This window comes from Dendrobates tinctorius, unplaced genomic scaffold, assembly GCF_039654945.1.
Source record: "Dendrobates tinctorius isolate UK_male_01 unplaced genomic scaffold, ASM3965494v1 ptg000019l, whole genome shotgun sequence".
Taxonomy (NCBI): domain Eukaryota; kingdom Metazoa; phylum Chordata; class Amphibia; order Anura; family Dendrobatidae; genus Dendrobates; species Dendrobates tinctorius.
This window is the reverse complement of record NW_027361687.1, coordinates 63,038,906-63,327,263: the sequence shown is the minus strand read 5'-3', so window position 1 is coordinate 63,327,263 and position 288,358 is coordinate 63,038,906. Positions and strand designations below refer to the sequence as shown.

The 288,358-nt window shown below is 44.2% G+C and overlaps 1 protein-coding gene across 9 annotated transcripts; it reads right to left on the bottom strand.

Moving 5' to 3' along the window:
• Positions 1-76,385: 76,385 nt before the first annotated feature.
• On the bottom strand, positions 76,386-253,307 carry MEF2D (myocyte enhancer factor 2D). 9 transcript variants are annotated; one of them, XM_073567139.1, is made up of 13 exons: positions 253,030-253,307; positions 183,902-183,969; positions 181,511-181,541; positions 124,523-124,749; positions 104,054-104,257; positions 92,949-93,086; positions 90,820-91,030; positions 90,680-90,736; positions 88,753-88,943; positions 88,260-88,280; positions 87,647-87,782; positions 81,403-81,556; positions 76,386-79,692 (listed from the first exon to the last, which is right to left on the bottom strand). In XM_073567139.1, the coding sequence occupies exons 4-13, from the start codon at positions 124,574-124,576 to the stop codon at positions 79,368-79,370; spliced, it is 1,491 nt and encodes a 496-aa protein (XP_073423240.1). In that variant the 5' UTR covers positions 124,577-124,749; positions 181,511-181,541; positions 183,902-183,969; positions 253,030-253,307; the 3' UTR covers positions 76,386-79,367. The 9 variants fall into 9 exon arrangements, with proteins under 9 accessions (XP_073423240.1, XP_073423239.1, XP_073423238.1 ...); XM_073567138.1 differs by lacking the exon at positions 181,511-181,541 and adding an exon at positions 146,691-146,762; XM_073567137.1 differs by lacking the exon at positions 181,511-181,541 and adding an exon at positions 138,722-138,758.
• Between the last annotated feature and the right edge of the window lie 35,051 nt (positions 253,308-288,358).

Genomic DNA, 288,358 nt, shown 5'->3' with positions numbered 1-288,358 from the left:
AGGAGTGTTCAAATCAAGAAAATGATAAGGGTGCCCATACTTTTGCACCGGTCAAATTTTGTTTAAATGCAGATTGCACATTTTCTGTTAGTACAATAAACCTCATTTGAATCCAGAAATATAACTGAGTCCATAAGTTATTAGATATATGAAACTGAAATAGCTGTTGCAAAAAACAAAATTGTTATAAAGAAAAAAGGTTAACATTAATAGGGGTGCCCAAACTTTTACATATGACTGTATACACTGCACAGCACCACTTCTCCTGTCCTGTGTACTGGATGTAATTCTCAGTATCTGTATTATTCTGTATATATACACTGCACAGTGCCACTTCTCCCGTCCTGTATACTGGGTGTAATTCTCAGTATCTGTATTATTCTGTATATATACACTGCGCAGTACCACTTCTCCTGTCCTGTATACTGGGTGTAATTCTCAGTATCTGTATTATTCTGTATATATACACTGCACAGTACCACTTCTCCTGTCCTGTATACTGGGTGTAATTCTCAGTATCTGTATTATTCTGTATATATACACTGCACAGTATCACTGCTCCTGTCCTGTATACTGGGTGTAATTCTCAGTATCTGTATTATTCTGTATATATACACTGCACAGTATCACTGCTCCTGTCCTGTATACTTGGTGTAATTCTCAGTATCTGTATTATTCTGTATATATACACTGCACATCACCACTTCTCCTGTCCTGCATACTGGGCGTAATCCTCAGTATCTGTATTATTCTGTATATATACACTGCACAGTACCATTTCTCCTGTCATGTATACTAGGTGTAATTCTCAGTATCTGTATTATTCTGTATATATACACTGCACAGTATCACTGCTCCTGTCCTGTATACTGGGTGTAATTCTCAGTATCTGTATTATTCTGTATATATACACTGCACATCACCACTTCTCCTGTCCTGCATACTGGGCGTAATCCTCAGTATCTGTATTATTCTGTATATATACACTGCACAGTACCATTTCTCCTGTCCTGTATACTGGGTGTAATTCTCAGTATCTGTATTATTCTGTATATATACACTGCACAGTACCACTTCTCCTGTCCTGTATACTGGGTGTAATTCTCAGTATCTGTATTACTCTGTATATATACACTGCACAGTACCTCTTCTCCTGTTCTATATACTGGGTGTAATTCTCAGTATCTGTATTATTCTGTACATATACACTGCACAGTACCACTTCTCCTGTCCTGTACACTGGGTGTAATTGTCAGTATCTGTATTATTCTGTATATTAACACTGGACAGTACCACTTCTCCTGTCCTGTACACTGGGTGTAATTCTCAGTATCTGTAATATTCTGTATATATACACTGCACAGTACCACTTTTCCTGTCCTGTGTACTGGGTGTAATTCTCAGTAGCTGTATTATTCTGTGTATATATATACACTGCACAGTACCACTTCTCCTGTCCTGTATACTTGGTGTAATTTTCAGTATCTGTATTATTCTGTATATATATACACTGCACAGTACCATTTCTCCTTTCCTGTATACTGGGTGTAATTCTCAGTATCTGTATTATTCTTTATATATACACTGCACAGTACCACTTATCCTGTCCTGTATACTGGGTGTAATCCTCAGTATCTGTATTATTCTGTATATATACACTGCACAGTACCACTTCTCCTGTCCTGTATACTGGGTGTAATTCTCAGTATCTGCATTATTCTGTATATATACACTGCACATTACCATTTCTCCTGTCCTGTATACTGGGTGTAATCCTCAGTATCTGTATTATTCTGTGAATATACACTGCACAGTACCACTTCCCCTGTCCTGTATACTGGGTGTAATTCTCAGTATCTGTATTATTCTGTATATATACACTGCACAGTACCATTTCTCCTTTCCTGTATACTGGGTGTAATTCTCAGTATCTTTATTATTCTGTATATATACACTGCACAGTACCACTTATCCTGTCCTGTATACTGGGTGTAATTCTCAGTATCTGCATTATTCTGTATATATACACTGCACAGTACCATTTCTCCTGTCCTGTATACTGGGTGTAATCCTCAGTATCTGTATTATTCTGTGTATATACACTGCACAGTACCACTTATCCTGTCCTGTATACTGGGTGTAATTATCAGTATCTGTATTATTCTGTATATATACACAGCACAGTTCCACTTCTCCTGTCCTCTATACTGGGTGTATTTCTCAGTATCTATATTATTCTGTATATATACACAGCACAGTACTACTTCTCCTGTCCTGTATACTGGGTGTAATTCTCAGTATCTGTATTATTCTGTATATACACTGCACAGTACCACTTCTCCTGTCCTGTATACTGGGTGTAATTCTCAGTATCTGTATTATTCTGTATATATACACTGCACAGTACCACTTCTCCTGTCCTGTATACTGGGTGTAATTCTCAGTATCTGTATTATTCTGTATATATACACTGCACAGTACCACTTCTCCTGTCCTGTATACTGGGTGTAATTCTAAGTACCTGTATTATTCTGTATACATACACTGCACATTACCACTTCTCCTGTCCTGTATACTGTGTGTAATTCTCAGTACCTGTATTATCCTGTATATATACACTGTACAGTACCACTTCTCCTGTCATGTATACTGGGTGTAATTCTCAATATCTGTGTTATTCTGTATATATACACTGCACAGTACCACTTCTCCTGTCCTGTATACTGGGTGTAATTCTTAGTATCTGTATTATTCTGTATATACACTGCACAGTACCTGTGACGAACAGCCCACCGCCGTTCGTCCACTTACGGGCGACACTGACGGGAGTCCCGCTGCCACCAAAACGCGACGGACAGCGGACCCTGTGTCACCACTATGTCACAGTCCCACCACTGACACGGGTGTATCAGTGGACGGAGGGGCGTGACACAATGCCGGCACACGGCTATCACAGGCGCAGTGGGGCTTATCTTAGTTATCCCAACACTGGCACCATGTGACCAAAAATATCCAGCAAGCTAATCTCGCTCTACAATTTGCCGCAGGGGGAGTTTAATTTGGATGCCCCACCACTGCTATCAATCTTCCAAGTACTGCGGGGATTTATGTATATCCCACTTTCTCAGTTCCACTTTGGAACTCGCAGCTCTCCGGCGCCCCCCTTACCCTCAGGTCAGTCAGGGAACTGCACCTAGGATAATTAGTCGCCGGACGGGCTGCCTGTTGTGAACCGGCAATTAGGCTTCTGCAGTAAGGGAATTATCAATGCTGTGGCTGAAGCCCCTTACTCAGCAATATAAGACCCTTCTAGACTGCCAGCAAGCCGTAATAGCCGTACACAACGCGCTGCCACCAGTCACGGTTACTTAATTCACAGTGTTAAATTAAGAGGGTCCGTGGCAAACCCCTTGAATTAGTAGCGATTATCTATCAAAGGCGTATAGTTCGATTCTTAGAGCATGGAGACAGATCTAAATAATTTCATTTATTTTCCGAAAGAGGACAGTGATTACAGATAAAATTTGCTATAAAATTGAGACATAAAATATGTACAGTACAGGTATAAAATAAAAGTGGAGAAAACAAAGAGATTACACTCACAGTTCCATATTGTTCCTTAGGCAGACCATGCGGCTAAGGTGGGTGGAGGCGGAGCTGCACTTCTCCGCTCATTGGGGTCCTTCTAGCACGACGACTTGAGCTGTTCTGAGCTGGTTTGCCCAGGAAATGCCTTATAGACTTTCCTATGTGACATCACAGAGAGGTGCATTCTGGGTTGATCCCACCTCTCTTATCCAAGTTATGTTTTGGCTACAAAACTTAGATTAGCTATAACTTTATGGGAGAAGCTGGTATGGACTCATCAGTGGTATCATGTTTCCCAGCGTAATGAGCCCATCAAGAAAACATCAAACATCTATGCGATATGACCGTCCATTTGGGCGCAAATCCTATCTCATGTTCTGGACAGGGTAGAACTTCGAAACATACGCGGTCTCGAAGCTGGGACCGCTCAGGTTACAAAAATATGATTTTCATATCTCTAGGGTATTTGGTTCTTATGGTATAGTCTCTCATAGTTTTATTCGTTTCAAACAAAGAAGTTTTTCCCGCTCTGAAGAGGAGAGAAGGCAAATGGTGTGAGGAAGATGGTCTAGCTAATTAACATTCCTGCTCTTCCAGAGGAAGTGGCAGGGTTGATAAAACCTGGGGGGAAGGAATTCCTACTACTGAGAGTTTACAATGTCCTAGGATGGAGGATTTGTTAGCACATTGCAACAGAAAACATATCTTGCAGACATGGTACATCACACCTCCCCCCTTAAGAGGGCGCTAAGGAGGCATTACCTCTCGGTAATCGGCCATGCGCACCTCAGCGGGTTCGCCCCGGCGGGACAACCCATCGGCATTGCCGTTTTCACTGCCCTTCCTGTGTTTTACAGTAAAATCGTACTGTTGAAGGGCAAGGCTCCAGCGGAGCAATCTTCCATTGGTTCCCGACACGGTGTGCAACCAGCTCAGTGGGTTGTGGTCGGTTACCACCGTGAAGGCGCGCCCATACAGGTAGGGTTGCAAACGCTGCAGTGCCCACACCATGGCCAGACACTCCTTCTCGATGGTCGAGTATGCCACTTCCCTCGGCAAAAGTTTCCGGCTCAGGTACAACACGGGGTGCTCTTGGTCCCCCGAGTCGACCTGGCTAAGCACAGCACCGAGGCCAAACTCGCTGGCGTCGGTCTGTACCAGAAACGGGCGACTGCTGTCGACTGCTCTCAACACTGGAGAGTTGCACAGGGCTGCTTTCAAAGCTTGGAAAGCCGCCTCACAGTCATCTGTCCAGTTGACTGTTTGGGGTAGCCTCTGCTTGGTGAGGTCAGTCAAGGGTTTGGCAAGGGCGCTATAGTCCTGTACGAACCACCTATAGTACCCTGCAGTGCCCAAGAAGGACTTCACCTGTTTCTTGGTCCTGGGGGTGGGCCAGGACACGATTGCGTCCACTTTTTCTGGCTCCGGACTCATGGAACCCCCGCCTACCCGGTGCCCCAGGTAGTGGACCTCGCGCATGCCTATCTGGCACTTCCCCGGCTTGATGGTCAGGCCTGCCTGGTGAAGACGCTTGAGCACCTCCTGGAGGTGCTGAAGGTGTTCCTCCCAGGTGGAACTGAAGACGGCAATATCGTCTAAGTACGCCACTGCGTACTCCTCCAGTCCCCGAAGCAGGTGGTTGACCATCCGCTGGAAAGTGGCAGGGGCATTCTTCATGCCGAAGGGCATGACCGTGGACTCGTACAGTCCAAAGGGGGTGATAAAGGCGGATTTCTCCTGCGCCTCAGGGCTCAGGGGAATCTGCCAGTATCCCCGACTCAAATCCATGATGGATATGTAGTTGGCGTTTGTCAACCGCTCGAGCAGATCCTCGATGCGCGGCATCGGGTGGGCATCAGAGGTTGTGATGGCGTTGAGCCCCCTGTAGTCCACGCAGAACCGGGTGGTTCGATCCTTTTTAGGCACGAGGACTACAGGTGAAGCCCACGCACCTTTTGACCGTCGAATCACTCCCAGCCTTAACATCTCATCGACCTCTTGGCGCATGACTTGTTGCACCGTTTCAGAGATCCGATAAGGTGTTCGCCGTAATGGGGCATGATTCCCGGTGTCCACCTCATGAACCGCTAACTCCGTCCTCCCAGGACGGTTGGTGAACACGGGCCGGAAGAGTTCCAGGGTGGCCATCAACTGCAACCGCTGGGACACGGTGAGCGAACCACTTATCTCCATGTCCTCAATGGACCCATTGGCCTTGGCCTGGGCCAGCATGTCCAGGAGGGAATCTTCCTCCCCATCCTCTGGCAGATTGCAGACCGGTAGGATGCAAGCTTCACGTTCGTAGTGCGCCTTCAGCATGTTGACGTGAAAGGCCTTGCGCCTACCCCGAGCATGGTCAAGCGTGACCACGTAGGTGACCGGGTTGAGCTGTTGGTGGACGACGTACGGGCCTTCCCAGGCTGCCTGAAGCTTATCCGTTGGTACCGGGACCAACACCCACACCTTTTGACCCACCTGGTAGGTCCGCTCCCGGGCGTTCTGGTCGTACCAGCGCTTCTGGTCAGCCTGAGCCTGCGTCATGTTGTCATGCACCAACTGCGTCAAGGTCTGCATCTTGTCACGGAAGCGCATGACATAATCCACGATGGACACTTCTGTGGGGTTTGGCTCATCTTCCCAGGATTCTCTTATCAACCCAAGGGGTCCCCGGACTCGCCTGCCATACAGGAGCTCGAAGGGGGAGAACCCGGTCGAAGCCTGCGGAACTTCTCTGTAAGCGAACAGCAGGTGTGGGAGGTACCGCTCCCAGTCGCGCCCTTGGGTCTCAACCAGTATGCGGAGCATCTGTTTGAGGGTACCGTTGAAACGTTCACACAAACCGTTAGTCTGTGGGTGATACGGACTCGATACCAGCTGCGTCACCTGCATTTTCTCACAGAGAGCCTCCATTAGGCGAGACATGAATTGGGGCCCTTGATCGGTAAGCATCTCCCTGGGAAATCCTACTCTCGAAAAGATGGTCACCAGTGCGTCAGCCACCTTATCTGCCCTGGTTGAAGACAGAGCTACTGCCTCTGGGTACCGGGTAGCGTAGTCTACCACGGTGAGAATGTATCGCTTTCCGGAGCTGCTGGGGACGGACAGCGGTCCTACAATGTCCACCGCGATTCTCTGGAAAGGCTCCTCTATCACCGGCAAAGGAATAAGGGGAGCCTTAAGAGCAGGCCCCGCCTTACCCACTTTTTGACAGGTGGCACAGGAGCGGCAGTAGTGTGTTACATCTGTCCCCATCTTGGGCCAATAGAAGTGTTGAGACAGCCGTGCCTTTGTTTTGCTGATCCCCAAGTGTCCAGCGAGTGGAATCTCATGGGCAATCCGCAACAACTCAGTTCTGAACTGATAGGGGACGACCAGCTGTCTTTCCCTCAACCACTCCTTTTTAGGATCTCCGGGTACTGTCTCCCGGTACAACCTTCCTCGTTCCCAGAACACCCTCTCCTTATCAGACTTGGAGGTGGGCGTCTCGGCGAGACCTCTCAATTTCTCCAGGCTGGCATCTGAGTGCAGAGCAGCCTGGAACTCCATGCTGGAGGCTGCCAGAAGTGACGTCAGGGTCCCCTCTTTACTGGGACCCTCTGGAACCGGCTCTGGGTTCACCTCTGGTTCAGTCTCTCCTGTAGCAGCAGAGGGTCCAGAAGACAGTGCGTTACCTGCGATCTGGGCACTCTGACTGCGTGTGACAGCTGCTATGTATGCTGTCTCCCTGGGGATTTCTGCAGACCCACCAGCTGGTGCTGCCCTGGGCTCTACCTCCCCATCCACCCCCAACACTTCAGGAGCAGTGCTACTTATGGGCCAGTTACCTTCCTCGGTGGCACTGGTCAGCTGCATGGCATTACCTTCCTCATGGTCCCCATGCACCTCCCCATTTCCTTGAGCACCGTTGCTTACTCCTGCCAGGGGTTCCTCAGCCGTCTCACTCCGCAGAGTGACGGGGCTGAGCACTTCGGTACCTGTGGACACATCTACCGCTTCAAAGAAAGGGTTAACGGGTTCAGTCGGCACAGATACATCAACATCATCATCATCCTTCCTAGGAGAAGAATGGTTATCAGTTTGCTTTGGTACATTCACATCAGCATCAGCATCGTACCTGGGGAAAGAATGGTTGTTAGTTGCATCATTACTCATCAAGGCATTAGCAGGTAACACATTCAGTTTCCCATCATCAACATCATCAGGGTTAACGTTACCCTTATTATCAGTTTGGGGAAGGGTGTCAGGGACATAGTATGCAACCATCCTCCCCAAGTCAGTCCCCAATAAAACATCAGTGGGCAAATTTTCAGACACTCCCACCTCCCTCAACCCGCTCCCGGCACCCCAGTCAAGAAAAACTCGTGCCACTGGCAAGGGACAACGGGTGCCTCCAATCCCGGTGACAGTCAGGGTTTTCCCCTCAACAAACTCTTCAGGGGCCGCCAGTCCAGGACGGATGAGGGTTCGTTCAGCCCCGGTGTCCTTGAGGCCTGTAGCAAGACGGGCCCCCACCTGAACAGGTTGAACGTTGTCGTCAGCCCTCCCAACCACACCTCCCACCAAAAGAACAGAGGCATTGGGCCCGGGGGCCTTGGCTGGGGGGTTCTTCGGCCTGTTCGGACAGGTGTAAAAGAAGTGACCAGGCCGCTGGCAGTGGTGACACAGGCGACTGTCAGTAGCCGGCCTGTTGTTGGCAACAGGGACAGGGCCTCCGGAGGGACGGCTAGCTGGGGCATTGGGGTTGGTTGCTGGCTTACCCCCTTTCCAGCTGGTGGCGACTGGCCTCCGCGTCTCGGGCTTCCGGTTGGCCTCGTGGTTGTCGGCGATCTGCGCCGCTTTGTCCGCGTTCGTTGGTTCACGGTCCAGGATGAACTGTCGGACCTCAGCTGGGCAGAGATGCAGGAACTGGTCTTTGATCATCAGGTCCCGTAGCTGCTCAAAGGTTTCAACGGACAGTCCATGGATCCACTGGTCAAAGTGGGTCCTGAGTCCTTGCACCACATCACTGTAGCTATCGTGTGGGCCACGTTGGAGGTGTCGGAACTTCTTTCGGTATACCTCAGGTGTCAGCCGGTATTTGGCGATCAGCGCCTGCTTTATGGCGTCACAGTCATCATCGGCTTCTGGCGGAAGAGAAGCAAATGCCTCCAGGGCTTTGCCTTTTAGCCCTGGGGTCAAGTACCTTGCCCATTGGTCTCTAGGCAGCTGGTACTGTCTGCAGGCTTTCTCAAAGGCTCGCAGAAATGTGTCCAAGTCCCCGTCCTTTTCCATCACGGGAAAATGCTCTGGCCGGGGTTTAGGAGTCTGGACGCTGCTGGGCTCACGGCTTCGGGCTGTGAGGGCATTCCCACCCCGCTGGAGTACCTCCAGTTCATGGGCCCTCTGCGCCTGGCGCTCGGCTCTCTCAGCTTCAGCTTGGCGCTCAGCTCTCTCCGCCTGGCGCTCGGCTCGCTGCTCTGCTCTCTCTCGAGCTTGCTGGATCAGCCTCACCCGCCCATCACTGTCTTCGGCGGGGAGTTCGTCCAAGGCCATTTGCAGATAGGGGTCCACCCCGTTCTGGTTGAATGTGGGGCCAGCGCTCAGGAGTGGAGCCTCTGCTGCAGCCCCATTGCAACTTGGGCCAACTTCTGCGCTCGCTGGATTCTGGTCGTTGTCCAGCTGCACTAGAGCCGCGATCATTTGAGCTCTGTTTTTGTTCGTGGCGTCAAGGCCTTGGTACGTGCATAACGCAGCAAGAACTTCCTTTGTCTGCCGGGTGTACCAAGGTTCTCCTTTTGCCGCCATGGTTGCCAAATAAAAGATAGAAAAAGAAAAACGAAGAAACGGGAGGGGGATACTTGCAAGTACACACTAATGTCTCAGGACTAGTAACCACTGAGTCTGTTCTCCAAAACCTATGATGCAGGATTCCCGCAGGAACCGTGCAGGTTTTTAGTGAGAGGAATGATTGCTCAAACCAAATCACTAATGCTCTAGGATTATCCCACCGCGCTGCCACCAATATGTGACGAACAGCCCACCGCCGTTCGTCCACTTACGGGCGACACTGACGGGAGTCCCGCTGCCACCAAAACGCGACGGACAGCGGACCCTGTGTCACCACTATGTCACAGTCCCACCACTGACACAGGTGTATCAGTGGACGGAGGGGCGTGACACAATGCCGGCACACGGCTATCACAGGCGCAGTGGGGCTTATCTTAGTTATCCCAACACTGGCACCATGTGACCAAAAATATCCAGCAAGCTAATCTCGCTCTACAATTTGCCGCAGGGGGAGTTTAATTTGGATGCCCCACCACTGCTATCAATCTTCCAAGTACTGCGGGGATTTATGTATATCCCACTTTCTCAGTTCCACTTTGGAACTCGCAGCTCTCCGGCGCCCCCCTTACCCTCAGGTCAGTCAGGGAACTGCACCTAGGATAATTAGTCGCCGGACGGGCTGCCTGTTGTGAACCGGCAATTAGGCTTCTGCAGTAAGGGAATTATCAATGCTGTGGCTGAAGCCCCTTACTCAGCAATATAAGACCCTTCTAGACTGCCAGCAAGCCGTAATAGCCGTACACAACGCGCTGCCACCAGTCACGGTTACTTAATTCACAGTGTTAAATTAAGAGGGTCCGTGGCAAACCCCTTGAATTAGTAGCGATTATCTATCAAAGGCGTATAGTTCGATTCTTAGAGCATGGAGACAGATCTAAATAATTTCATTTATTTTCCGAAAGAGGACAGTGATTACAGATAAAAGTTGCTATAAAATTGAGACATAAAATATGTACAGTACAGGTATAAAATAAAAGTGGAGAAAACAAAGAGATTACACTCACAGTTCCATATTGTTCCTTAGGCAGACCATGCGGCTAAGGTGGGTGGAGGCGGAGCTGCACTTCTCCGCTCATTGGGGTCCTTCTAGCACGACGACTTGAGCTGTTCTGAGCTGGTTTGCCCAGGAAATGCCTTATAGACTTTCCTATGTGACATCACAGAGAGGTGCATTCTGGGTTGATCCCACCTCTCTTATCCAAGTTATGTTTTGGCTACAAAACTTAGATTAGCTATAACTTTATGGGAGAAGCTGGTATGGACTCATCAGTGGTATCATGTTTCCCAGCGTAATGAGCCCATCAAGAAAACATCAAACATCTATGCGATATGACCGTCCATTTGGGCGCAAATCCTATCTCATGTTCTGGACAGGGTAGAACTTCGAAACATACGCGGTCTCGAAGCTGGGACCGCTCAGGTTACAAAAATATGATTTTCATATCTATAGGGTATTTGGTTCGTATGGTATAGTCTCTCATAGTTTTATTCGTTTCAAACAAAGAAGTTTTTCCCGCTCTGAAGAGGAGAGAAGGCAAATGGTGTGAGGAAGATGGTCTAGCTAATTAACATTCCTGCTCTTCCAGAGGAAGTGGCAGGGTTGATAAAACCTGGGGGGAAGGAATTCCTACTACTGAGAGTTTACAATGTCCTAGGATGGAGGATTTGTTAGCACATTGCAACAGAAAACATATCTTGCAGACATGGTACATCACAGTACCACTTCTCCTGTCCTGTATACTGGGTGTAATTCTCAGTATCTGTATTATTCTGTATATATACACTGCACAGTACCACTTCTCCTGTCCTGTATACTGGGTGCAATTCTCAGTATCTGTATTATTCTGTATATATACACTGCACAGTACCAATTCTCCTGTCCTGTATATTGGTTGTAATTCTCAGTATCTGTATTATTCTGTATATATACACTGCACAGTACCACTTCTTCTGTCCTGTATACTGGGTGTAATTCTCAGTATCTGTATTATTCTGTATATATACACTGCACAGTACCACTTCTCCTGTATACTGGGTGTAATTCTCAGTATCTGTATTATTCTGCATATATACACTGCACAGAACCACTACTCCTGTCCTGTGTACTAGGTGTAATTCTCAGTATCTGTATTATTCAGTATATATACACTGCAGAGTACCATTTCTCCTGTCCTGTATACTGGGTGCAATTCTCAGTATATGTTTTATTCTGTATATATACACTGCACAGTACCACTCCTCCTGTCCTGTATACTGGGTGTAATTCTCAGTATCTGTATTATTCTGTATATATACACCGCACAGTACCACTTCTCCTGTCCTATATACTGGGTGTAATTCTCAGTATCTCTATTATTCTGTATATATACACTGCACAGTACCACTTCTCCTGTCCTGTATACTGGGTGTAATTCTCAGTATATGTATTATTCTGTATATATACACTGCACAGTAGCACTTCTCCTGTCCTGTATACTGGGTGTAATTCTCAGTATCTGTATTATTCTGTATATATACACTGCACAGTACCACTTCTCCTGTCCTGTATACTGGGTGTAATTCTCAGTATGTGTATTATTCTGTGTATATATACACTGCACAGTACCACTTCTCATGTCCTGTATACTGGGTGTAATTCTCAGTATATATTATTCTGTATATATACACTGCACAGTACCACTTCTCCTGTCCTGTATACTGGGTGTAATTCTCAGTATCTGTATTATTCTGTATATATACACTGCACAGTACCACTTCTTCTGTCCTGTATACTGGGTGTAATTCTCAGTATCTGTATTATTCTGTATATATACACTGCACAGTACCACTTCTCCTGTATACTGGGTGTAATTCTCAGTATCTGTATTATTCTGCATATATACACTGCACAGAACCACTACTCCTGTCCTGTGTACTAGGTGTAATTCTCAGTATCTGTATTATTCTGTATATATACACTGCAGAGTACCATTTCTCCTGTCCTGTATACTGGGTGCAATTCTCAGTATATGTATTATTCTGTATATATACACTGCACAGTACCACTTCTACTGTCCTGTATACTGGGTGTAATTCTCAGAATCTGTATTATTCTGTATATATACACCGCACAGTACCACTTCTCCTGTCCTGTATACTGGGTGTAATGCTCAGTATCTGTATTATTCTGTATATATATATACACTGCACAGTACCACTTTTCCTGTCCTGTATACTGGGTGTAATGCTCAGTATCTGTATTATTCTGAATATATATACTTCCTAGTACCACTTCTCCTGTCCTGTATACTGGGTGTAATTCTCAGTATGTGTGTTATTCTGTATATATACACTGCACAGTACCACTTCTTCTGTCCTGTATACTGGGTGTAATTCTCACTATCTGTATTATTCTGTATATATACACCGCACAGCACCACTTCTCCTGTCCTGTATACTGGGTGTAATTCTCAGTATCTCTATTATTCTGTATATATACACTGCACAGTACCACTTCTCCTGTCCTGTATACTGGGTGTAATGCTCAGTATCTGTATTATTCTGTATATATATACACTGCACAGTACCACTTCTCCTGTCCTGTATACTGGGTGTAATTCTCAGTATCTCTATTATTCTGTATATATACACTGCACAGTACCACTTCTCCTGTCCTATATACTGGGTGTAATGCTCAGTATCTGTATTATTCTGTATATATATATACACTGCACAGTACCACTTCTCCTGTCCTGTATACTGGGTGTAATGCTCAGTATCTGTATTATTCTGTATATATACACTGCACAGTACCACTTCTCCTGTCCTGTATACTGGGTGTAATTCTCAGTATATGTATTATTCTGTATATATACACCGCACAGTACCACTTCTCCTGTCCTATATACTGGGTGTAATTCTCAGTATCTCTATTATTCTGTATATATACACTGCACAGTACCACTTCTCCTGTCCTGTATACTGGGTGTAATGCTCAGTATCTGTATTATTCTGTATATATATATACACTGCACAGTACCACTTCTCCTGTCCTGTATACTGGGTGTAATGCTCAGTATCTGTATTATTCTGTATATATACACTTCATAGTACCACTTCTCCTGTCCTGTATACTGGGTGTAATTCTCAGTATGTGTGTTATTCTGTATATATACACTGCACAGTACCACTTCTTCTGTCCTGTATACTGGGTGTAATTCTCACTATCTGTATTATTCTGTATATATACACTGCACAGAACCACTACTCCTGTCCTGTATACTGGGTGTAATTCTCAGTATCTGTATTATTCTGTATATATACACTGTACAGTACCATTTCTCCTGTCCTGTATACTGGGTGCAATTCTCAGTATATGTATTATTCTGTATATATACACTGCACAGTACCACTTCTCCTGTCCTGTATACTGGGTGTAATTCTCAGTATCTGTATTATTCTGTATATATACACTGCACAGTACCACTTCTCCTGTCCTATATACTGGGTGTAATTCTCAGTATCTCTATTATTCTGTATATATACACTGCACAGTACCACTTCTCCTGTCCTGTATACTGGGTGTAATTCTCAGTATCTGTATTATTCTGTATATATACACTGCACAGTAGCACTTCTCCTGTCCTGTATACTGGGTGTAATTCTCAGTATCTGTATTATTCTGTATATATACACTGCACAGTACCACTGCTCCTGTCCTGTATACTGGGTGTAATTCTCAGTATCTGTATTATTCTGTATATATACACTACACAGTACCACTTCTCCTGTACTGTATACTGGGTGTAATTCTCAGTATCTGTATTATTCTGTATATATACACTGCACAGTACCACTTCTTCTGTCCTGCATACTGGGTGTAATGCTCAGTATCTGTATTATTCTGTATATATACACTGCACAGTACCACTTCTCCTGTATACTGGGTGTAATTCTCAGTATCTGTATTATTCTGCATATATACACTGCACAGAACCATTACTCCTGTCCTGTGTACTAGGTGTAATTCTCAGTATCTGTATTATTCTGTATATATACACTGCAGAGTACCATTTCTCCTGTCCTGTATACTGGGTGCAATTCTCAGTATATGTATTATTCTGTATATATACACTGCAAAGTACCACTTCTCCTGTCCTGTATACTGGGTGTAATTCTCAGTATCTGTATTATTCTGTATATATACACTGCACAGTACCACTTCTCCTGTCCTATATACTGAGTGTAATTCTCAGTATCTCTATTATTCTGTATATATACACTGCACAGTACCACTTCTCCTGTCCTGTATACTGGGTGTAATTCTCAGTATCTGGATTATTCTGTATATATACACTGCAAAGTAGCACTTCTCCTGTCCTGTATACTGGGTGTAATTCTCAGTATCTGTATTATTCTGTATATATACACTGCACAGTACCACTGCTCCTGTCCTGTATACTGGGTGTAATTCTCAGTATCTGTATTATTCTGTATATATACACTACACAGTACCACTTCTCCTGTACTGTATACTGGGTGTAATTCTCAGTATCTGTATTATTCTGTATATATACACTGCACAGTACCACTTCTTCTGTCCTGCATACTGGGTGTAATTCTCAGTATCTGTATTATTCTGTATATATACACTGCACAGTACCACTTCTCCTGTATACTGGGTGTAATTCTCAGTATCTGTATTATTCTGCATATATACACTGCACAGAACCATTACTCCTGTCCTGTGTACTAGGTGTAATTCTCAGTATCTGTATTATTCTGTATATATACACTGCAGAGTACCATTTCTCCTGTCCTGTATACTGGGTGCAATTCTCAGTATATGTATTATTCTGTATATATACACTGCAAAGTACCACTTCTCCTGTCCTGTATACTGGGTGTAATTCTCAGTATCTGTATTATTCTGTATATATACACTGCACAGTACCACTTCTCCTGTCCTATATACTGAGTGTAATTCTCAGTATCTCTATTATTCTGTATATATACACTGCACAGTACCACTTCTCCTGTCCTGTATACTGGGTGTAATTCTCAGTATCTGGATTATTCTGTATATATACACTGCAAAGTAGCACTTCTCCTGTCCTGTATACTGGGTGTAATTCTCAGTATCTGTATTATTCTGTATATATACACTGCACAGTACCACTGCTCCTGTCCTGTATACTGGGTGTAATTCTCAGTATCTGTATTATTCTGTATATATACACTACACAGTACCACTTCTCCTGTACTGTATACTGGGTGTAATTCTCAGTATCTGTATTATTCTGTATATATACACTGCACAGTACCACTTCTTCTGTCCTGCATACTGGGTGTAATTCTCAGTATCTGTATTATTCTGTATATATACACTGCACAGTACCACTTCTCCTGTATACTGGGTGTAATTCTCAGTATCTGTATTATTCTGCATATATACACTGCACAGAACCATTACTCCTGTCCTGTGTACTAGGTGTAATTCTCAGTATCTGTATTATTCTGTATATATACACTGCAGAGTACCATTTCTCCTGTCCTGTATACTGGGTGCAATTCTCAGTATATGTATTATTCTGTATATATACACTGCAAAGTACCACTTCTCCTGTCCTGTATGCTGGGTGTAATTCTCAGTATATGTATTATTCTGTATATATACACCACACAGTACCACTTCTCCTGTCCTATATACTGGGTGTAATTCTCAGTATCTCTATTATTCTGTATATATACACTGCACAGTACCACTTCTCCTGTCCTGTATACTGGGTGTAATGCTCAGTATCTGTATTATTCTGTATATATATATATATATATACACTGCACAGTACCACTTCTCCTGTCCTGTATACTGGGTGTAATGCTCAGTATCTGTATTATTCTGTATATATACACTTCATAGTACCACTTCTCCTGTCCTGTATACTGGGTGTAATTCTCAGTATGTGTGTTATTCTGTATATATACACTGCACAGTACCACTTCTTCTGTCCTGTATACTGGGTGTAATTCTCACTATCTATATTATTCTGTATATATACACCGCACAGCACCACTTCTCCTGTCCTGTATTCTGGGTGTAATTCTCAGTATCTGTATTATTCTGTATATCTACACTGCACAGCACTACTTCTCCTGTCCTGTATACTGGGTGTAATTCTCAGTATCTGTATATATACACTGCACAGTACAACTTCTCCTGTCCTGTATACTGGGTGTAATTCTCAGTATCTGTATTATTCTGTATATATACACTGCACAGTACCACTTCTCCTGTCCTGTATACTGGGTGTAATGCTCAGTATCTGTATTATTCTGCATATATACACTGCACAGCACTACTTCTCCTGTCCTGTATACTGGGTGTAATTCTCAGTATCTGTATTATTCTGTATATATACGCTGCAGAGTACCATTTCTCCTGTCCTGTATACAGGGTGTAATTCTCAGTATCTGTATTATTCTGTATATATACACTGCACAGTACCACTTCTTCTGTCCTGTATACTGGGTGTAATTCTCAGTATCTATTATTCTGTATATATACACTGCACAGTACCACTTCTCCTGTCCTGTATACTGGGTGTAATTCTCAGTATTTGTATTATTCTGTATATACACTGCACAATACCACTTCTCCTGTCCTGTATACTGGGTGTAATTCTCAGTTTCTGTATTATTCTGCATATTATTCTGTATATATACACACAGCACAGTACTACTTCTCCTGTCCTGTATACTGGGTGTAACTCTCAGTATCTGTATTATTCTGTATATACACTGCACAGTATCACTTCTCCTGTCCTGTATACTGGGTGTAATTCTCAGTACCTGTATTATTCTGTATACATACACTGCACAGTATCACTTCTCCTGTCCTGTATACTGGGTGTAATTCTCAGTATCTGTATTATTCTGTATATATACACTGCACAGTACCACTTCTCCTGTCCTGTATACTGGGTGTAATTCTCAGTACCTGTATTATTCTGTATACATACACTGCACAGTACCACTTCTCCTGCCCTGTATACTGGGTGTAATTCTCAGTATCTGTATTATTCTGTATATCTACACTGCACAGCACTACTTCTCCTGTCCTGTATACTGGGTGTAATTCTCAGTATCTGTATATATACACTGCACAGTACAACTTCTCCTGTCCTGTATACTGGGTGTAATTCTCAGTATCTGTATTATTCTGCATGTATACACTGCACAGCACTACTTCTCCTGTCCTGTATACTGGGTGTAATTCTCAGTATCTGTATTATTCTGTATATATACACTGCAGAGTACCATTTCTCCTGTCCTGTATACAGGGTGTAATTCTCAGTATCTGTATTATTCTGTATATATACAGTGCACAGTACCACTTCTTCTGTCCTGTATACTGGGTGTAATTCTCAGTATCTATTATTCTGTATATATACACTGCACAGTACCACTTCTCCTGTCCTTTATACTGGGTGTAATTCTCAGTATCTGTATTATTCTGTATATACACTGCACAACACCACTTCTCCTGTCCTGTACACTGGGAGTAATTCTCAGTATCTGTATTATTCTACACTGCACAGTACCACTTCTCCTGTCCTGCATACTGGGTGTAATTCTCAGTATCTGTATTATTCTGTATATATACACAGCACAGTACCATTTCTCCTGTCCTGTATACTGGGTGTAATTCTCAGTATCTGTATTATTCTGTATATATACACTGCACAGTACCACTTTTCCTGTCCCGTATACTGGGTGTAATTCTCAGTATCTGTATTATTCTGTATATACACTGCACAGTACCACTTCTCCTGTCCTGTATACTGGGTGTAATTCTCAGTACCTGTATTATTCTGTATACATACACTGCACAGTACCACTTCTCCTGCCCTGTATACTGGGTGTAATTCTCAGTACCTGTATTATTCTGTATATATATACTGCACAGCAGTATCACTTCTCCTGCACTGTATTCTGGGTGTAATTCTCAGTATCTGTATTATTCTGTATATACACTGCACAGTACCACTTCTCCTGTCCTGTATACTGGGTGTAATTCTCAGTATCTGTATTATTCTGTATATATACACTGCACAGTACCACTTCTCCTGTATACTGGGTTTAATTCTCAGTATCTGTATTATTCTGTATATACACTGCACAGTACCACTTCTCCTGTCCTGTATACTGGGTGTAATTCTCAGTATCTGTATTATTCTGTATATATACACTGCACAGTACCACTTCTCCTGTCCTGTACACTGGGAGTAATTCTCAGTATCTGTATTATTCTACACTGCACAGTACCACTTCTCCTGTCCTGCATACTGGGTGTAATTCTCAGTATCTGTATTATTCTGTATATATACACAGCACAGTACCATTTCTCCTGTCCTGTATACTGGGTATAATTCTCAGTATGTGTATTATTCTGTATATATACACTGCACAGTACCACTTCTCCTGTCCTGTATACTGGGTGTAATTCTCAGTTTCTGTATTATTCTGTATATATACACACAGCACAGTAATACTTCTCCTGTCCTGTATACTGGGTGTAATTCTCAGTACCTGTATTATTCTGTATACATACACTGCACAGTACCACTTCTCCTGCCCTGTATAATGGGTGTAATTCTCAGTACCTGTATTATTCTGTATATATATACTACACAGCAGTATCACTTCTCCTGCACTGTATTCTGGGTGTAATTCTCAGTATCTGTATTATTCTGTATATACACTGCACAGTACCACTTCTCCTGTCCTGTATACTGGGTGTAATTCTCAGTATCTGTATTATTCTGTATATATACACTGCACAGTACCACTTCTCCTGTATACTGGGTGTAATTCTCAGTATCTGTATTATTCTGTATATATACACCGCACAGTACCACTTCTCCTGTCCTATATACTGGGTGTAATTCTCAGTATCTCTATTGTTCTGTATATATACACTGCACAGTACCACTTCTCCTGTCCTGTATACTGGGTGTAATTCTCAGTATCTGTATTATTCTGTATATATACACTGCACAGTAGCACTTCTCCTGTCCTGTATACTGGGTGTAATTCTCAGTATCTGTATTATTCTGTATATATACACTACACAGTACCACTGCTCCTGTCCTGTATACTGTGTGTAATTCTCAGTATCTGTATTATTCTGTATATATACACTACACAGTACCACTTCTCCTGTCCTGTATACTGGGTGTAATTCTCAGTATCTGTATTATTCTGTATATATACACTGCACAGTACCACTTCTCCTGTCCTGTATACTGGGTGTAATTCTCAGTATCTGTATTATTCTGTATATATACACTGCACAGTACCACTTCTTCTGTCCTGTATACTGGGTGTAATTCTCATTATCTGTATTATTCTGTATATATACACTGCACAGTACCACTTCTCCTGTATACTGGGTGTAATTCTCAGTATCTGTATTATTCTGCATATATACACTGCACAGAACCACTACTCCTGTCCTGTGTACTAGGTGTAATTCTCAGTATCTGTATTATTCTGTATATATACACTGCAGAGTACCATTTCTCCTGTCCTGTATACTGGGTGCAATTCTCAGTATATGTATTATTCTGTATATATACACTGCACAGTACCACTTCTCCTGTCCTATATACTGGGTGTAATTCTCAGTATCTCTATTATTCTGTATATATACACTGCACAGTACCACTTCTCCTGTCCTGTATACTGGGTGTAATGCTCAGTATCTGTATTATTAAGTATATATATATATATACACTGCACAGTACCACTTCTCCTGTCCTGTATACTGGGTGTAATTCTCAGTATGTGTGTTATGCTGTATATATACACTGCACAGTACCACTTCTTCTGTCCTGTATACTGGGTGTAATTCTCACTATCTGTATTATTCTGTATATATACACCGCACAGCACCACTTCTCCTGTCCTGTATGCTGGGTGTAATTCTCAGTATCTGTATTATTCTGTATATCTACACTGCACAGCACTACTTCTCCTGTCCTGTATACTGGGTGTAATTATCAGTATCTGTATATATACACTGCACAGCACCACTTCTCCTGTCCTGTATACTGGGTGTAATTCTCAGTATCTGTATTATTCTGTATATATACACTGCACAGTACCACTTCTCCTGTCCTGTATACTGGGTGTAATTCTCAGTATCTGTACTATTCTGCATATATACACTGCACAGCACTACTTCTCCTGTCCTGTATACTGGGTGTAATTTTCAGTATCTGTATTATTCTGTATATATACACTGCAGAGTACCATTTCTCCTGTCCTGTATACAGGGTGTAATTCTCAGTATCTGTATTATTCTGTATATATACACTGCACAGTACCACTTCTTCTGTCCTGTATACTGGGTGTAATTCTCAGTATCTATTATTCTGTGTATATATACACTGCACAGTACCACTTCTCCTGTCCTGTATACTGGGTGTAATTCTCAGTATCTGTATTATTCTGTATATATACACTGCACAGTGCCACTTCTCCTGTCCTGTATACTGGGTGTAATTCTCAGTATCTGTATTATTCTGTATATACACTGCACAATACCACTTCTCCTGTCCTGTACACTGGGTGTAATTCTCAGTATCTATATTATTCTACACTGCACAGTACCACTTCTCCTGTCCTGCATACTGGGTGTAATTCTCAGTATCTGTATTATTCTGTATATATACACAGCACAGTACCATTTCTCCTGTCCTGTATACTGGGTGTAATTCCCAGTATCTGTATTATTCTGTATATATACACTGCACAGTACCACTTCTCCTGTCCTGTATACTGGGTGTAATTCTCAGTATCTGTATTATTCTGTATATATACACTGCACAGTACCACTTCTCCTGTCCTGTATACTGGGTGCAATTCTCAGTATCTGTATTATTCTGTATATACACTGCACAGTAACACTTCTCCTGTCCTGTATACTGGGTGTAATTCTCAGTATCTGTGTTATTCTGTGTATATACACTGTACCGTTCCGCTTCTCCTGTCCTGTATACTGGGTGTAATTCTCAGTATCTGTATTTTTCTGTATATATACACTGCACAGTACCACTTCTCCTGTCCTGTATACTTGGTGTAATCCTCAGTATCTGAATTATTCTGTATATACACACTGCACAGTACCACTTCTCCTGTCCTGTATACTGGGTGTAATTATTGGTATCTGTATTATTCTGTATATATACACTGCACAGTACCACTTCTCCTGTCCTGTATACTGGGTGTAATTCTCAGTATCTGTATTATTCTGTATATATACACTGCACAGTACCACTTCTCCTGTCCTGAATACTGGGTCTAATTCTCAGTATCTGTATATATACACTGCACAGTACCACATCTCCTGTCCTGTATACTGGGTGTAATTCTCAGTATCTGTATTATTCTGTATATATATACTGCATAGTACCACTTCTCCTGTACTGTATACTGGGTGTAATTCTCAGTATCTGTATTATTCTACATATACACTGCACAGTACCACTTCTCATGTCCTGTATACTGGGTGTAATTCTCAGTATCTGTATTATTCTGTATATACACACTGCACAGTACCACTTCTCCTGTCCTGTATACTGGGTGTAATTCTCAGTATCTGTATTATTCTGTATATATACACACAGCACAGTACTACTTCTCCTGTCCTGTATACTGGGTGTAATTCTCAGTATCTGTATTATTCTGTATATACACTTCACAGTATCACTTCTCCTGTCCTGTATACTGGGTGTAATTCTCAGTACCTGTATTATTCTGTATACATACACTGCACAGTACCACTTCTCCTGTCCTGTATACTGGGTGTAATTCTCAGTACCTGTATTATTCTGTATATATATACTTTCTGTATATATATACTGCACAGCATCACTTCTCCTGCACTGTATACTGGGTGTAATTCTCAGTATCTGTATTATTCTGTATATATACACTGCACAGTACCACTTCTCCTGTCCTGTATACTGGGTATAATTCTCAGTATCTGTATTATTCTGTATATATACACTGCACAGTACCACTTCTCCTGTCCTGTATACAGGGTGTAATTCTCAGTATCTGTATTATTCTGTATATATACACTGCACAGTACCACTTCTCCTGTCCTGTATACTGGGTGTAATTCTCAGTATCTGTATTATTCTGTATACATACACTGCACATTACCACTTCTCCTGTCCTGTATACTGGGTGTAAGTCTCAGTATCTGTATTATTCTGTATATATACACTGCACGGTACCACTTCTCCTGTTCTGTATACTGGGTGTAATTCTCACTATCTGTATTATTCTGTATATATACACTGCATAGTACCACTGCTCCTGTCCTGTATACTGTGTGTAATCCTCAGTATCTGTATTATTCTGTATATATACACTGCACAGTACCACTTCTCCTGTCCTGTATAGTGGGCATAATTCTCAGTATCTGTATTATTCTGTATATATACACTGCAGAGTACCACTTCTCCTGTCCTGTATACTGGGTGTAAGTCTCAGTATCTGTATTATTCTGTATATATGCACTGCACAGTACCACTTCTCCTGTTCTGTATACTGGGTGTAATTCTCACTATCTGTATTATTCTGTATATATACACAGCACAGTACCACTGCTCCTGTCCTGTATACTGTGTGTAATCCTCAGTAACTGTATTATTCTGTATATATACACTGCACATTACCACTTCTCCTGTCCTGTATAGTGGGTATAATTCTCAGTATCTGTATTATTCTGTATATATACACTGCACAGTACCACTTCTCCTGTCCTGTATACTGGGTGTAATTCTCACTATCTGTATTATTCTGTATATATACACTGCACAGTACCACTGCTCCTGTCCTGTATACTGTGTGTAATCCTCAGTATCTGTATTATTCTGTATATATACACAGCACAGTACCACTTCTCCTGTCCTATATACTGGGTGTAATTCTCAGTATCTCTATTATTCTGTATATATACACTGCACAGTACCACTTCTCCTGTCCTGTATACTGGGTGTAATGCTCAGTATCTGTATTATTAAGTATATATATACACTGCACAGTACCACTTCTCCTGTCCTGTATACTGGGTGTAATTCTCAGTATGTGTGTTATGCTGTATATATACACTGCACAGTACCACTTCTTCTGTCCTGTATACTGGGTGTAATTCTCACTATCTGTATTATTCTGTATATATACACCGCACAGCACCACTTCTCCTGTCCTGTATGCTGGGTGTAATTCTCAGTATCTGTATTATTCTGTATATCTACACTGCACAGCACTACTTCTCCTGTCCTGTATACTGGGTGTAATTATCAGTATCTGTATATATACACTGCACAGCACCACTTCTCCTGTCCTGTATACTGGGTGTAATTCTCAGTATCTGTATTATTCTGTATATATACACTGCACAGTACCACTTCTCCTGTCCTGTATACTGGGTGTAATTCTCAGTATCTGTATTATTCTGCATATATACACTGCACAGCACTACTACTCCTGTCCTGTATACTGGGTGTAATTTTCAGTATCTGTATTATTCTGTATATATACACTGCAGAGTACCATTTCTCATGTCCTGTATACAGGGTGTAATTCTCAGTATCTGTATTATTCTGTATATATACACTGCACAGTACCACTTCTTCTGTCCTGTATACTGGGTGTAATTCTCAGTATCTATTATTCTGTGTATATATACACTGCACAGTACCACTTCTCCTGTCCTGTATACTGGGTGTAATTCTCAGTATCTGTATTATTCTGTATATATACACTGCACAGTGCCACTTCTCCTGTCCTGTATACTGGGTGTAATTCTCAGTATCTGTATTATTCTGTATATACACTGCACAATACCACTTCTCCTGTCCTGTACACTGGGTGTAATTCTCAGTATCTATATTATTCTACACTGCACAGTACCACTTCTCCTGTCCTGCATACTGGGTGTAATTCTCAGTATCTGTATTATTCTGTATATATACACAGCACAGTACCATTTCTCCTGTCCTGTATACTGGGTGTAATTCCCAGTATCTGTATTATTCTGTATATATACACTGCACAGTACCACTTCTCCTGTCTTGTATACTGGGTGTAATTCTCAGTATCTGTATTATTCTGTATATATACACTGCACAGTACCACTTCTCCTGTCCTGTATACTGGGTGCAATTCTCAGTATCTGTATTATTCTGTATATACACTGCACAGTAACACTTCTCCTGTCCTGTATACTGGGTGTAATTCTCAGTATCTGTGTTATTCTGTGTATATACACTGTACCGTTCCGCTTCTCCTGTCCTGTATACTGGGTGTAATTCTCAGTATCTGTATTATTCTGTATATATACACTGCACAGTACCACTTCTCCTGTCCTGTATACTTGGTGTAATCCTCAGTATCTGAATTATTCTGTATATACACACTGCACAGTACCACTTCTCCTGTCCTGTATACTGGGTGTAATTATTGGTATCTGTATTATTCTGTATATATACACTGCACAGTACCACTTCTCCTGTCCTGTATACTGGGTGTAATTCTCAGTATCTGTATTATTCTGTATATATACACTGCACAGTACCACTTCTCCTGTCCTGAATACTGGGTCTAATTCTCAGTATCTGTATATATACACTGCACAGTACCACATCTCCTGTCCTGTATACTGGGTGTAATTCTCAGTATCTGTATTATTCTGTATATATACTGCATAGTACCACTTCTCCTGTACTGTATACTGGGTGTAATTCTCAGTATCTGTATTATTCTATATATACACTGCACAGTACCACTTCTCATGTCCTGTATACTGGGTGTAATTCTCAGTATCTGTATTATTCTGTATATACACACTGCACAGTACCACTTCTCCTGTCCTGTATACTGGGTGTAATTCTCAGTATCTGTATTATTCTGTATATATACACACAGCACAGTACTACTTCTCCTGTCCTCTATACTGGGTGTAATTCTCAGTATCTGTATTATTCTGTATATACACTTCACAGTATCACTTCTCCTGTCCTGTATACTGGGTGTAATTCTCAGTACCTGTATTATTCTGTATACATACACTGCACAGTACCACTTCTGCTGTCCTGTATACTGGGTGTAATTCTCAGTACCTGTATTATTCTGTATATATATACTGCACAGCATCACTTCTCCTGCACTGTATACTGGGTGTAATTCTCAGTATCTGTATTATTTTGTATATATACACTGCACAGTACCACTTCTCCTGTCCTGTATACTGGGTATAATTCTCAGTATCTGTATTATTCTGTATATATACACTGCACAGTACCACTTCTCCTGTCCTGTATACAGGGTGTAATTCTCAGTATCTGTATTATTCTGTATATATACACTGCACAGTACCACTTCTCCTGTCCTGTATACTGGGTGTAATTCTCAGTATCTGTATTATTCTGTATACATACACTGCACATTACCACTTCTCCTGTCCTGTATACTGGGTGTAAGTCTCAGTATCTGTATTATTCTGTATATATACACTGCACGGTACCACTTCTCCTGTTCTGTATACTGGGTGTAATTCTCACTATCTGTATTATTCTGTATATATACACTGCATAGTACCACTGCTCCTGTCCTGTATACTGTGTGTAATCCTCAGTATCTGTATTATTCTGTATATATACACTGCACAGTACCACTTCTCCTGTCCTGTATAGTGGGTATAATTCTCAGTATCTGTATTATTCTGTATATATACACTGCAGAGTACCACTTCTCCTGTCCTGTATACTGGGTGTAAGTCTCAGTATCTGTATTATTCTGTATATATGCACTGCACTGTACCACTTCTCCTGTTCTGTATACTGGGTGTAATTCTCACTATCTGTATTATTCTGTATATATACACTGCACAGTACCACTGCTCCTGTCCTGTATACTGTGTGTAATCCTCAGTAACTGTATTATTCTGTATATATACACTGCACATTACCACTTCTCCTGTCCTGTATAGTGGGTATAATTCTCAGTATCTGTATTATTCTGTATATATACACTGCACAGCACCACTTATCCTGTCCTGTATACTGGGTGTAATTCTCAGTATCTGTATTATTCTGTGTATATACACTGCACAGTTCCACTTCTCCTGTCCTGTATACAGGGTGTAATTCTCAGTATCTGTATTATTCTGTATATATACACTGCACAGTACCACTTCTCCTGTCCTGTATACTGGGTGTAATTCTCACTATCTGTATTATTCTGTATATATACACTGCACAGTACCACTGCTCCTGTCCTGTATACTGTGTGTAATCCTCAGTATCTGTATTATTCTGTATATATACACTGCAGAGTACCACTTCTCCTGTCCTGTATACTGGGTGTAATTCTCAGTATCTGTATTATTCTGTATATATACACTGCACGGTACCACTTCTCCTGTCCTGTACACTGGGTGTAATTCTCAGTATCTGTATTATTCTGTATATATACACTGCACAGTACCACTGCTCCTGTCCTGTGTACTGGGTGTAATCCTCAGTATCTGTATTATTCTGTATATATACACTGCACAGTACCACTTCTCCTGTTCTGTATACTGGGTGTAATTATTGGTATCTGTATTATTCTGTATATATACACTGCACAGTACCACTTCTCCTGTCCTGTATACTGGGTGTAATTCTCAGTATCTGTATTATTCTGTATATATACACTGCACAGTACCACTTCTCCTGTCCTGAATACTGGGTCTAATTCTCAGTATCTGTATATATACACTGCACAGTACCACATCTCCTGTCCTGTATACTGGGTGTAATTCTCAGTATCTGTATTATTCTGTATATATACTGCATAGTACCACTTCTCCTGTACTGTATACTGGGTGTAATTCTCAGTATCTGTATTATTCTATATATACACTGCACAGTACCACTTCTCATGTCCTGTATACTGGGTGTAATTCTCAGTATCTGTATTATTCTGTATATACACACTGCACAGTACCACTTCTCCTGTCCTGTATACTGGGTGTAATTCTCAGTATCTGTATTATTCTGTATATATACACACAGCACAGTACTACTTCTCCTGTCCTCTATACTGGGTGTAATTCTCAGTATCTGTATTATTCTGTATATACACTTCACAGTATCACTTCTCCTGTCCTGTATACTGGGTGTAATTCTCAGTACCTGTATTATTCTGTATACATACACTGCACAGTACCACTTCTGCTGTCCTGTATACTGGGTGTAATTCTCAGTACCTGTATTATTCTGTATATATATACTGCACAGCATCACTTCTCCTGCACTGTATACTGGGTGTAATTCTCAGTATCTGTATTATTTTGTATATATACACTGCACAGTACCACTTCTCCTGTCCTGTATACTGGGTATAATTCTCAGTATCTGTATTATTCTGTATATATACACTGCACAGTACCACTTCTCCTGTCCTGTATACAGGGTGTAATTCTCAGTATCTGTATTATTCTGTATATATACACTGCACAGTACCACTTCTCCTGTCCTGTATACTGGGTGTAATTCTCAGTATCTGTATTATTCTGTATACATACACTGCACATTACCACTTCTCCTGTCCTGTATACTGGGTGTAAGTCTCAGTATCTGTATTATTCTGTATATATACACTGCACGGTACCACTTCTCCTGTTCTGTATACTGGGTGTAATTCTCACTATCTGTATTATTCTGTATATATACACTGCATAGTACCACTGCTCCTGTCCTGTATACTGTGTGTAATCCTCAGTATCTGTATTATTCTGTATATATACACTGCACAGTACCACTTCTCCTGTCCTGTATAGTGGGTATAATTCTCAGTATCTGTATTATTCTGTATATATACACTGCAGAGTACCACTTCTCCTGTCCTGTATACTGGGTGTAAGTCTCAGTATCTGTATTATTCTGTATATATGCACTGCACTGTACCACTTCTCCTGTTCTGTATACTGGGTGTAATTCTCACTATCTGTATTATTCTGTATATATACACTGCACAGTACCACTTCTCCTGTCCTGTATACTGGGTGTAATTCTCAGTATCTGTATTATTCTGTATATATACATTGCACAGTACCACTTCTCCTGTCCTGTATACTGTGTGTAATCCTCAGTAACTGTATTATTCTGTATATATACACTGCACATTACCACTTCTCCTGTCCTGTATAGTGGGTATAATTCTCAGTATCTGTATTATTCTGTATATATACACTGCACAGTACCACTTCTCCTGTCCTGTATACTGGGTGTAATTCTCACTATCTGTATTATTCTGTATATATACACTGCACAGTACCACTGCTCCTGTCCTGTATACTGTGTGTAATCCTCAGTATCTGTATTATTCTGTATATATACACTGCAGAGTACCACTTCTCCTGTCCTGTATACTGGGTGTAATTCTCAGTATCTGTATTATTCTGTATATATACACTGCACGGTACCACTTCTCCTGTCCTGTACACTGGGTGTAATTCTCAGTATCTGTATTATTCTGTATATATACACTGCACAGTACCACTGCTCCTGTCCTGTGTACTGGGTGTAATCCTCAGTATCTGTATTATTCTGTATATATACACTGCACAGTACCACTTCTCCTGTTCTGTATACTGGGTGTAATTAATGGTATCTGTATTATTCTGTATATATACACTGCACAGTACCACTTCTCCTGTCCTGTATACTGGGTGTAATTCTCAGTATCTGTATTATTCTGTATATATACACTGCACAGTACCACTTCTCCTGTCCTGAATACTGGGTCTAATTCTCAGTATCTGTATATATACACTGCACAGTACCACATCTCCTGTCCTGTATACTGGGTGTAATTCTCAGTATCTGTATTATTCTGTATATATACTGCATAGTACCACTTCTCCTGTACTGTATACTGGGTGTAATTCTCAGTATCTGTATTATTCTATATATACACTGCACAGTACCACTTCTCATGTCCTGTATACTGGGTGTAATTCTCAGTATCTGTATTATTCTGTATATACACACTGCACAGTACCACTTCTCCTGTCCTGTATACTGGGTGTAATTCTCAGTATCTGTATTATTCTGTATATATACACACAGCACAGTACTACTTCTCCTGTCCTCTATACTGGGTGTAATTCTCAGTATCTGTATTATTCTGTATATACACTTCACAGTATCACTTCTCCTGTCCTGTATACTGGGTGTAATTCTCAGTACCTGTATTATTCTGTATACATACACTGCACAGTACCACTTCTGCTGTCCTGTATACTGGGTGTAATTCTCAGTACCTGTATTATTCTGTATATATATACTGCACAGCATCACTTCTCCTGCACTGTATACTGGGTGTAATTCTCAGTATCTGTATTATTTTGTATATATACACTGCACAGTACCACTTCTCCTGTCCTGTATACTGGGTATAATTCTCAGTATCTGTATTATTCTGTATATATACACTGCACAGTACCACTTCTCCTGTCCTGTATACAGGGTGTAATTCTCAGTATCTGTATTATTCTGTATATATACACTGCACAGTACCACTTCTCCTGTCCTGTATACTGGGTGTAATTCTCAGTATCTGTATTATTCTGTATACATACACTGCACATTACCACTTCTCCTGTCCTGTATACTGGGTGTAAGTCTCAGTATCTGTATTATTCTGTATATATACACTGCACGGTACCACTTCTCCTGTTCTGTATACTGGGTGTAATTCTCACTATCTGTATTATTCTGTATATATACACTGCATAGTACCACTGCTCCTGTCCTGTATACTGTGTGTAATCCTCAGTATCTGTATTATTCTGTATATATACACTGCACAGTACCACTTCTCCTGTCCTGTATAGTGGGTATAATTCTCAGTATCTGTATTATTCTGTATATATACACTGCAGAGTACCACTTCTCCTGTCCTGTATACTGGGTGTAAGTCTCAGTATCTGTATTATTCTGTATATATGCACTGCACTGTACCACTTCTCCTGTTCTGTATACTGGGTGTAATTCTCACTATCTGTATTATTCTGTATATATACACTGCACAGTACCACTGCTCCTGTCCTGTATACTGTGTGTAATCCTCAGTAACTGTATTATTCTGTATATATACACTGCACATTACCACTTCTCCTGTCCTGTATAGTGGGTATAATTCTCAGTATCTGTATTATTCTGTATATATACACTGCACAGTACCACTTCTCCTGTCCTGTATACTGGGTGTAATTCTCACTATCTGTATTATTCTGTATATATACACTGCACAGTACCACTGCTCCTGTCCTGTATACTGTGTGTAATCCTCAGTATCTGTATTATTCTGTATATATACACTGCAGAGTACCACTTCTCCTGTCCTGTATACTGGGTGTAATTCTCAGTATCTGTATTATTCTGTATATATACACTGCACGGTACCACTTCTCCTGTCCTGTACACTGGGTGTAATTCTCAGTATCTGTATTATTCTGTATATATACACTGCACAGTACCACTGCTCCTGTCCTGTGTACTGGGTGTAATCCTCAGTATCTGTATTATTCTGTATATATACACTGCACAGTACCACTTCTCCTGTTCTGTATACTGGGTGTAATTCTCAGTATCTGTATTATTCTGTGTATATATACACTGCAGAGTACCACTTCTCCTGTCCTGTGTACTGGGTGTAAGTCTCAGTATCTGTATTATTCTGTATATATACACTGCACGGTACCACTTCTCCTGTCCTGTATACTGGGTGTAATTCTCAGTATTTGTATTATTCTGTATATATACACTGCACAGTACCACTTCTCCTGTCCTGTATATTGTGTGTAATTCTCAGTATCTGTATTATTCTGTATATATACACCGCACAGTGCCACTTCTCCTGTCCTGTATACTGGGTGTAATTCTCAGTATCTCTATTATTCTGTATATATATATACACTGCACAGTACCACTTCTTCTGTCCTGTATACTGGGTGTAATTCTCAGTATCTGTATTATTCTGTATATATACACTGCACATTACCACTTCTCCTGTCCTGTATAGTGGGTATAATTCTCAGTATCTGTATTATTCTGTATATATACACTGCACAGTACCACTTCTCCTGTCCTGTATAGTGGGTATAATTCTCAGTATCTGTATTATTCTGTATATATACACTGCAGAGTACCACTTCTCCTGTCCTTTATACTGGGTGTAATTCTCAGTATCTGTATTATTCTGTGTATATACACTGCACGGTACCACTTCTCCTGTCCTGTACACTGGGTGTAATTCTCAGTATCTGTATTATTCTGTATATATACACTGCACAGTACCACTGCTCCTGTCCTGTGTACTGGGTGTAATCCTCAGTATCTGTATTATTCTGTATATATACACTGCACAGTACCACTTCTCCTGTTCTGTATACTGGGTGTAATTCTCAGTATCTGTATTATTCTGTGTATATATACACTGCAGAGTACCACTTCTCCTGTCCTGTATACTGGGTGTAAGTCTCAGTATCTGTATTATTCTGTATATATACACTGCACGGTACCACTTCTCCTGTCCTGTATACTGGGTGTAATTCTCAGTATTTGTATTATTCTGTATATATACACTGCACAGTACCACTTCTCCTGTCCTGTATATTGTGTGTAATTCTCAGTATCTGTATTATTCTGTATATATACACCGCACAGTGCCACTTCTCCTGTCCTGTATACTGGGTGTAATTCTCAGTATCTCTATTATTCTGTATATATATACACTGCACAGTACCACTTCTTCTGTCCTGTATACTGGGTGTAATTCTCAGTATCTGTATTATTCTGTATATATACACCGCACAGTGCCACTTCTCCTGTCCTGTATACTGGGTGTAATTCTCAGTATCTCTATTATTCTGTATATATATACACTGCACAGTACCACTTCTTCTGTCCTGTATACTGGGTGTAATTCTCAGTATCAGTATTATTCTGTATATATACGCTGCACAGTACCACTTCTCCTGTCCTGTATACTGGGTGTAATCCTCAGTATCTGTATTATTCCGTATATATACACTGCACAGTACCACTTCTCCTGTCCTGTACACTGGGTGTAATTCTCAGTATCTGTATTATTCTGTATATACACTGCACAGTACCACTTCTTCTGTCCTGTATACAGGGTGTAATGCTCAGTATCTGTATTATTCTGTATATATACACTGCACAGTACCACTTCTCCTGTCCTGTACACTGGGTGTAATTCTCAGTATCTGTATTATTCTGTATATACACTGCACAGTACCACTTCTTCTGTCCTGTATACAGGGTGTAATGCTCAGTATCTGTATTATTCTGTATATATACACTGCACAGTACCACTTCTCCTGTCCTGTATACTGGGTGTAATTCTCAGTATCTGTATTATTCTGTATATATACACTGCACAGCACCACTTCTCCTGTCCTGTATACTGGGTGTAATTCTCAGTATCTTATTATTCTGTATATATACACTGCACACTACCACTTCTCCTGTCCTGTATACTGGGTGTAATTCTCAGTATCTGTATTATTCTGTATATACACTGCACAGTACCACTTCTCCTGTCCTGTATACTGGGTGTAATTCTCAGTATCTGTATTATTCTGTATATATACTGCGCAGTACCACTTCTCCTGTCCTGTATACTGGGTGTAATTCTCAGTATCTGTATTATTCTGTATATATACTGTAGGGATTCGACTCGCTCAGGTGCAGCGGGAGACAATCATGAGGCAGGTTCTTCCCAAAGTTCATGAGGTTTATTTGCTCCATAAACCATAAATCAGCGTATCACCAAAATAGCCTCTAGCTTAGGCACAAAAGAACATAAACGTCCGTGGCTTCAGACTCGGACCGAGAGTCTCAGCACATGCTGGGAGGTGTAGTCCTCCCCATGTACAACTAATATACCCAGCTCAGGGCAATGTCCAGAGCAGCGCTATATCTGCAGCCGCAGACCCAGGAAGGCTTCTCCTTCCTTAGCACACAGGCCCCTCTCTGTAGTGTCCCACCTGGACACAGGGAAGTCTGTCCACACTCTCACAGACTCCCTCCACTCTCACATGTGCCAAACACCTCAATTACATAGCCCTGTAACCATACCCAAAGGGGATCACATGGCTATGACATCACCAAAGGTTGTATAGACACACAGGCTTCCCTGACACAGTGTAACAGAAAGATCAGCAGTACCTCTGCTGATCAATACACCCTGGAGCCTGCATCCCAAGGCCACCCACCTTGAGACCCACAATGGTCATTTAGGACCCTGCTCCTGTTACCACACTGAATGTGCCTGTACACCCGTCCTGGGACACCCACACAGCGCCCCCTAGCCGACACAGTGGTAACTACACCACATACCTCCCCCCTCTGTTCAAACTTGTGGGGTTGAACACATGACATCACCCAGGTATCTTGAGACCTGGCACCCATGTCACCTTGCCCTACAAGTCGAGAGGACCATCTCCGTCTGTTTCGGTAGTCAAACTGCCTCATATTCACGTTAGGCCTCCCCCGCCCCCAGCGGTCAGTATCTCGGCCTTGGGCTTTGGCCTTCCCGTCAACGTCCGTCAGTGTGATCAGACACTCTTTAGTCTCCACCTGTTTGCAGTGCGCTCCGTCACCCGACCTTTCTCTCACCGGCCGGCTCTCCCAGTTCACACTGTCATGAGTCCCACGTCCAGCTGGGCCAACTGGCTGGTCTGAGTCTGACCCTCTGTCACTATGTCCACCACCGGGTCTCGTGCCTATGTTACTACGATTAGAACGGCCACTTGCGGACTCTCGACGTTCTTGCCTTCGACTACCTGTCCTTTCATTCCTTGGAGGATCCCTTCGGGTCCTTACACCTTGGGTTGGAGGTGGACGCCACCTGACGTTCTCTATCTGCTCATTCATCTGCAGTCGATCCTGTCTTAGCTGCTCAATCTCCTTCAGGTACGCTACCCGATATTCCAGGAGCATGCGAAGCTTCCCAATGCTTTCCACCGAACCAACCACAATGACAGGAACCATGTCATCTTCAATAACGACTTGGATTTCACCAGCAGGTGGGATCCTCACTCTCTTCACACAGGACCGATTCACCATCTCCTGCATCACCTTTCCAAGTCTGCCAACGACTTTCCCCACCAGATTTCTGGGTACCGGAATTATGTCTTCCACAAAGCCCAGCCGACTTTGTGCTTCCCTTGCAAGCTCCAGACGTCGAGCGGCTTTCCTATTACGCTCCACGAGCATCTGTTTCGTGCGGAGACATTGTAGGTGCATCTCCTTCAGGACAGCCACCCTTCTCTCTGTGTCTTCCGTTTCTGCCAGTATCACCAACTGGTCTGTTTCTGGTGCCCAGCTCACACTATAGGCCTTTACTGCCTTTTTAAAGGTCTCATGCACACCTTCGCTGGCACACGCTTCTCGCACGTCTTCGGGTACCTCCATCACGCACTTGAAGGTCATGGACTTGCTCTCATCCTGGACAGATGGCTCTGGGTTCCCCACGGACACTTCCCTCAAGGTATCTGCCAAGACCGGGTGACTGTCTTGTGCAGCTCTTGGTTCACCATCTTCCTGAGATTTACAGTCTTCAGGACCCTTCTCCAAGATGGGCTTTGGCAGTTCTGCCTTGCTATCAGTCGGGCACGGCCGCTGTACGTCTTCACCCATCCACTTCTTCTCCTGTAGAAGACCTTTTACTACTCCACTGAGTTCTTGCAGAACTTTATCTCGCTCCTCTGCCAGGTAGCGATGCTGATCCTCTCTCCTGAGAATCTCCTGTTGATGCTTCTCTTGGGCCTCTCTGAGCACCTCCATATCTTCCAACAGGGTCTTGTTCATGGTTTTACATGCTGACAGGTGACCTCTGAGCTCAGAGACTTCCTTCTCCAGCTCATCCACTCTGTGCTCAGCTGCTTGCCTTAGGACTCTTTCCCGTTCGACATGTTATGTTACAGTCTCCTTTATCAGCTGTATCTCACGATCTTGTTCTCTTTTGTCCATCACGTGTCGCACCACTACCTCTTTAATTATATCGTTAAAGGGTACCACTGGGTCAGTCACCCCAGTCGAGTGAACCCTCCAGTTACCGTCCAGCACCAATGTGTCTAGTCCAGTAGTCTCGTCTCCCAGCCCACCATCTGTCTTATCACGAGACGTCAGGTCTTGGGCAGATGTACTTCTTCCTCTGGTCAGTTCTACCTCTGACCTGTCCATGTCAGGAGCCGTCACTGTCTCAGTGTCCGCTGGCCCCATAGTCGAAGCATCTCCATCATCCGACCAAATGTCATCAAACAAAAGAAAGTCCCGGCCCCTCTCCCAGGCATAGACTAAGTCCCGTGGTATCCCTCTACCTTGGCACTCACCACCTTTGGTCCCCTCAAACACTACTGTGTCTACTGCGTAGTTCACCGTGACCCCGTGTTTACAGTGAACCCTGACGTTTTTCTCGGTCAGAGAGAAAACGAGAGGAGTTCCTGTCAGAGTCACCTGACTCTCTGAGTCCAGCCGACCAAAGGCTCCTTCCCGGTGCAGCATCACTGTACACATCTGTGGCCCATCATTACTACCTGGAAAGGATATTCCACATTCTGAAAAAGACCTGCACATACACTGCGGTACTCCAGACATATCTACTGAGTCACCCAGTGTTGTCACTTCTTCACACTTGGCCCCTTTCTGGACCACCACCCCACTTTGGGTTGCCAGCCCAATTTGGGTCACCGCCCCCTTTTGGAACTCCACCCCTTTTTGGGTCACCACTCCAACTTGGGTCACCGCCCCCTTTTGGGACTCCACCCCTTTTTGGGTTACCACTCCAATTTGGGTCACCGCCCCCTTTTGGGACTCCACCCCTTTTTGGGTCACTGCCCCCTTTTGGGTCACCGCCCCTTTTGGGTCACCGCCCCCTTTTGGGTCGTCCACTTACGGGCGACACTAACGGGAGTCCCGCTGCCACCAAAACGCGACGGACAGCGGACCCTGTGTCACCACTATGTCACAGTCCCACCACTGACACGGGTGTATCAGCGGACGGAGGGGCGTGACACAATGCCGGCACACGGCTATCACAGGCGCAGTGGGGCTTATCTTAGTTATCCCAACACTGGCACCATGTGACCAAAAATATCCAGCAAGCTAATCTCGCTCTACAATTTGCCGCAGGGGGAGTTTAATTTGGATGCCCCACCACTGCTATCAATCTTCCAAGTACTGCGGGGATTTATGTATATCCCACTTTCTCAGTTCCACTTTGGAACTCGCAGCTCTCCGGCGCCCCCCTTACCCTCAGGTCAGTCAGGGAACTGCACCTAGGATAATTAGTCGCCGGACGGGCTGCCTGTTGTGAACCGGCAATTAGGCTTCTGCAGTAAGGGAATTATCAATGCTGTGGCTGAAGCCCCTTACTCAGCAATATAAGACCCTTCTAGACTGCCAGCAAGCCGTAATAGCCGTACACAACGCGCTGCCACCAGTCACGGTTACTTAATTCACAGTGTTAAATTAAGAGGGTCCGTGGCAAACCCCTTGAATTAGTAGCGATTATCTATCAAAGGCGTATAGTTCGATTCTTAGAGCATGGAGACAGATCTAAATAATTTCATTTATTTTCCGAAAGAGGACAGTGATTACAGATAAAAGTTGCTATAAAATTGAGACATAAAATATGTACAGTACAGGTATAAAATAAAAGTGGAGAAAACAAAGAGATTACACTCACAGTTCCATATTGTTCCTTAGGCAGACCATGCGGCTAAGGTGGGTGGAGGCGGAGCTGCACTTCTCCGCTCATTGGGGTCCTTCTAGCACGACGACTTGAGCTGTTCTGAGCTGGTTTGCCCAGGAAATGCCTTATAGACTTTCCTATGTGACATCACAGAGAGGTGCATTCTGGGTTGATCCCACCTCTCTTATCCAAGTTATGTTTTGGCTACAAAACTTAGATTAGCTATAACTTTATGGGAGAAGCTGGTATGGACTCATCAGTGGTATCATGTTTCCCAGCGTAATGAGCCCATCAAGAAAACATCAAACATCTATGCGATATGACCGTCCATTTGGGCGCAAATCCTATCTCATGTTCTGGACAGGGTAGAACTTCGAAACATACGCGGTCTCGAAGCTGGGACCGCTCAGGTTACAAAAATATGATTTTCATATCTCTAGGGTATTTGGTTCTTATGGTATAGTCTCTCATAGTTTTATTCGTTTCAAACAAAGAAGTTTTTCCCACTCTGAAGAGGAGAGAAGGCAAATGGTGTGAGGAAGATGGTCTAGCTAATTAACATTCCTGCTCTTCCAGAGGAAGTGGCAGGGTTGATAAAACCTGGGGGGAAGGAATTCCTACTACTGAGAGTTTACAATGTCCTAGGATGGAGGATTTGTTAGCACATTGCAACAGAAAACATATCTTGCAGACATGGTACATCACACCTCCCCCCTTAAGAGGGCGCTAAGGAGGCATTACCTCTCGGTAATCGGCCATGCGCACCTCAGCGGGTTCGCCCCGGCGGGACAACCCATAGGCATTGCCGTTTTCACTGCCCTTCCTGTGTTTTACAGTAAAATCGTACTGTTGAAGGGCAAGGCTCCAGCGGAGCAATCTTCCATTGGTTCCCGACACGGTGTGCAACCAGCTCAGTGGGTTGTGGTCGGTTACCACCGTGAAGGCGCGCCCATACAGGTAGGGCTGCAAACGCTGCAGTGCCCACACCATGGCCAGACACTCCTTCTCGATGGTCGAGTATGCCACTTCCCTCGGCAAAAGTTTCCGGCTCAGGTACAACACGGGGTGCTCTTGGTCCCCCGAGTCGACCTGGCTAAGCACAGCACCGAGGCCAAACTCGCTGGCGTCGGTCTGTACCAGAAACGGGCGACTGCTGTCGACTGCTCTCAACACTGGAGAGTTGCACAGGGCTGCTTTCAAAGCTTGGAAAGCCGCCTCACAGTCATCTGTCCAGTTGACTGTTTGGGGTAGCCTCTGCTTGGTGAGGTCAGTCAAGGGTTTGGCAAGGGCGCTATAGTCCTGTACGAACCGCCTATAGTACCCTGCAGTGCCCAAGAAGGACTTCACCTGTTTCTTGGTCCTGGGGGTGGGCCAGGACACGATTGCGTCCACTTTTTCTGGCTCCGGACTCATGGAACCCCCGCCTACCCGGTGCCCCAGGTAGTGGACCTCGCGCATGCCTATCTGGCACTTCCCCGGCTTGATGGTCAGGCCTGCCTGGTGAAGACGCTTGAGCACCTCCTGGAGGTGCTGAAGGTGTTCCTCCCAGGTGGAACTGAAGACGGCAATATCGTCTAAGTACGCCACTGCGTACTCCTCCAGTCCCCGAAGCAGGTGGTTGACCATCCGCTGGAAAGTGGCAGGGGCATTCTTCATGCCGAAGGGCATGACCGTGGACTCGTACAGTCCAAAGGGGGTGATAAAGGCGGATTTCTCCTGCGCCTCAGGGCTCAGGGGAATCTGCCAGTATCCCCGACTCAAATCCATGATGGATATGTAGTTGGCGTTTGTCAACCGCTCGAGCAGATCCTCGATGCGCGGCATCGGGTGGGCATCAGAGGTTGTGATGGCGTTGAGCCCCCTGTAGTCCACGCAGAACCGGGTGGTTCGATCCTTTTTAGGCACGAGGACTACAGGTGAAGCCCACGCACCTTTTGACCGTCGAATCACTCCCAGCCTTAACATCTCATCGACCTCTTGGCGCATGACTTGTTGCACCGTTTCAGAGATCCGATAAGGTGTTCGCCGTAATGGGGCATGATTCCCGGTGTCCACCTCATGAACCGCTAACTCCGTCCTCCCAGGACGGTTGGTGAACACGGGCCGGAAGAGTTCCAGGGTGGCCATCAACTGCAACCGCTGGGACACGGTGAGCGAACCACTTATCTCCATGTCCTCAATGGACCCATTGGCCTTGGCCAGCATGTCCAGGAGGGAATCTTCCTCCCCATCCTCTGGCAGATTGCAGACCGGTAGGATGCAAGCTTCACGTTCGTAGTGCGCCTTCAGCATGTTGACGTGAAAGGCCTTGCGCCTACCCCGAGCATGGTCAAGCGTGACCACGTAGGTGACCGGGTTGAGCTGTTGGTGGACGACGTACGGGCCTTCCCAGGCTGCCTGAAGCTTATCCGTTGGTACCGGGACCAACACCCACACCTTTTGACCCACCTGGTAGGTCCGCTCCCGGGCGTTCTGGTCGTACCAGCGCTTCTGGTCAGCCTGAGCCTGCGTCATGTTGTCATGCACCAACTGCGTCAAGGTCTGCATCTTGTCACGGAAGCGCATGACATAATCCACGATGGACACTTCTGTGGGGTTTGGCTCATCTTCCCAGGATTCTCTTATCAACCCAAGGGGTCCCCGGACTCGCCTGCCATACAGGAGCTCGAAGGGGGAGAACCCGGTCGAGGCCTGCGGAACTTCTCTGTAGGCGAACAGCAGGTGTGGGAGGTACCGCTCCCAGTCGCGCCCTTGGGTCTCAACCAGTATGCGGAGCATCTGTTTGAGGGTACCGTTGAAACGTTCACACAAACCGTTAGTCTGTGGGTGATACGGACTCGATACCAGCTGCGTCACCTGCATTTTCTCACAGAGAGCCTCCATTAGGCGAGACATGAATTGGGGCCCTTGATCGGTAAGCATCTCCCTGGGAAATCTTACTCTCGAAAAGATGGTCACCAGTGCGTCAGCCACCTTATCTGCCCTGGTTGAAGACAGAGCTACTGCCTCTGGGTACCGGGTAGCGTAGTCTACCACGGTGAGAATGTATCGCTTTCCGGAGCTGCTGGGGACGGACAGCGGTCCTACAATGTCCACCGCGATTCTCTGGAAAGGCTCCTCTATCACCGGCAAAGGAATAAGGGGAGCCTTAAGAGCAGGCCCCGCCTTACCCACTTTTTGACAGGTGGCACAGGAGCGGCAGTAGTGTGTTACATCTGTCCCCATCTTGGGCCAATAGAAGTGTTGAGACAGCCGTGCCTTTGTTTTGCTGATCCCCAAGTGTCCAGCGAGTGGAATCTCATGGGCAATCCGCAACAACTCAGTTCTGAACTGATAGGGGACGACCAGCTGTCTTTCCCTCAACCACTCCTTTTTAGGATCTCCGGGTACTGTCTCCCGGTACAACCTTCCTCGTTCCCAGAACACCCTCTCCTTATCAGACTTGGAGGTGGGCGTCTCGGCGAGACCTCTCAATTTCTCCAGGCTGGCATCTGAGTGCAGAGCAGCCTGGAACTCCATGCTGGAGGCTGCCAGAAGTGACGTCAGGGTCCCCTCTTTACTGGGACCCTCTGGAACCGGCTCTGGGTTCACCTCTGGTTCAGTCTCTCCTGTAGCAGCAGAGGGTCCAGAAGACAGTGCGTTACCTGCGATCTGGGCACTCTGACTGCGTGTGACAGCTGCTATGTATGCTGTCTCCCTGGGAATTTCTGCAGACCCACCAGCTGGTGCTGCCCTGGGCTCTACCTCCCCATCCACCCCCAACACTTCAGGAGCAGTGCTACTTATGGGCCAGTTACCTTCCTCGGTGGCACTGGTCAGCTGCATGGCATTACCTTCCTCATGGTCCCCATGCACCTCCCCATTTCCTTGAGCACCGTTGCTTACTCCTGCCAGGGGTTCCTCAGCCGTCTCACTCCGCAGAGTGACGGGGCTGAGCACTTCGGTACCTGTGGACACATCTACCGCTTCAAAGAAAGGGTTAACGGGTTCAGTCGGCACAGATACATCAACATCATCATCATCCTTCCTAGGAGAAGAATGGTTATCAGTTTGCTTTGGTACATTCACATCAGCATCAGCATCGTACCTGGGGAAAGAATGGTTGTTAGTTGCATCATTACTCATCAAGGCATTAGCAGGTAACACATTCAGTTTCCCATCATCAACATCATCAGGGTTAACGTTACCCTTATTATCAGTTTGGGGAAGGGTGTCAGGGACATAGTATGCAACCATCCTCCCCAAGTCAGTCCCCAATAAAACATCAGTGGGCAAATTTTCAGACACTCCCACCTCCCTCAACCCGCTCCCGGCACCCCAGTCAAGAAAAACTCGTGCCACTGGCAAGGGACAACGGGTGCCTCCAATCCCGGTGACAGTCAGGGTTTTCCCCTCAACAAACTCTTCAGGGGCCGCCAGTCCAGGACGGATGAGGGTTCGTTCAGCCCCGGTGTCCTTGAGGCCTGTAGCAAGACGGGCCCCCACCTGAACAGGTTGAACGTTGTCGTCAGCCCTCCCAACCACACCTCCCACCAAAAGAACAGAGGCATTGGGCCCGGGGGCCTTGGCTGGGGGGTTCTTCGGCCTGTTCGGACAGGTGTAAAAGAAGTGACCAGGCCGCTGGCAGTGGTGACACAGGCGACTGTCAGTAGCCGGCCTGTTGTTGGCAACAGGGACAGGGCCTCCGGAGGGACGGCTAGCTGGGGCATTGGGGTTGGTTGCTGGCTTACCCCCTTTCCAGCTGGTGGCGACTGGCCTCCGCGTCTCGGGCTTCCGGTTGGCCTCGTGGTTGTCGGCGATCTGCGCCGCTTTGTCCGCGTTCGTTGGTTCGCGGTCCAGGATGAACTGTCGGACCTCAGCTGGGCAGAGACGCAGGAACTGGTCTTTGATCATCAGGTCCCGTAGCTGCTCAAAGGTTTCAACGGACAGTCCATGGATCCACTGGTCAAAGTGGGTCCTGAGTCCTTGCACCACATCACGGTAGCTATCGTGTGGGCCACGTTGGAGGTGTCAGAACTTCTTTCGGTATACCTCAGGTGTCAGCCGGTATTTGGCGATCAGCGCCTGCTTTATGGCGTCATAGTCATCATCGGCTTCTGGCGGAAGAGAAGCAAATGCCTCCAGGGCTTTGCCTTTTAGCCCTGGGGTCAAGTACCTTGCCCATTGGTCTCTAGGCAGCTGGTACTGTCTGCAGGCTTTCTCAAAGGCTCGCAGAAATGTGTCCAAGTCCCCGTCCTTTTCCATCACGGGAAAATGCTCTGGCCGGGGTTTAGGAGTCTGGACGCTGCTGGGCTCACGGCTTCGGGCTGTGAGGGCATTCCCACCCCGCTGGAGTACCTCCAGTTCATGGGCCCTCTGCGCCTGGCGCTCGGCTCTCTCAGCCTCAGCTTGGCGCTCAGCTCTCTCCGCCTGGCGCTCGGCTCGCTGCTCTGCTCTCTCTCGAGCTTGCTGGATCAGCCTCACCCGCCCATCACTGTCTTCGGCGGGGAGTTCGTCCAAGGCCATTTGCAGATAGGGGTCCACCCCGTTCTGGTTGAATGTGGGGCCAGCGCTCAGGAGTGGAGCCTCTGCTGCAGCCCCATTGCAACATGGGCCAACTTCTGCGCTCGCTGGATTCTGGTCGTTGTCCAGCTGCACTAGAGCCGCGATCATTTGAGCTCTGTTTTTGTTCGTGGCGTCAAGGCCTTGGTACGTGCATAACGCAGCAAGAACTTCCTTTGTCTGCCGGGTGTACCAAGGTTCTCCTTTTGCCGCCATGGTTGCCAAAAAAAAGATAGAAAAAGAAAAACGAAGAAACGGGAGGGGGATACTTGCAAGTACACACTAATGTCTCAGGACTAGTAACCACTGAGTCTGTTCTCCAAAACCTATGATGCAGGATTCCCGCAGGAACCGTGCAGGTTTTTAGTGAGAGGAATGATTGCTCAAACCAAATCACTAATGCTCTAGGATTATCCCACCGCGCTGCCACCAATATGTGACGAACAGCACACCGCCGTTCGTCCACTTACGGGCGACACTAACGGGAGTCCCGCTGCCACCAAAACGCGACGGACAGCGGACCCTGTGTCACCACTATGTCACAGTCCCACCACTGACACGGGTGTATCAGCGGACGGAGGGGCGTGACACAATGCCGGCACACGGCTATCACAGGCGCAGTGGGGCTTATCTTAGTTATCCCAACACTGGCACCATGTGACCAAAAATATCCAGCAAGCTAATCTCGCTCTACAATTTGCCGCAGGGGGAGTTTAATTTGGATGCCCCACCACTGCTATCAATCTTCCAAGTACTGCGGGGATTTATGTATATCCCACTTTCTCAGTTCCACTTTGGAACTCGCAGCTCTCCGGCGCCCCCCTTACCCTCAGGTCAGTCAGGGAACTGCACCTAGGATAATTAGTCGCCGGACGGGCTGCCTGTTGTGAACCGGCAATTAGGCTTCTGCAGTAAGGGAATTATCAATGCTGTGGCTGAAGCCCCTTACTCAGCAATATAAGACCCTTCTAGACTGCCAGCAAGCCGTAATAGCCGTACACAACGCGCTGCCACCAGTCACGGTTACTTAATTCACAGTGTTAAATTAAGAGGGTCCGTGGCAAACCCCTTGAATTAGTAGCGATTATCTATCAAAGGCGTATAGTTCGATTCTTAGAGCATGGAGACAGATCTAAATAATTTCATTTATTTTCCGAAAGAGGACAGTGATTACAGATAAAATTTGCTATAAAATTGAGACATAAAATATGTACAGTACAGGTATAAAATAAAAGTGGAGAAAACAAAGAGATTACACTCACAGTTCCATATTGTTCCTTAGGCAGACCATGCGGCTAAGGTGGGTGGAGGCGGAGCTGCACTTCTCCGCTCATTGGGGTCCTTCTAGCACGACGACTTGAGCTGTTCTGAGCTGGTTTGCCCAGGAAATGCCTTATAGACTTTCCTATGTGACATCACAGAGAGGTGCATTCTGGGTTGATCCCACCTCTCTTATCCAAGTTATGTTTTGGCTACAAAACTTAGATTAGCTATAACTTTATGGGAGAAGCTGGTATGGACTCATCAGTGGTATCATGTTTCCCAGCGTAATGAGCCCATCAAGAAAACATCAAACATCTATGCGATATGACCGTCCATTTGGGCGCAAATCCTATCTCATGTTCTGGACAGGGTAGAACTTCGAAACATACGCGGTCTCGAAGCTGGGACCGCTCAGGTTACAAAAATATGATTTTCATATCTCTAGGGTATTTGGTTCTTATGGTATAGTCTCTCATAGTTTTATTCGTTTCAAACAAAGAAGTTTTTCCCGCTCTGAAGAGGAGAGAAGGCAAATGGTGTGAGGAAGATGGTCTAGCTAATTAACATTCCTGCTCTTCCAGAGGAAGTGGCAGGGTTGATAAAACCTGGGGGGAAGGAATTCCTACTACTGAGAGTTTACAATGTCCTAGGATGGAGGATTTGTTAGCACATTGCAACAGAAAACATATCTTGCAGACATGGTACATCACAACTGGGTCAGTCACCCCAGTCGAGTGAACCCTCCAGTTACCGTCCAGCACCAATGTGTCTAGTCCAGTAGTCTCGTCTCCCAGCCCACCATCTGTCTTATCACGAGACGTCAGGTCCGTCAGTTGGGCAGATGTACTTCTTCCTCTGGTCAGTTCTACCTCTGACCTGTCCATGTCAGGAGCCGTCACTGTCTCAGTGTCCGCTGGCCCCATAGTCGAAGCATCTCCATCATCCGACCAAATGTCATCAAACAAAAGAAAGTCCCGGCCCCTCTCCCAGGCATAGACTAAGTCCCGTGGTATCCCTCTACCTTGGCACTCACCACCTTTGGTCCCCTCAAACACTACTGTGTCTACTGCGTAGTTCACCGTGACCCCGTGTTTACAGTGAACCCTGACGTTTTTCTCGGTCAGAGAGAAAACGAGAGGAGTTCCTGTCAGAGTCACCTGACTCTCTGAGTCCAGCCGACCAAAGGCTCCTTCCCGGTGCAGCATCACTGTACACATCTGTGGCCCATCATTACTACCTGGAAAGGATATTCCACATTCTGAAAAAGACCTGCACATACACTGCGGTACTCCAGACATATCTACTGAGTCACCCAGTGTTGTCACTTCTTCACACTTGGCCCCTTTCTGGACCACCACCCCACTTTGGGTTGCCAGCCCAATTTGGGTCACCGCCCCCTTTTGGAACTCCACCCCTTTTTGGGTCACCACTCCAACTTGGGTCACCGCCCCCTTTTGGGACTCCACCCCTTTTTGGGTTACCACTCCAATTTGGGTCACCGCCCCCTTTTGGGACTCCACCCCTTTTTGGGTCACTGCCCCCTTTTGGGTCACCGCCCCTTTTGGGTCACCGCCCCCTTTTGGGTCACCGCCCCCTTTTGGGTCACCGCCCCCTTTTGGGATTTCCCCATGTCCGTCCTGCAGAACCTCTTAGGCCACAGTTCACACAGTACAGTTTGTCTTTTAACGATACCACACAAGTCTTTGCTGGCACCACCACAGCTCCTGCTGTCACTGATCACCGGCACCTCCGGCTGCTGTTCACACACATACACAGCGGCTGGTGTCACTGCAGCTCCTGCTGCGCCATCTTCGTGGACCCGCCGATCCACCGGAAGCCGCTTGTCACCTTCGTAACCCCTCCGGGTTACTGGAAGCCGCTTGTCACCCTCAAAGATAAAAAAGCCACAAAAGTGCACCCATAGGGCCTTACCAGTGCAGGTATAATGGGTTATGCAGCAATAATACAGGGTACTCACCCTTAATAGTTGTGTAAAGCCACAACTACTGTATCCGCTTAGTCACATGCAATAAAGCTGCAGCAGGATGGTGTAGACAGACAGCGTCTGCTACCAATGCTCCCAGGGCAGATCCCTTAAAGAAAACACCAGGTCCTTGTGCTGCGAGACCTTCGTGACCCCACTGAGCCACAGCAAGCACCTTCAGGTTTTGCAGAGGAAAAGAAAAAAAAAAAAGAAAAAAAAAACACATGCACAGTCTCTCACATGTCCTGTTCGTGTGCTGTTCAGGACGTACCGTCTCCGCCTGAGACCGTCCAACACACAGGCGCACACCGGGTTCTATTCAGGGAGCCGACCCTCCTCCCAGGGTCTCCCAACACACCGGTCTCACCAGGTCCAGGGGCTCAGCGGGTGCTATTCAGGACATCCGTCTCCGCCTGAGACTGCCCAACACACGCCTCACCAGGTCCAAGGTCATAGCACGTGTTCCAGGGATCCGATTCCTCTCCCAGAACCTCCCAACACTGACCCTCCAGGACCTTGCTCACTGACCCCTCCAGGAACACAGTCTCTCACTGACCCTGGTCAGTGCAACACAGACTCCTGTCTGTTACCTGTGTCGGCCACACAGGTTCCTGGACGCCTCTTCTCCTCCAGAGGTATCCCACAAATATTAAAAGTGTCACTTTCTCTGACCTCGGTCAGTATTACTCACGGTTGTCAGACCGTCTGCTCTCCTGGCTCAGAATCGCCAGCGCTGCCCCACGTGCTTCTGGGAATCGCTGCCCGCAGTCTGTCACCAATTGTAGGGATTCGACTCGCTCAGGTGCAGCGGGAGACAAACATGAGGCACGTTCTTCCCAAAGTTCATGAGGTTTATTTGCTCCATAAACCATAAATCAGCGTATCACCAAAATAGCCTCTAGCTTAGGCACAAAAGAACATAAACGTCCGTGGCTTCAGACTCGGACCGAGAGTCTCAGCACATGCTGGGAGGTGTAGTCCTCCCCATATACAACTAATATACCCAGCTCAGGGCAATGTCCAGAGCAGCGCTATATCTGCATCCGCAGACCCAGGAAGGCTTCTCCTTCCTTAGCACACAGCGCCCCCTAGCCGACACAGTGGTAACTACACCACAATACACTGCACAGTACCACTTCTCCTGTCCTGTATACTGGGTGTAATTCTCAGTATCTGTATTATTCTGTATATATACACTGCACAGTATCACTTCTCCTGTCCTGTATACTGTGTGTAATTCTCAGTACCTGTATTATTCTGTATATATACACTGCACAGCACCACTTCTCCTGTCCTGTATACTAGGTGTAATTCTCAGTATCTGTATTATTCTGTATATATACACTGCACAGTACCACTTCTCCTGTCCTGTATACTGGGTGTAATTCTCAGTATCTGTATTATTCTGTATATATACACTGCACAGTACCACTTCTCCTGTCCTGTATACTGGGTGTAATTCTCAGTATCTGTATTATTCTGTATATATACACTGCACAGTATCACTTCTCCTGTCCTGTATACTGTGTGTAATTCTCAGTACCTGTATTATTCTGCATATATACACTGCACAGCACCACTTCTCCTGTCCTGTATACTAGGTGTAATTCTCAGTATCTGTATTATTCTGTATATATACACTGCACAGTACCACTTCTCCTGTCCTGTATAGTGGGTATAATGCTCAGTATCTGTATTATTCTGTATATACACTGCACAGTACCACTTCTCCTGTCCTGTATACTGGGTGTAATTCTCAGTATCTGTATTATTCTGTATATACACTGCACAGTACCACTTCTCCTGTCCTGTATACTGGTGTAATTCTCAGTATCTGTATTATTCTGTATATATACACTGCACAGTACCACTTCTCCTGTCCTGTATACTGGGTGTACTTCTCACTATCTGTATTATTCTGTATATATACACTGCACAGTACCACTTCTCCTGTCCTGTATACTGGGTATAATTCTCAGTATCTGTATTATTCTGTATATATACACTGCACAGTACCACTTCTTCTGTCCTGTATACTGGGTATAATCCTCAGTATCTGTAATATTCTGTATATATACACTGCACAGTACCACTTCTCCTGTCCTGTATACTGGGTGTAATGCTCAGTATCTGTATTATTCTGTATATACACTGCACAGTACCACTTCTCCTGTCCTGTTTATTGGATGTATTTCTCAGTATCTGTATTATTCTGTATATATACACTGCACAGTACCACTTCTCCTGTCCTGTATACTGGGTGTATTTCTCAGTATCTGTATTATTCTGTATATATACACTGCACAGTACCACTTCTCCTGTCCTGTATACTGGGTATAATTCTCAGTATCTGTATTATTCTGTATATATACACTGCACAGTAGCACTTCTCCTGTCCTGTATACTGGGTGTAATCCTCAGTATCTGTATTATTCTGTATATATACACTGCACAGCACCACTTCTCCTGTCCTGTATACTGGGTGTAATTCTCAGTATCTGTATTATTCTGTATATATACACTGCACAGCACCACTTCTCCTGTCTTGTATACTGGGTGTACTTCTCACTATCTGTATTATTCTGTATATATACACTGCACAGTACCACTTCTCCTGTCCTGTATAGTGGGTATAATTCTCAGTATCTGTATTAATCTGTATATACACTGCACAGTACCACTTCTCCTGTCCTGTATACTGGGTGTAATTCTCAGTATCTGTATTATTCTGTATATATACACTGCACAGTACCACTTCTCCTGTCTTGTATACTGGGTGTACTTCTCACTATCTGTATTATTCTGTATATATACACTGCACAGTACCACTTCTCCTGTCCTGTATAGTGGGTATAAAGCCTAGGGCAGGGCAGGGCCGCTGTTAATGTGAACAGCAGCCTAGATCAATCACTAAGAAAACAGAAAGAATAGCGTACATGACCCAGCGCGCACGGCTACAGTGGTGGTCAGCCACAAAACCAATATCAAGAAAAAAGAGGGGGAGAAGCCAGCGCTGCTTGTGGTCAGAACGTAATACATAAAGTGTGAAAACACACATTGGTTTCTATCTGTATTCAAAAATGAGACATTTAGCAAAAAATTGATCAATTGTTTGAGCTACCCCGCCACGTCAAGGCAGTCTCGTATGGGGAGTCCTACTCTACGTTTTTTATGTTCGCTGTGCCATTGCGGCCTCCTAAATGTATAAAAGCAAGACCTCATTACATGCACACTGTACCTCAAGCATTTCAAAATCGTTCCTATGGCACCAGAGGACAAGCGCAGATAAAGGTTAGCCAGGTCCATGCAGACATTTCAGGTCCAACCTACACACTGCCTGACCAGCACCACAGATAAAGGACGATCCAGGCCCAGATAGAGGTGCGTAATCAAATAAAGCCTAGGGCAGGGCAGGGCCGCTGTTAATGTGAACAGCAGCCTAGATCAATCACTAAGAAAACAGAAAGAATAGCGTACATGACCCAGCGCGCACGGCTACAGTGGTGGTCAGCCACAAAACCAATATCAAGAAAAAAGGGGGGGAGAAGCCAGCGCTGCTTGTGGTCAGAACGTAATACATAAAGTGTGAAAACACACATTGGTTTCTATCTGTATTCAAAAATGAGACATTTAGCAAAAAATTGATCAATTGTTTGAGCTACCCCGCCACGTCAAGGCAGTCTCGTATGGGGAGTCCTACTCTACGTTTTTTATGTTCGCTGTGCCATTGCGGCCTCCTAAATGTATAAAAGCAAGACCTCATGCTTGAGGTACAGTGTGCATGTAATGAGGTCTTGCTTTTATACATTTAGGAGGCCGCAATGGCACAGCGAACATAAAAAACGTAGAGTAGGACTCCCCATACGAGACTGCCTTGACGTGGCGGGGTAGCTCAAACAATTGATCAATTTTTTGCTAAATGTCTCATTTTTGAATACAGATAGAAACCAATGTGTGTTTTCACACTTTATGTATTACGTTCTGACCACAAGCAGCGCTGGCTTCTCCCCCTCTTTTTTCTTGATATGGGTGTAATGCTCAGTATCTGTATTATTCTGTATATACACTGCACAGTACCACTTCTCCTGTCCTGTTTATTGGATGTATTTCTCAGTATCTGTATTATTCTGTATATATACACTGCACAGTACCACTTCTCCTGTCCTGTATACTGGGTGTAATTCTCAGTATCTGTATTATTCTGTATATATACACTGCACAGTGCCACTTCTCCTGTCCTGTATACTGGGTGTAATCCTCAGTATCTGTATTATTCTGTATATATACACTGCACAGTACCACTTCTCCTGTCCTGTATACAGGGTGTAATTCTCAGTATCTGTATTATTCTGTATATATACACTGCACAGTAGCACTTCTCTTGTCCTGTATACTGGGTGTAATCCTCAGTATCTGTATTATTCTGTATATATACACTACACAGTACCACTTCTCCTGTCCTGTATACTGGGTGTAATTCTCAGTATCTGTATTATTCTGTATATATACACTGCACAGCACCACTTCTCCTGTCCTGTATACTGGGTGTAATTCTCAGTATCTGTATTATTCTGTATATATACACTGCACAGTACCACTTCTCCTGTCCTGTATAGTGGGTATAATTCTCAGTATCTGTATTATTCTGTATATATACACTGCACAGTACCACTTCTCCTGTCCTGTATACTGGGTGTAATTCTCAGTATATGTATTATTCTGTATATATACACTGCACAGCACCACTTCTCCTGTCCTGTATACTGGGTGTAATTCTCAGTATCTGTATTATTCTGTATATATACACTGCACAGTACCACTTCTCCTGTCCTGTATAGTGGGTATAATTCTCAGTATCTGTATTATTCTGTATATATACACTGCACAGTACCACTTCTCCTGTCCTGTATACTGGGTGTAATTCTCAGTATCTGTAATATTCTGTATATATACACTGCACAGTACCACTTCTCCTGTCCTGTATACTGGGTGTAATTCTCAGTATCTGTATTATTCTGTATATATACACTGCACAGTACCACTTCTCCTGTCTTGTATACTGGGTGTACTTCTCACTATCTGTATTATTCTGTATATATACACTGCACAGTACCACTTCTCCTGTCCTGTATAGTGGGTATAATTCTCAGTATCTGTATTATTCTGTATATATACACTGCACAGTACCACTTCTCCTGTCCTGTATACTGGGTGTAATTCTCAGTATCTGTATTATTCTGTATATATACACTGCACAGCACCACTTCTCCTGTCCTGTATACTGGGTGTAATTCTCAGTATCTGTATTATTCTGTATATATACACTGCACAGTACCACTTCTCCTGTCCTGTATACTGGGTGTAATTCACAGTATCTGTATTATTCTGTATATATACACTGCACAGTACCACTTCTCCTGTCCTGTATACTGGGTGTAATTCTCAGTATCTGTATTATTCTGTATATATACACTGCACAGTACCACTTCTCCTGTCCTGTATATTGGGTGTAATTCTCAGTATCTGTATTATTCTGTATATATACACTGCACAGTATCACTTCTCCTGTCCTGTATACTGTGTGTAATTCTCAGTATCTGTATTATTCTGTAAATATACACCGCACAGTACCACTTCTCCTGTCCTGTATACTGGGTGTACTTCTCACTATCTGTATTATTCTGTATATATACACTGCACAGTACCACTTCTCCTGTCCTGTATACTGGGTGTAATTCTCAGTATCTGTATTATTCTGTATATATACACTGCACAGTACCACTTCTCCTGTCTTGTATACTGGGTGTACTTCTCACTATCTGTATTATTCTGTATATATACACTGCACAGTACCACTTCTCCTGTCCTGTATACTGGGTATAATTCTCAGTATCTGTATTATTCTGTATATATACACTGCACAGTACCACTTCTTCTGTCCTGTATACTGGGTATAATACTCAGTATCTGTAATATTCTGTATATATACACTGCACAGTACCACTTCTCCTGTCCTGTATACTGGGTGTAATGCTCAGTATCTGTATTATTCTGTATATATACACTGCACAGTACCACTTCTCCTGTCCTGTATACTTGGTGTAATCCTCAGTATCTGTATTATTCTGTATATACACACTGCACAGTACCACTTCTCCTGTCCTGTATACTGGGTGTAATTATTGGTATCTGTATTATTCTGTATATATACACTGCACAGTACCACTTCTCCTGTCCTGTATACAGGGTGTAATTCTCAGTATCTGTATTATTCTGTATATATACACTGCACAGTACCACTTCTCCTGTCCTGAATACTGTGTCTAATTCTCAGTATCTGTATATATACACTGCACAGTACCACATCTCCTGTCCTGTATACTGGGTGTAATTCTCAGTATCTGTATTATTCTGTATATATATACTGCATAGTACCACTTCTCCTGTCCTGTATACTGGGTGTAATTCTCAGTATCTGTATTATTCTGTATATACACTGCACAGTACAACTTCTCCTGTCCTGTATACTGGGTGTAATTCTCGGTATCTGTATTATTCTGTATATATACACTGCACAGTACCACTTCTCCTGTCCTGTATACTGGGTGTAATTCTCAGTATCTGTATTATTCTATATATACACTGCACAGTACCACTTCTTATGTCCTGTATACTGGGTGTAATTCTCAGTATCTGTATTATTCTGTGTATATACACTGCACAGTACCACTTCTCTTGTCCTGTATACTGGGTGTAAGTCTCAGTATCTGTATTATTCTGTATATATACACTGCACGGTACCACTTCTCCTGTCCTGTATACTGGGTGTAATTCTCAGTATTTGTATTATTCTGTATATATACACTGCACAGTACCACTTCTCCTGTCCTGTATACTGTGTGTAATTCTCAGTATCTGTATTATTCTGTATATATACACCGCACAGTGCCACTTCTCCTGTCCTGTATACTGGGTGTAATTCTCAGTATCTCTATTATTCTGTATATATATACACTGCACAGTACCACTTCTTCTGTCCTGTATACTGGGTGTAATTCTCAGTATCTGTATTATTCTGTATATATACACCGCACAGTGCCACTTCTCCTGTCCTGTATACTGGGTTTAATTCTCAGTATCTCTATTATTCTGTATATATATATACACTGCACAGTACCACTTCTTCTGTCCTGTATACTGGGTGTAATTCTCAGTATCAGTATTATTCTGTATATATACGCTGCACAGTACCACTTCTCCTGTCCTGTATACTGGGTGTAATCCTCAGTATCTGTATTATTCGGTATATATGCACTGCACAGTACCACTTCTCCTGTCCTGTGTACTGGGTGTAATTCTCAGTATCTGTATTATTCTGTATATACACTGCACAGTACCAATTCTTCTGTCCTGTATACAGGGTGTAATGCTCAGTATCTGTATTATTCTGTATATATACACTGCACAGTACCACTTCTCCTGTCCTGTATACTGGGTGTAATTCTCAGTATCTGTATTATTCTGTATATATACACTGCACAGCACCACTTCTCCTGTCCTGTATACTGGGTGTAATTCTCAGTATCTGTATTATTCTGTATATATACACTGCACACTACTACTTCTCCTGTCCTGTATACTGGGTGTAATTCTCAGTATCTGTATTATTCTGTATATATACACTGCACAGTACCACTTCTCCTGTCCTGTATACTGGGTATAATTCTCAGTATCTGTATTATTCTGTATATACACTGCACAGTACCACTTCTCCTGTCCTGTATACTGGGTGTAATTCTCAGTATCTGTATTATTCTGTATATATACACTGCACAGTATCACTTCTCCTGTCCTGTATACTGGGTGTAATTCTCAGTATCTGTATTATTCTGTATATATACACTGCACAGCACCACTTCTCCTGTCCTGTATACTAGGTGTAATTCTCAGTATCTGTATTATTCTGTATATATACACTGCACAGTACCACTTCTCCTGTCCTGTATAGTGGGTAAAATTCTCAGTATCTGTATTATTCTGTATATACACTGCACAGTACCACTTCTCCTGTCCTGTATACTGGGTGTAATTCTCAGTATCTGTATTATTCTGTATATATACACTGCACAGTACCACTTCTCCTGTCTTGTATACTGGGTGTACTTCTCACTATCTGTATTATTCTGTATATATACACTGCACAGTACCACTTCTCCTGTCCTGTATACTGGGTATAATTCTCAGTATCTGTATTATTCTGTATATATACACTGCACAGTACCACTTCTTCTGTCCTGTATACTGGGTATAATCCTCAGTATCTGTAATATTCTGTGTATATATACACTGCACAGTACCACTTCTCCTGTCCTGTATGCTGGGTGTAATGCTCAGTATCTGTATTATTCTGTATATACACTGCACAGTACCACTTCTCCTGTCCTGTTTATTGGATGTATTTCTCAGTATCTGTATTATTCTGTATATATACACTGCACAGTACCACTTCTCCTGTCCTGTATACTGGGTATAATTCTCAGTATCTGTATTATTCTGTATATATACACTGCACAGTAGCACTTCTCCTGTCCTGTATACTGGGTGTAATCCTCAGTATCTGTATTATTCTGTATATATACACTGCACAGCACCACTTCTCCTGTCCTGTATACTGGGTGTAATTCTCAGTATCTGTATTATTCTGTATATATACACTGCACAGCACCACTTCTCCTGTCTTGTATACTGGGTGTACTTCTCACTATCTGTATTATTCTGTATATATACACTGCACAGTACCACTTCTCCTGTCCTGTATAGTGGGTATAATTCTCAGTATCTGTATTATTCTGTATATACACTGCACAGTACCACTTCTCCTGTCCTGTATACTGGTGTAATTCTCAGTATCTGTATTATTCTGTATATATACACTGCACAGTACCACTTCTCCTGTCTTGTATACTGGGTGTACTTCTCCCTATCTGTATTATTCTGTATATATACACTGCACAGTACCACTTCTCCCGTCCTGTATAGTGGGTGTAATTCTCAGTATCTGTATTATTCTGTATATATGCACTGCACAGTACCACTTCTCCTGTCCTGTATAGTGGGTATAATTCTCAGTATCTGTATTATTCTGTATATATACACTGCACAGTACCACTTCTCCTGTCCTGTATACTGGGTGTAATTCTCAGTATCTGTATTATTCTGTATATATACACTGCAAAGTACCACTTCTCCTGTCCTGTATACTGGGTGTAATTCTCAGTATCTGTATTATTCTGTATATATACACTGCACAGTACCACTTCTCCTGTCCTGTATATTGGGTGTAATTCTCAGTATCTGTATTATTCTGTATATATACACTGCACAGTATCACTTCTCCTGTCCTGTATACTGTGTGTAATTCTCAGTACCTGTATTATTCTGCATATATACACTGCACAGCACCACTTCTCCTGTCCTGTATACTAGGTGTAATTCTCAGTATCTGTATTATTCTGTATATATACACTGCACAGTACCACTTCTCCTGTCCTGTATAGTGGGTATAATGCTCAGTATCTGTATTATTCTGTATATACACTGCACAGTACCACTTCTCCTGTCCTGTATACTGGGTGTACTTCTCACTATCTGTATTATTCTGTATATATACACTGCACAGTACCACTTCTCCTGTCCTGTATAGTGGGTATAATTCTCAGTATCTGTATTATTCTGTATATACACTGCACAGTACCACTTCTCCTGTCCTGTATACTGGTGTAATTCTCAGTATCTGTATTATTCTGTATATATACACTGCACAGTACCACTTCTCCTGTCTTGTATACTGGGTGTACTTCTCCCTATCTGTATTATTCTGTATATATACACTGCACAGTACCACTTCTCCCGTCCTGTATAGTGGGTGTAATTCTCAGTATCTGTATTATTCTGTATATATGCACTGCACAGTACCACATCTCCTGTCCTGTATAGTGGGTATAATTCTCAGTATCTGTATTATTCTGTATATATACACTGCACAGTACCACTTCTCCTGTCCTGTATAGTGGGTATAATTCTCAGTATCTGTATTATTCTGTATATACACTGCACAGTACCACTTCTCCTGTCCTGTATACTGGTGTAATTCTCAGTATCTGTATTATTCTGTATATATACACTGCACAGTACCACTTCTCCTGTCTTGTATACTGGGTGTACTTCTCCCTATCTGTATTATTCTGTATATATACACTGCACAGTACCACTTCTCCCGTCCTGTATAGTGGGTGTAATTCTCAGTATCTGTATTATTCTGTATATATGCACTGCACAGTACCACTTCTCCTGTCCTGTATAGTGGGTATAATTCTCAGTATCTGTATTATTCTGTATATATACACTGCACAGTACCACTTCTCCTGTCCTGTATACTGGGTGTAATTCTCAGTATCTGTATTATTCTGTATATATACACTGCAAAGTACCACTTCTCCTGTCCTGTATACTGGGTGTAATTCTCAGTATCTGTATTATTCTGTATATATACACTGCACAGTACCACTTCTCCTGTCCTGTATATTGGGTGTAATTCTCAGTATCTGTATTATTCTGTATATATACACTGCACAGTATCACTTCTCCTGTCCTGTATACTGTGTGTAATTCTCAGTACCTGTATTATTCTGCATATATACACTGCACAGCACCACTTCTCCTGTCCTGTATACTAGGTGTAATTCTCAGTATCTGTATTATTCTGTATATATACACTGCACAGTACCACTTCTCCTGTCCTGTATAGTGGGTATAATGCTCAGTATCTGTATTATTCTGTATATACACTGCACAGTACCACTTCTCCTGTCCTGTATACTGGGTGTAATTCTCAGTATCTGTATTATTCTGTATATATACACTGCACAGTACCACTTCTCCTGTCTTGTATACTGGGTGTACTTCTCACAATCTGTATTATTCTGTATATATACACTGCACAGTACCACTTCTCCTGTCCTGTATACTGGGTATAATTCTCAGTATCTGTATTATTCTGTATATATACACTGCACAGTACCACTTCTTCTGTCCTGTATACTGGGTATAATCCTCAGTATCTGTAATATTCTGTATATATACACTGCACAGTACCACTTCTCCTGTCCTGTATACTGGGTGTAATGCTCAGTATCTGCATTATTCTGTATATACACTGCACAGTACCACTTCTCCTGTCCTGTTTATTGGATGTATTTCTCAGTATCTGTATTATTCTGTATATATACACTGCACAGTACCACTTCTCCTGTCCTGTAAACTGGGTATAATTCTCAGTATCTGTATTATTCTGTATATATACACTGCACAGTAGCACTTCTCCTGTCCTGTATACTGGGTGTAATCCTCAGTATCTGTATTATTCTGTATATATACACTGCACAGCACCACTTCTCCTGTCCTGTATACTGGGTGTAATTCTCAGTATCTGCATTATTCTGTATATATACACTGCACAGCACCACTTCTCCTGTCTTGTATACTGGGTGTACTTCTCACTATCTGTATTATTCTGTATATATACACTGCACAGTACCACTTCTCCTGTCCTGTATAGTGGGTATAATTCTCAGTATTAATCTGTATATACACTGCACAGTACCACTTCTCCTGTCCTGTATACTGGGTGTAATTCTCAGTATCTGTATTATTCTGTATATATACACTGCACAGTACCACTTCTCCTGTCTTGTATACTGGGTGTACTTCTCACTATCTGTATTATTCTGTATATATACACTGCACAGTACCACTTCTCCTGTCCTGTATAGTGGGTATAATTCTCAGTATCTGTATTCTTCTGTATATATACACTGCACAGTACCACTTCTCCTGTCCTGTATACTGGGTGTAATGCTCAGTATCTGTATTATTCTGTATACATACACTGCACAGCACCACTTCTCCTGTCCTGTATACTGGGTGTAATTCTCAGTATCTGTATTATTCTGTATATATACACTGCACAGTACCACTTCTGTCCTGTATACTGGGTGTAATTCTCAGTATCTGTATTATTCTGTATATATACACTGCACAGTACCACTTCTCCTGTCCTGTATACTGGGTGTAATTCTCAGTATCTGTATTATTCTGTATATATACACTGCACAGTACCACTTCTGTCCTGTATACTGGGTGTAATTCTCAGTATCTGTATTATTCTGTATATATACACTGCACAGTACCACTTCTCCTGTCCTGTATACTGGGTGTAATTCTCAGTATCTGTATTATTCTGTATATATACACTGCACAGTACCACTTCTCCTGTCCTGTATAGTGGGTATAATTCTCAGTATCTGTATTATTCTGTATATACACTGCACAGTACCACTTCTGTCCTGTATACTGGGTGTAATTCTCAGTATCTGTATTATTCTGTATATATACACTGCACAGTACCACTTCTGTCCTGTATACTGGGTGTAATTCTCAGTATCTGTATTATTCTGTATATATACACTGCACAGTACCACTTCTCCTGTCCTGTATACTGGGTGTAATTCTCAGTATCTGTATTATTCTGTATATATACACTGCACAGTACCACTTCTGTCCTGTATACTGGGTGTAATTCTCAGTATCTGTATTATTCTGTATATATACACTGCACAGTACCACTTCTCCTGTCCTGTATACTGGGTGTAATTCTCAGTATCTGTATTATTCTGTATATATACACTGCACAGTACCACTTCTCCTGTCCTGTATAGTGGGTATAATTCTCAGTATCTGTATTATTCTGTATATACACTGCACAGTACCACTTCTCCTGTCCTGTTTATTGGATGTATTTCTCAGTATCTGTATTATTCTGTATATATACACTGCACAGTACCACTTCTCCTGTCCTGTATACTGGGTATAATTCTCAGTATCTGTATTATTCTGTATATATATACACTGCACAGTAGCACTTCTCCTGTCCTGTATACTGGGTGTAATCCTCAGTATCTGGATTATTCTGTATATATACACTGCACAGCACCACTTCTCCTGTCCTGTATACTGGGTGTAATTCTCAGTATCTGTATTATTCTGTATATATACACTGCACAGCACCACTTCTCCTGTCTTGTATACTGGGTGTACTTCTCACTATCTGTATTATTCTGTATATATACACTGCACAGTACCACTTCTCCTGTCCTGTATAGTGGGTATAATTCTCAGTATCTGTATTATTCTGTATATACACTGCACAGTACCACTTCTCCTGTCCTGTATACTGGGTGTAATTCTCAGTATCTGTATTATTCTGTATATATACACTGCACAGTACCACTTCTCATGTCTTGTATACTGGGTGTACTTCTCACTATCTGTATTATTCTGTATATATACACTGCACAGTACCACTTCTCCTGTCCTGTATAGTGGGTATAATTCTCAACATCTGTATTATTCTGTATATATACACTGCACAGTACCACTTCTCCTGTCCTGTATACTGGGTGTAATTCTCAGTATCTGTATTATTCTGTATATATACACTGCACAGCACCACTTCTCCTGTCCTGTATACTGGGTGTAATTCTCAGTATCTGTATTATTCTGTATATATACACTGCACAGTACCACTTCTCCTGTCCTGTATACTGGGTGTAATTCTCAGTATCTGTATTATTCTGTATATATACACTGCACAGTACCACTTCTCCTGTCCTGTATACTGGGTGTAATTCTCAGTATCTGTATTATTCTGTATATATACACTGCACAGTACCACTTCTCCTGTCCTGTATAGTGGGTATAATTCTCAGTATCTGTATTATTCTGTATATACACTGCACAGTACCACTTCTCCTGTCCTGTATACTGGGTGTAATTCTCAGTATCTGTATTATTCTGTATATATACACTGCACAGTACCACTTCTCCTGTCTTGTATACTGGGTGTACTTCTCACTATCTGTATTATTCTGTATATATACACTGCACAGTACCACTTCTCCTGTCCTGTATACTGGGTATAATTCTCAGTATCTGTATTATTCTGTATATATACACTGCACAGTACCACTTCTTCTGTCCTGTATACTGGGTATAATCCTCAGTATCTGTAATATTCTGTATATATACACTGCACAGTACCACTTCTCCTGTCCTGTATACTGGGTGTAATGCTCAGTATCTGTATTATTCTGTATATATACACTGCACAGTACCACTTCTCCTGTCCTGTATACTGGGTGTAATTATTGGTATCTGTATTATTCTGTATATATACACTGCACAGTACCACTTCTCCTGTCCTGTATACTGGGTGTAATTCTCAGTATCTGTATTATTCTGTATATATACACTGCACAGTACCACTTCTCCTGTCCTGAATACTGGGTCTAATTCTCAGTATCTGTATATATACACTGCACAGTACCACATCTCCTGTCCTGTATACTGGGTGTAATTCTCAGTATCTGTATTATTCTGTATATATATACTGCATAGTACCACTTCTCCTGTCCTGTATACTGGGTGTAATTCTCAGTATCTGTATTATTCTGTATATACACTGCACAGTACAACTTCTCCTGTCCTGTATACTGGGTGTAATTCTCGGTATCTGTATTATTCTGTATATATACACTGCACAGTACCACTTCTTCTGTCCTGTATACTGGGTTTAATTCTCAGTATCTCTATTATTCTGTATATATATACACTGCACAGTACCACTTCTTCTGTCCTGTATACTGGGTGTAATTCTCAGTATCAGTATTATTCTGTATATATACGCTGCACAGTACCACTTCTCCTGTCCTGTATACTGGGTGTAATCCTCAGTATCTGTATTATTCCGTATATATACACTGCACAGTACCACTTCTCCTGTCCTGTGTACTGGGTGTAATTCTCAGTATCTGTATTATTCTGTATATACACTGCACAGTACCACTTCTTCTGTCCTGTATACAGGGTGTAATGCTCAGTATCTGTATTATTCTGTATATATACACTGCACAGTACCACTTCTCCTGTCCTGTATACTGGGTGTAATTCTCAGTATCTGTATTATTCTGTATATATACACTGCACAGCACCACTTCTCCTGTCCTGTATACTGGGTGTAATTCTCAGTATCTGTATTATTCTGTATATATACACTGCACACTACTACTTCTCCTGTCCTGTATACTGGGTGTAATTCTCAGTATCTGTATTATTCTGTATATATACACTGCACAGCACCACTTCTCCTGTCCTGTATACTGGGTGTAATTCTCAGTATCTGTATTATTCTGTATATATACACTGCACACTACTACTTCTCCTGTCCTGTATACTGGGTGTAATTCTCAGTATCTGTATTATTCTGTATATATACACTGCACAGTACCACTTCTCCTGTCCTGTATAGTGGGTATAATTCTCAGTATCTGTATTATTCTGTATATACACTGCACAGTACCACTTCTCCTGTCCTGTATACTGGGTGTAATTCTCAGTATCTGTATTATTCTGTATATATACACTGCACAGTATCACTTCTCCTGTCCTGTATACTGGGTGTAATTCTCAGTATCTGTATTATTCTGTATATATACACTGCACAGCACCACTTCTCCTGTCCTGTATACTAGGTGTAATTCTCAGTATCTGTATTATTCTGTATATATACACTGCACAGTACCACTTCTCCTGTCCTGTATAGTGGGTATAATTCTCAGTATCTGTATTATTCTGTATATACACTGCACAGTACCACTTCTCCTGTCCTGTATACTGGGTGTAATTCTCAGTATCTGTATTATTCTGTATATATACACTGCACAGTACCACTTCTCCTGTCTTGTATACTGGGTGTACTTCTCACTATCTGTATTATTCTGTATATATACACTGCACAGTACCACTTCTCCTGTCCTGTATACTGGGTGTAATTCTCAGTATCTGTATTATTCTGTATATATACACTGCACAGTACCACTTCTTCTGTCCTGTATACTGGGTATAATCCTCAGTATCTGTAATATTCTGTATATATACACTGCACAGTACCACTTCTCCTGTCCTGTATACTGGGTGTAATGCTCAGTATCTGTATTATTCTGTATATACACTGCACAGTACCACTTCTCCTGTCCTGTTTATTGGATGTATTTCTCAGTATCTGTATTATTCTGTATATATACACTGCACAGTACCACTTCTCCTGTCCTGTATACTGGGTATAATTCTCAGTATCTGTATTATTCTGTATATATACACTGCACAGTAGCACTTCTCCTGTCCTGTATACTGGGTGTAATCCTCAGTATCTGTATTATTCTGTATATATACACTGCACAGCACCACTTCTCCTGTCCTGTATACTGGGTGTAATCCTCAGTATCTGTATTATTCTGTATATATACACTGCACAGAACTACTTCTCCTGTCCTGTATACTGGGTGTAATTCTCACTATCTGTATTATTCTGTATATATACACTGCACAGTACCACTTCTCCTGTCCTGTATAGTGGGTATAATTCTCAGTATCTGTATTATTCTGTATATACACTGCACAGTACCACTTCTCCTGTCCTGTATACTGGTGTAATTCTCAGTATCTGTATTATTCTGTATATATACACTGCACAGTACCACTTCTCCTGTCTTGTATACTGGGTGTACTTCTCCCTATCTGTATTATTCTGTATATATACACTGCACAGTACCACTTCTCCTGTCCTGTATAGTGGGTATAATTCTCAGTATCTGTATTATTCTGTATATATACACTGCACAGTACCACTTCTCCTGTCCTGTATACTGGGTGTAATTCTCAGTATCTGTATTATTCTGTATATATACACTGCACAGCACCACTTCTCCTGTCCTGTATACTGGGTGTAATTCTCAGTATCTGTATTATTCTGTATATATACACTGCAAAGTACCACTTCTCCTGTCCTGTATACTGGGTGTAATTCTCAGTATCTGTATTATTCTGTATATATACACTGCACAGTACCACTTCTCCTGTCCTGTATAGTGGGTATAATTCTCAGTATCTGTATTATTCTGTATATACACTGCACAGTACCACTTCTCCTGTCCTGTATACTGGGTGTAATTCTCAGTATCTGTATTATTCTGTATATATACACTGCACAGTATCACTTCTCCTGTCCTGTATACTGGGTGTAATTCTCAGTATCTGTATTATTCTGTATATATACACTGCACAGCACCACTTCTCCTGTCCTGTATACTAGGTGTAATTCTCAGTATCTGTATTATTCTGTATATATACACTGCACAGTACCACTTCTCCTGTCCTGTATAGTGGGTATAATTCTCAGTATCTGTATTATTCTGTATATACACTGCACAGTACCACTTCTCCTGTCCTGTATACTGGGTGTAATTCTCAGTATCTGTATTATTCTGTATATATACACTGCACAGTACCACTTCTCCTGTCTTGTATACTGGGTGTACTTCTCACTATCTGTATTATTCTGTATATATACACTGAACAGTACCACTTCTCCTGTCCTGCATACTGGGTGTAATTCTCAGTATCTGTATTATTCTGTATATACACTGCACAGTACCACTTCTCCTGTCTTGTATACTGGGTGTAATGCTCAGTATCTGTATTATTCTGTATATATACACTGCACAGTACCACTTCTCCTGTCCTGTATACTGGGTATAATTCTCAGTATCTGTATTATTCTGTGTATATATACACTGCACAGTACCACTTCTTCTGTCCTGTATACTGGGTATAATCCTCAGTATCTGTAATATTCTGTATATATACACTGCACAGTACCACTTCTCCTGTCCTGTATACTGGGTGTAATGCTCAGTATCTGTATTATTCTGTATATACACTGCACAGTACCACTTCTCCTGTCCTGTTTATTGGATGTATTTCTCAGTATCTGTATTATTCTGTATATATACACTGCACAGTACCACTTCTCCTGTCCTGTATACTGGGTATAATTCTCAGTATCTGTATTATTCTGTATATATACACTGCACAATACCAATTCTCCTGTCCTGTATACTGGGTGTAATTCTCAGTATCTGTATTATTCTGTATATATACACTGCACAGTAGCACTTCTCCTGTCCTGTGTACTAGGTGTAATTCTCAGTATCTGTATTATTCTGTATATATACACTGCACAGTACCACTTCTTCTGTCCTGTATACTGGGTGTAATGCTCAGTATCTGTATTATTCTGTATATATACACTGCACAGTACCACTTCTCCTGTCCTATATACTGGGTGTAATTCTCAGTATCTGTATTATTCTGTATATATACACTGCACAGTACCACTTCTCCTGTCCTGTATACTGGGTGTAATTCTCAGTATCTGTATTATTCTGTATATATACACTGCACAGTACCACTTCTCCTGTCCTGTATACTGGGTATAATCCTCAGTATCTGTAATATTCTGTATATATACACTGCACAGTACCACTTCTCCTGTCCTGTATACTGGGTGTAATGCTCAGTATCTGGATTATTCTGTATATACACTGCACAGTACCACTTCTCCTGTCCTGTTTATTGGATGTATTTCTCAGTATCTGTATTATTCTGTATATATACACTGCACAGTACCACTTCTCCTGTCCTGTATACTGGGTATAATTCTCAGTATCTGTATTATTCTGTATATATTCACTGCACAATACCACTTCTCCTGTCCTGTATACTGGGTGTAATTCTCAGTATCTGTATTATTCTGTATATATACACTGCACAGTACCACTTCTCCTGTCCTGTATACTGGGTGTAATTCTCAGTATCTGTATTATTCTGTATATATACACTGCACAGTAACACTTCTCCTGTCCTGTACACTGGGTGTAATTCTCAGTATCTGTATTATTCTGTATATATACACTGCACAGTACCACTTCTCCTGTCCTATATACTGGGTGTAATTCTCAGTATCTGTATTATTCTGTATATATACACTGCACAGTACCACTTCTCCTGTCCTGTATACTGGGTGTAATTCTCAGTATCTGTATTATTCTGTATATATACACTGCACAGTACCACTTCTCCTGTCCTGTATACTGGGTATAATTCTCAGTATCTGTATTATTCTGTATATATTCACTGCACAATACCACTTCTCCTGTCCTGTATACTGGGTGTAATTCTCAGTATCTGTATTATTCTGTATATATACACTGCACAGTACCACTTCTCCTGTCCTGTATACTGGGTGTAATTCTCAGTATCTGTATTATTCTGTATATATACACTGCACAGTAACACTTCTCCTGTCCTGTACACTGGGTGTAATTCTCAGTATCTGTATTATTCTGTATATATACACTGCACAGTACCACTTCTCCTGTCCTATATACTGGGTGTAATTCTCAGTATCTGTATTATTCTGTATATATACACTGCACAGTACCACTTCTCCTGTCCTGTATACTGGGTGTAATTCTCAGTATCTGTATTATTCTGTATATATACACTGCACAGTACCACTTCTCCTGTCCTGTATACTGGGTATAATCCTCAGTATCTGTAATATTCTGTATATATACACTGCACAGTACCACTTCTCCTGTCCTGTATACTGGGTGTAATGCTCAGTATCTGGATTATTCTGTATATACACTGCACAGTACCACTTCTCCTGTCCTGTTTATTGGATGTATTTCTCAGTATCTGTATTATTCTGTATATATACACTGCACAGTACCACTTCTCCTGTCCTGTATACTGGGTATAATTCTCAGTATCTGTATTATTCTGTATATATTCACTGCACAATACCACTTCTCCTGTCCTGTATACTGGGTGTAATTCTCAGTATCTGTATTATTCTGTATATATACACTGCACAGTACCACTTCTCCTGTCCTGTATACTGGGTGTAATTCTCAGTATCTGTATTATTCTGTATATATACACTGCACAGTAACACTTCTCCTGTCCTGTACACTGGGTGTAATTCTCAGTATCTGTATTATTCTGTATATATACACTGCACAGTAGCACTTCTCCTGTCCTGTGTACTAGGTGTAATTCTCAGTATCTGTATTATTCTGTATATATACACTGCACAGTACCACTTCTTCTGTCCTGTATACTGGGTGTAATGCTCAGTATCTGTATTATTCTGTATATATACACTGCACAGTACCACTTCTCCTGTCCTGTATACTGGGTGTAATTCTCAGTATCTGTATTATTATGTATATATACACTGCACAGCACCACTTCTCCTGTCCTGTATACTGGGTGTAATTCTCAGTATCTGTATTATTCTGTATATATACACTGCACAGTACCACTTCTCCTGTCCTGTATACTGGGTGTAATTCTCAGTATCTGTATTATTCTGCATATATACACTGCACAGTACCACTTCTCCTGTCCTGTATACTGGGTGTAATTCTCAGTATCTGTATTATTATGTATATATACACTGCACAGTACCACTTCTCCTGTCCTGTATACTGGGTGTAATTCTCAGTATCTGTATTATTCTGTATATATACACTGCACAGTACCACTTCTCCTGTCCTGTATACTGGGTGTAATTCTCAGTATCTGTATATATACACTGCACAGTACCACTTATCCTGTCCTGTATACTGGGTGTACTTCTCACTATCTGTATTATTCTGTATATATACACTGCACAGTACCACTTCTCCTGTCCTGTATACTGGGTGTAATTCTCAGTATCTGTATTATTCTGCATATATACACTGCACAGTACCACTTCTCCTGTCCTGTATACAGGGTGTAATTCTCAGTATCTGTATTATTCTGTATATATACACTGCACAGCACCACTTATCCTGTCCTGTATACTGGGTGTACTTCTCACTATCTGTATTATTCTGTATATATACACTGCACAGTACCACTTCTCCTGTCCTGTATACTGGGTGTAATTCTCAGTATCTGTATTATTCTGCATATATACACTGCACAGTACCACTTCTCATGTCCTGTATACAGGGTGTAATTCTCAGTATCTGTATTATTCTGTATATATACACTGCACAGTACCACTTCTCCTGTCCTGTATACTGGGTGTAATTCTCAGTATCTGTATTATTCTGTATACATACACTGCAGATTACCACTTCTCCTGTCCTGTATACTGGGTGTAAGTCTCAGTATCTGTATTGTTCTGTATATATACACTGCACGGTACCACTTCTCCTGTCCTGTACACTGGGTGTAATTCTCAGTATCTGTATTATTCTGTATATATACACTGCACAGTACCACTTCTCCTGTCCTGTACACTGGGTGTAATTCTCAGTATCTGTATTATTCTGTATTTATACACTGCACAGTACCACTTCTCCTGTCCTGTATACTGGGTGTAATTCTCAGTATCTGTATTATTCTGTATACATACACTGCACAGTACCACTTCTCCTGTCCTGTATACTGGGTGTAATTCTCAGTATCTGTATTATTCTGTATATATATACTGCACAGTACCACTTATCCTGTCCTGTATACTGGGTGTATTTCTCAGTATCTGTATTATTCTGTATATATACACTGCACAGTACCACTTCTCCTGTCCTGTATACTGGGTATAATTCTCAGTATCTGTATTATTCTGTATATATACACTGCAAAGTACCACTTCTCCTGTCCTGTATAGTGGGTATAATTCTCAGTATCTGTATTATTCTGTATATATACATTGCACAGTACTATTTCTCCTGTCCTGTATACTGGGTATAATTCTCAGTATCTGTATTATTCTGTATATATACACTGCACAGTACCACTTCTTCTATCCTATATACTGGGTGTAATTCTCAGTATCTGTATCATTCTGTGTATATACACTACACAGAACTACTTCTCCTGTCCTGTATACTGGGTGTAATTCTCAGTATCTGTATTATTCTGTATATATACACTGCACAGCACCACTTCTCCTGTCCTGTATACAGGGTGTAATTCTCAGTATCTGTATTATTCTGTATATATACACTGCACAGTAACACTTCTCCTGTCCTGTATACTGGGTGTAATTCTCAGTATCTGTATTATTCTGTATATATACACTGCACAGTACCACTTCTCCTGTCCTTTATGCTGGGTTTAATTCTCAGTATCTGTATTATTCTGTATATATACACTGCACAGTACCACTTCTCCTATTCTGTATACTGGGTGTAATTCTCAGTATCTGTATTATTCTGTATATTAACACTGCACAGCACCACTTCTCCTGTCCTGTATACTGGGTGTAATTCTCAGTATCTGTATTATTCTGTATATATACACTGCACAGTACCACTTCTCCTGTCCTGCATACTGGGTGTAATTCTCAGTATCTGTATTATTCTGTATATATACACTGCACAGTACCACTTCTCCTGTCCTGTATACTGGGTGTAATTCTCAGTATCTGTATTATTCTGTATATATACACTGCACAGTACCACTTCTCCTGTCCTGTATACTGGGTGTAATTCTCAGTATCTGTATTATTCTGTATATATACACTGCACAGTACCACTTCTCCTGTCCTGTATACTGGGTGTAATCCTCAGTATCTGTATTATTCCGTATATATACACAGCACAGTACCACTTCTCCTGTCCTGTATACTGGGTGTAATTCTCAGTATCTGTATTATTCTGTATATTAACACTGCACAGCACCACTTCTCCTGTCCTGTATACTGGGTGTAATTCTCAGTATCTGTATTATTCTGTATATATAAACTGCACAGCACCACTTCTCCTGTCCTGTATACTGGGTGTAATTCTCAGTATCTGTATTATTCTGTATATATACACTGCACAGTACCACTTCTCCTGTCCTGTATACTGGGTGTAATTCTCAGTATCTGTATTATTCTGTATATATACACTGCACAGTACCACTTCTCCTGTCCTGTATACTGGGTGTAATTCTCAGTATCTGTATATATACACTGCAGAGTACCACTTCTCCTGCACTGTATACTGGGTGTAATTGTCATCATAGACTGTAGCACGAGGATGATAAAGTAGGATTTTCTCTGGTGCTTTGAAACAGACGTTGAAGTGTGGTCACAATGTTTACCTATACAAGTTAGTAATAGACTGTAATCTATCTGCTGTCTCATCGGAGGTGTATACTTCTGATTGACCCGCATGGTTTACACTGAAGCTATGCTCAATAATACCAGCTTTTAGCAGCATTGTGTCCTCTGAAATCCATATCCTGTCTCAATATAGTATCCTTTACCTTTCCCATCTGACTAGATGCATAAGCCCTCAATAATTACCATTGTGTACCACATATAACATGGGGCAAAAAGGGAACTCTTACCAGGACTCCAGGCCTGTAGACCTCCCCACCGGGCACAGTTACCCCCTTTTTAACAGCCCTCAGTACCAGTAATGAGATTCCCGATCTCCAATCACTGATTTTCTACCTTTGTCCATACAAATTGGCTGATTTGCCCCAGACACACAGGAATACATATTTACATTTTTTTTGGTGCTATATATAACCGCATCTCCTCTATCAGAAGTGAGGCGTTTTGTGCAGGCTTGATGCTCCCTCTTGTGGTTAAACTATTATTGCACTTTTCATAGGAAATATCCCCAGATTTTCACTGCCAGTTATAAAGACAGTAATTTATTCACTAACTGAGCTTTTTTTCCACTATCCATATGATAATTGTAACAATAATTATCTATTATTCAGGTCAGCAGAATCTATGTTTTGGGAAGTTTCCTTCAGGGAAACTATTTCCAAAATTGCAGCTTTCCCAGACATGCTAATTTTGCAGCACTATGAAAGCTTAACATGTGATTCTGGGTAATGTTACTGTTTGGGAGTCCAGTAGAACTGCATTTGGTTGTCACCCAGCTGATTCTGCAAAATCTGCCTAATAGGATCAGAGGTGACTATGATCCAAGCTATTAAACAAATACAACTTGTACTGCCAAAACCAAGCTCTGCGTGGGAGGGGCATATAGTGTTATAGGGGTGTGGTTAATATTCGAGGGTGGTACAATGCTGGCGCAACAGCTAAAACTTTCCTGGATGTCATTTTTCAAAAGTGGGAAACTACAGTTGTTATAAAATTTATAGCAAGATATGAATTTTGGGCAATTTGCCTCACGAGAATCAATAAGACTGACCAGCCAGCTGAGGGCCACTATTTTGGATTCAAAGGATCTAGAAAGGGGTAAAAAAAAAATTCACTAGACCTTAAAATGTCGTATTGTTGCACGGACATGACGTTGCGTGAGGCCTATTATTTGAGGCCTTGTGTCTTGTCTCACGTTGGGGATGTAGGTTGTAATGAATAACTAGGCCCCTGAACAGATGACACAGAGAGAGCAGGAAATAGAAATGAAAGACACGGACGCCAGATCAGAAACGTGACTTTTTTTTTTTCTCTTTTTTTCTTTTAATAATAAACTTTTTTATATATTTTTTTTACAACAAATATAGTGAGAGTTTTCCAACAAAACTCATTTTTCTCCTTATGGATGTCTCTGATATTAGAATATACAATACTGCATCACCATCCAGCACAAAGAAAAATTCAGGAGGGGTGGTGGTGAGAGGGGCTGAGTGGTGCCTTACGGACCGCCATCGTAGGAGGGAGAGAGGAGGCTTAAAAAAAAATTAAGAAACCTGTTTCTGTGAGCGGGGCTTTTATATAATTGCTTAGACCTTAAGTGGAGGTGGCGGCTATTTTGTAATCCAACGTCGAGAAATGGAGACCATTTTGGAAACCATTATGTTGGCCACACAACTTTTTCAAAGTCAGAATTGTACCCAGATGGCCATTTTAGTGGTACCCCTTCAACATGGAGTATGGTCATCATGTACGCAGCCATATGTGTGGCAATCGAATATATACATCTGATCATCCACAAATGTCCTCTTGAAAAAAGAGTTGAGGAGGAAAAATTAAAAGAAAAAATGGTGTTTAGTCTCATCGGGGAAACGTGCTTGCCATAGACAACACCAATTTTTTTTCTATGAACCAGTAGTGATCATCTTTAAAAAATTCCTGTTGGCCATTATGTCTTTCACTGATCGACCGTCTTAAAAGTGAAACAAGAACATCATTTTATAGTAATCTAATTTTGGCACCGGGCTACCTACTACATTTCCACACCGGTTGTTAAAACTGACCGCATCTAATATTTACACTATATCAGCTCGAAACGGAATATCAGTCCTATCATCTATTGCTTCGTTAGACATATTAGTTACATGTATAGAATATACTTTCTACGAATTTACAAAAAATTCTGCAAAATTTGAGAAAAATCAGAAAAGGCAGGAGAAAGGCCTGGAGAAAAGGAGGGAAAGGGGGCAAGTCAACAACAAAAATAACAGTAAGAAGCTGTACAGTTACCATCAGGTTTATATTCAGTTATTATTACAATATACTCTGACAAAAATAGAATTTCATCTCATATCAATACGACAAAAAACATCTCCCTGTACTGTAACCATTTGCTAACATTTCAGGACTAGTTATATACAATTGGTCAGGTCTTGCTTACGTGTGGGTGGTGGGAAGGTGACGTGACAGTGATGGAGATGTGGTGGACCATAGAGGAAAAAGCACTACGGGTGTAAAATTTAGTGTATAGATAGAAAAAATGGTGGCTATAATAATATGAACGTGATACACCCGGAATGAATCTGGTGTGAAAGTACTTGCGGGCAACAAAAAATGAAAATGGGACTTCATGGCAAGCTCCTACTTCCCACTGCTGACTAGGTCTACATGGGTTAACCATGGTGATTTGTCATGTACAAGCTAACCAACCGGGAAAAAACTTTGGGTTTGGACAAAACCCATCTGTATGGTTTATCAAAATATAATAATACGGAACTCCCCTTTAAAAATAACCTGTCATTTGCCATAAATATACATTTTTTTTTTAACCTGGTGTTGTCCTAAAATTGATGTGTTTCTTATATTCCTGCACCTCTCCTTCCCTGAGATATGACCCTCTCTTTCCCCTGTGTAAAGAGTATATACAGGTATGAGAAGTCAATATATTGGGAAAAAAAGAGGTATAGGAACAAAAAGTCAACACCAAATTCAAGAGGAAAAGGGCATTTACCAGGGAAAAAAAAAATTATGGCAAATGACAAGTCTTCTTTGAAGAAGTGTTTGGTTAGCCACAAAAATCTTCATGTAGCCTAAAGCCCCCATCACACATAACGATGACCCAGCGATCCCACCAATGATCCGACATGGATGGGATCGCTGGGTCATTGTTAGGCTGATCTCTGGTGAGCTGTCACATAGACAGCCCCTCCAGCGATCAGGACCAGTGACGCTGGTTTCCAAGGTAAACATCGGGTATCTAAGAGCCGTGGCTCCTGGATACCCGACGTTTACATTAGAAACCAGCGTCGCTGATCGCTGGTCTCTCGCCTCCACACGCAGCGATGCATGCTGGCCAGCGGGAGACCGGCGATCGAAAAACAGCCCAGGCCAATCAAGCACGATCAGCGATACCCGGCAGGGGGGCCGGTCGCTGATCACCGGCACACAGCGATCTCACTGGCGAGATCGCTGATGTGTCACAAAATCAGCGATCTCGCTAGCGACATCGCTGTGTGTGACTGGACCCTAACCCTAACACTCTTATAGGGAATCTGTCAGGAGGTTTTTGCTACCTCATCTGAGAGCAGCATAATTTAGGCAAATAGAAGGTGAATCCAACGATGTATCACTAAGTTTACCGGGTGCATTCGTTCTCACACAATCTGAGCTTTTAGATTTGGAATGAAGCAGAGCTGAGAAAGCTGCCCCTTCCCACACCACAGCTAATCCCGCCCACACCAGGGTCTCCATGTGGTCTTTGTAGTCCACAGACCGTGAGCTACTCATCACAGGAGGAGGCATTGCTGGACTGGTCTGGCAATGTTAATCTCTTAGTGATAAATCCTTCACAATTAGTAAACTACAGCAGCACTTTGGCAAGTGACACATCTCTGAACTCTGTGTTTCAGCCTCTATCTCCTGCTGTCTTGACATTACATAGCAAAAATCTGCTGACAAATTCCCTTTAATAAAACTCCCACAGAAATTGTTCTCTAACAGGCTTTCACATGGGGGTAACAGGGCAATTTCCATGAATAATCATCAGTGGTCTTTTGAGATGGAGGCTGCCATTTTACATGACTAATGGAAAGTTGAGCTTAAGGCTGTGTGCCCATGTTGCGATTTTTAAAGCGTTTTTCGGGGTCAAACCGCATTAAAAACGCTTAAAAGAAGCATCCCATTCATTTTAATGCATATTGGCCTTTTTGTGCCAATGGATACGTTTTTTACTGCTAAGGAAACGCTTAGCGGTAAAAAACGCAGCATGTTCATTAATTTCCGCTTAGGACCGCGTTTTTGGCTATTTCCTAGAGTCCAAAAGGTGCACGGAAAAAAACGCATCAAACACGCGGTTTTTGCGCAAAAAATGAGCAAAAACGCGCGTTTTCTGGGAAGGAGACGCTAACGTGGGCACATAGCCTTAATGAAAATGGAAATACGAGAAAATGGGCAGTTTTTCCATGAAGAGAATTGTCCACAATTTTCCAGTTATGAACTATTTCCATAGTTTATTTGAATTTAGTCTATAATATGGTTGCTTCTGTGATTCTGCTAGATGTGGACATCGATGTGGTGCAAAACCATTGTATTTATGGGTACACTTAGCATGGATCATAGATAAATGTACATGTGCAGGTACCGTGCAATATCTGGCAAGATCATGAGGATGAAGACATAGAGGGGACCATCTTCTTTCTGACCCGTAACCAGTTTGGTTTTAATGGTTCCTCCACAAACTAGAAATCTTTTCCCTTGACCATTGGTTCTTGAGTTGGTCTTCCACAGAGTGTCAGGACTTGCAACCCTTTAATTTTTCACCACGAGGTGGAGGAAATGAAGTCTTCAGGATGTCATGAGGTAAACATGAAGAGTGACGCTGAGGTGACTGTTCGAAATGGAGTCTCATATGAGAGAATGGTTGTGACGGCTGCCCTGCCCTCTCAGAAGTTGGCAATGCTGACGTCTCCACCAACTTTTGTGAATCGTTTCTCCATTACATACCAGGACACTTTTAGAAGGCACTTAACCCATCTCCTACACCTCACCAAGCTATGACCATGTTTTATCTACAACCAAAAATAACAGATTTGAAGAGTCTCGTAGTAATATATTTTGTTGCGTAACACAGAACCTACCACCCCATGAGATGCATTGGTCAAGGTTGAGTATGAAGGTGCGCAATGGTCATGTGCTACCTGTTGTATAGAAAATGTCATCATTGTCGCTTTTGTTTTATTTTCCTGTTATGATGAGAAATCCCGAATATTAGCTCTAACACTAAAAAGGAAGGTGACTGCTTACATCGGCCTCTGGTAGAAGAACCCTATAAGGTACAAAGTAGTCTACCATCTTTGACTAAACCACATTTAAAGTAATTTACAGTCTTGAGAGAAGACCTCAAAAATTTTACAGATCCAGTGAAACAACTATTTCTTCCCAACCTTGTTAAGAGATTGTGTAAAACTTTTCAGAATTCTCAATGAGCTAACCTTTAGACAATATATGTTGACATTTTTATTATCCCCATATCAAGTTTCTCCAAGAAGGTTGGGGTCATGTACGTCTTCCAAGGAAACCTATGCCGTGTCTCGGGACCCTGACTGTAGATAGACATGGAAATAATCTGTATATCTTCCTTTTTTGACATGTTAAATGATTTGATCCAAAATATGATGATTTTGTATGTGTGACGGTGTCAAAATGTCAAAGGAACCTGAAGGCATGAGAGAAATGTGAAATTGCCTGGGGAAATATTTCAATATTCAGATTTTTGGGATAATCCTCACTACCATTTGCTTCGATATCCCAATTTAGGCCTATTTATAATTACCTGTAACACATTACATTTCTTTAACCCTTATTGATGAGTGCCATATTGGTATGTGCTCATAATATTTCAGATCTTTCCATATATTGAGTGGGTTTTTCTGCAGAGTTTTGGGAGTCCCAAATTTATTATACGACCTGTCTACTATGAATGAAAGATGAGGCCATTTTGTATGTTAAGTCTATGGCACTGTGATAACTAATAAGACTTATTTGCTTCATTGTCATAAAAATGTAAGTGACTTAAATGGCTGCCCCCATTATAAGGTTAAACAAGAGACATTTCATTAACTGGTGTCTTAGGCAGGGGCGATGATGTGACAATGGGTCAAACAATCGTAGAGGATTAGTTTGTGACAACTTCAATGTTTGCTCAGTGCAAACAAGTTTAGGAACAGCCCTGCGAAACCATATCACCATGCTCCACCTAAGTTACTCAAGCTGTACATTTCTGAAAAAACTCATTAATGGGTTGTTCAGGATTGCAAAAAGGGTTCTAATGTTTTTGTTCCCTTTTTTCTCTCAAAAAAGGCCACCATGTTACGTAAAACAGCCATAGTTGACTTTAATGTGGACATTTGCGTTAATTGTAACCTAACTATAAAAAAGCCCCTGACTAAATTGAGGTCTAACCAGCTCTAAGATGTAAAAAATCTGGTAGAAAAAATATGGATTGCCTATGTTGAACAGCCATGGGCTCAAAGGGTTCTTCCAGTTCCATTAATTTCCACATCAAGAGGTGAGAAGTGACCTGAGATCTACGGATACATGAAGAGACGCGAGGTCACTGGCCCTGCTCACCTGGTACGGAAGCGAGAGTCGCAGGAATAAACACTTCGACAGACCATGAACGTTGACCACTTTTTGAGACTATAGGTCACAAAAGAATTATTCTCAGATGGGCTGTATTTCTGATGTGGCTGAAGAATTAACTATCCACCACATAGTACAAGCGTCTCTTGATTTCGATGACGCCCTCCTGTACAAGACAGTAAGCTACTGTAGCAACAATAAGATACCCAACCATCTATGGAGTTTCCGATCAGATTTCTATAGAATCCACCCCTAAAAATGGTAGCCAATTCCATTAAAGGTGTAGGAAATTCATGTACAACCTTAGCGCCTTTCTCATCCTCTTAGACCATTTTTGGCTAATGCTTAAGTATTCTTGAAAAAGAAAATTATATTTTGTAATTTTCCTAAGGAATTTTATGCCTTTTGATGGCAGCGAGATGAATGACTGAAGAATGATAGAATATGAAGGAATATACTACATACTGAAAAGGGAGCGGGATGTGGAGTAACACCTCAAAAGCGTCCCTCCCCCCAACGCTCCCAAAGCATCTCAGTGGTAGATATCGAAGGCCCAATGGTCAGGATACTGAAGGGAAAAGCATAGACAGAGACTTTGGTAAGTAACCACACTTTTAAAAAGCAAGATATCATTTTAAACATATCAGTGCATACTTCTTATATGAAAATATACACAATTATATTTCAATGTCCAAAAAAAAAACCTAATGAAAAAAACATTAAAAACAAAAGAAAAGCGAACCAGCCAAACACAATATATTAGCTTTTTTTTTTTTGTTTAAATTTTAAACGCTACAATTTTGTTGAGGTTACATCTTTTTGACTTTTTTTTTTCTTTGTTTTGTTTTTTTTTTGTAAATATTACTTCATGCATTTTACACCTTTTTTTAGCCTTTTGAGAATAAATATGCTTTTTTTTCCTTTTTTATTTTTTTCACTCTTCTAAAAACTGCAGCATTTAACTTGTAATTGTTGTGTGTCGTGCAAGTTTCTGCCACACCCCTTAATAAAATGAGGGAAGAAAAAAAAACAACAAAAAAATCAAAACCAAAAAAATAAAATAAAACTGAACAATAATAACTACTCTACAGAACGCAAAAAATTACGAATATAAAAAAATATTCACAATGTAACTGTCAACAGCACAAATGAGCACAAGAAATAATATTAAAAATCAGAAACAAATATTTATACAGATAAAAACAGGGTGCGGGGAATATATATAGATATATTTTTTAAGATTGTCATTTTTTTTCCTTGTCTTGAAAATTAATGAGTTTTCATTTACAGTGAGAAAAAAACCCCTAAAAACAGTTCTCTAAGAACCTAATTGAGTTACCAAGGGCCCAATCATTTCCTCTAACGTCCACTCTATGCCATAGTAGCCTGCTGTGCCAAAATCATCGATCAAGAGGCTTAGATGTTTTCGATGTCCGATCAGGTTTTTTTTTTTTCAATTTTGCTGCTATTTTTTTTTTACATTTGTGTTGGTATGTAAAAAAGTATAACAAAAACTGTGAACAAAAAACTGGATTAAATGTAATAAAATAAAGACAACTGCTCCTCCCAAAAAACAATTATTACTATGGTGAAATACTAGAAATGAGGTTCTAGAGGCAAATGCAATTCACCAAAAAAAATTTTAACCAAAATTTGGATTTTCTTGAATTTGAAGGGTTTTTTTGGGGATTACTGCTAAATCCATTAGCTGCCATGTGGTGAAAATTTTTTAGAAATTTACTCAACTCGCACTCAGACTCCAGCTTCTTTATTCCTCCACTGCAAGAGACATCCTCTTCTTCCATCTTAAGGTGCAGACTTGCCCTCCGAAATCATAAAATGTGTTGTCTGAGGCGCTGTTCGGGTCTCAGACAACGTATATTGTGATGCTAGAGGCCTACTTGGCACAGAATAAAAATGGAGGTTGAGAAAGAAGCTGCTCGAAGAAGTGGATGGACGGTTTGCGGCAGGATGAATATTTTTTTTTTTATTCATTTATTTTGCTCTTAGTATAATTCGAATTTTTGGAGTGGACCGCAAAATTTGTATTTAAGCAGATCCACTAATAGGTAGCAGCATACAAGAAGAGCAAAGTCTGTGTGAAAGTGGGTCAATTATTTATCCTGCTTTTTATAGCTGACGGACAAGATAAATTAGATAATTTTTCCCATCAATTGAGTGGGGGGAGGTGCAATAAATCGTGAAGAACTATAAATTAATAAAAAAAAATAATAGTTAAAAATGTACTAAGGGTCATATAGAGGAGAGGTTGGAAACGAGAATTTTTCCCAAATTTTTGCTTTTACAATTTTCAAAAATGTACTGAGCCCCCCCCCCCAAAATTAGGATCGGAAAGTAATAAGATAGCAGCAGAAATCTTCAACACTTTCCAAAGGTGGCAGTGTCTGCTAAATGTCCTGTTATTGACTGGGCAACGAGCAGGCTACTATGGATGCATGTGGACCCCCTAGTAAATTATCCTTTATTTCCAAGCCTTTCCGCCAGCCAGAAATCGGCTTGGAATATAAAAGATCAATATGATTTCACTTCCGAATTGATAATGGGCAAGGGGCTGGATGGATCATTTTCTCTACCATGTGGTTGAACTGCCTTGTAAATCCCATTTGTGCCCATCATGTGACCACAGCGATGCGGGAATCCCTGTCTTTTGAGAAGTGAAATCATACGCTGAGCTCTTTCCTCCAAAATAAGAAAACCGCATCTAAAAGAATAAATATATATATGTATATATTATATATATTTCTTGTTTTTTGTAATTTTTTTTTCTTTTCTCTTTTAAAAAGGCATTGTCTGCATGATGCTAGAGCTCCATGGCTTGTGGAGGTGGCGGTGGGGGAGGTTGACGGTGCAGTCACAGTTTTTAGATATGTCGAAGTAGCTTGATCTCTGGACGGTGGAGTCACTCATTGGAGACAGGAGGGAGCGGCCATGACGAGTGGAGGAAGGTGGCTCTCCATGGTGAGCATCCCGATTATATGCCGATGGTTAATCTGTAAAAGCCATTAAAGGTCTGTAAAGCAGCTAGGAATTCAATTTCCAGTTTGTGAATGAGGGCTGCTTTGCCAGGCGGACACTTTGGACTTAACCGTTTCATGAAAGCCAAAATCAAACCAACAGAAAAAAAAATCAGAGTCTGCAGCTTCCCTTTCAAGCAACCTGGTAATAGATAGTGAAAGCTGCTGCAGTAGCGAGCAGGGTGAGGCCGAGGACAGGGGACTAATATCAGTGAGGATGGAGGGCAGTGGCGAGATTGACTTTAGCAGCTGTGGTCAACGAGACGAGAAGGTGAGCAGTTGGCCGGAGTCGTACAGAGCGGAGGATTGTAGTGCAGCCATGGAGTCCCACGTTCTCTGCAGACATTGCCTGAAGCACTGAACTAGGAGAATACCTACCAAATACTAAAGCTATATCTCAGGCAGTTAATGATAGGTTCCCACCTTCAGCATAAACCTCACTGGTGACTAGCTCCTGTCTGCCACCCCCTCCCAGTCGGCACCTCATCCTATGGCTGCAGACGTAAGAACGAGGTAGGGGGAGGGGGATCCACGGAACCAGTTATGTTACCCATGCGTCAAGTCGCATGCGTTTTACAGACGGGCTCTCGCCCTCCGTGTCGCCTGTGGGTCTCAGCAGCCCGAGTGTCGAGGTGTAGTCGGCCCTTACATCCTCTCGGTCATTGCCTTCAAAAGAGCTTGCATTGCTGCTGAGGCTGTCGACAGGGGAGCGGCCGGTAGCTTCATGTCGGGGCTGGTGGGGGAAGGATGTCAAAGGGGTGCCCGTGCTCCGCTCACGGTTGGGGGATGGAGGTTCCTTCTTGATGTTTATGTTGGGGTTGGTGTTGACTGTCAGCGTGGCAGTGTGTGGAAGATGTCCACTGGATCTGTATAAGGAAGGAGAAGAGGAGAGAAGAAATATATTAAGACTATGTCCTTAAACTTTCCCAGAGGTGGTCACATATTCTGTATAACTAGTCAATGAGTTTGTGGGAAACCTAGCTCCACCTTTTCACCATCACTCTTTTCAAGGTTACAAATCTGGGCCAATTTTATTTTTAATGTATCTTTATAGCTGTATAAGATCTATTTTCTAATACATAGCTCTAAAACCAAAAGGTAAGACGTAGTGTAAAATTCTAGAATTCTGACTGACTGCAATCACCACTAGAGGGAGCTCACAGAGTACAGGTTTTATTATTGATTCAGGCAGCCACCACTAGAGGGAGCTCACTGGGTATGGTTTTATTATTGGTGCAGGCAGCCACTAGAGGGAGCGCAATTCGCTACGTCATTTACCTCATGTAGGGCATTGCAGTAGCTTAGGTATCCATGGCTACGACCACTAAGAGCTGTGTAACTAACTGTCACTAGATGAGTTGTCATAACCATGAGCACCTTAGCTACTGCAATACCCTACATGAGGTAAGCGACACAGAAATTTAGCATAGTTCTTCTGATTCGCTAATTGCAGGTATTTGCTAATATGATTACTACACCTACTACATACTGAGATAGAATCTTGGAGACAGGAGTACCCCTTTAATGAATACGGCTTTAGTATTGGCTTCATGTACAAGCAGTATGTGGACCATCCCAACGCTCCCTTTAGTGGCCGCTGCAGAAAGGCAGAATTTTACTGTATAAGTATCTGTGCAGGAGATGTAATGATATTTTAGAAAATGGTGCATTAGTCAATCTTCTCCTCGCAGCTGAGGGTTTGCTAATGTTGTATACAGTATAGACAATCATATGAACTAAACATGGCAGAGAGTTTGCTACAATGTATTGGCACAGGATACAGAATTTTTAGAAAATGTGATTTGTGCAGCATGAAGTGACTGACGTTAATGGTGGATGATCAGAGTGAGTGATGGGAGGATTTAACCCTCTTTATGAATACATGAAACTGGCAGAACCAGAAGAGATGTGTAGTCATCTGCGCCCCTCCCGATTCACCAGGGCCCCTCCCTGGGTAGCAGAGCCAGACCTTGGCAGACGAGAATCCAGAGCTCCGAAAGGGCAAGAGGTGACATTTAATAAATGACAACTAAAGGCACCTACTGCTGGTGTCCATTCTCTCTGTTACCCTATGGGAGGCGCCGGAGAGCAGATTAAATCCCTCATCCACCATAACACCTCTGAGGAGAGAGGAGACCCCACAGATGTATAGTCACATCTGGATACATTAGTGCTGCAGGATGTGCAGACATCCAAGACATTAACTCTGCAGGAATCAGCAGATAGTGGACCATAGGGCAGCACGGTGGCTCAGTGGTTAGTCCTGGGTTCGAATCCCACCAAGGACAACATCTGCAAGGAGTTTGTATGTTCTCCCCGTGTTTGCGTGGGTTTCCTCCGGGTACTCCGGTTTCCTCCCACACTCCAAAGACATACTGATAGGGAATTTAGATTGTGAGCCCCATGAGGGACAGTAATGATAATGTGTGGAAACTGTAAAGCGCTGCGGAATATGTTAGCGCTATATAAAAATAAAGATTATTATTATTGCTCTACTCTAGTAGTGACCATCCTCCATTTATCTGTCTCTACTGCCGTAGACCATCTCTAGGGGACAGTATGGAGAAGATACGTACACCAGATTACTTAGCGACACCGGCACCATCTGCTGCGCTTGGTGATGTTGCTGCTGCTGCTGTTGCTGCCAGGTGGACACATTGCCTAGTGACAAGGCTCCGGGAGAGCTGAACGTGGAGAGCGAAGATAAGTCTGCACTGGTCAGCTGGTAATCTGCAAGAAAATGATTAAGAGCTGGTCAGATCCAGGTCTCCAGGGGGAGCTACGAGACATGGGCAGATGCTGCCCTCCTGGGTGTGACTGTGGGAGGTAAAAGCTCCGCCCATGAGGAACATTCTCTTCTTAGTAATGACAGTGTAATTTGTAGCTTACAGCTGCTGGAAATTTCATTTTCTGTGGCACAGTCACCCCAAAACATGTCCGTCTTATGGGGTCTATGCTGGTCAATGTGATAAGCCCTCCCCACCTGTGTTTCTCTTTCTCACCACTTTCAGTATCTCTGCTTGCTGTCAGGGACTGTGATCATTTTCTGTACCTATACGGGCTGAAAACCTCCTGTGGCCCCCAGTGCTGCTCACTGTCAGGTCGGGGCAGTTTTCAGTCTCTCTAAACGTAGGCGAGTTTCTATTCACTGACATCTTAAAGAGATCTTTAAAATGGTGCTGAAGTTCTTTTTTCCCCTCTAATTCTTAGTATGCTCATTATATCTGCTCTCATGTATCAATAAGAAATAGTTTCACCAGATGGCAACTGGAGAGGTGGAGAAAGTAAAAGCGAGCAGCCTCTTAGATGACATGGCTGGAGACAAACACGTGTCAGCTTTCTCATCCGTGACAGCAAGACACATGTGCTACAGGAAGGTCACACAGGACGACCAGCTACAAATGCATCGCACAGGAGCCAACCAGCAGAGGGCGCTCTATGCAGCTCTATGACATGTCTTACAGGAGTCGACCATCAGAGGGCGCTATAGACAGCTCCATGACATGTCATACAGGAGACAACCAGGAGAGAGCACTATAGGCAGGTCTATGACATGTCATACAAGAGATAGCCAGGAGATCGCACTCTATGCAGCTATATGACATTATACGGGAGCCGACCAGCAGAGAGCGCTCAATGCAGCCATATGACATGTTATATAAGAGACGAACAGAAAAGGGTACTCAAGGCAGCTCTATGACATTTCATACAGGAGCCGAAAAACAGAGGGCACTCTGTGTAGCTCTATGACATTTCATACAGGACCCGATCAACAGAGGGCGCTCTATGCAGCTCTATGACATTTCACAACGGAGCCAACCAAGAGAGGGTGCTCAGTGCAGCTCTATGACATCAACACAGGGCGCTCTGTGCAGCTCTATGACATTTCATACAGGAGCCGACCAACACAGGGCGCTCTATGCAGCTCTATGACATTTCATACAGGAGCCGACCAACAGAGAATGCACTATGCAGCTCTATGACATTTCATGCAGGAGCCGATCCACAGAGAATGCTCTATGCAGCTCTATGACTTTTCATCCAGGAGCCGATCAACAGAGGGCGCTCTGTGCAGCTCTATGACATTTCATACAGGAGCCGATCAACAGAGAGCGCTCTGTGCAGCTCTATTACATTTCATACAGGAGCCGACCAACAGAGGGCGCTCTGTGCAGCTCTATGACATTTCATGCAGGAGCCGACCAACAGCTCAGTGCAGCTCTATAACATTTCACAAAGGAGCCGACCAACAGAGAATGCTCTATGCAGCTCTATGACATTTCATACAGGAGCCAATCAACAGAGAGTGCTCTGTGCAGCTCTATGACATTTCATACAGGAGCCGACCAACAGAGGGCACTCTGTGCAGCTCTATGACATTTCATGCAGGAGCCGACCAACAGAGAATGCTCTGTGCAGCTCTATGACATTTCACAAAGGAGCCGACCAACAGAGAATGCTCTTTGCAGCTCTATGACATTTCATACAGGAGCCAATCAACAGAGAGCGCTCTGTGCAGCTCTATGACATTTCATACAGGAGCCGACCAACAGAGGGCACTCTGTGCAGCTCTATGACATTTCATACAGGAGCCGATCAACAGAGAATGCTGTGTGCAGCTCTATGACATTTCATACAGGAGCCGACCAAAAGAGGGCGCTCTATGCAGCTCTATGACAGTTCATAATTCATACAGGAGCCGACCAACAGAGAATGCTCTGTGCAGCTCTATGACAGTTCATACAGGAGCTGATCAACAGAGGGCACTCTGTGCAGCTCTATGACATTTCATGCAGGAGCCGATCAACAGAGAATGCTCTGTGCAGCTCTATGACATTTCACAAAGGAGCCAACAGAGAATGCTCTATGCAGCTCTATGACTTTTCATACAGGAGCCGATCAAGAGGGTGCTCTGTGCAGCTCTATGACAATTCATGCATGAGCCGACCAACAGAGAATGCTCTGTGCAGCTCTATGACATTTCACAAAGGAGCCGACCAACAGAGAATGCTCTATGCAGCTCTATGACAATTCATACAGGAGCCAATCAACAGAGAGCGTTCTGTGCAGCTCTGACACTTCATACAGGAGCCGACCAACAGAGGGCACTCTGTGCAGCTCTATGACATTTCATACAGGAGCTGATCAACAGGGAATGCTGTGTGCAGCTCTATGACATTTCATACAGGAGCCGACCAACAGAGGGCACTCTGTGCAGCTCTATGACATTTCATACAGGAGCTGATCAACAGAGAATGCTGGGTGCAGCTCTATGACATTTCATACAGGAGCCGACCAAAAGAGGGCGCTCTATGCAGCTCTATGACAGTTCATACAGGAGCCAACCAACAGAGAATGCTCTGTACAGCTCTATGACATTTCATACAGGAGCTCATCAACAGAGAATGCTGTGTGCAGCTCTATGACATTTCATACAGGAGCCGATCAAAAGAGGGAGCTCTATGCAGCTCTATGACAGTTCATACAGGAGCCGACCAACAGAGATTGCTCTGTGGAGCACTATGACAGTTCATACATGAGCTGATCAACAGAGGGAGCTCTGTGCAGCTCTATGACATTTCATGCAGGAGCCGATCAACAGAGAATGCTCTGTGCAGCTCTATGACAGCTCATATAGGAGCTGATCCACAGAGGGCGCTCTGTGCAGGTCTATGACATTTCATGCAGGAGCCGATCAACAGAGAATGCTCTGTGCAGCTCTATGACATTTCACAAAGGAGCCGACCAACAGAGAATGCTCTGTGCAGCTCTATGACATTTCACAAAGGAGCCGACCAACAGAAAATGCTCTATGCAGCTCTATGACATTTCATACAGGAGCCGATCAACAGAGGGTGCTCTGTGCAGCTCTATGACATTTCATACAGGTGCCGACCAACAGAGGGCACTCTGTGCAGCTCTATGACATTTCATGCAGGAGCCGACCAACAGAGAATGCTCTGTGCAGCTCTATGACATTTCACAAAGGAGCCGACCAACAGAGAATGCTCTATGCAGCTCTATGACAATTCATACAGGAGTAAATCAACAGAGAGCGCTCTGTGCAGCTCTGACATTTCATACAGGAGCCGACCAACAGAGGGCACTCTGTGCAGCTCTATGACATTTCATACAGGAGCTGATCAACAGAGAATGCTGGGTGCAGCTCTATGACATTTCATACAGGAGCCGACCAAAAGAGGGCGCTCTATGCAGCTCTATGACAGTTCATACAGGAGCCAACCAACAGAGAATGCTCTGTACAGCTCTATGACATTTCATACAGGAGCTCATCAACAGAGAATGCTGTGTGCAGCTCTATGACATTTCATACAGGAGCCGACCAAAAGAGGGCGCTCTATGCAGCTCTATGACAGTTCATACAGGAGCCGACCAACAGAGAATGCTCTGTGGAGCTCTATGACAGTTCATACAGGAGCTGATCAACAGAGGGAGCTCTGTGCAGCTCTATGACATTTCATGCAGGAGCCGATCAACAGAGAATGCTCTGTGCAGCTCTATGACAGTTCATATAGGAGCTGATCCACAGAGGGCGCTCTGTGCAGGTCTATGACATTTCATGTAGGAGCCGATCAACAGAGAATGCTCTGTGCAGCTCTATGACATTTCACAAAGGAGCCGACCAACAGAGAATGCTCTATGCAGCTCTATGACATTTCATACAGGAGCCAATCAACAGAGAGCGCTCTGTGCAGCTCTATGACATTTCATACAGGAGCCGACCAACAGAGGGCACTCTGTGCAGCTCTATGACATTTCATGCAGGAGCCGATCAACAGAGAATGCTCTGTGCAGCTCTATGACAGTTCATATAGGAGCTGATCCACAGAGGGCGCTCTGTGCAGGTCTATGACATTTCATGCAGGAGTCGATCAACAGAGAATGCTCTGTGCAGCTCTATGACATTTCACAAAGGAGCCGATCAACAGAGAATGCTCTGTGCAGCTCTATGACAGTTCATATAGGAGCTGATCCACAGAGGGCGCTCTGTGCAGGTCTATGACATTTCATGCAGGAGCCGATCAATAGAGAATGCTCTATGCAGCTCTATGACATTTCATACAGGAGCCGATCAACAGAGGGCGCTCTGTGCAGCTCTATGACATTTCATGCAGGAGCCAATCAACAGAGAATGCTCTGTGCAGCTCTATGACAGTTCATATAGGAGCTGACCTACAGAGGGCGCTCTGTGCAGCTCTATGACATTTCACAAAGGAGCCGACCAAAAGAGGGCGCTCTTTGCAGCTCTATGACAGTTCATACAGGAGCCGACCCACAGAGAATGCTCTATGCAGCTCTATGACATTTCATACAGGAGCCGATCAACAGAGGGTGCTCTGTGCAGCTCTATGACATTTCCTGCAAGAGCCGATGCAGCTCTATGACATTTCATACAGGAGCCGATCAACAGAGGACACTCTGTGCAGCTCTATGATATTTCAGTCAGGAGCTGACCAACAGAGGGCGCTCTGTGCAGCTCTATGACATTTCATGCAGAAGCCGATCAACAGAATGCTCTGTGCAGCTCTATGACATTTCCCAAAGGAGCCGACCAACAGAGAATGCTCTATGCAGCTCTATGACATTTCATACAGGAGCCGATCAACAGAGGGCGCTCTGTGCAGCTCTATGACATTTCATGGAGGAGCCGATCAACAGAGGGCGCTCTGTGCAGTTCTATGACATTTCATACAGGAGCCGATCAACAGAGGGCGCTCTGTGCAGCAATATGACATTTCATACAGGAGCCGATTAACAAAGGACACTCTGTGCAGCTCTATGACATTTCATATAGGAGGCAATCAACACAGGGCGATCTATGACATTTCATTCAGGAGCTGACCAACAGAGGGTGCTCTGTGCAGCTCTATGACATTGTATAGAGGAGATGACCAGCAGAAGGAGAACTATGCAGCTATGACTTGTCATACAAGAGACGACCAGCAGAGGGCGCTCTAGGCAACTCTATGACATTTCACGCTGCTTTTCCTCTGTTTTTATCAGCCTGATAGTCGCTGCCCTCTGCATCTTGGGAAAGCTGGGTCTGAAGTGGAGGGATAATGACTTTCTGCAGACCGCACCCTCCCTTCCTCTGCTGGGTGTACACACTGCCATTCGCGTGTGAAGAGGAGATCTTGCACAAATCAAGTCTGTCCGGTTCCATTTAATGACGAAATTAGTCGTCAATACAGGCATGTGAATGACGCCAGTGTGGTGTACGACAGCAGCTATTTGCCACCTACAGTCTCTGTTGGAGCCCTACTGAAAGGAACCCTTTAAATGGTAAAATAAAAACAGCCCCACCCCGGTCTACTGGTTATGTGCGGTATTGCAGCTCAGCCTTGCTCAATATAATAAAGCTGTGCTGCAATACCAGTTAAGACCAGTGGACAGCTCTGATGCTAAGAGATGGTTCTCTGGAAAACCGCTAACTACTTTTTGGGAAGTGCCCAGATTAATGGGTTTAGCATATAACAACCACTTCTATGTGATCACATGGTAGAAACAACAGGTTAAAGGGGAGTTTACACTTTGGCAAATCATTACATATATAGGGTTTCTAATGATAAACTAATCATAAAGTGTCACCTGCTGGGACCCCCAGTGATCAGCTGTAATCTGGGCAAAGCTGGTAGAAAGTGATAGGTGTCCCTGCAGTGCCTCCAGAGGACAACTGGAGTATTACACCATGTCCATTGATATCAGTGGGTTGTCAGTGTAATGCACAGGTCCTCCAGAGCCAGACTACACACCGTCCCTCTGCGATATGTTGGCAATATGTACAGATATCAAACAAACCTGTGTTGTACGCTGTGGACATGGCAGAGAAAGGCAGACCATGATGTGACAGTAAACTGGGGGTCGCCACTGAGACGACCGGTGTGGTTAAGGAGTGAGCTGCCTGAGAGACTCCTCCTAGCCTCTGTGCGTTCTGCTGGGAAGAGAAGACATGATTAATTGGGAAGAAGGACTCCCCTCATCATCCACACCATGCGGGGGTTTTGGGAGGGGCTGTCCGAGCTCCACACAACACACAGGCCTCCTGCCCACCCGAGGAAGGGGGCCAGGATGGAGAAGTTTCCTTCCCCCAGAAGGTCAGACAATAAGCCTTTCATGCCTCTGGATGTTCGGGGTCAGGTCACACATCCTTGGTGTGAAGGGGGCAGGGAGGGTTGGTTCCGCCAGACATGACACGATTCAGAAACCATGTGATAACCAGGAATGGAAAAACTGTGCATAATTCTGATGACCCGGACACTGGTATGAGAATCTCATGGCTACGACATGATACTGAGGCATGAAAAACCTACCATCTAGACTCTGGCCACTAGGGGCGCCGTTCTATTGGTCACTACTTATATAAAGGTAAAAGCATCCAAAAGTGAAGAGCACAGCAAGCAAGGACACTCACCATCTCCAGCTGATCCTCAGCCTGGGGGCAAAAAGCAGAGGATAGAAAAGAGAGAGAGAGAGAAACGTGGCTGGTTAGAGGGATGCTTCACAGAACTGAGTGCGTACACAGGAGGCGGCCACAATCATTCTAACCAGACACGTAAAGGGGAACATCAGCGCTAGATTTTCCCCATCTACCTTGCCTTAATAGTGAAGGAATGGTGCCAATGAATTTATACACACCCCCATCCTTTCCAGGAGTCCTGAAAATAGCACCCTATGAATTTCAAGCATATTCACAACTGCCCTTAAAATTAAAGGGGAACTCCACAACACTGAAAACACTAGTTTTCCTCTGCGTTTCTGCTTCTTTGACTTTCCCAAATACTAATAAGGTATACAGGATGTAGGGGGACGACATCCTGTGGCCCAGGAGGACTGCACATTCTCTTCCCCTTTTCCTGACAAGGTAGTCACTGTCTTCCCATTACGACGGGCCTTCTTTCACTCACCAAATGATGCATTAACCCCTTGCCGCCTTGTGAGGTGATGACACGCAAGTCTGGTTTGCGGCTGTTGGCTCCGAGCTGATTGTTCTGGGATGGAGGTGTAGGGGATTTGGCTGGGATGACTTTCCCCAGGGTGTTCCCATTCGATATCGCTATGAGGCCCGGAGAGGCTCGCGCACTTATGTAGCCGTTTCCTGCAAAATAAAAATGAAAGAACATGATACACTGCGCTAGTAATGGCGACAAGCCAGAAGTTGTTTTTTTTTTCCCCAATTAACTTTATTGACAATGTTGACAGGGGGAGGGGCATCCAATATAACCCTTCTGCAATCCATTAGGATTTAATCAGCTCCAAGTGCCGGCTTAATGGAGAAGCCCGGATGAGGCGAAGGCAGAGGGGCCGTCCCCCCAGGGTCCTCCGACACAAGCCATACTCCAGTTTCCTGCAGCGGGCAGGAAGAATGCAAGGAATGCTGGGTGACGTCAATGGTGACATTCACAGAACCAGCCCGGTCAGAATCTGCAACAGCTGATGGTACGGCTCCTGCATCACTACTGCTCCTGCACATGGGGGGGGGGCACAGCACTGACAAATATGTCAGGATTGCACTCAGCATGGCTGGAGAGTGATCACCGCAAGACCCCCGGACTCACTACCCCAATATTATGGCCCCTTTCTAAGAACTCTGCGGCGTTCTGTGACAATGTATCAGCATAGGCAATCTGGATAGTTTTACTCCAGCAAGCAGAGATCTTGTAACCAAAGGAATAAAGCCCAATGCTGCCTTAATACAATCACTTCTAATGGTGACACAATGGCGAGATCATTGCAGATGCCATAATGATGCCAGGCTGCTACAGCCAGGTATTTATTTTTTTACTTCTTTTTAAATTTTCCTCCCATCTCGTCACTCATTCGCACAAGCAGTGGAAATTCTCATGGCATCCGTGAGGAGGTCACCTGCGTACTCGTGTCCGCTACAATTAAGGGGAGTGAAGACTTGAGCGCCTGAGACAGCACCGTGAAAGTGGCGTGGCATCTGTGCCAAGGAGAGGGGGGAGGGGATCCTAGGTCTGTACCAAATCTAATACTGTTAATGATATCACGTTAATCAAAGCGGCGGCCCAATTATGTGTCGTGTCCATCTGGTGAAAACGAGGGATTCAGCAATAACCATTTAATGTCCAGACAAGCAACCACTTTCAAAGCAGGAAATTACTGCACACGTATGCTGAACTCCCCTTCTGAACACATGCACACATTAAACAGTCCCTTTAGTCAACACTTAAGAGTCTGAAAAACGATTTTTTTGTGCCACGTTCTGATCTCTTGAAATTACAGCCCCCAAGCCTGAGGATGTACTACTGAGTGATTCCCATAAAAAAACATGGCTCCTTCTGACAAGTGTCAGCTGCAGTGCTAAACATGGCTCCTTCCTACAAGTGTCAGCTGCAGTGCTGTCATGAAGAATTGGTGACACGTGTATCCACACACGGTCTCGATAAAAACCCTTCACCAGCACTGAATAGACATCAGATTTATTGGAATCACTCAGTAGTGCAGCCTCAGGCCTTGGGTCCGCAAATTCAGATGATCATATCTCGGGATTGGAGTAAGAGTTTGAAAAACGAGTCTTTTCCATTTTATTTTGACAGGTCTCCTGTACCAGGGTGCACCACAGCTCAGGAAGCACGTCTACCCTGCGAGGACTGGCTGGTATTCAGTTTCATGAGTCAGGGAAATAGAAAATAGAGTGAGTTTGTGTTCACAGCTTGTCAGGACCACCCAAGAAGGATCCCAGAACAACACGAAGTCAGACACTACCCTGTCACTGGGGGAAATGGGCAGAACACACTGCACACACCACGTCCTGTTATCAGCTGGGTAAAACCACCCAGAATGGTGCAGGATCAGCGGCGCCACACTCACCTACAGGGCTTGGACAGGTTCCATTAGAATTGTTAAGGTCTCCCCCGAGCATCGCTCCTGCAAATATGAGAGTGGGTCAGTCCGTGAAGTCCAGGCAGACGGCACACTGACACTGCATTTCGTCCCTGGCATACACTCACCTGCACTGGCTGGTCTCTGAGGTAGCACTGGAGACACTGTGTTCCTCTGCAGAGTTTGCGGCTGCGGTGATAGGAGCCTGGGGTCTGTGAGTGAGGCCGTCATCAGGGACTGTGTCACCAGTGACCCCCCTGGGTTGCTGAACTGCATTGCATTCTGGTTAGTCACAGGAACAGTAACTGGCATAGCGAAATTCGGTGCGGGAACTGCAGACTGAAGACATAAAGCCAGATTAGAGGCGAAATCGAAAGCAACGACTGATTGCAGAAAGTGGTGCCGAAACCCGAAGCGACCAATGACCGAACCTCACTGACTGCCAAGTGTTTTACAGGTCAATAAGTGTAATGAATCATGTACAACACAAGGATCGGGTACACCGGGCATCCACAGAGAAGTCATATACAGCCTCACCGAGAGCATGGTCATCATCACAACATCCCACAGCAATGGTAGAAACGTCATGCGTTAGGAGTAGAGAGAACATGGCAGACACTGAATAGCAGGCTGCTATTATATCATATCCCTTCAGAAAACGATTCAAGATGGTGACATTTTCCGCTCTATGGTTAAGAGGTTAATCATCGGAAGGGAATGGCGGGATGGAAGCCCGTTAGGGACTTTCAGATGTCAAAAAATAAAGCCACACACAATATTAGGACACATTGGTTAAAGGTTCAGGGATCTGTTAATAAAAGGGATTGGATGGAAGCAATTTTGTTGATGACACTTATTGCTCCTACCTCATTAGTATGGTGGATTAAGGCTCAGTAATCTGCGACACATAACAGAAGATGGCCATTTTGGAGCCCAATCAGTGTTGCTTGAAAATTCTCAAAGTAGCAATAAACCCAACATTGACCAAGCTGGCAAAATGGCCGACTCTGCCACAACCAGGCTCAAATCTCTGTGTATCTGTTCCTTATGTGAGGTAACCAAGGCCAGTTAAGCAGAGCCATGCAAGCGCACACCCCACCTGCCCAGTACCCCTCAGCTCCAGGATGGGGTGTCAGATCTGTGTGCTTCTGACCCATCCCAGAGATAGAGGGTCAGGGTCTAGATTTACATGAAGCAGCACTGCAGGTTCCCGGCCTTGCCCCATACCAAGGGGTCTCGTACGGAAGTTGTAATGGTGGCCATATTGACTGTCATGCATGGGTTTGTCTGAACAGAGGATTTTCTACATTTCTGGAGGCGACACTTCTCCATATTGTAATCAGATTTGTTCTACTGAAGGGTTTTGGGCAGCCAAAGACATACGGTCCTGGCACTTGAGGGAAGAATGTGGTTGAAATAGGGGTCACTGTTTACCACCCATTAACCTCGGCATACATTAGCCAACATGTCAACAAGATGGTTGACACCTATAGCTTGTAGCATCCTAGCAGTGTAGAGTCAGCCATTGTTACCATGCACGAATAGCTGTATTCCTATGGCAACCAAAAACATTAAAACGTAACTCCACCAGTGCCCTACTCCCCCCTCAAATTTCAGTCACAAGGGTTCAATGAGACATTAGGTCACTAGCGCGAGGGTCCCATCATACAGCCCATGCCACATCTTCCTCACCTCCCGGGACTGTGATATGGATGGAATGTGATCCTGGGATGAACTGCAGTCTGGTGGGAGGAATCACGTGACAGAAGGTGTCAGGTGGTAGGAGGAGTCAAGTGATGGGAGGAGTCAGGCTTATCATTTTCCAACTATAAAGGAAAGGGACACGACTTTGGCTCCTGCCTTACTAGAAATTGTAGGTGTCGACAAAGCGGCCATGTTGGTTAGCGCAGGCTCTCAGAACGTGCAGTGCTGCTTTGGCCTGTGGCTCCCTCCCCCGCGGTACTCACTGCGAGTCTATAACTTTGCATCATTTTATCAAACTCCTCGTCAATCTTTTTATATTTCTCCTCCGTCTGCGGAGTCAGCGCAAACACCTCGTCTGCGTCCGGGCTCTCGTACTCCCTGTGCTTCTTGTTCAGCGCCTGCTTTCCGGATTGGGGAGGGGTTTGGGATTTTTTTATAATTTTTTTATAGCCATTTTTTTCAGGGGTGATGGAAATAAGGAACAAACAAAACGGGGGGGGGGGAGAGAAGAAGAAGAGAGATGAAGAGCGGTTGTCAGTGGCCGGGTACTTACACCATAGCGTTTGAATAGAATATCCAAGTCCTCGCTGGCTTTGCGATATTTGTCTTCCATGAGAGGGCTCTGGTCAATGGAGTCATCTCCGTCTGGTTCGGGGCTGTCGCACCCGTTAAAACCTTTCTTTCTTAATGTCTGAAATCACAACCAGGAAAAATTCAACCCTTTTACACACACTGTGACAGCAGGGAAGGAGAGTATGACCCATTATTTCCATACGGGGCGGCCATTTTGTTGACTACATGGGCTCACATTATACTGCAGTGTAATACATAAGTGTCATATAGTAATAGAATAGGGAAAAAATATATAATTGGAAATGACTTTCTGGATTACTAAATGCCCAAATGAAGGAATGTCACTGGACATTATGCCTTGTGCTCCGGCCTGGTCACATGATGTACACATCACCGCCACATAATCTCCTACTTCCCCCAGCTTCTGAAAGTAGTGACCTAAATATCCATCTTCTGGCTGTTTCAACAAGCTTTACTGTACGGAAACATCTACTAATACACACAATCATAGGCCGGAGTTACACAAACCATTTCGGGCCCCTATACCGTCAATATGGGACTGACAGAGGGCTGAATGGCGGCGTCTCCACAGGTCTAGACCCCTCTGGCCAGTTCTGCTCCACTGCTTCTCTTGCACATAAAGGATGAATGAGGAGCTCATCTCACACAAGACCAGTGACAGACAGTGAAGAAAAAAAAACTACTTTCCACCTATCTTGGCGCCGCTTCTTAACAGTGTCTTGGATGGGACAAGATACAGAATCTAATGAAATCTTGCATTGTTTCTTGTCTGAAAAAAAATGCAACTGTCGAGTTCTTCTATTCTGTAAGTTTGGTTACTTTTACATGCAGACGTGGCTTATAATAAATGGTAGCCACAAGGAGCCTGTCTGGAGCCCACTGGGCACAATGGATGCTTTCAATAATGAAATAAATGGGAACCTTTATTCAAGTTAAATTTAGGTACGAATAAAATGCACCACCTATTGAGCAACTAGCAAGAAAAAAAAGGGTCTCTTGACTAGATAAATATGGCGGCCATATTAGTTGTCCATCAGCTTTCCCAGATGAAGGAGAAGTAACTCATGTGTCCATAGACGGAGGGTACTTCACATAAGATTGCCGCCAGTACAACGCAGACACCATCCCCTTCTGCCTTGGTCTGGTGTCCAGTCCGGACCTACATGGCAACCGGCACAGGGCAGTCGTCGCTTCTGCCCCCTGTGATGTTACATGAAGACATGTCATTAGCCCTCACGAGACATCATGGTAGTAGGCGCCAGAGATGTGGACACAGAAGTGAAGACCGCCCCGGTCTGATTGCCACAAACTTACCGTATTTTCTTACTTTAGTATACTTGGCCCATATGAGAGAAGCCAGGATCCGTGCCACTGTGACAGGCACAGAACAGTCCGCCGCATGTCAATACATCCTTGTCCTTACGGGAACAGACTGCGGCACCACGTTCTCCTCCTGGCATGTAGGGGGCTCTACAGGATAAGATTTATAAGCCGCTCTGGCGATGCCAACCATAAATGGCAGGCACGGAATCTCTGAAAATCTCCTAATGGTTTCCTGTTGCTTGTGACCCAGCATTTAAGCGGAGTGCAAATGGCGATTAAATGCATTTAGGATTTTATGAGCGGGTGCTCGGCTCGCCTCATGTGCACTTAGGATACCAAGATCCTGCTTTGTGTCTGGGCATCGGGGCAGGATGTACTCAGCTTCAAAGTGAAAAGTTTCTGATGAAAACATCATGACATTTTTTTTTCCTGTTGTGCTGGAAGTCCAAAAACCCCAAACCAATGTGTCCATCATCACCCGTCTGTAGACTCTGTGACAAGGCCAGAGCTTTACCTGGAGATTATATTTCCTAAGGAAAGAGGATGCCCGTCTTATGCTTGACCTTTCCCGCTGTCAAGGACTTAAAGGGGCAGCAGGTATCCCGACATTGGCTATATATAGCCTCCAAACAATCACAACAGCCGAGATTCACAGCAGACTGCAAAGTGAACAGATTTTCTCATTTCAGCCGCATAAGCGCACACCAAACACGCCGGCCATATGGACTCAGGACATCTGCTGAAGGCAGAAGAACAGCACTAAGGAAGTCTCTCAGGTGACAAGTCACCTCCATGTGCTTAGCCGGCAGCCCCGCGTGCACTCACCGACTGCTGAACTACCAAGACAAGAGACTAAGCAGGTGCCAGCAGTTACTAAACCACAGAGAATAGTGGGAACCCACACAGCAAAAGGATACTGGGTACATCCATTTCTACTGCTGTGCACTATCCTACTTAAGTTCTAAGGAACAAAAAGTCATTTATAAACACATTACATTACTGATCCTGTGTTACATTCTGAATTATACTCCAGAGCTGCACTCACTATTCTGCTGGTGCAGTCACTGTGTACATACATTACTGATCCGGAGTTATATCCTGTATTATACTCCAGAGCTGCACTCACTATTCTGCTGGTGCAGTCACTGTGTACATACATTACATTACTGATCCTGTACTAATCCTGAGTTACATCCTGTATTACACCCCAGAGCTGCACTCACTATTCTGCTGGTGCAGTCACTGTGTACATACATTACATTACTGATCCTGTACTGATCCTGAGTTACATCCTGTATTATACTCCAGAGCTGCACTCACTATTCTGCTGTTGCAGTTATTGTGTACATACATTACATTACTGATCCCTAGTTACATCATGTATTATACTCCACAGCAGCACTCACTATTCTGCTGGTGCAGACACTGTGTACATACATTACATTACTAATCCTGTACTGATCCTGAGTTACATCCTGTACTATACCCCAGAGCTGCACTCACTATTCTGCTGGTGCAGTCACTGTGTACATACATTACATTACTGATCCTGTACTGATCCTGAATCACATCTTGTATTATACTCCAGAGCTGCACTCACTATTCTGCTGGTGTAATCACTGTGTACATACATTACTGATCCTGGGTTACATTCTGTATTATACACCAGAGCTGCACTCACTATTCTGCTGGTGCAGTCAATGTGTACATACAATACATTACTGATCCTGTACTGATCCTGAGTTACATCCTGTATAATACACCAGAGCTGCACTCACTATTCTGGTGGTGTAATCACTGTGTACATACATTACTTATCCTGTACTAATCCTGAGTTACATTCTGTATTATACTGCAGAGTTTCACTCACTATTCTGCTGGTGTAATCACTGCGTACATACATTACTTATCCTGTACTAATCCTGAGTTACATCCTGTATTATACCCCAGAGCTGCACTCACTATTCTGCTGGTGTAATCATTGTGTACATACATTACATTACTGATCCTGTACTGATCCTGAGTTACATCCTCACTATTCTGCTGGTGTAATCACTGTGTACATACATTACTTATCTTGTACTAATCCTGAGTTACATCCTGTATTATACTCCAGAGCTGCACTCACTATTCTGCTGGTGTAATTACTGTGTACATACATTACTTATCCTGTACTGATCCTGAGTTACATCCTGTATTATACTGCAGAGCTGCACTCACTATTCTGCTGGTGCAGTCACCGTGTACATACATTACATTACTGATCCTGAGTTACATCCTGTATTATACCCCAGAGCTGCACTCACTATTCTGTTGGTGCAGTCACCGTGTACATACATTACATTACTGATCCTGACTTACAAACTGTATTATACCCCAGAGCTGCACTCACTATTCTGCTGGTGCAGACACTGTGTACATACATTACATTACTGATCCTGTACTGATCCTGAGTTACATCCTGTATTATACACCAGAGCTGCACTCACTATTCTGCTGGTGCCGTCACTGTGTACATACATCACAATACTTATCCTGTGCTGATCCTGAGTTACATCATGTATTATACTCCAGAGTTGCACTCACTATTCTGCTGGTGTAATCACTGTGTACATACATTACATTACTGATCCTGAGTTACATCCTGTATTATACTGCAGAGCTGCACTCACTATTCTGCTGGTGGAGTCACTGTGTACATACATTACTGATCCTGTACTGATCCTGAGTTACATCCTGCATTATACCCCAGAGCTGCACTCATTATTCTGCTGGTGCAGTCACTGTGTACATGCATTACTGATCCTGAGTTACATCCTGCATTATACCCCAGAGCTGCACTCACTATTCTGCTGGTGCAGTCACTGTGTACATAAATTACATTACTGATCCTGAGTTACATCCTGTACTATACCACAGAGCTGCACTCACTATTCTGCTGGTGCAGTCACTGTGTACATGCATTACTGATCCTGTACTGATCCTGAGTTACATCCTGTATTATACTCCAGAGCTGCACTCACTATTCTGCTGGTGCATTCACTGTGTACATACATTACATTACTGTTCCCGAGTTACATCCTGTATTATACCCCAGAGCTGCACTCACTATTCTGCTAGTGCAGTCATTGTGTACATACATTACTGATCCTGAGTTACATCCTGTATTATACCCCAGAGCTGCACTCACTATTCTACTGGTGCAGTCACTGTGTACATAGATTACATTACTGATCCTGAGTTACATCCTGTATTATACTCCAGAGCTGCACTCACTATTCTGCTGGTGCAGTCACTGTGTACATACATTACATTACTGATCCCGAGTTACATCCTGTATTATACCCCAGAGCTGCACTCAATATTTCTGTGGTAGGTACACACATTATATGGCGAATACTATATGCTGTAGGAAAGGTCCCAGAAGAGACATTGTAGTCGTAGTAGTAAATTAACACATTGAGTAAATCCCATCATTATTTCCAACTTAAAGTGATATTTTTGCATTAACTTGTCTAAAATGAAATTATTTTCCCTGATGAAGGGCCGCCCAGTGAGGATGATTTGTTATCGCTGCTGCACAGGCCACTCCGACCTTATTGTGCTGACGAGTAAGAAATCATCGAGCTCCTTGATAAATGTATTTCTTATAAAATCTGCGTGAGACATTTAGGCCGGGATCACACACAGCGAGATACGGCCGAGTCTCGCAGGTTAAAACCAAGCTCTGGTGCCGGCACTCCGGAGCGGAGCGTAAAGCCGCACAGCAATACATGGAGCTGCACGCTCCGCTCCGGAGTGCCGGAGCCAGAGCTTGGTTTTAACCTGCGAGACACGGCCGTATCGCGCTGTAGTGTGACTCCGGCCTTAGAGTTTTTAAAAAGTTTCGGGGAGAGGGGGTAAAGGGGCGCTGGATAACCATAAATTTTAATAATGTTATCTATTGACTTAGAAATGGCCTGAAAACGTCAGAAGAGAGCAGCCTGTGCAGCACTGCTCCAAGGAGGGGACAAAGTCTTTACTCAGCTTATTAAAGCAATGGGGGGACCAAGCGGTCACTTACTACAAATTAGCAGAAGACCACAAAAGCTGGTATTAGACTGCAATAACAAGTGTTGATCGGTACTATAACAAGTCGATCAGGCTGATAGACAGAAACGATCATTCAGACCCATTACGGATTGACGGCGGCAAAAATCATGATTTTTGGTCCCATGTAAAAAAATCCCAAAAAGTCAATAACCAAGGTTTTTGGTGAATCCCTGTATGTGTTGTCCTCGTCACCAAAAGGACAATCACAACCATAGTAATTAGCCAAGACGACGTCAATGTCCTCAAGCCAATTCGTATTCTTCGGTATTGTGTTTTCTTACACACACAAAAGAAGTCCTGAAGCATGAAAAAGTGATGGGACTCAAAATTCCAAAGTGCATGAGATCTATGGGTCACTTTTTAGGTCAATCCACATGGATTTATTTTCTAATACGCTTTCTGTTCATTCCTGAAGAAATGGAGGCCTTCACCTGATACCAAACGGGGACTACCTAATCTAGAGAGACAGATAATTAGCCAAAAATAACTTAATTTTATGCAAATTATTCTGGATAATGATGAGATCCTTGGGAAAAGGAAATGAAAAAATAATACTCAACGGATGGACTCTCTATGGAAACTCGTTCCAGGTGCCGAGATTTGCGGAAAAGATACTACCGCTAACTCCACAAGCAAACCCCCCACCGCCTCTCGCTCCCCCTCAGCAGTACACCCGCACACCTCTTTCACACTTGTTCGGCAGTCATCCATCTACCTGCATGTCTTCATCTTTGGATGTGACATTTTAGATGGAGACATTCAGATGGAGCTACAGTAGATGTGCTGAGGAAGAGAAGTAGGGTGCTAATTAAACAGCAGCACCATCGTTTCGCCACCCGAGAATCTCGCCTAAACCACTATATTAATCTTTCAAGAGTAGGTGTCAAAGGTAATATAAAGCCCACTTTAGAAGAGGCACTTGGTCAAAAGCCATAACTTCAATATGGCAACTCTCAGGTGCTTGATGTCGCAGTGGATCCATGGGGCGATGTCACCAACCATCATGCCTTCCCGGTGAGAGGACACGACAATTTTCAACGCTACACCTAGATCTCCGGTGACTCCAGAGAACTGGGTTAGTAGCTTTCCTGAAGTGTTAACGTGCCCAACTGCGTGAAGTACCTTGTGGGTCACCAAGCTCCATTGTCACCCACAGTAGCGGCACAATGGATTGGCATCCTGACAAGTAGGGGTTTATAAGCGATGGCACAGACATGCTCCATACCTCTACATGAATTCTCTGAGGGGTGCTGATATTTCCCTGTAAACAGGCGCTGCCAGCAAACAATATTCCACCCACAGCTCCAACTAATAGAGCTAAATGTAATGTTTGATCATTTCGGGGCCTTCTGAGAGTTTCAGCATTAGTATTATTTAAATATGAGATGGAATCCGCCCTCCCCAAGTAATAAGCGCCTGCTCCCTTTAATCTTACAGCGGGAAAGCGAAGGTTGCCATATGTATATAATGAGATATTGAAAATGCAGTGAATAAGAAGAATTGTAGGAGGCAATTACTGGTGAGGGAGCAGAGCAAAGGGCTGCTTTATATACTGGTGCCGGCTGTGGAAAAGTGATGGTGGGGGTTGGCGATGATGACTCGGGGAGGGCACATACACAACCCCACTGATCCATTGCCAGGTGATGGGACTCAGTCCATTAGAAATCCATGATAGAAAAAAGGTTTGGCAGCGCTGCGACCATCACAACCCCAGCGGTAAGCTTGGGGATCAAATCACACACAAAATATAAATGCCATAAACCCAATAAGAATTGGTGCTCAGTCCAAGAGGCAACAAGTCCATTTTCCAAGCAAAAAAGAAGAAATGAAGGATGGCACTCACCATTCAAACGTTGTAGACTTTATTGAATGCTAAAAGGCATCGGCACGGGAGCAATGTGCTAGGCACGGACTATGGCCATTTCGCACTTCTATGGGTCCAGATCAGTCTACAATATTTGAACAGTGAGTGCCATCCTTCATTTCTTCTTTTTTGCTCAGATGATGGGACTGCAAGGGTAAATGTGGATCAGCCCACTAGATAACCAGTTTTAAAGGACAGACTTAACCCTGTAACAAAAAAATTCCAATTCAGCTTCCAAATTTTAGAAAAATGTATTGGACATAAAAAACAAAGTAATTGACAAGCCACACATGACTAACCCTGTAACTCCTGCATGCAATCTCAACCATGAAGTGTCAGGGCCTGAAGGAAAAATATCGGGATGAGTTTTCATCTCTTCTAACAGCCACAAGTTCCAGCAATATTTTTGTCCAATATGAAACCACTCACTATTTCTGCCACCCACTAAAAGACCCAACGCTGTTCAGCCCTTGTCATAACCAAGAGCTCTAGTTAGAAAAATATAGCCATGAACTTACAAGAATATAACTACTATAATACTGACCTATATGTACAAGAAAATAACTACTATAATATTGCACCTATGTACAAGAATATAACTACTATAATACTGCCCCTATGTACAAGAATATAACTACTATAATACTGCTCCTACATACAAGAATATAACTGCTATAATACTGCCCCCTGTGTACAAGAATATAACTGCTATAATACTGCCACTATGTACAAGAATATAACTACTATAATACTGCCCACTATATAAAAGAATATAACTACTATAATACTGTCCCTATGTACAAGAATATGACTACTATAATACTGCCCCTATGTACAAGAATATAACTACTATAATACTGCCCCTATGTACAAGAATGTAACTACTATAATACTGCCCCTATGTACAAGAATATAACTACTATAATACTGCCCCTATGTACAAGAATATAACTACTATAATACTGCTCCTACATACAAGAATATAACTGCTATAATACTGCCCCCTGTGTACAAGAATATAACTGCTATAATACTGCCACTATGTACAAGAATATAACTACTATAATACTGCCCACTATATAAAAGAATATAACTACTATAATACTGCCCCTATGTACAAGAATATGACTACTATAATACTGCCCCTATGTACAAGAATATAACTACTATAATACTGCCCCTATGTACAAGAATGTAACTACTATAATACTGCCCCTATGTACAAGAATATAACTACTATAATACTGCCCTCTATGTACAAGAATATAACTACTATAATACTGCCCCTGCATACAAGAATATAACTGCTATAATACTGCCCCCTGTGTACAAGAATATAACTGCTATAATACTGCCACTATGTACAAGAATATAACTACTATAATACTGCCCACTATATAAAAGAATATAACTACTATAATACTGCCCCTATGTACAAGAATATAACTACTATAATATTGTCCCCTATGTACAAGAATATAACTACTATAATACTGCTCCTATGCACAATATAACTATTATAATACTGTCCCTATATACAAGAATATAACTACTATAATACCGCCTTTTTGTACAAGAATATAACTACTATAATACTGATCCCTATGTACAAGAATATAGCTACTATACTACTGCCCCTATGTACAAGAATATAACTACTACAATACTGCCCCTATGTACAGTACAAGAATATAACTACTATAATACTGCCCCTATGTACAAGACTATAACTACTATAATACTGTCCCTATGTACAAGAATATAACTACTATAATACTACCCTCTATGTACAAGAATATAACTACTATAATACTGCCCTCTATGTACAAGAATATAACTACTATAATACTGCCCTCTATGTACAAGAATATAACTACTATAATACTGCCCTCTATGTTACAAGAATATAACTACTATAATACTGCCCCTATGTACAAGACTATAACTACTATAATACTGTCCCTATGTACAAAAATATAACTACTATAATACTGTCCCTATGTACAAGAATATAACTACTATAATACTGCCCTCTATGCACAACAATATAACAACTATCATACTACTCCTTACACAGTTGAATGGTTGCTGAATTTTAACAAGTGACTGACATTGTTCTCTGTCTTATTTTCCTCCTTTCTTATGTAGAAGAGCAGTCTGATATAATCTTTCCAGTGAGTCAGACATATTGAGGTCTTCATGCAACCTTCGGCCTCTCTGCTCTTCAGATGTGAATATATTCTTGGACACAGTAATGTAGTTGCACAGGTAGAGCGGTTTGTGTCGCTGTTTTACATCGGACGGTCAGAAGTCTTACTGCTGCTTCCATTACATGAGACTGAACTCAACTTGATTCCTTTATAGCGAGTCGCCCTCCATCTTGGAGCCTTCACTTCGTCTTTAACATTTTAGTCAATAACGTTTTTTTAGACATAATATATAAAGGAATAAACTGTGGCTTGTACCCTGGTAACACAGATTAGTGGGTGATGTCCCTGCTTCCTATATAAGGCAGGAGGCCGCCATGTTCCCCCACAGGATACGGTGGTAATCGCCTGCTTATCAGTCAGATAAGGCCCCACCGCTCCGTATCTTTACAATAACAGCTTTACCACTTACATACCGGCCGCCATAGCCCCAGGGGACTCTAAAAGGCTGAGGTGATTAGATACAAGATGGCCACTTTGGGGGTGCTTGGTGCAATCTAAATTCAGACTCATCTATCACCTCATGAAAAATATTGTCCTCGCCAAGTGACGCCATGGGACAAAGGGCACTGCAGACCATAAAGCGATATGCTGCAAATGATTAACCACTTCCTGAACGGCGGATTATCCCTGGAATTTCCTACATGATGTAAAAAGACGCAGTTCCCGGGTCACAGGCAGACTCTGATAACTTGCCGCTCAGTTTGTGCCCAACACAATGGATCACATCACGTTTTAAGACAATAATATCACTTTAGAAGGAACAGTCCCAGTATGGCAGAGACTATAAGACAAGCCAATACCATCAGGAGTGCATTTTCAATAAGTTAGCCAAAGGATAAACTATCCTCTGCCTCTCTCCAGCATGACATGGCTGATAACATGGAACACTAGAACATTTTCGTCTGACACATAAGAGCAACTTTAGGTTGGTGTCAATGTCCTGTTAATATTTACAGTTGAAACCAGAAGCTTCCATACACTATATAAAGACACCTCTGCATGCAGAAATGGGTCTTCCAAGTGGACAATGACCCGACGCATACTGCCAAAATGGTAACAAAGTGGCTTAAGGATAACACAGTCAATATTTTGGAGCGGCCATCACAAACCCCTGATCTGAATCCTATTGAAAATTTATAGGCAAAGCTGAAAAGGCCGGTGCGAGCAAGGCGACCTACAAACCTGGATCAGTTACACCAGTTTTGTCAGGAAGAACGGGACCAAATTCAGACCAACTATTGTGAGAAGCTTGAGGAAGGAGATCCCAAACATCTGACCCAAGTCATTCAGTTTAAGGGCAATGGTACCAAATACTAATGAAATGTATAATATGTAAACTTTTGACTTTGCAGTAAGTAATAAAAATGCCTTAAAACATTCTCTGTCTCTCATTATTCTGGCATTTGGCAAATATTAATAATTATGGTAATCCTAAATGACCTAAAACGGGAAAGGTTTATTCTGATTTAATGTCAGATATTGAGAAAAACATGAATGAGTCTTTTTACATACTGGATGGAAACTTCTGGTTTTAACTGTAAAAGCTGTGGTTTGGGATATGGATGGGGTGCTCACCTCTATAATATCTGCATTAGTCCGACTTTCGTGGGGTTCGTTGTACTCTGTGTATTTCAGCAGCACTTTGTCCATGTCGGTGCTGGCATACTGGAACAGTTTGTTTGAGTGGTTGAAGATAATGAGAGCGATTTCACAGTCACACAGGACACTGAGCTCATAGGCCTTCTTCATCAAGCCAAACTTACGCTTTGTGAACGTCACCTGTGGAGGAAGATAAAGTGTTAGATGTGTCAGAGATCATGTGAAGCCTCCATCCCACATAACACTGCCACTGTGTACAAGAATATAACTACTATAATAATATAACTACTATAATACTGCCCCGACGTACAATAATATAACTACTATAATACTGCCCCTATGTACAAGAACATAACTACTATAATACTGCTCCTATGTACAAGAATATAACTACTATAATACTGCCCTTATGTACAAGAATATAACTACTATAATACTGTCCCCTATGTACAAGAATATAACTACTATAATACTGCTCCTATGTACAAGAATATAACTACTGTAATACTGCTCCTACGTACAAGAATATAACTACTATAACACTGCCCCCTATGTACAAGAATATAACTAGTATAATACTGCTCCCTATATACAAGAATGTAACTACTATAATACTGCCCTTATGTACAAGATTGTAACTACTATAACACATCCATTATGCACAAGAATATAACTACTATAATACTGCTCACTATATCAAGAATGCAACTACTATAATACTGCTCCCTATGTACAAGAATATAACTACTATAATACTGCCCTTAAGTACAAGAATATAACTACTATAATACTGCCCCCTATGTACAAGAATATAACTACTATAATACTGCCCTATGTACAAGAATATAACTACTATAATACTGCTCCCTATGTACAAGGATATAACTACTATAATACTGCCCTTATGTACAAGAATATAACTACTATAACACTTCCATTATGCACAAGAATATAACTACTATAATACTGCCCTATGTAAAAGAATATAACTAGTATAATACTGCTCCCTATGTACAAGGTTATAACTACTATAATACTGACACTGTGTACAAGAATACAACTACTATAATACTGCTCCTGTGTACAAAAATTACCTACTATAATACTGCTCCTATGTACATGAACATAACTACTATAATACTGTTACCTATGTAGAAGAATATAACTACTATAATACTGACACTGTGTACAAGAATACAACTACTATAATACTTCCCCTATGTACAAGAATTACCTACTATAATACTGCTCCTATGTACACGAATATAACTACTATAATACTGCTCCCTATGTACAAGAATATAAATACTATAATACTGCCCCTATGTACAAGAATATAACTACTAAAACACTGCTTACTATATACAAGAATGCAACTACTATAATACTGCCCTTACGTACAAGAATGTAACTACTATAACACTTCCATTAAACACAAGAATATAACTACTATAATACTGCCCTATGTACAAGAATATAACTAGTATAATACTGCTCCCTACGTACAAGGATATAACTACTATATTGCTGCCACTATGTACAAGAATACAACTACTATAATACTGCTCCCTATTTACAGGAATATAACTACTATAATACTGACCTATGTACAGGAATATAACTACTATAATACTGCCCTATGTACAAGAATATAACTACTATAACACTGCCCGATGTACAAGAATATAACTAGTATAATACTGCTCCCTATATACAAGAATGTAACTACTATAATACTGCCCTTATGTACAAGAATATAACTAGTATAATACTGCTCCCTACGTACAAGGATATAACTACTATATTGCTGCCACTATGTACAAGAATACAACTACTATAATACTGCTCTCTATGTACAAGAATATAACTGCTATAATACTGCCCTATGTACAGGAATATAACTACTATAATACTGCCCTATGTACAAGAATATAAATACTATAATACTGCCCTTATGTACCCTAATATATCTAGTATAATACTGCTCCCTATGTACAAGAATATAGCTACCATAATACTGCCCCCTATGTACAAGAATATAACTACTATAATACTGCTCCGTATGTACAAGAATATAACTACTATAATACTACATCTATGTAGAAGACTATAACTACTATAATACTGCCCCCTATGTACAATACTATAAATATTCCTATTGTAAGGTGGCTACCAAACACATAGTTGATGGGAGGTATTTATCACAGAAGTGGTTGTCTTCTGTGATGTAATCCTGGAGTATTGCTCTAGTGCATATAGTACTACTAAGAGGCTTGTTAGGTGCATCTGGCCCAGATTTTACTGGCAGCCTGATTGAGCCGGTATACTGGATGCTATCCAGCCTGTGTGACTAGGACTGTCTCTCAAGTGATTTTGTTAAGAACAGTTTACTTTGTTTTGCCTACACTGAAGGCCATTTATTTTTTCCTTTGCTTGTGGCTAGTTTATGAAGCACCAGTAACCAGCATGGACATTTAAATGGAAACAGTTCCTGTGTTACCTCACCACGCATCCAAGTGAGTAGCATTCTCACGTGCCTGCTACCGAGGTATTGCATTTCCTGAGTGATAGCAACCATAAGCCAGCAAGCAACATCAAACAGCATGGAGGACTTGGTTAAACACCTGGTACCAGCACAGCTGCAGCAGCATCAACAACAACAACAGCGGGTGCAACAGGAGACGAATAAGCTGCCTATGCAACAGATCCAGCAACAGCAACACCATCAACAGCAGCAGCAGATTTACTTGCAGAGGCACGGCAGCATCTATGACTTCAAGGTCAGCTGATGATTTTTCCATCCAGAAGGCGTTAAGGAGAGCCCTGCAGAAAATAATCAAGGGTGACGACAGAGGCCTTTTTGACCATTTTTGAAAGGGTTGGTGAAAGGGACAAACTCCCGCCAGAGCAATGAGCGAAAGTGCTCGAGTCGTACCTAACGGGGGAGCAACAGAAAGCCTACTATGACTTAGCAAGATTTAGACAAGGAATATGTAAAACTGAAAATTGAAATTTGGGAGTGACAATGACTGTCAGAGAACAACAGGTCCACAAGCACAGTGACAAACCCCCTCGCTCCCTAATGTTTGATCTGTTGCACCCAGTCCAAAAATTGTGGCAGTGTGAGTCTTCTACCCCTGAGCAGATGGTACACTCCATACTGGAGGTCCCAAAAGGGGGCGGGGCATATCTAAGGTCCAAAGGGGTGGGAGAAGTTATGCTGAAGGTGGCAGCTGGTGATTTTATACGCTGAAAATGTCACGGCCCAGGCTATATTGTCGTCAATTGTCCCCTGACAGATGGACTGTAGCATGGGTCGCTGCTGTTCATACTATGCATATCCGGCCTGCAGTGTGAACTGTCCACCCAGCGAGGGACCACAAGCTTGTCCCATACAGGTGAATAGTCAGCAAGAAACTGGACTGCTAGACTCAGGGAGTTTGGTGACCCTAGTGAGGGCTACACTTCCTCTCCAGCTGATTCCTGGGAATAAAGTTGGAGTCTGCTGCATTCACCCACCGGGATGGTAAAAACACTATCCAGTGGCCAGAGTGGACATTGAAAAAGCCCAAGGTACTGTGACCCACAAGGTCAGCATGGTCCAGGACTTATTGCACTCCTTTATCACAGGCCGGGACTTGTGTTTGCTTTTTTAGAACTGTGGAAGAGGTCGACAAAGCTCAGTTAAGAGATGGGTCACCCCTAAAGTTGTGACTCCACACCCAGAGAGTGATGGGTTTCCCTTCTGTGTCCTTGTGGGGGATGAGGAGGTAATGTCCCCTGAGGCCAACATTCCTGAGTTAGGGGTGACCGGTGGAAATTTGGGGTCTTCCTAACATAGGCACCTTACTCTAAAGGAGGCATTCAATAATGTAACCATCATAAACGATATATATCACAGGAGCTGACACCAGGTTTCCCTATTTTATGTTGACTGGAGACTTATTGTACCAGATTACTAAAGGTAAGAGAGGAAATAGTGGAGCAATTGTTGGTACCAGGACCCTATAGGAGGAGGGTGTTGGACACGGTCCATTCACATGTCTTGTGTATCCATCTGGGTGTGGACAAAAATCAAGAACAGGTGCCATTGGCCCAAATGTCAACAGGAAGTAATGCATGTCCTGTCCCACCTGCCAGATAACCGCCCACTCCTTTCACTTTAAAAGCCCCCTTGTGCCATCACCCACCATAGAAGTACCATTCGAGCGAATTATCACGTACTTGGTCAGTACCCTGGTTAAGTCTGCTCGTGGTCATCAATACATATTGATCACCCTTGACTACGCTACAAGGTACCCTGAAGCAGTTTCCCTGAGAAAATCCTCTGCAAGAAGTATAGCCCACGAGTTGGTACAAGTTTTTTCCCAGACAGGATTTCTGAGGGAGGTCCTGACTGACCGAGGAACACCCTTTATGAGTAAATTGGTGATGGAACTGTGTAAGGCCCTGCAAATTACACAACTGAAGACATCAGTGTACCAACCCCAGACGGACGGCTTTGTGGAAAGATTCAATAAAAACATTGAGTGAGTATGATGATGAAGGTCATAGAGAAAGATGGTCAAAACTGGGACTCTCCTACCATATCTGTTGTTTTCTATCTGGGAGGTGCCACAAGCCTCTACCGGATTCACTCTGTTGGAACGTCTGTATGGCCGACATCCGGGGTGGGGGGGCCTTGATATAGCAAAGGAAACCTGGGAAGCAGAAGTCACGCCCTACCGAAGAGTCACTGAGCACATCACGCAAATACAGGAGAGGATTGCAAAGGTGATGGCCATTGTAAAAGGACATCTCCTCCAAGTACAAGAGACTCAAGCTAGGATCTACAAATCTACAACCGGTCAGGAAGGGTGAGGCAGTTCAGCTCCAGGTACCAAGTCCTCGTACTTATTCCAACAGTGAAGAATAAGTTCTTTGCCAAATGGAAGGCCCTTATGATGTGGTGGAGAAACTTTGTGAAGTGAACTACAAGGTTCATAAACCAGGAAGATGAAACCCATACTAAGTGTACCACGTCAATCTTATAAAGTCGTGGCAAGACAGGGAGTCTGTTGAAACTCAGATTTTGTTGGTCAAGTCAGAAGATGATGTTGGAGGAGTCGCAATAGCGGAAATTCTGTCGAAGACCTAAAACAGCAGAACAGGGAGCTGTTCTCAGATTTGCCAGGGTGTACAAAGGTAAAAGAGCACAATGTCCTGACAAAAGCCCATGTGCTGGTGAACTTGAATCTCTATCGAATTCCCGAGGCCTGGCAAGAGCTGATCTCCAAAGAAGTAAGGCATATGTTGAATCTCAGAGTCAATGAAGAATCCAACAGCGGGTGGTCTAGCCCGACTGTCCTGGTTCCAAAACCCGATGGTAAATGGAGGTTCTGCAACAATTTTAGGAAGCTGAATGACGTCTCCAAGTTCGATGTGTATCCGATGCCATGGGTCGATAAGCTAAACGAGAGACTTTGGATGGCAAGGTACATAACCACCTTGGATTTAAGATTTAAGGATTATTGGCAAATCTCCATGTCACAAGAAGCCAAGGAGGAGACGGCTTTTTCTACGCTTGACAGATGCTTCCAATACATACGGATGCCATTTGGTCTGCAGGGAGCCACGGCCACCTTCCAGGGGGCCATGGAATGGATCCTCTCACCCCATAAGAATTACTCTGCGATCTACCTGGACGATATTCTAATCTTCAGCCTGTATTGGGGAAGTCATCTAGGAAAGTTTCAGGCGGTGTTTGATGCCCTTTGGAAAGCAGGGTGTTCAAAAAAATGTGCCATGGGGAAAGAAGAGGCCATATACGTAGGATATGTAGTAGGTAGAGGTGAGATCAAACACCAGATTTGTAAAGTGGACACAATCCAAAACTGGCAAAGACCACCCTCAAAGAATCAAGTTAAAGCCTTTCTGGGAATCGCAGGGTACTACAGGCGAGTCATCCTGAACTTTGCCATGATGGCCGCACCTCAGACGAAGACAGCCTTTCAAGAACTGAAAGTATCTTTGTGTAAACAGCCAGTCCTATACATGGGAAGGAGAACCCCGTGCTTTACCTGAGTAGAAATCTGTAGGCATGTGAGAAGAATTATTCCATCGTAGAAAAGGAATGTTTGGCCATAAAATGAGCGGTGGACACTTTACGATACTATTTGTTAGGGTGAAAATTTACATTAGTATCAGACCGTGCACTACTCAGGTAGATGAGGGAGAAAAAGGGGAAAAAATCTTGAGTTACCAGTTTGTTTCTATATCTGTAGGATTTCAGCTTCCATGTGGAACCTAAAGTCAGGAAGTTACATGTTAATGCCGATGCCCTCTTGAGAATCCCATGTCTAGTAGTAGAAGGTGCTAGGCCCCATGGCTTTAGGTAGAGGGGGGATATACAGGGGTTGGACAAAATAATGGAAACACCTAACGTTTTGGCATCATAATCTTCGAACACATTATAAACATGCAAACCGTGACATATGGTAATGTTTTGTAGTTGATTATTTGTGTTGTGTGATCTGTGTATGTAAATTAACTGTTTGTTTTTCAGAATTGTAAGAAAATTGATGAGAACCTGATACCAATGGCAGACCTCTCGGATTTTCAAAGAGGCCAAATTGTTGGTGCTCGTATGGCAGGCGCTAGTGTAACAGAAAGTGCCCGAATGCTTGGCGTGTCAAGAGGTACTGTCTCCAAAGTAATGACTGCGTTTGAAAGAGAAGGAAAAATGTCCGGAGCAAAGCACAGGTCCGGCCGAAAGTCGAAGTTGACTGAGAGAGACCGTCGGACTCTAAAGCGAATTGTGAGAGAGGATCGCAAGACCACGGCTCCGAAAATCACTGCTGAGCTCAATGAACACCTACAGAACCCAGTTTCCACGAAAACTGTTCGTCGGGAGCTGCACAAATCTGGATTCCACGGAAGAGCTGCAATTAGAAAACCGCTGCTCTCAATGACAAATGTTTCCAAGCGTTTAGAGTGGTGTAGAAACCTTCAGAATTGGTCCCTGGAGCAGTGGAAACATGTGATATTCTCAGACGAATCATCGTTTACCCTATTTCCGACCTCCGGCCGAGTGTACGTTTGGAGACAGCCGAAAGAAGCATTCCATCCAGACTGCCTTCTCCCAACCGTAAAACATGGCGGAGGTTCTGTGATGATCTGGGGTGCTATTTCGTGGAGATCCGCGGGCCAATGATATCCCTTCATGAAAGAATTCTGCAAAGGAATACGTGGATTTCGTCCGCGCTGCCCAAATGATGAAATTCCAGAAGGTTAATAAGGTTTGACAGTGGTTTATTCTACGCGTTTCAAGGTTTTTTGCAACCTCTTCTTCAGGAAATACCACATGAAGCATACATGAATAAACTCTATTTACAGAGTTCTTTGCATTGCGGCCTGATGCGATGTGTGATAGGCCATTGAACATTTATCTTTACACCTGAAGTCCCAATCTCCTGGTCAGGTGTTTGAGAATCTGCTTGCTCCATTCTGCTCTTAACATAAAACATTTTCATTTCACTTTCTACCATTGACAACGGAGATCTGGGACTTTACCTTTAGCGCGAAGTATAGACACATACCCTGAAAATAAGCTTAGTTCTTGTAAAAAAAAAAAAAAAAAATTAAAGAGGTTGTTCCATAACCAAGATACACCTATCCAAAGGATAAACGATCAGTATATGAATGCTGGTGGCCCAGCCATTGAAAGCTGTAACAATCACAAGAACGAGGTACCAAAGTCTCATGTGACTAAAGATGTAGTGAGCTTGTGCAACCACCTCTTCATTTACTGCTGCACATGCTCACTACAACTCCATTAGCACAAGGTACTTTTACGAGATCAGTAGGGAATTTGAGGAGCTGGATGCCCTACAATCATCTATTACAAGGAAAGGTGATATAGCTTTTATATGGGACAACCCATTTAAGGTTTGAGGAAACAACCCCTTTAAATTTTAGGTTTTAAGGGGAGGTGGAATTTTAGCAGCTGGACTCTGTATGACTTAAGTGCTCCTCATGTACGAAACAGAAGAGAACACAAATGACCTATTTTATAAGCTTGCCAGGTATGGAAGAAAACGAGCAGCAAAGCGCAAGGCCCACACACAGTGGAGTCTTTGCGTTGAGCGGTCTGACAGTGGTCACGTGTGAGCTCACGAAAAACATGCCCTATAATTCATCCTTCACCCAAGTGATATGTGATGTGACAGTTGCCACAGTAACGCTCTGAACAGCGAACATCTTGCGCACACAAGTACGGCAACAATCTGCTACAAACTAAAAGACAGCCATGGTGGAGGAGATCTGTGAACCTCCAGAGCTCCAGCGACCTACAACAACCTGCGTGAGGGAGTCAGCAAACATCTAAGAGGGTTTATGGGAGCAACGCTTTACCATCTAACTCCATAAAGGTCCTTTGTATGAACAGCTATGCTCATGGGACCAAGAGGGTCCAGAAAAAGTGTCAGGAAGGGTCACATGACACAAGGAGCTCTGGCGGAAAGCAGTCAGGTAGGCAGGGCTTGTTCACCATTGAGCATGGTCATGCAGCAGGTCCTGGTCAGTGGCTGGTTTTACTTCTGGCCTCTCTCTTATATTATATATATATATATATATATATATATATATATATATATATACACACACACACACACACTGTATATATAAATTTTCATCATCTCACAGTTGTTGATGACCAAAGACATGGCGGGGGCAACTTGCAGCATCAAGGCCTCCTTATAATAAGCAAATAAGCACACAGATTCTACATGTCTGTCAGTATCGGAATCCATCACTTGTCAAATACAAGGTATTTGAGGGCCGTCCCGCTGTCTGGCGCTAATCTCAAGGCAGGAGCCTGTCTGACGGCGCTGAGGGCAGGCCTCAGGAGAAGGTTGCCGGTCCAGACCCTCGTCTGGACTCACACGTTGCCTCCTTTGTGTCTTCATCTTGCTATGAGCCATGGGACTAATTCTTTGACAGACAGTAGAAGGTGAGGAATTTTCTGGAGAAAAAAATTAAAAGGTCAGTGGTTCTGAGTAACATTTGGTCCCATTTTGAGAAAAAAATGGGTCTCAAGTAGGATGATGGGTACTGTTAGGGGTCTAGCATTGTCCCTCAACCCTGGATGTGACCTCAATGGTATTAGCAACACTTCCCCAAACACGGGATTTGCTCTGCGATCTCAGCTGCCCCCAAGCCATAACCCTCTCAGCTGCCCTCAAGCCATCACCCTCTCATCACGCCGAGCCATCACCCTCTCATCACACCGAGTCATCACCCTCCCATCACGCTGAGCCATCACCCTCATCACGCCGAGCAATCAACCTCATCATGCCGAGCCATCATCAGGCACGCTGGAAATCAGATGCCTCCAGGGTTCCTCAAAATTTCCTGATTGCACCAAGAGGTTGCCCCACTGATCCGCAATATTTAATTACCCTGCTAAAGCGGTATTCACTATGAAGTAGTGATGTGCGGTTTCGACATGATAAGATTAGATACACCGGCTCAGTAGACCGTATCACACAGGATAGGATTAGATACACGGCTAAGCAGACAGTATCACACGGGAGAGGATTAGATACACAGCTCAGCAGACAGTATCACACAGGATAGGATTAGATATACGGCTCAGCAGTCAGTATCACACAGTAGAGTGCTAGATACACAGCTCAGCAGTCAGTATTACACAGGATAGGATTAGATACCCGGCTCAGCAGACAGTATCACACAGGATAGGATTAGATACACAGCTCAGCAGTCAGTATCACACAGGATAGGATTAGATACACAGCTCAGCAGTCAGTATCACACAGGATAGGATTATATACACGGCTCAGCAGTCAGTATCACACAGGATAGGATTAGATACACGGCTCAGCAGTCAGTATCACACAGGATAGGATTAGATACACAGCTCAGTAGACAGTATCACACAGGATAGGATTAGATACACGGCTCAGCACACAGTATCACACAGGATAGGATTAGATACACGGCTCAGCATTCAGTATCACACAGGAAAGGATTAGATACACAGCTCAGCAGTCAGTATCACACAGGATAGGATTAGATACACGGCTCAGCAGTCAGTATCACACAGGATAGGATTAGATACACGGCTCAGCAGTCAGTATCACACAGGATAGGATTAGATACACGGCTCAGCAGTCAGTATCACACAGGATAGGATTACATACACGGCTCAGCAGTCAGTATCACACAGGATAGGATTAAATACACGGCTCAGCAGTCAGTATCACACAGGATAGGATTAGATACACGGCTCAGCAGTCAGTATCACACAGGATAGGATTAGATACACGGCTCAGCAGTCAGTATCACACAGGATAGGATTAGATACACGGCTCAGCAGTCAGTATCACACAGGATAGGATTACATACACGGCTCAGCAGTCAGTATCACACAGGATAGGATTACATACACGGCTCAGCAGTCAGTATCACACAGGATAGGATTAGATACACGGCTCAGTAGTCAGTATCACACAGGATAGGATTAGATACACGGCTCAGCAGTCAGTATCACACAGGATAGGATTAGATACACGGCTCAGCAGTCAGTATCACACAGGATAGGATTAGATACACGGCTCAGCAGACAGTATCACACATGTAAGTAAGAAGATGGCAGGAGGAAACCAGGGTTCAGATAGGTGGAGGAGGATTATACAGGGCCATCACTCTCCAGGGCAGGTTACTTTCCTCCCACACAGCCACTCATCCTCCTCTATGCCATCTAGGGCATTCTTCATAGTGACAGTGAAGGCAGTGCCCCAGACAGATCCCTGGTGACACTGCAGGGCAGGCACCCACAGGCTGATAACAGCAACCCAGTAATTCACCCTATCTGATAACACTATCCAGGCCTGAGCTAATTAATGTCTCCTGCCATACAATCTCCTGGGGAGGGGGCTGTCCTGCTGAGCCGCTTATTAGGAAGGATTACTGAATCATTAACACTTCATTATAATGGCCTCACATACTTGCTGAGTGGGCACAATATTCCTCTGTAGGACCCAGGAAACCTGGGCATAAACCCAACATTAATAATCTGCCCTTTTTTAGTTCAGATTACATCACTTTTTTTACAACTTCATAATTGAATACTAAAATTGGTGGCTTTTTTAGTATTATTTTTTATTATATGTATTATATTGTATTATTTATTATTATAGTATTATATTCTGTATTATGTGGATGGGGTTATATAGACTTATTTTGCTTTTTTATTATTTTCATTAGCGTTGATGCAACTGAATTCACAGGACTGGGCTCTAACCTGCAGCCTTGGACAGGGCCCCTGAGAGCGGCCTAGTGCCTCCCAACATCCGTAGCTCCCGTTCCCATTACCTGTCTGGGTGAGACATCATGTTTCTCATGCCCAAACGATGATGTCTCGCCAGTCCAGCTAGCCAGAAGACAAGCCTCTGAGGCCAGAAGGCGTTCTCGGGCCTACAGACTACCAACATCTTCACACCAACTCTAATTGTCTTTATTCATGTATCACGTCATTTTTTTTTTTGTAACTTTGATCATTTTATTTTATTTGCCCTGCTTTTTTGCTATATTGTTAATATTGATACTAAAATTGGTTTTCAATAACCAATCAACTAAGGATCAACCCCTTACACCTGCAAAAAGACAACACTTAAATTAAAGCGCGCTGCCAAAAATATTCAGGTCTGTCACTGCTCGATTTCTCGAGGATCCTGACCCCAATCTATTGCCCATACTGCCTTAGTCTTCTACGTATAGAGACTCATAACTGATGCTAGATACGAGAAGATCGGAAACACAGACTGTATGGGGCAATGCACACCACTGTGGGGCAATGTATCGTGGTTATCAGGGGCATACAAACCAATGTGGGGCAATGCATCGTGGGTATCAGGGGCATACAAACCAATGTGGGGCAATGCATCGTGGGTATCAGGGGCATACAAACCACTGTGGGGCAATGCATTGTGGGTATCAGGGGCATACACACCACTGTGGGGCAATGCATCATGGGTGTCAAGCGCATACTAACCACTGTGGGGCAATGCATCGTGGGTATCAGGCGCATACAAACCACTGTGGGACAATGCATCGTGGGTATCAGGGGCATACAAACCACTGTGGGGCAATGCATCGTGGGTATCAGGCGCATACAAACCACTGTGGGGCAATGCATCGTGGGTATCAGGCGCATACAAACCACTGTGGGACAATGCATCGTGGGTATCAGGGGCATACAAACCACTGTAGGACAATGCATCGTGGGTATCAGGGGCATACAAACCACTGTGGAGCAATGCATCGTGGGTATCAGGCGCATACAAACCACTGTGGGGCAATGCATCGTGGGTATCAGGCGCATACAAACCACTGTGGGACAATGCATCGTGGGTATCAGGGGCATACAAACCACTGTGAGACAATGCATCGTGGGTATCAGGGGCATACAAACCACTGTGAGACAATGCATCGTGGGTATCAGGCGCATACAAACCACTGTGGGACAATGCATCGTGGGTATCAGGGGCATACAAACCACTGTGAGACAATGCATCGTGGGTATCAGGCGCATACAAACCACTGTGGGACAATGCATCGTGGGTATCAGGCGCATACAAACCACTGTGGGGCAATGCATCGTGGGTATCAGGCGCATACAAACCACTGTGGGGCAATGCATCGTGGGTATCAGGCGCATACAAACCACTGTGGGACAATGCATCGTGGGTATCAGGGATATACAAACCACTGAGGGACAATGCATCGTGGGTATCAGGCGCATACAAACCACTGTGGGACAATGCATCGTGGGTATCAGGGGCATACAAACCACTGTGGGGCAATGCATCGTGGGTATCAGGCGCATACAAACCACTGTGGGGCAATGCATCGTGGGTATCAGGCGCATACAAACCACTGTGGGACAATGCATCGTGGGTATCAGGGGCATACAAACCACTGTGGGACAATGCATCGTGGGTATCAGGGGCATACAAACCACTGTGGAGCAATGCATCGTGGGTATCAGGCGCATACAAACCACTGTGGGGCAATGCATCGTGGGTATCAGGCGCATACAAACCACTGTGGGACAATGCATCGTGGGTATCAGGGGCATACAAACCACTGTGAGACAATGCATCGTGGGTATCAGGCGCATACAAACCACTGTGGGACAATGCATCGTGGGTATCAGGGGCATACAAACCACTGTGGGGCAATGCATCGTGGGTATCAGGGGCATACAAACCACTGTGGGACAATGCATTGTGGGTATCAGGGGCATACAAACCACTGTGGGGCAATGCATCGTGGGTATCAGGCGCATACAAACCACTGTGGGGCAATGCATCGTGGGTATCAGGCGCATACAAACCACTGTGGGACAATGCATCGTGGGTATCAGGCGCATACAAACCACTGTGGGACAATGCATCGTGGGTATCAGGGGCATACAAACCACTGTGGGACAATGCATCGTGGGTATCAGGCGCATACAAACCACTGTGGGACAATGCATCGTGGGTATCAGGGGCATACAAACCACTGTGGGACAATGCATCGTGGGTATCAGGCGCATACAAACCACTGTGGGGCAATGCATCGTGGGTATCAGGCGCATACAAACCACTGTGGGACAATGCATCGTGGGTATCAGGGATATACAAACCACTGAGGGACAATGCATCGTGGGTATCAGGCGCATACAAACCACTGTGGGGCAATGCATCGTGGGTATCAGGCGCATACAAACCACTGTGGGGCAATGCATCGTGGGTATCAGGCGCATACAAACCACTGTGGAACAATGCATTGTGGGTATCACGGGCATACAAACCACTGTGGGACAATGCATCGTGGGTATCAGGGGCATACAAACCACTGTGGGACAATGCATCGTGGGTATCAGGGGCATACAAACCACTGTGGGGCAATGCATCGTGGGTATCAGGCGCATACAAACCACTGTGGGACAATGCATCGTGGGTATCAGGGGCATACAAACCACTGTGGGGCAATGCATCGTGGGTATCAGGCGCATACAAACCACTGTGGGACAATGCATCGTGGGTATCAGGGGCATACAAACCACTGTGGGACAATGCATCGTGGGTATCAGGGGCATACAAACCACTGTGGGACAATGCATCGTGGGTATCAGGGGCATACAAACCACTGTGGGACAATGCATCGTGGGTATCAGGCGCCTACAAACCACTGTGGGGCAATGCATCGTGGGTATTAGGCGCATACAAACCACTGTGGGGCAATGCATCGTGGGTATCAGGGGCATACAAACCACTGTGGGACAATGCATTGTGGGTATCAGGGGCATACAAACCACTGTGGGACAATGCATTGTGGGTATCAGGGGCATACAAACCACTGTGGGACAATGCATCGTGGGTATCAGGGGCATACAAACCACTGTGGGACAATGCATCGTGGGTATCAGGCGCCTACAAACCACTGTGGGGCAATGCATCGTGGGTATTAGGCGCATACAAACCACTGTGGGGCAATGCATCGTGGGTATCAGGGGCATACAAACCACTGTGGGACAATGCATTGTGGGTATCAGGGGCATACAAACCACTGTGGGACAATGCATTGTGGGTATCAGGGGCATACAAACCACTGTGGGACAATGCATCGTGGGTATCAGGGGCATACAAACCACTGGGATGTGTTGCTCTCAGGGACAATATCATGCCAAAGAAAATAAGAAAAATATGACATGAATACTGGAGGCAGGTGACAAGTGAACACACGTGTGTGTGCCAGGGGACCCATGACCTTTATGAAAAAGTTTTAGAAAACCCCTTTAATTAACTAATTTACTGAACTTTTTTTAGCATTTTTTCTCTGCTTGGATTACACAAATTGTTATAGCAAAAAAATAGTGGATTTTTGTGGGCGAAGAACTGCCGCACTATGCATTGGTCAGCCACGTCTTCAGGCGGCGCTATAGGGGTGTATTCTGGTGGACTGATCCAACATGGTTGACTTTTTTGTCATCTTATATTAATAAGCAGCATCTGCCATGAATGAAAGAAGGCTCCAAGATGCAGAGCTGAGGAGTGGCAGGAAGTCATATTTCCTGGTGGAGCAGTTAGATTCTCCCACGCTTCCTGGCATCTGTGCGCTCGACAAGGACCTCAGCAGTCTCATGACCCCCAACTTTCCAAAGTCTCTGCTGGAGCTATGAATGCATCATTGGGACTGAAGACGACCGTGTGCTCGCGCTGATGTGACCGAGGTACACAGTGGTACCAGCGTGAGAGTAGGAAATAGTGTCTCGCATTTGGTCCCAAACTAATACATAGTTGCAGGTCACAAAGCGCAGCCTTGTCGCTGCACCCGAAAAGCGGCACTCTCTAAGAGACCTAGCCTTCTCCTAGCCCAGCTGAGCCCTGTGTCAGGAATGAGCCGGGCAGGCGGACAGCTGCTCGGTGCCTCATTCTGCTGTCAGTGCTGTGATCATGGAGCTGGAAGATGCAGTTGCCAATCATCCCCCGGTGGAAGCTGGAGGGCGACATATTGTTTTTCAAGGAGCAGGGGAATCATGGGACAAAGGTGTAGCTTGTTAGTGGTGTTCCTGCCAATGCAAGGCCTTGATGAACGCCACTGCCCTGTATTACACCTGCAATGCTGGTCAGAAGGGTAAGGACCACCTGAGGGTTATGGCATCTGCAGGCTATCCTATTACAGCTAAGCTACAGGACACAAAGGCCCTCACTATAAAGCCACCTAAAGAACCAATCCAATGCCAGCATTGAAAAGTGTTTTGTGATTGGCTGGCTCCGGCTTCCAGCTTCTCAGTCCCGCTATTTTCCAAGTCGGAGAGCGCACTGCAGAAAGGAGTCATGCAGACTGCCGCTTGTCAGAAGACTAGTCGGCTATAACAGGGGGGCAGGCATTGTGTCTCACAGCCACAGGCACAATGAGAGCGAGTTCACCGCTAATAGCTAAGCAGCGGTGACAAGGACAACTGCCGGGGGCTTTTATCTTTCCAAAACAATTGTATACATTGTACACCATGTGGGCGGCTGCGCCGTACCACTGTTCTCTCACTGAGGCTTTCTTTTCCATTTCTAAAAAAATTCAGATGCGCCTTCACACCCCCCACAGTCATCCATCGACCCCATGTCTGTAATCAGCTCCTCCACTTCTTACATTGGTTTCCCTTGTAGACTCCTGTTACGGCCCAGGTGACTGCGACCAAGAAGGAAGCCACCAGTGACCGGCGAAGGGCTGTGTGGTTACCATAACAGGGGCACGGGCTGTCATCAGAACTGTTGTATAAAAGGAGTGCTCAGGGGCCGGAGCCCACCGATCAGCAGGCTCTCATCTATCAGACTAGTATAGCTGCGTTCTCCTGTACTCCCAATAACAATAAAGTAGTGCGCATGCACAGTCACGACCATTGTGATGTCACCCATCACAACACTAAGTGTCCAGCTTCTAGCAGGTCCTAGTGGTCGGGCCCCCATTAATAAACATAGGACTGAGTAAAAGCTGAAAACAGGGAGCTGTGATGTCCCGTTGGGAAAAGTAGTGACCGTGCATGCGTACTACATTTAACATGCATTTAAACTGTGACTGCGCATGTGCATGACTGCTGACTATTGTCTATGGGACCTCAGAAGACAGACGCTGAACTTGGCTACTTCCTGTAGTTCCATAGACAATGAATGGAGTTGTGGCGCTAGTAAGTGGCCCACGCTTCATTACAACAGGACATTTTCCTATCCTGGGATCTGTGGGGGCCCAGACGACTCCTGTGGATGGGCGGTAACAGGATTCTCTCCACCTAGTGGCCAAAGCTATATCACCACCAATCTAGAGATATAATACCGATAGCTATAAGTCAAACAGGAATTTTTCACAACTCCCCCACATAAATGCAAACTCCGCTCAACCGAGCGTGCACGTGATCTCAATAGGGAGAGGAAGAAGTTGCAGCCAGACACCAGTAAAGGCCTCATTTCCATTCAGATACGTTGCTCAGGATTTACTGTGGATTTTGCAGTGCATTTGCTGGAAAAATTGGCAGCATAAAACAGAAATTTTTATCATGGCTTCCCAGTGGTTGGCTGAACTCGCACAATTCTGTTTGCTGGATTGTAACATTGTTGCTCAATATACCTGAAAGTCATCCAGCGTATTATGTGACATCAAACAAATACCGGCCAGAGACCATATGGCGGCATAATTACGTCTTGTAAACAGAATTTGGACGTTTATACATCTAAGTATCACAACGCAGGACATCTTGAACCCATTGTAGTCCAGGGGCAAACAATCTACACTGATATGGATTGCCTTTTTAACCCTGACTTTCTAATCCAACCCCATGGGCTCATCACATGACAGAGGCAGTCGTTACACAGCATGTTACCTACAATGATTAACCCCTTAATGACCGGAGCTTTTTTTTTTTTTCGTTTTCCGTTTTCGATTTTCGCTCCCCTTCTTTCCAGAGCCATAACTTTTTTATTTTTCCATCAATATGGTCATGCGAGGGCTTATTTCTTGCGGGACGAGTTGTACTTTTGAAAGACATCATTGGTTTTAGCATGTCCTGTACTCGAAAACGGAATAAAATATTCAAGTGCGGTGAAATTGCAAAAAAGTGCAATCCCACACTTGTTTTTGTTTGGCTTTTTTGCTAGGTTCACTAAATGCTAAAACTGACCTGCCATTACGATTCTCCATGTCATTACGAGTTCATAGACACCAAACATGTCTAGGTTCTTTTTTATCTAAGTGGTAAAAAAAAAATTCCAAACTTAGGCTAGTTTCACACTAGCGTTTCCAGGCGCAGATCAGGGCTGCTGCTAAGCTCCGCCCCCGTCCACACCTCCTCCGGTCAACTCCTCCTCTGGGCGCATGATGCTGCATGCGACCAGCGTACCCTATATTTAATGCTGGGTACGCTGGCCGTGCGCTGGTATGTCTTTGTCGGCGCATGCGCCATTTTTGCGCTGCGCCGAGCGCACAAAAATGCAACAGTGCATTTGGCGCACATCGGAGCAGCGCAAAAATGGCGCATGCGCTGGCAAAAACATACCAGCGCACAGCCAGCGCACCCAACGATAAATATAGGGTACGCTGTTCGCATGCAGCGTCATGCGCCCAGAGGAGCTGACTGGAGGAGGCATGGCCGGGGGCAGAGCTTATAGGCGGCCCTGCGCTGAGCCTGGTAACGGTAGCGTGAAACTAGCCTTCGCTTAAAAAAAAAAAATTGCGCCACTTTCCGAGACCCATAGGGTTTCCATTTTTCGTGATCTCAGGTTGGGTGAGGGCTTATTTTTTGGGTGCCAACCTGACGTTTTTAAGGGTACCATTTATGTGCAGATACGATCTCTTTATCACCCATTATTGCATTTTAATGCAATGTCACGGTGACCAAAAAAACGTAATTCTGACGTTTTGATTTATTTTCTCGCTACGCCGTTTAGCGATCGGGTTAATCCTTTTTTTTAATGATAAATCGGGTGATTCTGAAAGCGGCGATACCAAATATGTGTATGTGTGATTTTTTTAATTGTTTTATTTTGAATGGGTTGAAAGGGGGGTGATTTAAACTTTTATGTATTTTATTTTTTTCATTTTTTCAAAAAAAAAATTTTTATTTATTTTTTAATTTTGTCATGCATCGGAGGCTAGAAGCTGCCACAACTTGATCGACTCTGCTCATAGCAATCCAGCATCAACAACCATGGAGGTCTCTAGGACACCTCTGGATGTTATGCCATTGTTTCGCTGACTCCCAATCACGCGACGGTGGTCGGCGATGCGCGTATTTCCAACCTGGCGGATGGAAGCACTGGTTAAATGCCGTTGTCGGCGTTTGACAGCAGAATTTAACGAATTAATAGGCATGAGTGGATCGCCATTCCACCTGCGCCTATTGCGGGCACATGTCAGCTGTTCAAAACAGCTGACATGTCCCAGCTTTGAGGTGGGCTCACCGCCGGAGCCCTCATCAAAGCGGGGGATCTGACCTTGGACATACTATAGCATAGGATCAGTATTATAGTAGTTATATTCTTCTACATAGGGGACAGTATTAGTAGTTATATTATTGTACATAGGGTGCAGTATTATAGTAGTTATATTCTTGTACAAAGGGGCAGTACTATAGTAGTTATATTCTTGTACATAGGGTGCAGTATTATAGTTATATTCTTGTACATAGGATCAGTATTATAGTAGTTATATTCTTGTACACAGGGGAGAGTATTATAGTATTTATATTCTTGTACATGGGGCAGTATTATAGTAGTTATATTCTTGTACACAGAGGCAGCATTATAGTAGTTATATTCTTGTACATAGGGTGCAGTATTATAGTTATATTCTTCTACATAGGGGCAGTATTATAGTAGTTATATTCTTGTACATAGGGGCAGTGTTATAGTAGTTATATTCTTGTACATAGGATCAGTATTATAGAAGTTATATTTTCTACATAGGGGACAGTATTATAGTATCTATATTCTTGTATATAGGGTGCAGTATTATAGTAGTTATCTGCTTGGACATAGGATCAGTATTATAGTAGTTACATTCTTCTACATAGGGGAAAGTATTATAGTAGTTATATTCTTGTACATAGGGGCAGTATTATAGTAGTTATATTCTTCTACATAGGGGAAAGTATTATAGTAGTTATATTCTTGCACATAGGGTGCAGTACTGTAGTAGTTATATTCTTGTACATAGAAGCAGTATTATAGTAGTTATATTCTTGTACATGGGGGCAGTATTATAGCAGTTATAATCTTGTACATAGAAGCAGTATTATAGTAGTTTTATTCTTGTACATAGGGGGCAGTATTATAGTAGTTATATTCTTGTACATAGGGGACAGTATTATAGTAGTTATATTCTTGTACATAGGAGCAGTATTATAGTAGTTATATTCTTGTACATAGGAGCAGTATTATAGTAGTTATATTCTTGTACATAGGGGCAGTATTATAGTAGTTATATTCTTGTACATAGGAGTCAGTATTATAGTAGTTATATTGTTATATATAAGGCCAGAATCTTTTTCAGTACTCAAACATATCAGCATACTGGTCAAATCTGAGGAAAATTGACGTATGAGCAGGTTAGAAATGACTTAGTCCATTACAACATACACAAGACGGCAGCCATTTTTCAGATTGTCTATTAAGGGGCGTAAGTGGCTGCCAATTAATTTCACTTCTGATTTCTGCAGATAAAAAAGTAATATGCATGACAAATGACCACAAAAGAACAGAACAATAAAACTATGACAATTACTATTTAAGACCGAACTATACAGAATAGATTGTGATCTCCTGTGAGTGATAAACCTATAGGGTACAATATGTTAGGATATATGCCACCAGGAGTACAACCAACACCAAAAATCCTGCTGCTACCAACCTGTCTGTTCCGTTCATCGGTGATCCTCTGGATCTGAATCTTTTTCCTGCCCATGATTCCTGTAAATCCTCACTGTCCAAGCAAAGACCTTGCGGAGAATGGGTTCCCGTCTTTGATCCCCCCCTCTCTTTACAATTGCAAACAGTCCCCCGCACTCGTCTCCCTTCAGTTCATGTTACTTGTCCACTGGCTCCAGATGTTCGCAGGGGTTTTCGCCGCCTTCAGTTCTACAGATGAGGGGAGAGAGAGAAGAGAGAGAAAGAGCATGTGAAAGGCATGTTTCCCATCAGACAAGAGTTCAGCCTTGTTAAATCACATCCCCTTGGGGATAATATCCTGAAATCCACCGACATTGTTCAGCAGCAGAAACTCTCCCCAAAGCCATCTAACAGTTCAGAATCAATCATGTATTATCCGTCTTATTATCTCCCCCTACAATATGCTGATGGGGCAGAAAGTGCAGGAAGGCGCAGCCCGAGCTAGAGCCGATTCTGCTGGGTCCACAATACAACAGGCCCCCAGTTCCCTTAACAATCCATCCTTCCATCTCCGCTAAGAGGCATCATTACAATCTACGAAGCATTGAAATCTATGGAATATTTTGGAATAATTGCAATATTTAAAAAAAAAAAAAATTACTTAAATTATTATTTTTTTAAATTTACCAAAATTGACAATTATTACATCACAGGCTAATTAATGCCACTTATTATAAATATATAAAAAAACAATCTGCCTAAAAATGAATAAAATATCTCCCCCTAGTGGCCAGATAAGTGCAAAAAAGGTTGTATCTTTTCGATCATACCTGCTGAAATATTTCTATATAAAGAAAAATTATTGAAAATAAAAAAATAAATAAAAAAATTCTGTTCAACCTGACATGGTCCACAGCTGAGCCTCTCCATTGCACTGGTACATGCAAAACAGGAAGCCAACTTTGTCATCCTGTGCAAAACGCATGAGTCACCGCGTTAGGACGGCACTGCACAGGACCCTGAGTGCGAGATGTGTGTGCGCAGCGACGGCAGCCAAGGAACGACAAAGGCCTCGCCGTCTCCGTGAATTGTTGTTTTGCTGTGCACGCCATTGTTTTTGAGAGGAGGAATTTTACACTTGTTGTCCCAAAAATAGCCGAGGCTCGGTATAAAAATAGCTTTTCCACTGTACAATTCTCAGGCCAGGAAAAGCCGGAGAGAGCAAGGGAGAGAAAAAAAAAAGTTGGAACAGGTCAGATTCCCGAAATGTGTTTTGGAAAAGCAGCTGGGAGCAGAGAGCAATGTAACGTGGAGAGAAAACTACCGCTGATGTGCGGAAACACAGAATAACCGCTTTTGGGGGACGACACTCATCAGAAGCAGATTATTTGGCATGTGGCAGCATTATAGTAGTTATATTCTTATACATGGGGCAGTATTATAGTAGTTATATTCTTGTACATAGGGGGCAGTATTATAGTAGTTATATTCTTGTACATAGAAGGGCAGTATTATAGTAGTTATATTTTTGGACATAGAAGCCGTATTACAGTAGTTATATTCTTGTACATAGGAGCAGTATTATAGTAGTTATATTCTTGTACATAGGAGCCGTATTATAGTAGTTATATTCTTGTACATAGGGGCAGTATTATAGTAGTCATATTCTTGTAAATAGGGAGAAGAATTATAGTAGTTATATTTTTGTACATAGGGGGAGTATTATAGTAGTTATATTCTTGTACATAGAAGGGCAGTATTATAGTAGTTATATTCTTGGACATAGAAGCCGTATTACAGTAGTTATATTCTTGTACATAGGAGCCGTATTATATTAGTTATATTCCTGTACATAGGAGGCAGTATTGTAGTAGTTATATTCTTGTACATAGGAGCAGTATTATAGTAGTTATATTCTTGTACATAGGGAGCAGTATTATAGTAGTTATATTCTTGTACATAGGAGCCATATTATAGTAGTTATATTCTTGTACATAGGGGTAGTATTATTGTAGTTATATTCTTGTACATAGGAAGCAGTATTATAGTAGTTATATTCTTGTACATAGGAGCAGTATTATAGTAGTTATATTCTTGTACATAATAACAGTATTATAATAATTATATTCTTGTACATAGGGGCAGTAATATAGTAGTTATATTCTTGTACATAGGGAGCAGTATTATAGTAGTTATATTCTTGTACATAGGAGGCAGTATTATAGTAGTTATATTTTTGTACATAGGGGCAGTATTATAGTAGTTATATTCTTGTACATAATAACAGTATTATAGTAGTTATATTCTTGTACATAGGAGCCGTATTATAGTAGTTATATTCTTGTACATAGGAGCCATATTATAGTAGTTATATTCTTGTACATAGGAGGCAGTATTATAGTAGTTATATTCTTGTACATAATAACAGTATTATAGTAATTATATTCTTGTACATAGGGGCAGTAATATAGTAGTTATATTCTTGTACATAGGGAGCAGTATTATAGTAGTTATATTCTTGTACATAGGAGGCAGTATTATAGTAGTTATATTTTTGTACATAGGGGCAGTATTATAGTAGTTATATTCTTGTACATAGGAGCAGTATTATAGTAGTTATATTCTTGTACATAATAACAGTATTATAATAATTATATTCTTGTACATAGGGGCAGTAATATAGTAGTTATATTCTTGTACATAGGGAGCAGTATTATAGTAGTTATATTCTTGTACATAGGAGGCAGTATTATAGTAGTTATATTTTTGTACATAGGGGCAGTATTATAGTAGTTATATTCTTGTACATAATAACAGTATTATAGTAGTTATATTCTTGTACATAGGAGCCGTATTATAGTAGTTATATTCTTGTACATAGGAGCCATATTATAGTAGTTATATTCTTGTACATAGCAGGCAGTATTATAGAAGTTATATTCTTGTACATAATAACAGTATTATAGTAATTATATTCTTGTACATAGGGGCAGTAATATAGTAGTTATATTCTTGTACATAGGGAGCAGTATTATAGTAGTTATATTCTTGTACATAGGAGGCAGTATTATAGTAGTTATATTTTTGTACATAGGGGCAGTATTATAGTAGTTATATTCTTGTACATAGGAGCCGTATTATAGTAGTTATATTTTTGTACATAGGGGTAGTATTATAGTAGTTATATTCTTGTACATAGGAGGCAGTATTAAAGTAGTTATATTCTTGTACATAGGAGCAGTATTATAGTAGTTATATTCTTGTACATAATAACAGTATTATAGTAATTATATTCTTGTACATAGGGGCAGTAATATAGTAGTTATATTATTGTACATAGGAGCAGTATTATAGTAGTTATATTCTTGTACATAGGGAGCAGTATTATAGTAGTTATATTCTTGTACATAGGAGGCAGTATTATAGTAGTTATATTCTTGTACAAAGGAGCAGTATTATAGTAGTTATAGTCTTGTACATAGGGGCAGTATTATAGTAGTTATATTCTTGTACATAGGGGGCAGTATTATAGTAATCATATTCTTGTACATAGGAGGCAGTATTATAGTAGTTATATTCTTGTACATAGAAGCAGTATTATAGTAGTTATATTCTTGTACATAGGGGCAGTATTATAGTAGTAATATTCTTGTACATAGGAGCCATATTATAGTAGTTATATTCTTGTACATAGGAGGCAGTATTATAGTAGTTAACTTCTTGTACATAATGAGAGTATTAAAGTAATTATATGCTTGTACATAGGGGCAGTAATACAGTAGTTATATTCTTGTAGATAGGAGCAGTATTATAGTAGTTATATTCTTGTACATTGGGACAGTATTATAGTAGATATAGTCTGAGCATCAGACAACTATAGAGAGTGGAACATTTTTTTTTACTTCATTCTCTCGGCTTGTTACCCGCAGAGTAAAGCTCAGTTGTATTAATATGTATGATCTCCTGATGATAGAGGAGTGTAAGTTGCGCATTAGCGCGTGGCCCTCCATGCAAGTGCTGCAATTCACAAGAACACCCGTTCACGACTTAACCACGTGAAATTATGTCGGTGTTGCTCCATCTGCTAATTAAAAATCTGAGGATCTATCTTTAGCAAGGAAGGGGAAAAAAAACACTACCTGTGTGAGAGTAAAAAAAAGATGACATTACCAACAGAGTGCTTTTTTCTAAGCATCTGATCGAGATAAGAGGGTTTTCTCCAGGTTTAAATTAGTATTATATTAAAATAGAGCCACTCCTGCCCACATGTTGTACCTTGTATTGTGGCCAAGATCAATTTACTTTTAATATTACGGTAATAATAATCTCTTTATTTATATAGTGCCAACATATTCCGCAGCGCTTTACAGTTTTGCACACGTTATCATAGAACTGAGTTGCAATACCAAAGACAACCTGCAGACAGGGGAGGTGCTGTTTTTTAATTCTTTTAATATGCAGTAATTTTTTTTGTATAATCCTGGAGACGATATTAAAAGGGGCAGTGAACAATTAATTTTAAGTATAACATGTTCAACTGACACAAAATGTAGAAAAAAAAAAAATAAAAATGTGTGGCCACCAAGTTTATCTATGTTTCCCAAAGATAAAATACAGGGTGATATATAGGGTGATATAGTGATGGTTGAAATGTCTAAGAAGATCTGTAATTAAGGAATCTGGGTGACGACTATTAGGGTCACCGCACAGTCCTTAGCGGGTTTGTATTTCGAGGCAGCGCACTTACTGTACATCCTACCACATCCTTGTACTCTTACTGAACCTTACACCTCCATGTTCTTAGCACTTCCCTTGCTAAAATCTACTTCCTTTCTCTAATTAGCTACATCCCTTGGAGCCGGGTAACAAAATACCCATGACACAAAAGCTCAAAATAGGCAAGTGATGAGGAAGCCGCACTAGGCCTCAGGACTCAGGAGCATCGCGCATCTCACAAAGCAAAAGGCACACACTGAAATAGAATTAAATGCCAATATCTAAAAACATACAGCGATTGCCAAAGGTGTTGGCGCCCTAGAAGTAGTTCCAGAAAATTAAGCATTTTTCTCATAATATTATAATATATATATATATATATATATATATATATATATATAGCTGAGTGTGCGTGTGTATGCCTCAAGCCACGCCCACTGGTGGATGGAGAGCGGGGTTGCAAAGGGAAAGTGCGGGACGCGGTTGGAGAGCAGAGCTGTGCGAGGGAGAGAGCGGGACGGCGCGTGGAGAGCGGGGCTGTGGAGGGAGAGAGCGGGGCTGTGGAGGGAGAGAGCGGGGCTGTGGAGGGAGAGAGCGGGGCTGTGGAAGGAGAGCGGGGCTGCAGATGGATAGAACAGGACAACGCATGGGGAGCGGGGCTGCAGAAAGAGAGTGCGTGATGGCGGGTGGAGAGAGGGACGGCAGGTGGAGAGCGGAACGGCGAGTGGAGAGCGGGGCTGCAGAGGGAGAGAGCGGGACGGCCAGTGGAGACAGGGGCTACTGAGGGAGAGAGCGGGGCTGTGGAGGGAGAATGCGGGACGGCGAATGGAGAGTGGGGATGTGGAAGGAAAGAGTGTGATGGTGGATGGAGAGCTGGGCAACGGAGGGACACAGCGGGGCTGCGGAGCGAAAGCAAGGCTGCTGAGGGAGAGTGGAACAGCCAGTGGAGACAGGGGCTGAGGAGGGAGAGAGCGGGATGGTGGATGGAGAGCGGGGCTGCTGAGGGAAAATGCAAGACGGTGGGTGGAAAGCTAGGCTTCGGAGGGAGAGAGCGGGACGGTGAGTGGAGAGCAGGACGGCAGTTATTTACTATGCCTGGGCAATGTCGGGTTCTTCAGCTGGTAAATATATATATATACATATACACACACAGAGAGAGAGAGAAGTATTTATTCAGCCAACAATTGTACAAGTTCTCCCATTTAAAAAGAGGAGAGAGGCCTGTAATTGACATCATAGGTAGAGAACAGTTATGTGAGTCAAAATGAGAATACAAATGCAGAAAATCACCTTGTCTGATTTAGCAAGATTTATTTTGCAAATTATGGTGGAAAACTAGATGGTGGCCCGATTCTAACGCATCGGGTATTCTAGAATATGTATGTAGTTTATTTATGAAGTTTTAATGCAATAATGCACTCCCCAATCCTGATATGCATGGTCCTCTCACCCCCCAATCCTGATATGCATGGTACCCCTCCACCCCTATCCTGGTATGCATGGTCCCCTCACCCCCCAATCCTGATATGCATGGTCCCCTCACCCCCCAATCCTGATATGCATGGTCCCCTCACCCCCCAATCCTGGTAAGCATGGTCCTCTCACCCCCCAATCCTGGTAAGCATGGTCCTCTCACCCTCCAATCCTGGTAAGGATGGTCCTCTCACCCTCCAATCCTGGTATGCATGGTCCTCTCATCCCTCTTTCCTGGTAAGCATGGTTCCCCTCACCCCCTTTCCTGGTATGCATGGTTCCCTCACGCCCCAATCGTGATATGCATGGTCCCCTAACCCCTCAATCCTGATATGCATGGTACCCCTCACCCTCCAATCCTGGTAAGCATGGTCCCCTCATCCCCCTTTCCTGGTATGCATGGTCCCGTCACCCCCCTTTCCTGGTATGCATGGTCCCCTCACCTTCCTTTCCTGGTATGCATGGTCACCCTCACCCCCCTATCCTGGTATGCATGGTCACCCTCACCCCCTCTATCCTGGTATGTATGGTCACCCTCACCCCCCAATCCTGGTATGTATGGTCACACTCCCCCCCCCCATTGCAGGTATGCATGGTCCCACTCAACCCCCCCTTTGCTGCTATGTATGGTCACCCTCACCCGCCTTTCCTGGTATGCGTGGTCCCCCTCACCCCCCTTTCCTGGTATGCGTGGTTCTGTCACCCCCCTTTCCTGGTATGCATGGTCCCTGTTAAAATAAAAAATAGTTATATACTCACCTTCCGACGGCCCGCGATCTCCACTCCACGCGCCCGGCCTCGCAGTCCCAGTAATGCTTTGCGCAAAACACCGCTGATGACGTCGCGCTCTCGCGAGAGTGACGTCATCTCCGGTCTAAGGCCAAGGCATTACTGGGACAGCTAGGACTGGCGTGTGTAAAGGAGATCGCAGGCCGTTGGAAGGTGCATATAACCTTTTTTTATTTCAATTCTATTTTTTACAGATGCGCTGCGCCCGACTGCGCCTGCCGCTGATTGGTCGCGGTCTGGCGGCCGCGACCAATCAGCGCCGCGGGATTTCGGTTGCAGACAGACATGATAAGACGATTATATATATAGATAAGTATTTGGTCATCTAAAAACATGCAAGATTTCTGGCTCTTACAGACCTGTAGCTTCTTCTTTAAGAGGATTCTCTGTACTCCACTCATTACCTGTAGTAATGGCACCTGTTTGAACTTGTTATCAGTATCAAAGACACCTGTCCACTACCTCAAACAGTCACACTCCAAACTCCACTATGGTGAAGACCAAAGAGCTGTCGAAGGACACCAGAAACAAAATTATAGACCTGCACCATGCTAGGAAGACTGAATCTGCAATAGACAAGCAGCTTGGTGTAATGAAATCAACTGTGGGACAAAAAAAAGAAAATAGAAGACATACAAGACCACTGATAGTCTCCCTCGATCAGGGGCTCCACGCAAGATCTCACCCCATGGAGTCAAAATGTTCACAAGAACGGTGAGCAAAAATCCCAGAACCACACGGGGGGCCCTAGTGAATCTCTCAGCAACCGCAGGATGACATCAAGTGACCTACAAAAGGAATGGAAAATGGCAGCTGAGGTGAAGTGCACGGCAAGAACAGTTCGTAACAGGCTTCTAGAGGCAGGGCTCAAGTCAAGTAAAGGTAGAAAAAAAGCCTTTCATCAATGAGAAGCAAATGAGAGCCAGGCTGAAGTTTGCCTAAGACCATAAGGATTGGACCATAGATATGATATTGATATCGCACCTGCGCGGAGCGGAGTCCACAGATCCCGCCCCGCAGTGTGTTATGATGTATTCACACTGCGGGGCTGGGAATCTGGCGCCTGCGCAGTGAGGTTCTCTGCACCTGTCCCCATCTCCCTCCTCCTCTTTCCTCCACCGTAATACATCGGCACTCGGCAGCGTCTTAGTAAGCTGAAATGCTGACGTATTACGGTAGAGGAAAGAGGAGGAGAGAGATGGGGACAGGCGCAGAGATCCTCACTGCGCAGGCGCCAAATTCCCAGCCCTGCAGTCTGAATACATCATAACACACTGCAGGGCGGGATCTGGGGCCTTCGCTACATGCAGGCGCGATATCATTACATCATCACCTAATGTTAAGTTCACGGGCAGCGCGCACGGCACATGCAAGAGAAATGTTTGCAGAGTGCAGGCGCCGGTCATGTAACGAGGAACAGAGGAGGCGACACACATAGGCAAGAGGGAGATGAACGGCTGCGAGGCAGTTGACACAGGGGGAGAAAACATATCTTCATGGCACAATCGAGGTATGGCGGACAATTTATAAGTCTTTATTTCAGCGTTCCTAGGGATAAGAAACATAAGAGCCACATTCACAGAATGCAGCCTTAGTGCTGCTGAAGGTGGTTCTTTTACTTAAAAAGGCCCTGAGGGGGTGACAGGTTCCCTTTAATAATATCAGGAGTCCCAGCTGCATGCTACATGCCAGGGTGGCAACAAAAATCATGGCCCACCCTTAAGAGAACAACACCAACTCCAAAAGTTGCAAAAGCAGATCAGCTTTTTAAAAAACCGCATCACCTGAAAGGTTTTTGAGCTCATAGATAATGTTTTCAATAGCAAAAGCAGATTAGAAATCTGCTCTATCTATATATCCATTTATCCATATCTGTCTATCCATATCATATCTGTACCAAAAAGAATGAAAGCCGGATGTCACACAGAAAGCCGGGAACAGTATGAGGTTCTGCCCCCCCCCCCGGTTTCACCTTCTCAATCAAAGCGTTTTCTTTATTTTCATGACTATGAAAATTGTAGATTCACCCTGAAGGCATCAAAACTATGAATTACATGTGGAATTATATAATTAACAAAAAAGTGTGCAACAACTGAAAATACTGTATGTCTTATATTCTAGGTTCTTCAAAGTGGCCACCTTTTGATTTGATTTCTGCTTTGCACACTTTTGGCATTCTCTTGATGAGCTTCAAGAGGTAGTCACCGGAAATGGTTTTCACTTCATAGGTGTGCCCTGTCAGGTTTAATAAGTGGGATTTCTTGCCTTATAAATGAGGTTGGGACCATCTGTTGTGTTGTGCAGAAGTCTGATGGATACACAGGTGATAGTCCTACTGAATAGACTGTTAGAATTTGTATTATGGCAAGAAAAAAGCAGCTGAGTAAAGAAAAACGAGTGGCCATCATTACTTTAAGAAATGAAGGTCAGTCAGTCCGAAAAATTGGGAAAACTTTGAAAGTGTCCCCAAGTGCATTGGCAAAAACCATCAAGCGCTACAAAGAAACTGGCTCACATGAGGACCGCCCCAGGAAAGGGAGACCAAGAGTCACCTCTGCTGCGGAGGATAATCATCCGAGTCACCAGCCTCAGAAATCGCAGGTTAGCAGCAGCTCAGATTAGAGACCAGGTCAATGCCACACAGAGTTCTAGCAGCAGACACATCTCTACAACAACTGTTAAGAGGAGACTTTGTGCAGCAGGCCTTCATGGTAAAATAGCTGCTAGGAAACCACTGCTAAGGACAGGCAACAAGCAGAAGAGATTTGTTTGGGCTAAAGAACACAAGGAATGGACATTAGACCAGTGGAAATCTGTGCTTTGGTCTGATGAGTCCAAATTTGAGATCTTTGGTTCCAACCACCGTGTCTTTGTGCGATGCAGAAAAGGTGAACGGATGGACTCTACATGCCTGGTTCCCACCGTGAAGCATGGAGGAGGAGGTGTGATGGTGTGGGGGTGCTTTGCTGGTGACACTGTTGGGGATTTATTCAAAATTGAAGGCATACTGAACCAGCATGGCTACCACAGCATCTTGCAGCGGCATGCTATTCCATCCGGTTTGCGTTTAGTTGGACCATCATTTATTTTTCAATGGCCTCAAACACACCTCCAGGCTATGTAAGGGCTATTTGACCAAGAAGGAGAGTGATGGGGTGCTACGCCAGATGACCTGGCCTCCACAGTCACCAGACCTGAACCCAATCGAGATGGTTTGGGGGGAGCTGGACCGCAGAGTGAAGGCAAAAGGGCCAACAAGTGCTAAGCATCTCTGGGAACTCCTTCAAGACTGCTGGAAGGCCATTTCTGGTGACTACCACTTGAAGCTCATCAAGAGAATGCCAAGAGTGTGCAAAGCAGTAATCAAAGCAAAAGGTGGCTACTTTGAAGAATCTAGAATATAAGACGTATTTTCAGTTGTTTCACACTTTATTTATATAATTCCACATGTGTTAATTAATTGTTTTGATGCCTTCAGAATGAATCTACAATTTTCATAGTCATGAAAATAAAGAAAACTCTTTGAATGTGAAGGTGTGTCCAAACTTTGGTCTGTACCGTATACATGTACATGTATACAGTGTATTACATATTTACAATTTATTACAGTTTTTGTGTGCTAAAGTTGTATTCCAATAAATAGATATTATGTTCTATCTAAATATCTTGATTATTGGATCATAGAAATGATTAAATGTCTGATGTTCACATTGTACTACAATAAATTTTTCACTTAAATATAAGCAATATATGTGGGAGTCGGAGTCGTGGAGTCGGAGTAAGGGAAATTGAGGAGTCTGAGTCGGAGTCGCAGGTTTGTGCTTACTGACTCCACAGCCCTGCCAGTGACACAACATGTAATAATACCGGGAGGCAGAGCTTACCAGCGGTGTTGAAGGGCGACCGTGAACCGAATGACAGAGCCCCGACATGCGTTTTTCGGGTACTAAGCGCCGCTTTCTCAATGGGATGTGCCTTCTTGAGCAGGGGCACATATATACATATAAAGATCGACTCTCCACTCTACTCTCAAGATCACATCTCACCACCTGTGCACTCGACCCGATCCCATCCCACTTCATCCCAAACCTCACCACAGTCTTCATCCCAACCCTAACCCATCTCTTCAACCTATCACTAACAACTGGTGTTTTCCCCTCAAGCTTTAAACATGCCTCCATCACACCTATCCTCAAAAAGCCCTCTCTTGACCCATCCTCTGTATCTAGCTATCGCCCTATATCACTTCTCCCATACGCCTCCAAGCTACTGGAACAACACGTCTAACTTGAACTGTCCTCCCATCTCTCTTCTTGCTCCCTCTTTGACCGCTTACAATCTGGCTTCCGGTCACACCACTCCACTGAAACTGCCCTTACTAAGGTCACCAATGACCTCTTAACTGCCAAGAGCAAGCGACACTACTCTGTCCTCCTCCTCCTGGACCTGTCGGCTGCCTTTGACACAGTGGACCATTCCCTATTATTACAGACCCTCTCATCCCTCGGCATCACAGACTTGGCCCTCTCCTGGATCTCATCATACCTAACAGACCGGACATTCAGCGTCTCCCACTCACACACCACCTCCTCACCTCGCCCCCTATCTGTCGGAGTCCCACAAGGTTCAGTCCTAGGGCCCCTGCTGTTCTCTATTTACACCTTTGGCCTGGGACAGCTCATAGAATCTCATGGCTTTCAGTATCATCTTTATGCTGATGACACACAGATCTACATCTCTGGACCAGATATCACCTCCCTACTAACCAGAATCCCTCAATGTCTGTCCACTATTTCATCCTTCTTCTCCACTAGATATCTGAAACTCAACATGGACAAAACAGAATTCATCATCTTTCCCCCATCTCACGTGACCCCCCCTACGAACCTATCAATTACAGTAAATGACTGCCCACTCTCCCCAGTCCCACAAGCTCGCTGCCTCGGAGTAATCCTTGATGCTGATCTCTCCTTCAAACCACATATTCAAACCCTTTCCACTTCCTGCCGACTTCAACTCAAAAATATTTCACGCATCCGTTCATTCCTCACCCAAGAATCTGCAAAAACCCTAGTCCATGCCCTCATCATCTCTCGCCTTGACTACTGCAACCTCATGCTCTGCGGCCTCCCCTCAAACACTCTCGCACCCCTCCAATCTATTCTAAACTCTGCTGCCCGACTAATCCACCTGTCCCCCCGCTATTCCCCAGCTTCTCCCCTCTGTCAATCCCTTCACTGGCTCCCAATTGCCCAGAGACTCCATTACAAAACCCTAACCATGACATACAAAGCCATCCACAACTTGTCTCCTCCATACATCTGTGACCTCGTCTCCCGGTACTTTCCTGCACGCAACCTCCGATCCTCACAAGATCTCCTTCTCTACTCCCCTCTTATCTCCTCTTCCCACAATCGCATACAAGATTTCTCTCGCGCATCACCCCTACTCTGGAACTCTCTACCACAACATATCAGACTCTCACCTACCATCGAAACCTTCAAAAAGAGCCTGAAGACCCACCTCTTCCGACAAGCCTATAACCTGCAGTAACCACCGATCGACCAAACCGCTGCACGACCAGCTCTACCATCGCCTACTGTATTATCACCCATCCCTTGAAGATTGTGAGCCCTCGCGGGCAGGGTCCTCTCTCCTCCTGTACCAGTTATGACTTGTATTGTTTAAGATTATTGTACTTGTTTTTATGTATACCCCCCTCACATGTAAAGCGCCATGGAATAAATGGCGCTATAACAATAAATAATAATAATAATAATAAATAATAAGTTAAAAAATATCAGACTAGCTGAAGAGCCCTGCGTCGCCCGGGTATAGACCCCCTGTGCAGTGTGAGACCCTGTTTATTTGTGAGCACCCCTTCCCTTGCAGTGTGAGAACCCACTGTGTATTTTGAGACCACCTGTGCATTGTGAGACCTCCCTGTGTATTGTGAGCCCTCTCCCCTTGCAGTGTGAGCACCCCTCCCCTTGCAGTGTGAAACCTTGTGTACTGTGAGCACCCCTTCCCTTGCAGTGTGAAACCCCTTCTGTATTGTGAGAGACACCCCCCCCCATGCAGTGTGAGCCCCAATTGTGCAGTGTGAGCTCAGCTTGCGTGCCGGACATTACAGGGCTGTGACAAGCTGAGGGCAGCATCATGTGGGGACACGGGGGAGTGCGCTCGGTGAGAAGGGAGGATGCGGAGAAGTGGTCTGCGCTCCCCTTCACAGCTGCTGCCTGCTCCCGCCGCCCCCTCCACGGCCCTCCATGCAGTGATTACCTGCGCCTCCATTCCTCTGTCAACTGTCACCGAAATCCCCTCGGTCAGTCCCGGACCTTTCCAACCCACTGTTGCTCTCCATTGGCTATGGAGTGAGTGGGGCTATGTGGAGTGGGCGTGGCTTGATACATACACACACACACACACACACACATACACTCAGCTATATATATATATATATATAGCGCTACGTATATTTTCCCGAGGGGGTTTATAAGTATATATACATATGTATGGAAGTAGAAAAGAACGTAAAACCTCCCTATGTAACTAGGTAACTGGGTGGATTTCCCCTTACAAATTAATCTACTCAGGACAGTTGTCTGTACATTTTGCTAAAAACATCTCAAAAAACACAAATGTTAAATGTACAAAATTACCATTTTCAAACAGATTTTTATGTCCTCATGATCCTGTCAAAGGTCAAAATGCAGCTTTATTTTGTTTTTTCTTTTTATTTGCGTATAGTAACAAATATTTGATACCTGCCCCGACTGTTCTGGCAATAATTTTATTTGGCAAGAATAACAAGATGAAAATGAAGAAAAAAAATATTGCTGACGGCAAACAGGAGAATATTTTAAAGAAAGGCACATTTTTTTTATTTTTTTATTGATTTACTTTTTTACTTTTTGCCCTATATTTACAGGAATTTGCCAGTTTCTATTTAAAAAAATAGAAATAATCAATGGACAAGATGTCTCAAAATAAGAAAAATATTCACTTTGAAAAATATTTTCCCAAAACCCAATATTAAAATATATTAAAATAGCGATCTGAGTAAACTTTTTAAAGCCTTAAAGTTTACACTTCTTGTTGACTGAGGCACGATATAAATATTGGACCCCTTTTTGGATAATTTATTATAGCAAATGATATAGACACAGTATTTTTTGTGTAAATTAGCATCATTGGAAAGATATTAGAAGAACATTTACAAAAAGTCAATGATTTTTCTTACTGCAGATTTGGTTCTTCGGGTCTTCTCTTTTTTATTTCTATATAAAAAAATAATAATAATAATAAAACTAAAATAAAAATATTAATATCTAAAACACAAACAAGTATATAATAAAGTTAAGACTAAATACTAAAAAAATGAGACCGTGATGACAGCAAACATTCCAGGGGCGCGGAGATTTACTACCTGACCCTCGACGTAGACTGGTCTTTGCCAGGGTGCAGTCCAGCACAGGAGGAGACCCGTCTCTCCCCTAGAATGACTCCCCCCTTTCTTATGTGTTTTATAAGGTTCCAGAAACCTGAATGTTTATTTTCCAGATATTTTAATACTGTCGTGAGGAAATTCTGGAGCCCTGCAGCCTGACTATGGGCAGTTTATTACCTGGGGGGGGGGGGGGGTAAGGTTTGACTTCGTGGCTGGGCCGGAGTTGTACGCCGTCTTTATTAAACTAACCCAGGATCTTGACCGAGCGGAGACCACAGGGCCCAAGTTATAAAGGCCAAAAAAAAGAGCTTCTTTCACTTCCACCCTGAGCCGGTAAATGTTATGTGAGACACTTTGTCTTAACACACACCACAATTCCTAATAACAGATGAATACAAGGCGGCCCACTAATTGAGAAAAGGGGCTTTTTTTCCCCCTCTGTATGGGCCATCTTATACCTAAGTGATGGCATGTAGGAACCCCTCCCATCGACTGTCATCCTCCTGTACTCTAGTGACAAGATCACGAATGTCTAGAGATCCTAGGGGCAAAGATATGGGGCCAAGTCCACCCTTTGGGCTGTAGATGAACAATTTTCCCCCAATGGGGGTGATAGTTCAAATAGTTGTGGTCAACGAGAATTTCTCAAACAAGTTTACATTTGCAGATAGGTCCGGGGAAAAAAAAAAAAAAAAAAGAGTCCATCCCACTCACCAGTGTGAATGGAGCGGTGGTGCGCATGCGCATAGGCAGTGAATGGAGAGCTGGTTACGCAAACGCAGAGCAACTCCTTCATACGGAATGCGCAATTTCCTGACTGATGGGGGTACCCTACAAAAAAGTTGTTGAAACAACCCATTTAGAGGGTTAGTCAAAAATTCAGAAAAATTATTTTACTCTAGAAGGGTTGTTTCTGTTATAGCAGTTCTACTGGCAGCTTCTAAGGTCGTAAGTATGTCCAGCCTCACATCCACATCTTCACTTTGATTCAGCTACATAAATGTGTGTGTAACCAGGGATAACCATGAGATCAAATCTTCCCCTATGACAGGAATGCACAAGATATGGGCGGCCAAACTATGTGATGCGGCCAGCGGAGCAGTCATGGAGACACCGCTCCTTCTTCCCATACTGAAAAGTATTTGCATCTTTCAGACACGAATACATTCGAACACTGCCGAATCGGGACAGGGGCAGAGAAAGAACTCATCAGTCCCCGCCCCAATGTGCAGAAGCGTGATAAGGTCAGCACGCTGCTGACGCCGGGACCTCACAGCCAGAGGAGACGTCGGGCACTGGTAAGAGCATCATGAAGGAGTCGAATATTATGTGTCATGTCATTTTAGATGAGGGGCTGGTGGAGGAAAGGGTAGTCTTACTATGAGGGCTCATAATGTAGCAATTTGTGACATTAAGGGGACAGTATGGGGCAAATAGGGGGGATTATGAAAGGGGGCATAGTAAAACGAGGGGCAATGGGGTTGGGGGATTTGGAAAGGTGTCTTTTGGGGGAGATATGGAAAGAGGTAGTATGTGGGGGAACATTATGGAGAGGGGTTGTGTTCGGGAGATATTATAAAGAGGGGCAGTGTCAGAGAAATATATAGATGGGCAGAGTGGGGGATAGTTTGGAGAAGGGCAATGTGTGAGATGGTATTTTCTAGAAGGGCAGTATGGTGGAGTATTTTGAAGAGGGGCAGTGTGTGTGCTGGTATTATAGAGAGGGGCAATGTAAGTATGAGATTTTGGGAAAAAGCAGAGTGGGGGGTTAGGGGTTGCTGCATTCAAGATCTAACAGTGGTTCTGCTGCTGCATTTATGTACTGAAGGTGTTTTTGGTGCTGCATTTAGGCTGTGTGCCCACGATGCGATTTTTAAGCATTTTTGCCGCGATTTTCGGCACGAAAACGTTTAAAAATCGTGTACAGAACGCCCCCCCATGCATTCCTATGGCATTCCGCACATGTGCTAATGCTGCGCTTTTTTCCGCGGCGGAATCGCATCGCGGAAAAAATCGCAGCATGCTCATTCTTTTGTGCGGAATCGCAAAGAATTGCCGCGATTCCGCACCCATAGGAATGCATGAGAATGGCTTACTTCCCGCATGTGGCTATGCCCACCATGCGGGAAGTTAAGCGTCTCATGTGCGGTTGGTACCCACGGTGTGGAGGAGAGGAGACTGTCCTCCAGGCCCTGGGTACCATACCCCTATAAAAAATAAAAAATCGGGGTATATTTACCTTCCGACGTCCCGCGCTGCATTCCCGGCCTAAGCGTTCCCAGTAATACCTTGCGGCAAGGTCCTGTGATGACGTAGTCTCGCGAGATCGCTATAGTAACGCGAGACCAACGTCATCACAGGTCTCGCAAGGCATCGCTGGGAACGCTGTGGCCCGGGATGGCAGCGCGGGACGTCGGAAGGTAAATATACCCCGATTTTTTATTTTTTTTATCATTTTTAACATTTTATCTTTTACTATTGATGCTGCATACACTATGTTTGATGAGTGTGACCAACCTGTCAATCACTTTCCAAGCGATGCTTCAAATCGCTTGGAAAGTGCTTGAGAAAATCGCGAACAGAATCGCGCGATCTGGGAAGGAGTCCGGTTTTTAGTGTGCGTTTTAAAATGCTACGTGGGCCCATAGCCTTACAGTTGTGGCCAAAAGTATTGACACCCCTGCAATTCTGTCAGATAATACTCAGTTTCTTCCTGAAAATGATTGCAAACACAAATTCTTTGGTATTATTATCTTCATTTAATTTGTCTTAAATGAAAAAAACAGAAAAAGAATTGTCCTAAAGCCAAATTGGATATAATTCCACACCAAACATAAAAAAGAGGGTGGACAAAAGTATTGGCACTGTTCGAAAAATCATGTGATGCTTCTCTAATTTGTGTAATTAACAGCACCTGTAACTTACCTGTGGCACCTAACAGGTGTTGGCAATAACTAAATCACACTTGCAGCCATTTGACATGGATTAACCCCTTAGTGACGGAGCCAATTTTTAAAATTCTGACCAATATCACTTTATGTGGTGATAACTCTGGAATGCTTCAACAAATCCCATTGATTTTGAGACTGTTTTTTCGTGGCACATTATAATTTATGATAGTGGTAAATTTAGGTTGATATGTTTTGTGTTTATTTATAAAAAAATAACAGAAACTTGACAAAAATGTAAAAAAATTTCAATTTTCAAACTTTGAATGATTATCCCTTTAATCCAGATAGTCACACCACACACAAACATTAATAAACAACATTTCCCACATGTCTGCCTTACATCAGCACCATTTTTAAAACGCTAATTTATTTTGTTAGGCTTTTAGGAGGTTTAAAAATGTAGCAGTAATTTTTCATTTTTTCAAGGAAAGTTACAAAATTTATTTTTTGAAGGACCTATCCAGGTTTGAAGTGACTTTGGGGGTGCTATGCATTGGAAACACCCAAAAAGTGAAACCATTTGAAAAACAGCGGCCCCTGACATATTGAAAACTTCTGACAGGTAGTTTATTAACCCTTCAGGTGATTTTCAGGAATTAATGCAAAGTGGTATAGCAGGAATGAAAAAATGTTTATTTACCACATAAATGTTGCTAACTTCTGAACTGACCGCTATAGCCGGGAGACTCTAAGGCCGCTATTTGGCCATGAACTGCTATGGCAAACATCAGGACCACACAATCATCATCTCGGTGTGTCAATTAGATTAATGCGGAAGCCCCCACAATCTTTTAACCATTTTTCCGATGTAGTCACTTTTGACAACAGCAACAAAGGGTACCGTTACACGTAGCGATGCACCAGCGATCCCAACCAGCGATATGACGCGGTCAGGATCGCTGGTGCATCGCTAGGTGGTCGCTAGTGAGCTGCCGCATAGGCAGATCTCACTAGCGACATCGCTGGGGACGGGGATCGCTACTTACCTGTCAGACGCGGCGATCCTGCGTCCTCCCGCCCGGCTCCACGCGTCGCTCGTCGGCGCCACAGGAAGCCCAGCAAGAAGTGGCTGACGAGGAATGGTCCAGGAGCTTCTCGCGCGATCAGCGATAACCAGCGGGGGAGCCGGTCGGAGGTAAGTATCACATGCAGTGATATCGCTAGCAATATCGCTGCAACATCACAAAATCAGTGACTTTACAGCGATATTGCTAGCGATATCGCAGTGTGTAACGCGGGATTAAGGGATTAAACAGATATAGACGGTGCTAACACTGATCGTTTGTGATACAGCAAGTTGTCAGCTATAGTGGACAGCCGAAAGCTGCTGGATTGTCACCTGTATGGGGATGAGATTCTCTTATATCTCAGGTCAGTAAAAAGACGTATTGGCTGTCATTAAGGGGTTAAAGTTAACTCAACCTCTGTCCTGTGTCCTTGTGTGTACCACATTGAGCATGGAGAAAAGAAAGAAGACCAAAGAACTGTCTGAGGACTTGAGAAACCAAATTGTGAGGAAGCATGAGCAATCTCAAGGCTACAAGTCCATCTCCAAAGACCTGAATGTTCCTGTGTCTACGTGCACAGTGTCATCAAGAAGTTTAAAGCCCATGGCACTGTGGCTAACCTCCCTAGATGTGGACGGAAAAGAAAAATTGACAAGAGATTTCAACGCAAGATTGTGCTGATGTTGGCTAAAGAACCTCGACTAACATCCAAACAAGTTCAAGCTGCCCTGCAGTCCGAGGGTACAACAGTGTCAACCCGTACTATCCGTCGGCGTCTGAATGAAAAGGGACTGTATGGTAGGAGACCCAGGACGACCCCACTTCTTACCCCGAGACATAAAAAAGCCAGGCTGGAGTTTGCCAAAACTTACCTGAAAAAGCCAAAAACGTTTTGCAAGAATGTTCTCTGGTCGGATGAGACAAAAGTAGAGCTTTTTGGGCAAAGGCATCAACATAGAGTTTACAGGAGAAAAAAAAACGGTCCCTACAGTCAAACATGGCGGAGGTTCCCTGATGTTTTGGGGTTGCTTTGCTGCCTCTCGCACTGGACTGCTTGACCGTGTGCATGGCATTATGAAGTCTGAAGACTACCAACAAATTTTGCAGCATAATGTAGGGCCCAGTGTGAGAAAGCTGGGTCTCCCTCAGAGGTCATGGGTCTTCCAGCAGGACAATGACCCAAAACACACTTCAAAAAGCACTAGAAAATGGTTTGAGAGAAAGCACTGGAGACTTCTAAGGTGGTCAGCAATGAGTCCAGACCTGAATCCCATAGAACACCTGTGGAGAGATCTAAAAATGGCAGTTTGGAGAAGGCACCCTTCTAATATCAGGGACCTGGAGCAGGTTGCCAAAGAAGAAGGGTCTAAAACTCCAGCAGAGCATTGTAAGAAACTCATTGATGGTCACCGGAAGCGGTTGGTCGCAGTTATTTTGGCTAAAGGTTGTGCAAAAAAGTATTAGGCTGAGGGTGCCAATACTTTTGTCTGGCCCATTTTTGGAGTTTTGTGTGAAATGATCAATGTTTTGCTTTTTGCTTCATTCTCTTTTGTGTTTTTTCATTTAAGACAAATTAAATGAAGATAATAATACCAAAGAATTTGTGTTTGCAATCATTTTCAGGAAGAAACTGAGTATTATCTGACAAAATTGCAGGGGTGTCAATACTTTTGGCCACAACTGTATGTACTGACTATTTCTGGTGCTGAATTCATGCATTGACGGTGGTTCTGATGCTACATTCATGCACCAATTGTAGATTTTATGCTGCATTCATGTACTGATGGTGATTCTGGTGCTACACTCAAGTGCTAACAGTGATTTTGATCATGTACACCTGTAGCAATCCATAACGTGTTTCATGGCGACGCTAAGACTTTGATTTAAAACTAAAAGATTTGAGATTATAAGGAGGCTTTGGAAAATTTCGGCTCCAAAAAACTCTTAAGTTAGCAGAAACTCTCCAAATCCTTCTCAAATACTAAAAATGTGGCTCTGGTGACGTATTAATGTACTATTGGTGGTTCTTGTGATGTATTTATGCAAGTACCTCTTTAAAAAAAATTGTGGTCCTTATGATTGGTTCAGTACGGCAATGTGGCCCTTGGACCAAAAAAATGTTGTGCACCCCCTGACCTATGACGTGAGAGTAATATCCAGCATAACCCTGCTAATGGCCATCACAAATAATCAGTAGATGGACCTGCTCCTTCTTATCTGGTGGATGACATACAATCATTATCATGGCACTGCGAGTGTCACCCGAGCTACATCTCCCACAATGTACCGATGATAACAGAGACGACATGCATAAATCACTGAATACCATGGCTCTCCATATATCTGCAGCATACAGAAATATAGGAGCCATATAGCAATAACCATTCTGGGATGCCCATTACTTTGGTAGACAAAAAGATGTCAACAGTCAGGGTCTACATTTGGGACCAAGCGTGGCAAAAATAATAAACAGATTCTTGAACTGACAATCACTTTACAAACACATCACTAATCTTAAAATTATCCAGAGTTAAAATCCTGTATTACTGTATATTTCACAGCTGCACTCACTATTCTGCTGGTGCAGTGACTGTGTACATACATTACATTACTGATCCTGAGTTACATCCTGTATTATACCCCAGAGCTGCACTCACTATTCTGCTGGTGCAGTCACTGTATACATACATTACTGATCCTGAGTTACATCCTGTATTATACTCCAGAGCTGCACTCACTATTCTGCTGGTGCAGTCACTCTGTATATACATTACATTACTGATCCTGTACTAATCCTGAGTTACATCCTGTATTATACTCCAGAGCTGCACTCACTATTCTGCTGGTGCAGTCACTGTGTACATACATTACATTACTGATCCTGAGTTACATCCTGTATTATACCCCAGAGCTGCACTCACTATTCTGCTGGTGCAGTCACTGTGTACATACATTACTGATCCTGAGTTACATCCTGTATTATACTCCAGAGCTGCACTCACTATTCTGCTGGTGCAGTCACTGTGTACATTCATTACATTACTGATCCTGAGTTGCATCCTGTATTATACTCCAGAGCTGCACGCACTATTCTGCTGGTGCAGTCACTGTGTACATACATTACATTACTGATCCTGAGTTACATCCTGTATTATACTCCAGAGCTGCGCTCACTATTCTGCTGGTGCAGTCACTGTGTACATACATTACATTACTGATGCTGTACTGATCCTGAGTTACATCGTATATTATACTCCAGAGCTGCACTCACTATTCTGCTGGTGCAGTCACTGTGTACATACATTACATTACTGATTCTGAGTTACATCCTGTATTATACTCCAGAGCTGCACTCACTATTCTGCTGGTGCAGTCATTGTGTACATACATTACATTACTGATCCTGAGTTGCATCCTGTATTATACACCAGAGCAGCACTCACTATTCTGCTGGTGCAGTCACTGTGTACATACATTACATTACTGATCCTGAGTTACATCCTGTATTATACTCCAGAGCTGCGCTCACTATTCTGCTGGTGCAGTCACTGTGTACATACATCACATTACTGATGCTGTACTGATCCTGAGTTACATCGTATATTATACTCCAGAGCTGCACTCACTATTCTGCTGGTGCAGTCACTGTGTACATACATTACATTACTGATCCTGAGTTACATCCTGTATTATACTCCAGAGCTGCACTCATTATTCTGCTGGTGTAGTCACTGTGTACATACATTACTGATCCTGTACTGATCCTTAGTTACATCCTGTATTATACTCCAGAGCTGCACTCACCATTCTGCTGGATTCTATGCGGATTCAGAGAGAGATCAGAGATGGGTCCTTCCAATCGTCAAGCAGGTGGGTCTGAAAAATGTCAAGAAACTGCTATGGTCGGTGACACCTGCAAATGGCCTCCATCCAATCAGGAGCCTACACCATCAGTGAAGCCATTTCTGCTGGATTTCCTGTATATCACAGAAATCAGTCACATGACCTCTCACGGCTCTAACGAATGGCTCGAACAGCAGAGCGTTAAGCCCCATCCATCTTGGACTTTCCTTTCTTGCGGAAATAAGTCACATTACCATTCAGTAGACCTGTCAGTGGTCATGTGGGTGGGGCTTAATGTTCTTGCCTCTGATTGGCCCAAATCAATACACTGATGGAGAAAAGTATAAATTCTTGGAATGCAACCAAAATGAGGATAAAAGTTATAGGATGACGGTGACCTCTTGTGCCACTTTACACTATTTTTCCCCACCAACATCCCCAGAGCAGAGCATGCCGGGCATCAATGCCGCCAGCATGTGTGCCGAACACAAGAGGAAAGACAGCAGCCAGGAAGACGTCTGAGATCTAAGCCCTGATTTTTCTACAAGGTGGAAAATTCCTCTCCTCAGACAGGATGAGGATGTGACATCAGTTTTGTTAAATACCGAGGTCCGTCACCAGGCGCAGCGGAGACAGACTGACACCTCGGCTAATAGGACACCCATCAAAGACTAAGCCCTGATGCTAAGTCACTGTCTATATTTATCTCCTGGTCAGGTCCCACTGTTTATGACTACCAGCTCTGTTGCTATGGCCCTCCACCCTCAGCAACGGCTACTAAGGAAGCAGATTTTAAATTCTTGTTGCTATGGGAAGTACAATAGTGGAACATAGAACGGGAGACACTAGAAAAAAGAGATCCAAAGACACTAAAGTTAAAAAGGCAGTGGCAACGAATGTCAATGTTTGTAACAAGTGACATTTCTTGCAGATGAATGTTCCTCTTAAAAGCGATGGAATATATGAGGCTGGGGGATGGAGATGGAGTACAAAACACAAAAAAAGCCACCAGCTCCTCCTGAAATGAGACTAGTGGCAATGATCGGAGCCCCACTGAGCTCCCTATACTCCCGGCTGATTTCCGTACGCCACTTAGAAGGGTCCAGTCTTTCAGATCACGCCAATTACAAGGTCGCCCGTCTGTCAATTTCCACTGTGAGCTCTACATGCGCAAATGACACGATAAGTGCGGTCACCGCATTCCGGTCTGGACCCGACGGAGGATACGAGTGGCAGCCATGAGCGCGCCTCATTCCAACATGTCTCCAAAAAGTCAGGGAGGTAAGGATGTTAATTAAAGCTTAAAAGTGATACTAGGATCTGCAGAGTTTGACTCAGTGGGTAAAACAGATTATACCTCTGCTTTATCTTCCAGACGAAGGAGGTGAGTTATGATCGATTGGAAAACTCCTCTGGGGTCGAGGGTTTAATTTAAAAAAAAAAAAACTAAAGGATGATTTAGAACTGTAGATAGAAAAAAAAAAAAAAACGACTCAGTGGGTAAGAGCACATAAGACTAAAAAGTTAAGTGAATACAACACTTATTAATATTGATCCAATAATGCAGTGAAGTAAAACATGGGTTTTAATAACATTACAGTCCCTCCTTTCACAGAGATAAGGAGAAGAAACCAAAAAATGAAAAAGAAAGGTAAGTCATTACATCATTACAAAGGTTACAAAAACCGTTTATCCCAGTGCTGTATCTGAGAAATTATACATGAAGGAAACAATAGTAAGCGCCTATTCGGGCAAGAGTTATGACTTTTTTTGAAAAAAAAATGTAAAGGCATAGAAATACGGCACTGGCTCAGTGGGTAAGAGCACTGATGACTACCAAGGCACATCTGAAATTTATCAACGATTTATGCAATAAAGTAATGAGAAAAAATATGGGGAGGTGTGAGGGGAGATCTCCTAATTATTACAACGCATTGCAGATTTTTCATTGGCTCAGTGCTTAAGAGGAAGAACCCTAACCCAACCAAAATGGTTTAAAAAAAAATTTGCATCACATAACCTGTCGCCCATGTAGCCCTTTTCTTTTTTTTTTGCACAAGAACATAAGGAGGGAAGATCGTGAAGTGACTGAGGGGTTAACATTGCACCTCTCATCACACTATAGAGAAATATGGAGGAGACAAACTACTTCCTCCTGTCTTCTCACCTCCCCAGGAACCAGGCCTTGGGCACCTCATTAACATGTACTAATCTGCATAAAATGGTCTGAAGCCTCTGGGAATGTCCCATAATGCTCTGCTGCTGCACAGCTACTAATGGGAATGGGGTGGGGGGCATCTATATACTCCATGATATCATTACCAGGCAGATTATATACATTCTCCCCATAATAAACAATTACTATGGGGTCCTATACACTGTATATGCAGATGTAGCAGAGCTGAGTGTGTCAGTGACTCTTTTGCGCTGGAATAATTATAAATATTTTTAAAAAATTGGGGTTATATTAAGAATTTAAAAAAATTAAAAAGAAATCAAATAGTAGTAATTTTACCAGCAGTCATATGTAAAATTAAAGGCATCACATTTTTCAATGGACCGAACCATATGGTAGAGAAAATATAAGAGGGTCCCAGCAGAAGTAATTGTTCTCCCTATGTTTTACCCCCTTATCATCCTGACACCTCCATGCACCCACCCTGTAATGCTCATGTAGTCAGCGGCACCTGAGCCCACCTCCTCTGCCAATACACTTCCCACTTCAAAGGTCAGCTTATTACAGATTACGCCTCAGTTCTAAAAGAGACCATGAAAACACTACAGGCCACTTCAAACAGCAGCAAAAATGAAAGGCCTGTCGTGGCGAGCGGAGGACGGGAGCCGCCGAGCACGGAGCTGGAATCCAGTTATTAAACTTGTTCCGTTTCATCTCTCACCAGCACACCATGTTCCCACCGAGGAGCCGGCGTCCCAAAAAGTGCCAACGCCAAATGAGACATGAATTATTCCCACCCCTTAATGTGGAGCTACTGAGAGAATCGTAGCGCTGATGAGAGTAGTCACAGAATAACAGCACACGAAAAAAACACTCAACTGCTAAAATTAGGGGCAAAGACGTCATTTAGTGATGCCTTTTAGTGGATCTAAAGCACATTTTTTTTATTCTAGTAGTCACTATCTACTGTTAAAAAAAAGGAAACGGACAAGTAAAAAAAAAAGTTAAAAAATAAATGTGGAAATTATGGAAAATATAGAAAAAAAACTACAATCTTTTATAACAGTACAAAAACAAATTATACAAAGTATAAAATACAAATAATGTTTGATAAAAAGTAGTAAAAAAAAAAGTCCAAAAAATATATATAATAAACTAATAAAATGTATAAAAATAATACAAATAAAATACGGTATATGCAGATATAACCTTCTCCTATTCTAGATGCTGAATTAAAGTAGTATTACCACTGCCATCTGGCAAAATGAGTTTTGTAGTTGTGATAAATTGTCCACAATTATATATATCTTCTACCATAACACGCTAAGGATGCCTTTTTACTGACAGCAGGTTTGCAGGTTGTGATGCCGTTTAGTGGCCATTTTTACGAACATAATATATATAGAATCAAGCCTCAGCGCGGATTCTACCAGCCCGAAAGTCATAGAAATGTAGACTATATAATAAAATGACAAAAAAACCAATCATAATAATTTAAAAAAAAACAAAAAACAAACAAACAGTATATATTTGTTTGCAGGCAGTGATGCCTTTCAGTGCAGTGGCTCACTTCGCAGAACACTGCGGCTCACCTTGGCAGCACGTATGCCATGTGAAAGACTGGCAGCCTGCGTGGTGGAACGAGCTCTCCTGTTATTGACCCCAGGCAGGAAGCGCGCCACGTTCCAGGTTCTTGTCAACCCAATCAAGTGCTGGAAGCCTAAGGATATCGAGTCTTCTGCTGACTTCTTTTGTGTTGTGTATACTGAGCCATGATAGTCCCCTCCCCCCCACGAACCCCAGGACCATAGGAAGCCCGCAGCTCTCATACTTCCCAATATTTCAGTGTGGAAACACTTATAATTGAAAGTGAAGCAGCCACCATTAAGTGTCATGGATTCCCAAATTCCTCTGCTTTCAACAGGAGGCACCGCCATAATGTCAGATGCACAGTACAACTTCCACATCACAGTGCAGCACAGTGCAACTTTTCAGGTCCTCATTTATGAGTGTCCCCTCCCCCATTAGTCCAGTCAGAAAATGCTTATAAATTCCGGCCAAAAAAACTAAAACTTCATGTGTGCTTGTGCCCAGAGTAATATTGACATGCGGATGCCAAGCGCGCTTCCATCGAAAACATGTCCATAAAAAAATGTACCATAAATATGCGCCTGGTATATCCCTGACCCGGAGTGCCTGGTATATCCCTGAAGCGGAGTGCCTGGTATATCCCTGACCCGGAGTGCCTGGTATATCCCTGACCCGGAGTGCCTGGTATATCCCTGACCCGGAGTGCCTGGTATATCCCTGACCCAGAGTGCCTGGTATATCCCTGACCCGGAGTGCCTGGTATATCCCTGACCCGGAGTGCCTGGTATATCCCTGAAGCGGAGTGCCTGGTATATCCCTGACCCGAAGTGCCTGGTATATCCCTGACCCGGAGTGCCTGGTATATCCCTGACCCGGAGTGCCTGGTATATCCCTGACCCGGAGTGCCTGGTATATCCCTGACCCGGAGTGCCTGGTATATCCCTGACCCGGAGTGCCTGGTATATCCCTGACCCGGAGTGCCTGGTATATCCCTGACCCGGAGTGCCTGGTATATCCCTGACCCGGAGTGCCTGGTATATCCCTGACCCGGAGTGCCTGGTATATCCCTGACCCGGAGTGCCTGGTATATCCCTGACCCGGAGTGCCTGGTATATCCCTGACCCGGAGTGCCTGGTATATCCCTGACCCGGAGTGCCTGGTATATCCCTGACCCGGAGTGCCTGGTATATCCCTGACCCGGAGTGCCTGGTATATCCCTGACCCGGAGTGCCTGGTATATCCCTGACCCGGAGTGCCTGGTATATCCCTGACCCGGAGTGCCTGGTATATCCCTGACCCGGAGTGCCTGGTATATCCCTGACCCGGAGTGCCTGGTATATCCCTGACCCGGAGTGCATGGTATATCCCTGAAGCGGAGTGCCTGGTATATCCCTGAAGCGGAGTGCCTGGTATATCCCTGACCCGGAGTGCCTGGTATATCCCTGACCCGGAGTGCCTGGTATATCCCTGACCCGGAGTGCCTGGTATATCCCTGACCCGGAGTGCCTGGTATATCCCTGACCCGGAGTGCCCTGCATATCCCCCAACCCAGAGGGCCCAGTATATCCTTGACCCACATTAGCTCTTTCATGCCATTTGGGCCTGGTATATGCATCAAGTGCTTCCATACGACCCCCTTTACCCGACAAAAGTCACAGAAGTATGGTTTTGGCATCTCTCAGTGTAGTACACATAGACAACTTGTTGGAAGATACATGTGATAAAAGGTCCACTAGGCCTATCAGCGCCAATTTCTTCTGGCGGGAGGATAAAATGTATGTCCGTGGTGGAGGATACTACGCCAGACTCTATGCAACAGTGGCACGACAGAGGCCAAAAGGACCAGTGGCCGATTGGAAATATGAAGTGCCATAGACAGCCAATCACGCCTTTACTTTCATTTCATTATCAGCCAATAGCTGGAGTCTGATGTGTTGCCATGAACACCCCCAAACATTATATATAGGGTTATAAAACAGATGCCATGGTGGCCACATGTGCACGTATATGGCCCTTCCATTATGTCAGGTGGACACCTCACCTCCTATATTGCACAGATTAATGACACAAATAATGTTGCGGCTGTCAGCGGTGGCTGCGCGCATTTCCTGTCATCCCCCCATTCTCCTGCTATCGTGCTTCACTTAGAGCCAGACACAAAGTGATACCGACATGCTCAGCACATGGATACAGTGAACCCGTCTCCATGGCGACTATCACCATGCAACAGCTCCAAGGTCTTGGACTCCTTGATGCTCTGAGAGGTGGGAAAGGCAGAGGCAAGACAGCTGGAATGAGCAGCAAACCTCTGGGGAACCCACCCCAGCATGTTAACCCTCTACAAGCCCCTAGGATTATCATTATTAGTAAAAAAAAAAAAAAAATAATATAAACACATTGAAATGTTTAATGCCAGACTACAATGTAAGTATATAGCACTTAAACCCCTGTGAGAGGCATCTAACCCCACCAACCACTTCTACTTTGCACTGATGAGGTGGGAATAACCCTGAAACATGTGTCTGCAAATGGAGTTTCTGGTTTGGCTTTATACTCATTGCCTGCGCTTTGGACGGAGTGGAAAGCCAGCTCTGCCCAAAGCCCCGCCCCCTGTTGTACGAGAGGTGATTTCAGATGTGTTCATTGAACACATCGCATATTGAAATGGGAAAAACAAACTCATCATGACAGCATAAAAAATATGTCTTCACAAAAGCACACCAAAAATCATATCTTGTTTAAAAGCAGATTTTACATGTGGATTTTACTGGCTAAAAAAATCATGTTGGAACAGAAAAACAAAACTCCCCAGATCCTCCTCAAAAACTTGGGAGTTTCAGCGGAGTTTCTGCTCCAAAAAGTCAGTGTGCACATACCCTTTGTTTTTTTTGTTTTTTTTAGGTGGCCAAATACGACTAGTTTTCTAGTGGAAACTGCTTTATGAAAAGCTTCCTTCTGTGGGGAGTTTTTGGAGAAATTTTCTGTTTCCTGAAGCAATTTTGACATTTGTCAGGCGTTATTTGCAGCCATTTGATTAGATAGTGGCAAGATTTGAGCACTGTCCATCAACAGAGCTTCAACGAAGTGACCTGCGCTTTCTTTTTCAAAACCTAAAGCGGGGGAGAAAAAAAAAAAATCGCTCAAACAAACAACTGAAAATATGAGCGTCAGAGTGGTTTCACAGTAGAAATGAATAGGACGGGTGAGTAAACAAACCAATAGACTTTAGAAAAAAACTGTTAAAATTACAAATGGCAGAAGAGATTGAAGCTTCTGGTCTCCACCAAATTTTGCTCCCTAAATATTTACCTATATGATATTGCTGTGCCCCTATGTAGTCTCTGTGAGGTAGGTCTTAAGTGCCTCCTAGTAGCCGTGCATTTTGGGGGACCAGTGATGTAGGATTTCCTTATGCTTACTGCTGTATTTTTCATAGCAACAATAGTGCCAATTGTAGCCATCAAAAAATCTAAAACCATCGATCGGCTCCATCACTGTTTTTCATAATCCGCATTGTTGGCGATCTACAAAATGTGAAAATGGAGCAATAAAAGGAGGGGTTTCAAATGATTCTCTCTGCCTGAGCAATTATGCCCCTCAGTGTTGTTGGTTCATCACTGAGTACAAACTGAATTTTTTGATTACCCTTACAAAAATGTCTGTCATCGCCCTACCCCTCTTTTAGGGTGACTTCATGCAAGGATTCCCAACAAAATATCGGTGGAGCAACAAACCACAGTGGAATAAAAACGTCTGAGGTAGAACAGACCCAGTGGCGAGTTACCTCTCTGGACAATTTAATTAATAGTCCTTGTAATAAGGTGCTGACACCGTCATTAATTGGTGAGGCGGCTTTCTCGTGATTTCAGTAACGAAACAGCAATTTTCTCACAGGAGAACAGCGAGTGTGGACTGGCTAGAAATGAAAGAAAGTAAGCCCTGACCCAGCTGAACGCTGAATACATGTTGTGCAGGGGTCTGGGATTTTAAGGCTTGTCCCAATTATGGCCACCGCAGGGACATCTGCAGCTGTTACCATGGCAGCAGATGCAAACAGTGGTAACAGCGACAGAGCGCCTCACCTGTTCCTCTCATGTCTCGTGAAAGAGACCTTTAGCGCTTGATGAGCAATGACGTGTAGGTGGCAGGAATGCCGGATGACGGGCCAAGAGATTCCTCTGTAGATATCGTCGGGTCCATGTCACCCTGCTGACAAGGCCGGGATCACCACTGACCACAAGTGTAAACCACGTGCACTCCTGATATGCTTCATTAATGCCTCAAATCATCAGGTCAAAAAGATAATCTACGGTTCATTCTAGTGATGAGTGACAACCAGTATGTGGAGATACTGGGAAAGCCAAGTAACAACCAGTACGTGGAAACACTTGGAAAGCCGGGCGACAAAAAATATGTGGAGACACTGGGAAAGTCGGGCGACAACCAGTATGTGGAGACACTGGAAAAGCCAAGTGAGAACCAGTATGTGAAGACACTGAAAAAGCCAAGTGACCACCAGTATGTGGAGACCCTGGAAAAGCCAAGTGAGAACCAGTATGTGGAGACACTGAAAAAGCCAAGTGACAACCAGTATGTAGAGATACTGAAAAAGCCAAGTGACAACCAGTATGTGGTGGAGACACTGAAAAAGCCAAGTGACCACCAGTATGTGGAGACACTGGAAAAGCCAAGTGACCACCAGTATGTGGAGACCCTGGAAAAGCCAAGTGAGAACCAGTATGTGGAGACACTGAAAAAGCCAAGTGACCACCAGTATGTGGAGACACTGGAAAAGCCAAGTGACAACCAGTATGTGGAGACACTGAAAAAGCCAAGTGACCACCAGTATGTGGAGACAATGGAAAAGCCAAGTGAGAACCAGTATGTGGAGACACTGGAAAAGCCAAGTGAGAATCAGTATGTGGAGACACTGAAAAAGCCAAGTGACCACCAGTATGTGGAGACACTGGAAAAGCCAAGTGACCACCAGTATGTGGAGACACTGGAAAAGCCAAGTGACCACCAGTATGTGGAGACCCTGGAAAAGCCAAGTGAGAACCAGTATGTGGAGACACTGAAAAAGCCAAGTGACAACCAGTATGTAGAGATACAGAAAAAGCCAAGTGACAACCAGTATGTGGTGGAGACACTGAAAAAGCCAAGTGACCACCAGTATGTGGAGACACTGGAAAAGCCAAGTGACCACCAGTATGTGGAGACCCTGGAAAAGCCAAGTGAGAACCAGTATGTGGAGATACTGAAAAAGCCAAGTGACCACCAGTATGTGGAGACACTGGAAAAGCCAAGTGACAACCAGTATGTGGAGACACTGGAAAAGCCAAGTGACAACTAGTATGTTGAGACACTGGAAAAGCCAAGTGACAACCAGTATGTGGAGACACTGGAAAAGCCAAGTGACAACCAGTATGTGGTGGAGACACTGGAAAAGCCAAGTGACTACCAGTATGTGGAGACACTGGAAAAGCCAAGTGACCACCAGTATGTAGAGACACTGAAAAAGCCAAGTGACAACCAATATGTAGAGACACTGAAAAAGCCAAGTGACAACCAGTATGTGGAGACACTGGAAAAGCCAAGTGACAACCAGTATGTGGAGACACTGGAAAAGCCAAGTGACAACCAGTATGTGGAGACACTGGAAAAGCCAAGTGACAACCAGTATGTGGAGACACTGGAAAAGCCAAGTGACAACCAGTATGTGGAGACACTGGAAAAGCCAAGTGACCACCAGTATGTAGAGACACTGAAAAAGCCAAGTGACAACCAATATGTAGAGACACTGAAAAAGCCAAGTGACAACCAGTATGTGGAGACACTGGAAAAGCCAAGTGACAACCAGTATGTGGAGACACTGGAAAAGCCAAGCGACAACCAGTATGTGGAGACACTGGAAAAGCCAAGTGACAACCAGTATGTGGAGACACTGGAAAAGCCAAGTGACAACCAGTATGTGGTGGAGACACTGGAAAAGCCAAGTGACCACCAGTATGTGGAGACACTGAAAAAACCAAGTGATAACCAGTATGTAGAGATACTGAAAAAGCCAAGTGATAACCAGTATGTGGAGACACTGGAAAAGCCAAGTGACAACCACTGGGAAAGCCAGGTGACATCCAGTATGTGGAGACACTGGAAAAGCCAAGAGACAAACAGTATGTGGAGACACTGGAAAAGCCAAGTGATAACCAATATGGAAGATACTGGGAAAGCCGAGTGACAACCAATATTGGAGATACTGGGAAAGTCGGGTGACAACCAACATGGGGCGACACTGGGAAAACCGGGTGACAACCAACATGAGGCGACACTGGGAAAGCCGGGTGACAACCACCATGAGGCGACTCTGGGAAAGCCGGGTGACAACCAACATGTGTTGACACTGGGAAAGCCAGATGACAACCAATATGTAGAGACACTGGGAAAGCCACGTGACAATATGTTGCAATAATGGGAGAGCTTGGTGACCACTAACATGTGGTGACACTGGGAAAGCTGAGATACAACTGATATGTGGGGTCACTGGGAAAGCTTGGTAACAACTGATATTTGACGACATTGAAAAAGTCGGGTGGCATCTGATATGTGGCGACACTGGGTAAGTCGGGTGGAAGCTGATATGTGGCAACACTGGGAAAGCTGGGTAACAACTGATATGTGACGATACTGGGAAACCTGGGGGAAAACTAATATCCAGCATAAAGTTTGTCACCCAGCTTTCCCAGTGTTGTCACATAACATTACTTACCTATCCTGAATAACCAAGTTTGTCCTTCTACTCCTTAGAGAAGTTGAATGGCAGCCATATTGGTGATCTCCGAACTTTTCCAAAATCAGACTCCAACAGACACTAGACTCCATTAAAATCACCCCACTTGTCCAGCTGACAAAAGGCGTCTCGCCTCCGGACAACCCTTTATAAACGATGTGTTGGGCTCCCAACAGATTTCTGCAAATTATTCTGTCCTTTCTAAACTTCACCTCTCAAAAACAGACTGAGTCCTAGATAACGGCAGTACGAGGAAGGACGAGGGCTTAGTCATGCGTCGCCCCCTCTGTTTAGTTTACGAGCGATTTATGGGGGTTTTTTTACGCTTAAATGCAACGCATCGGGATGACGACTGTGTACCCACACATATCTACGAGAAAATCTATTGTTCCTTCAGGGAATTTAAAAGAAGAAAAAAAAAACATTCTGTTACTCATTGTATTAGAAAAAAATCACAACACAACATTACACAAGAATGACGTGAATGGCGGCCATGTTGTCTTCGCTGTATCGTATACGTGTCATTCCCTTAGTCATCTAGCAAGGCTTGTTGAATGTGGAAGTTATTCATATACTGAGCCTTACACTTTTTTTTACCCAGAGGAACCAATCAGAGACTACCTTAAATTCACAGGGCAAAATGGCGGCCTCTACGCAAGTCAGGCCTAGAGCAAGGTTTCACTTGTGTTTTAGAGAATTTTTTTACCTCACTTGAAAAAAGTCATGACTTAGCGCAATGGGACGGGTGTCTTAGGGAGATGGGTGTGACCTAAACCTTATAACAGTCCCCCTCTGGTTGCTATGGAAATATTGCCTGGCAATCTAATGTAAAAAAATGGCTGGTTGTTAAGCATAGTTTCTATAGCAACCAGGTTTTCTTAAAGGACTCAAGGATGGATTCAAAGGGGGCCAATAAAAAACGTTAGTGTTTGTCACCACAGACTGGGCTAAATGGTAAAGGAAAGCACAGAAAAAGGAAAAATGGAGGTCAATGATATCGCCTCCTACCGCCAGGTGTTTCAATCACAGTCACCATCGCTCATCTCAATTAGCTTCCTGTGAGGAGAAAGTACAATCTAAGGAAAATCCTACCGAGACTACAAAGAAAAATTGAGGTCTGATTCTGGCAACCTCCCAGAGGGGAGAAATTATGCTCGTGACCTAGATTTCTGCAGATAGCTGATATAAACCAAAGATCTAGACGCCGCTCTGCGGCTCAGGGCCCGGGCACAAAATGTATCAGGGCAGAGATGCAAAACCTACGGGGTTAATATCAATGAGGGTCTGAGGTTCCCGAGGTACGAAACTCATTTACTTCTTGAAATAAGCAAAACAAGCGCCAAACCTGCCGGTGACACTCGTGAAGCACGTTGGGCCCAACGCACATCTGAGGCCTAAATATTTAATAAGGGCCCTCCTGGAGGCAGGAAACTAAATGGCTTCTGCGAGACAACAGGTCAAAGAATCCTCCAGTTCATATGCAGACATCTATGGAAGAGTTTGATTTCTTTTTTTATGTAGTGATAATCCAGAATTTATTTTTTTTATGTTTATAAATTACTTTTTATTTATTTTTTCAACTGACAGGTTTTTTTTTTTATATTATTTTATAGTATTATTATGATATATAAAATCCTTTTTAATTTCCTTGTAATACACAGCTGTCTGTTTTATGTTTATTTTTTGTTTTTGTGAGTTTTTTTTCTATCATATATAGACTTTTAATGAATGCCCAGACGAGGCAAAAAAGTCAGGGTCCATAGTCTGACTTCTAGGATTGCGTTTATTTTTATTTAATTTTTTTTTTTTACATATCAATAATTGGCTGCCATTATAACTGTACTCAGTTTTCCCATACTCCTGAATGGCACACTTTTCTTTAATGAACCCTTTTGTCCCTCACAGGCTACGTAAGAGGAGCCATTGCAGTACCCAGGCTTCTTCATAGAAAACTGATCACTCACTTTCGGCCATATTGATTGTCACTCAGCTTGAACGTAAGAAAATTAAAAAATTTTCCTAACCCGAGAGGAAGGCTCAAGGACATAGTTAATGGAGGGTGGCTAATTTTTAGGTAATGGGGTCCAAATGAATAATTGTGTTTGTTTTTAAGCAAAGTCATGGCCTATGTCTAGGTAAACTGAGGCATCAGCTCCTGCACAGCGGGGTGTCCGTGCTGACACCAGGAAAAGAGCGGCACAGTGGAGCAGGGCTGGCAGCCATGTGATATGTTTTCAGTCGCACAGACAAGGAGAGGCTCTGATTGACTCGCTGCCTCAGCATCTCCTGCTCATCGAGCCAGAGAAAAGAAAAAAAAATATTGGCTGTAGGAAGCCAGGTCCTTGCTTTTGCCGCGCCAGGCAAGGAGATGTGATTGGCATGAGGGTAACACCCGATTCCATATCTGGATGAGGAGTTACGTTTAATAAGAAAAACACAGACCGACTAAGGGCCAATGTGCGCATTTGTATGTGTCCGAGAAGATGTGGTGACAGCAGCCATGTTGTTTTCATCTCACAAAAATTGGATGACACCCAGATTTTTCAGAAATGGATACTGTACCAAGCAAAGACTGCTGTGATTGCTAATATCCATAAAAATTTGACCACCGGGGCAACACTCCAATGAATCTATACACATCTCAAAAAGGCCACTTGCTTCAAGATATCCACCAAGGTACATCACATTTTGTTATGACAAATTTTTAATTTAGCAATTATTTTGGCACAGGAATTGAGGAAAACACCCAAAGTCGACCTTTTTTCACTGTAATTTTTGGGCTACACGGCAACTTTGGCAAGACTCACCTGCCATATACTTCTATGCTATGCCATGAGACTGATTTGTAATTTAGTTGGGGTCGTTTACAGCAAAATCACAGCAGTAAATTTGTCGCATGCCAGAAATGTTTTTTGGTCTCATACCTGACAATTTCCGTCACGTAACAGATGACAATGTATAGTCCCATCTTTTGCCGGGACGGCTGTATGGGATGCAGAAGATGTAAATGACCCTTAGGCCGGGGTCACACTGGCGAGGAATACGGCCGAGTGAGAGGCGCTAAAAGCACGCATTAGACACGGACCAATGATTCTCTATGGGGTCACTCGCACCAGCCGTATATTTCTCATCCGTATTCTACGCTCCGTGCCACTTGCAGCATGCTGCGATTGTCAGCGTACTACGGCCGTAATACGCCAATGCAAGTCTATGGGTGCGCAAAAAATACGGATTACACACGGACCACACATGTGACTTGCAAGAAATACGCAACCGGTGTCTTTTAGCAAAGCCGGCAATTCAGTGCGCCATACAGTAAACTCACACTGACAGGTTTAATAAAGAAACGAAAGAATAGATATAGACACATAGAATACATATATATATATATATATATATATATATACATATATGCATTCTATGTGTCTATAGCTATTCTTTCTGTTAGAAACCCTGGCATAGGGCTCCATTATTTGTCCATTTTGCAAGGCGGCGAGAAAATCTCGCCATACGGATTGCATACGGATGCTCACATGCGCAAAATACACGACCACACCTTGATTACGGATGACATACGGAGCACTGTTTAGGGGCCATTCATCCGTATTACGCATGTAAAATACTGACCGTATTTTGCGTTGGTTAGTGTGACCCCGGCCTTACTGTCCACCTGGCTAGGGTGCGACTTAAAACTTCCCATCTGTAGAATACACAAGACAAGCCTGCGAATTGTGACTGGAAAATTTAGGAATAATGCCTCCTACAAGGTCAATTGCTGGTCGGACACTAGACTTCACAGTCACATTAGTAAATGAAGCGTTCCTTGAAGCCTGCTTCCCATACCCAGGGAGATGGCTTCATGACCTTGTGAAGGTCACCTCGTCCTCTATGCTGGATCTAGAGCTGTGGAGATGACAATGAACAGATGCATAATAAAGCAATTTTACCAGATGCTGGGGGCCATTTGGGCTCAAGTGAAAAGCTCTGGAATCATCAAGGAGGGAGAAGAGGAGGAGGGAAGAACGAAAACTTCACCCACAGCACACATCCCATTCACACAGTGCCTCTTTTCACAGCTCGTGCCAGCACAGGGCTGGGCAGCCGTTGAGATACGACTGGACAGCTGCCTCTCAGCTGCCGCCTGTCGCCGATCTTACATCTATTAGAAAAACACAAAACCTGTCTATTTAACACCCTGGATGGGTTAACCCTTCACCTGTCATTTCTATCCATCGAGGTAACAAAAGTCATTTTATTTTTTTACAATACATCAAGGAAAAGAGCACAAATATTGCCCAGTGTCACGAGAATCACTGAGTCTTTGCCACCAAACTTTACCACATTCTAAAAAAAATTTGATCAGCCATCTTGGAAAGATATGACTCTATGGGGACTGGATGCACATTTCTATCATGATAGCATTATTTTCGGTGTAGACAGGCAGACAGGGTAGTCTCAAAAATTACACCAGATACGGGATGGACTTTCTCAGTAACATTACAGCTGGGCCCATGAATAACTTTACAAGCATTTTGCAAGTAAACACAATTGACCTCATATTGGACAATAACAGTCACTATGCTCAGATAACGGGTCCATAAATTCAACAACTGCTCTGCACCACCACTGTCTCCACCATTTAAAGAGGTTTTCCACAACTGTTTAGCAACCACAGCCCTTGTCTCATTATTCAAGTCCAGATTATTCAAGTCCAGATTGAAAATGAAAGATGAACTCTGAACCACCTGTTGGATATATGAGGCCCTACAGGAGGTCATCACTTCAAGGACAGAATTGTAATAAACTATTTATACCGTCTATTTGCTTTAATAATCACCAACATCCAATAGATAAATTCAGCTTTAAAGGAACATTATACCAATACATCGGTGGTGGTGGGTTGATTGACTAGATCTGTGTGGAGATATACCGGTTACTAAAAAAAATAAAAATAATGAAAAAAAAATGCCAAGATTTGATGATTTGTGTTTTACACCAGAAGCAGAAAAAAAGGAACTAAGATGCATGCTGTATACATGCACTAAGATCTCGCTCAGCACCGCTTCCTCTGCAAAAGAGTGGGGGAGGGCCGGACAATACCATAACAGAACGTGATAGTATGATGAGACTTTTACAGCACATGCTATGGGACTAGAATGGACATAATTGTTGCCAATTATCTGCCAATACTTTACAGATACCAACAACACTCACCACGGGTTCATAATAGCACATAAACGTGTTCCCAAGAGTGACTCAACAAAAGATCCAACTGATGAAACAGTAAAGGATATACATAAAAGAAACCCAACAGACATATCTACTTATATATTAATCTGTATGAGACTAAACCAATAAAAACCCAACTGAGGTACCAATAGCTAGGACCCAATGTAGACCCACCCAAAGTATGTAAATGGGATGAAACCAATGAAGATCCAATGGAATTATCTACGCAGGATGAAACCTATAACTATCAAACGGAAACATCTACGTAGTAAATATCCAATACAGACCCGAAGCATGTGCATGGGACAAAACCAATGAAGACCCAACTGAGGTATCAATAGTTAGGACCCAATGTAGACCCATCCAAAATATGTACATGAGACGAAACCAATGAAGACCTACCTGAAGTATCCATGTAGGATGAAACCTTTAACGACCAAACCGAAGCATCTACAAAGTAAACACCCAATACAGACCCACCTGAAGTATGTGAGGAATTACCCAATATAGACCCTACCAAAGAATGTGAATGGGATGAAACCAATGAAACCAAAGTGTCTACATAGCTTGAAATGAATAAAGACCTAACTAATATATCTGCATAAAAAGTACCCAAAGAAGACCCAACCAGAGTACCTGCATGGGATGTAACTAATGAAGACCCAGCTAAAGTATCTACATAGGATGAAACCAGTAAAGACCCAAATGAAATATGTGCATGGGATTAATGTAGAGCGAACCCAACCAACGTATCTGCATAGGAAGGACTCAAAAGAGACTCAATCAAAGTATGTGAAAGGGATGAAACCAATGAAAACCCAACTGAATTATCTGCATATAAAGTACCCAAAATAGATTAAACCAAAGTATCCATCTGTAACTATCTGTATTGAACAAAACCAATGAAGAGCCAACTGAAATATTGCCAAAGAAGACACCAATAAATACAGAGAACAGAGAGCCCACACTGCTACAACTACTTGGGACATGTCCAGTGAAGTCGAAAGAAGTGTCATGACAAAGGACATATTCAATGAGGAACCAACATGAAGAAACCAACTAAGATCCAATGGATATAATTACAGAGAACTACAAGTGGAGACCCCATGGAAATCATAATTATTAGGCTGGGTTCACATTACGTTATAGCAGTCCGTTAGACGGACTGCGTTACACCGCGGTATAACGCGGTTTAACGCAGTCCGTTAAAGCTGCCATTCAGACCCATTGTCGGGCGCATCGCGACGCATGCCGTAAAGTGGCAAGTGTTCGCGATGTGCCGTCATTCAGTGACAAAGCCTCGGACGCAGGCTGCAGCTTCCGAGGCTCCGTCACCGCTAGTGCAGATGGAGCATCTTCGCTAGCGGTATAGCATAACGCATATCGCGTTATGCTATAGCGTTAACGCAGCCCGTCAACGCTATGCGTTGAACGGGCTGTGTTAACGCAATGTGAACCTAGCCTTTACTCAACCGGGACTCAACAATTATATCTGCCTAGGAGGCAAGCAATGGAGATCCAACAGACATATTGGACAAGCCGTCCAAGTGAGACCTAATGTTTTCCTATGACGACTAGTGAAGAACCCTTTTGAATCTATTACCTTTTCACCAATCACCCAATTGTACAATCACTTTGCTTATTAAAAACTAGTAATTTCCACTAATAAAACTATAGCCCGTTCAAAACAGTCCCTGAAAAGTCCAAGTAAAAAAAGGTCTTGTTACAAGCCAAAAATACAAGCTCACTGTATATACCAAACGTGTGCATAATGTTACTGGTTAACAATAACTGGAGTTGGGACAGTGACCCACAATTGAGTCCCAAAAACAAGCTCTATCACTTTAGGTATAAGAATGGGACACCACCTCGTCCAGACATATAAATTATGCCAAAAGAATAAACCACAAAGAACCACAAAAATCACTATGCTATTATGGTCAACAACATGGTCTAATCTGTCTATTTTCAGCCTTTTTTACAATAAATACATGTCTACAAAAGCTCGCTAAAAATACTCAAAGTACTTAAAAAAAAAAATTCCCAATATTGCCAATATTTGTAACTAATCAGACGGTTGCTTTTCATATCCTTTTTTGTAAACTGGACTGAATAAACAACTTGCATAAGACCACAAGTGTGACTTATTTGTAACTTGATTGAGCGCTGTATGACCTCACATCACCATGTGTTGCTCATCAAACTGAAGATTATCCAAAAACTCGAGCATTAACTAAATCTGGGCCATGAAAACATTGCCCTGTCCCAGATCGATACCTTCATTTTAGACATCCAAGCTGTGTTATTTTTCACAAAAAAAGTAAAAAGTTGAGGCACAACACTGAGTTGTGTGGTTTTGTGAGTAAACAATACTTACGTAGCCCAAAAAAATTGACAAACCTTTACAAGAAAAATACCAAGGCTGTCTACCATCAAACAGGCACATAAGATGATGGAAACTAAACCTGCCGGCCTATCCAGATATTTACATATAAGTTCCTCTTTTGTCGGAATGGAAAATTTTTTTCATCTCTTAACACTTTGACAAAACCACTTGACCGAGCCTTACAGATCATCTTCCATCACGCGGCACATGGGAACACCTCAAATCCTACATCCAGGTCCCACTTCCCCGGATGTCACACAGGTTGAGCAACTAAACCACGTGAGGGGATGTGTATATATTAGGTAGCATATCCCATGCCTCGTAGCAGAGGAGTGACCTTCCAACTGGGGCTGATGTGATAGAACATGGTCCTGGGTAATAGGGACCAGTGACTGAAGCACAATGCTCACCTACATGGGTTTCTTGAATGAGGAACATCCATGATATAAACAATTAACGACAATCATGTAATTCTACATGATGGATGGATGGTGGTGGTGGTCGTGATGGCGGGGAAAGAAGGAAATACAGTTTTCAGGATTCGGGAAGTTGAGTCCAGGATATGGTCTCCGTTACAACAAGGAAACATGGTTCTTGAGGATTATAAACAAGACGTTGCGTTTCCTGGCCTGTCTTCCTCCGTCAACCCCCCACTACCCAGAGGGACTCACTTTAAGCCAAAGCTGGGTGACCAGAGAGGGTATAAAATGAGGGGCCTTGCCAGCAAGCATAGGCTTCTGAAGTGTATACCATAAGGCAGGCCTTATAAGGAGCGCGTGTACAATCTCTTCAGCTAGTGCTAAAGACGAGACCCTTAAGCCTGCAGATTGTGCTGGCTGTAGAAGAGGGAGTTAAAAAAGCAGGACGTACTTACAAGCATGGAGCCACGATGACTGTCTTTCCTGGCCCGCTTCCTTCGGGAAGTGGCCCCGGAGACTGGAGCAAAAAGGGGGAGTGCGGAGTAGGAGAAGAAGTGGCCTTTCAGTCTTAGTCTCTTGAAGCCACCAACACCAGTGAAGAAGTATCCCCAGTTTGTCACTAAACAGTGTGGAAGGTCCCCCCACCACTCACTCACTCACACGGCTTGTCCTGAGTGACAGAGAGGACCTCTGCCGTCAGCGGGTAAAGGGCAGTGACAGATGTAAGGAGGGGAGGGGGGCTGCCTGTATGTGTGTGAGTGCGAGAGGAGGGTCTGGTTTGAGGGGGGAGGGAAGGGGATGCCTCCTGCCTTAAAAACAGCTGTTGAAAAGAAAGCCGCTGAGTTTATTTCCTTTCCAGTGTGACTTTAACTGGTCCCTCCCCACTCCCCGGTAGCAAAAAGCTTTAACTGACAATTAGAGGTTCTGCAAATCTGTCATTTTTTTTGTTACTCTCCTCCGAGACCCCAAACTTGAAGTTGTGGCGTGGGAGGTAGTACTTAGTTTGAGACGACTCAAGGCAGCCCCCAGCCACATCATTGACTTCCCCACCCTCCTGCCCTCGCACATACATTAGGGCCAAATTAGTTTGCAGCTAATAACCCCACCAAGTTGTTTTTGGAAATCTTGCACCTCAAGCCAAGGTGGGAATTACACAATAATGTGGAGGATGAGAATGACCTATTGGTAGGATGACATCGGGAACTGGGAAAACATTGGACATGAATATTTTTGTCACCAAAAAATAGTGACATAATTAAAAAACAAAACAAAACAAAACTATTCAGGGTCAGGGATACTGGAAAACAACCAATATGTCTCATATTCCAGATTCCCCTCAGTAATTCCGTTCCTTCAAGACTCCAAAAAGGTGGGTGATGGCCATATGATTTCTCACCCGGATTGCTCCCCAAAAAAGGATAGAATTTGTTTTTAAAAAGGGAAATACTTGTTAATTGAAGTTCTGGTGTTTAGTAAGGACTTTACGAGTCCTGCATGGTGGTGAATGCTGCCCTTCAGCTGTCTACATACTCAACTGTAGTCATGTTGGTGGGGCGGTGTCATGTCATGATTGGCTTTGAAGGTACACTGGTGATGGATTATCTTACTACTGCTTTGTGCCACTAAATGTTACAGAATACCCTTTATAATGAGCAGATAGCCAAGAAACTTTATGATCGATTGGCGTTAAGGACAATGGTGTGGGAGCCTTTTGTAAAAAAAAAAAAAAAAAAAACTTCCGATATTGCAAAGTATATGACACATATAAGGATATTACTACTCATTTAAAACAAGCTTGTAACTCATAAAGGGTCCTCACACTAAAAACAGAATATACTCCTCTCCCCCATTTCATCAGCTGAGAGACTGTATGAATCAATAAAAAAAGATGTTTACTGTCGCTTTAGATACAGGAAAGATATATATATCTTTGTACCGTACTGTCTCTTTAATGTCTTATTCCCTAAGGTGAGGGGAAAAATATTGACGCAAGGAAAGGGGGGCAAACCAGCTCAGACATTAGGCTTCTGTCAAGTTGGGAGAGGCATTCTAGGTGAGGACACTCCTCCAAAATCTTTTTGGATTGGGGCAAATATTTAGGTAACTGCACGCCATTTTGAGAAGGTGCTTGCATGGTGCCCTCATTAATGCTCCAAAATGATACCCAAGTAATACTAGAAATGAAATCAAATTGGTCTAGCACGGACCTGGGCATAGTGCGGCCCGCAGGCCACATCTGCCCCTCTGGCTATTCCAGTCCGGAAAGCTAGCCGAGACAGCCTAGGGGCTGAAAACAGAGACCCACAGTCAATGCCCTCCCCACCTCGTTGCCGCAGGCCACCTGATATAACCACTATCGGCTTCCTCGGAACGCAGATATCGGTGAATACACTGGTGGAGGATGGAGCAGCCAGCTCCTTCTTCCACCAATCAGCGTGTGCAAATGAGACAACAGATGTGATGACGCCACTACATCACTTCTACTGTGCAGAGAGTGCGTGCGCCAGAGACTGGAGCAGACTGCCAGGGTAACAGGAGCGAAGTGTGTGTGTGTGTGTGTGTGTATGGGATGTGTATATATATACAGGGGGCTTTGTGAGAGCTCATACTGAATATAGGAAGGCTAGGAGGGGACTCATGATTTTTAAAGGGGGCTATATGGGGGTTCATACTGTGTATAGAGAGGCTACGTGAGGGCTCATACTGTATAAGGGGCTGTATGAAGGTTAATACTGAATATAGGACACTGTGGGGTCTGACTCTGTACATAGGAGGCTATGTGAGCTCATACTGTATGTAAGGGTTCATACTGTATACAGAGGGGCTATTGGGGCTTATACTGGATATCGGGGGTTGTGTGTGGACTCATACTGTATATAAGAGCTATGTGTGGGTTCATCCTGTATATAGGAAAGCTATGTAGGCACTGATGCTCCAATACTGTATATAGGGAAGCTACGTGGGGGATCATACTATGCATAGAGGGACTATAATAGGCTCATATTGTATATAGAAGGCTATGGGGCTCATACTGTGAATAGGGGGCTGTGTGGGCTCATACTTTATTTTCGGAGGCTGTGTGAGAGCTCATATAGTATATAGGGGGTATCAGAGGGAAAATTAATTGCCCGCCCTTGTTCTAGAGTGTTAAGGTAGGCTTACATCTTCAATAACAGATAAAGTCCCCTTAGATCAAAAACTGCTCCAACGTTTTTAAGGACCTTGAAAAATAATTGATGGAAATGGGTCCTTAAGGGTTTCATTTTGACTTACTATTGACCAAGAGATTGAACTTAATCAAGTTTACCATGGCCATAAAAAATGCTCTCCTCATTCACTGATGATCGAGAAATCACACAATACTCCCCAAGTATTTCCGATTATGAGGTCTAGTGAAGTATGCCAAGGGTGCCCTTCATGGAAAAAAAAATATCTATATTGGAAATGTAACGTTTATATGAATATTTGGCAAAAAACGTCATTATAGTCCATGGAGGTCTTCAGAATGAAGCCTACACATGTAGTCTTGAGTTAGTGGGTGGAGGAAGCTTATATCCTCACCCATCTCAGGGGTTCAGAAACATGCGACTCCCAGTTAGTGCAATGTTCTTCACCTGAGATCTGGCCAATAATGACATTATGGTCCATAGAGCTGTTCAGAATGAAGTCTACACACGTAATACTCATCCAGTGGATGAGTCCTACTCTACATTATGCTCCCAACATGGGAAGTTCGAAAATGGACAAATCAAATTGTAAATGGCATGAAGGAGATTACCTTATCTAATCCTTAAACATTTATCTCTTAAATGGGGGGGGAGATTACAATTGTGCCACACATGGGGTGTCTGCAGTTCATTTTATATAAACAAGCACTTGCTGCCCTGATGGAGAACATTGACCAGTGCTACAGATAGAACCTGATAAAACCTCAGATACAATGTCCAGAGACTGGATCTAGGTGTTAAAGACAAGCACTAGACACAGACAGGGGACATGCATGTGGTAAATGAGGTTAACCCCTTCTCTGACTGAAACGGTACAGGATATGGGACTAAAGCCCACCACACACATTTGATAGCCATCGTGTGGACAAACGATCATTTGGCAGACAGGTTTCTCCACACAGTTCCCATAGACTAGAATGAGAACTCCTTGAGAGAGACACTGCCAAACCATTCTGGCTGGAGCTTATCTCCCAAAAAAAAAAACATTGGCTGTTGGAAAGCCGACATGCTGGATCCACCAACATCATCTGTTGAGTGGAAAGTCAGGAGATGTTGGTTTGGCCAACGTTACACTGACGTGTTTAGGTGGCTTTAAAAGAATGAATTTCCACCCTAGTATGAGGTAAGTTGTACAATCCATTCTGTGACCCAAAACGCGTGTCACCTGCTATACAAATTTCTTAATAAAAAAGAAAGTTATCCACTGATTTTAAAAGACGCTATCAATGTCACATCAGCTGAGATCCAACAGCGAGAAGCCGCATCAATCGGAAGCAATCACCACTGATGAAAGGAGCTGATCTTAAGGGCCCGTTACACATAGCGATATCGCTAGCAATATCGCTGTAACGTCACTGGTTTTGTGACGCAGCAGCGATATTGCTAGCGATATCGCTACATGTGATACTTGCCTCCGACCGGCTCCCCCGCTGTCTGTCGCTGATTGTGCGAGAACGTCCTGGACCATTTCTCGTCGGGCGCTTCCTGCTGGGCTTCCTGTGGCGCCGACGAGTGACGCGGGAGGACGTCAGGATCGCCGCGTCTGACAGGTAAGTAGCGACCCCCGACCGCTGCTATGTCGCTGGTGAGATCTGCCTGTGTGGCAGCTCACTAGCGACCCATATCGTTGTCGGGATCGCTGGTGCATCGCTTAGTGTAACGGTACGCCTCGATGACTACAGTCCATGAAGAAGTAATGGGAGCCTCAGCAGTAGCGATACATGAGTGAATCTGTCACCCCATCTCCCACGTGAAACCACATCAGTGTTTTTTCTCATGGTATTCAAATGACTGGAAGAAAAGGTTTCCAACTCGTTTTCGATTGTCACCACTTATGTACGAAGACTGTAGTTGTGACAGAGGCAGAAAATGCAGTGGTCATAAATGGCTGTATATAATAATGGGTGGGGGTGTTAAAGAAAGATTGTACCTACCATAACTACTGTAAGAAAAAGATACAGATCTCTATTTACTCCCTTTCAAGGGCGCCAAACCAAACCGACAGCTGCGGTAAGATTGCCGCTCCTTACATCTATTTGTAACTAAAAGGCCCCTATCAGAAAGTAATGGCTGCCTCAAAGGCAAAACAGACTTGTTAATAGCCATACAGTAAAGGCCCCGTCTCACTAAGCAATCTCGGTAGCGAGATCGCTGCTGAGTCACAACTTTTGTGACGTAACAGCGATCTCACCAGCGAGATCGCTGTGTGTGACAGCGATCAGCGAGCGGCCCCCCCTGCCGGTATCGCTGATCGCTGCAAGAAACCTCTGGACATTTCTTTGGTCGCTGGTCTCCCGCTGGCCAGCACGCATCGCTGTGTGTGACAGCGGGAGACCAGCGATCAGGTGTAAAAAATAATAAAAAAAATAAAAAATATAGTTATTCTCACCTTCCGACGTCCCGCGCAGCCATCCCGCCTCTCTCCACGCTCCGGTCCCAGTGATCCTTTGCATGAATGACCGCGAGACTTTGTTATCCCGCGAGACCGTGACATCTCGCGGTCATTCATGCAAAGGATCACTGGGACCGGAGCGTGGAGAGAGGCGGGATGGCTGAACGGGACGTCGGAAGGTGAGAATAACTATATTTTTTATTTTGATTCTATTTTTTACAGGATGGCCAGCGATGCCGGGCACTCGGCATCGCTGTGCTGATCGCTGGTGAAGCTGTCTGTGTGACAGCTCACCAGCGATCACATAGCGACTTACTAGCGATCCTGACACCTTGATATCGGTGTCGGGATCGCTGGTAAGTCGCTTAGTGAGACGGGGCCTTAAGGCTATGTGCACACGCTGCGGTTTTGGCCACTGCGGATCTGCAGCAGTTCTGCAGACAGTGTACAGTAGCATGTAAATCTATGGGATTTACAATCTGCTGTGCACATGCTGCAGATTTTTAACTGCGGAAAAGCTGCGGTTTTGAATCCGCAGAAAGAAATGACATGTCACTTCTTTTCTGCGGATTCTGCTGCGGTTTACCATCTCCTCCATTGTAGAGGTGATAAACCGCAGGGGAAAACCGCTGGCCAATCCGCAGGTCATTTTACCTGCGGTTCCGCAGATACAAATCCGCAGACCAATCCGCAGAGTGTGCACTTAGCCTAAATGGAGACAAAATGGATTTTAAGAACAGTTCCTTTAAGATGGGGTGTTTAAGTCAAGACATGAGCCTCATATTGCCACATAAACGTGCAGTGGACACCTTGTATCTCCTCGCCACAATGTAATTTTCTGCTCTTATTTTTCCTTGAACGGAAACCACGAGAATATTTCGTTTGCAACCCCCGGAGCTGACTGAGCTTCTATTGTTTATGGCCGAGCGGCAGCGTGTGCATTGTATGCGTGTATCTGGGAGCAAGCACCGCGCTGTATGGAGCGGGGATCCTACTCCAACCTGGAGACAGTCTCTCTCCTCAGCTACAGATCCCAGGCCAGATCTAATCACTGTGAAATAAAGAATCACATATTGCACAGGGCCACAACACCCAGAATACCAATCACCAGAACAAGGTCTGTGCACACACTATAATTAATGCTTAGGGATTTCAGCTCTAAAGACTGCAGTATTATGTATGCACCTTCAGAGTATAATACAGGATGTAACTCAGGATCAGTAATGTAATGTATGTACACAGTGACTGCACCAGCAGAATAGTGAGTGCAGCTCTGGAGTATAATACAGGATGTAACTCAGGATCAGTACAGGATCAGTAATGTATGTACACAGTGACTGCACCAGCAGAATAGTGAGTGCAGCTCTGGTGTATAATACAGGATGTAACTCAGGATTAGTACAGGATCAGTAATGTAATGTATGTACACAGTGACTGCACCAGCAGAATAGTGAGTGCAGCTCTGGAGTATAATACAGGATGTAACTCAGGATTAGTACAGGATCAGTAATGTAATGTATGTACACAGTGACTGCACCAGCAAAATAGTGAGTGCAGCTCTGGAGTATAATACAGGATGTAACTCAGGATTAGTACAGGATCAGTAATGTAATGTATGTACACAGTGATTGCACCAGCAGAATAGTGAGTGCAGCTCTGGGGTATAATACAGGATGTAACTCAGAATCAGTACAGGATCAGTAATGTATGTACACAGTGATTCCACCAGCAGAATAGTGAGTGCAGCTCTGGAGTATAATACAGGATGTAACTCAGGATCAGTAATATAATGTATGTACACAGTGACTGCACCAGCGGAATAGTGAGTGCAGCTCTGGAGTAAAATACAGGATGTAACTCAGGATCAGTAATGTATGTACACAGTGACTGCACCAGCAGAATAGTGAGTGCAGTTCTGGAGTATAATACAGGATGTAACTCAGGGTCAGTACAGGATCAGTAATGTAATGTATGTACACAGTGACTGCACCAGCAGAATAGTGAGTGCAGCTCTGGGGTATAATACAGGATGTAACTCAGGATCAGTACAGGATCAGTAATGTAATGTATGTACACAGTGACTGCACCAGCAGAATAGTGAGTGCAGCTCTGGAGTATAATACAGGATGTAACTCAGGATTAGTACAGGATCAGTAATGTAATGTATGTACACAGTGACTGCACCAGCAGAATAGTGAGTGCAGCTCTGGAGTATAATACAGGATGTAACTCAGGATCAGTACAGGATCAGTAATGTATGTATACAGTGACTGCACCAGCAGAATAGTGAGTGCAGCTCTGGTGTATAATACAGGATGTAACTCAGGATTAGTACAGGATCAGTAATGTAATGTATGTACACAGTGACTGCACCAGCAGAATAGTGAGTGCAGCTCTGGAGCATAATACAGGATGTAACTCAGGATCAGTACAGGATCAGTAATGTATGTACACAGTGACTGCACCAGCAGAATAGTGAGTGCAGCTCTGGTGTATAATACAGGATGTAACTCAGGATTAGTACAGGATCAGTAATGTAATGTATGTACACAGTGACTGCACCAGCAGAAGAGTGAGTGCAGCTCTGGAGTATAATACAGGATGTAACTCAGGATTAGTACAGGATCAGTAATGTAATGTATGTACACAGTGATTGCACCAGCAGAATAGTGAGTGCAGCTCTGGGGTATAATACAGGATGTAACTCAGGATTAGTACAGGATCAGTAATGTAATGTATGTACACAGTGACTGCACCAGCAGAATAGTGATTGCAGCTCTGGAGTATAATACAGGATGTAACTCAGGATTAGTACAGTATCAGTAATGTAATGTATGTACACAATGACTACACCAGCAGAATAGTGAGTGCAGCTCTGGAGTACAATACAGGATGTAACTCAGGATTAGTACAGGATCAGTAATGTAATGTTATGTACACAGTGATTGCACCAGCAGAATAGTGAGTGCAGCTCTGGGGTATAATACAGGATGTAACTCAGGATCAGTAAAGGATCAGTAATGTATGTACACAGTGATTGCACCAGCAGAATAGTGAGTGCAGCTCTGGAGTAAAATACAGGATGTAACTCAGGATCAGTAATATATGTACACAGTGACTGCACCAGCAGAATAGTGAGTGCAGCTCTGGAGTATAATACAGGATGTAACTCAGGATCAGTAATATAATGTATGTACACAGTGACTGCACCAGCGGAATAGTGAGTGCAGCTCTGGAGTAAAATACAGGATGTAACTCAGGATCAGTAATGTATGTACACAGTGACTGCACCAGCAGAATAGTGAGTGCAGCTCTGGAGTATAATACAGGATGTAACTCAGGATCAGTAATATAATGTATGTACACAGTGACTGCACCAGCAGAATAGTGAGTGCAGCTCTGGAGTATAACACAGGATGTAACTCAGGGTCAGTACAGGATCAGTAATGTATGTACACAGTGACTGCACCAGCAGAATAGTGAGTGCAGCTCTGGAGTACAATACAGGATGTAACTCAGGATTAGTACAGGATCAGTAATGTAATGTATGTACACAGTGATTGCACCAGCAGAATAGTGAGTGCAGCTCTGGGGTATAATACAGGATGTAACTCAGGATCAGTACAGGATCAGTAATGTATGTACACAGTGATTGCACCAGCAGAATAGTGAGTGCAGCTCTGGAGTAAAATACAGGATGTAACTCAGGATCAGTAATGTATGTACACAGTGACTGCACCAGCAGAATAGTGAGTGCAGCTCTGGAGTACAATACAGGATGTAACTCAGGATTAGTACAGGATCAGTAATGTAATGTATGTACACAGTGATTGCACCAGCAGAATAGTGAGTGCAGCTCTGGGGTATAATACAGGATGTAACTCAGAATCAGTACAGGATCAGTAATGTATGTACACAGTGATTCCACCAGCAGAATAGTGAGTGCAGCTCTGGAGTATAATACAGGATGTAACTCAGGATCAGTAATATAATGTATGTACACAGTGACTGCACCAGCGGAATAGTGAGTGCAGCTCTGGAGTAAAATACAGGATGTAACTCAGGATCAGTAATGTATGTACACAGTGACTGCACCAGCAGAATAGTGAGTGCAGTTCTGGAGTATAATACAGGATGTAACTCAGGGTCAGTACAGGATCAGTAATGTAATGTATGTACACAGTGACTGCACCAGCAGAATAGTGAGTGCAGCTCTGGGGTATAATACAGGATGTAACTCAGGATCAGTACAGGATCAGTAATGTAATGTATGTACACAGTGACTGCACCAGCAGAATAGTGAGAGCAGCTCTGGAGTATAATACAGGATGTAACTCAGGATTAGTACAGGATCAGTAATGTAATGTATGTACACAGTGACTGCACCAGCAGAATAGTGAGTGCAGCTCTGGAGTATAATACAGGATGTAACTCAGGATCAGTACAGGATCAGTAATGTATGTATACAGTGACTGCACCAGCAGAATAGTGAGTGCAGCTCTGGTGTATAATACAGGATGTAACTCAGGATTAGTACAGGATCAGTAATGTAATGTATGTACACAGTGACTGCACCAGCAGAATAGTGAGTGCAGCTCTGGAGCATAATACAGGATGTAACTCAGGATCAGTACAGGATCAGTAATGTATGTACACAGTGACTGCACCAGCAGAATAGTGAGTGCAGCTCTGGTGTATAATACAGGATGTAACTCAGGATTAGTACAGGATCAGTAATGTAATGTATGTACACAGTGACTGCACCAGCAGAAGAGTGAGTGCAGCTCTGGAGTATAATACAGGATGTAACTCAGGATTAGTACAGGATCAGTAATGTAATGTATGTACACAGTGATTGCACCAGCAGAATAGTGAGTGCAGCTCTGGGGTATAATACAGGATGTAACTCAGGATTAGTACAGGATCAGTAATGTAATGTATGTACACAGTGACTGCACCAGCAGAATAGTGATTGCAGCTCTGGAGTATAATACAGGATGTAACTCAGGATTAGTACAGTATCAGTAATGTAATGTATGTACACAATGACTACACCAGCAGAATAGTGAGTGCAGCTCTGGAGTACAATACAGGATGTAACTCAGGATTAGTACAGGATCAGTAATGTAATGTTATGTACACAGTGATTGCACCAGCAGAATAGTGAGTGCAGCTCTGGGGTATAATACAGGATGTAACTCAGGATCAGTAAAGGATCAGTAATGTATGTACACAGTGATTGCACCAGCAGAATAGTGAGTGCAGCTCTGGAGTAAAATACAGGATGTAACTCAGGATCAGTAATATATGTACACAGTGACTGCACCAGCAGAATAGTGAGTGCAGCTCTGGAGTATAATACAGGATGTAACTCAGGATCAGTAATATAATGTATGTACACAGTGACTGCACCAGCGGAATAGTGAGTGCAGCTCTGGAGTAAAATACAGGATGTAACTCAGGATCAGTAATGTATGTACACAGTGACTGCACCAGCAGAATAGTGAGTGCAGCTCTGGAGTATAATACAGGATGTAACTCAGGATCAGTAATATAATGTATGTACACAGTGACTGCACCAGCAGAATAGTGAGTGCAGCTCTGGAGTATAACACAGGATGTAACTCAGGGTCAGTACAGGATCAGTAATGTATGTACACAGTGACTGCACCAGCAGAATAGTGAGTGCAGCTCTGGAGTACAATACAGGATGTAACTCAGGATTAGTACAGGATCAGTAATGTAATGTATGTACACAGTGATTGCACCAGCAGAATAGTGAGTGCAGCTCTGGGGTATAATACAGGATGTAACTCAGGATCAGTACAGGATCAGTAATGTATGTACACAGTGATTGCACCAGCAGAATAGTGAGTGCAGCTCTGGAGTAAAATACAGGATGTAACTCAGGATCAGTAATGTATGTACACAGTGACTGCACCAGCAGAATAGTGAGTGCAGCTCTGGAGTACAATACAGGATGTAACTCAGGATTAGTACAGGATCAGTAATGTAATGTATGTACACAGTGATTGCACCAGCAGAATAGTGAGTGCAGCTCTGGGGTATAATACAGGATGTAACTCAGGATCAGTACAGGATCAGTAATGTATGTACACAGTGATTGCACCAGCAGAATAGTGAGTGCAGCTCTGGAGTAAAATACAGGATGTAACTCAGGATCAGTAATGTATGTACACAGTGACTGCACCAGCAGAATAGTGAGTGCAGCTCTGGAGTACAATACAGGATGTAACTCAGGATTAGTACAGGATCAGTAATGTAATGTAAGTACACAGTGATTGCACCAGCAGAATAGTGAGTGCAGCTCTGGGGTATAATACAGGATGTAACTCAGGATCAGTACAGGATCAGTAATGTATGTACACAGTGATTGCACCAGCAGAATAGTGAGTGCAGCTCTGGAGTATAATACAGGATGTAACTCAGGATCAGTAATATAATGTATGTACACAGTGACTGCACCAGCGGAATAGTGAGTGCAGCTCTGGAGTAAAATACAGGATGTAACTCAGGATCAGTAATGTATGTACACAGTGACTGCACCAGCAGAATAGTGAGTGCAGCTCTGGAGTATAATACAGGATGTAACTCAGGGTCAGTACAGGATCAGTAATGTAATGTATGTACACAGTGACTGCACCAGCAGAATAGTGAGTGCAGCTCTGGAGTATAATACAGGATGTAACTCAGGATTAGTAATGTAATGTATGTACACAGTGACTGCACCAGCAGAATAGTGAGTGCAGCTCTGGAGTATAATACAGGATGTAATTAAGGATCAGTACAGGATCAGTAATGTAATGTATGTACACAATGACTGCACCAGCAGAATAGTGAGTGCAGCTATGGAGTATAAGACAGGAGGTAACTCAGGATCAGTACAGGATCAGTAATGTAATGTATGTACACAGTGACTGCACCAGCAGAATAGTGAGTGCAGATCTGGGGTATATTACAGGATGTAACTCAGGATCAGTACAGGATCAGTAATGTAATGTATGTACACAGTGACTGCACCAGCAGAATAGTGAGTGCTGCTCTGGGGTATAATACAGGATGTAACTAAGGATCAGTACAGGATCAGTAATGTAATGTATGTACACAGTGACGGCACCAGCAGAATAGTGAGTGCAGCTCTGGAGAATAATACAGGAAGTAACTCAGGATCAGTACAGGATCAGTAATGTAATGTATGTACACAGTGACGGCACCAGCAGAATAGTAAGTGCAGCTCTGGAGTATAATACAGGAAGTAACTCAGGATCAGTAATGTAATGTATGTACACAGTGACTGCACTAGCAGAATAGTGAGTGCAGATCTGGGGTATAATACAGGATGTAACTCAGGATCAGTACAGGATCAGTAATGTAATGTATGTACACAGTGACTGCACCAGCAGAATAGTGAGTGCAGCTCTGGGGTATAATACAGGATGTAACTAAGGATCAGTGCAGGAACAGTAATGTAATGTATGTACACAATGACTGAACCAGCAGAATAGTGAGTGCATCTCTGGAGTATAATACAGGAGGTAACTGAGGATCAGTAATGTAATGTATGTACACAGTGACTGCATCAGCAGAATAGTGAGTGCAGCTCTGGGGTATAATACAGGATGTAACTCAGGATCACTAATGTAAAGTATGTAGAGAGTGACTGCACCAACAGAATAGTGAGTGCAGCTCTGGAGTATAATACAGGAGGTAACTCAGGATCAGTAATGTAATGTATGTACACAGTGAGTGCACCAGCAGAATAGTGAGTGCAGCTCTGGGGTATAATACAGGATATAACTCAGGATCAGTACAGGATCAGTAATGTAATGTATGTACACAGTGACTGCACCAGCAGAATAGTGAGTGCAGCTCTGGGGTATAATACAGGAAGTAACTCAGGATCAGTACAGGATCAGTAATGTAATGTATGTACACAGTGACGGCACCAGCAGAATAGTGAGTGCAGCTCTGGAGTATAATACAGGAAATAACTCAGGATCAGTACAGGATCAGTAATGTAATGTATGTACACAGTGACTGCACTAGCAGAATAGTGAGTGCAGATCTGGGGTATAATACAGGATGTAACTCAGGATCAGTACAGGATCAGTAATGTAATGTATGTACACAGTGACTGCACCAGCAGAATAGTGAGTGCAGCTATGGAGTATAATACAGGATGTAACTCAGGATCAGTACAGGATCAGTAATGTAACGTATGTACACAGTGACTGCACCAGCATAATAGTGAGTGCAGCTCTGGAGTATAATACAGGAGGTAACTCAGGATCAGTAATGTAATGTATGTACACAGTGAGTGCACCAGCAGAATAGTGAGTGCAGCTCTGGGGTATAATACAGGATGTAACTCAGGATCAGTACAGGATCAGTAATGTAATGTATGTACACAGTGACTGCATCAGCAGAATAGTGAGTGCAGCTCTGGGGTATAATACAGGATGTAACTCAGGATCACTAATGTAAAGTATGTAGAGAGTGACTGCACCAACAGAATAGTGAGTGCAGCTCTGGGGTATAATACAGGATGTAACTCAGGATCAATAATGTAATGCACCAGCAGAATAGTGAGTGAAGCTCTGGGGTACAATACAGGAGCAACCTAATATTTTGCCAATGCAAAGGAGCTCATGTACATATGCATGATCTTCAAAAACATGTCCTTTACTTTACACTTATCAACATGTTGTAACCCAAAACAAAATACATTATTGATCCACGACACCCAATGTTGCAACGCAACACTGCTGCATGGAAGAGCAGGGCATAAATCATCTGTGTTGTTCTGCCCACAGACCTAGATAGATGTCCTGGTGTGACCCCTCTTCTCCAAGCCAAATCGGCTGCTGGGCTCACTGAAACAGTAAATGCACTGCATAGTCTATGTAGCGGCTGATCAGCGGACTACTGGCAACCTTCGAGGCTTCTGACCTGTGTCCATATTGCAGCATGCAGCAGTGACTGCCACAAAGAGAGCAATGTGCATTAATGGTCGGGGAACAGATTCATTTGCTGGAAACAAGAAGGAGGAGGGAGATCTCAGCTGTTATGGACGCAGGGAGGCACATGTGGAATAGAACGTAATGTTCTGGTTGAGGAATAATCCACCAGAGCTTCGGATTGATGTAATTGGGCCAGACGGTTGAGAGGGGAGAAAGCGAACTGAAAAAAAAAAAAAAAAAGTGAAAATCTCCTATACTAAAGCTGCAGTCAGATCGGCCAAATTCTGACTTCCACCAGCAACCTCATTCAAATGGACTGAACGACAAAAACGATAATTGCTTAACTAGTAACTCCAGAACAGCACAGACGCCGCAGAGGTGACGTGTCCTGTGGCATGACGTGCTATGATATCACCTATCATCATGGGGGGGATAAAATGGAACTGCAGGTACGCTATTTATGATCTAGCGCACTGGAATTGCTATTTAAGCACTTAAGCATAGTCCCAAGAGTAAGCAGACTCCCCATAAATCTGCATCTAATGCATAAATAGCAGTTCAGGTCCAAGAACTTTAATGGGACAGAGCTGCAATACCAGACATAACCCATGGACAGGGGTGGCACTGTTTTAGAAAGCAGTCATGTCGACATAATTGACTTTCCACATAACTATCCAAGAAACCAAGAACAACAGCCATGCAAATAAAATTAGCAACTATCACATAGGAGAAACTAGGAGAGCCTTAAAAACGAACACTTTTGGTTCTACACAGCGGACTAACACTGCAAATTTTTGTCCAAAAAAAAAAAATCTACTCCTATCGGTTCCTTCACCTGCATTATCCAGTCCTTGACCAGCCAAGTGGCGTCAACAAGCAAGAGTGGTTCCCATAGTAAGAGGCGCTTCAGTGCGAGCACAATAATTGTCCACATCCCAGATCTTCCATGGGTCATTGTAAGATTGTTAGAAGTTCTCAACTTGGTCCAACAAACCGTACTCCAAAGCCTAAAGCTATGTGCACACGTTGCGGATTTTGATGCGGATCCGCAGCGTTTTTGGACGTGCGGAATTAAATCAAATCCGCACAACCAATGCTAGTCTATAGGAAATTCAGAATAGTTGTGCACATGCTGCGGAAAAATAAGCGCCGATTTGCAACGTTTTATTTTCCGCAGCATGTCAATTCTTTTTGGAGATCTGCAGCATTTCTGCACCCATTGACTACCATTGAGTCAGTCAAATCCGCAGCAAAACCGCAGATATAAAAAAGATTTGTGGTTTTGCTACGGCGTTACGTGCAAGAAACACTGCAGATCAGGAAGAGTGTGTGGGCGGAGACTGTGTGTGTCTGTCTGCGGGTGTCTGTGTGTATCTGTGTGTGTGTGTGCGGGTGTCTGCGTGGCTGTGTGCGGTTCTGTGTGTAGGCAGGCATCGTACAATGGGACTACAAGTCCAATATGGCTATGTCTACTACAGTGACAGCATTAGCTGATGATTGGACACTAGTAGTCCCATCATCCAGCTACTGTGTTGAATAGTGTGTAAAAAAAAAAAAAAAAAAAAAAAAAAACACATACAGTACACATACTCACCAAACAGCTAATCCCCGACACCCTCGGTCACCTGCAAAAAAAATTATAATAAACTAACACACATACTCCCTGTTTTGACATAATCCATTTAATGAGTGTCCCTCGACGATCTCCCGTGCAGGGCTGTCGCATCAGGAGATCTGACCGCTGTACAAAGGCTCTGGTGTACAGTAACCAGAGATAATCCTCCCGCTGTGGATCACTCTGCAGCACAGAGTTACCGGAGTTCAACCTGTCACTTGTGGCACCGCTGCGTGAGAAAATTCTCACACAGCAGTGGTGCCATAATTTGAGAGCATGAACTCCAATGAACAACACTGCGGGAGTATTATCTCCGGTCAGTGTGTCATCGGAGCTCCTGTAGAGCGGTCAGATCTCACTGATGTGACAGCTCTACACATGAGATCATCGTTGGACAATCTTTATTAGATGGATTGCGTCGGAATAGGGAGTATTTGTGTTAGTTTATTATTTCATTTTTTTTGCAGGTGATATAGGGTGTCGCAGGAATTAGGCTTTTAATAAATATGGGAAACTGTGTTGTGTTTTATTTCATTAAAATACTTTATTCTGGCTGTGTGTTTATTTAACCCTTTAACTATAGGATTAGTAATGGATAAGTATCTTATTGACGCCTCTCCATTACTAAGCTGGGCTTGATGTCATCTTACAATACAAAGGTGACATCAACCCCACAACTATTACCCCATATGCCACCACTACAGGACAGTGGGAAGAGAGCCTAAGTGCCAGAATTGGGGCATCTTAGAGATGCGCCATTTCTGGGGCGGCTGGTAGCTGGTGTGTGAAGCAGGGGGGGGGGGGGGCAATATCCATGGCCCATTCCTAGGTAATTAATATCAGCCCGCAGCTGTGTGCATAGCCTTTTCTGGCTATTCATTATAGGGGAACCCCACCACGTCATTTTTTAGGGGACTCCCCTATTTTATTAGCCAGTAAAGGCTAATTATACAGCTGTGAGCTGATATTAATAGCCTGGGAAGCTCCATGGGTATTACCCCTCCCAGGCTATAAACATCGGCCCACAGTCGCCGGCTATCGCTGTTCTGGGTTTGAAAATTGCGCGGGAGCCCATGCCATTTTTTCCCTTTTTTTTTTAATTAAACAGATATTGTGTTTAATGCAGATTTTGTGTGTGTGTCTTTATTTAACTCTTTATGTACCATTTTATTATGTTCATTACTAAACATAGGCATTGGTATTATCTATCTATAGATCTATCTATCTATAGATATTCACTTATATTTGTTTTGTGTATATTATATGTGAACATGGTATGTGATGATATGAGATTCAATGGAGTATGTAAGGCTAGGTTCACATAGCGTTTAACGCATCCATTACATAGCGGCATTAACGCTATGTAACGGATGCGTTAATGCACCCATACACTGCTATAGACTAGCGCATCGCTAGCGCATGCCATAATAGGCATGCGTTAGCGATGTGCCGTCATTCTGTGACGGATCCTCGAACGCGGTCTGCAGCATCCAAGTGTCTGTCACTGCTTGCGGGATCGCATAACGCGATCACGTTATGGGAGTAGCGTTAATGCAGTCCGTCAACGCTATGCGTTGAACGGGCTGTATTAACGCTATATGAACCTGGCCTAAGAGAAGAGATTGTACAAAGAAAAACATCACAATTCTTTTTTTTTGTTGTTAAATAATAGATCTTTACTTAGCTTACAAAAACGCATACAAATCCGCATGAAAAAAACACATGAAAATCCGCATCAAAAAGTTAAAACGCGCAGATTTTTAATGAATCTGCGCAGAAAATTCCACAGGCAAATCAGCGTGTGCACATACCCTGAGGCTATGTGCACACGCTGCGGATTCACCCGCGGATTTGTATCTGCGGATCTGCAGGTAAAACCGGAGCTAAAATGACCTATGGTTTTACCTGCGGATTGGCCAGCGGTTTTCCCCTGCAGTTTGTCACCTGGACAATGGAATAGGTGGCAAACATGTCAATTCTTTCTGCAGATTCAAAACCGCAGCTTTTCCGCAGTTGAAAAACCGCAGCATGTGCACAGTGGATTGTAAGTCACATAGACTTACATTGTACTGTACACTGTCTGCAGAGCTGCTGCGGATCCGCAGAGGCCAAATCCACAGTGTGTGCACATAGCCTAAAGCTGTCCGGTAAGAGGTTACAGCCACTGAATAAAACAGGTGTCTCCTGTACCACTTCTGGACTTTCGACAGTATTTAGCAGCTGGTAGCGTCTTCAGCTACAGTTGTCACCTGTTTAGCAGTAAACACTACAAATCCTAATGATTCCCTTTCTAGTGCCCCAGTTTCCCTGCGACTTCATACAAAGACGTAACAAAAAGCCATTATTAACAAGAGATGGTTCGAAAGTTACCTGGAGCTTCTTCCCAAGATCTTTGCTCATCATTCAAGGGAAACAAAAGAAAAGTCCACAAGGAATATCTGGAAGAGAAGAAACAGAGTCAGCTGTGTTACAAATCGCTATGGGGTTTACAAAGCAAGAGGCGAGCGTGTGGAGATATGGTTTAATTGGCATCAAAAAGAAGCTTATGAGAACAATGCCGAATATTCCTGACCTGGGGACACCATGAAATGCTGTTAATACGGACATTGCTACACATTATTAGACATGGCCCCTGAGCCATTAAAGGTCTCACACCAATATCACAATGAAAGAGGAGGCATGGAGAAATGTCATGGTGGGACCTTGCGTCTTCTGCTTTCCAGGGCAGGAAAATATGAGAGTTCAATTATAAATAATAAGTGAAAAATATTGATTTCAGAAGCGACACACTCCTCTTCAATAACGAATCACCCTTAAAGCCAGCAAATGTGAGTAAGCTACCTACTGATACTCAACTAAAACTCGTCATATTTGGACCAATGTCGCTGAGAAATAATCATAGCCCTCACAATGCAAAATTAAGAATCTCCATAGATTAGGTCTCCTTGGCTGTTATGTTGGACCAAAAACAGAACTTAAGAAGGAACACATCTTAATGGACAGGTCAAGAAAAGATGGACTTGTTTGGACTCTTCAAAAGCAAGAATGCACAAAATAGTCAATGATTCTGGCATGCTGCAACCAAAAGCAATGTTAGACAATGGTAGAATGAGGAAAAAATTGAGCCCTTGACCATTACTATAAGGCTGTGTTCACACACAGCATTTTTTTAGCTGTATTTTTAGTGGTTTTTCCTATAAAACCGCTAAAAATAAGCTTCCCATTCATTCCTAAGCATTTTGCACTTTTTGTGCTTATTGATGCGTTTTTTACCGCGAAAAAAAACGCATCATGGTAAAAAACGCAGCATGCTCATTAATTTCGCTGATTTTTCCGCGTTTCTGGCTATTTCTATGTGTTTTGAAAACGCGCGGGAAAACAACGCATAAAAACTGTGCGTTTTCTGTACAAAAACCGCGCGGCTTCTGGGAAGGGAGTCAGGTTTTTCAGCAGAAATTTTCTGCTACGTGTGCACTTAGCCTAAACCTACATCATTCATGAAGTCCCAAGTTTGTTCAATTCAACTTTTTGGACTCTTTCAGCAACTTCTACAATCCTCTTGGTGATATTTGATGTATAGAGTCGTAGAAATCCATTTGGTCTCATGTAAAAGTATTCTAGTATTTATGAGCAGTATCGTCAGGAGACAAAACTGAAGTCTATGATACCAGAATCAGGATCAGAACCAAAGAAAAAATTCCCACATAAGTAATGGAAAATCACAGCACCATCACCGATAACTTTTAGGGACAGTTTACAGCAGTTTCCTTATCAGCAAATTCAGTAATACACTAGCAAATAACACATGAATACGCAGCTGATAAGAATCCACCAATCACAAGGAATGATGTTGCAGCCTCCCTCTGCCTTCATAATGAACGTTGCACACGCTCATTAGACGCTTCAATACAAAATATACGGGTGGAGTCTGACCAATGCAACTAATGTTCATGTGTAGTTTACTAAAAGAACAAGAAGAGTCTTAAAAAAAAAAAAAAAAATATCTCAGTGACCAGTGTGAGAATTACAACAGTTCTCATTTTTATTTTTAATAAAGATTGTGATACAGAGAAGACAAACATTGCTAAAAATGTAAATAACAAAACCCATTTAGGCTGTGTGCCCACGTAGCATTTTTTAAGCGTTTCCGCGGCGTTTTTAAATGCGCGATTCTGCTGCGCAAACGCTTAAAAAAAAGCATTCCATGCATTTGTAATAGAAAACGCACATGTTGTGCCAATGGTGCGCTTTTTACCGCTGAGGAATCGCTTAGCGGTAAAAAACGCAGCATGTTCATTAATTTTGTGGAATCGCCCGCGATTCCGCATACCATCAATTATATGGGCAAAAACGCTTAAGGAAAACGCATGCAAAACACTTGACAATCGCGTCAAAAACGCGTGTCAAAAAGCTCATGCGTTTCTGCTCAGGAAATAAACCGCTTGAAAAACGTGACGTGGGCACATAGCCTTAAACACGAAACCCTGATTTAAACAATGGGTCAATTTCTCATAAAATATTCCCTTTAGGGATGGTTCAGGCTAATGGCCGATAACCATAGAGAACATCCAGTTCAATCCTCTCATTTCTACATCCTCTATTACTGATTATGGGACAAGACCTGGGACGAGTTCTCAGTAGCATAAGGCCGCAGAAAGTGTTTATGCTGGTTGGTAAGCAATGGTAGGCACTGGCGTCTACACAGCACTGTTACTCATTCTGACAAAAGTCAAAGCAGATGGCTCTATGACTCAAACTGTGTTATACAATCTTTGTATGGAGACTCGGAGAATACCGGGGTCTCGGCTCTGATTACTCACGCAACGTGAAGGAAACACAGGGTGGATTATACCAAACATTGTGTCATGGCACCTTTATGGGGATACTTTATTTTAGATTCCAATATACTGATATTCTAAAGACAAATATGACCCCCATAGTCTAACACGCAGCTGGTAACATAGGATAAGTTTCGGCACCAATGGCGTAATATACAGTACATACAACATCTCACATCCATTGACTAACTGTGAATAAGAGAAATGAGTTTTAAGCCCCCGTTACACACTGCGATATCGCTAGCAATATCGCTGTAAAGTCACCGATTTTGTGACGTAGCAGCGATATTGCTAGCGATATCACTGCATGTGATACTTACCTCTGACCGGCTCCCCCGCTGGCTATCGCTGATCGCGCGAGAAGCTGCTGGACCATTTCTCGTCGGTCACTTCCTGAGGCGCTTCCTGCTGTGACGACGAGCGACGCGTGGAGCCGGGCGGGAGGACGCAGGATCGCCGCGTCTGACAGGTAAGTAGCGATCCCCGTCCCCTGCGATGTCGCTGGTGAGATCTGCCTGAGTGGCAGCTCACTAGTGACCACTTAGCGATGCACCAGCGATCCTGACCGCGTCATATCGCTAGTCGGGATCGCTGGTGCATCGCTAGGTGTAACGGTACCCTTACACACAGGTCGTCAGAGCTCATCTTCTCACGGCAAAGAAGAACATAGACAATAATTACCCTATTCAGTCTGATAGGATTATCATCAGGTAACTCCTTTCCGCTACTGTCTAAGCAAAAGGAGATATCAGCTCATTGCCTGAAAAGTGGCAGTGGCGTGACATGTACGCTGGGCAAAACTTCCTGTGCTACAGGGGCAGTATTATAGTAGTTATATTCTTGTACATAGGGGACAGTATTATAGTAGTTCTATTCTTGTACATAGGAGGCAGTATTATAGTAGTTATATTCTTGTACAGTGTGCAGTATTATAGTAGTTATATTCTTGTACATAGGCGCAGTATTATAGTAGTTCTATTCTTGTATATAGGGGCAGTATTATAGTAGTTATATTCTTGCACATAGGGGGCAGTATTATAGTAGTTATATTCTTGTACATAGGGGGCAGTATTATAGTAGTTCTATTCTTGTACATAGGGGCAGTATTAAAGTAGTTATATTCTTGTACATAGGAGGCAGTATTATAGTAGTTATATTCTTGTACAGTGTGCAGTATTATAGTAGTTATATTCTTGTACATAGGCGCAGTATTATAGTAGTTCTATTCTTGTATATGGGGCAGTATTATAGTAGTTATATTCTTGTACATAGGGGGCAGTATTATAGTAGTTATATTCTTGTATATAGGGTCAGTATTATAGTAGCTATATTCTTGTACATACGGGGCAGTATTATAGTAGCTATATTCTTGTACATGGGGGGTAGTATTATAGTATCTATAGTCTTGTACATAGAGGGCAGTATTAAAGTAGTTATATTCTTGTACATAGGAGCAGTATTATAGTAGTTATATTTTTGTACATAGGAGCAGTATTATAGAAGATATATTCTTGTACATAGGAGCAGTATTATAGTAGTTATATTCTTGTACATAGGATCAGTATTATAGTAGTTATATTCTTGTACATAGGGGCAGTATTATAGTAGTTATATTCTTGTATATAGGGGGCAGTATTATAGTGATTATATTCTTGTACATGGGGCAGTATTATGGCAGTTATATTCTTGTATATAGGGAGCAGTATTATAGTAGTTATATGCTTGTACAGTGGGGACAGTATTATAGTAGTTATATTCTTGTACATAGGGGGCAGTATTATAGTAGTAATATTCTTGTATATAGGGAGCAGTATTATTGCACATGGAAGGGTAGAATAGTCAGCTTACTGGGAGATCAGGTGCACAGGCATCACCAACAGCAACAAGATAAGTGAAGTCCGGCACACTTGTATGGATAAAAAGAATGGCAACTATATTTTCACATAAAATCCATACCAAGGGGAAAAAAATAAAGAATTCTTCCTATGTATTCGACCGCAGTGTGTGCTCTTAATCGTACTATTATAGTAGCTGCTAAATCAAACTGTTTACGCAGGAAGGGTGACAAACATTACACAAGAGAGCTTTCACCATGCTAAAAAAAATATTAAATCTGTGGTCCATCCTTATCGATGATGGGAGAGACATTCAAAATAGGAAAACTAATTTCTGTCTTAAGAAAACATAACTATTTCATTGATGTCAATGTGAATTGTGCGTAGCTTTCCTTTTTAACAGTCAGTAGCCCTGGTGTGAAGCTGCAGAATACGAGGCTATACAGCTGAAGCTTCAGTATAAGCTCGGTAGTGCACTCCATTCTCTTGTATTCCCCAGCGCTCTGCCAGCTTTCATCTGCACATTCCCTCCTCCTAAATTCTTTTTCGTGGCAGCACCCATGGGTTTCAAAATCCTGTTTGCCCAATCAAGTAAAAAGTAAAATCCGATAGAGCCTGTTAAGTGAATTAAATTATTAAACAATGGATGAGCCTGGGCCTCTCGTGCCTGACAGAGCAATGTTCTTGTTTCCAAGTGAAAGGTTTTCTCTTTTCAGTTGTGTAATATTGTTCTGAGCTGAGGCGATAATCGATGGGGAATGCAGAGCCCACGGCGCGGCCCGCTCATCCACGATGAGTCTTCAAGACCTTAAGCTGTTTAACAAGTTAAGGGGCACTCCTTGTATTGGTACAGAATGGCATTCACAAACCAAGAAAGGAGGGGGAAGAACTCCAAAAGTTCCAAGTATTGGCTTTTCACCAACCTTGATGAGAAGCATGGTCTCGTTCTGTCCTACCAAACTTCTGAGTAGATATTTCACATCCTGAGATTTAAGTAAGAGAATAATGGGATTTTTATCAAGAGAGTCAGCTCTCATTTGTCATGTTCAGAATCAGCCACCATATCAGTGTAGCAGATATTGTGGATGGACATAGGCCAGCACCAGTGATGAGCTTGTCCATCTCCATGCTTCATCTTCTGACAAGTTGCCCAAAGGTTTCATCATCTCTTCTAAACGAACATCTTCTCACCAGTTCCTATCTTGAACACTTTCCTTCACAGGCTCTTAAACAGAGATGGCATAAAACTCTTTGAAATAAGGTCCCTATATTAATAATCCCTTCTGAAATCACTGTTTTCTCCACTGTGTCATCCTAGAAGATGGTAAGTGATGAAAAAGTCTATAGTAATAAAGTTCTATCCAACCTAAGCGGCAAAAAAGTTCCACCAAGTTGGATTTCCCAGGTAATTTGTAGGTGATCAACACTTGTTTTTGGAAACCGTTACATCACATTATGTCAAACTCTGGCCTACAGGGTAAGTATATTTGGCCTACAACGCCTGGTAGATCCCCCCGAGTATACTTGGCTCACAACCCAAGATGGGCCCCCAGAGTTAACTTGACCCACAACGCATTGGGGGATTTTACAACCGTCATGGCACTTTCAACTATATCGGCATCCTAGAAGATGATATAGCTGAAATCAATAATAGAGGAGGGAGCGTCAGATGACTCTCCTCCCATCATTCCCCGTCTGCGTCTGATATCTCAGTGCAGCAGGCACGGTGACGTCGTTACATGGCGCCCAATGTTCCAAGGTGCGCAAAGGATCTGAAGAGATGGGAGCAGCAGGGGAACGGCCAGAGGGGAGAATTATTTTTTATGTGGGCCTATTATACTCTACTCTATAAAGCACTATGTGGGGGTCATTATACTGTATAGAACACTATGTGGGGCCATTACACTGCATTGAAGGCAATTCAGGGCCCCCGTTTTACTGTATGGAGTACTATGGTATATGTTATATCCACAGAATGTCCCATAAATATATAGTAGATGAGGGTCTCACCAATAGGTCCAGCATCTATGATGTGGATCGGGTCCCAACAGGCACTGCTAATTTCCATACAAATGAAAGGGAATACTTCTCCACTGACAGTGGAACATATCAGGACCCCGATGGCGAAACAGTTGCAGGTCCCGTTGATGAAACCCTCATCTTTTATATACGGAAGGAATATCTTATGGATATACCATAATTGTATTGGCTGATAATACCCCATTATGCCTCCTTTTGTGATGGGCAAAGAACAGTCATATGGGTAGAAGTATCGTGTATGGGTGAGGTATGGATGGTGTTGTTCAATCTCCAACCTCTTCATAAATTTTAGGATTGGTAAGTTCTGCCTGCAAAAGTCTATACACGAGGAAGCATGTATGCAAATAAGCCAAAAATGCTGATACATGGCTCACTTACCAGAAGAGCCAAGAACACAGTGTGAAATCTGCAAAAAGAGGATGGGACCATTTACCACATAATCTGACATTACCAAGAACAGATTCCCTTATTTAATAAATTCTATATGTTTTGATAGATTACCTCTCAGCTGCTATATAGCTCTAAAAGTCAGTATGCACTGATTTAAGGTCTCCCCGAAATGTTGAGTGAACAGACAGATAGACAGTCAATCGAAGGAACACTCTGGAAAACACAGATACATCATGATATGCCAAGGGCAGGATCCGCGGGGGCGGTGCTTAGCTAGAAATCCTGGTTTTATAATACACCCCCTCGGGCTTGCTGGCAAGATATGGACTGGTAATTTAAAGGGGTTCTATAAATTAGCAAAAGTGAACTGGCAAGAGTACAACAAAAGACTGTCAAAATGATTTTCAATCAAATCGATTATCCTCTTAGATTATGTTTTTTTTAAATTGCATTGCTTTATAATATGTTATATTATAGTTTCTTAATAGTTTTTTTTTTTTACGGAGAGGGAATCGCTATCATGGTGGCCAAGGACGGGGACTTGGATAGGTCAGATTATGTTGTTTGCGATTGTGGCGATGTTGCTCACATCGGCCCCTGATAGACTTCTTGGCTCCCGTTGCTTGGAGAACAGGCTGTGACACATGGGTGGAAGGTGATATCTCACTGCTCGGAGGATCATGTTAAACAAACCTTGGATCACGGATATAAAAATTGTCTCCTCAGCTAGATTTGATTTCCGCACCTTTAATGGCTCCTGTGTTGTTCCTGTGTGCGCTTATCAATAATGGTGAGGAGCAGATGGCTTGCTTTACACGTAATGGCACCTGGTAAATGCCGTCCTTTACTGAAGGTTATTATTGGTCTTAGAAGAGACTCACGATTAAAGGGGTATTCCAGCTTGAGGCATTTATCACCCGTTTCCTGGCAGTTGAGGATTCGAATGTTGAAACCCCGGTCACCTGTCCTCACATCCTCAGGAGAGGCTTGTAATAGAGCAGTGGCCAAGAATGCACCCCTTTAAAGGAACTATCACCATGACAGGCTTTTTTTTTTCAATTGTTGGATGCCATATTAAAAGTATGCTACGGTACCCATTAAATGACCCCAAAAGTCATCACTATGCCCAAATCATATAAAAAATGAATCAACACTATCAGTATTTGTACCATGTGACGGTGGCTCAGTGGTCAGCTGGGGTCCTGGGTTCGAATCCCACCAAGGACAACATCTGCAAGGAGTTTGTATGTTCTCCCCGTGTTTGCGTGGGTTTCCTCCGGGCACTCCGGTTTCCTCCCACACTCCAAAGACATACTGATAGGGAATTTAGATTGTGAGCCCCATCAGGGGACAGTGATGAAAATGTGTGCAAAAACTGTAAAGCGCTGCGGAATATGTTAGCGCTATACAAAAATAAAGATTATTATTATGTGACTCTCAAGAAAGTTCCTAATAGCCGAGTATGCTCACGCACAGCTTCCCGTTTTTAAAAGTGTGTCGGGATTTTATATGATCCGTCTTGGACAAACTCTCAAACAGGAGGAGCACGTGCCTAGTGCCCTTTTCTTGGTCTTTTAGTTCGCGCAGGTCATCCGTATGATGGCTTAATATAAATCTGGCCTGCACAAGGTACCAGACCGGTTATGGTAGTAGGATGTTTACAATAGCGTCAAATGTAAGTGGGCCTGACTTAAAGGAGATGTCTACAACTTGTATATTGATTACATATCCGTCACCCCCACCAATCAGCTGCTCAAGGTATCAGCTGCGGAAAAGAACAGCACAGCTCTGCCAACTGTATAGTGGAATATCCACCCATCTTAATTCTCGGCAAAGAGAACAGCTGACTGATGGGGGTGTTGAGTGGCGCACCCCCACCAATCTCATATGGATGACTTAGCTACAAAAGTATATATAAGTATATACAGTATATAAGCTACAAAAGTAGTAGAAAAACTCTTTAAATTGGAATGACAAATCAACATCAGGGCTCACTTGGATAAGAGCCATAACCTGTCTTCCTAGGAGACTAAACAAGCTGGAGGAGCCATTGCCTGAATTCACACTATTGGGTGTCAGGGCAGGAGATAAGATAAGGCGAGGAGGGGGAATGGTGGAGATAAGCCATGTGAGACCAGCCACATTTACAAACCTTTAAGTGTATGGTGCACCAGACAAAGATATATTACAATACAGTTTCCACTCATGATTAGCTGCAGAGAGGGTAGCGGAGACCACCCAACCTGACCTCCAAGACTTCTGCAGTCCTAAAAGGCCAGCAGGCCTAGAAATTCTGGAAGACATGGCCAGATAAGTTACTGCACATTTACAGAGGATCATCCAGATGACAACTGGCTAGTGTAAAAGGGCCCCTACGCCATTCTCAAGTCTAGGAAAGCCTTCTGTGGGAGCTTTCGAGGGGATGACAATGGTTGTGATCTACTTTACCAGGAACCAGTTTTCGTGATAGAAGAGGTTGATGATACCCGACCAGAAACTGCAATGTAGGTACAAACTTATGCAACCGTTGAAAAAACTGACAAATTAATCAAGTCATCTTTTATTTTTATCTAGCCCAATCCATTCACACCGTAAGCAACGCAAGTAACGGCAAGACTGATCACAATTGTAACGGCGCACGATTGATAAGGTCAATTTATGTAATCGTCTATTTAAAATAAGAGAACTACAGGTTGAAGATTAGAAAAAAACTTTTACAATAAATAGGTGGAAACTATTTCCTTTAATATCTTATTAATACACCGAGAGATGATGGGTTGATGTTACAGGCCCAAGTCTGTAGGAGTGTCAGGAGTGTGGATCCAAACCACAAGATCCATCCCCCAAAATAATGGCAGATACTTGTCTATGTATTAACATACCATCATTTTACATCACAACCTGTATGTTTTCTTTAAGATGCAACAGAAGAAAAAAAAAAAAACCTTGGTAACAAGAAACGGAAAAATACAAGCTATCTAGGTAAAAAAAGATAAGGAAAAAGAAAATAATGAAAGAACAAAGGGGTAAAAAAACTGGATGAGACGAGAGGAAACGTGGAAAAAAGGAGCAAGAAACAACGAGAGGCCAAGGGACAAGTGGTAGAAAGAGACATGGAAAACCAAGAAAGGAGCCGAGAAAGAAAGACGGAGCTGGATACATGTGATTGTTTATGTGCTTGGACTAGGTCTTCTGTTGATCACACAACAATACTTTCAGATAAAGAGATGCCTTTACAACGCAGCTCCATCCAAACTAAGCCCCGTGCCACTGACATTTACTCTGGTGGTGAGAAAGGTTCCCATTAATGGTGTAGGCCACAGCACTGACCAAAGGGGGCCAGCCACAGCACTAGCCAAACTGCGCCAGCCAGAACACTGGCCAAATGAAGCCAGCAACAGCAGTGGCCAAATGGTGACAAACACAGGACTGGCCAAACGGAGTCATCCAGAGCCCTGGCCAAACAGAGCCAACCAGATCACTGACCAAAGGGCGCCAGTCAGAGCACTGACCAAAGGGCGCCAGTCAGAGCACTGACCAAAGGGCGCCAGTCAGAGCACTGACCAAAGGGCGCCAGTCAGAGCACTGACCAAAGGGCGCCAGTCAGAGCACTGACCAAAGGGCCACAGACAGCGCACTGACCAAAGGGCCACAGACAGCGCACTGACCAAAGGGTCACAGACAGCGCACTGACCAAAGGGACACAGACAGCGCACTGACCAAAGGGCCACAGACAGCGCACTGACCAAAGGGCCACAGACAGCGCACTGACCAAAGGGCCACAGACAGCACACTGACCAAAGGGCGCCAGCCAGAGCACCAAACTGTGCCATCCAGAGCACTGACCAAACTGTCAGCCAGAGCAAAGACCAAACTGTACGAGCCAGTGCACTGACCAAAGGGCGCCAGCCAAAGCACTGACCAAAGGGCGCCAGCCAGAGCACTGAACAAAGGGCGCCAGCCAGAGCACTGACCAAAGGGCGCCAACCTGAGAACTAGCCATATGGTGCCAGTGACAAAACTGACATATTTAAATCAGCCATAGACAAGCTAAATGGAGCCAGGAACTGGCGTAAGCCACAAAACTATCCAAACGCCAGCCACAGTGAAACTAGCAATTCCAATTATTTTCTTTAGAAAAACAGCCCACCCACATCAGTGCCAACCACAGTCCAACCATATTAGGTACAGACATAACCCCCCACAACAATGAAAAGCAAAGCCCAGCCAAAATAAAGCTATACACAGCCTCCCCCACAATGGTGCCAGCTATATAGCCCAATTATGGCCATGATAAAACTACTGGTCTGAGATTTTGGTTATCTACTGCATTGGAAAAATTAACTCAGTGAGGATTCTGGTCTGAACAGTGCCCCAAGAGGCAAACAAAAATAGAGCATTTGGATTCACTAATACCGAGTGGTGGGGACCATGGGGAGCGCTGGAGGGATAGTGAAGTATACAAAGAGTCAATACTGCCAAAACCGGAAAAGGAGATGGAGGAACTATTGAGAAATCACTTCCTGGTTACATCTTAACCCCCAATGTGCCAGATGTATGCAGCACTCCAGAAATACCGTGGGATATCAGAGGCCCGGACCCTGACACTGTGACCGTTAAGAGCCGCCACTTTCGATTTAACTGTCCAACTTCCTTTCTGTACAGGGGGAAGTGAAACTGGCAGATGTTTGATGAGTGAGGATGCGGGGGATACAAGTCTGAACGTGTAACATTATGGGGGTGATAAAGACAATGGTGCAAAACAGCCAAAGAAGTCAGCGATTGCAGTAGAGGTTCAAAGCCACGATGAGAATATCCGCACCTCCAGACAGTCCCAAACAGGGGAGCGAGAAATCAAGAGCAGGACCCTCAAATTCCAAAATCTAAGGTTCAGTTGAATATGGCAGCATACAAAAGGATCAAATTGCCCTGTGGGGGCTCCTACGAACCTCAGCCAGCAAGAGGACTCCAAAAATGTCAGAATACACCTATAGGCTGTGTTCCTGCCTCCTGTGCATCAGGGGATACGTAGAAGTCATGTAACTAGACCAAAACCAAGTTCCTCGAAGAAAAGCAAATAGATCTACGCTATGCCCGATACGGCGGCCATGTTGTTCAGCAGTGAAGTGTTTACTGCTCGCACTAAGAGCCTCAATACTGACGGGTTAAAAGTCCGGGCACACCGCTAATTAAGAGAGTAAGCACTCAATCCGTATTTAACGGAAATAATTACCAGATTGTGTTGCCAGCTAATTTCTCTTGTACATAGCAACCCTAAGCTGAGATACCTGCGGAAACAGCACGGGGAGCAGAGCAATCATTAACCCGTGGAGGATGGAGAGGATAAGTGTTGCGTGTTCGTCAGTGTGTAAACTGCCTACAATTGAAAGAAATGCCCCCCTCAATGCCACCCTGCTGACCTGATTAGGTATGCAAACATGGTTAAAAAACGGTCTGCCATCGGGACAAGAATTATGTAAGTCCTCCATCACCAATGCTCCCCAATCTGCTATTTACGATACTGGAGACTTCGTACGCTGCAAATGGACCCTTGAAGTTCCACCATGTAGTTGCGGCACGACACATGCATAACTGTGCACCAGGGCTAGTAATTGGATAAGTCGGCAGGTAGCCGGAGAGTCGCAGAGCTCAGGTCTGACTGCCATGGACTACCGATGTGGCCACTGGACCCGGGCTCCTTCGAATTAATTTGATCATCGGGATGATACATTTCTGATCACTGGTGGTCCAACTGCTGAGGAAGCCAAGAATGTAGGAAGGGTTCAGAAAGTCTCCCGAGAGAATGAAGCGCTAGTGAGCAACCACCACTATGAATATTAAATGCCACAGTGGTCGCACATGCTCTCTAGGGATGCTCCAGATTTTTGGTTGGAACCATCAATAATCATACATTTATCACTTATCTAATGCATAACCTTTATGGAGCAACTCCTTTAAATAATTCCTCAAAAAGGTCCAAACTCCAATAATGCACCCTTTTTAAGGAAGCCTCCAAATGAAGGGAGTTCAGAGAATTCAGTTGTATGACTACATCAAGCCAAAAAGTCAGAAGTGATCGACATTAATTTGGGAGCCAAAATTAACACCTAGACCGGGCCGAAGTTTTTCAGAAAAGTGTTTCTGGGGCCTACTCTAGTCCATGTAAACCTTGCCTGACTTGGAAACAAAAGTGCCTGTGTGTCACTGCCATAGATTATACAGTACTCCAAATAGCTGCGGCTTGCCACATCAAAGCCTGGTAGCTGATAGCACGCTGTGCCCTGTCACTGCGCAGTTAGGAAAACAAAAGGATGCCCATGTGACATGGTGCAAGGTTTTTTTTTGTCTCCTCGCGGCTCATTAACTATTTTAAGTTGAAGATTTTCCATGGTAACAATCACTAGTCTGCATCAATTACTTTTCACACACACCAAAAAACTCAAAAGGAAGCCTCAATGCTGTTCTTAACACCCCTTATCATGATCACCCATGTCACCTTGCCAAAAACGGAGACTGCAGGTGGCCTCAATTCTCCATGATATCCCCTGAGAACAGCAAGAACTGGTGGGCATCCATGAGTGAACACCTAACCAATCCTCTCGAAAAGTTATGGCCTCTGTTGATGTGTTTGGTTACTGGCACCCTTTCGAGCAAGATGAGAAAAAAAAGCTGAAACGTAAGGGGGTGGTTAAATTTTAAAACGTACGGGGGGGGGAGTATGTTCGCAAATGAACCTGGGTAACATTCTACTGTGCCAAGGCAATGTGCCAATTTAAAGGGGATGTTCACTTGCTCACTCTGGCCAAGAAATGAGGACCTTCTCTATTGACTCAAAGTTCCAGGGGATGTGTAATCTTATTTCTTCAGGAGCGCACTGCTCCCCCCCTGCCTCCTGCCTTTCCGCTTGCCAGTGGAACGGTGCGCTCCTCAAGATTGGCAGTTTAGATGCCCACTGCTGGTCTGAACCAAGCTATGTCCCATGCTGCAATCACAGGCACTTTTGCCTCCGCAGCATCAGAGGGGTGCAGGAACTCTGGATCCGGCCAGCTTCATGTCTTGTACAGCAGCCACCGCTAATAGACTGCAGAGGTGGACGGGACTCTAGGTGACCAGCAGTAAACTAAAAGACAAGAGATTATATTGAATCTCTGACTGACATTGAATGTACTGGTAACACTAATATCATGTTCCCATGTATGATGAGGGTTCAGGAGCTGAAGCTGCATCACTCCCGGTAGATGATGGATGTGCCCCTAACAGTAGTGATCGGAGCCAAGCTCCGCTTGCTGCTGTCAACCCCTTAAATGCCACTGTCAATCCCATTCAAGGTGTGCAGTCTGCAGGCACGGTGTTCCATGTGCCTATCGGTATTGCTGCATCCGTAAAAGTCCACTTTCTTAAGAAGTCAGGTCATTTTTAAGTAATAATGAAAATTGACGGTGGTCAATTGCAATTTGTGTGTTTTTACAACCACTTCAAACTTTTTAAATGGGTCACAGACACAGTGGTATGTAAAAGTTTGGGCACCCCTGGTCAAAATTACTGATATTGTGAATAGCTAAGCAAGTTGAAGATGAAATGATCTCTTAAAGGCCTAAAGTTAAAGAAGACACATTTCCTTTGTATTTTAGGCAAAAATATATATATAAATATTTTCATCTTTTACATTTTAAAAGTTACAAAAAGGAAAATATATATACAGCATATGTATTCTCGGAGGTGAATCTATAGTGTGACCTCAAGAGGCAGAACATGCACAACCTGGGGGAGGATACAAAATGTCCCAAGATCGGCATTTTATTTTACATTATGTCATTATATTTGTGAGGCAGATCGTCTCCGGGCTGTTCCCGCCTTCATCAATAAATGAAAATGAAAATTTAAAGGGAGCAGAAAAAAAAAGAAAAACAATTTATTGTAATTCATTATTCATGTGGTTAAGCAGCTGGCGGGTTAAAGTAAAGGCTTTGTAAACTGTTTTTATGTTCTATGGCAGAAGTCCTAACCACTTTTAATAATACTGTGCATTTGGGAACAAGAACGAAGCATGCTGGGAAAGCCCATCTTCCATGCCAATGACATAGTGAGTCTAATAAATAGTAATATTTCTTAGATCAAAAGCATTACTTGATTTGAAGAACCCCATACATACCGTAAGACCTCCTCCTCCAAGAATGTAAAGCTGGGAGAAGACCCACCAAAGCTGGTTGAAGGGCAACCTAAGTTAAAACGTAGGGGAAAAAGCTGACTGAAAGTCTGCCTAAGTTAGAAGGTAGCTGGGAGAAGACTAACCAAAGCTGGCTGAAGGCACACCTTAGAATGTATAGGGGAAAACACCAAGGCTGGGAGAAGACCCACCAAGAGCAGGCTGAAGGCCTGCCTAAGTAAGAAAGGAAGTAGAGGAGAAAACATCAAGGTTAGAAAATACACCTAAGTTAGGCTCAAGGCCCACCTAAGGCCAGGGTCCACTAGTGAATCACATCTGTACTAATGACACTCAGCTCCTGCTCTGCTGCAAGCAGGAGTCAAGTGCGACTGCTCTGTGCTTCGATCCTCTCACAGGAGGATTTAATCGGATTGTGTTCATCCAATTTAATCGCACGTGAGAGCGAGCGCTAAGTTAGAAGGTAGAGGGAAAAACACCAAGGCTGGGAGAAGACCCACCAAAGCAGATTGAAGACGACTTAATTTATAGCATAGGGAAGGAAACACCAGAGCTGGAAAAAGAAACACCAATGCTGATTATTAACCTACCACAACTGGTAGAATATTCACCTAAATAGTAACGTGGTAACAGACCCAAAGAAAAAAGGTATTTGAAGACTCAACCTGCCTTAACAATGACATCGCGCCACAACAGATAATCAAAAGAGACAGGGATGCAGTCGAGTAAAAGTCAGTTCACAGGGATCCTATCTAGTGGATAAAGATGAGACCAATGGACCATATCTCGCAAAGCTGGTAAAGGATCCAAAGCTCATAAAAGACCCAATAAATTTGGTAAATGATCCATCAAAGCTGGTAGAAAACCCACCTAAATTGAACCTCGTAAAACAGCCACCCAAGCTAATTGATGACACACCTATTAGAACATGGGAGAAGACTCAGAACAGCTGGTAGAAGACCCACCAAAGCTGGTAGAGTACACATTTCAATTAAACCTAGAAAAACTCCAAAGCCAATTTTAGATACACCCAACAGAACGTGGACGTGGAAGACTCTCTAAAGTAGTTAAAGACCCAAATAACGGGAACCTGGTAGAAAGCTCACTAAAACTGGTAGAAGACCAACCTAAGTTATAACTTTGTAAAAGGTCCACCAAAGCTGGTATATGACTAACTTAATTAAGAACCTCAGAAAAGACCCACCATATGCTAGATTAAAGTGGTCCTCCTTCTACTATGATGATGCTGGAACAGGCAGTAACGATGGAGGAAATAATAAACTAAACAAGGAAAAATGTAGACCAAATGCAGAACAAGATTTTCGATAATCTGTCAGGGAAAAAGATCAGAAAATGGAAGAGATTTTCAGCCCAATAAAAAGGAAAAAATAATGGTTGCATTTCTATGGAGTAAGAGTGAGATTTCATTACGACACAAGTGCACAGGCAGCTTTGGCGGCTACTTTGATGATTTCCCTTCATCATTTTTCTTAAGCCCGTTAAGAAAATATAGACTTAACCATTAGAAAGAATTACCGTACTTGGCACCTGGCCATAGACAACGGATACTTGATGGAGGGTTTTGCCAATTTTGATAAAAACGTTCTGATAATTTAATTTCCATGCCCACAGGTATTTTCGAAGCCTCTTTGCGCAGGTGGCCTTTTTATATTATGCCGAGTACCCAATCAATTTTATGGATTTGAGATGTAAAGCATGATCAAGAAAAACATTCTGAGGTGGGGGAACATTCCGAAGGTGACAATGGCTGTTGCTACAAGCCTTTCATGTGTCTGGGAAGCTACTTCGCAAGTTCTGATGTAGATTATTTGCTTAACACCCACACTTTCCTGGATGACACAGATATAAGTGTGATATATCTAACATTGTCCCGCAGAAATAGATGGAATTTACTGTACATAACATACAAATACATTTTTGGAAAAAATACAAACATTTGGATAGTTCCCGAGTTAAGCAGCTCCATTCCAAGCCTTGTGGATGACGCAAGTCATCAGTGCAGTGTATGGATGGGCAGACTTCTCATTTTTATAACTAAGCCAGCCCCCTTCTCTGTCACAGATGATGCATAGGCGCTAGCTTAGGTAGGGAAATGAACCATTAGCCACAGGTGGAGTTGGAGTCATGGAAATTGAGGAGTCCGAGTCCTAGTTTGGCTCACCGACTCCACAGCCCTGAGCCCCCTTCACACACAGCACTTGTCACAGGAAGCTCTCTCCTGTGTAGAGCATAGGCCAGAAGTTGAGATCATGGACTAAGGAAGACTTTAGTTAAATAAGCATAATGTATGACTTACTGTATCTTATTTTACAGAATAACTCCTTGAAGGTTATGGACTGATTTTCTGAGAATGGCAGAAAGACCCCAAGAAAACCAACTATAGTCCCAGAGGTTTCAATCACTGCCTCGACGGGTGATTTCATCACTCGTTATCATGAACTAGGTCAATTTTAGTAAGGTCTTCTAACAACTCAATGTTGCTTTAATATGGTCCACCACAAATAACGTTTCAACCAAAATTGGCTAAAATACCCAATGTTTCCCCACATTTATGGAGGAAATAGTAATACCAATACTCACCCCATAATAACAGAAAATGAGCAAAATTGTCCCATTGTCAAGGATGACTCCAATACCGATATTATGTCAGAATTGTCATTTAAGCATTTACATGAGTTTTACACAGAGGTGCCACCTCCCTGGTGGGTAACTGTGTGGTAACCCAAAAACAATGTGAATAAGGTCCTGGGAAAGAGAGGAAGAGGGGGAAAAATGAGGGAGAGCGCTATCTAAGCTTAGTGGATGAGTCAATTCAGTTTGGTGAGAAAAATACAACTTCAAACTTGCTCACCTGGTGTGGTTGTGCAAGGAAGCACAACACTGGGAAAAGTTTGCAAACAAGGGTGATCCCTCCACCGGTGTGCTGCCCATCTGTAATAGCATGGAGATAATTTTCCTTTCCCAGAAAGAAATTTTCCTCCGCGTGATATTGCAAATATAGAAGTTTCAGGGCGCTTCCTTCAGAGGATCCTTAACCCAATTTGGAGTAAGAAGGTTATATAGCCAAATAACTGAGTATCTCTGATGTTAAATCAGATGATATTTTATTGGCTAAGTAAAATGCAAAATTTTATAAAAGACAATAAAAACATTAAAACATTTTTTGGCCTTCATCAGGTGTATATATAGATATACACTTGATGAAGGCCAAAAAATGTTTTGTTTTTATTGTCTTTTATAAAATTTTGCATTTTACTTACCCAATAAAATATCATCTGATTTAACATCAGAGATACTCAGTTATTTGGCTATATAACCTTCTTACTCAAAATTGGGTTAAGGATCCTCTGAAGGAAGCGCCCTGAAACTTCTTTATTTGCAACCCAAAAACAATAACATGCTCCGTTAATGAACTTCCTATGTGAGGCACACAAGGAAGTTCTTTCTTGGAAGAAAAAAAAAAAAAGAGATTTGTTGCCAGTAATTATAAGACGTCAGTTAGCACTCAAAGAAAAAGGTAATATTTGTCATATATGCAGAAGGTGGCACTAAAAGTGGGCGATTGCTGTGGCATTTCCTTGCCATCCAAGATGTTCGCTACCTGCCCAAAGTTTATCACACATCTCTCCCTTTCAAAATACCTTGTGTTGTTGTGACTTTTCTCCATGTGAACTCTTTAGTCTCCATCTACCTCCTGTCACCATCTCTAGATCTGTGAAACTATTACATTAGGGTTATTATTAGCTTTGTGCTTTTAGGGCGAGGGTCTTCGTATATGAACAAAAACCAGAAGTGTAAAGGGGCTAAAATGAGTCTCAAGGAAGAGGTCAGCTATGTGGTTGCTACACCCTGATCACAAATAAGCGCTGATCGCTGTATCCTTCAAAACCACATACACATTTGGGTGGACCCCCAGATCGATACTTGACTAGCGCTCCTGCAAGATGGAAAGTATATAGCATAATGACCTTTGTACCGCCATCTACACCGGTATATAATTGGCCGACTGCACCCCCCACCTGTTATTTGAGTCCAATACGTAAAAGTTTATTATAGAATAAACAAGTCTAACTTTTATCTCTAAAATAGCACCCCATGTAATCACTGGCTTTGTGAGGTATTGCAGCTCAGCTCCACCTACTTCAATGGAGTGGAGCAGCAATATCGAGCTCTAGACATGGACAGGAGTGGCGCTGATACCGGAAGAAAGGAACCATGTTTTTGGAATCTTGGAGCAACCTATGTAGCGAGTTTCCTTCCCGGATGACTCTTCGCACAACAGGACAATCCACTCCTATACAAAATGAGTCCTCCTAAATACCTATAAGAACAAAAACAACCAAGGATTCAGGAAGCAACCAGACAGTAAAAAAAAAAAAAAAAAAAAAGAATCTCCTTGATGCCACTACAACCAATGTGTCCTGTACCGGTTCAGTGACTGCTCAGCTACGGAGCTGTTTTTCCTCTCATCTGGAAGCCACACAGATCTAAATCATCTCACCTCGCCCTAGGTAGGTTTACAGGACAGGTCCTGTGGTCGCGATATCTGTCAGGCTTAAAGATGATATCTTGTTTTCCCATAATTAAATGTGGCCATAAAAGAAAATCTGTCAGAATCACCATTAATAGGCAAGATAAGGATCAGCATGGTTTGTTCATGAAGTGAACACAAATGTGTTGGTTGTTAAAAGAGGAAGGAAACCAGAGAACCCAAAAAGGATCATTCAATTCCTTTACAGATGGTGACCGTGGTCAAAAATTTTATGGTGGTCCATGAGGTGGGACCACACTCACAGTAAGTCATGGAATCTTGGTTTTGCCTTTCCAAGCTTTTAGAAAACTTCAGCCTTCAATTACTCAATGCAATGTTTAATGTTGAAGGCCACCATCCCAAATAGAACATGCCAAGAGAATTCATGCTGGTCTAATTCCTTGTGGCGAGGATGGTGGAAACCTCATCAAGACTTCACGTCTCCAGGAAAAAGGAAGATGAGATCATTGGAACCCTACGCTGGTCTGAAGCCTACTTAGATATTCACAGCCTCTATCTCAGTAGTTCCCCAAGAAAAAAGTTGACTAATGCCCGGACTGATCCGTAACTTAGACGCACATGAGGCTGTTAGCTGGGGTCCAGAAATCCGTTGCAATAATGGCTCATATAAAGACCAAGAAATACACCTGTCTGAATCTGTAAAACGTTTGTTAGGTCTCAGGATTAGTATAGTTTATTGCTGGAAGGGTGGGGTGGTCTGAAGTCCATTTAGATATTTTCCTCTTCCGCCATAGAATATCCCCAGAAGAAAACTAGAGTATAACACGTTTTGGGTATTCAGGTTGTTGCAATGTATTCACTAGAGGGCAATGGTCAATTACATCCTCCAACTCAACAACAGATTTCCATGAGAAAATTGGATTAAAAGTGATGATAGATCTTAGTGTGGTATATCACTGGAAGGTTAGGGTGGTCCGAAGTCTATTTAGGTCTTCACACCCTCTATCCTCCACCACAGAAGAAATTTTTTTAGTTAATGTTTTCCCTTTGTGGTCTGCACTTAACAGCCTACCACTTCTCTATGGTGGTTATGTCCTTATTGGTGACATGGAGTGACATGCCTGACATTCCTGTGTAAGGAGACTTATAGGCCATGCAAATGGAAATTAAATATGAAAATTGCCTTCTGAGAGAAGTTTCTGACAAATGAATTTTTGGATTCATTTGGTCCGAATTCTTTAGGCTCAGAGACTTGTAGCGTTAGGGGCTCCATAATTCTGGTTGGTACTTTCTGGTCTCAATACTAAAAGGAATTTCATAAAATGAGTTCCACACAACCAGATTAATTAAATCAGAGCAACATCACAGTCGCTGGGACATACAGAACAAAACAGACTATTAATAATGCAACGCTATGTGTAAAATATCAAAGCATATGATGGTGGTGCAAAGCGAGAACACCGCATTTCAGGATCCCTAAAGAAAGGCAATGAAAGGTTCTGTGCGTACCCGAGGTGCCGGGTAAGATTTTCTATAAATATACAGCTCTGGCAAAAATTAAGAGACCACTGCACAGTTTTATAAAAATCAGCTTCTCTGTATGTCTGACAGCCATTCCATTCCAGTATCAGTTGAATTCCAGCCAAAGTACACCTCATTCTACTTAATGTGCTTCTGATTAGGTGATCACCTGAATCAAATCTTATTTAACAAAGGAAAGTATAAAAAACCCTGCAGTGGTGTTCACACTCCTCTTGCAATAGGACAAGCTGGATGGCAAAACAAGTGCTAGTAATATCCCAAAAGTAACAGGAACAAAAAAATTGCTTTTAACCATGCCAAAGGAGTTGAAAACAAATGTCTTGAGTGAGGGAAAAGGGTTCATTCTGGCTTTACTAGCAGAGGGATACAGTGAGCAACATGTTGCCTCCATCCTTAAAATTTCTAAAACGGCAGTCCATTACAAGGTCAAGCAGCAGACATTGGGGACAACAAAGCTACAGACCGGCAGAGGGCAAAAAAAAGACTCTCCACAGACCGAGATGACCTTCATCTTTTTCGAATGTCACTCAGGAACCGCAGGATGACATCAAGTGACCTACAAAACGAATGGAAAATGGCAGCTGGGGTGAAGTGCACAGCAAGAACAGTTCGTAATAGGCTCCTAGAGACAGGGCTCAGGTCATGTAAAGCTAAAAAAAAAAAAGCCTTTCATCAATGAGAAGCAAAGGAGAGCCAGGCTGAAGTTTACCAAAGACCCTAAGGATTGTACCATAGAGGACTGGAGTAAGGTAATCTTCTCTGATGAGTCCTATTTTTAGCTTTGCCCAACATCTGGTCGTCTAATAGTTAGACGGAGACCTGGAGAGGTGTACAAGCCACAGTGTCTTGCACCCACTGTGAAATTTGGTGAAGGATCGGTGATGATCAGTGCATGCTTCAGGAAGGCTGGAATTGGGCAGGTTAATCTTTGTGAAGGACGTATGAATCAAGCCGCATACAAGGTTATCCTGGAAAAACAATTGATTCCGTCTACTCAGGCAATGTTCCCCAACTCTGAGGACTGGGTTTTCCAGCAGGACAATGCGCCATGCCACACAGCTAGGTCAATCAATGTGTGGATGAAGGATTATGAACTTGTTTTCTGTGCATTATTTGAGGTCTGCAAGCTCTGTATTTTTTGTTATTTTGACCATTTCTCATTTTCTGAAAATAAATACAAATTTATTGCTTGGAAATTCGAAGACATGTTGTAAGTAGTTTATAGAATAAAAGAGTAATTTACATTTTACTCAAAAATATACCTATAAAGAGAAAAATCAGACACACTGAAAATTTTGCAGTGGTCTCTTAATTTTTGCCAGAGCTTTTTATATCTAGTGCAGGGAATTTGTTCCAAAATCCTGATACAAAAATAAACAGCAACTCTCATACTCCAATCACATCCAAAGCAGCATTTACACAGTTTCCTCATATCCTCAGTGACTGAGATATTGGAAATCATAAATAGCCTTGCACCCTAATGCATCAGGTTTTTTTTAAACAATATATCTGATCATTTTTCTGTACCATGCAGCAAAAACGAACCATCAGAATTCGGATTTCAGCTCGATGTGAGATAGGCTTAATGATGGAAGCCAATAACCTAAAGATGTCTAGAATTGCAAAGGTAGGGTAGCTACAGCTCTACTCACCAGGCATTATACTTGTAACACTTGCTGACAGATTTCCCATTTTCCAAGAAAATTCTAAAATTCCCCCAAGCTGTAAACTTTAACCCTTTCCTTCTTCTGTATACACAATGAAATTACAGAAGAGGAAAAAAAAAGTAAAAACAATGTACGGGTCTTTAACAAAAAAATCATGAAACTTCTGCGAGCGTAGCAGCTGCAAAAGTCCATGTAAATTGCCATCTTTACAAACGGGCCCTTGTCCTATAGTCACGAGCTACAAGTTTTTGCAGCGGGCATCTTGCTGACAAAGCATTCAGGTATTCAGAGTTTCATAAGAGCTGGACAGCTCTTAAAGGAACACTGCATAAGAAGTTGGCGCGTCAGTGTCTTGCATAATTCTTTGACAGGAGGTTGAGTGAAAATTTTGACGTCTACACATTTGTCCAGGAATCGTCATCAACATTTGGTCTTTTGGTTAAAGGGGATTTTTAGTTAAGGCAAGTCCTTGCCTTATAATGGCATTCTGGGCTATAAGGCTATGTGCACATGCACCGGAACTCTCGCGGAAATTACCGCGAGAATTCCGGAATTCCATTCCGCGGGAAAATCGCATTTTAAATTCCTGCGATTTTCCCACGGAAAAAATAGCATTTTGCAAGCGTATTTAGCTTGCAAAATGCTAGCGTTTTCCAAGCGATCTGTAGCATCGCCTGGAGAACTGATTGACAGGTTGGTCACACTCGTCAAACATAGTGTTTGAGGAGTGTGACCAAGTTTTTACTATTGAGGCTGCCTATGCAGCATCAGTAGTAAAAGATAAAATGTAAAAAAAAATAAAAAATGGTGTTATTCTTACCTTCCGACGTCCCGCGCAGCCGTTCCCAGTAATCCTTTGCGAAAATGCCCGCGATGACGTCCGTTCTCGCGGATGTTGAGACTTCGCGATCCTGCAAGAACGGACGTCATTGCGGGCATTTTCGCAAAGGATTACTGGGAACGAGAGCGTTGAGAGAAGCGGGAAGGCTGCGTGGGACGCCGGAAGGTAAGAATAACAATATTTTTTATTTTAAATTCTATTTTTTACAGGGATCTGGTACCCAGAGCCCGGAGGACAGTCTCCTCTCCTCCGGACCGTGGGTACCATCCGCAAATGTTCTGCTTACTTTCCGCATGGTGTGCACAGCCACATGCGGGAAGTAAGCGGAACAATGCATTCCTATGGGTGCGGGATCGCCGTGATTCCGCAAAATTAATGAGCATGCTGCGGTTTTTACCGCGAAGCGATTCCGCAGCATTAGCACAGCATTGCGGAATCCCATAGGAATGCATGGGATGCTTATTTTTCACGTTTTCGCGGCAAAATCCGCCGCGGAAACGCGAAAAAAACGCCACGTGTGAACTCAGCCTAAAGGGAGGTCTCCACTTTGTGACTGCTCTCCACTGATCAAGCTGTGTGAACAAGTTGCATTTTTAAGCGTTATTGCTGCTTTTTTTCGCAGCGGAAACGCTGATAAAACGCTATTAAAACGCATCCCATGGGATTCCGCAGTTGCTGTGTCAATGCTGAGGATTTCACCGCTGTAAAATCGCATAGTGGTAAAATCCGCAGCATGTTCATTATTCCTGCGGAATCGCCACCATAGGATTGCATTGAAATGCTCACTTTACGCATGTGGCTATGCCTGCCATGCATAAAGTGAGTGCTTCATGTGTGGATGGTACCCAGAGTCTGGAGGAGAGGAGACTGTCCTCCAGGCCCTGGGTACAGATAATCCTGTAAAAAATAGAATTTCATATTAAAAAATACTGATATACTTACTTTCTGACGGTCCCCGGAGTCCTTCCCGCCCTCAGCCACGCTGGCGGCATCTTCCGGTCCCAGGGATGCATTGCGCGAATCACCTGAGATGACGTTGCGGTCTCACGAGCGTGATGTCATCTGGGGTGATTCTCGCAATGCATCCCTGGGACAGGAACATACCGGGAGCGCCGCTGAGGAGATCAGGGGCCGTCGGATGGTGAGAATACCATATTTTTTATTTTTTTACATTCTATCTTTTACTATTGATGCCGCATAGGCAGCACCAATAGTAAAAAGGTGGTCACACTTGTCAAGCGCTATGCTTCACAAGTGTGACCAACCTGTCAATCACCTTTCCAAGCGATGCTTCAAATCGCTTGGAAAGCGCAAGCATTCTAAAAGCTAAAAACGCTTGCAAAACGCTTGTGTTTTGGGGGAAAACGAATGCGAATTCCGCATGCGGTTTACCCGCGTCAGGGAGTTGTGGAAATGCTGCAGACAATTCCGCAACATTTCTGCAACGTGGGCTCAAAGTGGAGAGATTGGAGAACTAGTGACAACTACAGTGGGGAAAATAAGTATTTGACACAATGACGATTTTGCAAGTTTTCCCACCTACAAAGAATGGAGAGATCTGTAATTGTTATCGTAGGTACAGTTCAACTATAAGAGACAGACTCTGAGGAAAAAAATCCAGAAAATTTCTGTGATTTTTACATATATTTAATTTGCATTTTAATATTTGGTGCAGAAACCTTTGTTTGCAGGTACAGAGGTCAGACGTTTCCTGTAGTTCTTGACCAAGTTTGCACACACTGCAGCAGGGATTTTGGCCCCCTCTTACATACAAATCTTTTCCAGATCTATTGAGGCTGTGGCTGGGCTGCATGGAGTTTCAGCTCCCACCAAAGATTTTCTATTGGGTTCAGGTCTGGAGACAGGTTAAGCCACTCCAGGACCTTGAAATTCTTCTTACGGAGCCACTTCTTAGTTGCCCTGGCTGTGTGTTTCAACTCATTGTTATGATGGAAGTCCGAGCCACGACCCATCTTCAATGCTCTTACTGATGGAAGGTTGTTGGCCAAAATCTCGCAATACATGACTCCATCCATCCTTCTTTCAATACGATGCAGTTCTCCTGCCCTCTTTGAAGAAAAACACCCCCAAAGTATGATTTTTCCCCCAAACACAGCAAGTGGAGTTGATACCAGAAAGCTCTCTTATGGTCTCTCATCTGACCAAATGACCTTCTCCCATGCCTCTTCTGTATCATCCAGATGGTCATTGGTGAACTTCAAACGGGCCTGGACATGTGCTGGCATGAGCAGGGGGACCTTGCGTGCTCTGCAGGATTTCAATTCATGGCAGCATAATGTGTGACGAACGGTAATGTTTCAGACTGTGATCTCAGCTCTCTTCAGGTCATTGACCAGGTCCTCATTGACCAGTTCTGGGCTGATTCCTGACCTTTCTCAAAATCATCCTTACCCCATGAGGCGAGATCTCGCATGGAGCCCCAGAAGCAAGACTGATAGTCATCTTGTGTTTCCTCCATTTTATAATCATTTTGCCAACAATTGTTGCCTTCTCACCAAGCTGCTTGCCTATTGTCCTGTAGCCCATCCCAGCCTTGTGCAGATAGACAATTTTGTCACTGGTGTCCTTAGACAGCTCTTTGGTCTTGGCCGTGGTGTAGAGGTTGGAGTGTGATTGAGTGTGTGGACCGGTGTCTTTTATACAGATATTAGAGTTTTATACAAATTTATACAGAGTTCAAACAGATGCAATAAATACAGGTAACGAGCGCAGAGTAAGAGGCTTCTTAAAGAAAAACTAATAGGTCTGTGAGTGCCAGAATTCTTGCTGCTTGCTTTCATGCAATAAAATGCAATTTAATTACCGTATATACTCGTGTATAAGCCGAGTTTTTCAGCACACTTTTTTGTGCTGAAAACTCCCCCTTGCCTTATACACGAGTCAATTGTCCCAGAGGGACAGCGGGGGCGGGGGAGCGGCGGAGCAGCGGATGACAGAGGCAGAAGCCGGCGGCTGTGGCTACAGCCTGTGCTGCTACTAAAGAGAAATTAATATTCATTTATCTTATAGCACGCACAGTGACAGCTGCTGGCTTCCAGAAGACATCATCATCAATGTGCCCTGCATCTCGTTAGTCCTAGCGCCCTCGCAGCATCTCATTGGTGCCGGCTTCTGACAGCTCTTCCTGTGCTGAGCGTTCACGTGGCATCGCTCATTAAGGTATTGAATATGCACGCGTCTCCACTCCCATAGGTGTGGAGGGTATATTCACTACCTTAATGAGAGGTGCCAGGTGATCGCTCAGCACAGGAAGAGCTGGTGGAAGCCGGAATGAGGTGCTGCGAGGGTATGCTGGAGGGTGAGTAGGATATTTTGGGGGTTTTTGTAATAGGAAGCATGCATACCAGGAAGGGAGGGGGGAGCCACGCATACTAGGACAGCTACAGGGGGAGCCACGCCTACCAGGACAGCAGTGGGGGAGCCACACATACAAGGGATGAGGGGACAATGCATACCCGGCTTATACGCGAGTCAATAAGCTTACCCAGTTTACCGTGGCAAAATTAGGTGACTCGGTTTATACTCAGGTTGGCTTATACGTGAGTATATACAGTATGTAAAACTCATACAATGTGGCTTTTGTTTTGAGATTATGTCTCTCACAGTTGTCGTGTAGCTACGATAAAAATTCTAGACCTCTCCATTCTTTGTAGGTTGGAAAACATGCAAAATAGGCAGTGTATCAAATACGGTACTTATTTTCCCTACTATAAGTATTACACATCCATGGTTTTAAATGAGCATAATGCAACATCAGACCTCCCTACATCCAGTAAGTCAATTCCAAAGTGCCAGCCATGGGAGACAAAATGCAACGTATGGACAAAGGTTTAGGAATACACTTAATTATTTCAGGCTTTAATTCCATTGTCAAAGATGTATAAACTCCAGCCCCTTAGACATGACTTCTGACTTTATTAACTTTTGAATGAATGGATCGTTCTAGTTTGATGGTCGATCAGCTGAATGCCGACATAAATCACCAAGCACAATGCCAAGCATCAGATGGAGTGGTGTAGAGCTGCAACCAATGGACTCTGCAGGAAATTTGTTCAGTGGAGTGACGGCGATTACGCTTCTCTGATGGACGAATATGGGTTTGGTGATGCCAGGAGAATGTTACCTGCCTGACTACATTGTGCCCTGCTTGTTTTTAAGGCCTGTTTCACACATCAGTTTTTCTTGTCAGTCTAAATACGCCAAAATAGCGGAAAACAGATCCGCGGGCGGACTGACAGGAACGGGTGTCACCGGAATGGCGGATGTACGGATCCGCCGATGGTTAAAATTTAAAGGAACCCTCGCAGAGAGCGTATCGGCGCGATATAGCAGAGTACCTACATGTTGGAGAGGGGGTCCATGACTGCGATATGAAGGCATCGCGCGATGAAGTCGCGGGAGTACAGCAGTGAAGGTATCGCGCGATAATGGCTGAAGTCGCGGGAGTACAGCAGTGAAGGTATCGCGCGATAATGTCTGAAGTCGCGGGAGTACAGTAGTGAAGGTATCGCGCGATAATGGCTGAAGTCGCGGGAGCACAGCAGTGAAGGAATCGCGCGATAATGGTTGAAGTCGCGGGAGGAGAGAGAGAATTTTCATCCAGCAGCGAAACTTGATTCAGGGTTAAAAGGGGAAAATACGGATCCGGACAGCAAAAAAACGTTGCATGGTCCGTTCGGTGATCTCAGCGGATGCCAAAATTTTGGCGGATCCGCACAAATATGGACGCAATGGACGATCATCAGTCAAAATCCGCCGATAATGAAAGTCAATGGGGAAAAAAATGGATCTGCCAATAAAAATAGCGGATCTGTTTTTTTGGCAAATCGGCGGATCTTGACTGACTTTGAAAAACTGAAGTGTGAAACAGGCTTAAGGAATAAGCCTCGACCTCATAGCCCCAGGGATGGAAAATTTAAAACATTTTGAACAACTTGGTGAGAAGAGTTTGGATAAGGCCCTATTCTGTCCCCCATCACTGTGCCCGATGTACAAGGTCAATAAATCCATGGTTAGGGGAGTTTGGTGTGGAATAACATACCTTGCAGCACAGAGGCCGAACCTCAAACCCATACAACACCTAGACTGGAGATTGTGAGTACAGCCCTTTCCTCTAACACCAATGTCTGACCTCGCAAATGGTCAAAAATTACCACAGACTCATCCAACATCTTGCAGAAAGTCTTCCCAGAAGAGTGAAGTCTGTTATGGATGCAAAGTAGGGACTGACTCCATATTAATGCCTATGGATGTAGAATGGGAGGTCAGAAAAGCCTTTTTAGGTGTAATGCGGAGGTGTCCCACTACTTTTGCCCAGATAGTGGACACCGCTCCTCTGTAAGGTCCATCATCAACACTAACCAGAAACACATAACAGATTTCCTTATAGCCAAAAAAAAAAAAAAGTGACGTTTGTAAGGAGTTGGGGGGAGAAGATACACTGCTCTGTGGACTTGGCAAGTTAGCGATAGAACCACTAGTTCAACTTTCCCAGCAGAGGCTAACAAAAACACTGCCACTTTATTCCGAAAGCCCACTTCTTTTCGATGAACCATTATCAGTCATTTGATATTTTTCTGAGCAGTGGCCGATGGTCTCCGGCCCACTTGCTTCATACCTCGTGGCTAGGTCTTGAGAAAACAGTGCTGTGTCTCCAAAGGATGTGAGATTAGTCACAGCCTGTAGAACACTATGAATCACCAGCACAAGAGACATTCCGTTTTCAGGGGTGACCATACAGTCCATCCTAATGAGGAATCTTCTGAAAGATAGGACTGTGTGAACATTAGACGCCATTGCCGACATCTCCGGGAATAAGTCTTATTTGTTTTGATATTTTTACATTTTTATTCACTTTTATATCTTGCAAACATAGCTAAAAATACACCGTAAATTAAAGTCGGTGTCAACCGCTACCGTAAACACAGGGCTAAACTAGTTGAGTGGTCCAGGACTGCCCATGTGTGTGCCAAGGTGATAACAGTTAAAATTGCAGCCCACTGCCACCCAGAGACCCCAAACACCTGTCTACATTGATCCGTGAACTGGCAAGCGGACGACAGAAGGGAGACGTGCTTCCCTCTCCTCGCTCATAGGCCTGCCAGTTGTAGCCACTCGAGAAATTCGAGACAGTCCTCCCTCTATGACGGGAAAGAAATATGGTACGGTCTCCGGCCAATGGAGCTTTATAAATATCTGCACTTCTAGAACTGGGATTATTCTCTATGATACGTGGATGGAGCTAGTGATAGCATAGGACACCTCCTTCTACTCACTGGGCTAGCGTAACGCTGCCTCCTTACATCCTAGAAGATCAGCACTCTCCTCTCCTGAAATAGTCTGAGCTGCTGTGCTCCAATGAGCAATAGCTGATCAGTCACAGGCAGCTTGCTGACAGTTTCCAATTACATTAAAGAGATTTCTCTACAGCAAATGAAAACCTATGTGTAGAAACTTTTTTGAAAAAAAAAAAATATTCATAAACCAGAATATCTGCTGTGCCATGTGTTCATTTGTACCCCCCATTATCTACTCTCTCAGCAGTATGCACTTACAAGTTGCTGAGCTGCATTCTCATCTCATTTTGGCGGCACATGACATGATGTGCAGTGCGGAGCGGCAGATTCCCCGGGGGCACATTCATCTGTCTCCTTGCTTAGCCGGCTTCTGCATTTTTTTTTTATCTATGTGTGTGGAAATACAGCTTTAGTGATATTAGGAACATATGTTCAAAGCTTCTCCACTCCCGTGACATCGGACATGGATAGCTGCACACGGTACTACCAAATACATGCGTGGGAGATTGCGAGGGGCCCAGGTGCACCATGATCAATATATGCTATATAGAGGTCAAGGGTATTTTCTGAGGTTATTACCCGTCGTCAGTCATTGGGGAGGAGGAAATGGATCATAGCAGAACCCAAACTGTGAATTATTTACTCCTTAGATATAGCACTCAGGCAGCATAGTCTGCAGCCATATTATTAGTCGATCCATTATTAATGTCGATGCCGTCCGACCATGCTCACTAAGGAGATGTAATACAAAATACAGATTATATGGAGAAGATACAAACTAATCATATTCACCCAATCTAAGGGCCTAAAGAGCTAAATCTAAGGGCCCAAAGGACTAAAAATGCATAAGTGGAGTTTCTGTAGCCCTGAATGAAGAGAAAGGCATAGTGACAACCAGTACAGTCCTAACCATCTTGGTCAGACTTCTATACTGAAAATATGACCAGTTATGTAGAGTAACTAACCAATTTCCATATATGTATTTGACTACTGCACTTCGGGTTTCTGGGTTAAAAGCCCTTTGGGAGCATTAATTGTCACACAGGCTGTTACACAGCTTTCCCAGAATCAGATACAACGATAATTTTTTTTTTCCTGGAAAGCCTCTAAGACAAAAGGCAGAAACCCAGAGATATGTGACAAAACAACATTTTTAAGATCAAAGTGAACAGAGGTAAACCCAGTTGCCCCATAGCCAGAAAACCATTATCTTTTATGTGTGAAACTGTTTCATACCAGTAAAAACAAGTACAATGCAAAGTTTGACTGAGGTTTCTTCAGCCCAAGATTATGCTGTGAAAACTGACAAATTTAGGTTGTCTGGCCTGTCAGGGTTTTGTCAAGAGAGACAAAAGTGCATTACCCGAGGTTGCCCTCACCCAACTGTCCCAATATTTCTAGTTCCACAAACTGGACCATAAAATGAGCTGAACTTATGCTAAAAAGATTCTTTTTTGAGCCGTTAGAGGTCAGGCTAAAACTGTCCTGTTACGTAAGATTTATATGTTGGTAAATGTTGACCCCTTGTTCATTGTTTGTAGGAAGTGACAAAGCATTCCTTAGGGGCGGTGACAAGGAGGCGCAAAGCATTCCTCATGAGTGGGGACAAGTGATGCAAAGAATTCCTCGTGGGTGGTAAAGAGTGCCGAAGCACCCCATGTGGGTGGTGAGAAGTAGCGCAAAGTATTCCTCATGGATGGTGAAAAGAGGTGCAAAGCATTTCTCAAGGGTAGTGAACAAAGGTCACAAAGAATTAGCTGTGGGCAGTGACAAGAGGCGCAACGTATCCCTCTTGGGCAGTGACAAGAGGTGCAACGCATTCCTCATGGACAGTGACAAAGCCACAAAGCATTCCTCATGGGTTGTGACAAAAACACAAAGCATTCCTCATGGGCAGTGACAAAAGGCACAAAACATTTAAGTGAAATGAATGCAGTGACGAGAGATATGAAGCATATCTTCTGGGTCGTGACAAAAGGAGCAAAGCATTCTCATTACGATAGGCAACCTGTGGTACAAAAAGGGCTAACAAAAATAATATAGAGATCCTCATCCTCCATTCACCGTCACAAAAAATTAGTAAATATGACAGTAAGGGATAAATAAAAAGGTGATTCAGGCCTCGACAAACATATTTTTCCCTCTTTGGCCTTTACATTTTTGGCATTTTAGGTAGGAGCAATCCGATTGTGGATGGAGACAATTTATTTCGGCCATTACAACCTCTACAAAAATCTGACGCTGTAAAATATTGTTGGTGTGTACAACTTGACCACTGTTACGCTCATTCTTTACCAGACTGAGTATGTATGAAATGACTTACTGCAACTCATTGTTTCATTTTTGGACTTTTTGAGGTCAAGCTCAGGACGCGGCAACATATTTTCGAACCAGTCCCAAAGGAACTGAAACAATCCAAGATTCACAGCAGATATTGCTATTTGAGAACAAATTGGCCATGTCCAGATCCAGGAGTGGAAAGAGGGAAGCATGAATTTAACCCTTTCAACAACAGGATTACATAAAACAAGAAGGAAAAAGACGTTCAACTAAAGCTTACAGATCCGCAACACAAATTCATGATGTCAGGGAGGCATAAGACACCACGATATATAAATTTTTACTTAGTTCATGGAGTTAAAAAGAGTCAATAATGTCAAACCAGTTTCTTGGGTGCTAAAGACTGCCTAAACTTCACAATAACAGGGTGCCCCATATCACACCCTGAAGTAGGACTTATAAAACCGTCCATTCAATACACATCTCTTGCCCGTTTTGACTCACGCTTGCTTCTTGATAGCTCATACCCATCTTTCCACAGTGGGAGGACCAGGGTTTCACCAGAATGGATTAACGTGAGAAAAATGCCATTGAGATGCCCCATGGCCCCGGGAATAACCTTCCCAGAGACGTGACAACACCGTGGAGCCTGTGAAAGCAGAGAGCAGAGGACTGGATTCCCACGATCCAGCTTTAAGGAGCTGCTCTTATCAGGAAAACAGGGGGCCCGAGTCAGACCACTCTCCCTCCTGATCCTAAAAAGGAAGAAGACGGCCGGCTACCTACTGGACGGAGGAGGGGGATGATGTAAGAGACGCACACTTCTCAGCTGTGAAGCCTTTTACAGCACCTGTTCTCCATGTGTCGAGGAAGCGGCGCCCTTTGTAAGCAGCACAAAAAATTAATTTCTACATACAAAAACTATAAATGTTGTGAGATCAAATAATCGCAAAGTTATATTTTGGGACTGACCATGAGAACGTGGTCCCCATGGAAAAGTAGTGAGGCAGTGAAATATCAGCACTTGGTAACCCACAGATAACATTATTTATCCACAGGATAAATGTATTATTGGAGGGAGGACCCCTTTAGAGAGGACTCATCACTTGCCATAAATATGTACTTTTTTATCTGATGTAAATGCTGACATTCTTCTGAATTCGGCAATGTATTTATTTAGTTCCTGTGCCTCGCCGTTCCCGAGATATGGCTTCCTCTTCCATGTGTATAAATTTGTTTAAGCCAACTAGGAGTGGCACACAAGAAGACATTTACAAAAGAGTTGATGGCCACACCCAGTTGTACAAATAGAGCAGTTTTATTTGTAGGGGAAGAGGGGGCCATAGTTCAGGAACAGAGAGAGTCGAAGGAAAACACAGAAAAGCATAACAGCGGCATTTATACCCACTAAAATATATGGTCAAATTACTGTTACTGTGACCAGATAAGCAAGTTGAAGATGAAAGGATCTCTAAAAGGCCTAAAGTTAAAGATGACATTTCCTTTGTATTTTAAGCTATACATACATATATATACACACACACACACACACACACACATACAAACACACACAAATACATATATACACACGTCATTTTATACATTTTAAAAATTACAAAAAGAAAAAAGGTCAGATGCAAAAGTTTATGCACCCATGGAGATTTGTGTGCTCAGATAACTTTGACCAAGGCTTCAGACCTTAGTTAGGGTTATGGCTTGTTCACTATCATCGTTAAGAAAGGCCAGGTGATGCAAATTTCCCAGCTTTATAAAAATCCAGCCTCCTCTAACCCTGTGCCAAAAAACTGAAGCCATGGGTTTTTCTAAGCAGCTGCCTAGCACTCTGAAAATGGTGGAGACCCACAAAGCACAAAGCAGGAGAAGGCTATAAGAAGATATCACAGCATTTTAAAGTTTCCTTTTCCTCAGTTTGAAATGTAATTAAGAAATGACAGTTAACAGGAACAGTGAAGGTAAAGGTAAGGTCTGGAAGACTCTGATTCTGATTCTGGAGCTGTGGTACCTTGTTCTACTGTCCATAGACTCCTGTACAAATATGGCCTTCATGGAAGAGTCATCAGAAGAAAACCTATCCTGCATCCTCACCACAAAATTCAGTGTCATAAGTATGCAAAAGAAAATCTCAACAAGCCTAATGCATTTTGGAAACAAGCCCTGTGGACAGATGAAGAACAGAATAGAACTCTTTGGCCACATTGATCAAAGGTATGTGTGGAGGAAAAAAAAGAGCACAAAATTTCAAAAAAAGAACATCTCACCAAGCATTATGCATGGGGATCAATCATGCTTTGGGGCTGTACTGCAGCCAATGGCACAAGGAACATTTCACAGGTAGAGGGAAGAATGGATTCAATGAAATTTCAATGAGTTTTTGATGCAAACATTACACTGTCTGTAAAAATAAAAGCTAAAGTTGAAAAGAGGATGGCTTCTACAAATGGATAGTGATCCTCAACACATGTCAAAATCCACAATTGACAACCATATAAGGCGCAAGCAGCAGGGTTTATAATGGCCCTCACAGTCCCCTGATCTGAACATTGTTGAAAATCTGTGGCTAGACCTCAAAATAGCAGAGGATGCAAGACGACCCAGGAATCTCACAGAACTAGAGGAATTCTCCAAGGAAGAATGGATGAAAATCCCCCAAACAAGAAATTAAAGACTCCTGTCTGACTACAAAACGTGTTTACAAGCTGTGATACTTTGAAAAGGGGGCACTACTAGGTACTAACCATGGAGGGTGCTTAAACTTTTCTTTATTCTAATTTTAAAATGTAAAAGATGAAAATATATATACATAATTGTATTTTTTGCCTAAAATACAAAGGAAATGTGTCATCTTTAAATTTAGGCCTTTTAGAGATAATTTCATCATCAACTTGTTCACAATAACAGTAATTTTGACCAGGAGTGCCCAAACGTTTACATGCCACTGTATATATGTTAATGTTGCTACTATCAGTAAAACCACAAAGCCGTAGAAACGCTTCCACAGACACGAAGCTTGTGACTGCCGGCCCACGCCATCCAGAGACTGGTGTGCAACAAAACCACAACACACAAACCTGCGAGAAAACCAACATCCGCTCGTCCTCCCCCAACGTTGAATCTTCTCTCCCTTTTATATGTCGCTCATTCACGGTGCCTAAATAAAACGCCAATGTGGATGACCGCTCCCAGGCACAACTGCATATAGTCCAGAAAAAAAGGTGTTAAATGGCATTGGAAAAATAAATGTTAAAAACGAGCCTGCGATGGTTGATAAACTAGGTGACAACTCTAGTGGAAATTGTAAAGCCAGCTATGTTGGTTGTCACCCAGTTTAGGATGGCTATGGGTAAAGAAGGAGAGCATTTTCCGCATGATCCACATGTCTGGATTCTTCATGACACACCAACGCCTTGTACGCTGTATGACACGATGGCGCGATACATTTTGGAAGAGAATTCAGAACAAGTCTGATGAGAAATCACCGTGTTCCCGAATGTAATTGCATCCTGGATGGAAGGTTTCACTTCATTGCAACATTTAAAAAAAAAAAAAAATTAGATCTCAAGACTGAGGTTAGTGTGTCTCATGCCTCAATTAAAAGTGTCCACCTCTTTTTACATTTCTACCAGAGAGTCCAGCCTGCTGCAAACCTGTAAAAAAGTTCTCTTACCCACTGATTCTCTGCCACACCTACACAGCGCCAAACTTTCTCATGGTTATGTGCTCGTTGTAGCAGTGACCAACTCATCACCACTGCAGGCACTGATTCGCTGCAGCCACCTACCGATTCCCTGCTACTGTCCCACGCGCCATTCCCCGAGCTTTCTCAAGGGCATGCGATTACAGCAGCAGTGATCAACCCCTCATCACTGAATGCACTGACTGGCTGCAGCCACCTACCGATTCCCTGCTACTGTCCCACAGCGCCATTCCCAAGCTTTCTCATAGGCGTGTGATTACAGCAGCAGTGACCAACCCCTCATCACTGAATGCACTGATTCGCTGCAGCCACCTACCGATTCCCTGCTACTGTCCCACAGCGCCATTCCCCGAGCTTTCTCATGGGCATGCGATTACAGCAGCAGTGATCAACCCCTCATCACTGAATGCACTGACTGGCTGCAGCCACCTACCGATTCCCTGCTACTGTCCCACAGCGCCATTCCCGAGCTTTCTCATAGGCGTGTGATTACAGCAGCAGTGACCAACCCCTCATCACTGAATGCACTGATTGGCTGCAGCCACCTACCGATTCCCTGCTACTGTCCCACAGCGCCAATCCCCGAGCTTTCTCATGGGCATGTGATTACAGCAGCAGTGACCAACCCCTCATCACTGAATGCACTAATTGACTGCAGCTACCTACCGATTCCCAGCTACTGTCCTACAGTGCCATTCCCCGAGCTTTCTCATGGGCGTGTGATTACAGCAGCAGTGACCAACCCCTCATCACTGAATGCACTGACTGGCTGCAGCCACCTACCGATTCCCTGCTACTGTCCCACAGCGCCAATCCCCGAGCTTTCTCATGGGCATGTGATTACAGCAGCAGTGACCAACCCCTCATCACTGAATGCACTGATTGGCTGCAGCTACCTACCAATTCCCAGCTACTGTCCTACAGTGCCATTCCCCGAGCTTTCTCATGGGCGTGTGATTACAGCAGCAGTGACCAACCCCTCATCACTGAATGCACTGACTGGCTGCAGCCACCTACCGATTCCCTTTCACTATGGAGAAGCTGCAATCTCATGCTCATGTGATCACTGGAGCAGTGACCAAATTGTCACCACTGCATGCAATGATTGGTCGCAACCATCAAAAATCCTCAAGATGCGAACAGCATGTACAGATCTAAGTGTCACGGCTGAGGCCAGCGATCTGCAGGCACAAATGTCCGCACAACCAGAATATGATGTACAGAGGCGGCCAGTGGTCAAACGCCCGCTGCTAACGGAAAATGAAGATCTGAGGTATGGAAGAACCAAGCTGCACTACACACACGACGCAGCGATGCTTTAATAGGCATGTACACGCTTTTTTTCTCTTTACTTTTTAAAAGCATTCAGAGCCCTGTCCTAGAACAAGAAAGAACCATCTACTTCTTTAAGGGGGGCTACATGTGATAAATGAGCAAGAATTGATCAATTTTGTAACACTATGAAATAAATTAAGATCGCATTTGTAGAATAACATGACGCAAAGCAGGGAGACAAAAAAGAAAAAAAAAAAAAGTATCATCTTAAAGGGGCAGTACTTAAAAATTCTTGCTACAGACAGTTACATTAAGGGGAGGGGCATTAGGCCCCTCCCCACAGAGATTCAGACCGAGTTAAGCTAGTAATATTATTTTCGCCAGTTTCATAGGACTCCAGTTATCTGATCCTTCCGGCTCACATAGAAGAGAGTAGGCCATTTGATGGCAGCATGTGAAACTACATTGGCCCTTTAAGTCATCAAGGAAAGAAAAAAAAACCCACACACAGGTGCTTTCACAGTAGAAGGAGCCGTCATAGCCGGGCCCAGATAATGATCCCATTCTGTGTAAGTGCTAAAGAACAAACATGTTTTGTTGCTGAGAAGGCGGCGGAGAGAGTGCGAGAGGCATACGTGTGACAGGAAAACAGATGTCTCTCCACATACACTGCTCTGCTTGTTAAACACCCCAACCTAGCAAGGCTCGAGTCAGATGAGGTGCTGCAGCTGCCGTAGTACCGCAAGATCCAGCATGAAGAACCTCTGCAGCTAGCAATCCTCTGAATACAGCACTGTTCACAATTAATGTTAATGAGGACATGTCGTTGGGACAAAAGTAAACAGTTTTTACCCTTGTTTTAATCCCACTGGTCACAAATCTACTTTTTTTTCTTTTTTTGTTTATCTGCCAAAGGGATGCAGATATATGGGTCTTTTAATTTAGGGCCATTTTTCCTGGTCTATACCAAGAGAGGAAGCTCATGGGATCCTCATGGGCATGTCTTTAGTCTGCGCTGCAGTATTACCCTCTGAGCAATGCCTACTTGCAAGACCATTGAAATTAGCACTAAATTATAAAAAACCTAAAACAGAATATTAGGGGAGAATCAGAAATAAGAGCAAAATCTGACCAGTTCTGATAAGGTGACAGGTCCTCTTTGACGTATTTAGTCTGATGCTCAAAAACAGGAAAAAAAATTCTAAATACTGATGCACCATATAGCTCCACAACTGCTGGCCATGCAGGTCATCATGGTGGGCATTACAGCCAAAACCATGGATAGTACACGTCCGATTTATATGGTTGTGTGTGCACGAGCCCTGCACCTGAGCCTTTTAACCGCATTCATTAGCATGCTAATAGCCAACCTTCAAAGCTTCCCTATCCAAAGGTAATACATATCAGTGCTTCTGTGGACATCCCAAATAGCAAAGGACATCAAAGTTTTTGGTGGGATTAATTTAAAGCCTGCCTCTTTTCAGTCTGAGCGATACCCAAATTTGCCAAAAGGTTGGCAACTAACAGCGGTGTATAGAGACATCATGTGTACTACTTACCCAACTGGGCTATGGACCTTCTTAAATCTAGTGGGAACTGGACTCTACCCATCTCTGCTTCCCCTGGAACCTTGGATTTCAATGCAGCTCAGGTAAAATCAACTTTAAGTTATATGTTGTCCACGTGGGTTTTCCCCAGTTCCCAAGTTTTCGTGGGCAATCACAAAAATTCCTAATCTATTAGACAGACTCCTATTAGACAGACTCCTTATTATATGGGCCCTAGCGTCTAAGGGTCACAGCTTTGGCATTTACTCAAAATTTGTTTTTGAGAGCTATTGTGACATATTTAGATTGCAAAATTCAGAACATGTACACCCCACCAAAATGGCCATTTTTGCCCATGTTTACTAAGCCCCTTTTCATGTCCGGACCTTGGGATTGACCTTCCAAAATCAGGACTATTGGCAAGTATGGCTCATTAGTCCCAGTTTTTATTTTTTTAAGGCTCTCGCGAAATAGCGTGAGATCTTACTTGCTAAACAATAAATGGACATCCTGGCTTATTTTCCTAGAGGGTCACGGTTAGTGAGGTTCCAAAAAGTCATACAAATAAAAACATTTAAAAAATATAAGAGAAGCGCCTAAAGGCGACATTCACGGTCACAGTAGAGTTTGCTGTCACAAAGGGGAAAGAAAATGCTTAGTCAGACCGTGAAGTAACGCAACTGGTTTGGTGAGGACGAGCCCCTGGTAATTATGCTGAAAACTTTCAACAGCTGCAGCGATTTGTGTTTTCCACCTTCCATTTCAGGGTGGCTCCAAAGTACCAGGGGGGTTAACCCATACATTACCGAACCAGTCTTGCAAAGCCTCCTCACAATAGCAAACACCCACTCCCTGACAATTATTTAACAGGTTAACGACTATGTACATTGTTTATGAGCAGCTCCTGGGACAGGCTAGGCCTGCAGTGCTAGCCATTGAAGGAGCAATGGCATGGACCTCCTGCCCTACAAGTATTTTACCCCTTAACAACTTCCGACAATTTCTGAAAAGAAAAAAAAAAAATTTGTGCCCCGTAAATTTAGACATACAATGGATAATCACAAAAATTAAACTAGTGGGGTGACACTAGCACCTATCCATTAAAGTCATGGGGCAATTCACAGCCTGGTTCTCAGTGAATAGTGAATTAATTTCTCACTTAAGACAACTCCTTTAAGCCCAGAAAATGTCTTTCCGATTTGATCAGCATTTAAGCCCCATCTTCAATTTCTAACTCCCAGAAATGCCCATTTTGGGGCATATTTGTAGAAAATCCTGCCCCTTCTAGTGCAAGTCTCTTTTGAGCAGTCCCGTAAAGAATAGTGTGGCAGGAAAACATGTTGAAGAAGTGGAATCTTCCAAGTTCTACTCTGACAATTTATAGACATTCGAAACTGTTATGTCAGCATGGCTGCCGTCAGTGGTTGCCACTGGTGACGAGCGCAAGTGCTCGTTACTCAAATTTGCTAAGAGTGCTCAGGTGAGATGTTCGAATCCCTGCCATATGTTTCGCGGCTGTTAAGACAGCCACAAGAGATATGGAGATTGCCCATGTTTGTTAGGCAATTCCTGCATGTTTTGTGTCAAACAGCTGTGAAACATGCGACCGCGGGGACGCTAACATCTCACCCAAGCACCCACAGTACCTGGGGCATACCCAAGCACCCTCGGCAAACTCGAGTAAGGCCTGTTTCACACTTCCGTTTGTGACCATCAGTCAAGAAGATCTGCCGATTTTGAAAAAAAACGGATCCGCCATTTTTCTTGGCGTATCCGTTTTTTTTCCTCATAGACGTGCATTATCGGCGGATCTTGACGGATGGTCGTCCGTTTGATCCGTTTTTGTACGGATTCGCCAAGATTTTGGCGTCCGCTCAGCGGCCCGGACGGAGCATGTAACGTTTTTTTCGTGTCCGGATCCGCTATTTGCCGATTTAACCCACGTTTCTGTCTGGCTTCTGGACAAAATTCTCTCTCTCTCCCCTTTTCCCCAGGCGCGGTTCCTTTAAATTTTTACCTTCGGCGGATCCGTACATCCGCCGTTCCGCTGACCCCCGTTTCTGTCAGTCCTCCTGCGGATCCGTTTTCCGCTATTTTGGCAGATTTTAACTGACAGAAAAAACTGAAGTGTGAAACAGGCCTAACGAACACTTGCCCTCATCACCAGTGGTCACCCAGCATCTAGTACAATCCAGAAGTAGAAAATAAATAAATTAAAAAAAAAAAACATGCAAAATGACTAAGGCGGCTTAAGCTCTCAGGATTTTTTTCTAGCCTGATTTTCAGGCGATGTATTTTTAATGGAAGCCAATGGCTCGAAAGTGGAAGTAGCCTTTCATTTTTTTTATAGCCGCTGATCAGGTGAAGGTAGAGCCAGGAAGGCTCGTAAAATTATAAGTCAATAAAGATTATCCTGTCGTCTGTGTCTGCTTGAAAATTTTATTGCACTGGATAGAGACTTTACAGAAGCGCAAAAGCCTCATAAAACACCCGGTAATAACATTCATGTCAATCCACTAGAAGTCATCAATACCTGCAGAAGATTCATTATAGATTTTTTTTTCTTTTTGTGAAAGGTCAGAAGAGATACAGAGAAAAGTAGAGAATTGCTGGATACAGATCTCCTTGAGAATCGAGCACTTAAGATAGGGTGCGGAGGCATTTAACTGACCGTCCCTGGCAGACGAGAGACATTATGTTACTGCTATTAAAGATCCAAAGCTCTTCTGCTTTGATTGAATTATTGAAAAGCGTAGAATTATTTATAAAGAACATACGAGCAATGTGTACATGTTCAAGAGTTTGGAGGGAGAGGAGAAGGTTGTAGGACTCCACATGTAGCGGTATCAACAGGGGTTAAAAGGTTCTACTCACCTCAATCTATGAAGGCCATATCTGCAATAACTCATAATGGCCTCTGACCAACAGAAGTCTACTTCTAGAATGTATGCCGTAACCAAAAAAGGCTTGGACTATTGTAGACTTCTTGAGCAAGAAAAATCACCATGGTGCCTCCAAATCACTTCCATAAAAAATGTATATTCTGGCAAACTCTACACGGCTGAAGGAAAAGTTAAATGACAAGATTGAAAAAGTCATCTATCAAAATGTCCACCCAACCAAAGTAGACAAAGGAAAGTCACCAAATATCTACATTCTATTGAATCTCCAGGCAACCATTATAATAAAAGCTGACCCAACAGCAAATATCTACAACTGAACCAATCTCTAGACAACCAGGGTAATCAATGCAGACCCTCCACCAAATATCTACAGTCCAATCAATCGATACAGACCCAGTACCAAATATCTACATTCCAACTAATATCCAGCCACATCAACGAAGTCAGAGACCCACCCCCAAATATCTACAATCCATTCAGTCTCCAGACAACTATCACAATGAACGCAGACCCACCAACAAATATCTACATTCCAATCAGTCTTCAAACAACCGTCATAGTCAACGCAAACCCAACAACAAACTACAACCCATTTATTATCTGACCAATCTTTGTAGGCAATGGAAATCCACTGACAAATATCTACAATAAACTACATCTTCATCCAGTCATCGTAATCATTGCATATCCACCACAAAATATCTACAACTCAATCTCCAGACAATCTTCATAGGTAGAGATTCACAATCCCTTTAATTTCCAGCCAATCATTGTAGACAACGGAGAAATACTAACAAATACTTATAACCCGTTCAATCTCCACCCAACCATCATAAACAGCGGAGATAGATCTAAATATATCCAAAACAATGCCAATGGGTCGATTGTGACACCGTGGCCACACATTTCTAGGGCCGACTTTTGACGAGTTGGATTTCAGATGCCTTAATGTATCTCAAGGATTAACAAAAATCAAACATCATGTTCTGAAGGATCACAGATTCAAACCATATTTGAAAATAACATTAGTGGAAGTCATGAACTTAGACTACAAAATTTGTCTAAACAATATATCTGACTCACAGAGATTTTCAATTCCCAAATGGTCATTTCATAAAATTGTGAAAAATTAGTGGAAGACCAAACTCAAGATCTTAGTTAACATGTCCTTTTATTTATCAAATGATCAGTTTTAGATGGCTTCTACCGTCACAACTATTATTAGTGATATAAAATGATGTTTGCCAAGAGTGTTTTTCACTTACATTCCTCCACATATTGAAAACCCAAAAAATGTCACCACAAATGTTCTCTACAGGGAAGATGAATATTGGGCTAATTTGAGCATTCAACTAGTTTCCAGTACAGAGAAATTAATTGTATTACTTCTCCTTTTTAAATAAGGTACAGAGAAAAAAAGTCAATTTTAGCAACTGGGGTAGCTGACTCATCACCTCCTCTTAGCATGGAACGAGAAAGTCTACTGGTAAAATTAAAATCAAGATACAGACTAATGTTGCAGACCTTTTATCTTCCCCACAATATTTTGGTCTCGAGTTGCAATCCTGAGCAATAGAGTTGGTAGAAAAATAAATTTGAGATGCACATTGCTGGCTTTTAATCACTCGTATATCAGGCCCTATGAAGCCGCCGACTTGTTTTCATAGTATGATATCACAAAGCTTTCAGGAGCCACCACAAATATACCAGCACGGTCAATTAAAGAATGGCTATACATGCCGGCTACCCAGCAAATCCATCTCATAGTATATAAATGGCCCCTAGAATACTACTGAACTGAAAGGCAGAGAAGGAAAACAGTACTACATTAACAACCCAAAGAAAAACCTGCAATCACATAAATGGCAACTACAGTGAAAAACTAATTTGCTACACACTCATTTCTATATATAACCATAAGGGAAAGTATTATAGTAATTATGACAGTAGGAGTCAAATTATACTTATAATCTACTATAATACTGCCCCCATGTACAAGAATATAACTACTATAATACTGCTCCTATGTACAAGAATATAACTACTATAATACTGCCCCTATGTACAAGAATATAACTACTATAATACTGCTCCTATGTACAAGAATATAACTACTATAATACTGCCCCTATGTACAAGAATATAACTACTATAATACTGCCCCTATGTACAAGAATATAACTACTATAATACTGTCCCCTATTGATGCAAATATAGCTGCTGAATAGCTGAATAAAGCAATAGAGGGACAGTATAACTATAATTCTATATTCTAGTGGCGGCAGCTGCAGACCCCCATCAGACCCCCCAACAGAATAAGGCTACAGCTGAGGTGTGTAACGCCGAGTCTGTCATCAAGTTCCAGGGCAAACAATAGCCATTTGGTCTCCTCATTGATGTGGGCTGGTGGTCCGCACCTGTTCCATGCAGACAGGTGCTTTGCAGCAGGAAGTATAATCGTGTGTCAGCTCAGAGCAGGGGAGTGGAGCAGGCTGCACCCTAACTTACACTACACCCGATGATCAGGGTGGATAAAACCGACACGATGAGAAAGCATCGCCCTCTCATTAGAGTTGTGCACACGACATAACCTGCTCGTTTCTCTTGATCTGTGATGTGTGGGATTCTACATATTCATGTACAGAAAGGGTGGCAACCAATATGGTTACTGCAGCACGGTCACCCAACTTTCTTGAAAGTGGAGAGTTCACCCAATCATCCTGATTGCTATTCATCTATAATGTAGGCCATTGTAACTGGCAGATTTACCAATTAAGGCTTCGGGAAAGTGGGGTGACTCTTTAAGAGAGGCAGACAAATGACAGATCAAAGTTTTTGGGTCAAGAAAGAGGTGGTGTCAAAAGACCGCACCTCTTCTCTTATCTAAATATATAGTAGCCATAACAATAAGTGGTGGGGGGCAAGGATTTAAGGGGTTAAACTAAAAATAGCTTAAAAATAACCGCATCCTCGTATGTGGGAAAGTGTCAGAGAGAGTAAAGATTGTGTAGGTGTGATTTCAGCTCGCTTTGATTTAGCCCCTTAAACGGACACGCCTCCTGGCATGGACGCTATTAACAAGGAGCTCATTAACGCATTATAAACGGGCCGTGTAGCTGACCACGGTTTACTGCGCAGACCCGGATCAGAGATGTGCACTTATTAGCCAGACAATGATGAAACAATTGGGGACACACAAGGTCACGAATCACTGAAACAATACGACCTACCAGAAATAAACTGCGCTATTCGTTATGGGGGAATTTTACAGTGACTTGCTTTTCCTCGAAGACGGGACAACAGTAGAGGCTGTAGGCCGTGGTGACAAGTAAGGTAAAATTGGGTCAATGGTGCAATTTCAGATTTTTAAGGTACTTCATGATGGACCACAACTATAGTAGATGCAGACTCTTACAACACATTTTGAGAACGAGTTGATCAGGCATCACTGTTTGTGTCAGATATAGCCCGTTCTTCAAAAACTTTTATTGTATTCTGTGCCATCAATCAGTATTTCATGGTATTCTGAAAAATGAAGCCCATAAATATCCCATCTTGCCTCAGTGTGTCCAAGTTGTTCCTCCTCAATCCCTTGATCAATAAATAAATATAGGCTTCACTATTAAGTCGGAGGCACACAAGAGCTATGGCCAAGTTGTGAATCGCGTGGTGAACTGGCCATTGACTGTTCATCAGGACCTTCATGGGTTGGGTTTCCAGGGCCAAGAAGCAATACTCAATCCTAAAGTCAAAGAAAAAGACCTCCCTCACCTCCTCCAGGCTGTCTTTTCTCTTAGCATATATATTATTGGCATATATTGTCCATTACCCACTGTGGGATTCTATTGATGGCCCGTCTTGTGCCCTCAGTATGATATGCTGTTTTGAGTCATATACATTTTATTAGGACTGCATCTTTAATTTTCGTCCGTATATCTGTGTCCCTGGATAGGTGGTGTCTCTGTGTCACATTTCTCCCTCTTTTATAACTTTATTTATACTGTTTTTGGGACTTTATATTTTTTGGAAGTGCCTATTATTCATTGGCCGTCACCCATTTTGGTACTCAATCCTAAAGTCACCACATCAATCATCAGAAGTGTAAAAATGGAAAGTGGAAACGCATTTTGGATTCCATAATATACCGTATGTGGATAGTAGAAATGCAATTTGGACCTCACAAATATATATATACAGTACAGACCAAAAGTTTGGACACACCTTCTCATTCAAAGAGTTTTCTTTATTTTTATGATTATGAAAATTGTAGATTCCCTCTGAAGGTATCAAAACTATGAATTACCACATGTGGAATTATATAATTAACAAAAAAGTGTGAAACAACTGAAAATATGTCTTATATTCTAGGTTCTTCAAAGTAGCCACCTTTTGCTTTGATTACTGCTTTGCACACTCTTGGCATTCTCTTGATGAGCTTCAAGAGTTAGTCACCGGAAATGGTCTTCCAACAGTCTTGAAGGGGTTCCCAGAGACGCATAGCACTTGTTGGCCCTTTTGCCTTCACTCTGTGGTCCAGCTCACCCCAAACCATCTCGATTGGGTTCAGGTCTGGTGACTGTGGAGGCCAGGTCATCTGACGTAGCACCCCATCACTCTCCTTCTTGGTCAAATAGCCCTTACACAGCCTGGAGGTGTGTTTGGGGTCATTGTCCTGTTGAAAATAAATGATGGTCCCTTAACCTTCTGGCTATTACAGAAACCTGGATCCAGCATTCAGACACCACCGCTGCTGCCGCTCTCTCGTTTGGTGGGCTAAAATTTTCACATACCCCCAGACCTGAGAACAGACAGGGTGGAGGTGTTGGTTTGCTCCTTTCATCACAATGTGCTTTCCAGGTCATCCCCCCGGTTCCCTCACTTACATTTCCTTCCTTTGAAGTCCACGCCGTCAGACTCTTTAAGCCCTTCTCCTTACGAGTGGCGGTCGTTTATCGCCCTCCAGGCTCCTCCCGCCAGTTTCTAGACCACTTCACCACCTGGCTTACTCACTTTCTATCCTGTGACATCCCCACCCTCATCATGGGAGACTTTAACATCCCCATCAATGATCCGCTCTCCCAGTCTGCCTCTCATCTTCTTTCTCTAACTTCTTCATTCGGCCTCTCACAGTTTACTAATTCTCCTACACATGAGGACGGGAATACTCTGGACCTGGTTTTCTCCCGTCCCGGCTCGCTGCACGACTTTACTAATTCACCACTCCCGCTCTCGGACCACAACCTTCTTTCCTTCTCTGTCAAGAATTGTCTCCTTACCCGGAACACCCCCACTTACCACACTTATCGGAATACACGTACCATTAATACCCAACAGCTTAGGGACAATCTCCACACATCTTTAGCCCCCATCTCCACCCTCTCCTGTCCAGACATAGCATTGTCACACTTCAATAATACACTGAAGAATGCCCTAGATGAAGCAGCACCTTCTATACGCAGAAAGACCCGACACAGACAACGGCAGCCCTGGCACACAACGCAAACACGCTTTCTTCAGCGCTGCTCGAGGTGTGCAGAGCGGCAGTGGAGAAAATCTCTCTTAGCAGAAGACTTCATCCACTATAAGTTCATGCTCAAAACCTATAACTCTGCCCTTCATCTGGCCAAACAATCCTACTTCACCACCCTCATCACCTCACTATCCAACAACCCAAGACGACTTTTTGAAACCTTAAACTCCCTCCTGAAACCTAAAGTACAGGCCCCCATCACCAACCTCAGCGGTGAGGATCTGGCCACTTATTTCCTAGAAAAAATCAACCACATCCATCAGGATATCTCAGCCCTATCTCCTCAGTGCCTGGATCCCCTTCCCTGCCGCACCTCAAGCTCACTAGACATCTTTGAGCCTGTTTCAGAAGAAGTTTCCAAGCTCCTCGCTTCTGCGCTCGGCCTACAACCTGCAACAGTGACCCTATTCCTTCACAGCTCCTGCAGTCTCTCTCACCAGTGGTCACCACTCACCTGACTAAAATATTTAACCTCTCTCTTTCTTCAGGTATATTTCCCTCCTCATTTAAACATGCCATCATAACCCCTTTACTTAAAAAGCCATCCCTGGACCAGAACTGCACTGCTCTGCTAACTACAGACCTGTCTCTAACCTTCCCTTCATCTCTAAACTCCTGGAACGCCTGGTCCACTCCCGTCTAATCCGCTATCTCTCGGATAACTCTCTTCTCGACCCCTTACAATCTGGTTTCCGCTCTTTACACTCTACTGAAACTGCCCTCACTAAAGTCTCTAATGATTTAATAACAGCTAAATCGAAAGGTCATTGCTCCCTGCTGATTCTCCTGGATCTCTCTGCCGCATTTGACACTGCGGATCACCAGCTCCTCCTCACTATGCTCCGCTCTATAGGCCTCAAGGACACAGCCCTCTCCTGGTTCTCCTCCTACCTCTCTGACCGCTCCTTCACTGTATCTTTTTCCGGCTCCTCTTCCTCTTCTCGTCCCCTTGCTATCGGGGTCCCGCAGGGCTCAGTCCTAGGCCCCCTCCTCTTCTCTTTATACACTGCCCCTATTGGACAAACAATCAGCAGATTTGGGTTCCAGTATCATCTCTATGCTGATGACACCCAATTATACACTTCTTCCCCTGACATCACCCCTACCCTAATTCAAAATACCAAGGATTGTCTGTCTGCTGTCTCTAGCATCATGTCCTCCCTCTATCTGAAACTAAATCTCTCTAAAACTGAACTTCTTGTGTTTCTCCCCTCTACTAACCTCACTCTACCTAACATCGAAATAACCCTGGAGGGTTCAACCATAACTCCCAAGCAGCATGCCCGCTGTCTTGGGGTCATATTCGACACTGAACTTTCCTTTACTCCGTACATCCGATCACTCAGTCGCTCTTGTCACCTGCATCTTAAAAACATCTCCAGAATCCGACCTTTTCTCACCTTTGAAACTGCTAAGACTCTTACTGTCGCTCTTATTCATTCTCGCCTGGACTACTGCAACTCTCTTCTGATCGGTCTCCCTCTTACCAAACTTTCTCCTCTCCAATCCATCTTGAATGCGGCAGCCAGGGTCATATTTCTGTCCAGCCGCTTCACCGATGCCTCCATCTTGTGCCAGTCATTACACTGGCTACCTATTCGCTACAGGGTCCAGTATAAACTCATCTCTCTCACCCACAAAGCTCTCCACTGTTCTGCACCTCCTTATATCTCCTCTCTCATCTCTGTCTATCGCCCTACACGTGCCCTCCGTTCTACAAATGACCTAAGACTAACATCCCCCGTAATCCGAACCTCGCACCTCCGCCTCCAAGACTTCTCTCGTGCTGCTCCAGCTCTCTGGAATGCACTTCCCCAGGCGATCAGACTGATACCTAGCCCTGACCTATTCAAGCGCGCTTTGAAAACCCATCTCTTCAAACAAGCCTACCACATCAACTACCCAGCAAGCTAACTTTGCCCTGTTCCCTCCTTCCAAATATTATTCTGAATCTGCACCCTACTATTCATCTGTCTCCACACCCTTCATGCACATGATAACTGCACTTGATACTTGTCTATTGCACTTAAACACACGGGTTGATGACCGGATCATGCAGCTTTATATGAAAATCCCTATTATAATTGCCAGACCTGAATTAACAAGCATTTTTCACCTACTGTGTCCCCCCATTTCCTTGTAGATTGTAAGCTTGCGAGCAGGGACCTCACTCCTAATGTCACTGTTTGAATTGTCTTAACTTGTATTATTTATTGTCTGTACATGTCCCCGCTTAATTGTAAAGTGCTGCGGAATATGTTGGCGCTATATAAATAAAAATTATTATTATTATTATTATGGTCCAACTAAACGCAAACCGGATGGAATAGCATGCCGCTGCAAGATGCTGTGGTAGCCATGCTGGTTCAGTATGCCTTCAATTTTGAATAAATCCCCAACAGTGTCACCAGCAAAGCACCCCCACACCATCACACCTCCTCCTCCATGCTTCACGGTGGGAACCAGGCATGTAAAGTCCATCCGTTCACCCTTTCTGCGTCGCACAAAGACACAGTGGTTGGAACCAAAGATCTCAAATTTGGACTCATCAGACCAAAGCACAGATTTCCACTGGTCTAATGTCCATTCCTTGTGTTCTTTAGCCCAAACAAGTCTCTCCTGCTTGTTGCCTGTCCTTAGCAGTGGTTTCCTAGCAGCTATTTTACTATGAAGGCCTGCTGCACAAAGTCTCCTCTTAACAGTTGTTGTAGAGATGTGTCTGCTGCTAGAACTCTGTATGGCATTGACCTGGTCTCTAATCTGAGCTGCTGTTAACCTGCGATTTCTGAGGCTGGTGACTTGGATGAACTTATCCTCCGCAGCAGAAGTGACTTTTGGTCTTCCTTTCCTGGGGCGGTCCTCATGTGAGCCAGTTTCTTTGTAGTGCTTGATGGTTTTTGCTAATGCACTTGGGGACACTTTCAAAGTTTTCCCAATTTTTCGGACTGACTGACCTTCATTTCTTAAAGTAATGAAGGCCACTCGTTTTTCTTTACTTAGCTGCTTTTTTCTTGCCATAATACAAATTCTAACAGTCTATTCAGTAGGATTATCAGCTGTGTATCCACCAGACTTCTGCACAACACAACTGATGGTCCCAACCCCATTTATAAGGCAAGAAATCCCACTTATTAAACCTGACAGTGCACACCTGTGAAGTGAAAACCATTTCCGGTGACTACCTCTTGAAGCTCATCAAGAGAATGCCAAGAGTGTGCAGAGCAGTAATCAAAGCAAAAGGTGGCTACTTTGAAGAACCTAAAATATAAGACATATTTTAAGTTGTTGCACACTTTTTTGTTAATTATATAATTCCACATGTGTTAATTCATAGTTCTGATGCCTGCAGAGTGAATCTACAATTTTCATAGTCATGAAAATAAAGAAAACTTGAATGAGAAAGTGTGTCCAAACTTTTGGTCTGTACTGTATATGACCATATTTTGAAACACATAACTACATAAACAGTATGGGAAAGGAAAAATGCATTTTGGACCCTAATACTACTTTATATGCCGTACATATAAAATGTAGTTAATGGTTCCAAAATATATAATATATGAAGCAGAAACGCATTTTAGGCCCCATAAATACACATATATGGAAGGTGGTAATGTATTTTGGGCCACAAAACTTTATAAAAAATGTAGAGTGTATTGAGTAGTTGTAAGTTCCAAAATGCATTTCCACATTCCATATATGTACTTGTAAGGGTCAAAATGCGTTTTTGCATTCTATATACTGTATGTACAGTTGTGGCCAAAAGTATTGACACCCCTGCAATTTTGTCAGATAATACTGAGTTTCTTCCTGAAAATGATTGCAAACACAAATTCTTTGGTATTATTATCTTCATTTAATTTGTCTTAAATGAAAAAAACACAAAAAGAATTGTCCTAAAGTCAAATTGGATATAATTCCACACCAAACATAAAAAAGAGGGTGGACAAAAGTATTGGCACTGTTCGAAAAATCATGTGATGCTTCTCTAATTTGTGTAATTAACAGCACCTGTAACTTACCTGTGGCACCTAACAGGTGTTGGCAATAACTAAATCACACTTGCAGCCAGTTGACATGGATTAAAGTTGACTCAACCTCTGTCCTGTGTCCTTGTGTGTACCACATTGAGCATGGAGAAAGAAAGAAGACCAAAGAACTGTCTGAGGACTTGAGAAACCAAATTGTGAGGAAGGATGAGCAATCTCAAGGCTACAACTCCATCTCCAAAGACCTGAATGTTCCTGTGTCTAACGTGCGCAGTGTCATCAAGAAGTTTAAAGCCCATGGCACTGTGGCTAACCTCCCTAGATGTGGACGGAAAAGAAAAATTGACAAGAGATTTCAACGCAAGATTGTGCGGATTTTGGATAAAGAACCTCGACTAACATCCAAACAAGTTCAAGCTGCCCTGCAGTCCGAGGGTACAAGAGTGTCAACCCGTACTATCCGTCGGCGTCTGAATGAAAAGGGACTGTATGGTAGGAGACCGAGGAAGACCCAACTTCTTACCCCGAGACATAAAAAAGTCAGGCTGGAGTTTGCCAAAAACTTACCTGAAAAGCCTAAAACGTTTTGGAAGAATGTACTCTGGTCAGATGAGACAAAAGTAGAGCTTTTTGGGCAAAGGCATCAACATAGAGTTTACAGGAGAAAAAAAGAGGCAAAGAAAAAAACACGGTCCCTACAGTCAAACATGGCGAAGGTTCCCTGATGTTTTGGGGTTGCTTTGCTGCCTCTGGCACTGGACTGCTTGACCGTGTGCATGGTATTATGAAGTCTGAAGACTACCAACAAATTTTGCAGCATAATGTAGGTCCCAGTGTGAGAAAGCTGGGTCTCCCTCAGAGGTCATGGGTCTTCCAGCAGGACAATGACCCAAAACACACTTCAAAAAGCACTAGAAAATGGTTTGACAGAAAGCACTGGAGACTTCTAAGGTGGCCAGCAATGAGTCCAGACCTGAATCCCATAGAACACCTGTGGAGAGATCTAAAAATGGCAGTTTGGAGAAGGCACCTTTCAAATATCAGGGACCTGGAGCAGTTTGCCAAAGAAGAATGGTCTAAAATTCCAGCAGAGCATTGTAAGAAACTCATTGATGGTTACCGGAAGCGGTGGTCGCAGTTAATTTGGCTAAAGTTTGTGCAACCAAGTATTAGGCTGAGGGTGCCAATACTTTTGTTTGGATTGGTGTGTGAAATGATCAATGTTTTGCTTTTTTTTCTTCATTTTCTTTTGTGTTTTTTTCATTTAAGACAAATTAAATGAAGATAATAATACCAAAGAATTTGTGATTGCAATCATTTTCAGGAAGAAACTGAGTATTATCTGACAAAATTGCAGGGGTGTCAATACTTTTGGCCACAACTGTAGTTATAGGATCCAAAATACATTTCTTCTTTCTATATTTACACCGATCCAGCTGATGACAAAAAAGATAAGCTTTAGGATTGTGTATGACTACTTGGACATGAAAACCCAATAGCTGAAGCTCCCGATGAAGTCATTGGCAGTTCACCACGAGATTCAAAATTTCAAAGACATATATCTATGTCGAAGAAAATAAAGAAAAAACAGAAATCCATACAAATATGCTTCTCGAAGGCTACAAGGATGTCAGCAGCTGCTTCCATTTTTAAGAAATCAAAACGGATCAGAAGATAGTCTCGTTTTTAATGACTTTAGGTAAAAAAATTGGGAAAAGTGGCCCTAAAAATGCCATAAATGTTCTCCTTTCATGTACAAGCCTTTGTAAGACATCTTGAGTTTTCCCCCCCAACTCAAGATGGTTAACACAAATAATGAATATCAAATGTTGGGTGATGGGACTGAGCCCATAATTAGGTTTTCCTTCCATTTTATTGCCTTCATAGCCATCTATCACTGAAAACAGATCAGGACCCCCGTGATCAGCTAATGGGGCTAAGCTTTCACTCACGGAAGCAATATGCTGGGTAAGGTCCAAAGCCCAATGTGGCAATGTCATCCCTTCCTTCTTGGATCCTTTAAGGTGCCATGTTAGTTCAAGTCCGAATATGCCTGGATGACTAGCCTGGGTAGCCATGTTTAGTCGCACTGGGTGGAGACATGTAAGATTATCTACGACACATTTATATCGAACTGTGTCTTACCAGAAAACTTTGCCTTCTCATAGCGACAAGAACACATGCAGATTCCCACCCAACCACTGAATAAATTTGACGCCCCCATTCCGATGAATCACTATCCTGCTCAAAATAACAGAAAAAAAAGCACTTATTTATAGCTAACAAGCTCTGTGACACGACAAAGCTGGCCGTCTACTCGGCTGATGAGACCCCCACAAAGAGGTCACCCTTCTTTCCCCGACCTCTGAATGATCATTCTGCTAACTATACGGTAATAAAACTGCATAATTAAAAACAGCCGACACTGTGAAAACTGTTACTACCATTCGGATTATCACTGGTCACTACCAGTCGGATTAATGGCAAATTTGGCAATTCCCAGCTTATAGTACTGGCTGCTATTAAACGTTGGTACCCCAAGAGAACAGAAAAAGCTGCCATATTCGTTGTCACCCAGCGTTCCCAGTAGCGGCTTCCGTTGCATGAACACAATTGTCGTAGATGACTACTCAAGGACTTTACTAAGGATTTTCTTAGACTTGAGTAAACTTGTAGGACTACAAGTCCAGCATAATGTCTGCTACCGCTATTGCGATTATTTGCCTCAGCTGCTGCAGAACTGCTCAGAAAGGCACAGGTTCTCCTTGTCCCGCAGCATGTGGCTCACGATCCAGGCATTTTCTGCCATCATAAAATACTTAAGGTCAAAGAAGACGAACGGTTCCCATGAATTATTTAGGAGTCTTGAGGGCTGGGGGGGGGGGTGGAAACTCAGCCGCTCCATACAGATGTTAATTACCAAAAATGAGAAATTAGCGGCGAAGCTAGGTAGACAGACTTGGCACTCAGTGGGTAGACGGCCTGCTGATGTCACATTATAGAGGGGACAAGATGTTACCAGGAGGCTGACGAAGTCTTGTCAGCAGCTGCTCTCGACATGGGGAGCTGGCAGGTAAGGCTGGTTTCACACTTGCGTTTTTTTGCGCTATATTTTAGCGCTAAAAAACGCATGCGCTTTTTTTCCCTATATTTTGCATGGGATGCGCTTATGTGCGCATACACATGTGTTTGTATGCGTTCTTACGCGCATGCGTTTTTTTGTGGTGTGCGCTCGGGCGCACAAAATGCATCCTGTTGCATTTTTTGGGCGTCCGACTTGCCTCAAAAAAACGCATGCGCGCAATGCGTTTTTTTTACAGCAAGACACCCATTATAAGTCTATGGGTGCGCATATGTGCGCATTGGCATGCTCATGTATGCGTTTTTTTGCGCATGCGTTTTTTTGTTGACCATTGGTTAGACAATGGAAATTAGGGGTTTGGGTTAGAGTTAGGGTTAGTTAAGGGGGTTTAGGGTTAGGGTTTGGGTTAGTATGGTTTGGTTAAGGGTTAGGGTTTAGGGTTAGTTAGGGGTTAGGGTTAGGGTTTGGGTTAGGGTTAGTAGGGTTTGTTAAGGGTTAGGGTTAGTATGGTTTGGTTAAGGGTTAGGGTTAGGGTATGGTTTGGTTAAGGGTAGGGTTAGGGTATGGTTTGGTTAAGGGTTAGGGTTAGTAAAGTCATGGTTAGGGTTAGTAAAGTCATGGTTTGGGTTAGTGTGAGGGGCCAACTAATGTTGGAAAAAAACGCAAACGCGGTAAAAGTGCACTAAAAACGCATACAAACGCATAAAAACGCTGCGTTTTTTTCATGCATGCTCATAAAAATGCTTGAAAAAAAACGCAGCATTTGTATGCGTTTGTATGCCTTTTTCCATGCGTTTTTTTGCAGGAAAAACGCGCTGCAAAACAAAGCAAGTGTGAAAGTAGCCTAAGGACGCCAAAAATCAGCGTGCCGAGATCACCGAGCCTGTTAACACTTACTTGAGCAGTGAAGAACTGACAACTAAAATAATCCTGCGGGTACACTAGTGACTCAGGCGGGTGCGGACATTAGTTACAATACCACAAGGCCCCCCAAAAAAATTACCTTACAAAAAAAGTGTGATGCTCGGGATCGAGAAATTACAGAACTAAATTGGTTTCTTGGAAAGCTTGGCGGACCCCAACACTGTCCCCATTGCCGTTCCCAAAAGAGTGGTCATTCAACTTCCTATTTGTTTCGTAGGCCTCAAAAAGTGAGCCTGCTTCCCCCCTCCCCGCAAACTCTACATTCTGGAATCTGGAAAAGCTGGGTGACACCGAATCCTGTAGCCCAGTAAGCAGTTTTCCATGTCTACTTAGTTATGTCTGGGTGCGGTATTACTAGACAGACTAGATCCTGTATTTTTCAGATTTTCAGTGAGTTTTGTGACTCACTCTGGGAATATGTGGAAGAGTCTCTTTCCTAAATCCCGGGCAGTCATAGTGATGAGCGGCAGATAATCTGCTCCCTGTTAGCTGATAGCTGCCAGGCCATGTCATGGAAATATGTGATGGGGCCAGACTGGCGTCACACAAAGGCCACTGCAAGAGCGGTCTAAGTAGCAAGGCATCACTTAGGAATTCCTGCCAGTTTGTGCCCACGGCAACTATTCGGCTACTTGCTTAAATAGCAATTCCTCCCGTGAACAGATGTCATATTTCTAGTTGACGAACTGAGTGATTACTGAAAAGGCCTAAAGTTTACCTCTGATACGCCTCATTTATAGAGAATGTCCGAAAAGTTGATGAACTGGGCATCCATCTTTGTTACAGTCTATTCCATTAGTAAGGCCTGGTGACATCAAATAATAAAATAAAATGACATGGTGCTCAGTGCAGAGTCAGTTGGCTAGTTTCTCTGTAAGACTGGCTCCATTTGCAATGGCCACCATCATGGAGACCTGTACTTAAGTGGAAATTTGCCGTTGAACTGAGGTGAGAAGCAGAGGTGTGGAGGCCATTGCAGCTCCCACACACACCTACAGTTGCAGCTGCTGATTTCTGCATATTAAAGTCATGTTACAACTTTAAGGATTAGAATAAATCATGGCACGTCTCCACCCTGTGTTTCCCAACCTCTCCACGACCCACTGGGAATAATTCCCTCCAGTGGCCTTTCTTCACATTCTCCATTTTGTCATACACTGACCTAGAATCCCATTTTATGACCATATATGGCCCCAACACCATTTTGTGGCACATTACACTGATTTTCTGAGACATATTAATACTTGGTGGGGCCATCTGAGCACTTTGCCTGATGTCGGTGATGTTGGGACTCGCTTCATTATCCAGAATCTCTTGCATGTCACTTTGCGCGGAAGGAGCCATGTCTTTGAGTGTGTGTGTGTGTGTGTGTGTGTGTGTGTGTGTGTGTGTGTGTGTGTGTGTGTGTGCGCAGTAAATGAATCACCAGAATCATGGCAGATTGTGACTAAGACGTAGGAATAATTAATACAAAGTCATCTTACAAAAGAAGCAGGGTGTGTTTGAGAGTCTGCGGGGCTACACCCCGTGAGCCGGGCGGTAAACAAACAGATTACACCACGGCCTCGCCGATCCTTTCACGCCTGCACTTTTCCATTTACTGGTAGCTCAAAGAAAAAAAATTATTTTAAAAAATTCCTTTAATCCAGAATGTCCAATTACCCGGCGTCTGTCAGAAACATTGCGGCATGTGCCCAAGACTTGATTTACAGAGGCGGTGGCCATATTGTCTCTTTTGCTGACAAGTATTGATCGCAAATCTCTTGTTAGGCGAATGTTAAAAGCCACCAGACTGTATCCCAGGTATTGACAGTCCCTGACGAACATTGTCCCATTAATTAAGACGCCAAGGTCAGAAAGCGCCCCTAACGGCTACCCCTGCCGACTTTGGCAGACATCAATGAAGCACAGCTCGAAAATTAATGGAAAAAAAAATGGCCGATGCATAAAGACTGACTTCTTAAAGTGGCAGACATCTGCACATTGGTTTTCTCACATTTGCAGAATTTATCGATAAGGCTGGCTTCACACTTGCGTTTTTTCCCCCCTATATTTAACATGGGTGCACATTGTCATGCGTTTGTACGCATTTGTATGCGCATGCGTTTTTTTGTAGTGTGCGCCCAGGCGCACAAAATGCAACCTGTTGCATTTTTTGCGCGTCCGACCTATCTAAAAAAAAACGCATGTGCACGCAATGCGCACGGAATTCACCCAAAAACACATTAAAGTCTATGGGAGCGCTGACGTGCGCGTAGTCATGCGCACGTCAGCATTTAAAAACGCGTGCGTTTTTAGGTAAAAACCATGCGCAAAAAACAAGAAAACGTATGATGCGTTTTTTAATGCGCGTTTGCACTGCGCACGCAGCGCAAAAAACGCAAGTGTGAAAGTAGCCTTATATTTCAGAAATAAAAGAATCATAATATTTTTTAGAATTATCCATTTTTCCTTGAAAAAAACATGAATGATAATTCTACTTCCCGTTTTGGTTTTCCAATTAAAAAACCCCTTCTGTCTTGGTCACGTGATGGTCATCACATGACTACGACCATAAGCAAACAAATTTGATTCCTATACAAGCCTTATTTGCGGAAACTATAAGGGTATGTTCCCACGGTCAGTAAACGCTGCGGGTTGGACGCTGCGTACATCTGCAGCGTCCAACCCACACAGTCCAGACGTTACCGCATAGTGGATGGGATTTCATGAAATGCCACTATGCGTGCTCCGATACCCGCGGCTTACCTGCGGAGACAGATATGTGGCGCCTTTCCAGACCGCAGCATGTCAATTTGTCTTGCGGAGACGCTGAGTCTCTGCAAGATACATCTCACACGTACAATATATGGGACGCGGTGATTCTGCACGGTTCAATGAACACAGAAGATTTACCTGCGTTCAAAATCCGGCAGCGCTTTGGATGGAGCGAACATGTGCTGCGTCCAAAGCGCTGCCGGTTACTGAACGTGTGCACCTACCCTAAAACCCCTTTAAGGCCTGTTTCACACATCAGTTTTTTTGGTCACTCAAAATCCGCTAAAATGGCGGATAACGGATCCGTTCATGTACTGACCACAACGTTTGGCAGCAGACCGTTATTTTAACGGATCCGTCAAAGGAAGAATTTTAAAGGAACCGCTGCCTGGGGAGGAGAGAGAGAGAGAGAAAAGAGAGAGAGTAGAGGAGACAGAGGAGAGGAGACAGAGGAGAGGATAGGAGAGGAGAGGAGAGAGAGGATAGGAGAGAGAGGATAGGAGAGAGAGGATAGGAGAGAGAGGATAGGAGAGAGAGGATAGGAGAGAGAGGATAGGAGAGAGAGGATAGGAGAGAGAGAGGATAGGAGAGAGAGAGGAGAGGAGAGAGGAGAGAGAGGAGAGGAGAGAGAGGAGAGAGGAGAGAAGAGAGAAGAGAGAGAATTTTTCAGCCGCCAGAACAGAGTTTAGGGTTAAATTTGCGGCTGAGTGAAGTCTTTTGGGCATGCGCAATGACAAATGCGGATCCGGCCGCCCGAAAAAACGTTGCATGGTCCGTTCGGGCATGTCGGCGGACGTCAAAATTTGGGCGGATCCACAGAAAAACGGATCCAACGGATGGCCATCCGTCAAGATCCGCCGGTAATGCAAGTCAATGGAAAAAAAAACGGATCCGCCAAGATTTTGACTGATGGACACAAACGGGCCTAAGTCTTTAATGAAAAATGGGATCAATGCTTTCATTTTCTCTCTCCAGGCTGTGACGTAAAAGCTGCAGTTTTATTGGTTGACGTTGGATAACTGCTAAGAGGACAGCAACCAATGAAATCAAAAGGTTTTATTTCCTACTCTGTGCATACAATTAGTAAGCTGAATTCTGATTGGCTTCTATAGGCCACTGATTTTCTTAAAGGAATAAATCCTCAGAAAATATTGGTTACCACTCAGCTTTTCTAGATTCCTGTAAGGCAAACCCACCTGATTCAGCGTTAATATGGCGTTTAGGAACATAAACTGGGACAATTATCCATATTGGGGCCTAAAAAGCTTACTGACAACTGCTTTGGTAGCTTCTGTAACAGCCATATTGGTTGTCACCCAGCTTTCCCAGTAGCAGCGGTAATGCAGCTTGCCAGAAGAGGGCTCCTCCACTTACTGGAGATATTTTTTTTACTTTAGATAATAATATCCCACAGAGAGACACCATTAATGCTTATTAGTAGTAGGTGCCATGACCCACATAGAAGAAATCCGAGTGGAAAGCGAGAAACTCGGAGGGAGGTGATTATTTCAGGATAATTAATATAATGAAGCCGATGGTATTGTATGGTGCCTGCGCCCGCAGCTTCTTGGCCCACTGGATTAGCTATGCCTGTAGCAAGCCTGAAGGCCGGGGCTTAATAAAAAGACTGCAGTCACTGCTTCCCTCCTCAGTGGGACAGTTTCCACTTCCACCGGCCAAAAATATATTTCTCCATTCAGCTGCTTGTTTCACGGAGGTGGTAAGACATCGTGCGGTTCCTTGTCACCGCCATTTAAGACGGGCAGCAAACTGAGGCCTGATCTGGTCTACAATAGATGGCTGCTCTATCAGCAGAATAGTGAGTGCAGTTCTAGAGTATAATACAGGATGTAACTCACGATCAGTACAGAATCAGTAATATAATGTATGTACACAGTGACTGCACCAGCAGAATAGTGAGTGCTGCTCTGGGGTATAATACAGGACGTAACTCAGGATCAGTACAGGATCAGTAATGTAATGTATGTACACAGTGACTGTACCAGCAGAATAGTGAGTGCAGCTCTGGAGTATAATGCAGGATGTAACTCAGGATCAGTACAGGATCAGTAATGTAATGTATGTACACAGTGACTGCACCAGCAGAATAGTGAGTGCAGCTCTGGAGTATAATGCAGGATGTAACTCAGGATCAGTATAGGATCAGTAATGTATGTACACAGTGACTGCACCAGCAGAATAGTGAGTGCAGCTCTGGAGTATAATACAGGATGTAACTCAGGATCAGTACAGGATCAGTAATGTAATGTATGTGCAGTGACTGCACCAGCAGAATAGTGAGTGCAGCTCTGGGGTATAATACAGGAAGTAACTCAGGATCAGTACAGGATCAATAATGTAATGTATGTACAAAGTGACTGCACCAGCAGAATAGTGAGTGCAGCTCTAGAGTATAATACAGGATGTAACTCGGGGTCAGTACAGGATCAGTAATGTAATGTATGTACACAGTGATTGCACCAGCAGAATAGTGAAGGCATCTCATGAGCAAAAAACAGGATGCATAGTTAAGGGGTACATCCCAACCATCTGTCTTGACACTTTTGCACCAAAGACCCAACTTAACAGTACTATGACAGCAAAATAGATTTAACAAAAATAAATTATTCAACAGTACAATAAATAATAAGTACCGTATATAAATGAAAAGGTTTGTCCATCTTCAAGGACCCCAATTCAATTTATGCATCCTTACTGTGACCCATTTTCTTAAAGCATTTCCCACTGTAATAAGTACACTGACTGTGGAGACATAGCCACCTATTAGAAATATCGCTAAGCAACAATATCCAGAGACTACGACCTACGGGAAAATGTATCTTGGTTACCGAGGAGGGGTCTCAGGGGAGAGTTCCCCACCAACATCACCCCTAGTGTTCTGCTACTGTAGGGGGAAGGGATATACAGTGCCTACAAGTAGTATTCAACACCCTGCAGATTTAGCAGGTTTGATAAGATGCAAATAAGTTAGAGCCTTCAAACTTCACACAAGAGCAGGATTTATTAACAGATGCATAAATCTTACAAACCAAAAAGTTATGTTGCTCAGTTAAATTTTAATAAATTTTAAACATACAAGTGTGGGTCAATTATTATTCAACCCCTAGGTTTAATATTTTGTGGAATAACCCTTGTTTGCAATTACAGCTAATAATCGTCTTTTATAAGACCTGATCAGGCCGGCACAGGTCTCTGGAGTTATCTTGGCCCACTCCTCCATGCAGATCTTCTCCAAGTTATCTAGGTTCTTTGGGTGTCTCATGTGGACTTTAATCTTGAGCTCCGTCCACAAGTTTTCAATTGGGTTAAGGTCAGGAGTCTGACTAGGCCACTCCAACACCTTGATTTTTTTGCCTCTTGAACCAGGCCTTGGTTTTCCTGGCTGTGTGCTTTGGGTCGTTGTCTTGTTGGAAGATGAAATGACGACCCATCTTAAGATCCTTGATGGAGGAGCGGAGGTTCTTGGCCAAAATCTCCAGGTAGGCCGTGCTATCCATCTTCCCATGGATGCGGACCAGATGGCCAGGCCCCTTGGCTGAGAAACAGCCCCACAGCATGATGCTGCCACCACCATGCTTGACTGTAGGGATGGTATTCTTGGGGTCTTATGCAGTGCCATCCAGTCTCCAAACGTCACGTGTGTGGTTGGCACCAAAGATCTCGATCTTGGTCTCATCAGACCAGAGAACCTTGAACCAGTCTGTCTCAGAGTCCTCCAAGTGATCATGAGCAAACTGTAGACGAGCCTTGACATGACGCTTTGAAAGTAAAGGTACCTTACGGGCTCGTCTGGAACGGAGACCATTGCGGTGGAGTGCGTTACTCATGGTATTGACTGAAACCAATGTCCCCACTGCCATGAGATCTTCCCGGAGCTCCTTCCTTTTTGTCCTTGGGTTAGCCTTGACTCTTCGGACAAGCCTGGCCTCGGCACGGGAGGAAACTTTCAAAGGCTGTCCAGGCCGTGGAAGGCTAACAGTAGTTCCATAAGCCTTCCACTTCCGGATGATGCTCCCAACAGTGGAGACAGGTAGGCCCAACTCCTTGGAAAGGGTTTTGTACCCCTTGCCAGCCTTGTGACCCTCCACGATCTTGTCTCTGATGGCCTTGGAATGCTCCTTTGTCTTTCCCATGTTGACCATGTATGAGTGCTGTTCACAAGTTTGGGGAGGGTCTTAAATAGTCAGAAAAGGCTGGAAAAAGAGATAATTAATCCAAACATGTGAAGCTCATTGTTCTTTGTGCCTGAAATACTTCTTAATATTTTAGGGGAACCAAACAGAATTCTGGTGGTTTGAGGGGTTGAATAATAAATGACCCTCTGAATAAACTTTTCACAATTTAAAAAAAAATTAAACAAAGAAATAACATTCTTTTTTGCTGCAGTGCATTTCACACTTCCAGGCTGATCTACAGTCCAAATGTCACAATGCCAAGTTAATTCCGAATGTGTAAACCTGTTAAATCTGCAGGGGGTTGAATACTACTTGTAGGCACTGTACATGCAAGAAGATTTAGACTTGGTGATCACCTGAATAATAAAAAAATGGGGATTCTAGGATGTAATTTAATATGTCCTCACTATATAGCAGTTCTTCTGGTAAATCTGACGGCAAGCTCAGGATGCTACAAAACATCAGTGCAACAAGCTAACAGGACAACAAAGTTCATATCAGACATTTCTATGTACGGTTTACAACGGTGCTCAACTATATATGAGGAGATGACTGGGAAAAGGGGGTGAATGAGGATTATCACTGTAGAATGATGGATTCATGGAAGGCTCAAGCCCAGGTACACAGACAACATCCGCAGAAGCCCAGGTACACAGACGACGTCCGCAGAGCTCCGGTATATAGAGGACGTCCGCAGAGCCCGGTACACAGACGACCTCTACAGAGTCCCGGTACACAGACGATGCCCATAGAGCCCCGGGACACAGACGACGTCCGCAGAGTCCCGGTACACAGACTACGTCCGCATTGCCCCGGTACACAGACGACCTCTACAGAGTCCCGGTATATAGATGACGTCTACAGAGTCCCGGTACACAGACTATGCCCACAGAGCCCTGGTACACAGACGACATCCGCAGAGCTCCGGTATATAGACGACGTCCGTAGAGCCCCGGTACACAGACAACCTCTACAGAGTCCCGGTGTACAATGCCCATAGAGCCCCGGGACACAGACGACGTCCGCAGAGTCCCGGTACACAGAAGACGTTTGCATTGCCCCTGTGCACAGACGACCTCTACAGAGTCCCAGTATATAGATGACGTCTACAGAGTCCCGGTACACAGACTATGCCCACAGAGCCCCGGTACACAGACGACGTCCGCAGAGCTCCGGTATATAGACGACGTCCGCAGAGCCCCGGTACACAGACGACCTCTACATAGTCCCGGTGTACAATGCCCATAGAGCCCCGGGACACAGACGACCTCTACAGAGTCCCGGTAGATGGATGACGTCTACAGAGTCCCGGTACACAGACTATGCCCACAGAGCCCCGGTACACAGACGACGTCCGCAGAGCTCCGGTATATAGACGACGTCCGCATTGCCCCGGTACACAGACGACCTCTACAGAGTCCCGGTATATGGATGACGTCTACAGAGTCCCGGTACACAGACTATGCCCACAGAGCCCCGGTACACAGACGACGTCCGCAGAGCTCCGGTATATAGATGACGTCCGCAGAGCCCCGGTACACAGACGACCTCTACAGAGTCCCGGTACACAGACAATACCCATAGAGCCCCGGGACACAGACGACGTCCGCAGAGTCCCGGTACACAGACGACGTTTGCATTGACCCTGTACACAGACGACCTCTACAGAGTCCCATTATATAGATGATGTCTACAGAGTCCCGGTACACAGACTATGCCCACAGAGCCCCAGTACACAGACGATGCCCACAGAGCCCTGGTACACAGACGATGCCCACAGAGCCCCGGGACACAGACGACGTCCGCAGAGTCCCGGTACACAGACGACGTTTGCATTGCCCCTGTACACAGACGACCTCTACAGAGTCCCAGTATATAGATGACGTCTACAGAGTCCCGGTACACAGACTATGCCCACAGAGCCCCAGTACACAGACGATGCCCACAGAGCCCTGGTACACAGACGATGCCCACAGAGTCCCGGTACACAGACGACGTCCGCATTGCCCCGGTACACAGACGACCTCGACAGAGTCCCGGTATACCGATGACCTCTACAGAGACCCGGTATAAAGACTAGGGCTATGAAGTCAGAATCGTGGAGTTGAAGTTGGTGCCCATTTTGCTGGAGTTGGAGTCAGTATATGTAATACATTGGGTGCAGTAGTTCAGTGCAGGCTATGCTATAATCTGGGAAAGTTATGAAATGTCCTATAAACATCTATTCTATTCCTGATCTAGGGATCTCGGCTTTTAGGTGAGATGAATCTGTGCTGCACTTTACGTACATGCTCAGTAGTGACCAGTGCTGTGGAGTCGGAGTGGTTAAGGCCGCTTTCACACTTCAGGATTTCGGTATCCAGCATGGGGCGGCGAAAAACCAGACTGCCGGATCCGGCCGCATACAAAGACACCGGATCCTTCTTTCTGACGGATATATTCCTGGCAGAGAAGGTTTCCGGGCATGCGAAGTGCGAAAAACCGGTCCGGTGTTGGGAAAAAACGTTGCATGCAACATTTTTTCCAGACGCCGGACCGGCTATTTTCTCCGGATCCGGAAATAAAAGGACGCGCCGCATTGCCTTCTGGCGCAATCCGGCAGCAATGAAACAGCACGGGGAAAAAGCCGGATCTGGTCGTAACAGGCGCCGGATCCGGCAGTCCGGTTTTCGCCGCACCATGCCGGATACAGAAAGCCTGAAGTGTGAAAGCGGCCTTAGTCACAGTCGGGAGTCAAGGAAATTGAGGAGTCGGAGGTTTGGCTTACAGACTCCACAGACCTTATAAAAGACAAATGTCTACAGGGTCCCGGTATATAGACAAGGTCTACAGGGTCCTGCTATAAAGGAGACATCTACAAAGTCCCGGTATATAAACAATGTCTATAGAGTCTCTGTACATAGAAGATGTCTATAGAGTCACGGTATAAAAACAATGTCTATAGAGTCCTGGTATATATAAGATGTCTATAGAGTCCCGGTATATAGATGACGTCTACAAAGTCCCGATATATAGATGATGTCTATAGAGTCTGACACAATGACAAAGCAATGAGCTCTAAAATAAGGTATCAGGATACATTCAGCAGGAATAAGGAAAGAACCCCAAAATATACCCCCCTCAAATTATACTATAAATCTCTATGCTATAGACTCTCTATATCTTGAATTCTCTGGCTATTACCCATATAATTATCTCACAATTGTGCCCAGGATTCCCCAACCTATAAAATGTAATTATATGAGTCAACACATCATTTTTTTTTCTCCCAAGTCTTTGTCAACATGTTCTGATTAGAAAATAAGAATTAAACACCTAATTGCCACTCGGTTTCACCCACAGCAGTCACATTCACCATGTTAACAGTAATGATGGGGTATCGCAGACCTAATTGCAAATTTGTATTTTTTTTCCCTCTCTCTATTAATTATGTGCACAGTGAATCCTTTCATCAACAATGCCAGGTTGCGTCCTCCCAGGGGTGATTTACTCTGCACCCATGGGTGTTCGACTCGACTCCAACTGGGAGCTCAGGGTTAACCCGTGCATTTAGCAGCGGCATACTCGGATGCATATAGGAAATCTTTCGAGGATGGCGTGAGTGGACATGGTGACATATTGGGCAAAACGGGGGTCCAAATTAAACCAAAATCATCATCTTGTTGAAGATTATGTCCTTCGCCAACTTCTTTCCAGCTACATTAATTAGAATCCTGGTCCAACAATCTGCAAGTGACCAACGCACACTCAGCAGATTTTGGATCTTCTACAGCACTGAATGAAAAGAGTTGTGACGGCTCAACCACCTTTCCTGATATCAAATCCTGGCACTCTGCTCTTGAGAGTGATGCGATTCCCAGTCCACTGTGCTCGATCAATCAGGTCTGATGGGATAAACCCCTTTAACTTGTAGTGACATCATCAGACGTCTGAGATGATATCACAGATCCTCCCCAAAGGAGCATTTAACCGGCACTATATTAGATTCCCACTGGATTTAAAGTTGGAAAACACATATCATTGGTCAGGTATTCAAAAAATGAGTGCTAGCACGTGAGGTTTTCACCTAGGGGGCCCTGTGGCAATCAGCTCATATTGCCACCACAGAAGGTCCATTGGAAGAACACAAGGAAGCAGGTAGACTCTCTTATCTGCCCATACATACAGTACATACAGAGCGCATCGAGGGGGTACCGAAGCACTCGCAGAATGTTTATCAGAATGGGAAGTTATCAGAGATTGCGAGCCCCTGGGGGACGCGGGACCAATGTCGGCGTATTATGATTAGAGCAGAAGATATTACAGTACCTCCAAGTAACACGATCTCTGCACATGTGCAAGTGAGCCATACTGGCGCTGCACGGGTTAACAAAAGCGAAACAGCGACCTAAGCAGCCTATCAGACTGGTATCACATGAGCCGTCGTATATCGACCCGCAGAGCGTAATATTGACCCTTCTCTCATTTCCCAAGGTCCTTCTATGTAGTGTTAGCGGGGAGGCGGCCTTCTTGCCTGTCCTTGGTTGTTTATGACTCCGCTCCATTAGGATGCTGGAGCCGCAAGGGATGCTGGGACATGAAGGAATGCTGGGAACTGGAGGATAGGAAGTTTCCCAGTGCGGACATGTGATTGATTTATAGGCGATTTCTACAGAGAAACCTAAAATCACTAAGCTGTAAATAAGCAAAGCAAAAAAGAAAGTAAGTGCACCCATGGCCAGACACGGCAGCACATATAAGACACCATTCGAGCACCACCAGCTCTTACAAATGACGGATGAGATAAAGCAGAGCCACTGGATTAATAGGGGCAGGCTGTGTTTTTTTCACATTTACCCTCTATAAGGGGGTCAAATTGAATACGTTGGTAGATACCATTCTTTTGTCTTACATTCCTCGACTGTCTTTACAGTTCAGAGGACATTATTTAAAGAAAAAATCCAAGCTTATTTGAGAATTTGGGGACTCTACCCTTAAAGGGGTTATTCTCATCTTCTTATATGGATATTGTCAGATAGAGCTTGTAAAAACAAGCACTTTTCCAATTTACTGCTTATAAAAATGTGCAGCTGTTTTTGAGATATAAGAACTTTTCTTTCATTTACAGCTAGTTGCCTAGGAGACCGACCACCACTGATGTCTAGCTTGTAAGCACTGCGCTGAAGCTAGTGACTGTGTGCTCTAGCGAGCTTCTCAAGCTTCAAAACAGCTTGTAAGCACTGAGCATGGTTTGCTCTTTTACAGCAGTGACCAGTTTCTAAGGCAACCATCTGTAAACAACAGAAAAGTGCTAATATCGCAAGGATGGCTGAAAATTTTAATAAGTGGTAAATTGCTTGTATTTATTTACAAGCTGTATCCAAAAATGCCCATTTATGAAGATGGGAATAAGCCCTTTTAAGGAAGGGGTCTCAGATCATTCCTTTGACTCTTTAAAAGGAAATGCGTGCATGTTCTCCTGCAGGCAGCACAGAGGTAGCAAGTTCAAGTTCAGATGTAGAGGTTAAACCTCCTGGAAAGGGAGTACAGGCAGGATTTATGACCCTGGATGAGAAGAAGCTCCATCCATCACCCCTGGAGCTGTATATGTGACAGCCCGGCCCCTGACCTCTCCCACATAAAGAAGAAGTATAGGGCCGCTACCCGGAGGAAGCCATGACCAAGGATCCTAAATGCTGTTCCATGTAGAAGAAACTAGGGGTTGGATTCATTATTGCATTTGCGCCTATTATTTTTAAGTTGCTACTTTTTTTCTACTCATATGTGTTTTTTTTCTCTGTTACCCGCTGTGAGAGCATTTCTTGCTCATATGTACTCCTGTCCCTCCGCCCATCGGAGTCATTTTTTTTTTTATACAATTGAAATTCTAGCTTGTGACTAATGTTTTAATGAATCATGAGTATTTGGTGTGTGTTCTAAAAATTAGCAAAAAAAAATGAGACAAAAATAAAGTGCTTTTGCACAAAATTCATGAACCCATGCAAGAATTTGTACCAAATAATAATAGATGATACATAGATAGATGATAGATAGATAGATAGATCGATAGATAGATAGATAGATAACACATAGAATAGACAGATAACAGATAGAATAGACAGATAATAGATAGATAATTAGATAGATAGAATAGATAGATGGGTGACAGGACAATTGTGTACAAGATAATTGTGTACGGACTATTGTGTACAGACAATTGTGTACAGGCCAATTGTGTACAATGCCAATTGTGTACAAGGCAATTGTGTACAAGGCGATTGCCCTGTACACAATTGTCCTTGTACACAATTGTCCTTGGACACAATTGGCCTGTACACAATTTTCTGTACACAATTGTCCGTACACAATTATCTTGTACACAATTGTCATGGAACCATAAATAGATACAGTAGATAGATAACAGATAGAATAGATAGATGATAGATAGAATAGACAGATAGATAATACATAGTAAGATAAATAGATGATATATAGATAGATATGGGGTAGATAGATAGGATAGATAATAGATAGATAACAGATAGAAAAGATAACAGTTAGATAAACAGATAGACAGAAGGATAGATAGCAGTCAGTCATGATGTGGGCTCAGCGCCACCCTCCCATGCAGGGCCCACTAGCCGCACATGATATACCAGCAGATGTGAGCAGAACTCTAGGGGCGCAGTATAAGATGACACCGTCCTGCCATGTCTGTCACCGGTCACCACAGATGAGGGGTAACATAACGGGGGGAAGTGAACCCCTAGCCACCACTGCATTCACATGACCCCCATAAAATGTCATCGCTGCCCCTGGAAAGGAAGTGCACCCCCCTACTCTCGGGCAGGGCCTCTATGGACGACCCCCTCCCCCCAAAAAAACAAAACAATAATGATGATGATGGCGGTCTCGCGCAGTAAACACGCCGCCCCCGTTAACCCTTCAGCACCCACACCTCATCAGGAGGGGGCCAGCTATTTAGGAGCCCCTCTTCCTTTTCAGAAAGGTGTAGAATAAATGAGTGCCCCCCCAGGATGGCAGCCTCCTCCTGACCTACATTTCCTTGGCACATGGACGGGGGGGGGCACTGACTTCAGCAGTAAGCTGTCACTTTTAACCCCTGCGCAGCCGGAGGGGCCTGTGCGTGGAGGTAAATACAAGGTGCACTCACCGGAGGAGCTTCCTTCCTGCTGCTCCCAGGCTCCTGGACGTTTCTCTCCCCTCCCTTCTTCTCCTTTTGGAGGGGAGTCTCACAATCTTCTGTCCCCCCAAGAAACACGCCGAGAGCAGCAGCTCAGCCCGCAGCCCCCACTGCCCAGAGCCGCGGCTTCCTCCCTCTGCTACAACGTAACAATATTCTCCCAGCACGAAAAAAAAACTCTACTGTAAAAAGCTGCTGCTGCTGCACTGACACCGACCCCGAGACTGACAGGCGGCGGAGCCAATCAGGCCACGAGCAGTGGGTGACAGCCGGCCAATCAGGCAGGGAGGCGGGCCGCGCTATAGGTTAGGTTGCGCAGGTTGAGGCTCGGTTGAGGCGTGTTACTGTGAATCCCTCCGCCTTAACCCCTTCACCTCCAGCTTGTGAGTGAGGAAGGATACCATCACTGCTACAAGATAAAATCCTCATGTCACAGAGAGGTCTACAATAAATGGAGCCCAGGATGGTATATGCTGTGCTCATTTTTGGGGGCATTAATTTAAATCTATGTAAAAAAAAGGCATAAGCAGTATTATTATTATTATTTATTTATACAGCACCATTGATTCCATGGTGCTGTACATGAGAAGAGGTTACATACAAATTACAGATATCACTTACAGTAAACAAACTTACAATGACAGACTGATACAGAGGGAAGAGGACCCTGCCCTTTCAGGCTTACATGCTACAGGACGGTGAGTATTTGAACCCAGGACAATATGGGGGAAAGTGCGATGGGCAGTGTAACCTGCAAGAACCAAGCTGCCATGGCAACCCTGGCCAGTCACCCATAGTGAGCAGAGCCAGCTCCGATCCCTGCGGTGCCCGTACACCCCAACAGAGGGCATCATGGCGCGGAGACGTTACGCTGTTGTTTATCTGATGGGGTAGTAGGTTCTTTGACAAGACTGCTGCAGCCAATCAAAAGATAATGATTGGCTGCAGCAGTCACATTCTGTCTGAGTCAGAAGAAACTGGTCTGCTCATTCTCCTTGGGACAGGGGTACGGAGGAACATAGGGGTCTGGACCGTATTATGGGGCAGCTTTATGTCACAGATATTATTACTTATATAGCACCATTGATTCCATGGTGCTGTACACGAGAACAGGTTACAGATACTGTGCATGCATGTAGAAATCCAGGGAGGAGAAGCTAGCTACTTCCTCTCTCACTGCTGCCACACATGGCACAGAAGGGTCCGGTGGTCTCCTGACGGTCATCACATCCCAGCTCACACTCCACCTGAGGAAAGGAGAGAAGCCACATGACAGCCAACATGGCTGAAAACAGCAGAGGTTGCACTGTACGAGCCACAGGAAGAGATACATCCTGTCCCAGAGACTAAAGAGTCAATGCCATCAGCCTGTTCCCCGAATGTCATTATCTGTACCCCAAGTATCAGCAACCTGTACCCGATATGTCAGTGTCATTATCATGTATCCCTAGTGTCATTATCCTGTACCCCATGTGTCAGTATCCTGTACCACAAGTGTCATTATCCTGTACCCCTAGTGTCAGTGTCATTATCCTGTACCCCAAGTGTCAGTGTCATTATCCTGTACCCCTAGTGTCAGTGTCATTATCCTGTACCCCAAGCATCAGTATCCTGTACCCCATATGTCAGTGTAATTGTCCTGTACCCCAAGTGTCAGTGTCATTGTCCTGTACCCCTAGTGTCTGTGTCACTGTCCTGTAGCCCAAGTGTCAGTGTCATTATCCTGTACCCCTAGTGTCAGTGCCATTATCCTGTACCCCAAGCATCATTATCCTGTACCCCATATGTCAGTGTCATTATCCTGTACCCCAAGTGTCATGTTAGGCGTTGGATTCCTGGCACTGCACAGCGGGAACCCAGAGCCAGACATCCTGCGGTCTCTCATTCTCCTCCGACCGCTCAGACTCCTGCTCAGCAATCACGGCGAGCCAGGCATTCTCCTCAGACTCATTCTGTGAGCCTGGATATTGCTGCCACCTCTGGTGCAGCAATGGTAGCGCAACCTGCTTTGCAGGGAACTGCTCCAGAGGCTAAGTCCTCGTGCCGTGCTACTGGGCATGCCCGCAACGTGCCCTCTCAGTGGAGAGCAGGGGTCACATGTGCAGGTCCTGTGTCGGATCTGATTGGGCCTTCCTAAAGTATTGGAAGGTCCTGGAAGCGCATGGATATAAAAGCCCCGCATGGCGGCTCGGCCATGCGCTAGTGTAGCATATTATTCTGTGTGTATGGTGATGGATGTATGGACTGGTGTCTGACTCATTATGAAACCCCTACCCTCTGATATTGCGAGTGGTGACTGAGTGTGTATAGTCAGCTCCAGGGTTGTGGCAAGCTACACGCCACTTGCTCCACACCTACACTAGCGTCCGTCGGCGCCCGGTCCTCGGTGCCGACGCTTGCGGCTTTCTCTGCCGCTGCGCTGTAGTAACAGCAGCTATTGGTGTTCGCGGCTGCGACGCCACACGCAGGCATCTGTGACGCTAACAGGGCCCACACCTTTGCTTTAGTGTTCTCCAAGCGACTCTGTGTTTGTACGGAGTCGCCCTTAGTGTTCGGGTGACGTTAACCCAAGCGCAGTCCCGCACCTACTAGGTGCATCTGCCATTGTTCAGCAGCGGTCTTGTCACCTACCGCACGGTGGACCCCGCGTGGCGAACGCACCTACTATTATTTATATTTGGTGCGTTCCGCCGACCCTAACATTACACTAGCGCCAGGGTCTGGCTGGCAATGGCAGACGTGCAGCAGCTGCAGCGCTACATTTGGCACCTGGAGAGCAGGTTGGCGGCTATTGAGAGCACCAACTCAGCTGCGAATGCTGCGCTAGCTGCTGCTCAGACAGTCGCTGAGGCTGTCTCACGTGCGCCCACACTTTTGCCCTTGCCGACAATTTCTCACCTCCCGCTCCCCGATAAGTTTTCGGGTGACAGCGCCACCTGTAGGGGATTCCTTAGCCAGTGCTCCATTCAGCTGGAGTTGCTGGCTGCACGGTTTCCTACAGAGCGGGCTAAGGTGGGGTTTATTGTCTCCTTGTTGTCTGGCCGGGCATTACAGTGGGCCACGCCATTGTGGGAACGTGATGATCCCGTGGTTCAGGGACCTGCTCAGTAACTCGCGGCTCTGAAGCAAGTCTTCTTGGGACCACGGGTCACACACGATACGGCTCTCCAACCAGGGCCGGACTGGGACTAAAATTCTGCCCTGGCATTTGAAGTTATACAGGCCCACTAGTCACATGGTGACTATATAATATCTTTGTACACTTGTAGTTTACAAGAAGTGAGAGGAGATTAACACGACTATATAACATGTAGCCACAGCTGTGCCCAGTATTTCAGCTCAGTCCTATTTATTGCTTTTAGGTACAGTACTCCTCCCAAAGCTCTGTCCCCTTTTGTACGCATGGTGACAGAATACCTGGCAGAACTGCTATCCATTGGGCAACCAGACCCCCTGTTTTGAAGAAGGGAAAGATGGACAAAGACTGTGGCGCGCTCAGCAAATTTTGGCCACGCCCAGCCACACCCATTTCACAACTAGTCACACCCATGTCCACACCTAATCGCACCCATTTAGCACTGCTGATCACACTGACTGGTACTGAGGGCACAGTGGCTGGCATTATGGGCACACTGACTGGCACTAAGGAAGAGAGAAAACAGAGAAAGAGAGAAAAAAGAAAACAGAGAGAGCGAGAAAGAAAGGGGAAAGAAAGAAAGAACAGTGAGAGACAGAGAAAGAACAGAGAGAGAAAGAAAGAGGGGAAAGAAAGAGAGAACAGAGAGACAGAGAAAGAACAGAGAGAGAAAGAAAGAAGTAAAGAAAAGAAAGAACAGAGAGAAAGAGAGGAAAGAAAAAGAAAGAAAGAGGGGAAGAAAGAACAGAGAGAGAAAAAAGAAAGATTAGAGAGAGAAAGAAAGAACAGAGAGAGAAAGAACAGAGAGAGAAAGAACAGAGAGAGAAAGAAAATGAGGGAAAGACAGAACAGAGAATGAAAGAACAGAGAATGAAAGAAAAAGAGAGAAAGAAATAAAGAAAGATTCTACAAAGATACTATAGCAGCCCGGCTCCCATTGTAGTGCCCACCTGAGCCTACCGGTGCAGGACATATCATGATCCGCTCACATGGCTGGCATCCCCGATTCCAAGGCGATCCTGCTGTCTGCGCTGTCGGAGGAGGACACAGTGATGGATCTGAAGCATTCCTGGTTCCGTCACAATCTCCTCAAGAAATTATCTCATTTCCGGTCAGCTTCCAGCACATCACTTCAGGTGGAACGTCATGTGTGTGTTTTAAAATGCTCCTCGGGGCTCCGCCGTGTACTCCTGTGTCCGTGGGAAAAGCCCGCTTTGTATGCTTTGTAGACACTTGGCTCCGCTCCGTACATCCCGTACACATATGGCTCCACTCCATACACACACGGCTCCACTCCGTCCACCTCGTACACGCGTGGCTCCTCTCCGTCCACCTCGTACACACGGCTCCTCTCCGTACACCTCATACACACACGGCTCTTCTCCGTACACCTCGTACACACGCGGCTCCACCTCGTACACACACACGGCTCTGCTCCGTACATCTCGTACACACGGCTCCTCTCCGTACACCTCATACACGCACGGCTCCTCTCCGTACACCTCGTACATACGGCTCCGCTCCGTACACGCGTGGCTCCGCTCCGTACACCTCATACACACGGCTCCGCTCATACACACGGCTCCGCTCCGTACACCTCGTACACACACGGCTCCTCTCCGTACACCTCGTACACGCGCGGCTCCTCTCCGTACACCTCGTACACACACGGCTCCGCTCCGTACACCTCGAACACACACGGCTCCGCTCCGCACACCTCGTACATGCGCGGCTCCTCTCCGTACACCTCGTACACGCGCGGCTCCTCTCCGTACACCTCGTACACACGGCTCCTCTCCGTACACCTCGTACACGTGCGGCTCCTCTCCGTACACCTCGTACACGCGGCTCCGCTCCGTACACCTCATACACGCGCGGCTCCTCTCCGTACACCTCATACACGCGCGGCTCCTCTCCGTACACCTCGTACACGCGCGGCTCCGCTCCGTACACCTCGTACACACACGGCTCTGCTACATCCACACTGTAAATCCTGACCCCACACATACTTACCTCAACCAGCACCATGACAACAGCAAAGCAGGCTGAGCGCACAGGACCTGTGATGAGGTCACAGGAGGGGCGGAGTCAGGGGTGACATGATCGGGGGTCTGGGCAAAGGCTCCTGATCATGTGACCCCGCTGACTCCTCCCCTCCTGTGACCTCATCACAGGTCCTGCGAACAGAGCGAGCAGGCAAGCGAGTGCGACGCTGTGAGTGGCTGCGGGGGGGGAGGGGGTCTCATGCTAAGGCGAGGATGGGGTGCGTGGCAGCTTATCTCCCTGCAGTGCGGGAGGAACTTGAAACTATCACCGCCGTGCCCACAGAGAGCCGGCGGCAGGAGCAACAGTGGCCGCAGCAGCTGGCAAGCGGCCCACGTGACAGCGGCCCAGCGGGAAAATGCCCGGTTGGTTATATTGCCAATCCGGGCCTGTCTCCAACTGTTATCCCTAACACAAGGCTCACTCTCGGTTAGCCATCATGCTGTCCTGATTCGAACACTGGCTTCCGAATTAGAGTGGCCGGACAAAGTCTTAGTCCCGTTGTTTTGGAGAGGCCTGGCTGAGCACGTCAAGGATGCTCTAGCCACTAGGGAGATTCCCACAAGTCTGGAGGAATTGATCGCCGTTTCCACCCGCATCGATCTCCGCTACACGGAGCGCGGGTTGGAACGAGCGCAATCCAGACGTAGGGTTAATGTGGCCCCCACCTTTACCGTGCCGCTGGAGGACCCCGCACAAGAGCTCTCTTCCTCTGAGCCTATGGAGGTGTCTCGCACCGGCACTAAGCCGCGTCCGATGCGAAGCTCTGTGCGCTGTTATCAGTGCCGACAGTTTGGCCATTCGGCTGGCACATGTCCTCAGCGACCGAAAAGACGACCACGTCCAGTGGTCGTAGGTGGTGGTCAATCCAAAATGGGACCCTTTTCACCCAAACCGGTGTACCGGGGTACTTTAGATAGTGGGTCCTCCACCTGGGAGGCAGAGGTCACCCTGGATTCTGGGGCCGAGGGGAACTTTTTGTCCTCGACTTTTGCCCAGAGTCACTCTATCCCTCTGGTGTTACTCTCACAACCTCTGTCCATTAGGGTGGTAAATGGGGCACCGTTATCGTCTCAGGTGACCCATCAGACAGTCCCACTCGGACTCTCTATTTCACCCTCACATCAGGAGACTCTGTCCCTGCTTATCATGCCCAATGGCATTGATCAGGTGCTCCTCGGAGTTCCCTGGCTTCGTTGCCACTCCCCTCACGTTGACTGGGTTTCGGGGAGGATACTGGGCTGGGGCAAGGACTGTGAGGGAAGGTCTCTGAGGGGCAGTGTTCAGGTGGCTTCCAGTGAAGTGCCTGCGGATCTCTCCGCGCTCCCCAGGCCCTACCACCAGTACGCGGATGTCTTCTCTAAGAAGTCTGCGGAGACGCTCCCGCCGCACCGTTCCTATGATTGCCCGATTGATCTCCTGCCAGGTACAGAGCCTCCCCGAGGCTGTGTTTATCCGTTGTCACTCCCTGAGACGGAGGCTATGTCTCAATATATCCGGGAGAACCTGGCTAGGGGTTTTATCAGGAAATCTGTGTCACCGGCTGGTGCAGGGTTCTTCTTCGTACAGAAGAAGAATGGAGAGTTAAGTCCCTGCATTGACTACAGAGGTCTCAATGTTATCACGGTTAAAAACATATACATTGCACGACCAGCTCTACCCTCGCCTACTGTATTATCACCCATCCCTTGAAGATTGTGAGCCCTCGCGGGCAGGGTCCTCTCTCCTCCTGTACCAGTTATGACTTGTATTGTTTAAGATTATTGTACTTGTTTTTATGTATACCCCCCTCACATGTAAAGCGCCATGGAATAAATGGCGCTATAACAATAAATAATAATAATAATAATAATAATAATATACCCCCTACCGTTGATCCCGGAGTTATTTGACAGGTTGCGGGGGGCCCGGATCTTTACTAAATTAGATCTGCGGGGGGCATACAACCTGATCCGCAGGGATGGCCATTACGAATACCTGGTTATGCCTTTTGGCCTTTGTAATGCGCCAGCTGTCTTCCAAGATTTTGTCAACGACGTCTTCCGCTACATGCTCTCTACCTCGGTGGTGGTCTATCTGGATGACATACTCATCTTTTCGGCAGATTTGACCACCCACCGGAGAGACGTCTGCAGGGTCTTCGACCGTCTGCGGGCGAACTCGCTATTTGCCAAGCTGGAGAAGTGCCAGTTTGAGCAGGAGTCCTTGCCGTTCCTGGGCTATATCATCTCGGCCCAGGGGCTGGCCATGGATCCTGCCAAACTACAAGCGGTAATGGACTGTCAAGAACCCCACTCCCTCAAAGCGGTGCAGCGCTTTTTGGGGTTCGTGAATTACTACCGCCAGTTCATACCACACTTTTCCACACTGGTGGCTCCTTTGGTTGCTCTCACCAAGAAAGGAGCTAACCCCAATGCTTGGTCGGAACAGGTCTCCAAAGCCTTCTCGGCTATAAAATCGCATTTTGCTGGCGCTCCCATATTACATCGTCCCGATGTGGATAAGCCGTTTATCCTTGAGGTAGACGCTTCTTCCGTCGGTGCAGGAGCAGTCCTTTATCAAAAGGATGCTCAAGGTCGAAAGCATCCCTGCTTCTTCTATTCCAAGACCTTCTCACCGGCGGAGAAAAATTACTCCATCGGCGACAGGGAGCTGCTAGCCATGAAGTTGGCTTTTTCCGAGTGGAGACATCTCCTGGAAGGAGCCCGGTTCCCCTTTCAGGTATATACAGACCATAAAAACCTGGTCTACCTACAGACGGCCCAACGCCTGAATTCCCGTCAAGCAAGGTGGTCGCTCTTCTTTTCCCGATTCCGCTTCACCCTGCATTACCTCTCTGGAGAGAAGAACGTCCGTGCGGATGCTCTCTCACGCTCGGTGGTTTCAGCGGAAGAAGGAGAAGCTGAGCCTCGGTTAATTCTCCCGCCGGAGAGTTTTACGACCGTGGCTCCAGTCGCTCTCGAGTCAGTACCACCGGGCAAGACCTTGGTGCCTCCTCAGCTACGGCCGGAGGTCCTCGCCTGGGCACATGCCTCCAGGGTGGGTGGCCATTTTGGCAATAAACGGACCACCGAACTCCTGGCAAGGTCATATTGGTGGCCACATATAGCTCGAGATGTCAAGGAATACGTGCAAGCATGCGTCTCTTGTGCTCGGAACAGACCCTCTAGACAGAGGCCGGCGGGGTTGTTGTTTCCCCTGCCAGTGGCGGATAGATCATGGGAGATGGTTGGCATGGATTTCATAGTTGGCCTGCCCAAGTCTGGTGGCAGTATGATTATCTGGGTGGTCACCGACCATTTTTCCAAAATGGTGCATCTGGTGCCACTCGCACGCCTGCCTTCCGCTCGAGGTCTGGCCACCTTGTTCATTAAGCACGTATTCCGTTTACATGGCATGCCAGACAAAATCGTGAGTGACCGAGGTCCTCAGTTTGCGTCTCGATTTTGTAGGGAGCTCTGCAGTTTACTTAGCATCGAGCTAAATCTATCCTCCGCCTATCATCCCGAGACGAATGGCTTGGTCGAGAGAGCCAATCAGACCTTGGTCACCTATTTACGGTATTTTGTCTCTGCCAGGCAGGATGACTGGGCATCCTTGCTACCTTGGACTGAATTTGCCCTAAACAATGCGGTGGCTGATTCCACTGGTCAGACGCCCTTTCTCCTAAACTATGGTTAACATCCACGAGTCCCTGTCCCGATGCCAGTGTCCTCCACTGACTCCAGGGTGGCAGACTGGGCAGTGGAGGCCCGGGACATTTGGGATCGCACTCAGGATGCTATCCGGGCATCTAAAGAAAGGATGAGGGCGTCCGCCGACACGCATCGGCGGCCCGCGCCAAGCTTCTCCCCTGGCGACATGGTATGGCTCTCTACCCGAAATATTAAACTGCGGGTCGAGTCTCCCAAGTTCGCACCGCGATACATTGGACCATTCAAGGTCCTCGAGCGACTGGTCTACCGCCTGGCTCTTCCTCCAAATTTGGCCATTTCGGACGTGTTCCATGTGTCCCTCCTCAAACCAGTTCACATGATCCGGTTTTCTGAGTCATCTGCCGGGTCATCAGACTTATCGTCTGACGAGTTTGAGGTTAACGCCATTGTGGGGCGCAGGTTTGTCCGTGGCAAAAAATTTTACTTGGTCATGGTCCCTAGGCTCGGACCTGGGAGCCGGTGGAAAACATTCATGCACCGCTCCTGATCGCAGTGAGGCTCGGGGGGGTGGTGATGTTAGGCGTCAGATTCCTGGCACTGCACAGCGGGAATCCAGAGCCAGACATCCTGCGGTCTCCCATTCTCCTCCGACCACTCTGACTCCTGCTCAGCAATCACGGCGAGCCAGGCATTCTCCTCAGACTCGTTCTGTGAGCCTGGATGTTGCTGTCACCTCCGGTGCAGCAATGGTAGCGCAACCTGCTTTGCAGGGAACCGCTTCAGAGGCTAAGTCCTCGTGCCGTACTACTGGGCATGCCCGCAACGTGCCCTCTCAGTGGAGAGCAGGGGTCACATGTGCAGGTCCTGTGTCGGATCTGATTGGGCCTTCCTAAAGTATTGGAAGGTCCCGGAAGCGCATGGCTATAAAAGCCCCGCATGGCGGCTCGGCCATGCGCTAGTGTAGCATATTATTCTATGTGTGTATGGTGATGGATGCATGGACTGGTGTCTGACTCATTATGAAACCCCTACCCTCTGATATTACGAGTGGTGACTGAGTGTGTATAGTCAGCTCCAGGGTTGTGGCAACCTACACGCCACTTGCTCCACGCCTACACTAGCGTCCGTCGGCGCCCGGTCCTCGGCGCCGACGCTTGCAGCTTTCTCTGCCGCTGCGCTGTAGTAACAGCAGCTATTGGTGTTCGCGGCTGCGACGCCACACGCAGGCCTCTGTGACGCTAACAGGGCCCGCACCTTTGCTTTAGTGTTCGCCAAGCGACTCTGTGTTTGTACGGAGCCGCTCTTAGTGTTCGGGTGATGTTAACCCGAGCGCAGTACCGCACCTACTAGGTGCATCTGCCATTGTTCAGCAGCGGTCTTGTCACCTACCGCACGGTGGACCCCGGGCGGCAAACGCACCTACTATTATTTATATTTGGTGTGTTCCGCCGACCCTAACATGTCAGAGTCATTGTCCTGTACCCCAAGTGTCAGTGTCATTATCATGTACCCCTAGTTTCAGTGTCATTATCCTGTACCCTGTGTGTCAGTGTCATTACCCTGTACCTCAAGTGTCATTATCCTGTACCCAAATTGTCAGTGTCATTATCCTGTACCCCCAAGTGTCAGTGCCATTATCCTGTACCCCAAGTGTCATTATCCTGTACCCCATATGTCAGTGCCATTATCCTGTACCCCAAGTGTCATTATCCTGTACCCCATATGTCAGTGCCATTATCCTGTACCCCAAGTGTCATTATCCTGTACCCCATATGTCAGTGTCATTATCCTGTACCACAAGTGTCAGAGTCATTGTCCTGTACCCCAAGTGTCAGTGCCATTATCCTGTACCCCAAGGGTCATTATCCTGTACCCGATATGTCAGTGCCATTATCCTGTACCCCAAGTGTCATTATCCTGTACCCCATATGTCAGTGTCATTATCCTGTACCAGAAGTGTCAGAGTCATTGTCCTGTACCCCAAGTGTCAGTGTCAATATACTGTACCCCAAGTGTTAGTGTCATTATCCTGTACCTCAAGTGTCAGTGTCATTATCCTGTACCCCAAGTGTCAGTGCCATTATCCTGTACCCCAAGTGTCAGTGTCATTATCCTGTACCCCAAGTGTCAGTGTCATTATCCTGTACCACAAGTGTCAGAGTCATTGTCCTGTACCCCAAGTGTCAGTGTCATTATCATGTACCGTCAGTGCCATTACCCTGTACCCCTAGTCAGTGTCATTATCCTGTACCCCGAGTGTCAGTGTCATTACCCTGTACCTCAAGTGTCATTATCCTGTACCCCAATTGTCAGTGCCATTATCCTGTACCCCAAGTATCATTATCCTGTACCCCATATGTCAGTGCCATTATCCTGTACCCCAAGTGTCATTATCCTGTACCCCATATCTCAGTGCCATTATCCTGTACCCCAAGTAAGTTCGGACATACCGCATGTGCAACCGGTGCGGCTGCATCGGGGCCCGGAGGTGGAGGGGGGCACCTGCAGGGTGACTAATAATGAGGACAATCTGGCCTGTATATCCAGCCCAGAGGCTCCGGGATTGCCCTGATGTGCGGCCGGCAGGGAGAGATCCCTGCAGCTCCGCTGCCTGCAAGAGAACATGACAGCTGAGCTGCAGCGATCTGTCCTGCTCCCTGCCCTCGCTTTCTGTCTCACACAGCAGTTAGCACCGTGGCTGGATGACATCATCATTCAGCGTCGCGGCTGTGCCACTGGGAGGAAACTGCCGGTGATGCTGCAGGAGAGCGTGCAGAGAGGTGAGAGGTGCTGTGTGTGTGTGTGTGCGAGCGTGCATGTGTGTGTACAGATAAGTGGTGGTGGTGTGGTGTGGTGTGTACGTGCGTGTATAGTGATTCAGAGGAACATGCAGAGAGGTGAATGATGCTGTGTGTGTGTCTGTGTGTGTGTGTGTGTGTGTGTAGGAGGAGGAGAGGGCAATGATGGGGGTGATGGGGAGAAGGCAATGATGGGGATGACGGGGAGGGCATTGATGGGGGTGATGGGGAGAAGGCAATGATGGGGATGACAGAGAGGGAAATGATGGGGGTTGTGGGAGAGAAAGCAATGAGGGAGGTGGTGGAAAGGACAGTGATGGGGATGATGGTGGTCGAAAGGTCAATTATGGGGTTGGTGTCTAAGAGAAAATGATGGAGGCGGTGGAATGGGCAATAATGGGGTGGTGGGGAAAAAGGTAAAGATGATGGTGGTAGAAAGGACAATGATATGGTGGTGGAAAGGGCAATGAAGGGGATGGTGGGGGAGGAGGAAATGGTGGAGGTAGTGGAATGGGCCATAATGGGGGTGGTGGGGGAGAAGACAATGATGGTGGCAGTGGAAAGGACAATGATGGGGTGGTGGGGAAGGAGGAACTGATGGAGGCGGTGGAATGAGTAATCAGTGGGGTGGTGGGGGAGAAGGCAATGATGGTGGCAGTGGAAAGGACAATGATGGGGGTGGTTGGGTAGAAGGCAATGATGGGTGTGATGTACAATGCCCGAAGATATGTTTTCTGTTGCAATGTGCTAACAAATCCTCCATCCTAGGACATTGTAAACTGTCAGTAGTAGGAATTCCTTCCCCCCAGGTTTTATCAACCCTGCCACTTCCTCTGGAAGAGCAGGAATGTTAATTAGCTAGACCATCTTCCTCACACCATTTGGCTTCTCTCAGCTGAAAGAGAAAATGCGGGAAAAAGGTCTTTGTTTGAAATAAAACTTTAAGAGCCTGCCCTGCAAAAACCGTACCAAGTAGAGATATGAAAATCATATTTTTGTAACCTGAGCGGTCCCAGCTTCGAGACCGCGTATGTTTCGAAGTTCTACCCTGTCCAGAACAGGAGATAGGATTTGCGCCCAGATGGATGGTCATATCGCATAGATGTTTGATGTTTTCTTGATAGGCTCATTACGCTGGGAAACATGATACCACTGATGAGTCCATACCAGCTTCTCCCATAAAGTTATAGCTAATCTAAGTTTTGTAGCCAAAACATAACTTGGATAAGAGAGGTGGGATCAACCCAGAATGCACCTCTCTGTGATGTCACATAGGAAAGTCTATAAGGCATTCCCTGGCAGAACCAGCTCAGAACAGCTGCAGAATCCGTGCTGACAAGAACTCAGATGAGCGGAGAAGTGCAGCTCCGCCTCCACCCACCTTAGCCGCATGGTCTGCCTAAGGAACAATATGGAACTGTGAGTGTAATCTCTTTGTTTTCTCCACTTTTATTTTATACCTGTACTGTACATATTTTATGTCTCAATTTTATAGCAACTTTTATCTGTAATCACTGTCCTCTTTCGGAAAATAAATGAAATAATTATTTAGATCTGTCTCTATGCTCTAAGACTCGAACTATACGCCTTTGATAGATAATCGCTACTAATTCAAGGGGTTTGCCACGGACCCTCTTAATTTAACACTGTGAATTAAGTAACCGTGACTGGTGGCAGCGCGTTGTGTACGGCTATTACGGCTTGCTGGCAGTACAGAAGGGTCTTATATTGCTGAATAAGGGTCTGCGGCCACAGCATTGATAATTCCCTTACTGCAGAAGCCTAATTGCCGGTTCACAACAGGCAGCCCGTCCGGCGACCAATTATCCTAGGTGCAGTTCCCTGACTGACCTGAGGGTAAGGGGGGCGCCGGAGAGCTGCGAGTTCCAAGGTGGAACTGAGAAAGTGGGATATACACAAATCCTCGCAGTACTTGGAAGATTGATAGCAGTGGTGGGGCATCCAAATTAAACTCCCCCTGCGGCAAATTGTAGAGCGAGATTAGCTTGCTGGATATTTTTGTCACATGGTGCCAGTGGTGGGATAACTAAGATAAGCCCCACTGCGCCTGTGATAGCCGTGTGCCGGCATTGTGTCACGTCCCTCCGTCCGCTGATACACCGGTGTCAGTGGTGGGATCGTGACATAGTGGTGACACAGGGTCCGCTGTCCGTCGCGTTTTGGTGGCAGCGGGACCCCCGTTAGTCGTCGCCCGTAAGTGGACGAACGGCCGTGGGCTGTTCGTCACATATTGGTGGCAGAGCGGTGGGATAATCCTAGAGCATTAGTGATTTGGTTTGAGCAATCATTCCTCTCACTAAAGACCTGCACGGTTCCTGCGGGAATCCTGCATCATAGGTTTTGGAGAACAGACTCAGTGGTTACTAGTCCTGAGACATTAGTGTGTACTTGCTAGTATTCCCCTCCCGTTTCTTCGTTTTTCTTTTTCTATCTTTTATTTGGCAACCATGGCGGCGATGACAGTGGAGTGGTATCAGAAGCAGAAAAAGGACACCCTTGCTGGGTTATGCACGTACCGAGGCATAGACGCCGCAGGCGGAACCAAAGATCAAATGATCGCGGCTCTAGTGCAGCTGGACAACGACCAAAATCCAGCGAGCGCAGAAGTTGGCCCAAGTTGCCATGGGGCTGCAGCAGAGGCTCCACTCCTGAGCGCTGGCCCCACATACAACCAGAACGGGGTGGACCCCTATCTGCAAATGGCCTTGGACGAACTCCCCGCCGAAGACAGGGATGGGCGGGTGAGGCTGATCCAGCAATATCGGCAGGAGGCCCAAGCCGAACGTGAGCGCCAAGCTGAGGCGGAGAGAGCCGAGCGCCAGGCGCAGAGGGCCCATGAACTGGAGGTACTCCAGCGGGGTGGGAATGCCCCCACAGCCCGAAGCAGTGAGCCCAGCAGCGTCCAGACTCCTAAACCCCGGCCAGACCCCTTTGCATGGATGCCCAGGGCCACAGACCGGGTCACCACCACCGTGACACATCCCTCTGAGACACTGGCCCGGTACCGATTAACCCCATTGCCCTGGCTGGCCACCCACACTCCATGTCAGATTCATCTTGGACTGGGAAATTCACGATTTGACTTGATAACCCAGGCATGGTATGTGAGAAAGAGCTACATGGACTAATGTGAAGTGTGGCCTGCTGCATCATTCACTTTTAGTGGGGGTGAAGGACACAAGGAAAGGGGTTCTTCCTGACCAGGAGCCAGCTCTTGACGACTCAGTGCTTGCATTTTTTGAAACTTCAGAAGAGGAGGGCATATTAGCTGGAGTCTGTTTCGGCAATGTAAGCCAAAACCAGTTCCTGATTCTCCGGCTTTAAAAGCAGTTAACCTACTCCCAGAAAAGGTAGCCTTCCAGGCGTTCCGGAGCCAGACCATGACGCAGGCTCAACACCTCCTGCCTTAGCTGCTATTGTGCTTTTGCCACTACCAGCAGATGCACCACCACCATCAGTACCAGCTGGCCCCCCCCACGCCCCCGTCCGCGGCCTCTTCCACCATACTTCCAAATTTTGGAGAAAATGTACCCAAAATAACATCAGATATATGGTACTGTATCAGAAGCATACAGCTCTATACAGTCAAAGGATAATTGTCAATCTCCCTATATATTTCATGAGTCACACAGAGACGCTCACAGGCTCAGTATGGATTAGACAAGAATATAAAAAGTAGAAAAAGGGTACAGTATAATCAGATAGCAGATATATATATACAGTAGTATAGTTTAAACATTCTAAATCTCCGTATATATTTCAGGAGGCAGACACAGACGCTCTCAGGCTCAGTATGGATTACAACACAATATAAAAAGCCGTAAAACGGTTATGGATCTGAAGAGTACAACTGTATACAGTGTAGGGGTCATTGTCAATCTCAGTATTTATTTCCACAGTCAGTAACAAACTCTCACTTGGCCAGTTTGGATTAGACCAGAATATAAAAAGCAGTAAATGGGTAATGTATCACAAGCGTAGAGCTGTATACAGTGTTGGGGTAATTTTTAAATCTACATATAAATTGCAGGAGTAACCCACAGACTCTCACACGCTCAGGATGGATCACACCACAATATAAAAAGAAGATCCGCAAGAAATAATCACACATGTGGGGCAATGTTCCAGGTGTCAATGATACACTTAGAGTGGTGGGTGGAGGAGGACTTCCTGGCAGAAAGGGTACAGCATCACCAGATACCAGGTATATATAGCATAGTTTAAACATTACAAATGTACGTCTATATATCAGGAGTAGTGTTGAGCCACCCTGCTAGTGTTCGAGTTCGGTTCGTCGAACAGGAGGCAAGTTCGTCGAATGTTCGTTGAACGTTCGATGAACACCGCCGAACCCCTTTGAAAACAATGGCAGGCAAACACAAACACATACAAACACATAGAAAACAATTACAAAACACCTTAAAAGGTGTCCCAAAGCAGACAAAATGCTCAGAAGACACAAATAACATATGGAAAAGGGCAACTACATATAGAAAAGAGGTGGAGGAGTAAAAGGAGGAGGAGGAGACACAGATATAGGCATGTAATGCCCTTATAAAGTCAAGAAAGGCTGGAATAAAAATCTAAAATATAAAAGAAATCTAAAATTCTAAAATCGAAGACGATCATATACCGTCGGACTTCCCACCATAAATTATGCCAACTGCCGATCGGGCGGCGTTATTCCCATGACCCTCCGAACAGCGTCCATGAAGGCAAAGTGTTTGGTTTCCGGGGGCAGTATGGTTGCAAAGCTGAACCTTAAAGGAATGTCCAGAAGGGCACCACCAGGAGTGGAGCCTGTGACTTAATTGGACTCCACACGGGCAACCTCAACCATGCCAGCCACGGAAAGGATGGACAGATTGCAAGCTTTGTCGATTCTGTGGGTGGTGGTGCATGGCCGTTTTTAGTTGTGCTAGCGATTTGTCAGCTTAATTCCGTTAACGAACGAGACTCCGGCATGCCCCCGCGGTCCACGTCCAGCTTACTAGAGGGACACGCGAGGCTCTGGCACGCGAAATCGAGCAATAACAGGACTGTCATGCCCTAACATGTCCGGGGCTGCATGCGTGCTACACTGAAAGGACCAGCGTGTGTCGCTTACAGGTGCGGATAACCCGCTGAACCCCGTTAGTGATGGGGATCTGGGATTCCAATTCTTCCCCACGAACGAGGATTTCCCAGTAAGTGCAGGTCTATCTGAATTCCGGAATTAGGCCTAACCGGCATTCCAGAAAGTATGTGAAAAAATTAAGTGTCCAAACCACAGGTGCTGTAGTTTGCTTAACAGCTGGGCTCCTCTGCTGAGTAGCACACAGTTCTTACATAAACAGGCGGCATAGCTTGGTTCACGGGTGGGCAACTCTGCTGAATAGCAGACAGTGCTTACATAAACAGGCGGCATAGCTAGGTTCACGGGTGGGCTCCTCTGCTGAGCAGTAGACACAGGTACTAGGCCCAAAGTATTCACTGGGCTAAATAGAGTTAAAAAATGGTTCTTACATAAATAGGTGGCACAGCTTGGTTCACAGGTGGGCTCCTCTGCTGAGTAGCAGACACAGTTACTAGGCCCAAAGTATTAACTGGGTTAAATGCAGTAAAAAACTGGTTCTTTCATAAACAGGCGGCATAGCTAGGTTCACGGGTGGGCTCCTCTGCTGAGTAGCAGACAGTGCTACAAGATGCGGTAAAAAATTATTAGAAACACACACGATGTAGCGCCTTGACAGGTGTACTACAACGCTGGCTACCAGACACCGCTACTATGCCATGAAACTGTCTATTAACATTGAAAACCATTATTAATGTGAAAATAAAGTTACGCTTTTGGTGAACAAACCGTTCTCGAACGGAACCTCGAACAGCCGAATTTTAAGCAAAGTGTTTGAGTTCGACGAATGGCTCGAACACCGCCCAAAAAAGCTCGAATTTGAACTTGGCGAACAGGTCGACTCGAACACCGCTCATCTCTAATCAAGAGGCAGACTCAGACGGTCTCAGGCCCAGTATGGATTCAACAAGATTGTAGAAAGTTGAGAAAGGGTACGGTATCACTGGATACCAGGTATATATAGCATAGTTTAAACATTAAAAATCTCCCTGTATATTTCCGAAGTCCGACAAAGACATTCACAGCCTCAGTATGGATTAGACAAGAATCTAAAAAGTAGAAAAAGGGTAATGTATTCGAAGCGTACACCAGTATACACTGTTGGGGTATTTTTCAATCTTCATATATATTTCAGTCTCAGTAAGACAGTCCAGACTCTTCGCAAGCGGAAACGAGATGGATACAAGTACAGACGGAAAGTCGAGTGATTGCAGAAATTTTGGAATTACTAATCACGGAAAAAACTCCCGGGAGAATTCTCAGAGGCGATGCTGACCCTCAATTACTTTGTCTGTGGAGACAGCAAAAACAGTTCTTTGTGAAGAAAGGTTTGCTGTATCGCAGTACAGTGGATCCCATCACCGTAACTCATCTGCATCAAATTGTGATCACAGGGAGAGATATAGACAATGTCCTCACTGCCTATCATGATCTGTCAGGTAACTTTGGAGTGCAAAAGACAGAAGCCACAGGCCGTAGGCGATTCTATTGGATTGGCATGAGAGGACACATTTAAAAATGTGGGCAGGAATGTCACACGTCTGTGAATAGGAAAACCGTGAAAGCTGATGATAAACCACCACTGCATCTCATTGTGAGTCGACGTCCATAACAAATGGAAGCCATTGATCATCTGAAGATAGAGCCCAGCAGGACAGGGCATAGCTACGTCTTAACCATCATCTATCAGTTCACCAAATTTGTATTGGCAGTCCCAGTGAAGGATTTAACAGCCCAGACTACATAGCGGAGGAGCAGGGAGAGGTAAGTATTGCAAGTGCTGGGGCCCTGAGCAAGCGGGGGGGCCCACTTGTGGGCGGCGGTACTGGCACAGGGCCCCTCATAGTACACCGGTGTGTCTGACGGCGGGTGTGCACCCCTGCCGTCAGAGACACTTGATTGTACTATGAGGGACCCTGTGCCAATGCCGTCGCCCAAGAGTGGGCCCACCCACCTGTCCAGGGAAATGGCACTCGCACGGGTGCGTGCGCCAGGTGGTGACCCCAGCCCTGCGGGGGAAGGCAGCCCAGTTAGGGAGGTTGAAAAAATGGCATATGTTGATGTTGGACATTCAGCAGCTGCAAATGGAGGAATTGGAGAAGTCCGAGGAAGAAGAGGACAAAAGCGAGCCATTTTTCTGGCAACCTACGTGTCAGCAGGGCAAGGTGGGACAAAATCCTTTGAAACCCATGCATGGTTCATTTTAATGAAGGTTAGATCATCAACATTTTGGGTCGACAGACGGGTCCTTTTTTCTGTCAGGATAGATCCAGCAAAACTGAAGACTCTTTCAGATAGCACACTAGCAGCAGGGCAAGCGAGCTCCTGTAAGGCATATTGTGCCAATTCAGGCCAGGTGTCCAGTTTACAGGCCCAATAGTCAAAGGGGAATGACCTGTGAGGGAGAACATCGAAATGGGAGGAGAAGTAGTTTGTAACCATAGTTGACAACTGCTGTCTCCAGTCACTTTCAATCGATGCAGTATTACCAGTTGTGTGAGCGGTACTTGAAAAATCAGTCCTCAACATGGTCATGAAACCCCTGTGTCCAATGCCACTTCGGCTGTGTGCACCATGAACACCTCTTCCATGTTGCCCCCTATGGCTCGTGGGAGAACCATCACCGCCGCTGTGTGCTGGGAATGCCTCAAACAAATGGTTGACCAGAGTTGCTTGCTTGTTAGCCAATATTAGCTCTAGGTTCTCCTGTGGCATGATGTTTTGGAATTTGCCTTTATAGCGTGGATCCAGGATGCTGGCCAACCAGTAGTCGTCATCGTTCATCATTTTGGCAATGCGGGGGTCCCTTTTTAGGATCTGCAAGGCATAATCACACGTGGGCCAATGTTCCAGGTGTCAATGATACACTGCGAGTGCTGGGTGGAGGAGTACTTTCTGGCAAATCAACATCCCTCCAGTCACGCACAAACCCTGTACCTGACCTTGCCACGCCAAAATTTTCTCGTGCCCCCTGAGAAGCATCCTCCTCCCCTACATAATAATCATCCCCATCATCCTCCTCCTCCTCTTCCTCTTCTTCCTCCATCTCGTCCAGGAGAGTTCCCTGAGCAGACAATGGCTGACTGTCATCAAGGCTTCCCTCCTCCTCTTCCTCCTCAGCTGCAGACGCCTGCTCCTTAATGTGCGTCAAATTTTGCATGAGCAGACGCATAAGTGGGATGCTCATGCTTATGATGGCGTCGTCTGTGCTTACCAGCCATGTGCATTCCTCAAAACAATGAAGGACTTTACAGAGGTCTTTCAGCTTCGATCACTGCACACCAGACAACTCCATGTCTGCCCTCAAACTACCTGCCCGTGTATCCTCCCACAAATGCATTACAGCCTGCCTCTGTTCGCACAGGCTCTCAACCATGTGCAGAGTGGAATTCCACCTTGTTGCAATGTCAATAATTAGGCGGTGCTTGGGAAGGTGGAGCAATCGCTGCAGCTTCTGCATACGACTGGAGTGTACGGGTGACCGGCGGATGTGCGAACACAGTCTTTGCACCTTATGGAGCAGGGATGTTAACTCCGGATAATTATTGAGGAAGCACTGCACCACCAGGTTCAAGGTGTGAGCCAGGCAAGGTATGTTTCTGAGTTTCGAAAGGGCTATGGCTGCCACAAAATTCCGTCCGTTATCACTAACTACCTTGCCTGCCTCAAGATGTAGACTGCCCAGCCATGACTCAGTTTGTCGCTGCAAGTAGTCGGCCAGTACCTCCGCGGTGAGTCTGTTGTCGCCCAAACACATCATCTTCAACACAGCCTGCTGACGCTTACCACTAGCTGTTCGATAGTGGGACACCTCATGTGCAACACTGGCAGCTGCGGATGGAGTGCTCGTGCGACTGCCCTCTGTGGAAGAGCTTTTGCTTCTGGAGGAGGAGGGTCGAACGACTACAGCCAACTGTTTCCTATACCGTGGGCTAGGCAGCACTGTCCCACCGCCGCTGTCCCCTGTGGACCCGGCATCCACCACATTAACCCAGTGCGCAGTGATGGACACGTAACGGCCCTGGCCATGGCGACTGGACCATGCATCAGTTGTGAGGTGCACCTTTCTGCTCACTGACTGCTTGAGTGCATGGACAATGCGGTCTTTCACATGCAGGTGGAGGGCTGGGATGGCTTTTCGAGAAAAGAAGTGCCGACTGGGTAGGTCATAGCATGGTACTGCGTAGGCCATGAGCTCGCGGAAAGCTTCGCTTTCAACCAACCGGTAGGGCATCATCTCTAACGAGATTAGTTTGGCAATGTGGGCGTTCAAACACAGTGTACGCGGATGAGAGGAGGAGTACTTTCTTGTCCTACTCAGAGTCTCTGGTAGGGTTAGCTGGACTTGAGAGATGCATATGGTGGAACTAGCGGTGGGCATGGCGGACTGAGAGATGGTTGTGATGGTGTTGGTGGTCTTGCTGGTGGCCTAGATTCAGTCTTTCGCAGCAATAACATTGTGATTCCCTGACTGCTTTGGCCTTGCAACGACACCTCAACATTTGCTGCTGGTGGTGTGCTAACCGGTGGGCTTACAGTGGGGGAAGCGATGTAGTGATGCTGACTACCTTAATTCGGAGCAGGTGCACATGTGGTACGTGAGGTTTGGTAGTCCGTCCACGCTTGCAAGTGCATGGTGGTTTAAATGTCTAAGCATGCAACTGGTATTCAAATTTCTCAGATTTTTCCCTCGGCTAAAGGTCTTTGCGCACTTCTTACAGATAACCTTTGCCTGATCATTAGGATTTTGTTCAAAAAAGTGCCACACTGCACTCTTCCTAATATGGAAGACATTTTAAGGCCTTGCACGCTGTGTTAATTTGACCATCTTGCCAAGCTGTCCTGCAACTCTTTTGGTTTTTGTAAACCATTTTTGGACTGCTACGGGCCTGTCAGATAACAGCTGTTGCGATGTCGATGCCTGCTGTGGATCCTCCTCCTCTTCTGAGCTATTGGCAGTGGCACCCTCTTCCCCCAATGGATGCCAATCTGGGTCAACAACTGGGTCATCCATCACCTCCTCTTCAATTTCATGTGCACCTTCCTCTGTGTCACCGTATAAGGTGGTATAGTATGCGGGAAGGGGCACCTGAGTTTCATCAGGGTCAGATTCTGGCTCATTACACTGCGAGGACAATGTAGTGCTCTGAGTGAATGTACCAGCAGAAAAATCTAGCAGTGGCTGTGCATCAGTGCACTCCATGTCAGATTCATCTTGGCCTGGGGAATTCACGATTTGACTTGATAACCCAGGCATGGTATGTGAAAAGAGCTCCATGGAGTAATCTGTAGTGTGGCCTGCCGCATCCTTCACTTTGGGTAGGGGTGAAGGACACAAGGAAAGGTGTTGTTCCTGACCAGGAGCCTCCACTGACGACTCAATGCTTTTATTTTTTGAAACTTCAGAAGAGGAGGCGATAGAGCTGGAGGCTGTGTCAGCAATGTAAGCCAAAACTTGTTCCTGAAGCTCCGGCTTTAAAAGCAGTTTACCTACTCCCAGAAAAGGGAGCCTTCGAGGCCTTGTGGAGCCAGACGATGACGCAGGCTCAACATCTCCTGCCTTAGGTGCTATAGTGCTTTTGCCACTACCAGCAGATGCATCACCACCATCAGTACCAGCTGGCAACCCCCACCCACTTCCACGGCCTCTTCCACCATACTTCCTCATTTTTGGAAAAATGTACCCAAAATATCACCAGCTATATGGTACTGTAAAACAAGGTACAAGGTGTATATAGTATTGGGGAGAACTGGAAGCTCCCTAGAGATTTTAGGAGGCTGAACTATTATCTCAGGCCCACTATAGATTACATCTCAATTTAACAGGCTGAAATAGGCAGGTGTATGACCAGGTACAAGGTGTATATAGTATTGGGGAGAATTTGAATCTCCCTAGAGATTTTAGGAGGCTGAACTATTATCTCAGGCCCACTATAGATTACACCTCAATGTAACAGGCTGAAATAGGCAGGTGTATGATCAGGCACAAGGTTTGTATATAGTACTGGGGAGAATTGGAAGCTCCCTAGAGATTTTAGGAGGCTGAACTATTATCTCAGGCCCACTATAGATTACATCTCAATTTAACAGGCTGAAATAGGCAGGTGTATGACCAGGTACAAGGTGTATATAGTATTGGGGAGAATTGGAAGCTCCCTAGAGATTTTAGGAGGCTGAACTATTATCTTAGGCCCACTATAGATTACACCTCAATTTAACAGACTGAAATAGGCTAGTGTATGACCAGGCACAAGGTGTATATAGTATTGGGGAGAATTGGATCTCCCTAGAGATTTTAGGAGGCTGGCAATGATGCTCTCAGTCCAAGTATGGCAGCAGGCAGCCTAATAAGCAGGACTGCTGCACACAAAAGTGTGGAAAAATGAACGCTTGGTAACTGTGCAAAAAAGAGGAAGAAAAGTATTTTTGCTTTTAAAAAAGCAGTTTGCACAGCAGTGTGCAAACAGCAATGCAGCTATCAGGGAGCCTTATAAGGCAGCCTAATAACCAACAGAGCTGATGCACACAAATATAGCCTCCCCTGTCACTGCACACAAACTGTTGTGTTGTACAGTGGAAATCGCTAACAGCAGAAGCAGTTTTTTGGTCTTCTTCCCTGCCTAATGCTCTCCCTTATTCAGAGTCAGCAGCTGTAACCTCTCCCTAATGCTAAGATCGGCAGAAGTAAGATGGCGGTCGGCGTGCACGCCCTTTTATAGCCCCTGTGACGCCACACAAAGCAAGCCAATCACTTGCATGCCCTTCTCAAAGATGGTGGTGACCGATGCCCATGTCATCGCATTGCCCACAGTGTGCGTCCTCCATCATTGGCTGAAAAAGGGCGCTGGAAGAATCATTTGAAACGCGACTTTGGCGCTCTGGTCACCGACCTCGTGGCCGACCTCACGCTATGGTCGGGTTTCGTTTCATGAAACCTGACTTCAGTGAAAGTCGGCGACTTATGAATTTGACCCACCCGTTTCGCTCAACTCTACCTGCAACATTTCCTCATAAGACAGGGTTTGCAGACCGATCACCATTCTGGTCGCTCTTTTCTGAACTTGCTCCAGTTTGTTGATGTCTTTTTTAAAATGTGGCGCCCAAAACTGGACACAGTATTCCAGATGAGGTCTGACCAAAGAGGAGTAGAGTGCAATAATGACTTCACGTGATCTAGACTGTATGCTTCTGTTAATACATCCTAGAATTGCATTTGCCCTTTTTGCTGCTGCATCACACTGTTGACTCATATTCAGTCTGTGATCTATTAGTATACCCAAGTCTTTTTCACATGTACTGTTGCTTAGCCCTATTCCTCCCATTCTGTATATGCTTTTTTCATTTTTATTGCCCAGAAGTAGTACTTTGCATTTTTCCCTGTTAAAAACCATTCTGTTAGTTGCTGCCCACTGCTCCAGTTTATTTATATCTTTTTGAATCCTCTCTCTCTCTTCTCTAGTATTAGCTATCCCTTCTAGCTTTGGTTCATCAGCAAATTTAATCAGTTTACCCTCAATTCCTTCATCTAAATCGTTGATAAAGATGTTGAACAATACAGGGCCCAGGACAGAGCCCTGTGGTACTCCACTTGAGACATTCTTCCAACTGGATGTGCAGATGGATGTGCAGATGTGTCTTTGGAACGCATATCCGGCCTATGGAGTGCTCCATCGCCATGGAGCAACAGCAGGTCACCTGTAATTTGGGGGCTCCCTGTAATGCGCCCGGTGGATGGGATTCTTCCTAACCGGGTGAAATCCAACAATGCTGGCTGCAATATTATATAAGGACATTATAATGCGGCATTTTGTCATGTATCACAAGATGTTCACAGGGAATGCTCATTAAGTTTTGATGAGGAAGCATGGTTCTGGATTTGTGACTTTATACAGTATGTGATGATTCTGTTCAATTCACTAATGACCATTGCCTATGTCATTTGCTGCTTATATTGATTACTTTAGGCGATCCATTGTAAGACAACCTTGTCAAGTTTAGTTAGAGTGGTATTTACGACCTAGGACAAAAGAAGTTAAAGGTTGGTATAAACTGTTTTGTTTAAGTTTCACAATGGTGTCTCAGAGCAAATGTATTGCTACCTCACAACTTGGAATTACACTTTTTTTTTAAGGGTTTGCATCAGTTCGTGTAAAGAATATGTCTACAACCGTAAACATTTGTTTTTCATTTGATTGTGAAATAAACAACAGATAGGAAAAAATAACTGTACACTTGAGTGTGCATACCTATTCATATCCCTAAAACCGGTACTTTGTAGAGCCTCCTTTTCAGGAAATTACAGCTGCAAGTCACTTTGGATAAGTCTCTATGAGCTTTCCACACCTTGTGAGTAGAATTTTTGCTCATTCCTCAAGGCACAACTGCTCCAGCTCCTTCAAGTTAGATGGTTTACTCTTGTGAACAGCAATTTTCAAGTCTGACCAGAGATTCTCATTTGGGTTAAGGTCTGGGCTTTGACTGTCACTCCAAACAATGACACATTTCCCCTTAAACCACTATAGTGTGGCTTTAGTAGTATGCTTTGGGTCATTGTCTTGTTGGAAGGTGAATCTCTGTCCCAGTCTCAATTCACTGACAGACTGAAACAGGTTTCGCTCAAGAATATTCATGTATTGCGCACTATCCATCTTCCCCTTTACTCGGACCATTTTCCCTGTCCTTGCTGCAAAAAAAATCACTACAGAATGATGCTGCCACCACCATGTCTCACTGTGAGGATTGTGTTCTTGGGGTGATGAGCTGTGTTGGTTTGGTGCGAGACATAGCATTTACCTTTGTGGACAAAAAGTTCAATTTTGGTCTCATCTGACCATAGCGCCTTCCTCCATACATTTGGGGAGTCTCCCACATGTCTTTGGCAAACTCAAAATGAGCCTTACAATTTTTGTCTCTAAGTAAAGGCTTTTTATTTATCACTCTTCCATAAAGGCAACCTGTCATGTCCGCCATGTCCGCCATGTCTGCCATGTCTGTTTTGTCTCAAGAACTCCTGGAGCGATATGCATGCGCATATCTTGTCTGCTATCCTGCATGTTCCCTAGAGCAGTGTGCACACTCACCTTATGTCTGAGCTGCAGGATGCCTGCGTTTCTGCTCTGCCTTCTGTGATCTTCTCATCATGTCTTGAATCCCTGGTCTTGTGTCCCTGCCTGGATCCTGCACTGTTTGGTTCTGCAATCATCTCGTCATGTCTTGAACGCTGATCATGTGACCTTTCCTAGGATCTTGCACTGTCTGGTTTGGTAATCATCTCGTCATGTCTAGAAATTCTGATCATGTGACCTGTCTAGGTTTCAGCACTGATTCTGCAGTCGTCTCGTCATGTCTGGAACTCTGATCATGTGACTACGCTCTGTTATCCTGTGGATCTGAACCCGGAAGTGCTCCCCTGGTCCTGACCTGGAAGAGGAGGTGCTATGCCCTATATCAGGCCGCCCCTTCCTATGCTCTGGGCCTGAGTATTGTGTGGTGTCCCTGCATGACTGCTTGGTCTGTGGGGCGCTCCCTTTATTCTGTGCCTTTGCACTCTGCTCTGTCGTGCGTCTCTGCACACGCTCCGTGCTCGTATTCCGTCTTGTCTAGTGTTTGTCATTCGTGCCATGTTTTGTCCCTGCTCTGCTTTGCCTTGTAGTCCTTGTTTGCTCTGTTTCTGTTCCGTGTTTCTGTCCTCGTGTCATGTCTCGCTCTGCTTTGTGGGTTCAGGTACCCTGCCTCTGTCTCTGTCCCTGGCGTGTCTCTACACGTGCAGGCCTCCGCTCTGAACCTGTCCCTGGCGTGTCTCTACACGTGCAGGCCCCCACTCTGAACCTGTCCCTGACGTGTCTCTACACATGCAGGCCTCCGCTCTGAACCTGTCCCTGGCGTGTCTGTACACGTGCAGGCCTCTGCTCTGAACCTGTCCCTGGCGTGTCTCTACACGTGCAGGCCTCGCTCTGAACCTGTCCCTGGCGTGTCTCTACACGTGCAGGCCTCCGCTCTGAACCTCTCCCTGGCGTGTCTCTACACATGCAGGCCTCCGCTCTGAACCTGTCCCTGGCTTGTCTCTACACGTGCAGGTCTCTGCTCTGAACCTCTCCCTGGCTTGTCTCTACACGTGCAGGCCTCGCTCTGAACCTGTCCCTGGCGTGTCTCTACACGTGCAGGCCTCCGCTCTGAACCTCTCCCTGGCGTGTCTCTACACGTGCAGGCCTCCACTCTGAACCTCTACCTGGCGTGTCTCTACACTTGCAGGCCACGCTCTGAACCCGTCCCTGGCGTGTCTCTACACGTGCAGGACTCCGCTCTGAACCTGTCCCTGGCGTGTCTCTACACGTGCAGGCCTCCGCTCTGAACCTGTCCCTGGCGTGTCTCTACACGTGCAGGCCTCGCTCTGAACCTGTCCCTGGCGTGTCTCTACACGTGCAGGCCTCCGCTCTGAACCTCTCCCTGGCGTGTCTCTACACGTGCAGGCCTCGCTCTGAACCTGTCCCTGGCGTGTCTCTACACGTGCAGGCCTCCGCTCTGAACCTGTCCCTGGCGTGTCTCTACACGTGCAGGCCTCCGCTCTGAACCTGTCCCTGGCGTGTCTCTACACGTGCAGGCCTCCGCTCTGAACCTGTCCCTGGCGTGTCTCTACACGTGCAGGCCTCGCTCTGAACCTGCCCCTGGCGTGTCTCTACACGTGCAGGCCTCCGCTCTGAACCTCTCCCTGGCGTGTCTCTACACGTGCAGGCCTCCGCTCTGAACCTGTCCCTGGCGTGTCTCTACACGTGCAGGCCTCTGCTCTGAACCTGTCCCTGGCGTGTCTCTACACGTGCAGGCCTCTGCTCTGAACCTCTCCCTGGCGTGTCTCTACACGTGCAGGCCTCGCTCTGAACCTCTCCCTGGCGTGTCTCTACACGTGCAGGCCTCGCTCAGTACCCTGTCTAGTCCCAAGGTCCTTCCTTGGCCCGGCTCTGGGCTTCGGCCTACGCTCCGCTGCTAGACTGTCTCTGTCCCTGGCATGCTCTTTGCATGCGCAGGTCTCTGCCTAGTTCTTTGTATTGTCCCTGATGTTTCGTGCACCTTGCACATTTCGTACTAGGCTTTGCCATGCTGTCTCGCATGTGGCTCTGTCCTGTACCCTTTGCCTAGCCCTGCCTTGTGGCTCCGTGCCTCTGTGCACGTGCCTGGTCGCCTGTGCCTACCTGGTGTGCCTCAGCCGTGCCGCCTCTAGCCGTGCTCGCCTGTGTGCCCCAGCCGTGCCCCGTCCAGTGCTATAGTGGTCTGGCTGCGTGGCCCCGCAGCGGTGCCGCCTCTAGTCATGCCCGCTTGCAACTGCCATCGTCAGTACCACCTGCAGGTGCTCCCCAGCCGTGGTCTCTGTGCTTCCTTGCACTCACGCTGGTTCTCGCACTGTGCCTTTTCGTGCTACTCTTGCATAAAGCCTTTGTCTCTTTTGCTCTTCTCTGTACCTCTAGTTTGCCTGCCGGATTCCATAACCTGCCGACCGCTGCCAGAGGTCCGGACCTAGAAGACTGCGGCCTGATGTCCGGAGCTGATGTCTGTAGCCAGATACCTGGACCCTGTCGGTCGATGCCAGCATTTGGATACCGATGCCACCGTACTCTGTGCCTCTCCCTGGCATGCCCCTTGGCATGCGCAGGCCACCGTCCTGTGAACCTGACCCGTCCCTGGCATGCCCCTCGGCATGCACAGGTCTCTGTCCTGTGAACCTGATCCTGGCGTGTCCGTTGACACGCACCATGTCACTAACTCTCTTGTTTCCTTGCATGGAACCCTGGCTAACTTCTGGATGTCCGGATCCTGCCGATCACCCTCTGAGCTACAGACCCTGATGCCCTGGTTGATCGTGGACTGTTGTCCGGAGTCCGATGTCCATGTACCATCTGCACGTTCCATGCCTGGACCTCGGCGTGCCATTGCACGCACCCTGTTTCATGAACTCTGTGTTCACGTTTGCTCCTGTTGCACCCTGAAGAGTTCCACAAGTCTTGGACCACGCACCTTGCCTTTTGTTCTGTGTGTCCACGTTTTGCACCTGTTGTACCTGAAGTCTTCCTTAATGAAGTTCCTTTGAATTAATGACTTGTCTTGCCTTGTCTTGTTTCCCTGTGCTGGCCGTCTGGTCCAGCTGCCGTGGTGGCTCACCCCCTTGGTCTTGCCCCTGACACTCCCTGTATAGGGGGTGATTCTCACTAGGTCAGCTCGCCCTAGGTGGGTGGGTGCCACGGCCCAGAGGGTCCACTCTTTCTAAGAAGAACAACTCAGCGTAAGATGACACTTCGTCACACAACCTCTATGGATCATATGGCTTATTGTGGTCATATAGACAGAAACTCCACTCTGCTTGGGAACTCTGCAGCTCCTTCGGGGTTACCTTGGATCTCTGCGCTGCATCTCTAATTAACCCTTTCACGACCAATGACACAGCGTATGCGTCATGAAAGTCGGTGCCATTCTGACCAATGGCGCATACCATGTGTCATGACTTGAAAGCCCTCTGTGGGTCGAGTGACCAGGGTCAATGAAAGGTCACCCGACCTGCAGATACAGGGGGCTTTGTACTTCACCACAGCTTTGTAGCTTCGCCCCCCCGTGACTACGATCGCTCTGATTGGCTGTTAAAAGTGAAACAGCCAATCAGAGCGATTGTGATATTTCATCAATGAAAATTGATGAAATATTACAATCCAGCCATGGCCGATGCTGCAGTAGCATCGGACATGGCTGGAGACCCAGATCTCACCCCCCCACACCTACTCAAGGGGCCGATCGGCCCCCGATGCCAACTGACGGCGGCAATGTGCCGCCGCCGTCATCACCAGCTCCCATCCCCCTTCTTTCCGCTCCCCTCACCCCCCCGGTACCTCCGATGTCCCGCTCTGGCTCCCAGTGTCCCGCCGTCCTGCTTCATGGGTGCCTCCATCTTGGAAAATGGCGGGCGCATGCGCAGTGCATCCGCCTGAATCTGCAAATGCTGCAGATTCTCATTCATTCATTTTGATCACTATGATATTCTTTCACAGTGATCAAAATGAAAAAAAAATAGTAAATAACCCCCCCCTTTATCACCCCCATATGCAGGCATATATAACAAAATAAAGAAATTATTTTTATTTTTCCATTAGGGTTAGGGTTGGAAATATGGTTAGGGTGGAAAATATGGTTAAAGTTGGAATTAGGGTTAGGGTTGGAATTAGGGTTAGGGTTGGAGTTAGCGTTAGGGTTGGAGTTAGGGTTGGAATTAGGGTTAGGGTTGGAGTTAGGGTTAGAATAAGGTTAGGGTTGGAATTAGGGTTGGGATTAGGGTTAGGGTTGTAACTAGGGTTAGGGTTGGAATTAGGGTTAGGGTTGGAATTAGGGTAAGGTTTGGAATTAGGGTTAGTTTTTATGAGTTCATTTTCCCCTTCACCATTGAGGTCTGATGAACTCCCTCTTCTCGTGAAGGAAGGTAGTGAAGCTGATTACCAAACACCTGAGCTGGTAGAGGATGACTGGGTGACGGGAATTGCTGACTGGATATAAGGCAGCCGACGCCCTTCTGCCTCGCTGGTGATTTCTCTGAGGGATTCTAGGAGACCAGTCTGATTCCTGCTCCTCAAAAGCTAAGTTTTCTGCCTTGCTTTTTGCATTTGTGTTTTGGTTTTATTTTGCCTTGCTTTTCTGGATTCTGCCATTCCCTGCTGGGGTGAGCTGAATTCCTTTGTATCTTTTTGCTCTGTCTTCAGAAAATACCTGAGTACTGACATAGTCTTTTTGAAGCCTAGCGTCTTCAGGGCCTTTTTCCCTGTCAGTCTGTTGGCTCTTGTTTTGATAGGGTTTTTGGCGGATTGCAGACAGCAGCTTTTCTATCCTGTCCTGTCTAGTTATCTTGGGCCCCATCATTTGCTCAGTCTATCTTTCTATCTGTGTTAATGTTTTTTCTTCTTGCTTCACCGTCATTATATGTTGGGGGCTGCCTATTGCTTTGGGGTCTGCTCTGGGGCAGTTTAGATTTCCCTTTCTGTCTTTAGGCTACGTAGTTCTCCGGCTGTGATCGAGTGGTCTAGGGCACCGTAGGAACCCCCCACGGCTACTGCTAGTTGTTGTTGATAGGTTCAGGGGTCTGCAATCCGATAGCTGCCAACTTCTCTGGTTTTCTGGACTTAGCTAGCATTTCTGTTTTTGCCTCCTACGGTGACTCAATCATAACAGAATCACCAGCCATACCACAGATCCTAGGGTACTCAATAGCAGGAAAGAATTAAAAAAAAAAGGTGTGTATATTTTTTCCTCTATATCTCTGAGGCCGTAGGGGGAATTTTTTTTTCTCTCAATGGAGATAAAGCAATTGTCTGATCGTGTGGAGCAGCTCGCTGCGGAAGTGCGGGGAATTTCCGCCTACTTTGCTCATTCACATGCTGCTGAGCCAGGGATCCCTACTCCAGATGTGTGTTTTGGGGATCAGTCTAAATTTTTGAATTTCAAAAATAATTGTAAATTGTTTTTTGCCTTGAAGCCTAACTCGTCGGGGAGCTCCGCGCAACAGGTTGGAGTTGTCATCTCATTCCTGCGTGGCGATCCCCAGGATTGGGCGTTTTCTTTTAAACCAGATGATCCAATTCTGACTAATGTGAACGCATTTTTTCAAGCCTTGGGGTTGTTGTATGACGAACCTAATGCTATTGATCAGGCTGTTATTGTGAGGAAAGAGGGAGACACAAGCGCAATATAGGGTCTTATCCCACAAATAGAGTAAGCGGTTTGACAAAAAACTGCTCACCTGGTAGTAGGTATTCAAAGCATGTATAGATAAGGGCTACTGCAGATCCACAAGTCGGTCACCGACTATCTGAAACAGAGCTCTGCAAAGGAATACGTGGATTTCGTCCGCGCTGCCCAAATGATGAAATTCCAGCGGTTAATAAAGTTTGACAGTGGTTTATTCTACGCGTTTCAAGGTTTTTTGCAACCTCTTCTTCAGGAAACCACCAGGTATTTCCTGAAGAAGAGGTTGCAAAAAACCTTGAAACGCGTAGAATAAACCACTGTCAAACTTTATTAACCTCTGGAATTTCATCATTTGGGCAGCGCGGACGAAATCCACGTATTCCTTTGCAGAGCTCTATTGATCAGGCTGAAAAAACCCTGTTGGCATTTAGCCAGGGTCGAGATTCTGCAGAATTGTACTGTCAAAAATTCCGAAAGTGGGCGGTCCTTACTACCTGGAATGATAATGCCTTGGCAGCTCTCTTTCGGAAGGGTTTGTCAGAAGCCGTAAAAGATACTATGGTGGGATTTCCTGTTCCCTCTGGTCTTGACGATTCTATGTCGTTAGCCATTCAGGTTGATCGGCGTTTACGTGAACGCAGGACTGCATGAGAGGTGTTGCCACCTGTTGAACAAGTGTCTGAACCTATGCAATGTGATAGAGTTTTGTCCAGGGAGCAACGTCAGGAGTTCAGAAGGCGTAATAAGCTGTGTTTTTTTGTGGAGATGCCTCGCATATTATTTCTGTCTGTCCTAAACGAGAGAAACGTTTTGTACACACGTTTTCTGTGGGTGGTGTTCAACCTAAGTTTCTTCTGGCAATTACTCTGATCTGCTCCCTGTCCACATTTTCCGCCAAGGCTTTTGTGGATTCGGGTGCAGCCCTGAACCTAATGGACTTGGATTTTGCTAAACGTTGTGGATTTCCTATGTCACCTCTGCGGACGCCTATCCCTTTGAGGGGGATTGATGCTACTCGTTTGGCGAAAAATAAACCTCAGTTTTGGACCCAGGTGGTAATGCGGGTCGCCCCAGACCATCAAGAAAATTGCAGATTTTTGGTGTTGCATAATTTGCATGATACCATTGTTCTGGGGTTTCCCTGGTTGCAAATTCATAATCCAGTTTTGGATTGGAAATCTGTGTCTGTGGTGAGTTGGGGTTGTCGGTGTGCCCTTAGTGAGGCTCCGGTTTTTTCCACCTCTCCTCAGTCACATGATGTTCCTAACTATTTGGCGGACTTTTATGATGTATTTAGTGAGAATGAGTCTGCGTCTTTGCCTCCTCATAGGAGTTATGACTGTGCAATTGAACTGAGCCCGGGGTGTAAATTTCCCAAGGGTCGGCTCTTCAATTTATCTGTACCCGAGCACGAGGCTATGCGATCCTATATTAAGGAGGCATTGGAGAAGGGTCATATTAGACAATCCTCTTCACCATTAGGTGCTGGTTTTTTTTTCGTGGCCAAAAAGGATGGTTCATTAAGGCCTTGTATTGATTATCGTGCCCTCAACAAAATTACTATTAAATATCAGTATCCGTTACCCCTGATTTCGGATCTATTCTCCAGAGTTAAAGGTGCTTGCTGATTTACCAAGCTTGACCTCAGGGGGCGTATAATCTTATCCGCATTTAGCATGGGGATGAATGGAAGACGGCGTTTAATACTCCAGAGGGACATTTTGAGTACCTGGTGATGCCTTTTGGGCTCACTAATGCCCCTTCTGTGTTCCAGTGCTTCATGAACGACATTTTCCGAGAATTTGTGGATACATTTTTCATTATCTATCTGGATGATATTTTGATCTTCTCCAAGGATTGGGATTCTCATGTGGAACATGTTCGGACTGTGTTCCGGATCTTGAGGGAGAATTCCCTGTATGTCAAGGGATCGAAATGCCTTTTTGGGGTACAGAGGATTTCATTTTTGGGATTTATTTTGTCTCCGTCAACTATTGAAATGGACCCGGCCAAGGTACAGGCCATTTATGATTGGGTTTCATTTTTGCCATTGGCCGAATTTGCTTTAAATAATAGAGCTAGTTCTGCCACTTTGATGTCACCTTTTTTTTGTAACTTTGGGTTTCATCCTCAATTTTCTTCAGGGCAGGTGGAGCCCTCTGCCTGCCCAGGTGTTGACACTGTGGTGGAGAGAATGCACCAGATCTGGGACCAAGTAGTGGATAATTTGTCTCTCTCCCAGGAAAAGGCCCAGCGGTTTTCCAACCGGCGTAGGACCGTTGGTCCCCAGTTTAAGGTGGGTGATATGGTTTGGTTGTCATCAAAAAATATCGCTATGAAGGTGGCTTCTCCTAAGTTTAAGCCCAGATTTATTGGACCTTACAAGATTTTGGAGATTATTAATCCGGTCTCTTTTCGGTTGGCTCTTCCTGTCACATTTAAAATTCATAATGTGTTTCATAAGTCCTTGTTGAAGAGGTTTGTTGAACCAGTAGTTCCTGTGGTGGCACCTCCTGACCCTATATTGGTTGAAGGTAACATGGAATATGAGGTAGAGAAGATACTGGATTCCCGTCTGGCTAGACGGAGACTCCAGTATTTGGTTAAGTGGAAGGGTTATGGTCAGGAGGATAATTCCTGGGTCTCTGCCTCTGATATTCATGCCAAAAGATTGGTGCGTGCCTTTCATCGGGCTCACCCTGATCGCCCTGGTGGCGTGGATGAGGGTTCGGGGACCCCTCCACAAGGGGGAGGTACTGCTATGAGTTCATTTTCCCCTTCACCATTGAGGTCTGATGAACTCCCTCTTCTGGTGAAGGAAGGTAGTGAGGCTGATTACCAAACACCTGAGCTGGTAGAGGATGACTGGGTGACGGGAATTGTTGACTGGATATAAGGCAGCCGACTCCCTTCTGCCTCGCTGGTGATTTCTCTGAGGGATTCTAGGAGACCAGTCTGATTCCTGCTCCTCAAAAGCTAAGTTTTCTGCCTTGCTTTTTGCATTTGTGTTTTGGTTTTATTTTGCCTTGCTTTTCTGGATTCTGCCATTCCCTGCTGGGGTGAGCTGAATTCCTTTGTATCTTTTTGCTCTGTCTTCAGAAAATACCTGAGTACTGACATAGTCTTTTTGAAGCCTAGCATCTTCAGGGCCTTTTTCCCTGTCAGTCTGTTGGCTCTTGTTTTGATTGATTGCAGACAGCAGCTTTTCTATCCTGTCCTGTCTAGTTATCTTGGGCCCCATCATTTGCTCAGTCTATCTTTCTATCTGTGTTAATGTTTTTTCTTCTTGCTTCACCGTCATTATATGTTGGGGGCTGCCTATTGCTTTGGGGTCTGCTCTGGGGCAGTTTAGATTTCCCTTTCTGTCTTTAGGCTATGTAGTTCTCCGGCTGTGATCGAGGGGTCTAGGGCACCGTAGGAACCCCCCACGGCTACTGCTAGTTGTTGTTGATAGGTTCAGGGGTCTGCAATCCGATAGCTGCCAACTTCTCTGGTTTTCTGGACTTAGCTAGCATTTCTGTTTTTGCCTCCTACGGTGACTCAATCATAACAGTTAGTGGTGGGTTGGGTTTGGGATTATGGTTAGGCTTGTGGCTTGAGGTAGAGTTGGGATTAGGGTTAGGGGTGTGTTGAGGTTACGGTTGTGGTTAGGGTTATGATTAGGGTTGGGATTAGGGTTAGTGATGTGTTGGGGTTAGGGTTGTGCTTAGGGGAGTGTTGGGGTTAGGTTTGGAGTTAGAATTGAGGGGTTTCCACTGTTTAGGCACATCACGGGGTCTCCAAACGCGACATGGCGCCACCATTTATTCCTGCCAATTTT

What these genes read in the sequence shown, in the direction of transcription:
- MEF2D (XM_073567139.1), bottom strand. Translation starts at nt 124,576, where the DNA reads ATGGGCAGGAAAAAGATTCAGATCCAGAGGATCACCGATGAACGGAAC. An exon ending in CTAATGCAGATATTATAGAG is followed by an intron (nt 93,087 to 104,053) that starts GTGAGCACCCCA and finishes TTGTGATTTCAG; the next exon opens with ACATTAAGAAAGAAAGGTTT. An exon ending in CTGAGGATCAGCTGGAGATG is followed by an intron (nt 87,783 to 88,259) that starts GTGAGTGTCCTT and finishes TTCTCTTCCCAG; the next exon opens with CAGAACGCACAGAGGCTAGG.